This window comes from Barbus barbus, assembly GCF_936440315.1.
Source record: "Barbus barbus genome assembly, chromosome: 5".
Taxonomy (NCBI): Eukaryota; Metazoa; Chordata; class Actinopteri; order Cypriniformes; family Cyprinidae; genus Barbus; species Barbus barbus.
The window spans coordinates 5,735,773-6,024,130 of NC_136733.1; the positions used below are offsets into that span (position 1 = coordinate 5,735,773).

At 38.3% G+C, this 288,358-nt stretch overlaps 14 protein-coding genes across 17 annotated transcripts in view; 7 read left to right on the forward strand and 7 right to left on the reverse strand.

Moving 5' to 3' along the window:
• Positions 1-18,213: 18,213 nt before the first annotated feature.
• Positions 18,214-21,337, reverse strand: sdf2l1 (stromal cell-derived factor 2-like 1). Its single transcript, XM_079416807.1, has 3 exons — positions 21,042-21,337; positions 19,568-19,764; positions 18,214-19,461 (listed from the first exon to the last, which is right to left on the reverse strand). Exons 1-3 carry the CDS (start codon positions 21,217-21,219, stop codon positions 19,183-19,185), a joined length of 654 nt encoding a protein of 217 aa, XP_079272933.1. The 5' UTR covers positions 21,220-21,337; the 3' UTR covers positions 18,214-19,182.
• A 2,573-nt stretch (positions 21,338-23,910) lies between these two features.
• On the forward strand, positions 23,911-26,709 carry LOC306870371 (carbohydrate deacetylase-like; the record flags this gene model as incomplete). Its single annotated transcript, XM_079417603.1, has 5 exons — positions 23,911-24,074; positions 24,580-24,736; positions 25,349-25,448; positions 25,935-26,112; positions 26,361-26,709. 5 exons carry the CDS (start codon positions 23,911-23,913, stop codon positions 26,707-26,709), a joined length of 948 nt encoding a protein of 315 aa, XP_079273729.1.
• A 793-nt stretch (positions 26,710-27,502) lies between these two features.
• Positions 27,503-33,351, reverse strand: LOC306870295 (ubiquitin-conjugating enzyme E2 L3). Its single transcript, XM_079417483.1, has 4 exons — positions 33,292-33,351; positions 31,696-31,791; positions 30,905-31,091; positions 27,503-29,240 (listed from the first exon to the last, which is right to left on the reverse strand). The coding sequence occupies exons 1-4, from the start codon at positions 33,316-33,318 to the stop codon at positions 29,086-29,088; spliced, it is 465 nt and encodes a 154-aa protein (XP_079273609.1). The 5' UTR covers positions 33,319-33,351; the 3' UTR covers positions 27,503-29,085.
• Positions 33,352-38,802: 5,451 nt separating this feature from the next.
• ccl19a.2 (chemokine (C-C motif) ligand 19a, tandem duplicate 2) lies at positions 38,803-40,758 on the forward strand. Its single transcript, XM_079416832.1, has 4 exons — positions 38,803-38,963; positions 39,273-39,393; positions 39,659-39,772; positions 39,956-40,758. The coding sequence occupies exons 1-3, from the start codon at positions 38,870-38,872 to the stop codon at positions 39,762-39,764; spliced, it is 321 nt and encodes a 106-aa protein (XP_079272958.1). The 5' UTR covers positions 38,803-38,869; the 3' UTR covers positions 39,765-39,772; positions 39,956-40,758.
• Positions 40,759-41,694: 936 nt separating this feature from the next.
• Positions 41,695-44,086, forward strand: LOC306869290 (C-C motif chemokine 19-like). The gene is made up of 4 exons (XM_079415982.1): positions 41,695-41,887; positions 42,688-42,811; positions 43,015-43,135; positions 43,597-44,086. The coding sequence occupies exons 1-4, from the start codon at positions 41,812-41,814 to the stop codon at positions 43,633-43,635; spliced, it is 360 nt and encodes a 119-aa protein (XP_079272108.1). The 5' UTR covers positions 41,695-41,811; the 3' UTR covers positions 43,636-44,086.
• Positions 44,087-44,391: 305 nt separating this feature from the next.
• On the forward strand, positions 44,392-57,068 carry LOC306869836 (tectonic-2-like). The gene is made up of 18 exons (XM_079416762.1): positions 44,392-44,527; positions 44,800-44,913; positions 45,250-45,323; positions 47,498-47,699; positions 48,083-48,183; positions 49,043-49,242; positions 49,408-49,528; positions 49,629-49,767; positions 50,162-50,242; positions 50,799-50,909; positions 51,003-51,077; positions 51,188-51,277; positions 51,354-51,471; positions 51,567-51,670; positions 55,612-55,759; positions 55,924-56,067; positions 56,243-56,331; positions 56,713-57,068. The coding sequence occupies exons 1-18, from the start codon at positions 44,440-44,442 to the stop codon at positions 56,826-56,828; spliced, it is 2,115 nt and encodes a 704-aa protein (XP_079272888.1). The 5' UTR covers positions 44,392-44,439; the 3' UTR covers positions 56,829-57,068.
• Positions 57,069-58,594: 1,526 nt separating this feature from the next.
• LOC306869658 (SEC14-like protein 2) lies at positions 58,595-80,757 on the forward strand. The gene is made up of 12 exons (XM_079416508.1): positions 58,595-58,764; positions 59,029-59,104; positions 64,890-64,933; positions 68,684-68,746; positions 70,372-70,560; positions 71,116-71,211; positions 71,311-71,371; positions 71,509-71,592; positions 72,112-72,218; positions 77,113-77,252; positions 79,481-79,650; positions 79,742-80,757. The coding sequence occupies exons 1-12, from the start codon at positions 58,711-58,713 to the stop codon at positions 79,843-79,845; spliced, it is 1,188 nt and encodes a 395-aa protein (XP_079272634.1). The 5' UTR covers positions 58,595-58,710; the 3' UTR covers positions 79,846-80,757.
• Positions 80,758-84,353: 3,596 nt separating this feature from the next.
• On the forward strand, positions 84,354-121,575 carry LOC306870028 (protein PRRC2B-like). Its single transcript, XM_079417058.1, has 30 exons — positions 84,354-84,532; positions 86,719-86,897; positions 87,753-87,930; positions 91,788-91,890; positions 91,990-92,053; positions 92,130-92,273; positions 94,389-94,684; positions 94,763-94,890; positions 102,067-102,230; positions 102,322-102,409; positions 102,500-102,653; positions 103,349-103,682; positions 103,848-104,014; positions 104,207-104,408; positions 105,549-107,748; positions 107,847-108,025; positions 108,555-108,670; positions 109,563-109,704; positions 109,784-109,860; positions 109,952-110,233; positions 110,324-110,425; positions 111,930-112,122; positions 112,211-112,305; positions 114,915-115,039; positions 116,019-116,259; positions 116,453-116,620; positions 116,713-116,792; positions 118,061-118,148; positions 118,234-118,443; positions 119,227-121,575. Exons 2-30 carry the CDS (start codon positions 86,783-86,785, stop codon positions 119,386-119,388), a joined length of 6,597 nt encoding a protein of 2,198 aa, XP_079273184.1. The 5' UTR covers positions 84,354-84,532; positions 86,719-86,782; the 3' UTR covers positions 119,389-121,575.
• Positions 121,576-125,668: 4,093 nt separating this feature from the next.
• LOC306870063 (inactive phospholipid phosphatase 7-like) lies at positions 125,669-130,874 on the reverse strand. Its single transcript, XM_079417105.1, has 3 exons — positions 130,668-130,874; positions 129,109-129,643; positions 125,669-128,013 (listed from the first exon to the last, which is right to left on the reverse strand). Exons 2-3 carry the CDS (start codon positions 129,575-129,577, stop codon positions 127,625-127,627), a joined length of 858 nt encoding a protein of 285 aa, XP_079273231.1. The 5' UTR covers positions 129,578-129,643; positions 130,668-130,874; the 3' UTR covers positions 125,669-127,624.
• Positions 130,875-132,212: 1,338 nt separating this feature from the next.
• On the forward strand, positions 132,213-143,251 carry LOC306870528 (protein FAM78A-like). Of its 3 annotated transcripts, XM_079417835.1 has the most exons (5): positions 132,216-132,970; positions 133,275-133,368; positions 133,430-133,781; positions 135,994-136,149; positions 140,238-143,251. In XM_079417835.1, the coding sequence occupies exon 5, from the start codon at positions 140,386-140,388 to the stop codon at positions 140,761-140,763; it is 378 nt and encodes a 125-aa protein (XP_079273961.1). In that variant the 5' UTR covers positions 132,216-132,970; positions 133,275-133,368; positions 133,430-133,781; positions 135,994-136,149; positions 140,238-140,385; the 3' UTR covers positions 140,764-143,251. The 3 variants fall into 3 exon arrangements, with proteins under 3 accessions (XP_079273960.1, XP_079273961.1, XP_079273959.1); XM_079417834.1 differs by lacking the exon at positions 135,994-136,149 and having other exon boundaries at positions 132,213-132,970; XM_079417833.1 differs by lacking the exons at positions 132,216-132,970; positions 135,994-136,149 and having other exon boundaries at positions 133,367-133,781.
• Positions 143,252-145,340: 2,089 nt separating this feature from the next.
• On the reverse strand, positions 145,341-184,994 carry LOC306870527 (nuclear pore complex protein Nup214-like). Of its 2 annotated transcripts, none has more exons than XM_079417831.1 (36): positions 184,794-184,994; positions 183,308-183,503; positions 183,075-183,226; positions 181,364-181,562; positions 181,170-181,240; positions 180,865-180,928; positions 180,132-180,235; positions 179,939-180,045; positions 179,772-179,838; positions 178,820-178,946; positions 178,069-178,227; positions 177,015-177,456; positions 176,802-176,935; positions 174,647-174,738; positions 174,468-174,548; positions 174,233-174,382; positions 173,421-173,579; positions 173,242-173,345; positions 172,980-173,162; positions 168,847-168,932; positions 168,592-168,675; positions 167,273-167,545; positions 167,036-167,197; positions 165,719-165,821; positions 160,122-160,188; positions 159,855-159,933; positions 159,613-159,691; positions 159,312-159,364; positions 156,882-158,441; positions 150,756-150,826; positions 150,130-150,280; positions 149,624-149,776; positions 148,794-148,965; positions 146,744-146,895; positions 145,609-145,642; positions 145,341-145,536 (listed from the first exon to the last, which is right to left on the reverse strand). In XM_079417831.1, the coding sequence occupies exons 1-36, from the start codon at positions 184,833-184,835 to the stop codon at positions 145,500-145,502; spliced, it is 5,949 nt and encodes a 1,982-aa protein (XP_079273957.1). In that variant the 5' UTR covers positions 184,836-184,994; the 3' UTR covers positions 145,341-145,499. The 2 variants fall into 2 exon arrangements, with proteins under 2 accessions (XP_079273957.1, XP_079273958.1); XM_079417832.1 differs by having other exon boundaries at positions 159,870-159,933; positions 184,794-184,982.
• Positions 184,995-194,260: 9,266 nt separating this feature from the next.
• Positions 194,261-227,300, reverse strand: LOC306870296 (nucleus accumbens-associated protein 2-like). Its single transcript, XM_079417484.1, has 6 exons — positions 227,132-227,300; positions 203,494-204,295; positions 199,862-200,038; positions 198,444-198,549; positions 197,180-197,277; positions 194,261-195,655 (listed from the first exon to the last, which is right to left on the reverse strand). The coding sequence occupies exons 2-6, from the start codon at positions 204,248-204,250 to the stop codon at positions 195,141-195,143; spliced, it is 1,653 nt and encodes a 550-aa protein (XP_079273610.1). The 5' UTR covers positions 204,251-204,295; positions 227,132-227,300; the 3' UTR covers positions 194,261-195,140.
• Positions 227,301-233,611: 6,311 nt separating this feature from the next.
• Positions 233,612-234,235, reverse strand: LOC306870588 (transmembrane protein 250-like). Its single transcript, XM_079417958.1, has one exon. The coding sequence runs from the start codon at positions 234,135-234,137 to the stop codon at positions 233,718-233,720; it is 420 nt and encodes a 139-aa protein (XP_079274084.1). The 5' UTR covers positions 234,138-234,235; the 3' UTR covers positions 233,612-233,717.
• A 53,113-nt stretch (positions 234,236-287,348) lies between these two features.
• Positions 287,349-288,358, reverse strand: part of LOC306869431 (LIM/homeobox protein Lhx3) — a 10,065-nt gene continuing 9,055 nt past the window's right edge. The window contains exon 6 of the mRNA XM_079416207.1: positions 287,349-288,358. This exon is cut by the window's right edge and continues 198 nt beyond it. Coding sequence (XP_079272333.1) covers positions 288,129-288,358 — 230 coding nt within the window. The 3' untranslated portion in view covers positions 287,349-288,128.

Sequence of the window (288,358 nt, forward strand, 5' to 3'; positions counted from 1 at the left end):
GTGAGGAGTGTGCAAGGTGTGGTGGAGAAAGCATTTCCTCAGAGAAAGAGGTTGAAGAGGAAAGCTGGATTTTTAATACATCTGGAACTTGAGGAAATGTTGAATGTAAATATAGGTTTATACGTTATAATAATAACCTTCAGTAAAACATTAAATTGATCAAAAGTGACAGTATAAATACATTTATAATGTTACAAAATATTTCAAATTTGTAACTTTCTGTTCATCAAAATCTGTGGTTTCCACAAAAATAATAGTAAGCAGCACAACTGTTTTAAATACTGATAATGGTAAAACCTATTTCTTGAGCAGCAAATCAGCATATTGGAATGATTTCTGAAGGATCATGTGACACTGAAGACTGATGCTGAAATACAGCTTTGCTTTATTAAAATAGAAACTGCTATTTTAAATGTGAATAATATTTCACAATGTTGCTTTTTTTAAATTAATTGTAATATTCTTTTAAAATGAATGTTGCCAGATCACTAAATGATATCATCATGCGGTAGCTTTCAAAATAAGTTATTAGAATTAAAAAAAATGTATATTGGGAAAAGTGATGTTTCTGGACACTGCTTAGCTGTGTGCATATGACAATATCTTTCTGATTCTTCTGATTGTATGTATCAAAACCACCACGTATTTTGAAGAGGAAACAGAGCTTTAGATGGAGCTTTACACTCTTAAGAATAAAGGTTCTTTATTGGCATCTATGAAGGACCTTTGATCTTTCCATTCCACAAAAAAAAAAAAATAATTTTAGATTATTTAAATGTGTTTCACACAAAGAAAAAATGGTTCTTTAAGAAACTGATCGCTGAAAGTTTCTTTGAGGAACCCAAAATGGTTCTTCAATGACATCCCTGCGAAAACCCACATTTGGAACCTTTATTTCTAAGAGCGTAGATTAAGAAAATTAAGACACAATTTACTTACTTTCAACATTTTTAAGTGTTGCATAGATGTAAGAATTTAAAGTAATCTATATTTCCAAGATTTTAAACAACTATATTCAAATTTAATGTTCAGATGCCACCTTCTCCTCTTCCCGCGCTCACTGTCTGCTGCTGCCCTCCTCCATCCCTCACTCAGTCTTAGTTGGGAACCTAGGATTCCTTTATTGTTTGAACAGGGTCCTCACATCAAGGCCATGCCTTTAGCTAGGGGCTGTTGCCCTCTGACCTTTCCTGCTTTAGGTATGTGCTCAAAGAGCTGGAATTCGTCTGAAGTCAAACCTGTGCGCTAACACACAAGTGAAGTACACACACACACACACCATGGAGGACCACCAAGGGGCCGGGAAAATGTTGAAAACAACATGTTCAGGAACTCTCTTCATCACACGTATGCAGAAAAACAAGAGACCTCCTCAATGTGCTGAACTCACCACCTCATACAAAAACACTGTGATGGACGCAGGTTTTTGTTACATTTTATGAAAATGTAATTCTTGTTGACTTATTTCACCCTACCACATGCATGATCGGATTAAAAAAACTATTTGGAACAGGAGACCACAGTGGGACAGGCTCTGACCGGCATCCATCCATCATGGGACACTTTAATAAAAGCAATGATTAATTACTCACAGGTCATTGGTTTCTCTCTGATATCACTGTGGTTTTATCATCATCAGGGGTTTTTGGTATTTAGAAAATGAAAAATCATCTGTCATCTACTGTCATTTAGATCCTAAATGATCTTAATAATAATGTGTGATATCACAAAATTGAGTAATATATTTCTAAGGAAGAATCAGGTATGCTTTATTCACTTCAGAAATCAAGATTGGTTTTTCATTTCCATGGAAAGCATCACAATTTTTTCCCCCCATATATATATTTCAGTTGTTTCTGTATTAAAATTCTCTTTCTCAGGAAGTTTTTGCATTTTGAAAAAAATTGGTTTTTCAATGCATCTTTATTTTCACCTGAAGTTTAGCAAAGGTCACTGTTCTTATCAAGTTTTTGAGAAGGTTATATGGTTCTTTGTGCTTTAAAACATATTGATGTCACATTATACGTTGTTCAAATGGTTTTTAGGTTCTTTAAACCACCAGTAGATAGTTTTCTAATGAACTAGAGAATTAAAATATTATTTGTGGAACTATAAAGGTTTCCTCCTATGCATTTTGTTTCTTATTGATTGTAACTTTTATTTTTTAATTGTCATTTAACCTAAACAAGAAAAATCACTACAAAGAACCTAGTTTTAGAAGGTGAGACTTTTGATTTTTGAAAATCTTCAAAGCTACTGTAATCTTGCAACAAAAAAAGCAAAGAAAAAAAGCAAGATAAATATCAATCAATACAAATTATGAAAGGAATGGCATTTCTTGTAATTACTGAGCTCTTAATCATTACAGAAATGGCTAAATTGTAACAAATTTTAAATTTCTTGGTAACACATTTGGTGTCCTAACAATTAGTTGTTCTTTTTAAAAGTATTATTTCAACAATTATCCAAGTCCATAAGATGTGAAATACTTGAACATAAAAACAATGTTATATGAAAACAAATGAATGTGAAATAACACATTAACATTGAACAAACTAAATGTTTTTCTTCAACAAATAAACCAGAAAGGCCATTGTTTTAGCTGTTTTCTGTTTTATTCGTTTAAACATCGTTTTCAAAACACTTAAATTTAGTAATTCGATGAAATAAAACTGTTGTTGTTTGCACAAACATTATTTTTCGTTTTTACAATGCAAGCAAATTAAAATGGTTTTAACAACGCCGCTGTTAAAACAGACGGACAGACTCACGCGTAAACAACAGCCTTAAGATATTTGTCTAATTAAGAACTTAAACGTCTTAATGATGTTGCTATTATTTGCACGATTTAAAGCGATTTCAGCCCAGTTAGGCTATTTTTTTAAACACGCTTCAAGAACATAACATTCTGCTAAACAGCGTGGAATATCTAATAAACAGTCATAAATCAACGAAAAAATCGATTGGCTTTCAATAATGTCGAAAAACTAAAGCACGTCTGAGTTTTCATAGATGAGCATTTTACATAGACCCGCCTCTTCCCAACACACACACACACACACGCGCGCGCGTGCACACACACACACACACTGAGGAACGCCAGACATCTCTGTGACCTTTAATCGCTTTTAAAGATGATCTCCAATAGTTTTAGATGAATGAACCGTCAGTTTTATGTCTCAATAGGGGTCATTCATAAATTTAGTTGTTAAAAGTGAAAGAATAGAAATAACTTCATAACGTGGATGTTCGTAAAATCCATAATGGAAGTTAACAAATGCAGCAAATTTAAGGATCGTCATAAAATTCATAAAAAAATTTATGAACTTTAACTTTAAAGTAACAAAAAAATAGCTGTAAATAAAAATATTTTGATTTTCAACTTAACAAAATTACAAAAACAAGCAAATGTTTTCTTTTCAAGGTTGTATGTTTTCTGTATAATGTCATCTGAAATTTGATTACATTTATTTCACTTTATAGATAGTTTTAATGACTTACAAGGCAAAAAGGTGACATGACTTGAATGACTGAGGTTTGTTGTAAAAGAGTGTATAAAATTATATTTGACAGGAAATAACAAAACTATCCTGTCAAATTAATTATAGAAACATTTTTACACATGGTGATTGAGTTTGAATATATTAAGATGCAGTGATTTTAATAGGTGAATAAAATAAAACGTGAGATTTGTTCTCAATGTGAGAATTTGGAATTTATAGTGAGTTAAAATATAAGAAAATGTAATGCTTTAATTCAAGTTAAACTGCCTTTGGCTTTAGATGGTTTTTTTTTTCATCTTAGAAATTAAATCAGCTTTGAATGATTCAAGGTTTTAAAATGGCATCCTCTGAATACAATGAAAAATGAATCTAAAAATTAAACAAACCAAACACAAGCAAACACCAAAAATCCATTGCATTTATTGATCCAACAATGATCAATCAGTTCTTCTGTAACGTCACCAAACAGCCATCTTTTGTTCGTTCTGCAGATTCTCGCTCTGCTGGGCAGCAACACTGATACCGAGCCTGTAGGCTGAATAGCAGGTATGTATAGTGGGATCTGGGTGGTATGTATGGAGTGGAGCAGTGGCCTGGCGCCACATGGATATGCATGAAACCTGAGACCCTGTGCAGTGGCTCTGAACTCTGATATCTGGGAATTCGGTGGATGCTGACCTCTGAGGGTCAGAGGTCACCCGGGGGTCCACCAGTTTCTTTTTTGAGAAGGAGAAAGAGAGCAAGAGGAGAACGAGGGTGGGGTGGGGGTAGCGAGGAAACCATAAGAGGGGTTATTGACTAGTCAGAAGAGAGGAAACAGGAAGGCTGATGATGCCTGAGCTCACATCTGGCAATAATGGTGGATTTCTTATTATTTACATTTCCATTCAAGAAAGCATTTCCAGCACCTTGGTGAAAAGAGAGATTGAGTGTCCTGTGAGACACACATCTGTGTGTACTGGGAGGGAACGTTGGTTGAGGTGATTGAACAGTCATGAAGTTTTGATTCACAGTGTGTTTGTTCATTTTTGACAGCAACAAACATAAGGCAGATGGGAAAGATTGTAAACATTTTTTTTTTTAATATATATTTTTAATGTAAACATCTTAAAACTATGACGTTCTGACAGAAATATAAAAATATTTAAATGACAAAATTAAAATGGTAACAGCTTGCAATAGGTTCAACTAGTTAACATTAAAGTTAACCGCATTATAATTAACGAACTAATCATTAAAAAGAATTGTATTCATTTTATTAAATGCATTTCTTAATTATGTAGGTTAATTTCAATATTTTGTGAGCTAACAACTAACAATTGTATATATATATAATACATACAGTATATAGTGACAAATGTAATGCACAATTTAATGTTAGTTAATTTATTAACTATAATGTAAAAGTGTTAAGTGTAAAGTCTAAAGTGTTAATGGATGAAAATAATATGTAAAATGCTGGTCTTTGATTATATACTGATCAGCCAGTATCTTTAAAATATACTGAAAATGTAATGTAATGATGCATGAGAGTTCACAGTGATATAGTGAAAGTGCATGATATGCTCCTGCATTAATGTGTCTGTGTTTGCACGTCACTCAACTCTAAAAAGCTCTCCAGTTCCTGCTATAACACTTTACAGTGTACAGAAGGCTCTATGCCACCCACCCAGCTGGAATGTCATGCATGCAATTAGGAGCTGGGGGGCTGGGACGGGACGGTACGGAGGCTGGGGCAGGGGGTGGGGGTACGGCAAGGAGCTGGAGACTGCCTGAAGAGTCAGAGAGAGGGGGTGGAAAGAAAGGAAGAGGTGGAAGGGGCCTTCAGAAAAATAAGCGAGGTGAAGAGAGGAACACACTGGCTTCTCACAACCTCACAGTTCCTTCCCCTCACAGTCATCAATACACATCAATAGGAATTGGCCTCCAGTCAATAGCCCCCTTGCAGGAGGGATACCAGGGGGGAGAGAGACACACAGAGAGAGAGAGAGAGAGAGAGAGAGAGAGACAGAGAGAGACTAAATAGAAGAGAGAGACAAACAGAAGGAAATGTATGAATCAAAGAAGAAACTGGAAAAAAAAAAAAACTCAAATGAAGTGAATGGTGTTTGAGTAATAGATAGATAGATAGATAGATAGATAGATAGATAGATAGATAGATAGATAGATAGATAGATAGATAGATAGATAGATAGATAGATACTAATTCAAATAAATACTAGCTTTAAATACTTCAATTAAAATTAAATATTCAATTAAATAGAAGCATGTATTTCAATTAAATACTTGCTTTCAATAAAAATAGTTTTTCAGTGAGCTAGATACATTCCTTTTAATATATATATATATATATATTACTACAAACATGTTTTAAATATTAAGAACTAGAATGGAGTCAGATGTTTTGCACATAAAAGATGAAATTCAGTATCAACTGAAAGCTAATTATTTTTTCATTATTATAATTATTTAATCATTACATAAAACAGAATGATATATATGAGTTGGTTGATCCATTGAGCTGTTTGTTTGGAACTGTTATTTACCTCTTAATGTACTGATTCTAATTGTGAGATTTATTCTGATCACACTTATTTATATTTCATGTAATAACTATACTAAATTACACACACTACCCCTCTAAAGCACAACTTAAGAGTTTGATTTATTTCTGTGATGATTTACAAGATTTGTTCATCTGTGTGGTTCATTTTGTTTTCTGTTTCATTAACAGCTAAACTGTTGTTCACATGAAACACAAACAGACATGTATCCAGAAAGATGCATCAAAATGTTGCAAACATTTTATTTGATGTCAAATATTTAGTTCGAGCAAAATCCTACAGTTTAAATATGTTTGTTTGGACATGTAGAAAAACATACACTGCTGCAATTAAACCTAAAAAGACAAACGTACCATGAGATTTTCTAAGATACTTTCATGGTGAAATTACACATAAATGTGTGTGTGAAAACAACAGTAAATGTAATTAGTTTCGAGCTTATATGAGAGAAGTGCAGTCATTTATAGGCTATTTAAAATAATTTGCCAAAATCTGTATGTACAAAAATGTCTTGGAACGCCAATGTAATAAAACATTAATAAATCCGTGTGAATAAACAAAAAATAAGCGCAAACTACCTTTTATCAAACACACAGGAGAGTTTACTTCTTTGCTGGGACGTGGGCGTGACCACACATACGTGGGCGTTTGGTCACATGGTCACTAAAGAGGCGGAGAATTATATTTTCCTCTCTTCCTCGAACCGATGTAGCATGGGTTGGATGAATAATAACGTGTTATTTTTCTTGTAGGAATATACACAGAACGAACTTAAATTTAAATAAAGTAAAAAAAAAAAACCGAAATATTTACAGCATATAAAAGGCTATAGCTAGTACAAATCACTGGAGCATATGATCTAATGAATTTCTAAAAAAAAAAATGTTTCTTTACATATTTAATTATTTTAATTTAACCGTGTACAATTATGTATACATTCAAATGCGTAAAATAGTCGGGTTACTCGTCTAAACTCTTGCTTGTGGGCATGTGTGTTTTGAATTCGCCTCGAGATCACACAAAGGGCAGCACGTGCATCACGAACAAAACAAGAACACAGGCTATATATTAACCGCTGCATGCGAGCACGTAGAAGAGGGTTAATGGTTCGTTAACTATTGTGAAGTGCATGCAAATTTGTGCATGCTATTTTGCTAATGGGTTTACAGCCAAAGGGTTTCGGTTGATTTTCGATGACATGCCATGATTTATGTAGCAAACACACAGCTTTCCTTTAACGTTAGTATGGGGTTATTTTCAGGACCAGTTCCTCTCAAAACATTCTTTTTAGATTTTATTTTGAAACCTTCCCAGAACAGTTATCTCAAGGCCTGATTCTGATTTGCTCTCTATATTCCAAACAAACACACAGTGCACTAAGAAGATATAGCTAGGATATAGGCCCTTTAGTGTGTGTGTGTGTGTGTGTGTGTGTGTGTGTTTTATAGAAAGGGAGAGGGAGAGGAGGGTGTCCCTCTTGATACGTCCGCTGCATACTGAATTCAGCTCTGCTTTGGATCAAATGCTCTCTGCCGATTAGCTACACAATCAGGCCCCCGCAGTAAACGGGGGAGAGTAAGACAGAGAGAGGCGGTTCTTTTCCGCAGGACAATGCCATTATTTAAGCTCCATTGGTCAGGAATGCCGGATTTTACAGGCCGCTGCCCTCCTCTAGGCGTCAACCAAAGGGCCTCCACTGAGGGCCCCCCTTCCTCCCTCTCCTTGGGTCACCATATCTATCCTATAGCTTTCTCAGTGCATTCCACAGTTGCTTCTCTAAGATGTCGTCTCTGAGAGGCTACAAAAATCAGCAAAGTCTTAGCATTAGGCCACCAAAGAAAACTAGAATTTGATTTTCTTTTCAAACTGTCTGTATTAGACTAACAGAAATGAGATTAAATAGCCTATAATAAATGTTTAATTTGACTGGGAAAACAAATGAAACGTACAACTATAAAAATTAACTGTTGAATGTGCTTAACTTATGTAACTTAATATTTAACATCACTGATCTGTATACATCAATTCATATCCACAAAACTCATTTTTATCAGTTAAATCAGGCAGAAATAACTCTTTTGTTAACAACTGCAGGTTATTTGTAAAGTGTATAAAATATTTAAGTATTAATATATTGGTCTTTATGGTTTTCTGCCATGCAGGTGCAAATAAATGTGTCTATTTCCTGCATTCAAGTGGAAAAGTCAAAGAATCCTCAATGCTAATGGAACTTCTATTTGTAGAAATGTGAAATTTCTATTTGTAGATCAATAAGAATCCTATAATATTCTCCACGAGTCAAATAAGGTCCTTCTGGATAAATGGATCTATTTTTCTGTTTTACTATAAATTCAATTTATGCAGTAGGATCCTTATTTGTTTATTTTTGAAAGCTCTATTCTGATAGTTCTAGAGATAGAATTGGTTCTAAATGATGATCAAATTCCATTAGAATTATTTCAGGGGTTTGACTAGTTAAGTATTTTTTAACTGTATACAATCACAGTAAACGTTTCTAAAATGTACCTTATTGTTTTTGTTCCTGTGGGTGCAATTTAATAACCGTTTTCATGCACTCTGCTACTTTAAAACTACAATTCATGTAGTCTTTCAAACTAGCATAAGAAGAAATTTGTGAATGGAGAGCAGAATTTGAGTGTTCATTGTTAAACTAAAACTATACGGTGACGTTTCACCCCAAGTAGCCTATCGCAGGATTCACAAGACAGTTAAATGCCTCCGACTTCAACCAATGGTCCTTCAAGCGGCAAAGACTAGCGCAGAAACGGGCCAATCACGAAGACGCATGCAAATGAGGAATTTGCTTCAGCAAGAGCTGAATGTCAACTAGTCAAAGATGGAGTCTTGAGCAAAGAGGGCCATTGGCTTGCTATGGATAAATTACGCTTTTGATTGTTTGGAGCATGAGGGGAAGAATGCGCGAGCGTGACGGGATGGCACTATGTTACGCGGCATGAATGAGAAGATATTTGAAGAAAATCGCGCTTCTTGCCTTGCAACCCTTCGGTCCAACTTTTTCTCTTTTTGTCGGTGTCTTCTGCTTTCAAGGATTGTCCCTCCCTTGGCCAGGTACCATTCATGAAATTTAGGGGGTCCTCTTTCTGTCTGTGAGTAGCATCCGGGTGATTTGGTGGAAATGGCGGGAGCTCAGGGGCAAAAACGACAACGTTGAGTCGGTATGGGTGGGGAGAAGACGAATGGGGTGCCAAAGAAGCCCCTTAACATGGCTGTAGTTAGAAACGTGAAGAGCGCGCTGGTGAGGAAGTCAAGAGCGCATCGCGTTTGAGAAGTCTCGCCTGTCATTCAGTCAAAGGGAACAATCTCCTTTCCTTATCTTCTATTGTCATCATCAGTGTTGATCTGTTGCATCCACCTGGTTTGGTATTTAATCCATATAAAGCATCTGACTTCACCATATTCTCAATAAGCCAATGATTAACTTGCACAAGGGTCTGGGAAGCCTTGTCCGTATTTTCCACGTGTTTGGTTTTTCTACACTAAATCAGTAACTGTAAAATAAGCGAGCAGAAGTAGAAACACGATGTGCCACTTTTCTTTTTCTTTAAATATAGCAGATCCAGGTTCATATAAACCGACACAAAATGTGTAGTTTTTAATTGCAATACTCTGTTATTTTGTTGCAAGTGCTGTGTTTGTGATAAATTCCTGAATGCATTGAAATGGAGGCTTTTTGTGTGCGTTAACGGTGCCATTGTAATTGCAAAAAAAAAATCAGTCTATCAATTTCTATAAATCATTTAATGCCTGTAATTAATGTGTAAAATTGTACTGGAGGTTTGCACGAGGCTGTGCATAAATGTGTGTGTTTTAGCAACACTCTTAAAAAAAGTATGATTTGGATTACAGTTCGGTTGAATAATTACATCCCAGCCAAATATAATGGTTTATTTTAGGAAAAATTGTAATCTTCCTTGTTTCATCCCCCAAAGTGTCCAAATGCACTGTTAATGTATGCATTGAAAATAACAACCTTAAGGAGCCTCCGCCCCCTCACCTAAACGGGGGGGGGGGCACTTTGGCAAAGGGGACAAGAATAATACGTATTAAACGAAGGTTTCTCATACTGTATCGGGGAATGTGCCCTTCGTTCTCACTCACTCAAAGCAGTGTGTTGCTCGCTATTGCTGCTGAAATTGCATGAAAAACACGTGAACCCATTGCTACTAAATGTAAATGTTAATTTGGAGATATTGCCACGTCCTGCTTGGTTTTGTTTAATTACATGTGTGTTGTTTCCCTCATTTTAAGCTTTAATAACAGCATACCTCAACTGGAAGGTTTGGAGATTTTTAATTTGTTATAATCATTTTTGCCTTCCAGCTACTGCTTATTTTTTCTTAGACTTATACGCGTATAGGAAACATAAATTGCTTTAATTGTTAAAATAACTGATTATGACCATAATTACTGTAGTTACATGGTCTAAGACTTGCATTCAAATTCCCAGTCATTTTTGTGGATTCACTCAATCAGTTTAAAATATAATCCATTAAAACACCCCGTGTTCAGTTTCTTTACTGTTGTTGACCAGGGCCCTTTTTCTGTTGTACTACTGTGCAGTCAGATGAGCAGTGCAATATTAAAAGGGCATTGGCTGACAAAATAAATAAATAAAATAAAATAAAAAAAAGAGGAAAGAAAAAGTATAGCCTAACCTTCACCCCTCCCCTATAAAGCTTTCAAGTTCTCCCACCCTCAGTGTATGCATTCATCTACATTTGATTTGATATAACAACAGGTGTAATGAATTGATTCCATAAAGACATATTATGACAAAATGGGTTGCTGCTGAAATACTGAATTATAAAATAGAACGAAGCATAATTCGTTAAGTTGCCAATTAAACAAATATTTTTTAGCCTACTAGCCTTAACCATATCTATCTATTTTAATATATATAGCCTACCTCGTGACTTAGTCACTTGACTGAGTGCAACTATGAAGGGTGATTTCGCCCCGTTGTGTTGAAGGCTCGTTCAAAGGGGGCCCATGCATTTCGGCTGTGCTAAGGTCTGTTGCTTTGACGATGTTGCACTACTGAACCATCTACTCAAGCAGTGCAATAGTATTGTCATTGCATTCGGCTTTCGCCTACTCACCCTTAAACAGAGCTGGGACGAGCGGTATATGGTTAAGGGCGTTTAAATAAGCTACTATTTCAAATGGCGAATATAGGGGGTTTCGCACGAGTCTAGACCACCTAGATGTATGGGCCCAGATGTGTGCACGATGTTGGATTCATTCCATGCACAACAGCATTGTTGCAGAGCATGCACCAGGCGTGTGAACTGCAGTATTTGACCTATGGTATATCTGTGACACCAGGTTTTTCCACTTATTTGAAAATGCCTACAGACCACGCCTCCCTCGAAAGAACATTTTGTACGACTGAGGTCGTCTTCGTTTGCATTGAAAACCACGTGTTCGATTAAGTAACACTCCAACAATGCTTTGAAGTGAGTTTCTCAACCTTTTGCATATTTCGGGAACTTCTGTATGAGGCCTGCTGGCAGAGAGGTGCAGAAAAGCAGTGGATAATAAGGAGCGGACGTAAATGATCATCTACGTTTTTGTCGATTCGTTAATGTCACTAGCGCACGAAATGTTCACAAAGCATATTGTAAATGATACGATCCTCATATAAAGTCTTATGAACGTCCTTTTTTCAGTTTTTAATATATGCATTTTGTAGACAACAGCAACGTGTTGAATCACTACTTATTTTCTTTAAAGAGCAATTCGATTTATTTTTTTAGCCTACTTATTTTTGGCTGATGTGTATTTAAATTACTAATGTAAATAATTGTATTCTGCGTTTTTATTCTTTATGATTTAATTATATACTTTTAGTTTTCGTGCAATTAAACTTTGTTATTATTTGATGTTTTTTTCCCTATATCTTTCTCAAATTAGAGATTTAAGCTATTTATTGTAAATTCAGTGCCAAAGCAATTATTGGGTTCTTTTACGCTTACACTTAAATATAGGCCTATATATAAATCACTGCTATGAGAATTAAACTGTTTGGTGCAACCAGCAATGCTTCCATCTCCCTGTAACTCCCTACTAAACAGAGCTGGTAGGTGTGTAACCATATATTTAGATTTTTATTTATAATGAAGGAGCTCTTCCAGAAGAAGGCAGAAGGAAGGGATGATTCTCTTGTTTGAGCCAGATCGGTGGGGGATGGGACTATTTGTAAGGAATGTAGGGGGCAGGTCCCTTTCCAAGAAGGGAGGAATGGGAGGAGGGGAGGGGAGGTCGCCCATAGTGACATTTTACTCTTGGTCAGTATCTGCAAGGTTATGCAAGTTGAACTTTTTGGTAGTCTCATCAAAAGAATGGACATCTGGCCAAACGAAGTGTAATCTATTGGTTGCTTGTAATGATACGTAGGCAGGTCGGTGTGTGTGAGTGCACTGGAGCAACACACACAGACTTTGTATGTATTAGTGATATGCGAGTCAATCGCGTGACGCATATTTTTAAGTCAAATATATTGCATGCAATTCGTACAAAAATAAATTAAGGTTCTTCTATGATGAGCACGGAATTATTCTTATGATGATTGTTTTTTCGGTGTTTGGGACTTAAAATGTCTAGGTGGTGTAACTGCTGAGATTGTAAAAACATTTTAATTTAAAGGATAAAAATCTTGATTAAAAAAGCAATATTGGCGTAAAAAATATTTCTTTAATATTTACAATTGCATGTCCTAATAAACAATCAGCAACCATTTTGTTGTCTCATGATATGACAAGAAAAAAAACAGGAACCATTTAAAGTGGACCCTCGTGTCTAGGTTATTTTAAAATCTTCCTTTGCATTTGTTCAAACGAAGTATAGGGCCTAACCCTATGTCATAAGACAACTTAGTGATATCCATGACATTCAAAAAAAAAAATCGTATTATAATAATAATTTTAATAATAGTTGTGTAAATTCACGTGAAGTAGGCTATTTTAAAACTTTAAAATTTACGGTTTCCACTAGTCTTCATGGAAAACAATGCATGATAATTTGGTACACATGTTTTAAACTAGACCATTAGAAGACTTCTCCTTTTTATCATCTGGAGCATTTGTCATTGATTCGTATATATAGAGGCTCCACAGCAGAAGGTAAGCTTGAGACTCACCGGTCTGAACTGGGTGTATGAGGAATGTTGCGCTAAATACCGCAACGCGCATGCGCAGCGCATTCATAGGCCACTATATAGCATACTGAGGCCTACAGCTCCTCTGCTCTCATGATCCTGGTTCAGCTCTCAGCTAGTGGGCTTTGAAGCGTCAAATGAGGAGTGGTAAGTTTGCATTCACCTGCAGATTTGGTAGCGCATTGTTTATTCTTATGTAGAACCCATATAGATTATAAAATCGCCAGACGCATTTGTATTATCGAAATAGCGCGTATTTGCATAGCCTACTATATTACTAAACAGCGCGTGACGTTCTTCTACAAGACCACTCCTGGTCAGTGTGGTCAGCTGATACGCTATACCAGTCGTTTGTACCTTTTAGAGCGTCGTATTCTAGCCCTGTTGTCGTGATTCAACATTTTGACTTTAACTTCACTGCATGAAACCTGATTGGTAAATTGTTTAACGTGTTTTATTACCGAGGGGGACAAGTAAGATCATGCATGTGAGTTCAATGTGAAATTCCCAAAGGAGAAAAAAAACCCATCCTGTTGGAGCATGTCGTTAACTCCAAGGCAGAAGCTGGTATGCTTGGAATTGCAGAGCACCAAGACTGCTTTTGGACGCAGATAACCAAAGGGCCTACAATATGCTTTCCACTCAGTGTTTCTCAGATTTGAATGCCGGAGTCAGTCCACCAGCGTGGCTTTGAAAGAATGCATGTCTTTATTGATAGCATGCATGTATTGGTATTAGAAGATGCTTGTTTTTAAGTAGCCCATTTTAAATGCCAGATGTGCTAAAAATGATGTTTTTGAAAAAAATGTCACATGGTATATTTATGATTCTAAATATCCATGGTAATTTCTGTACATATGTGGATTAAATTGTATAAGGATGAAAGCATTTAAACTCAACCATGTAAAACCCTAAATTTTTGCTCTATTAAAACCAGCATTTTATATGAAGTTTGTTGTTTAGCAGCAAATCAACTAAACTGAATTCTGCTTAAAATTAATTTTGAAATGAGCAGCATTTTGCCATTCACTTTGGTTTGTTTATAGGCTGTGAAGGGTCAGATGTCACAAAGAGGTTTGCGTATCGTGTAGTAGAGCAGGAACCATTTTCAGTCTCACCATTTAGGGATTTAAATCCCTAGATTGTGTTTTTCACAGCCGTGTTATCTTTTCGCTAAAGTGCTGTGTGATTTTATGATAAATGCATCTTGCAGGCTAGACCCTATCAATATTGCCTCTGCTTTTTTCACTGTTTATGGAGTAGTGCAATATTGCTTATAGGGTCTCGACTTTAAGAGTAATCTGCAATTTCAGGAACATTCATGGATTTGATTGTCCCTTGTCATTTTGATTAAAATGTGCAATGATATCGTGCTAAGGCTTGACAAGATCTCAATCCGTGAATCCTTTTGTGGCGAAAGAATGAGGTTGCTGCTCTAAACCATTTCATTTGAAATACTATAAATAACACCCGTTTAATATTAAAACAAAATGGCCCACAAACATTTTGATGTGGTTGTATAGCTTGCTTTTAACAGTGCAAACACTTATAGATTTAAACCTTTCCTTATATGAATTATATCATTATGTCAGAGAACACGCAATAGTAATTTCAGACTAATTCAGTTTATTCAGACTATTCTTTAGTTGTCCACTGTAAAGCAGCTTTTCTGAAAGGTCAGTGTATTTTGAAGGAAATCTTTTTGTTTTTGATAATGCACATTTTCCCTCAACATGCTGCTACAGTCTCCGTGTTACAGGTCAAATCAAGAAATGAATTACTACAGCACTCTCATATTCCAATAGACTTAAAATTTGAGTTCTGAAACAACAATTTTAACTTCCTTGGTTTCTATGTTGGCCATTACTGTTTTTACCGCATTTTGCAAATTGTGATTTTTGCACATGTAAGTGAGAAATACTATTGACAGCTGAACATTTTAACCGAATACCCTTTTTTATATGATTGCTGAATTTGAGGTCATGTAGTTCAACATTAAATCAAGTTAAATTCAACATTTCATTATGCAGTGTCTGAAAATCTAGCTCTCTAAATGTTGATTCAAAAGGTTATAATTTAGTTCATGTCATGATCTCCTAATCAATAGGTTAAGCTTGTGTGAGTCTGTGTATGCAGTAATATAGAAGCTGTGTAGAGGTCTGAGATATGAATCGTGAAAGGCATGGGAAAGCAATACTTGTGATGGTCAGAGATTGACAGGTGTATTTCCAAAGGCTGTTGAATGAGTGTTTTATATTTTAGACTACCTGAAATAGCTGGAACGCATTTGGCTATTTAGAAATTATAACAGTTTAGTGGAATATGATGATTTCTGAACACTTTCTGTTTGTGCGAGCATGTTCCTGGTCCCATTGTTTGTCTGTTGCCTGACACTCTTTCCCTGTTGCACTACTGTGGGAGCTGCAGCTAGCAGTGCAATAATGAAAGGGCATCAGTCCACTGGACCAGACCACCAAACACACACCTAGCCCTTATTTACCACAAATGACATGCTTCTCCTGCATGCTTCTACACAAATGAGCCAAAAAGCACTAATCTGCCCATATACCTTCTGTAAGTGGTGGCTGTTATTTGCATTTATTCATTCAACAGATGCTTTTATCCAAAGCGACTTTGAAATGAGGAATACAAGTGATTTTTGCTTTAGCAAATCTTTAATTTGCTCTGTACACAATCAGTTTTCAATAAAAGCAAAATGCATTAAGTAAATGGTATATGTTTTCTTACTTAAATGCTGTTACCTGAAAAAATGTGTATCGCTTGCTTGTGAAGTTAAATGTCTTTTTTTTATTCTTTATTTAAGGTGTATGGCAGCAATTTATGCAACATTTTATTGTATTTATGGAATGTCCATAACAATGTTTGCTTGCTTTATAGTGGATTGTAAGATTTATGAGATTTATAGTGTCTTGCAATTGTTTTGGTTGCTTGAGCATATTTAAGATTACATTTTATTCTGATTTTGCACCTCGAAATGCTTGTTGAAAATCCACATCTTTTTTTTTTTTTTTTTTTTTATACACTAAATGAATGGAAAGGTCTTTTCACGCCGATAACGATAACCAAATTAGAGTTCACACCTAAGCACAGTAACATTCTGTTTACTGTAATCATGGCCACTCTTTTGTCTTCTATCTCTTTAAAAGCACGCACTCTTCTGATTCTGATTGGCTGTCAGTGTTTTATGGTTTATCACCTGGAAAGAAAAATGTTCTGAAAAGGATTCCAATCTGTGCCATTATGGTAGTTGTGGTATGGACTTTGCTATTTTAAAACGAAATATCATTATCGTTATCGTCCTTGGTGTGAATGGACCTTAAACACTTAATTTCTAAAATGAGTTTGCATTAATGTGATGCTAATATTTTGTGCTTTTCGTGTTTCTTAAATTGCCATGGGGCTAATTTTTCATTCAAGGTGACTTTCTGAAGGCATATTTCAGACACTTCAGTTTCCTGATCACTCTCACGCTCAGCGTTCAGTTGTAACCTAAATGCTTGTCTTCTCTTGAGTTCTATGGGTTTTTTTTCATAGCTCTTCACTTGACCCTCAGCGGACATGTTTTCATTGCTACCCCATCCATGTGGATACTCAGTCCAGCTATTAATTTGATTATGAATAGTGCAATGGAGAGCTTTTAGATCTTGTGGCTCTGGGCTCCCTTGGTGCAGTATCTATGCGTCAAGATTGTCTCAGATATGGTGACAGCACTGATGGGTGATACTGACAACCAGTGAACAGGTTTTCTGTTAATATGTGGCCTTCTAAGAATATATGCCAACAAACAGCTGCAATAAATGTGTAGAATCGACAACGAAGGTACATTTGGTTCAATAGAAGGCCATGCCAAGCGTAACAAGTATTTTTAATACAGAAGCAGCTCGTTTTAGATGATAAGCCCCTTCTTTGTACCATATTAAATGAATCTTTCTAGATTCTAGAGTTCATAATGGGTGACTGAACTACGCAAACCCTGTTATATTATGTCGCCATCTTCTGGGAAGACAAAAAAACCAAAGTAGAGTTACCTTCACATCCGCTTCCTCTTACTACGTCTTTTTAAAAACTTACATGAAATTAAAAAATGTTTAGGCAACAATTTAGTCAAATGAACCTTAAATAAGTACACGTTTAATATAATAATAATAATAATAATAATAATAATAATGTTATATTGTGCTTTTTCCCTCATGTCTCCTAAAATATTTAGCCTATAACCGGTTTCTGCTGAAATTGGTAAAGTGGGACATTGTTATTAATCTAATCGGTTTAATTCTCATTATGTGCATTCTTCCATTACTCAAATCAGCATAATCCTAAAATAGTGAGGGAAGATAGGCCTACAAAAGGGATTTTTTTTTTTTTTGGTTTTGACTTCACTCGGGACGAGTCATCAGAGGTCATACAGTATCACATTTGGACAGCAGTGGTGGGAAACACTATGGTAAGTCAAATTACAAATCCTACTGAGGCAAAACATAATTTAAATATCGATGCAGTCAAATGTGATGAAGGATAGAATAAGCCACGGTATCAGTCAAGGAAGTTCAACAAGTTAAATAGTTATTTAGTAAAAACAGTAATTTACCTGTTTGAGAAAGCATTTTAAGTTAGTTTTAATATTTCCTTAAGTCTTTGCGTGCTACCGTTGCTGTTACATTGCGTTATATCTACAAGGATAAACCATTTGAACAACTAATTAGAAAGTAGCTATCCCACTTCAACTGTATTCACTCAGTGAATACTACAGTAAAACCATACATTAATAATGTCAGTTTTACTGTAATAACCACATTTCGACGGAATCTCTGCTTACCATGGCGAATTTTTTTGTAAAAATGTGATTAAAATCAACCTGGTCAAAATATATAAATAATAGAGCATTAATAATAGAGTACGTTTTTTTTTTTTGTTTGTTTGTTTTATTAATAAAATGTAAGAATGAACTGTCCGTTTAACAAAATATAGTCTTTTAAAACGGCAGTTTTTATTTGGTAATCCAGATGTTCAGTGTTTCATTATTTCAATATATAACGGCTAGTAATTTGTCCTCACTTTCCGTCCATCACTGTGTATTATTACACTTAACGTATACTGTCCTAGACGCACGTTTCACGGTCATATTTCCTTTTCAATGTCCATGCAGTATGTGCCAAACAGTAGCTAAATGCTGCCCCCATTTGGATGCTCTGTGTCATCTTTCATTTTCCAGAAAAGCTAGATGAGCAGAAATAATCACCTTGACAGGTGGTTGTAATTGTAATCTTTAATAAAGTCTAGATGGTGTGCAGTATTTATTGCCAGGATTCAGAAACTGGTCACCACAACAATGCATCAGCTTGTTTACAATATTTTAATAATATGGTTCTTTAAAACGCATGTTTTAACTGAAATAAAAAATACCTACAGTATGTTTTCAAAAATTAAGCTTTCACCAAATTATGTACATATCGGGTCATATACAGTATGAGGGGGGGAAACGACTATTGGGAATTACAGTAACAAACTTAAACTAAAACAGAAATGACCATTTGATATTTTCCCACACTGATGTCAGAAAGATCACATGATTTGATGTGTGCAAAAACACTATTTCATAGTACAATGCCATTTGTTCCAGTAGTAATCCAACCTAATATAAATAATACAAAATACTCACTTCTGAAGCCCAAAATCCTGGTATATAATGTAATTGTATTCCCTTATGTACAAAAACACATTCCAATCATTAGCAGTCTAGTAAAACAAACCTTTTTGTCTGTGAAGTTAATTTTTCATTTCAAATTGCATCACCAATAAAAGTAAAACTTTAAAGAAACTAAAGGTTTAAACATAGAGAGGGTTTCATGTGTGAGTGGAGTTCTCTGGTGCTCGCTACGATAATGTAGCGGCATCATCAGAGCTCGTCGTGGCGCGCTGGATCACTGCTGGGCTGAATAAAAACCCCCTCCATCACCTTCCAGTAGTTATGCTGATTGGGTGAAGGCATTCCATGGACCTCACGCTGGCCTCTGATTGGCTGACCGTACTGCTCTCCGGTTATACTGAGGAAAACCTCAGTGGCGACGTGTTTAAATCGCACAGCGTCGTCACGTTCCCAGTATGTTTCGCCGCACTGCACGGCCCATACGTCTAAATCATCTCCTTCTCCATTTTCGCCAAACGCACTCACTTCCTGCAAACATGAAACAACAAATCAACGTGATAATGTAATTCAAATCCAGCCAGTTACAGTCACCTGAACATGTAGGTTAAGAGAGGAGTGTGTTGTGTGGATCTACCTGGTGGTTAGACAGTGGGGAGCTAAAGTGATGTGAGTGCAGGTTGCGTCCGGTCTTCATGTGCGTAATTCGGATGGCCTCTCCGCATCGAATGGGCTCCCCACGCTGACAAACTTTGTCTGGTTTTCCACGGATACGCCAGTAGCTGTTGGCATCATCGGCAGAATCCACACCGGTTACTGATTGCTGGCCACTTCCTGCAGGACATCATGTAATCAATCTTTAATTTGAGAATAATTGTATACCATCTTGAATATCATAATACTTTAGCATCCCATATTACATTTTGTACAAGAAAAAAATAAATCATGCATTATACATTGTTTAAATATATTGTAACACTTAATGCATTTATGTATAATGCATTACAAAGGGTTATAATTATTCATAATGTGCATTGTAATACATCTTGTCGTAAATAATAACCAAGTTTAAAATGCATAGTGTAACAATGAATTGATAAGTGTTATAATGCATTAACTCTGGTTACAATTATTAATGATATTGTACAATGCATTATAAGGTGCATTACTAATGCATTAAAACTACTTATATAATGCATTATACATAAAAGCTTTAAGTGAAGTCTTACCGAATATACATTAAAAAATATTTAGAAATGTTTATGAACTAATATTGTAGTAATTTCTAATGTTGTTTATTATTCATGGTATTCAGGGGATCATTATGTTTAAGTTATTTTTGGTCAATTTATGTATACACATACAGATAATTGTGTGTATACATAATTTTACTTAAACAACTGCTAAGACATCTGCATCATCTGAGTGAAATATCAATTTATTAATATTATCGTTGTTGTTAATGTCCATTTTTTGTTTATTATTCAGGCTGGAGTTATTTTGGTCAACTTATGTTATGTATAAACACGTATAGCTAATTATACTAATATTTAATCTAAGCAACACCTAAAGAAATCTGGATTGACCAAGTTAAAGTTCACTTTATGATAATTTATTATCATTATTATGGTCCGTTTCTGTATAGATACATACTTTTAAGTAAAAACAAAATCAGTTTCCAATGTTAGGTACAGTTACAGTTCATTTAAAAGATATTACAGAGCAAGTTTCGTTAAAAGAACAATTCGAAAATATGGAAAAAATTAAAAGCAAACACTTTTAATTACATATATGGTATTATCACGGTACCTTTCAGTATTTTGTAGTGCACCTGTCTTCATGATTACATGGATCTTTCAGGTAAACATAACAAAACTAAACCACTGGGGGAATGAATGAGAGTCTATAACTGGCTAACAGAAAGACAAATACAGTACTGTTTACAAATTAGAAATATTAGCACTAGCTTCCTGGCTAATGCATACATGCACCAGCTGCTATTACACTAAGCGATATCATCAATATAAGAGCATCAAACAAGTCTAAAAGCGAAGATTAGAACATAAGCGTTCTCTGAGAACTAAATGGCTAAGGTTTATGATTATATTGACCTGATCCGTATTTGACATCATGCGAGTGAAGTCTGACGCTGTGCCGGGTGTTCAGCAGTTTGACCAGAGAGCCACACGTCACGTAGCTGGAGTCCAGATCACGAGCGCCGCACTGGACAAACACCAAACACACTAAAATCACATCCAGAAAGACAGATATAACTCTTAATGGTCCCATTGTTACAGCTCGTGTCTATGTACAGTACATCACAGAAAGATGGATACGGAGAGCCCCATTCAAACGCTGACACGCTTTCTAACCAATCGCATCATGACAAGTCCGACAACAAGGAAGTGATCCACGCGCACACACGGAAGCCTGTGATTGGGCGAGGGTGTTGTGACGTCACGACATACGTTACATTACAACATATCATTAGTTCATGCAGTACATCCAAATAGTTAGAAATATTACCAAATTATTCATTCATTTAAACATGTATTAATAGTTATTTACAAATTCTTGTAATTAATTATTTTTGAAAATTATCTTAACGGCGTCATGTTAAGGATCAATTATACAAACTTTTTTTTTTTCGTAAAGAACTGTCTGGATTCAAATGAATATTATTATTTCACACAATAAGTTAATAACAAAATAGTTCTAAAACATGCAAAAAAATTAAAAAGAAAAGCAAACAAAAATTTTTTTTTGTGTGTGTAATGAATTAATTGTATAACATTTCGACATTTACACACGACAACCTGCACAGTTTAATCTTTGTTTTAAAACTACCTCATAGTTACTTTACTTATTTACCTTATTTATTATATTTATATTATTTATGTAATTTTTATTATTTAACATTTTATTTTATTATTTCCTTTTGATTTTGCCAAGAATATAAAGCATAGTCCTAATTTAACATAATAGGTGTTTGAAAATAACATAGATAAGCACTACTAGTGGCAAATTGGACTTTAGCCTCAAAACACCATAGATACTGAGAAAAAGCAGTTGTGTCAACATTACATGGGACAACTTGCCCCGGTTTCCAGCATAATAAAGAATCAATTTCCAGCTGTTGTCCCATTTGTGCCATTCTTTCATTAGGAGCTATTTAAACAGGATGCATTCTTGTTTAACAAAAGCTGGACATATTAATAAATATTAATGTATAAAATGAGAAACAAGACAGAGTTTCATTGTTTTTAAGTCAAATGTATCAAAAATGTAACTTAACTCCCACTGTTTCCAGTAAACTATTGTGCTACAGTGTTATTCTAACACATAATGTAAGTGATGCCACGCATGTTATTGCTTTATGTCAGGTGGCTGGAGCTGAAAACACTTCATGAACGTGCGCAAACAAAGATCACAAATCTGATACCCTCCCTCTCTTTATGATGTTTTCCATATTTCTAAACGAGGTTACGTGTCTTGGGAAAACATTCAAAAGCCTCCACAGACCTAAGGCAGCAGGTGTGACTTTTGTGTGTCTGTGTACAAGAATAACACTCAGCTTACATTCATAACATTGAGAACAGCACAATCCTGACTATGGTAAGAATGCTTATATAGTTTATTAATTCATATCTGATTAAAAACCTCTATAAATGTTTATAACTTTTTCGATTTGATCTATAAAATATCTATTTTCTAAAACACCACATTGTCGTCTTTTGATTCAGTCTCTATTATTCCTGAAGTGGCATATCACTTGTTTGCCAACATCTTGGCAAAATCAAATGAATAATTTAAGAACAAATGGTGAGCATTGATGATATGGTATAAATATCTCTATTTTTAAATAATATATATCAAATATCCATTTAAAACATCATTTTAATTTAAAAATAGACTTCAGGAAGAGAAATCTTGACACTTATAGACTTATTTGCACATGTGGCGTTGTTTCATTCACATCCTGTGGAGGGCACTGCAACTCCTGAAAAGGAAATGAGAGTTTTATGTCTTCAGATGGTCATTCTCTCCGCAGTGATGGATACAATGTAAAAAGGACTAATGGCTGTCAGTATCGTTGGATCTCGTTTCATCGGTTATTATTATATATATTGGATATAGCCAGATGGCTCCGTTTGTTGAAAATAAGGCAAAACAACAGGTAAAGTAACTTTTTAATACATTCGTTGTATAATTACTCAGCGTTTTAATAATATAAAAATTACAGCAGTTTATTTTCAAGTGAGAAATGCATAGCTTAGGCTAATAATTAGCCTGAAAATAAAAAATAAAATGACCTTTTAGATCTGGCGAACCGGGTTTAATAAATATCAACAATTTTTAACTTAAAATATTATGTTAGTAAAATAATATTTGTATTAAGTCATAAATACCAGCGTTATTACATTAATGAAATCTAATAATAATAATGATAAAATTCAGTCTAATGATCTAACGATTAATAAAACAGCTGTTCATTTTCAGGTAGGAGATGAATAGCTTTACGATTAAACATAGCCTAAAATAACGGTCTTTTAGATCAAGCAAATCTACATATAATGACATAATTACACTCTCAGAAATAAAGGTACAAAAGTTGTCACTGGGGCGGTACCTTTTCAAAAGGAACACTTTTGTACCTATTAGGTTCAAATATGTACGCTTTAAGTACTAATATATACCTTTAACGTACCAAAATGGACCCTTTATGTACCTTTTGAAAAGATACCTCCCCAGTGACAGTTTTTTGTACCTTTATTTCTGAGAGTGTAGCAAAAAGTATTATCAATACTTATTATTTATAAAATATTTTGATTCATATTCTGTAGTGCAGTCTAACAATCCTTTAGTTATTATTATTGTCAAAAAACTGAAATTCTGCTTAATGTAAAAACAATCAGTATTAGTAACAAAGAAGCTATATTGGTCAATGTTTTTGTCTTTCATCAGCAAGCCAAGGAGAAGATGCCTCAACCCAAGGTGAAGCTGGTGGTGACAGGAGATGATTTTGGGTACTGCGAGAGAAGAAATCAAGGGATAGTGGATTGCTTCAAAGCTGGTGGGATCTCCAGTGTCTCTCTTCTGGTCAATGCAGTCTCAGCGGAGCACGCAGCAGAGCTGGCTAACAGGTACTGGGGCTGATTTCGAACTACTTTTCATTTCAAGCAGATAAATATGAAAATATGATATCAGTGTTTGAGTATCTTACATTTAAACAAAATGTTACAACACTCTCCCTTACGACATGCAAGCCTTTTAAACCTATTGCCAAATGTAAGACTAGACCTACTGATAGGGTGTATATAGGTTAGATGTGTATTATTATAGTTAATTAAAACTGAATGTAAAAAATATTTTTTGTTACTTTAATAAATAAGATTAAATAAAATATATTAACTTTTATTGTAGCTTATTGCTAAGAAAAATATAATTACAAACACAAATAAAAATTAATAAAAACTATATAGACTTACTTAAAAAAAAAAAAAAACTAATTAAAATGAAAACACACAACAAAATGACTAAGTAAAATTAAAATAGAACGGAAAATCGATAAAGCCGATTCAAAATAGTAATAAAATCTATAATAGCATCTCAGTGATACTAAAATAACACTGCCGTTCTCACACACAGGAATCACATCCCCATTGGACTCCATGCGAATCTCTCAGAAGGTCTTCCAGTGTCTCAGGATCTAAAGGGCTCAACGCTCCTCAACAAGGATGGATTCTTCCAGGGAAAGATGGGCTTCCGGGAGGTTTTGCAGAGCGGTCAGCTCAAGATGTCAGAGGTACACAGAAACACACACTCATAAAGACCAACCGAAAGTCACATGGGAGTGTGTTTACATCACAGTGTAGGACTGTACTCATGTTATACAGCAGTCTCAAAGGTCACTCAAAGAACATGATCAGACTTTATTATCTTATTCATAAGAGGAGTTATGGCATTATGCACTCTTTAAACTAAAGTTTAAAGCAGCAGTTAAAATATCTACCACTATGTAAATCCTAAATGGTGGTAAAATCACTTTTACAATTTTTCATAATTTGTATGATTTGTTTTTTTGAAGTTCACTAATGTTAGTCAAGAGTGTTTGCACCAAAAACAAATGTAATATACTTTTACATAAACATTTTCCACCTTCTCTCTAACCTTTTTTGTTTAACAGGTTGTTTAATAAAACTTAGTTTCAGTAGATGGTGTTTTTGGACTGTGGCGGAAGCTTTTTGTTGTATTTGTTAAATATTAACCTCTTTTATTTCCAAAGATTAAGGATAGTACTTTTCATGAAGTAACCTCTTTAAGCATTCAGTATTAAACCATTTTAAAGTTTCAGACTTCAGAACCATTCTTTGATTCTGCTATGTTGTCTGCTTAAGTTGTGTTTTCTGTTTTAAAGGTGGAGGCGGAGCTCAGAGCCCAGGTAAATCGATTTTGTGAACTGGTTGGCCACATGCCCTACCATATGGACGGCCACCAGCATGTGCACATTCTTCCAGGTAACAATCCTTTTCACAGAGTATCAAACCATTCACGTACACTACTGTTGAAATGTTGTGGGTCGATAAGAATAAAAATTTAGAATAAAAACTAAAATACTGTAAATATTATTACAATATAAAAACTGTTTTCTATTTAAATATATTTTCAATTGTAATTGATTCCTGTGATCAAAGCTGAATTTTCAGCATCATTACTCCAGTCTTCTGTGCCACATGATTCTTTAGAATTCATTCCGATATGCTGATTTGATGCTGAAGAAATATTTCTTCTTATTATAAATGTTGAAAGCTCTTATGCTGCTAAATATTTTTGTGGAAACTGATGCATTTTTGTCAGTGTTTAAGTATTAATGGAAAGCTCAGAAGAACAGCATTTATTTGAAACAAAAAATATTTTGTAACATTATAAAATGTCTTCACTCTCTCTTTTGATCAATAAAGGTAATTATTAAAAAGCTTTTTATATTTCACCATGTTTTTCAGAGGTGCGAGAGGTGTTTGCACAAGTTCTCTCTGATTTTGGAGTCACCTACACACGGGTCCCCATAGAACCCGGACTGAAATTTTGCACCTTCCTCCCGCCGCATCTGCGAGACTTCAACACACAGGTTGAAAAAGATGCCCTTGAATCTATCGAGGTCTTTCATCGCCATGGAATTAGGTTTGCGAGGCAACATTTTATATGATCCGCACATGTTTTCCGTTTACAAATGTTTACCTCATTTACAGTATCTTTAGTGTAGTTATTAGGGCAGGTTTGGTTATATTTTAATGGTCTATTTTGTCCTTCAAATACGATTAGGCACAGTATATACACAATATGCATTAAATGTATTTTTCCACTTTGTACTCAAATGTTTGTCTGATGAACTGGAATCAACTACATACTGGTTTTGTATGTCCTCTCAGATGGCCTGACGTATACCTGGGCCTGAGTACCATGGGTAAGAACATGTCTGTGTCCAACCTGAAACGCGCTTTGGGCTTCACGCTGGAAGATTCACTAGATGACCATGTGTCCTCCGCGTTGATACAGTCCAATGATGGCGTGACCGACTCCTATCGTCCAGTTACAGCAGAGCTCATGGTGCATCCAGGATATCCAAGTCAGCCTCACCAGGGTGGATGTGGTGAAGGACTGGATGACTTCTCACAGTCCGCAGACCGACTACATGAGCTGAATACTTTGAGGGACCCTTTGGTGCTAAACTACTACAGGCAACACGGGATCCACCTCTGTGCCTTTAAAGACTTTTAAACACTTAGAGCAGAGGATTTGGGGTATTGCTAACTGAATGTCTTCTGCTTTAAGATCTTGACCCATACCTCAATTAGTCATTAGGGTACGAGTTTAGGAAAGACAGAAAAATCGGCATTCAGTTTTATTGTGCTGCTTCCAAAGCCCATACACAACAAGCTGCTACTTGAAGTAGAGCCAAAACTGTATCATACTAATTATCCAACAGAAACACAAGATACTATTAGATTGAAATGTTTTTAAATTGTTCAATAAGACATTTAGTTGAAGTATAGTTCACTTTTTTTAAGCAGCCAGCCATTTCAATATAGAGCTGCGTCCTTATAATAGGTGCAATTTTATCTGGATTTGTTTTTGAAAATGTTGCCTCATTTGAGCAAGTTTCTCTCAAATCCAGATATTAATACTGAAGAGAACTGTAAAATGATGCAATGCCATATTTATGACTGTAACATGATTTTAAATCAACTTGAACATGTAGCAATTACTTAATTTTAAAAATCAAAGGTATTTTGGGGTACAATGTTTTTAACCAATGTATTTATGATATTTTTATGAACCTGAAATAAAAAGTTCATTTTACTTTGGATTTCATTCTGAAATTTAAAAATCGCTTTGAAACAAGTATTATGATGGTGAACGTGATTTAGGATTGAAAAATCTATATTATATGAGCACAGCAATGTTTCTGCACTATATATTGTATGTACTAGTAAAAACATGCTTAAACCAACCAGTTGCACCATAGGAATACATTTGCATGCCAAGCATCCATTCTATTGAAACATTCATTCAGAACTAGGTCAAAATAGCCTTTATTTGGTGAGTTCAACGTTTTGTCACATATTAGGGTTATTAACATGTTTATAACCTGTACGTTTCAGAATAAGCTGTAATTGAAGCAACAGTTTGGGATTTAAGTAGTAGTCCTCATAAATATATAGTTTACTAATGCTAATATATTCAGGTTAAACAATCACTAAATGCTCAAGTTTAGATTTGATCTATCTCACAAATCCGTAATGCTGTTTTTAACGGAGGAATCCCAGAAAACCTATTGGATTGGTTGATTTCGATTTGAAAACCCTAACCAGATCAGAAGTGAATTTAGGCAATGTTTCAGTGTAACATTGCTTGGCCTTCCTTTGTTATACAAATGTGGAGTGCTTTTAAAGTCTGATACTGCATGAAAATAAATGTTCAACAAGGCATTCTGCGAGAGACTTCACCCAAATGCATAAGCAAATATTACTGAAACATCTTGAACTAGAGAAAGCCCGAAGAACCTCTTTTGCATTATAAAGAGTGGCGTAAAAATGGAATATGACAGATTAAATGATATCCTTTAAAGAAACTGTAGAGAATGTTCTAGAAAACTCACGGTCAACTACTGCGTTTATTCTGTGTTGGGAGAAAATGGGAATAATAATAATTCTCAGTAGCGTACATCTCTGTAAATCTAAGGGGCGTTTCCATGATTAAATCCAAATGATCAACAATATACAAGAATTTCCTATGAAACGTTAAAAGAGATGTTTAAAATTAGTGATCATCATGGAAAATTACGTTCATTCACACAAAGAGCATTGTTTTCATCCATCCTTTTTTCATTTGTGAAACAAAAAATGTATTTCATAGCAATATCGGCTCCTTTTGTTACTGACTTTACAGTGGTTTTGCCGATTCGAGGCTTGGTAAAGGGCTGAAAGTAGCCTGTTCCTTAGACATACCGTGCAACCCAACAAGTGCAGTGAAAGTAAAAAGATTATATGAAATAATCGGTCGCCGTCGCTGCGTAACCTCCATTCCTCCTTTACGTCTCCCTTTTTGTTTTGCAGAAATCAAAGAGCACAAATGTAAGAAGAGGGAACAACATAATAATAATAATAATAATAATGTACATGATAAATTACAATCCATCTTTGAATGAAATGAAGTGTCACTTCCAAAAGTAATTTTTGTGTAATAATGCAATGATTCATTTTCTCATTACAAAAGGACAAACAGAATTAGTTACTGAAACGCCCTGTACAATTTCCAACTTCTTTGTCTCAAGTTATCCTCTAAACAAATTTTGACGCTTTCAAAGTTGAGAAAGGAAAAATAAACAACATAGTAGAAAGTTAGTAAGGGCCTCAAGCTAACACCAGAAACTCAGATCGGATGTCCTCGCAGCGTCCTGCTTCAAGACGGAAGCTGCAGCTGCGCTGTACTTCTCCAGCTCGACTAGAGTGATGTGGAAAGGAGAGGAGAAGGGGGGGAAAGCGGGCAGGAGGGAGGGAGGGAGGGATAGAGGATATCGTTTGGGTAGTAGAGCGAGGGGAAGAGGATCAGAGGAGTAGGAGGGGTCTGGGGCTACACACTTGTCTGGTATTGTTAGTCCACTGGCCGCTTTTCGCCGTGTTTCTTTGTAAACTCTTCTGCATTCTTAAAGAATTTTTTACGGTCTTTTGAGTATTCTTCTGCTAGGTCGGCCCTCAGAGGGTGTTCTGGCTGTGGGTCGTTCACCAGGGCAATGAGCGACTGAATTACTGTAGGAAGAAAGAGAAAAGAATATACGTTATCATTGGTTACAACAACAAAAAATTTATTAATAAACTCTTAATGTATGTATTCTTATTTCTTACAGTTCTAATAAATTCAGCTTCAAGTAAACCTTCTAGTTTAGTTAGAGAGAATTATATACTCTTCATCAGTGTTATTTTCATTGAGATACTGTTATAGATTAATAATATTTGAGTTTTTATTTTTTCCTATTTTAATTTTTTTGTAGTCTTGTGGTTTATTTTTTATCCAGTTTTTGTGTTTTAATTAATGTTTATTTAATATTTTTTTTCCACATCAAGAGAACTGTCGCATTGGCAACTAGCTGAAATAAGTTTTTTAGATTTTATTTGACTTCAAAGAATTCATTTATGGTTTAAGTTTCAGTTTTAGCAAACTATAATAAGCCTGGCCCTAATCTTTTATAAATATTTATCTTTATTCCATCCAGCGTTATTTTAGTATCAATTAGATACCATTATATTTTTTTATTAACAGTTTAAATTAGTTTTCATTTTTATACTTGGTTTTTATTTTTAACTTATTAAAAAATAAGTAATTTTGTGTTTGTTATCAAGTTAAACCAAATGAAAATGAGAAAAGTTTAATTGGGAACTAGCTAAAATGTCTTTTTTATTATTATTCCAAGTAAAAAAAGAATTCTTAAGAGTTTTAGTAAATTATCCATGTAATGACTGGGTAGTTTATATTCCTCTTAAAGGCTGCTGCAGGTGATAGTAAGTAAAAAAAAAAATATTGTTACCAACAGATATCTAACCAAAAGGTAAAAACAAAAGCTTAAAACAGAGATGCTAGTTATTCAAGAAATAAGAACCTCGACATTCCATAAGATAAAGCAAAACTTTCATCTACACAGCTTTATAAACTAGGAATTTAGTACTGCATGATCTAAACTTGTTCAGAGCAAGCTTTCTGAAGAAATGTGACATCAAAAGAATGCTGTAGAACAAACTGCATACATGTTGAAAGTTTGAACGCATCTATTCCTGGAGAAATGCATGATCTGCTTCATGTATAAAGCTGCAGTAACTAACAGCTGCAAGACTAGCAAATACAGTAATATTGTCCAATATTATTACAATTTTAAATATTTTACATTTTAATTTATTGTTGTGATCTAAAATCTGAATTTTCAGCAGCCATTACTCCAGTCTTCAGTGTCACATGATCCAAAGATTCATTTCTAATTTTCAATGTTGAATACAGTTGTGCTGCTTAATATTTTTGTAACAAATGTCTTTTCTGTCACTTTTGATCAATTTAATGGGTCCTTGCTGAATAAAAGACTGATATATAGTTTTATTAAATTCAGCATAAAATCATTCCTGTAATTTAGTCAGAGAGAGCTAAATGGCCTTTATTTTTACAAAAACCAGAATAAAATATAAGATTAATCAAAGTCTCCTTTGGGTCAATATGAGCTGATTAAAGAAATTATTAAAGGGTGTTGCCCACTATATAAACAGATGGACAGTGAACACAAACATCATCACAAAGCCTTCTATTTGTTCATGATTTCTATATAATGAAGTGACAACAGGACCGAGTGCGCGCCAGGACACACCGAGCTTTAGCAGTCTGACTCATGTGGCGCTTTCAGGAATACTGCGACAACTGCAGCGCATCTCACCTTGGTCAGTTTTGGTGGCTGGTTTCCAGTTCTCTGCACTAATGACAGGCAGGCAGACCTGTCCCTTCTCGTCAATGTTGGGGTGGTAGATCTTCGTTTTAAACGTGATCTTGGGTGGTTTGAAAGGGTATTCTGCAGGGAAGATGATCTCGATCCTGAACGCACCTTTGTCGTATGGAGGGTTGTCCTGTGGGAGAATAAGGTAAATGAGGTGAGCGCAGCTCAGTCTATAATGTATACAATTACAAACAAATCGAGGACAGAAGCGTGAATGCATGAAGTATGAGATCAGATACTGAATGCATGGATATTATCTAGGTCTAAATGCAGTCAGTCTATCTCTAAAATCCCCAAGAAAATTGTTAGAGCTTAATCAATGTTTTGTACAGAGGTGCCCAAAATTTTACTACGAAACTCCAAAAATGAAACATGAATAAAACCTATCAACTTAAAGTAAATGTTGCTTTACATTCAACAATGGTATATTAAAACAAATCCAATTCACCTATATTCTCTGTATTTGCAAAAATGCTAATTACAATTACAATGCAAAAAAAAAAATGTAAAAAAAAAAAGAAAAAAAAAAAGAAGATATAATGCTTCAGTGGCGTGTTTCCTCCCCGCAAAAATAAAATGGGTCAACCACAGACCAACTTTGGCCTGCAGGTTCGGGCATCTCCATCAAATCCTAAAGCTGTTGCAACATACCATTTCTTGTCTGTATACTTCACACATGCAAATAACATGTAAACAATTCATTAAAGACGTATGAGCATTTACTAAACACTTACTGGAACAATGAGGCCTTGCCATGTCAATATGTTTGATTCATCGACTTGAATGTTACGGAAATTTTTCATTCCAGATTTGCGGATTTCTTCAAGCTCCTGATAAAAAGGGTTGGAAAGAAGGATGCGTTAGACACTATTTTTGTGGGTTCGCAACTTCTACTTGTCTAACTTTGAGATTTATCTTAGGCTAAAAGTCTCTCTTAATAGCACAATCCCCATTAAATAGGCAATTACAAAGCGCAAACAAATGAATTAGGAATAACAGTTTACAACATAAGCCATAAGGGAAAGTCTATGTATCTTTATCATGGTCATCATTCCCAAATGTAACGTGAGCCAGGTCTTGACCTATTGAGTAAGAGAAATGACCCCTTCCTCAGCAGCTTACTGTAAATAACTGACCTGAAGTACAAGTGCGTGTGCATTAAAACGACAACAAACCACACCTTAAATGTTTGAAGTGCATGCAGTTTCATATCCAATAACCACTGCTCTAACATGGGCTGCTTATGATCACTATTTAGTCTCACATAGGACTGCAACTAATGATACATTGATTAATCTGTCAGTTATTCCCTTGATTAATCAAGTAAAAATACCATTTTAGTTTGAATTTATAATCAAAATGATAAAATAATGTATTACAGTCGTTACTGTATTAAATCAACCATCAACTACATATTCAATAGGTACTAGGCTATAGTAAAATGGTATGTTTTAGCCATTTCCTTTCTTGCCACTGGGAGTTGATTGACATTTACAGCCATTCTCATCTAACAAGGAAGTAAACTCGGTCACTGTAACATACAATGAGTCCACTAACTGTACATAAGCACCACAAAACATCAAATACACGTCAATTCAGAGACTTTAACCTCCAAAAAATGGTGGCTAAATACTAGTGATATCGTCAAGACGGAAGTTTATAAAGCGAAAGCTTGATGTGAACACAGTTTCGTTTTTTTATATTAAGGGCGTTACTACAACTAACCCCCTGGAACTCACTAAACCGACTTATTTAAGCAGTATTTTACTTATTTGTTGCTTAAAGCGTATAAAGGACGGCGATTTAAGCTTAAATGTGACAGATGTGGCCGGTTCGGAGACTTTGAGTCATGGCTAACACCACTGCAGCGGGGTTAAGACAGCATTATTCGGTTAAAAAACATATATTAGTTCTTATAACATATATAATATTGTATTCAGATCTGTTTGGATCAAGCGACTCCGCTGTGACGGACTCCTGTGCGTTACATTCCTATCATTTACTCGCTGTCAATGAATGAAAGGACTTGATGAAACACCGAAGCCTACTCAAACGTGACTTTTGACCCTCTGCCTCCCCAAACTCGACTCTAAAACCCTGTTCTAGAGTCCCGCGGCCTCCACCGGCGCTTTTCCTCCTTCATGTTTGGAAACGCGAAGCGAGCCGAGTCATCGAGTGAGAGAACCGCTCGAACTAACGCCGATCAAGCACCAACGAACCATCAAATCGCCTTTTCTGCTAGCTAAACTTTATGTTTAACCCCCCATCGCGTCGTCGCGTGTGGTTTTTCTTTATTTGCGATATAAAAAGTATGAGGTTTAGACGTCTACCTTGTGTAGTCTCCTGCTCGCCGCCATCTTGAATCTTTCAACTACTACCAGAATGCACCGCGCGGCGCAGCTTTGGAATCATGAGCTCGTCTGCGTTTTTAAAACTTCGGATGATCTGGGATCAGATTTAGTTTTCGAGCACAACCCACACACCAGACCAGACGAGAGCGCGTGCAATGATCTCAGGTCAGCACCCGTGGGTACTTTCCATTACAAAACGAAACAAAAATGCCTTTTATTACACTGTGAATGGAATTGATTTTCCCATAATGTAGTCAGCCTTTATTATTTACATATCTCGAAAATGTATTAAACTAAGTTAACGAACAAATATAATAGTTTGAGTAAACTTCGGAATATAGGTGTGCCGGGAGAGACACACAACATGAAATGTCCTTGAAATCAAGTGCGTTTTCCGGATTTCAGTTGCGCACTGCTTTAATGGCCACGCGATGTCACTCCAGCTCCAAGTGTTTATTTGATGCAGAGGGTTTATTTAATTTAAGTGACATTTGAATTATTTGGCATCTTTTACATTGGCTTACCAAACCGTCATAAAACACCAGAAGAAGAAGAAAAATAGCTTGGGACATAAATGATGGCCCTGGTCTTATCTGGTTTAAACTGTACTAAAATCATTCAGGAGACCAGCCAAGACCAGAAAACCACTAAAGGCCGGTTTAGCTAGTGGGGCTTTAGTGCATCAATGACAAAGAGAGCTCAAAAACATCACATCACTTTAGCACATCATTTAACCTCTTATGCGTGTCCATCATTTTAGTTGTTTTAACTTCAATGTAGAAGGAAACAGGAGGAACTGTTATTATGGATTATGTAGGCTACTTGTATTTTTTGTCAGAAGTGCTGATTTGAAGGTAAAACTCCTGAATGATGGATTGTTCCTTAAAAACACACATTTTAACTTCACAAGATGTTAACTGATGGAGTGGTGTGGGTTGCTTGTGGATTATTGTGATGTTTTATCAGCTTTTTTGGACTGACGGCACCCATTCACTGCAGAGATGAAGAAACAAACTCATCTTAGATGGCCTGAGTGAAAGTAAATTTAGTTCATTTTTGTGCAAACTATTCCTTTAATATATGATGTATAACTTTAAATATAAATAGCTTCAAGCGATATTTCAGTTTAACTTTAATGCTTGTCAGTACATATGACACTTTAACCATATTTCAAATGCGTATTTATGAAATTACATATAAAACGTACTTAAGTCTTACTTAAATATGTAAAAACGTTTTATGTTAGTTGTCAGTGATATATCCTATTTGACATTTCAATCAGATGCATCTTAAAACATCTAAAGCTGGACAAAAATCCAAATACGGATCGAGCAGAAATGATCTACAGAAGGAAGTTTGCATGGGGCCTGTACATCAAGAGTTATTTGTGTGGGATGTTTGTGTGCATGTGTGTGCATTTGTGATCACAGGAGCCCGTACTTTACTGACAACATGCTTCCCAGACCAAGAACAGATACAAAGTGGGCTTGCATGCTCCCATGGTTTCCTGTAAACCACATGACTGAAACAACTTGATCAGACTTGCTTCCCCTCCAGCAATTTCAGGTGAAGATGGGCTGTTACAGATGGGAAACACTAACTGTCTTGTGAAAATATTTAACTAATTTTGCTTAATATTTTAATCCATGATTATTAGGTAAAATTAATGCTTTACATTTCAAGATGAGTCACTTTAATGAGAGTCTTTAACTTGAATGAGTTATTCAACAGGGCATGGCCATGTAAACACAGGTATACAATTGCAAAGGAAACACCCGTCAAAATATATGTTTGAAACATGATCTAACTTAAATTTCAATAACAAAAGCTGTATTTTTACCTCCATGCAGTAATGAGCTGCTTCATGCAGTTTTGGACCTTTTAGCTCCAAATTCAAAGAAAGCCAGTAAATTGTTTTACTGTTCACTGACATCTTAATCTAATTTAATAACTGATATTATTTCCAAGAGAAGTCTCTTATTATGGATTGAGCTTAAATGTAATGGTTTATAATCACACTGAAAAGATTTGGTGTAGAAACAGTTTTCAGTCAGAAATTGGTAGAAAAATCCACAAACAATTAAAAAAAAAAACCAATAGAACCGCAGTGTTTAAAAAAAGTAGTTGTGTTTTAAGCATTAAACTCTGCATTTTTATATCGTGCCCACTAAATTTGTTTCACTCAAACCATCTTTGTTTCCACGTTATAAAATCATTTTAAATCAATATTTCATGCCTGAAGTTCAAGGCTTTCTCAGCAAAATAAATATAGGGGTTTTCTGTCAGCCTTTGTGGTTTGTGTGTGGTCATTGTTCGCTTTATTGCTCTAGATTACTGGAAAGTATATGCCACTTCCTCCAACATTGTAAAACTGAGAAACCACTGAGGGTCTTTTCCTCCAAGTGAAAGTATTTTTTGTTAATCAGTGCACTGTGGATAAAACTACACACATTTGTCAATTTTTGGGTTAATGCCTTAAAGGGATAGTTCACCCCAAAATGAAAATTCTGTCATCATTTACTCACCGTCAAGTAGTTCCAAACCTGTATGAATGTCTTTGTTCTGCCGAACACAAAGGAAGATATTTTGAAGAAAGTTTGTAACCAGGCTGTTTTGGGGCACCATTGACTTCCATAGTAGGAAAAAAAATACTATGGAAGTCAATGGTGCCCCAGAACTGCTCTGTTTCCCACATTCTTCAGAATATCTTCCTTTGTTTTCAGCAGAACAAAGACATTCATACAGGTTTGGAACTACTTGACGGTGAGTAAATGATGACAGAATTTTCATTTTGGAGCGAACTATCCCTTTGAGTATGTTTTGCAGTGCTTTTGGAAAGATCACACAGCTTTTAGCTGCAATGAGATGGGTCTCGGATTGCGTTGGATTTGTTTGCTTGGTATATGATTGCTGATAAGCAATCAAAACATCTTATATTTGGAAAGAATTCATAACCGAACTTTAGATGCTTGCCATAACATCTGTGGATCTCTTTTCTGAAACATGAGTGGAATGGATTTCTGTGTAAACAGTTTGTACGTAAAACCTTTTGGATTCATGAACCATGCACCAAAATTTCTTCTACTTGTGTTTCATCAATTCTCACACACACATGCTTTACAGTATTGGGGGGGAAAATGTGACCTGTCAGTGCAAAGGTCACAATCTAGCTATATCAGAACCATACTTTTGCAATAGCAGTTGCTTAAGTGAAGTGAAGTGACATACAGCCAAGTATGGTGACCCATACTCGGAATTCGTGCTCTGCATTTAACCCATCCAACGTGCACACACACAGCAGTGAACACACACCCGGAGCAGTGGGCAGCCATTTATGCTGCGGCGCCCGGGGAGCAGTTGGGGGTTCGGTGCCTTGCTCAAGGACACCTCAGTCGTTGTACTAAGGGTGGAGAGAGCGCTGGACATTCACTCCTCCCACCTACAATCCCTGCCAGCCCGAGACTCAAACCCGCAACCTTTGGATTACGAGTCCGACTCTCTAACCATTAGGCCACGACTTTAAAAGAGTAAAGAAAAACTGTATGGAAAAAGTGATTGTATAACATAGAGGTACACTCCTGGGCAAAAAATGGGTCAAAGTCAAAAATTCATAAATATAAAATTTTTATTGGTGCACATTTGAACATTTTAACCACAAACCACTGGTCAGGAAATTATCAAGAATTGCACAAATACTGTAGATGATGTAATTTAGAACAGGATATAATTTCCTTTTATTTTTAAAGGTTTTAAGCCATGTGGGTAAACTTGCAGACTATTTTTTAAGGAAGAAGAGTCAATGTTGTCTCACTCAATGTTGATAGCTTCAAACAGTTAGTAGCTGAAAAATGTCTTCCAGTTAGTTGGAGTTTAATGTGAGACCAAATAGGGTTCAAATCTGGACTCTGACCAGGCCAAAACACGAGCCTGATGGACTTGTTTTCAAACTGCTTCTTGGTTATCTCTGTAGTGTGGGCAGGAGCATTTTTCTTAAAAAAAAATAACATCTGATTGTTCCTCTTTAGATAACAACTTTTCAGTTGTGGGAAGCAAGCCATTCTGCAATATTCTCTTATTCTCAATTGACTTTTCACAGTGAATCAGCTCATCAGTACCAGCATCACTGTGGTAGGTGCATTCAGATCTTCAAAAACAGCGCTCTGGTGCATCACCATACAGCAAGTGATTTATCTTGATTAATCACTCCACATAATTCTGCCGAAAACTTCTTTCTGTTTTTGATGTTTTTCTTAAACAGCTATGTTGCCAGTAACTGTAAATAAGATCATAAAAAGATTCCAAAGAGAAATTTTAAATATTATGGTGCAGCCACATCACTGTTCCGTGGTTTTAACACTATTTTACTTGGACTTTTTTTGGGGGATGTGAAGAATAAAAATAACATTTTAAACTTCATAGCAATTTTTTGTTCGTTCTGACATGAATATGATAGGTTACTGGCATGAATAGACCATGTTGTTTTTGGAAAGCTACAGTAAATCAGAGCGGTAAAAGTCAACGTTGCGCCAAGTTGTGCTTTTTTAAAAACGAAACTGAGTAGTGCATATATGGGTGGAAGGCAGTTCTTTTGAAAATTAAGCAAATAAAAAAACCTTTTCATTTAGCAGTTGAGCCCAGGTCAGTGTTGAATTGTACTTGCACATTTCCCCTTAGTCTATTCACAATAGTGATGCTCTTGGCGATGTTGCTTCACGGAATAGCACACACCCTTGGACCTGTTCCAAGCTCTCTGAAATCAAAAGACATTCAAACTATTCAATATTAAGTTAATGACATGTTTGGATCACTTTAAACACGCTTTTGTTGAACATGGAAGTTTGGAAAGGTCTAGATTATGCTGTCTCCGCTAAAATAAATTTTACACAAATTTGGGAAAATTGATTTTGTCCATCAGTTCAAATGTTAAGAGTATGCTAAATTGAAATACAGTGGGGCCATTGAAAATCTGGGATTCAAATTTTTTAAAATAAGCAGAATGTTTTGGCATGTGCGCATATGAATTATTATAAATCAGATTATGAAAAAAATATATGCAGATAATTCAGTCTATAATATTAATTCATATGCACATACTAAGAAATTGCGCATTATTTCAATTCACTCAAATTGCTAAGAGCATGAATATAACATTTTATTGTAAAAAAAAAAAAAACTGTAGTAATCTAGCAGCAGAAATCTGATTTTGATCATTTCTTTAGTGAAAACAAAAGTTGTGAGCATCAAACCGTTATGCAACTTTGTTAAGAAAAACTCTTAACATTTCTCTGAGAATTCAGCTGGATTTGTGTGTGTCTGGTTGTTTATGAGCTGCCAAATCAATTATCAGGTCATGCACCCCTGCGGACAATTCTACGGGAATGGAGGGGAGAAAAAAACGGTAAAGAATGTGGGAATGATAAGTGAAACTGATGCATTTACAAGATAGGGGTGGAGCAAGTACGGTAAGTCTTGGCTTAAAAGTGAAAGTTTGCTCATTTTTTGGTGTATAAATACCTGCACCTGATACCTGCTTATCACACCTGTGCACAATTGTCTGATGATCTTGTGGCGACCAAACACAAAGACAAGAATGCAGACCGCTACAGTAACTCTCCTGGTCATTGCTGCAGTCCTCTGGGGCAACACTGAAGGTAAGAAACATTAAAACACCTTGTTTAATGGAACACATCTTGCAGCTTCTCAGAAGCATCCTGCAGCATTTCAAACTGAAACTTAACTGCAGCTCATGATTAATAAATAAGGAAAGTACCATTCTTGGCTTTTTCTATGCTGGCTTCTTTCTTAGGGATGTAGTTATAGTAACTGTGGGAGCAAGTTCCCGTATGTCCAGAAATGTGCAGAAATGGGCCAAGTTTTGTTCTTGCACACAAGGTCAAATGCATATAGAGTGGAGGGCTTTTCGGTGAAAAGCATAACTAATGCCATCCTTTCATTCTCAGCTTTTTCAGACACAGCTGTGGACTGCTGTCTGACCACCAAGGACACTCGCATTCCAATACAGCTTGTTGCATCCTACTTTCACCAAACCACAGAGAGTGGTTGTGCCATTCCAGCTACTGTGTAAGTTCCAGTTCAGGTGCATTACTGGCATTTATGGTTCCATGAAGAAACTTTAACATCCATGGTTCTTTATACTGAAAAAAGTTTATTAAAAATATTCTTCACACAATGAAAAAGAGTTCTTTTAAGAACCGTTCACTAAAAGGTTCTACAAAAATGGTTCTCTATGAAAACCCCCTTTTGGATTTATTTTTAAGAGTTTTGACTTCATTGATTCTAAACTAGGTTTATATTAATGCATGTTTCCTTCTTTCTGTTCCCATAGATTCATCACAAAAAAGAACAAGAAACTGTGCGCTCCACCAGAGAAGAACTCCTGGATTACCAAGATCATCACACACTTAGAGAAGAAGAAGAAACCTTCTCAGTAGGAACACAGGTACGAAAAAACTTCCCCTCTTCAAGCTCATAGTTCTGCTCTTGTTAGTTCTGTGACACCTCACAGACATATTCAAAGCTAAATCAGACATTTAGCAGAAGTTGTGCACTTCTTCTTCCTTGAAACCTTTTTCTGGCTCCTGATAACAAAAATGTAATCTGGTTTCGTTTTCCTGCTTCACAGATGGGGTCCGAGCACGATGACCTTGTAACTGCACTGAGTAACACTGACACTGACCGGCAGGAAGTGACTACTCTAAATAATTAACTGCCACAGTGGTTTTTAAAAGTTATTTACAAAGCGTTTTGGAAACCATGCAGATTTGGGGAATTCATGATGGTCAGACTTTGTAAATGATTAAAAGCAGATATGCTATTTTGTTTCTATTTGACTGTATTGTTTTACTGTAGCAATTGCGTCTCATACATTTGCATGAATTATCCTGCAAGCTGTGTCTGTATTTTTTAGAACTTCTGTTAATGTATGTACTTTGTATGGCTGGAATTTTTCTAAGAATGATTTTGAAATAAATTCATTTTATTAAATCTCCTGTGCACTACAGTTATTTCATTTAAAACGCCTCACAATTATGGATGTTTATAGTAATATGCCTTGTTCAAATATTTGGGCTCAGTAAGATTTTTTTTGATTCTTTACAAAAGCCTCTCATGCTCACCAAGGCTTCATTTATTTGATTAAAATACAGTAAAAGCTGTAATATTGTGAAATATTTTTAGTGTTTAAACACGAACACAATTTTTTGTTGGTGAATGTATTTTAAAATATAATTTATTCATATGATGTAAAGCTGAATTTTCAGTAGCATTACTCCAGTATTCAGTGTCACATGACCCTTCAGAAATCATGACTTTTTTTTTTTTTTAGCAATGTTGAAATGAGCTTTGCTGCTTAATATTTCCTAGAAACCGTCAAATGTTTTTGTGAGGGTTCTTTTTTTTTTAAATAAAAAATATCTTTGTAACATCAGTTTTGATCAATTTAATCCATGATTGTCAAAAACAAAAATTTTTTTTCATCTTACTGACTCCAAGCTTTTGTATGATAGTGTATGAAATGGCAGAACATTTTTTTCATTTTAAATTTAGTAGATGCCCGTAAATTTTCACATGGCAAGTAATAACGATATCGAATGTTTATGCACAAGAATGCTGTCACAATCAGATGTTTGTGGTGTCAAACGCTTGAGTGATGATGATCCTTGATAAGCGGCACATAAAAAGAGTGTGTGCCACCTGAAATCGCTGGGACTTTCCTGTCTTATTCAAATGCACAATGGCAGTGCTGCATAAAAAGGCATGTTTACACCCACAATACATGTAGATTTGCTCTAGATTTCAAAGTGCTACACATTTTAGCATTTAATCAAATAACTCTCAGTTTACAACCTTAATATTCAGCCATTAAGCCAATCCATTCAAACCTGCAATAAACCCAACAGAATTCACTGTGTGCTTTCCAGTCACACACATGCCCCAATAATAAACTTTGTGACACTGAGTAAACATTAACAGTATGCAACATTTTTTTAACCTAGTGGAATCCCCAGTTCTGTATTGACAAGGATCAGTATCTAGAAGCCGACCAAACGGTTTGCCAGGTTTATCTGAACTGCTTCTTCAGTCATATCGAAACATTTGCCAGTCTGGTGTCCTTTGAGCGAGAAAGTATGTGAGAGTCTGTGAGAGTTTCTATGTGGGTTCAAGCGGAGAAGAGGAAAAGAGAGCGTGGAACAGATACACAGAATGTGATGCTTTGTGCCGTAAATTCGGCCCTCCTTCAAAAAAAAAAAAAAATCTTTTGTCCAGGTCACAACCTCTGCTGTTTTGACATTTGCTTTTTACAGGACAGGGGAGGGACTATGATTGACATCTGTGTAATAATGAAACTTAAGATTATCCTATAAAGCAGGGGAGATGGAGCAGTGAGAGGAGAGTGTCAGAGAAGAGACAAAGATCCTCCAGCTGCTTCAGCAGGACAGACAAGACACTTGTTCCACCATCTCATCTCCTGTGGTTACCATGGCTTCAACCCTCGTATCTGCGCTGAGCATGATTCTCTGTGCATTGGCGCTCATTCTCTACAGCAGTCCGGCAGGTAAGTCATGTTTTCTTCCTTCATCTGTTTTATGTGCTTCACGAGTGAATGTGATCTATTTGTTCATTTTTTCTCATTTATATCTTCTGATCCTTTATATATGATAGCAGAAGTGTCACACAACTCAACAATTCTAATTAGTAATCTTTTAATATTAATTTTTCAGATTAATTAAAATCTACTCATCTAAAAAGATTCAAACTGTGAGTCATCCCAACAGTGATCAGTCATTTTATTTATAATTATAATTATATATACATATCATACTATTATGAATTATTTTATTATTATTATGACATATACACAGTTTTATTTATAAATTAAAAATGTGTATAAAACATGTCCTATTAATCTTTTAACCAAATTAATATAATTAAATATTATAATCTATAATATAACACTTTTTTTTTAAATAATCAATTTGAAAAAGTCTTGAGAAATCCTATATATAGTATATATATGAAATAATAAAATTTCGTTCAAATGCCTTTAAAAAAAAAAAAGCAAAAAACAAATATATAAATAAAAATTAATTAGCATGTTTTAATTCACTGCTATGACAATGAGCTTTTTATTTGTAGTTAGTTATTACTCCCACTAAATTCCAGCTGTGCATTGCACATATGTTTCGGTTTATTGCAAACTATATAAGTACAGCATTATTCACACTAAAAGTTTTGATCCAAGACACTTCCTTTTTTTTCTTACATACAGACTTCTCTAGAGGCAGACACCCATTTTCCTATATTTCCATCTCTTGGCCCTTATTGTTTTTCTTTTTTTGTCTCAATCTCTCTCAGAGGCTCAGGCAGACTTAGCATTGGACTGCTGCCTGATGGTTAGCAACAAAGCCATCCCTAAACATGTCCTCCTCACTTATCGGAGGCAGTTCAGAGTTGGCGGCTGCCCCCGAGATGCTGTTGTGTAAGTATATTCTTCAAAGGAAACTATTGGACTGGCTCATGTGTGGGAGCCTGGGAGTGAACTCAACTATTCACGATCACATTGTCAAACAAAGCAGATGTGAAAGAGCCTGTTTAATGGGGAATTCCATTGCGCTTAACATACAATGCTCAAATTGTTTACTATTCTAGTCAAATAATATGCAAAAATCAACTCTCTTTCAGATTCATAACCAGGAAAGGTTTGAATCTTTGTGCCCCACCTGCAGAGGATGCGCAGTGGGTTAAAGAGACGATCAAGTTTCTGGACACCAGGCTCAAGAAGTGCAAAGAAATCAAATTTCATGTATGTAATTCACCGCATATTCATCACAACTTCACAGTTTTGTTTCCTCAGTCATCTTCTGTAGTATCTGATGACATAAAGCTGGTTGCACAACAGCTCGTCATTGTTATTGCATGAGCCCTGCAGCAGGTCACTTTCTCCTTTCTGGTTTTCATCTGACTCATGACATTGTTTATATGTAGTAGATCACGATTTGGATGTTATAGTCTTACTCATGAAAACCACAAACTATTCAGCTGTGAAACCACAAGCCAAAACATCCTCCTACGGCAAAGCTTTAAGCCGACCACCAACATTGAGGACTCAGACTGTGGTGCATGTTGCATTATTCATGTGCAGCAAATCTATATTAAAAATAATTCAAATAAGAACTATTAGAACAATTAAATTCAAGTAAAAGTGTAACATCTCTTTATAAGCAGGCTTTAACTAATGGTTTTCTCTGTGTTCTTTCATTTCAGGAGAAACGCTGTCACGCCCTGAAGAATTTGCCTTTTTGAGTGAACAAATACAGATTCATATATACTTTTAATGGCAGCTGATGTAGTCATTGTGACAAGCTCACTTCAGTTTCTAACACATTTAGGTTCAGCATTTTCAACCTAAACTCTCCAAGTCCTCCGATCTTCTCTGTAGTTGATTTTGTGTGAACATATTACTCTATTTTTTTATTTTGATGCAATCATCTTGTTGTATTTTTGAAATGAATAAATTGGTTGACAAAAATATTGTATTCTTCATATTAATTCCTGACTTTATAGACATGATAAATGCATAAACACATGGTAAAGTGCATATTTAAAAACCTCTCGCACACATAAACACACATTCATCGATCTAAATAGGGAATTGCACTGTAACTGTACTGTAAAACTAAATAGAATTACCATAATCTCTCCTAAACCCCAACTTTGACTATTTAAAACTGAATAAAAGTTTATTTACATAGTCTCTTTATTAATCATTTTCCATTTTTGTACACAATGTTGTACCCAAATGAACATCTAGGTCAGAAACACACAAAAATGAACTTTTTAGTGGGTCCTTAAAGTGAATTCCAGACAAATCCTAACCCTAAAATACAACTTTTGGCTTTTGGAAGTCCATAAAGACATTATTTAGAGTCTGCGTTAAGATTTAGCGTCTGCTGTCTGATTTTATTACCTCAAATCCACAGCTGCTGGGTCATTGAAGCACACGCACTAGCGCTAAACGCCACTGAGCGGCGCTAATGAGGCGATCTGTTCTGTGTGGCGCCGTCGCGCCAACACGAAGAAGAGGATTCACTATACCAACGCCACATTATGGCACGATTATCATCCTCTCACGTCGTATTTCAGTTTATATGTATAATTATTATGCTCTTAAATGACGGAACTATCTGTAATGTTGGTAAGTGAGCTTTGAGCGCATGAAATAGCAGTAAGACAGTCCTTGTTCATCACAAAACAAAATCAGCTAGCTGGACAACTGCTAGCAAACATCTTGTTGCCATGGAGAAACACAGCTTGAATGTACACTTAAGACATATATTAGTGGCCTTAATTAATTATATATTGATTAATAACTTAATGAGTATTTAAAAACCCTTATATTCCAAATACACATACACAAATGCAAATATGTAGTCAATAGCCTATGGAATGAATGTATGATTATTTCAGTGTTTCAGCCTGCGTTTATTCTGGCATCTGGTCCGAGAATATCATCCTTTCTGGTTGGAAATGTCTCTGGCGTTTCCTTCAGCCTCAGTGCGGTTTCATCCTCAAATGCAACAGGTAGATTATTTTTCAAAGCATGTCGATGCTATAATAGCTGCTATAAACAAATATATGTTTTTCAGAATCTAGTTTTTGGGCAAAGTTGTGTTTAAATATCCAGAAATGCCGTTATGATGTTCTGTTCATAAATAATAAATTGTGCATAATTAACTTTTTTTTTCATTAATCACAAGTGGTCCAGATTCAGAACATTTGGTCTTGCTTTACTTTAGGTTTCATGTAATATGTACATTTATTCATTAGCAGACACTTTTAGTAACTGTATAAAAATATTAAATCTGTAAGCTGTAATGCTTGGATTTTAATGAATGTTTTCATTGTGAACTTCTTCAGGTAGCATCCCGTCATCATCCTGTAGGCCGGTTACTCAAACACAGTGGAATCTTTCAAATGAATTAATTGGGAAGGTGAGTTGAACCTGCCGCATTAATAGTAGGTTTATGTATGAAGTATGATAGAGGGGCACAAATTAAATCTTCATTTCGATTAGGAGTTAGTTAGAGTCAGCAACATGGAGAATATGGGCAACATGGAAAGAATTTACCGCAGTAAACATGCATCAACACAACAAGCAATTAACTTGTAAAGGCCCTTTTGAAATATGAGGAAAATGAAATCTGTGTTATTAACCTTTATTCCAGTCAACCTGTCATTAAGCAGGGTGTGATCACCTACGCATCACGTTTTTGTGCATGACTGAAATTCCCCCAATGTTTTCCTGTTTAACCTTATCAGGTAAATAGATTGTACAGAGATTTATATGAGCTGCAGAACTTGCCCAGGGCAAGTTTAGTGGTCTTTTAGGGGATAACGTAGTAAAATGAGAAATTAGTTTCCTTTTTATTTCACCTCAGCACAGCTGTTTGCGATATTTCTACTACAGACAGTAATCAGTACCTTAGGACCTTTTTCTGGTGATTTCCACTGACGTGATATGTCACTTTCTTGTAAATTGCTGCAGTAAGAAAGCATCTTCCAAGAATAAATGTGACCGTTCCGACATTTGAAGTCAGTAAGATCAAAGATGCATTAAGTTGATCAAAAGGGATAATAAAGAGATTTATCAGAATCAGAATGAGCTTTATTGCCAGGTATGTTTGCACATACGAGGAATTTGTTTTAGTGACAGTAGCTCCACAGTGAGACAGAATGACAGCGACAGGACACAGATAATAAAAAATAAAAATAAAATAAATAATGTGCAAATATACAAAAATGGACAACGTGCCAAATAACACAAACACAATATACAAAACAGACAATTCGGTATGTTCCAGGTATGTTAGGTGCAAATTTGAAATTTAATAAGTATGTGTATTAAATAAAAAATAAAAAGTATGATTGTGTTGTGTGTTTCGTGTTTATTGTTAAGAGTTCAAATGTTCATGAGATGGATTGCATGAGGGAAGATTTATAATGTTGTAAACAGTTTCTATTTCAAATAAATGCTGTTCTTTTGAATTTTCAAATAATCAAAGAATCCTGAAAAAAATGTTGCACGTTTTCTACAAAAATATTAAGCAGTACAACAACTTTTTAACATTGATAATAATAAGAAATGTTTCTTGAGCAGCAAATCGGCAGATTAGAATGATTTCTGAAGCATCAAATTCGGCTTTGCATCACAGAAATAAATTACATTTCAATAAAAGATTATTATTTTAAATTGTACAATTATTTTAAATTAATAATATTTCACAGTATTGCTGCTTTTACTGTATTGTTGATCAAATAAATGCTGTTTTGGTGAGCAGAAGGGACTTCTTTTAATAAAAATTTAAAAAATCGTACCAACTCAAAACTATTGAACGGTGTAAATATAAATTTTCCACAGTTCTTAGACGATACACTTAAACAGACCAGTAGTATGAATTCAATAAATATCTTGTCGTGCAAGATATTTAATGAGATGGCTTTATTATAACATCCACAAGACAGGGTAATAATGTTATTCGTAATACTTTTCCTTTTAAATATCCCTTTAAATGATAATATTGTAATATTTGCTTCAGCTCATAGCATGGAATGGATCTGATTTTTTTTTTTTTTTAAGTGTATCTATTGTTGATATGAAATCTAGATGTCATCATATCGTCATCATCTGGAAGACTTCTTCAGTAAACATGATGGGAATATCCCTGACATTCAAGTTTGACAAACTGCAATCACATACCACTTTTGAATCATGATTATTTAGGGAATCACCTCAAGCAGAATCCTGACCAGAAGGAGCGGCTTACTGTACATTTTTAACGCTTGGTTTCCTTAATGTATAAATCAATGCTTTCCTCATCACACTAAATGATATACATTATTGTTTTGTTGAAATATCCTAAACCAGAAGTCTTCAGTGTCTTGCGTTTCTTCAGAAATCATAATATGCTGATTTGCTGTTCCAAGAACCATTTCTTATTATTATCAATGTTGAAAACAGTTGTGTTGCTTAATATTTCTGCTATAATATTTTTACAATTATTCTTCATTTTCTTATTTTTTAAAAATGAGACAATATGCCTGCATTACTGGAGTGTTGCACTACTGAATACCATTATATTCTCTCTTTTGATTATCATTATATCAGAATGCCATTCTTGTGCGACTGAATCTCAACCGCAGTCTACAGCTGTGTGGGAATGAAACATCTGTCCCGGACTGCTGCCTGGAGCCGCTGTGTCTCCAGGAGACTCTCCTCGTGTCTGCATGTGTGGATGAAACTCCCAAAGCCTCACTCCTTATACAGACCCAGATTTATGCCCAGATCGTCCCCAACAAACCCCCGTCTGGTTAGTGTCTGTTTTCATGTAACTGAATATGAGGTGCTGCAGTACATCCTAGTGGATTTTACTACTGTGGTAATCTTGGAGTACCATGATATTACCCTGGATAATGAGTATTCCTGTCGCTCAAACATTTGCATTAATATAGCAGAAGTAAACTTACAAATGGGGAACATTACGAGCAGTAGAGCATTGCTTAAGTAACAGCAAGGTCATGGGTTCAGTTTCCAGGGAATGCATGAATTGGTCATGTATTTTCCTTGAATGCAATGTAATACCATCATTTATACCATGGTACCACAATACTATTTCATAGAGTAATCATTGTACTTTAATGCTCATATACGATATATAATAATGTCTTTTGTGTGTGTTTTATTTATTTGCAGAAAATAAAACCGTCTTTACCAACCAAGTGTTTGAGCCTCTCGGCCGCTGCCCATGTGATGTTTCCCCAGGCGAGTGTGACATACGCTGCTGTTGTGACCAGGTAATAATTAAAGCATAGACAGCTGAATAACTGTTTCTAATATATCAATACTTTTCATCAAAACCGATTAAACCGAGGTCCTGACTCTCTGTGGTCATTAAAAATCCCATGGTACTTCTCGTAAAGAGTCCTGGCCAAATTACCTCTACTGGCCCTTGTCAATCATGGCCTCCTAATAATCCCCATCCACTTGATTGGCTCTATGACTCTCTCTCCTCTCCACCTGTAGCTGGTGTGGTGAGCGTACTGGCGCCATTGTACTGTGGCTGCCGTCGCATCATCCAGGTGGATACTGCACACTGGTGGTGGAGAGACCCCCCCACATGATTGTAAAGCGCTTTGGGTGTACAGCAATACACAATAAGGCGCTATATAAATGCATCATTCATTCATTCATTTTCATTGGCATTCTGCAGTTAATGATGGGGGGGAGATGCACGTAAGCACCCCTGGCTTAGATTTATAGAACTTTGCGCAGGTTCTGGCGTACGCACGCTTTTATAAATCTGAAAACCTTTGTGCGTACACAAAATCTAGCTTTTGTGCATATGTACACTTTTAGGATGAAACCTACAGAGAGTTTTATAAATGAGGCCCCTGGTTTAGCAACATTTAATAATATTATTAAAGAAAAATTACTTGCAGTGTCACAATTCATTCCAGCTCTCATTAGAATAATATCCCACACTCTTTTTTTATCCATTTTATGTGCACATTTTTACTAAAAAATCATGTTGTTTATGGAAATCTATGATTCATTTCTATGGAATGCTTCATAAAGCTGATCTGAGCTAAATATTAACAGAGGGGAATTAGGAAGTCTAAGGTTATATATGGGTGTTTTTTTGTTTTTTTTCAGGACTGTTCTCAAGAAGTTCTGGGGTTGTTTGCGACTCAGTGTCTTCCTGGACCTTTCGGGGGAAGTTTCAGTCCTGTTCCAGATTATCAGTGCTCAGCTCAGTCCTCTGAAAATGACCCTGATTGGTTCCCCTTCCTCTGTGTCACCCCCCCCTCAGACAACAACCCCTTTCTGGGACTTTTCTACAATGGTGGGACAGTGTAAGGAGAGGAAGTTTTTTTTGGTGCCTTTTGTTTTGTTCATATATTATTACACTTATACACTTGTAATTCGTGCATTATTATTACACTTAAGTAAAATGGACAAAAGTTGTGGGTTTTTTTAGAATTTGTTTATCAAAATACATTGATACATCGATTTTACAGCTCTCCAAATCCTCGCCCATCATTTCAAGACCTGCAGATGACAGCTCCTGTACCTCTCATTAACTACCGCCAGGGGGATCCAATATTCACTAAGGATGACCAGTACTTCACCATCCCACAGGTTAGATGCAGCAACATTGCTAGTGCATGTATCAGTTTATATGAGTGTGGTGCTTTCGTGCATGTGATATAAATATTAATCCCAGTTGTGTCGTGAGCAGAACTCTGGACTGGGCCAGTGTGGGGAAAATGCTCCAGTGGCATTTTTGGAAAACCTTGAGTCTCAGTGTGTTAGGAGGCTGCAGTCCTGTCCACCACCTTCTGATGACCTGAGAGTGGATATTAAAGATGGATGGGGAGGTAGAGAAACAGTATAACATTTTTCTTTCCAATCCTCCTTTTATTATCACAACCAAACACGAGAACATCAAGCACAGATTACAACAACTTTTCAACTTTTCTTATCGGCCCTGTAACAACTCAAGGTTGAAATGTATTTACAAAGGCTTTGCAAAAAGATGCATGCAATTCCTGAACCTGCATAATCAAAAAACAAAAAAAATCTAATATCACTTTATGCAATTTATCAGTGTTTTAAAATGCAACATTACACTTTTAAGGAATAGTGTGTTTATAGTAACTATAGACTCTAGTGGTTATAGTCTACCCTCAATGCTATATGTAAATATGTCTTTCTGTGCATGCATGCAAATACGCATATGTGTGATTGTTTAAATGTTTGCATATGTTCCAGGTATCGTCACAGTCAGTGTTGTGGATGAAATAGCCGATGACCTCAGATTATTTCTGTCAAATTCTCGTGAGCCCATATTTGGTCAGTTGCATGAACATTTCCAGCAGTTTTTAATACTAAGTATATTAAATATTACATCTAAATATTTTGATTATATTACATTTAAAGAGATTTTGATTATTAATGTAGTATACAGTATCAATGATTTACACTATTGTTCAAAGGTTTGAGGACTGTAACAATTTTTTTGAAAGCAATTAATGCTTTTATTGAAGTAAAAAAAAATGTGTGGAATGCGTTTTATATAAAACAAAATATACAGCACAGCTGTTTCCAACATTTTCAACAATGCTTTTTGAGCAGCAAATCAGCATATTTAGAATGAATTCTGAAGGATCATGTGACACTGAAGACTGGAGTAATGATGCTGAAAATTCAGCCTTGCATCACATGGATAAATGCAGTCGCATGCAGTATAAAAGATCCCAAACCTTTGAATGGTAGTGTACATAGCAAATAATAATACAGAAAATATTACTATCATATCTCTTTTAGTGACATTTCTTGACAAGATTGACATGAAATGTAAACTTGGAAACATTTTCATTGTGTAATTATTATATATATTTTTTTAAAGTGCCACAACAGTGTGATGTTGTTGTGGCCTTGCGTTACACTCTTTACTGGAGTGAGAACGGCCTTACTGCCATAACCGTGACACGGACCACTGCGAACATCACCGTACCTGGTGAGTCTCACAATATGACACACCTCTTCACTTCACTGTTTTCTTATGCTCTCCCTATCATTTTTCTCTCTTTCTCTTTTGGCTCCTGTCTAGTATCTTTGACCAGAAGATACTCTGCAGTGTTTGTGAATGGAAATGAAACATCTCAGTCGAATTCTGGCAATCCAGGTTTAAGGAACTCCCATGATTCATCAGTTTGAGATGCTCAGGAACATTATATTAGGTCAGAAAATTATTTATCATGCATTACACTTTTTTTCCCCCTAATGTTTGTACAGGTTACCAGGTGAAGAGGCCAGTGATTGGTGGTATTTTGGTCTCTGATGCAGACGTTATACAGAGGGCCCATATCAATCTCTGGCGACCAGGTAGTGCAGCATATGCATATTCATCAAACTATAAACAAAAAAGCATTATTTTGATTCTGTGCTGTGTCCTCTGCAGGTGGAGATAGTCTGTGCTCCTCTGCTGAACTGAGACCAGCTCTGTTTGGGATCAACTCCACGTCAGGCTGTATGATTCCTGTGAGTCTGCTGAATATGACGCAGTGCAGTCAGTTGAGGTGAGTAACACCACTGAAGGGTTTTGAGCACAATGCAATAGATTCCTGTAGAACAGTTTCATCTGAAAGGGCTTCTTTTGCATGTGGTTTCACAGAGAAACAGTGCGTGACATCCTTGTTGGATTAGTGCCTGCTACACACGTCTCCACAACAGGAAAACCAAACTTTTCCAACCTATCTGACTGGGTCAACATTACTAGTAAGCACTACGTTGTACAATTATCTGTAATATGTACAGTATAATATATCAAACTGTTTTAGAGTCTAGTTATACTTTGTCTTATAAAATGCGTAGTTGCAGGTTTAAATTTCGATCAGACTGTCTACACTACCGGTCAAATGTTTGGAATCATTTTTTAATAAGCATTTTCATTTACATGCACACAAAATCTGCATTCATATGATCAAAATTACAGTAGTATTGTAAAGTATTATTGCAATTTAAAATAACCTTTTTATTTTCATATAATTTGAAGCATAATTTATTAATGTGATTCAAAGCTGATTTTTTTTTTAATCATTACTCCAGTCTTCAGTGTCACAATATCCTGCAGAAATCATTCTAATATGCTGATTTTGTGTTCATTTGTTACAAATTATTGTTGGTGTTCACTGTTCAGTTATTAGAAGGATTATGATTACACTGAAGACTGGAGTAATGATGCTGAAAATTCAGCTTTGTCATCTTACGAATATATTACATTTCAATACGATATGCATCAATAGAAAACATTTTAAATCACAATAATATTTCACAGACAGTATTACTGTATTTTTGATCAAAATGAATGCAGCCTTGATGAGCAGAAGAGACTTCTTTCAAAAACATAAAAAATCCACCTGAAAAAGCTGCTTTAAGTGATTGAATGAAAACGTCTTAGGTTACTTGTGTAACCCTAGTTCCTCGAGGGAACGAGACGCTGCGTCGACGACGCTTTGGGGAACGCCAACAGCGTAACCGGCTCTGAATACCAATCAAATCTGTCCAGAAATGGGAAGGGACGTCACGGGCGAGGTGACGTAATGACCAGCTGGTATAAAAGCACGTGCGGGGAAACCGGCATCAGCTTCTAGAATGAAGCAAGCGCTGGCAGGGATGCCGGAAGTGTGGCTCCGTGACGCAGCGTCTCGTTCCCTCGAGGAACTAGGGTTACACAAGTAACCTAAGACGTTCCTCTTCAGGAACTCGAGCTGCGTCGACGACGCTTTGGGGAACGAGATACCAACGGCTCCAGACTTCCGCACCCCTGCCCTGTGTGTCCAAAAAAAAAGGTGCAAGCTAGGGCAAGAGAACGGAAGAACCTGGAGTGGCTCGCATGTCCAGGCCATAGAAGCTGACGAAGGTCAGAGGCGTGGACCAACCCGCAGCGTTGCAGATGTCCTGGAAGGGACACCTGCGAGAAAGGCCTTGGAGGCCACCACACTCCTAGTGGAACGAGCCCTGACTCCCTCATAAGCCATGTGAATGGCATCCACAATCCACCGTTTGAGGGTCTGCTTGGAAGCAGGCAGACCCCTCTTAGGAGGACCGTAGCACACTAGCAACTGGTCCGTCCTTCTCCACATGGCAGCTCTGTGGACGTACGCGTTCAGTGCTCGCACTGGACACATACGGTTTAGCTTCAGCTGGTCAGGCTCCCGAAAAGGAGGAGGACTTAAGGGCCTGCAGTACGACAGGCTGTGGTGTGACAGCCAAGTCCAAAGGTGGGACCCGGGACCGTACCGGAGGCCTTAGCCTCAGTGCACCACGGAGGAAACGTGTAACTAGGGGTTGTGCGCCTACTGTCGATCCACCCAGAGGGGTGTGGTAAGCAGAAATTGCCGCCACATAGACCTTCAAGGTGGAGTGGGCTAACCCTGCGGAGAGTCGAGCCTGCAGGAACTCCAGCACTGTACCTACTGGGCAGTTAACTGGGTCGAGCTGGCGATCTTCGCACTATGAAGTGAAGAGTCTCCACTTCAGGGCGTACAGTTTCCTCGTAGAGGGAGCTCTGGACTGGAGAATGGTCTCCACAACCTCGGTTGAGAGACCGGAAGCTATCAGCTGTGCCCCCTCAGGGGCCACACTGACAGCTTCCACAACTCCGGGCAGGGCTGCACAAGGGTGCCTCCTGCCTGTGAGAGGAGATCCCTCCTGACTGAAATCTCCCAAGGGGAGCCGTCGAGGAGGAAAATCAGGTCCGAGAACCATACTCGGCCCGGCCAGAACGGGGCTACCAATAGCAGCCGGTGTCCGTCCCGGTGCACTCTCTCCAGAACTCCAGGGAGCAGAGCGATCGGGGGAAAGGCGTACAGACGCAGCCTCGGCCACGTCTGTACCATGGCATCCAGCCCCCTGGGGAGCTGGACGACGTAGAGAGTACCAGAGGGGACATTGCGCTGTCAGTAGCGAAGAGGTCCACCTGAGCCTGGCCAAATACTCTCCAGATCTGCTCCACCACCTCGGTGTGAAGCATCCATTCCCCGGATAACAGCCCCTGCCTCAACAGGGTGTCTGCTCCGACATTGAGATGCCCAGGGATGTAAACAGCTCTCAATGAGAGGAGTTTGCCCTGGGCCCACACAAGGATCTGGTGTGCCAACTTGTACAGGGGGCGCGACCGCAGACCTCCTTGGTGGTTGATGTAGGAGACCACTGATGTGTTGTCGGTGCGAACTAACACATGGTGACCTCTCAGGTCTAGGAGAAAGTGTTTCAAAGCCTGAAACACGGCAAACATCTCGAGCCTGTTGATGTGCCAGGCGAGATGACGACCTCTCCACCGACCTTGGGCAGGGTGGCCACTCATGACCGCTCCCCAACCGGTGAGGGATGCGTCCGTCGCTAGCGTTACGCGGCGACAAGGAGCTCCCAACACCAGGCCCTGGGACAAGAACCAAGGTTGTCTCCACATGTCCAAGGCACGTAGGCACCGCCGCGTGACCTTGATCATGCGAAGCAGGTTTCCCCTCGGGGAGAACCCCTTGGCCTTGAGCCACCACTGTAGGGGTCTCATGTACAGCAGGCCAATAGGTAAAACGTTGGACGCAGCCGCCATCAGACCCAGCAGTCTCTGAAACTGCTTTACAGTGAGTGACTGGCCTTCTCTCACTCTCTCGACTTCTGTGAGGATCGACTCGATCCGAGCAGGGGACATACGTGCCTGCATCGTGGTCGAATCCCACACCACCCTCAGATAAGTGGTTCTCTGTACTGGAGAAAGAACACTTTTCTTGGCGTTTAGTCTTAACCCCAACACTTTCATGTGGGCGAGAACAGCACCTCGATGCTGAACCGCCCTCCGCTCTGACCGAGCGAGAATCAACCAATCGTCGATGTAATTGAGTATGCAGACGCCCCGAAGTCTCAACGGAGCTAACGCGGCGTCCACACACTTCGTGAAAGTGCGGGGTGAGAGTGCTAGGCCGAAAGGAAGTACCCGATACTGGTAAGCTTCGCCCCCGAAAGCAAACCTCAGGAACCTCCTGTGAGAGGGAAGAATGCGTCCTTCAGATCGATCGCGACAAACCAGTCCTCGGACTTGATTTGAGACGCGACCTGCCTGAGCGTGAGCGAAGGGGTGGCGAGCACCTCAGCTCCGCTACGGTCCCGGGCTGAAGAAACTGAGACACGCGCTCGCTGGAGACCGCTGCGCCCTGAAGCACCGTAAGTGGCTGGGTTGGCAGAACGATCTCCTGAGGGCGCTGGAGGGCGGCGATCGCTGTGTATTGCAGCGACCGTTGCTCTACCCCAGCGGGGGCTACCCTCATAGGCCCTGGCACACCACCATCAGGGCCTCTTGGCCGAAGACTGCCGCCGCGTGCCTCGCTCCCAAGCAAAGCACAAATAGCGTTTGCACGGAGGAACACACAGCCTGTATTGCGCCTCACTCTCTCTCCCATACTTGGTTTTGCAACCACGTTTGGACATCATTCACAGACAGACAACGGTAAATATGACTCACAAGACACAGAGCGCTTAGCTGAATGACAGAAAGCTGATGCCGGTTTCCCCGCACGTGCTTTTATACCAGCTGGTCATTACGTCACCTCACCCGTGACGTCCCTTCCCATTTCTGGACAGATTGATCGCTTTCCCCAAAGCGTCGTCGACGCAGCTCGAGTTCCTGAGGAGGAACTATTCTTGCTCTTTTATTTCAGCTTCAGTGCAGAACACCAGTCAGCCAGCAGAGAGCAGCAATGGAGAGTGCTCTGCTGTTCCCACCCACCTCCACATCCACGTGTGGAACGGCATCATGGGAAGTGTGCAGGGTGTGCCTCAGACATTCATCCAGGCAGTGGAGATTAGGTGCAGGACTGCTTCATTCAGCCTTGTATTGTTCTTATCATCTCACTTTCCTGATAGCAAACATGATTGCTTTTCAATAATGTTTGTGATGTCTGGATGCATATACAGACTTTTGATACTTTGAGAACGGTCTGTTTTGCATTCACTCTTTTTCCAATTTTCAGTTTCATAGAAACAGCATGGAGGATAGAGTGTGGTACGGGCATGGTGAACCCATGTTTAAACATAGAGCTAATGCAAAATTTCCCTGTGACCTCGTCTGTGACCTTTACTGACAATCCTCTTATTACTCAACCCCCTAGATCCAGGTGGGTCACATAATTGAGATTAGTGTATAGATACAGTTGCATTTTAATTTCTAAATGTATTTATATTTACAGTTTCAATTTCAAGCTTGCATATACAGCATTATTTCACAAGTCCATATAAGTCATGCAGTCTCATGAACTCTGAAAGTTTATTCTGGAATCTTCTCTGCTGCAGGTTCAGTATTAACTTCACAGAGTTCGACTGTGACAGGAACGATGTGTGCTGGCCCGAGCTGGCCTTCCCTCTCACAAGATACTATACTGGTGAGGGCTTGGATTTTTTATGGTTACTAATAGAATGAGACAGAAAACATTTGACACTATATCATTTGTGTTGGATTCTTTGCTGAAGTTGTAGCACATTCTTAAAATAAGTTATCTCTCATGTTTTGGTATATTTGAATGGTTGATGTGAAATTTTAAAACATTTTTTGTAATTCTTGTGTAGACATTTTTGGGGACAACAAAATATTTATGCTTTAAAAATGTAATTATTCACACTGCAGAACTGTTTAGGTGAGCTGCTCAGTGCCTAAACATACATTTTCTCTTTTACAAAAATGTATAAATTTTAACCTAAAACATTAAATCAGTCTTAAAGTATGAAATAGGCTTTTTTATTTCTTTATTTGTATTTTTTTGCAGGTGAGCCGTATTCCCAGGCTCTGGCTAAAGGTCTCATTCTAGTGTTCTTCTTCATCGCTGCGTCTGTTTTAGGAACACCATGGAAACAAATCAGACAGGCATGGAATACTGCTTAATTATGAAAGAAAGCAAGAGATAGAAAAAGAAAATGATCTATCAAAAATAATTTTATAATCAATTGTAAATAGCTGTAAAGATATTATTTATTTCCCTTTTCTGGTTTGTAAAAAATGTCTTTTATGAATTATGATGTTTTGAAAACTTTTGTAGGTCACATTTATTATGTGCAAAGAACTTTTGTACTTTTTTTTTATTAAATATTGAATACAAAATAAAAAATGCACATGTCTCATATGAAAAAACAATGTTTTGTTTCTTGCACTTCTATATATGTAACAAACTATCACATATTAATAATAGTAACTGATGATGATAATAATAATAATAGCAACAACATTAATATAAATTATTTATAATATCATTATTTTTGTAAGTAAAAACATTATTTAGTTTCATGCATTATGTAACAAACTATCACATAAAATAATAATGATAATTTAGTTTTTACACTAACATATTTAACATATAATGTAACATAATATATTATATATTACATATATATATATATATATATATATATATATATATATATATGTATATATGTATGTATGTACGTGTGTGTGTGTATATATATATATATATATATATATATATATATACATATATACATATACAGTCATGGCCAAAAATATCAGCACCCTTGGTAAATTTTGAAATAAATTATGAAATAAATGTTTTTCTCAAATACACGTTGGACACAATTATTGGCACCCCTAGAAATTCATATGAGTAAAATATCTCTGAAGTATATTCCCATACATATTCACAATTTTGAGCACTCCATGGTGATTATGAACATGAAATTATCCAGCCATGGTTTTCTGTTTTACAGAAATATAAATAGGAGGGAAAACAAAGCCCAAATTCCCTTAATCATCCATTACAATGAGAAACACCAAAGAATATATTTCTGATGTGCAGCGAAAGATAATTGAGCTTCACAAATTAGTGAAGTGGCTTTAAGAAAACAGCTAGAGCAGTGAAAATTCCCATTTCCACCATCAGGGCAATAATTAAGAATTTCCAATCAACAGAAAATGTTACGAAACTGCCCGGAAGAGGACGTGTGTCTATATCGTCCTAATGCACGGTGAGGAGGAGAGTCTGAGTGGCTAAAGACTCTCCAAGGACCACAGCTGGAGAATTGCAGAAAATAGTTGAGTCTCGGGGTCAGAAAACCTAAAACAAATGGTCAAACAGCCCCTACATCACCACATGTTGTTTGGGAGGGTTTCAAGAACAATTCTCCTCGCTCATCCAAAAACAAACTCCAGCATATTCAGTTATCAGACACGACTGGAACTTCAAATGGGACTGGCTTCTATGGTCAGATGAAACAAAAAAATGAGCTTTTTAGCAGCAAACACTCAAGATGTTCCCCATGTGTACAATGAAATATACTGCTGTATTTTTGATGTTGTGGGCCTATATTTCTGCTGGAGGTCCTGGACATTTTGTTTAGATACAGAGCATCAAAAATTATATCGAATACCAACAGATAAAAAAATCAATAAGTGCCTGACTCTGTAAGAAATCTTATAATGGGCCATGTTTGGATCTTTCAACCGTACAATAATCCAAACACAAACCTAAAAAAACAACACAAAAATGGGTAGTAGCAGCTAATGATAATAATCCACTAAAATAATTCCACTAAAGTATATGTAACAAACTATCCAATATAATAATAATAATAGTAATAATTACTAATAAATAAAGATTATGTATTGATTTCCTAAGCCCCCAGCGGTAGAGACGCAGCACAGCTGGTGGGAGGGGCATGAAACATCACTGAGCGCTCGCGGTCTCTCTGTCTCAGTCTATGACTTTGACTCTGGCTGATTGTTACACAGTTATTCCTGGTGGACTCGTGGCGACATGAGCGGAAGAGTTGGAGATCTGAGCGTGAAACAAGCCAACGCTTTGGCTCAGGTGAATTATTATTCTTTTATTCCTGTCAAGAATATGTCGCGGATTTATTTCTCCGGATCAGGCCACACTCACCGCAGATGGAAATCACACTCGTTCTGAAAGCAGAAGAGTACAAAAGTGTTAGTTAATCGCTCTTTTGCTGAGTTGTGTAAATTACGAAACTGCTGAAGTTTGCAGTGTTGCCAGCACGTGAATAGATGTTGCGGATGTGCATGAGCAAATTCTTACTGTGACATTGCATAATTATTCATCTGTTTTCTTAAGTTTCGAGAGAATGTTAAGGATATTCTACCCCAGTGTCCATCCCAGAGTGACCACTTTCTGCTCCGATGGCTGAGAGGTGAGCTACTTCACTCATATTCATGATGCACAGTTAACAATTAGTTGGTTAAATATACATTTTCTGCTTAAGTTGAATGAAAGAGAGAGAGAAAAATGCCCTCTGTTCTATACTAATATACAGTCAGGTCCATAAATATTGGGACATCGACACAATTCTAACGTTTGGCTCTATACACCACCACAATGGATTTCAAATGAAACGAACAAGATGTGCTTTAATTGCAGACTGTCAGCTTTAATTTGAGGGTATTTACATCCAAATCAGGTGAACGGTGTAGGAATTACAACAGTTTGCATATGTGCCTCCCACTTGTTAAGGGACCAAAAGTAATGGGACAATTGGCTTCTCAGCTGTTCCATGGCCAGGTGTGATTTATTCCCTCATTATCCCAATTACAATGAGCAGATAAAAGGTCCAGAGTTCATTTCAAGTGTGCTATTTGCATTTGGAATCTGTTGCTGTCAACTGTCAAGATGAGATCCAAAGAGCTGTCACTATCAGTGAAGTAAGCCATCATTAGGCTGAAAAAACAAAACAAACCCATCAGAGAGATAGCAAAAACATTAGGCGTGGCCAAAACAACTGTTTGGAACATTCTTAAAAAGAAGGAATGCACCGGTGAGCTCAGCAACACCAAAAGACCCGGAAGACCACGGAAAACAACTGTGGTGGATGACCGAAGAATTCTTTCCCTGGTGAAGAAAACACCCTTCACAACAGTTGGCCAGATCAAGAACACTCTCCAGGAGGTAGGTGTATGTGTGTCAAAGTCAACAATCAAGAGAAGACTTCACCAGAGTGAATACAGAGGGTTCACCACAAGATGTAAACCATTGGTGAGCCTCAAAAACAGGAAGGCCAGATTAGAGTTTGCCAAACGACATCTAAAAAAGCCTTCACAGTTCTGGAACAACATCCTATGGACAGATGAGACCAAGATCAACTTGTACCAGAGTGATGGGAAGAGAAGAGTATGGAGAAGGAAAGGAACTGCTCATGATCCTAAGCATACCACCTCATCAGTGAAGCATGGTGGTGGTAGTGTCATGGCGTGGGCATGTATGGCCGCCAGTGGAACTGGTTCTCTTGTATTTATTGATGATGTGACTGCTGACAAAAGCAGCAGGATGAATTCTGAAGTGTTTCGGGCAATATTATCTGCTCATATTCAGCCAAATGCTTCAGAACTCACTGGACGGCGCTTCACAGTGCAGATGGACAATGACCCAAAGCATACTGCAAAAGCAACCAAAGAGTTTTTGAAGGGAAAGAAGTGGACTGTTATGCAATGGCCAAGTCAATCACCTGACCTGAATCCGATTGAGCATGCATTTCACTTGCTGAAGACAAAACTGAAGGGAAAATGCCCCAAGAACAAGCAGGAACTGAAGACGGTTGCAGTAGAGGCCTGGCAGAGCATCACCAGGGATGAAACCCAGCGTCTGGTGATGTCTATGCATTCCAGACTTCAGGCTGTAATTGACTGCAAAGGATTTGCAACGAAGTATTAAAAAGTGAAAGTTTGATTTATGATTATTATTCTGTCCCATTACTTTTGGTCCCTTAACAAGTGGGAGGCACATATGCAAACTGTTGTAATTCCTACACCGTTCGCCTGATTTGGATGTAAATACCCTCAAATTAAAGCTGACAGTCTGCAGTTAAAGCAAATCTTCTTCGTTTCATTTGATATCCATTGTGGTGGTGTACAGAGCCAAAAATGTTAGAATTGTGTCGATGTCCCAATATTTATGGACCTGACTGTATACACATAAATCTATGTTATGTAAAATAATACATAAAAAATTATTATTTTTAGTCTCTGTTTCATAGATATCAATATAATGACAGGCATTGATAAGCTTAATTAATGTAAAAGAATGTGCATGACCTATAGATTGTGGAATGTCTCTAGTAATCATAATATAATGGCAACTATTAAATCAAATCTGATACTGCCTAAAGAATAGAGTTGTATAGAATGATACATTTTTTAAATAAAATGATCATGTCTGTAGAATAGAAGCGCAAAATACAATTTGTTGAATATAATGACCATATGTATAAAGTGTAATCTATAAAACATAACCATATAGAATGATACTATATATAGAGTCGAATCTTACAGAACGATTTGGTATATATAATATAGAATAGAATCTGATGGAATGATCCAGTCTGTAGAATAGAATCAGGTTTCACACGAGATTATAGAAAGAGACATGTCCTGTACTGACTCGTGTTCAGACAGTATGAATCAGTGTAATCGGATCAATGCTGCGTGTGTCTCTGCAGTGAGGAGAGGCAAAGACGAGTTCAGAAACTCCTGGAACTCACAATACATGATAGATTAGGCCTTCGGTTAGAAATGTTCTAAATTGTAAGTTATTTGAATCTTTATGGCTATTTTATTTAGAAATAGAAAGCGCACACTGAAAAAGAAAAGTGGTTCAGATTTAACTGGAGTGCTAGTTAAGTTTAATATTGAAGTTAGTTATGAAAGTTCCTCTAAGTTTATCTTTTGTTCCTCAGTTGAAAGTTGTTTCAGTCGTCTGCTAAATGTATATGGTCTCTAAACTTTTAGCTGACCTTCTAGAGTGGCGTTTGGACTCCTCGCTGGTGGCCTTACAGAGGCTGTTCTTGGGTTTTGACAAAGGCTGTTTTGTGTTTCTGAATGCAGCCAGTCTTCTGCAGGGATTTCTAGGCACCAGACAGAGACTAGATTTTATGCAGGACTACAGATGGAATTGTTTAATTAATTACTACATTCATATAAACAGTGACGCCATCTAGCATGCATTATGGAAGCTCGAAAATGTCATTAATCATGACTGTGACCTGGGTTATTCATATATGCGACCCTGGACCACAAAACCAGTCTTAAGGGTCAATTTCAAAAATGTTCAAAAAGCTGAATAAATAAGCTTTCCATTGATGTATGGTTTGTTATGATAGGACAATATTTGGCCGAGATACAACTATTTGGAAATCGGGAATCTGAGGGTGCAAAAAAATCTTATATATTGAGAAAATCGCCTTTAATATTGTCCAAATGAAGTTCTTAGCAATGCATATTACTAGTCAGAAATTAAGTTTTGATATATTTACGGTAGGAAATTTACAAAATAGCTTCATGGAACATGATATTTACTTAATATCCTAATGATCTTTGGCATAAAAGAAAAATAGATAATTTTGACCCATACTATGTATTTTTGGCTATTTCTACAAATGTACCCCAGCGACTTAAGACTGCTTTTGTGGTCCAGGGTCACATGTACTTCTGCATACCAGTATTACAATTTTTTGTGCTGGGTTAGAGACAGTTGACACATGCACATTTCGTTAATAAAGGCGGAAGTGCCTCGCGAGTGTTGATAAGATAAACACCAGATTGTGAAACGCGTCATTTGAGTTCTGCAGTGATGTGATATGAGTTCACTGCTGTGTAAGATTGAGTGCACAGGTACTATAGTTCATGCGTTTACATGCATACATACTGTTCAAAGGTTTAGGAGCAGTATTTTTTTATTTTCTTTTGTAGGAAATTAACACTTTTTGTTAAGCAAGTATGCTTAAGTTGATCAAAAGTGACAATACATTTATAGTTACAAAAAAATTCTATTTTATGAAAGAATGCTGAAAAAAAGCATTGACAATAATTAGAAATGTTTCTTGAGCTGCATATTAGAATGATTTCTGAAGGATCATGTGACACTGAAGACTGGAGTAATGATGCTGGAAATTCAGATTTGCATCACAGGAATAAAATACGTTTTAAAATCTATTGTAATAGAAGACCGTTATTTTAAATTGTAATTGACAGAATTTTTGATCAAACAGCCTGTGTGAACATAAGAGACTTCTTTTAAAAACATCACCATTTGAAACGTTGACTACTTTAAATGAATGAATGAACTTGCTTTTGAATGGCAGTGTATGTAACTTGCTAAATAAGTCTTATATCACTATAATTTGTGACCCTGGTCTTAAGTGTCAATTTGTCAAATTGATATTTATACACCATCTGAAAGCTGAATAAATAAGCTTTCCATTGATGCATGGTTTATGATATTTGGCCGAGATACAACTATTTGAAAATCTGGAATCTGAGGGTGCAAAAAAATCTAAATATAGAGAAAATCACCTTTAAAGTTGTCCAAATTAAGTTCTTAGCAATGCATATTACTAATCAGAAATTAAGTTTTAATATATTTACAGTAGGAAATTTACAGAATATCCTCATGGAACATGATCTTTACTTAATATCCTAATGATTTTTGGCATAAAAGAAAAATTGATAATTTTGACCCATACAATGTATTTTTGGCTATTGCTACAAATATACCCCAGCGACTTAAGACTGGTTTTGTGCTCCAGGGTCACATTTTTGCTTATACTAAAAGGAATTTATACAAAGCCTTAGCCTCAATATGTGTAACTCATCCTGCACTATTTGTGCAACAAACACGAGCATTGTCTGATACTTTTTCCTAGCGATTAGACACATTTGCTTAATTGTGGACAATAACATGGATGAAAAAAATCCCACAGACTCATTGAAGCCCTATCTAGTGACCAGAATGTCATAAAGATGTCAAGAAACTTGGGGATGAGCCAGTAAGCAAACACCTAGCAACCACCCAGAACACCCTGGCAACTGCATTAGCAACATTCTAAAAAAAACACACCAACATGCTCTGGCAACCACCCAAATTATTGTGACATAATAGCGGTGATTTCTGCACAGGCAAATAATATCAACATACTATGAATAAAAAAAGAAGAATCATTTGTTTGAATGATTTTTGTTAAATTGTGTGTGTGTGTGTTGTGTATTATTGATACATATATAAATTTTTTGTTATATTTATAATAACTAATAATACTAAAAATACAAATATAATCTATTATATATTAATTAATTGTAATATAATTTTTTAAACTTTTTTTATTATGATATTATAAGTTCTACCACTGAGTTTGTCTTTGCTGCTACTGATAGCTAAATTACTTTAATTAATGGTGTATTTTAGAAGAGAAGGCACTGTATCACCGTTAAAAGTATTCATAAGAGTTTGACATAACCATTCCACAAAACACTGAGTGCTTTTGTCAGCTGTGTCACATAATCTTCTTTGAGTATTAAATACTTATGTCTGACTCCATGTCTGACTAATTCTGGGTCAGTTGTGTCTCTAGGCCGGTCAGGTACAGACAAGTGTGATTAGATGACAATAAAACTAATCCACTGACTTTACAGGATTGTGGAAATGAAATTGCGTTGGGTTCAGTTTGTAATGAATGTATTTTGTGTTAATACTTGTTTGAGGATAGGCTTTTCCCTCCAAAGTAAGCCTATCTACATGGGAATATGTTGAAGGTCAGCACACTGCAACCTAACTAGTCTGCTCATGGGTCTGCAGGTCTACAAACTTTCCCTCTTTTCAACTGAACAGTTAATCTGTCACCAAGTAGTAACCTTCAGTGGCACAAGGCTTCCAGTTATATGCAGGTTATCTTGACTGAGTTAAGACACATGAACAGCATGTTTGCTCTTTTTACTGTGATTGTGCCAGTTTATTTATGGATTTTGTCTGTGTACAAGTCTTGTGGTTAAAGATTAGGGTTGGAAACGAATAGTTTGTGGGTTCAAACCCTGCAAGACACTTAAGCTTCCTGTAATAAATTAGTTATAATGGATGAAAAACAGTTACTTTTAGTTTTTCCCTCCACATTTTTAAACAAATCTTTTTTGCAACTTGTCTTTCTTGTTTTACAGCCAGAAATTTCCATCTTCAGAAAGCTGAGGCCATGCTGCGCAAGGTATCACACAAACGTATTTCATTGAGTTTTGCAGTATTTACACTACTGTTCAAAGTTTGGGATCGGTAAGATTCTGTTTTGAAAGAAGGTTATGTTCACCAAGGTGGAAAAATAATATATATATATATTTATACATACAGTATATATACTAATTAAAATACTATAAGAGTATAGTATATAATAGTAGTAGAAATAATAAAAATTTAATTTCTGTGATTGCAAAGCTGAATTTTCAGCAGATATTTTTTTCTTATTATTAGTTAAAAATAATTGTGCTGCTAAATGAAGTGTGAAAGTATTTATTTCAGGATTTTTTTTGATGAATCAAAAGTTAAAGAATAGCATTTCTTTGAAATAGAATTTTTTTGTGATGTTATAAATGTCTTTACTTCTGATCAATTTAATGCATCCTTGCTGAATAAATATATTAAAAATATATATTTATTTAAAAACAATCTTACTGACCCTAAAGTTTATGAACAGTAATGTATATCGTCATATTTAACGTTGCTATTAATTGAGTGTATAAACAAACTCTTGGTATCACTAGTTTAAGTTCACAATACTGAATAATATGGAAGCACGTGTGTAGCAAAATTCAATTTCAAATGTAATATGCAAAATGGCAATGCATTTCTGTATTTAAATTTACATTTTCCTAAACATATGTGCAACATTTAGTCCAAAATTAAAATGAAAATTTACACTTGCCATTTTCTACACTAGTTTTAATATGCAAATTAAAAACATATTTTAAAGCTTTATAAGTTGCAAAATTAAAATGAAAATATATTACCCAAATTGATTAGATATGTTTAACATGTCCAAGCAAAAACTGTAGCAAAATTGTCATTTAAATGCTGTTTTTCCTAAATGCATTCAGACATTTTCATCGTGATACCGCGTGATAATTGTAGCAAAATGCAGTGAGAATTTCAAAATGCATTAAGAGCCAAAGGTGCAGAAAAATGGTGATTTAAATGTCTTTTATTTTTCTTAAATGCATTGACACTTACATATATGACGTTTCAATTGCATTTTTATTAAATACCCCGCGATGAGTATAGTTTCAGTCATTGTGGATTTGAAAATGCATTCCGAGCCGTGCACGCCCCCTACCTGTCAATCATTATATCACGGCGGGGCTCGGCAACAGGACGCACGATAGGTCAATATTCACCATTAACCAAACGCTTTTCACCTGCCTCAACATCTCTCACTGTTTATATTCGGATTGATGTGCATAAGCAAACAGACAGTGCTACTCTACACTTATTTACTACCTTACCTTATATTTTATTACTCTTTTATTTTTATTACGTAAAATAGCATGTGTTCCATGGCACCTGAACTTCACGCGCCTGCCACAACATCTCTTACTGTCCATCGGACACCTTGGCTGTGGCAGCTGCACCTCGATCTGACTGGTGAACTGTCGTCTGGGGCAGGCACAGTGAAAGTGGCAGCGTTTTCTGTATGGTAACGGGCATCGATCGGGGTGTAAACACTGAGAACTCTTGAGGCAGGCACGACGCTTATAGGTGCCACGGGACGTGCGAGAAAAAATAAGGAAACATGTCTACACCTGACGCAAGCAGCATGGCAAAAGACAGCATTGAACCCATTATAATCAGTGATGCTGTCTACAATGGACGCGGCCCGATGCGACATGACAACTGTCGCGTCCGATGTAGACACAGTTTAAGGTGGCAAATAGGTAAATAAGTGTAGAGTAGCACTGTCTGCTTGCTTATGCGCATCAATCCGAGTGTAAACGGTGAGAGATGTTCAGGCAGGTGAAAAGTGTTTTGTTAATGGTGAATATTGAGCTATCGTGCGTCCTGTTGCCGAGCCCCGCCTTGATGTAATGCTTGACAGGTAGGGGGCGTTCTCGGCTTGGAATGCATTTTCAAATCCACAATGACTTAAACTATATTCATCGCGGGGTATTTAATGAAAATGCAATTGAAACATCATATATGTAAGTGTCAATGCATTTAACCCTTGTATGGTGTTTGGGTCTGTGGGACCCCTTTTCACTTTTTGTCAAAAGAAAAATGATACGATTAATTATTTTTTCAAACTCATTGGCCTTGGCTCGTTTTCTGTGAAGTACATATATCAGAACAAATTTTCAATGACCACACACACTGTACACCCCTCCTACACAGTTATATTACATACAGGATGTTCGGGTCCACTGGACATTTTTATCGGGTCATTTTTAATTTCGCAATTTATACAGCTTTAAAATATGTTTTAATTTGCATATTAAAACTATGTAGAAAATGGCAAGTGTAAATTATATAATTTTCATTTTCATTTTGCACTAAATGTTGCACATATGTATGGGAAAATGTAAATTTAAATACATAAATACATAAATACATTTCCATTTTACATATTGCATTGCCATTTTGCATATTACATTTAAAATTGAATTTAGCTACACATATACTTCCATAGAATAATGTGTCATTCTTTAACCTTTGGGCACAGACTGTGCCAAACTGTACTGAAAGAAGAACATTTCTATGAATCTCTGGATGCATTGTGATGAATTTGGGCGTGACTGACCTTCACAATGCCCATTGTACATTACCCAAAGGCTTTAAATGACATGTTGAATAACTGTAATGCAATATGATCACACTAATATTAGGCCCGTTTACACCTGGTGAAACTCTTGTGAATTTCAAAGAGAGGATTGCTGATTTTGTCACTCATAGCATCAGTTTATTGCTGTGTGTTGATAATACTCTCAAAAACAACAACAAAAAATGTCAGTGTTTTTCATAGAAGTCTCTTATGTTCACCAAGGCTGCGTTTATTTGATCAAAAATACAGTAAAAAGAGCAATATTGTGAAATAGTATTAAAAATTCAAGTAATTGTTTTAAATTGTAATTTAATACTGTGATGCAAAGCTGACGTTTCAGAATTTTACAGTCTTCAGTGTCCCATGATCCTTCAGAAATCATTCTAATATGCTGATTTGCTATTCAGGAAACATTTCTTATTATTATTATCAGTGTTGAAAACAGTTTAATATTTTGTGGAAACTGTGATACTCTAACATTCAAAAGTTTGGTATCATGTGACACTGAAGACTAGCGTAATGATGCTGAAAATAAAATAGAAAAAACAGTTTTTACTGTATTTTAAGTCGAATAAATGCAGCCTTGGTGTGCAGAGATGACTTCTTTTTCAAAAACATAAAACGTAATTATTTTAATGTATTTTTTTCTGGGCTGGCAGTTATATTATTAATCTGTAATAATAATAGAAGTATTCATGCAGCACCTTTGACTAGAATGTGTTGCAGATAGCAGTTCTGCAGTCAAGTGTGCTTTTCAGGTTTTAATTAATGAGTCACGTCACTCCCTAATCACAGCTTATGGGCGATTACAGCGTGATCGTTCTATGCTATTGGGTGTTCAAAGTGCTGTTTGTTTTCCAATTGTGTGAGTGATGCTTCTGTAGTCCATGGGTCTTTTATTACAGACTTTTTGCTCACCATCTTGTTGTATCTCTGAACTCTGTTACCAGTATCCATTGAACCTCAGGTCAAAGCACAGCGGTATCTAACTAACACACAGAGACTCATGGCGGCAAATTATGTTATTCAGACAGAACTGATAACGCTGGCAAAGCTTGCTGTGATGATGATTCTCAATCCTGATCATGTAAATACAGTTTTAGGGCAAAAACACAGGCTTGTTTTTAATCATGTGTTGTTTTTCATGTGCAGCACATGGAATTTCGAAAACACATGAAAGTTGACACCATCCTTACGGAGTGGCAGGTGCCAGAGGTATGACGCATTTGTTTTAGGATTAAAGATTACATGTATTTTATATATAACATATCTTTTTTAATATATATATATATATATATTTCTCTGTTGTTCAACGTTTGGGATCAGTAGCATTGTATTATTTTTGAAAGAAGATTATTCTGTTCACCAAGGCTGCATTTATTTGATCAGAAATATTGTGAATATTATTTTTTAAAGTTATTTATTATTATATTAATTAATAACAATAATAAACATTATTATATATTTTCTGTTTTAATATAGTTAACTTTTTCTCTAATGGCACAGCTGAATTTTCAGCATCATTACCCTAGTTTTCAGTGTCATATGATCCTTCTGAAATCAAAAACATTTGGTATTATTATAATTTTTATTCTTATCAATTTAAAAGTTTGCCATTGATTAAAAGGTGCCATTTAGAATTGACGTTTTAGTATATTAATCCATAAAACAGGCATGTTTTTTGACCTCAAGAATAGAACAGGTGGTTTTTGCTACTGTTCCTTTAAAAGGATAGTTCACTCAAAAAATAAACCTTCTCCTCATCATTTACTCACCCTCATGTTGTTCCAAACCTGTATGAGTTTCTTTCTTCTGTTGAACACAAAAGAAGATATTTTAAAGAATGTTGGGAAACAAAGAATTGCTGGTAGAAATTGACTTCCATAGTATAAAAAAAAAAACACTGGAAGTCAACGGTTAGGTTTGGTTACAAATGTTGAAACTCATAGCGGTTTGGAACAACTTGAGGGTGAGTAAGTGATGAAAATTTTCCTTTTTGGTGAATTATCCCTTTTAAGACTTTGGTGCATATGACCTCTATTACGATGTAATGGCTAACCTGCCCACTCGTTATAAACATGCCCTGCGTCTCAATGTCAGAATCAGAATGAGCTTTATTGGCCAGGTATGTTTGCACATACGAGGAATATACAAATATCCAAATAGGCAATGTACAAAACAGCAAAAACGCAATATATAATATAGACAATTATGTGTGTACAGGTCTGATATGTGCAAATTTGAAATGAAAAAATAAGTATGTGTGGTGAATAAATAATGTATAATAGAGTTGTGTGTTCCGCGTTTATTGTCAAGTGTTCATGAGATGGATTGCCTGAGGGAAGAAACTGTTCCTGTGTCTGGTCGTTCTGGTGCTCAGAGCTCTGTAGCGTCGACCAGACGGTAACAGTTCAAAGAGGAAGTGTGATGGATGTGAGGAGTCCAGAGTGATTTTACCAGCACTTTTGCTCACTCTGGATAAGTACAGCTCTTGGAGACTGGGGAGGGTTGTACCAATGATTCGCTCAGCAGTCCGGACTACTCTCCGTAGTCTTCTGAGGTCAGAATGTGCATACTATCCACCCCGTCTGCCCTAAATAGTATTGAAAATGACTAATATCACATAGAATTTAGGATGGATATTGTGCACATTGGGAAGCATGCATGGTCATTTCTAAATTAACCTTATTTGTGGGTTAGTAGGTTTCAGTAAATATTGTACATAGAGTGGGAAAGGATTTTTGCAATGTTGATGTTGAGTGTATATGCATAATACATCAAACTCTCCATTTAAGAGATTAATTCTGTGATTTACTCTTGATGTTTATGTTTGTGCTCAGGTAATAGACAAGTATCTGTCTGGTGGCATGTGTGGCCATGACCGTGAAGGGAGCCCGATCTGGTATGATGTCATCGGACCTTTGGACCCTAAGGGTCTGATGCATTCGGTGTCCAAGCAGGACTTAATTAAGTCTAAAGTCAGAGACTGTGAGGTTCTGCAGAAAGAGTGTGACCTACAGAGTGAACGGGTAGGTGTACAGCTGTGAGGAATAGTTTAGGGGAAAAACTTTGCAAGTGAGTGTAAAAGCATTAAAAGCATTTTTTTCCTATTTAAAATTGTATATATATTTATTCTATCACCATGTCCCTTTAGGGGCTCTCTCCAATTGCAAAATATGACAAAATAACTGCAGTGTAATTTGTTATGCAGCCCTATACTGTATATAATGAATCAAAATAAAACACAAACTGTGAAATATTTAGTTTACATGCATGCCATGTGACCATTAGCTAACATCAGAGAACTGTAAATATGCAAATATGTAGTTCAATTATTGAAACTTTATCCTAAATTCTCAGGGTGTACTTCAAATAAATATTTGGCATCCAGTAGGTTCAGATGTTTAGAATCCCTTGCACTGTAATAGTAAGTCATTTTGAACAAAACAAATTGAGGCAAAATCATGTAGTTTATTCCAGATGATCACTTTCACCAAAGAATAGAGGTTATAATGAATCATATCATGGTTTTTATATGTATTTAATAGTTTATGTATGTCTGTTTTCTCTATCTTCCCTCCCAGTTGGGTAGGAACGTTGAGTCCATTATTATGGTCTATGACTGTGAAGGTCTGGGAATGAAGCACTTATATAAGCCTGCTATAGAGACTTATGGAGAAGTGTGTATTTTTTTAAATATGTATCTCAATTATTAATATATTGTTTGGTTCTTTCAGTTGCATTAGACTCATATTTATGTCTTTAATGTTCTTTCATAGCTTCTCACTATGTTTGAAGATAACTATCCAGAGGGACTCAAGAGGTTACTTGTCATTAAAGGTCAGTAGTATTTTCCAAACTTTGTCAGTTATTAATTTGGAATATTTCTACAGTTATTTAATAAGCAATACATATTTTGCTTGTCACTGTGATATACTGCTTTTGAAATCTGAATCTCAAGACTGTTTCTGTTGCAGCACCCAAACTGTTTCCTGTGGCTTACAATCTGGTGAAACATTTATTAAGTGAGGACACTCGCCGGAAGGTCGTCGTACTGGGATGTAAGCGAACACATATCTTACCGCACTAATGTTTTTTCAGGGATCCTACGCAGTATGGAAATGTATCAAATTTGACTTTAGTAGTTTCTAGATCTGGATAAGTATGTAAAAAATGAAAACAGAATAACGAAAAATATTTGTGTTTCTAGACCATTGCCACCATTCTGTGTTCTAAAATATAAAATTGGGAATTTTTTCATGTTGCTTTAGTTTCCCAAAGGAATATTCTGGGTATTCATCTTGATTGTGTTCGTACTGTTGGTTTGACATTCTGTCCGTTACCACAGACTTTCAGTGTTTTTACACACTATTTGCTCAGAATTCTTAAAAACAAAGGAAACAGAAAGGCTGTGGTTAGTTTTTAAAATTGATGCTAGGAGGAATTGATCAAACCAGCAAGATTATTGTACAATGCAAACTTTCATTTGAATTATTTGCTGTGAGTTTCCCATTTCCCGTTTTTTGTTTGTAAACGCTGAGCCTCAAAATTCTCAACCAATTCTGTTTCTGTCTTCTTAGCAAACTGGCAGGAGGTTTTACAGAAACACATCGACCCCGAGGAGCTCCCAGCGTACTATGGAGGCAAACTGACCGACCCTGATGGTGACCCCAGATGTAGAACCAGGGTGAGTAAAAAACAAAAGGCACACATCATTCTGAGTGACGTTGACTTGCTAACGAGCTAATGTTTTGGTGTAACTACACAGTTTTTTTTTCTTTCAGTTGAAATTTAATGGCACTTATGATATCAAGGAAGTTGCGAAACCACATGAGAATTAGTCAGCAGTTTCCGTTTTATGAACCTTGAGGTCTAACCCATGTGCAAAACCGATTTCCTCGATTGTTAGAGCGTCCTCTATCTGAGACTTTATTCTGAAATTAGCATTGAAGCACTGTAGGATTCTTTATTTTAGAAATTTAAAGAATTTCTGAGTTTGGTTGTTTATGAAAATGTTTATATCTGTGCTGAACTGCACTCAGACCACCTGTGTAAGTTATTAAGAGGTTTCAGAGAATGTGTTTGGAATTAAATGGGTCATGAACTGAGAAACCAATGTTCCCTTGATCTTTTGACATATATGAGGTCATTGTACTATAAATACATCCTGTAAGTTTCAGAACTTTCTCTTTAGTCTAAAAACAGCTTATATTGAAGGCAGTCTGCCAAACCGACAGCTTGTGAAATGTACCACTCTATGATGTAATAGTGTGGATAAGCACCGCCTCCGCAGAAGAAGATCAACGCCTGCTTCAACATCACTGCCTGTTTAGCCCCGCCCACCAATTCGCGCATGTAGTGTGAATAACAAGAAAGGTCTGCACAGAAACCAAACGATAAAAATGCTCTGAAGACAACAAGACGCTTTGCAGTGCCAAGTTCTGAAAAAACTGTCTTTGCGTTGCCTTCCTTCTGATCCCAAAGAAAGAATGAATGAACTTTATTTTTAATGAAGTTCTGGACCATGTCAGTAAGAACTTGGTCCTTGGTTCACTTCATTTTACCGCAGATTCGTTCACAAACAAGGCACAATTCGACGTGGGATTTTCAGAAAGATTAAAACTGAAAGACAGTGCTGTCGACTATATTGGATCCGTGATAACATTATAAGTGGACCTCAGAGAACAGTACAAAAATAAAAAACAAAGGCAGTTCATGATCCCTTTAAGCAGTAGGCCTACTTCTATATTTTAGCCGTTAGAGTACCTGCACTGTTTTGTGCGTACCGGCACTTCTGACATGTTGCCGGTACTCAGAGTAAAATAGTCAGGGTCTGGGTGATTAGGCTATGATCCCATATATGATTAGAAATGATATAGAAACTATGTAAATCACACTACCCAGGCGGGATCACCTCTCATCTCGACCAATCACGTGAATGAACTCAAGCAGAGTCGGTCTTCATTGAGTGGTGCGCGAGAGGGGAGGCGCGAGGAGTAGTAGAATAATAATTAATTATTGATTACTAATTTGAATCAGTACTTTGTAAGGAAAATCATATCTTAAAATGAAAAGAAGCAGGCTTTTGCAATCACATCATTTTAAACCGCAAACTCCTGGAAAGTCCAAGGATCCAGTGAACGAATTCAAACAGTAAGCTCAAAACAGCGCTAATGCCGATTTTATCAGCGATTACGGAGAGAATAGTGACTTACGACCAGATGTCAGTAAAATTATTCTTTTCAGCGTGTATTTGGCTTAAAAGCAAGAGTGTTTTATAATGAAAGCTGATGCGGTGGTCGATTTAGCGATTCTGAATGGATCCGTATATTAAATCAGGCGATTTAGTGGTCTTTGGCGTCTCCCTGTGGTCCTGTTTGGTATTGCAGCTTGACCTGTGCTAATTTGTATTGACAACTTTTATTTAATTATTGATTGATTGATTGTGGCACTATACATACATTGTGAATTATTAAAAAGTACTTATTTATAAACGGGGGGGGGGGGGTTGGTGAGTTTTCTTTTTTTCCACTTCAAGCACTGGCTTTAAGATAATTTTTCAGTTATGTTTATATTTGGGACTTTTTATCTCTCAGTTCTTTTTCCATTTTTCTCAGTATTCTAAGTCTGCATCTTGCATCTTTTTTTTGTTTCTGCCATGAAGAAAATAAAACTGGTAGTTGCATCTTTTTATCTCATGATGTTTTTTCTTGCAAATGTGAATTAACATGCTATTATGACCCCCCCCCCCCCCCCCCAGTTTATATCTCGCAATTCAGCATTTTTTCTCAGAAGTTCAATAAAAAAGTCTGATTGTGAGATTAAATAGTCACAGTTACCTTTTTTGTCCCTTGGCTGTAATAATCTTCCATAGTTTTTAGTATGTTTAGATATTTGACTAAATATTTAATTATTTATATAAAACAAACAAACAAAAAGGTTAATTGTACAGTGTATATACAGGGTCCAAAATTAACCACCAGCCATCAAAATGTGACAAAAAATTTGCTGGACAGTTTTTTTTTGTTTTATTTTAAATTACAAATACTGTAAATCATGGTCTAATTCACAGTGTAGTAAAAAAAAAAAAAGATTAGTCAGAGATATTAGCAAATCAAATCAGGAAGATACAGTTGGAGTAGTAACACAACCTAATTTACCATCAGCAGTTTAGCAGTTGTTTCTTGTAATCGCAAATCTGGATCTTCATTTGGGGATACAGTCTTGCTGTTAAACCACCGAAATCTAAATACGAGGAACAAGATGACAGTTTCATGAGAATTGGCATCGCAAAGTTTCACTGGCTTGTATATGATGCTATAAGAGACATCATGATCTACTACAAATGTATTAGGGAAATAGCTTAATAATTCCAATTAAAAACATAACAATAATCCACAAATAATCCATATGAATCCACTGCAGTCCATCGATTAAGCTGCATGTTTGTAAATAAAATTCATTTATGAAGATGTTATTAACTTCAAACCATTGCTAGGTAATATTGTATATTATATTATTATACCTCTATCTGTTGCTTGAGGTTGAGTAAATGTTCAGTAAATTTTATTTTTAAAACTTTTCCTTTAAAACCGTGATATTTTTGTGTTCATATGACAAGTGCCACAAAAATCACCAAATTCTTTGCCATTCTAATAAATTACAATTTAAAAAAAAAAAAGTATAACATTGAAATTCTTCGATCTGAAATGACCAAAGACCACCAGAGGGTTAAATTTCTATTTCTAAAATGAATTCTGTGCTAGTGCACGTGTAGGATTTAAAACATGAATCACATTCAGCGTTCTGAACTGAGGCGTTTTATGTCTGTATGTAGATACACAGGTAAAGCCGGTGTCCCCTTCTGGACTGGAAGTGCTAAAAAGGCCTCGGAAGACTCAAAGTGGACGGATATTTAGTTATTTAGTTACAAATATTTGTAAAACTGAAAGACTTATGGAAATCACAGAACAACAGGCTTCTATTGGAATGTCTTTACTCAAGGATGTTTTATGGAGTGAGTAATAAGATTGTGGCTAAATCCCAATTCACATGCTTCTACTATACAGTACAAAAATATGTACTTTTGAGTGTTTAATGAGAAATTATGCGAGTGTTAGCATCTAAATATTTCCCTGTACTCACTAAATTCAATGACCTAACATCAACTTTATAAATGATGTTCAGTACTCTTTATTTTCATTTTTTGACACATTTCTGAATGAAATGGAATATTCAACAACAAAACTTAATATAAGACTAGATTTTATCCACCTTTAATTATATTACACTGCTGTTCAATAGTTTGTGGTTGGTGAGATTTTTTTTTTAAAATGTTTTTGAAAGTCTCTTATAGGCTCACTAAGACTGTATTATCAAAAATACAGAAAAACTGTAATATTATGTAATAGAACCCCCCCCCCCCCACACACACACATGATTGTAAAGCGCTTTGGGTGTATGGCACTACACAATAAAGCGCTATATAAATGCATCATTTATTCATTCATTCATTCAAATATTATAATTTTAAATAATATTTTTTATTTAAATGTTTTAAAATAGAAGTTATTCCTATGATGTCAAAGATGAATTTTTGCAGCCATTCCTCCAATCTTCAGTACCCTTCAGAAATTTGATGTTCAAGAAACATTTCTTATTATTATAATAGTTCAAATCAGTTGTGCTGCTTAATATTTTTGTGGAAATTGTGATATATTTTTAGCCGCCTTTGATGAATAGAAAGATTTTTTTAGCTTTTAATTAAAATAGAAACTATTTTACTGTTTTGGAAATCATAACATTATACTTTTTTACTGTCGATTTTGATCAATTGAATGCGTCATTGTTAAATAAAATATATATATTTTTTTAAACAACATTATTTGGGATGCATTTACCATAGAATGTATAGTATGTGAATTGGGATGTTGAGTCATTTAATATGCACCATTATCTGTGATTTTGAGTGTCTACATTTGTTTCTGTGTATGAAAATAATAATGTGCATGAAAGTGCATCATTTTGAGTGACGGTGCATTTGTCAAACATCATCTTTATATTTGAGTCTGTGACTCCAGACAACGTGACCTTAACTCTTTATAAAGTGTCTGATGTTAATGTTGTCTAGTTTGTTTTCTTATTGTTTTTAGTGACAATTTAAACTCTTATTTCTGTATTTTACTGGATTTTGAGCTTTTGAAAAGAATAAACATGAACACATCTGCAGGCTGTAATTGTCCAACGTTTTTCTCTTCAAACTCTTCAAGTAGAATTCTCGGCCTATATGTAGGATAATCAATCTTCAACGGTACTTGTAAAGGCAGTTTGTGTTCCTTATTAAAAGCCATTTTAATTTGGGCTCCTTTCCTGTCTGTTTTTTTCCTTCTGTTTTCTTATTTTCCATAAAATGCTTTACTAATGTTAAAATGTCAGGTTTTTTTTCTTTTGCACTCATGATGCTTCTGTAAGTTTCATCCTCCTTTGTTTTTTTTCTTTTCATTTTCAGTTCTGATTATTACCAATTATTCTCAGCTAAGCACGTTAAAAGAAGGTTTCTGTTCTGTTTTGTTTTTTTTCAGATTACATTCGGATCAGAGATTCCCAAGACCTACTATGTTCGAGACTCCATTAAAGTGGACTATGATCAGTCTGTGACTATTGGCCGTGGCTCATCTCATCAGGTGGAATATGAGCTACTTGCACCAAACTGTGCGCTAAGGTGAGCAATCTGAGGAAACACAAAAACGTGTTTTTTTTTCTAAAACTAATACAACACAAAAACACTTTCTGAAACTGGTAATAGACTTGGAGTTTTCCATGAACCAGTCACTGATCCATGACATCAAATGTGCTGTAAAAAAGGTTATTTTTGGAAAACGATGCATAAAACTACCAAAACCTTAAATGCAAAACTAGCTAACCAGCAACGCTCTCTCTGCATGGGACATGCATTTGGCTTTACAAACTTTGGGTTGGAAAGGCCTGGGTTTGGATATAATTTTGTGGTAATTACATTGACAAAACATTAAAAACATTTTCAGCAACTTTCATGATTGATCATGAGCATTAAAGGGGACATAACCTGAGAAAGCAAAATTCCCTTGAGATTTTGACAAATAAGAGATCATTGTACTATAAAAGCATCTTGTAAGTTTCAGAACTCAAAACTTTTTAATTAGTCTAAAAACAGCTTATATTGAAGGCAGTCTGCCAAAACAACAGCTTTTGAAACATTCTACTCTATGATGTAATAGTGTGGATAAGCACCGCCTCCGCAGAAGATCATCAACACCTGCTTCTGCATCACTGCCTGTTTAGCCCTGCCCACCGATTCACATATTTGGTGTTTATGAGAGAATTGTTTATTTGTTTTTGACCTAAATCACAGCTACAGTACGTCCATCTATGAGGAATGTACACTGTTAAACATACACAACTATTAGCCAGTCATAGCAGTGGGCGTTTACTTGCGAGTCTACAATCCGCCACACCTACTCAAACAGAGCGTTCTGATGAGGGGGGTTACAGGACAGGACAGAAAATAGCCTATTCTAAATTGTTTTTTTTTTTATTTCATTATAATGTTATCAAGATTATTTAAATCTTGATAACATTATAAGTGGATCTAAGTGTTCCAAAGATGAACAAAGCTTTTACGGGTTTGGAACGACATTTTCATTTTGGGGTGGAGTAACCCTTTAAATATTAAAGGAGTAGTTCACTTCCAGAACAAAAATTTACAGATAATGTACTCACCCCCTTGTCATCTAAGATGTTCATGCCTTTCTTCAGTCGTAAAGAAATTATGTTTTTTTAATTTTAGGATTTCTCTCCTTATAATGGACTTCTATGGTTCCCCCGAATTTGAACTTCCAAAATACAGTTTAAATGCAGCATCAAAGGGCTCTAAACGATCCCAGCCAAGGACGAAGGGTGTTATTTAAAAAAATGTACAATTTATATACTTTTTACCCTCAAACGCTCATCTTGTCTAGCTCTGCGTGAATTTTTGAATGCAGCTTCAAAGAGCTCTGATGGGTATGTCGAAAAACTCCCATCTCATTTACTCCTCCAACTTCAAAATTGTCCTAAATCGCTGTTTTACGTTTTTTTTAAAGGCCGATTGACCTTCTTTGCATGTTCATTTTGTAAGCACTTCTGAAGCGATGTAGGACGATTTTGAAGTCGGAGGAGAAAATGAGATGGGAGTTTTTCGACATACCCGTCAGAGCTCTTTGAAGCTGCATTCAAGAGCTCTGATTAGGCCACGACTAGGCCTAATGGTTAGAGAGTCGGACTTGTAATCCAAAGGTTGGGGGTTCGAGTCTCGGGCCGGCAGGGATTGTAGGTGGGGGGAGTGAATGTCCAGCGCTCTCTCCACCCTTAATACCACGACTGAGGTGCCCTTGAGCAAGGCACCGAACCCCCAACTGCTCCCCGGGCGCCGCAGCATAAATGGCTGCCCACTGCTCCGGGTGTGTGTTCATGGTGTGTGTGTGTGTTCCCTGCTGTGTGTGTGCATGTTGGATGGGTTAAATGCAGAGCACGAATTCTGAGTATGGGTCACCATACTTGGCCGTATGTCACTTCACTATTTAAACTGCATTTTGGAAGTTCACACTCAGGGGCACCATATAAGTCCATTATATGGAGAGAAATCCTGAACTTTTTTCCTCAAAAAACAAAATTTCTTTACATCTGAAGAAAGACATGAACATCTTGGATGACAAAGGGGTGAGTACATTATCTGTACATTTTTGTTCTGGAAGTTAACTACTCCTTTAACCTTTTGACCTATTAAATAATAAAATGTTATAAATTATTAATTATTTTGGTTTATTCATCCTATCAGTATATGAGTATAGACATATGGTACCGCTGCATCAGCTGGAGAGCTTCACGTTACAGGAACTCAGTCTATGTGTGATGCTCTACTCTCTTCTTCAGATGGCAGTTCACCTGTGATGGTGCTGACATAGGTTTCGGTGTCTATAAAAAGAAGAAGATGAGAGAGTGGATGAAGGCCAGTGAAATGAAGGAAATTGTGCCAAATCAGCGTTACAACGCACACCTGGTACCTGAGGACGGATCCCTCACCTGCCCAGAACCAGGAGTGTGTAAGTACAGACTTACAGGCTTTATTTTATATCACCAATTGAGATGAACATTAAACATGCATGTGGATTTACTGAATTTGGTTTTATTCAGATGTACTGCGATTTGACAACACATACAGCATCTTCCAGTCCAAAACGGTCAGCTTCACAGTGGAGGTCCTCCTACCTAGTCAAGTCAACCAATCAGAGCGTTAGATATTATGGCAACTAGCAAGCAGACAATATATATGACATTTTATACAGTATATCTGCTGTACTATAAAAGGAAAATATTATAATAATCCTGCTTTTGAAAATGAGCATATGTACATTAATTGAACTGACTAATCACTTCATTAAAATGGTGGGATGAAATGGACTCTTCAGTGATCGATGTGCAATGACAGACTGTTTCATCCACCAATATATCTGGATCCTGACTTCAATGTCAGTGTTATTCTTTACATTACATTTGTCTAAGATGTTATCAAGTTGATTTATCATATATTAATGAAGTGTTGAGTTTATCAGTGAGCTGTGGTTCATCAAGTGTAACAACTGTTGCAAATTACTAGACTGAAACTGTCTTGGTATGTATTATTTGAGCTTACCCTTGTGTGCCCTCTTTATGATTGCCTTAACTAATGTTCTTGAACTTTCTTTATCTGTTTAGTTCCTTTTGATCATGAATTCATTTAGATAATGAACTCAGACGAGTCTGCACAGTTTTCCCTCAGAATGTGGTAAGAGGTTAAATTATTACCTCATTTTATGTTGTTGATGCACACAAATCTGTGAACCTTTTGAAATATTTTGTTTACAAAGAGCATTTGACTTGATACAGAGTATGATGTCGACATGTCATGGGTGGTTTGCGTTCTTTTTAATCCTTTTTTTTATTTAACTAATTGATGTAAACTTTTCATTGTAAGATTTTATACCTCAGGTCTTTGTGTTTACAGTAACAGTGCTTGTATTTGATTCCAGCAACATGCATCTGTTCTGAAAGTGGCCACATTGTATTTTGTCTGATTTGTCTCTTTTGGTTTTGAAATATTAATTTAATTTATAAGTGATATTGTTTTGATTTTGATTAATTAACTAATTAAACATATACATTACAATAGCAAAAACAATCCCAGTTTTCATGTCTTTCTGACCTATATTTATGCATACTTTTAAACAATCAGTTACCATGCACAGACTAAATCTATTGGGGGGGGGGGGGGGGGGGGTCTATTTTTAAAGCATGGTTATGTTAAGCATTTTATCAATGTGTGATGTAGTTGTATCTGATGGCTCCATCTGTTGGTGAAACATGTAAATTCTTTATAATGAGGTCAGTAGTTACATCTTTGCCCATTAGAAGGTGCCATTAAAATGGAAATCTGTCTTATAATAAACTAACACATACAAGCACATTCACATACATAGACACTCAATTTAAATTCTAATAATATTTCACAATATTAGTGTGAATAGTTAGTTTGCACTTAAAATAAAAATACAGCCTTGGTGAGCATTCGAGACTTATTCTTCTTCTAAGTTTGGAAATCTTTGTGGTGCTTAAACAGTAATCTATTATATTAATTTAAAGGCTCTTAAGACCACCAAGACTGTTTTTCAAAAATACAATAAAAACATTACTATTGTGAACTTCACAAGTTACATAAAAAGTCACATACACCTTACATAAAAAGGTAGATTGGTCTAATCTGAGTATGAAAAGTAAGATTGATTACCATTTTTACTGCTAAAAGTGCTAATAGTTGGTCAGATTATGGTTCTTGGTCTCAACATGTCATTGTATATGTAACAGGCACCTGTGCTGAATTTGAAGTGAAGTGAAGTGACATACAGCCAAGTATGGTGACCCACTCGTGCTCTGCATTTAACCCATACAACGTGCACACACACAGCAGTGAACACACACACACCGTAAACACACACACCCGGAGCAGTGGGCAGCCATTTATGCTGCGGCGCCCGGGGAGCAGTTGGGGGTTCGGTGCCTTGCTCAAGGGCACCTCAGTCGTGGTATTGAGGGTGGAGAGAGCGCTGGACATTCACTCCCCCCACCTACAATCCCTGCCGGCCGGAGACTCGAACGTTGTACTGCTTAATATTTTGTGGAAACCGAGATACATTTTTTTTTAATTCTCTGATCAATTGACGTCACTACATCGTCTCAATAAAAAAATACATTTTATATGTCAATTTAGATTTGTTTGTATAGTAATATAACATAATATAATATTAAAATATACAGTAACTGTATTTTTAAATACAACATTGGATTATTGAATTTTTTTATTAGCTAGTAAACTAGTAAAAACTACACATTTTGAACAATTATAGTTTTAAGCGTTGTATTAGCAGTTAGTTAGTATTCTACACTCTAAGAAAATTCTGTAAAAATAGGGCACAATCTACTGTTAATGTGAAGGAATTTTAAGTATTGATTTTTCACAGGTTTTTTTTTTTTTACCTGAATTTTAAATTACGCATTGTATTTTGTGTTTTTGGGGTTGAATGAATGAATGAATGATGCATTTATATAGCGCTTTTATTGTGTATTGCTGTACACCCAAAGTGCTTTACAATCATGTGTGTATGTGTGTGTGTATGTGTGTGTGTGTGTGTGTGTGTGGGGGGGGGGGGGGGGGGGGGGGGGGTCTCTCCTCAACCACCACCAGTGTGCAGCATCCACAGTACATCAGCACCAGTGCGCTCACCACACACCAGCTACAGGTGGAGAGCAGAGCGTGATAGAGCCAATCAAGTGGATGGGAATTACTAGGAGGCCATGATTGATAAGGGCCAGTGGAGGGAATTTGACCAGGACACCGGGTTACACCCCTACTCTTTACGAGAAGTGCCATGGGATTTTTAGTGACCACAGAGAGTCAGGACCTCGGATGAAAGACAGTGCTTTTTACAGTATAGTGTCCCCGTCACTACACTGGGGCGTTAGGACCCACACAGACCACAGGGTGAGCAATTATCTCACTAACACCTCTTCCAACAGCAACCTAGTTTTCCCAGGAGGTCTCCCATCCAGGTACTGACCAGTACTCAACCCTGCTTAGCTTCAGTGGGCAACCAGTTGGGCTGCAGGGTGATATGTCTGCGGCTGTGGGGTTACAGAGCTACAATGGATAATGAATAATGTCCTGGAAAATTACTAGCACCTTCATTTTTCTAGATATTTTTCTTACAGTGTACTAACTGATCAACAATCACAGGTACAAGGTGTATCATAAATGAACAATTATTCAATATTATTGTTAAATTGAACAATTGCAAATAGCAGCTAACTTAATGAATCTGCTAGGCAATTTTTTATTTCCTCTTGTGTAGTTTAGATGGAAAATGTGTGCCTCGAGTCACCTATCAAAAGTTTCTAAAAATTGCCAAATAAATTTTAAAAATGGCTAAATTTGTTGCTAGGTGCTTTTGGAATAAAAAGTTGCTAGGGTGGTGTGAAAAGTTGCTAAATTTAGCAACAAAATTGCTAACTTTTTCAAACAGGCGTCGCGACGGCCTCCCTCTTAGGGGTCCTCTAGGTGGAGACTGGATTTTTCAAGCCTTTATTCTTACCTTCTGTGCCCCGTGGTGACACGTGTACACGTTGATTGAGTATTTTATCAACTGAACGTGTTTATTGTACAAAATATGGACAAATGATTAAATACGAAAATACCTAAAATAGTATCATAATAGTTATAAGGGAGCATGGGTGACACCTAGCTGATCTTTTTGGTATTACACGTGTCCTCGGCAGGTGGAGGCCTTATTCTTTTCTCTTTTTTCTCTTTTATTTAATGTAATCAACACAATAGATTGCGTGAATAGTAAATCAAGGCACAATACATTGAGACAAAAGTATAAAGAAGAATCCAAGCAGCTTTGCATGCTTGTTTATTCATTTATTTCAAATGTGGAATTTTTTTATTTTTTTATTTAAATATTTTACTGGTGCATTACTTATGACATGTTGCTAGTTTTATAAAGTTTAAGTTAAAGTTTTGAAAGTTTTATAGCATTTAAATACGTTAAAAAGGTATGTACAGGTTACTGTAAATTGTAAACACGGTTTCTTGTATATTGTCATTATCCATGTGCATATGTTTAAATAACTGTTGATTACATTCTGTTGCTTTTACAAAAATAAAACATTAAACACACTATGTGGTCTTTGTCTGCAGCATAATGCTATTAAATGCTGCTTTTTGTTAAGCTTTTATTTTGATTTTTTATTATATATATTTTTTAAAAACAAAGTACTAATATTGAATTGCAACTCAAAGAAAATGATGCTTTATTTTTTATGAGTATACTGTTGATTTCAAAATATGGTATATTGGGAATTTACTCATCATATATGGAAAATTCTTTATTCACAAATGTAAATGGGCAGTGAATAAAAATAAGTCACTTCCTGTATACGTTAAAAGAAATAAGAAAAAACTACTTTGAAGCCTTTAATCTTTTTTTTTTTTTGTTATATATAATTTGAAATTATTTGTGCTTGTTTACTGACATGTCATTTTCTTCTTGCTTTTCCTATTTAATTTTCTTTATAGATTTAATTTAAATGTTATTGCCCTTGTATGTTCTTTTGTAAAAAAAAAAAAAAGAAAAAACCCAGTCGCTATAACAAGTTTTGATCAGGCATTTAAAACAGCTACCGCCTGGGTCCTGAAGGAGACCCGATCGCGGGTGGAGACCGGAGACTCGATTTCTCGCGACTGCAGCAACAGCTTCATTCTCAGGTCGGGAAACTGACAACAAGCGAACAGAGAAAAACAGAGAGAAATCTGCATCCATCCTGCCGAGTTTCTCTATCCGGTGGAAATATATCGATATATGTGATCTGAAGCGACAGTCATACGTTCAATCGGTGAGTTATTAGCGCGCTCTGTGCGGTTATTCGCGGGTTTGGGGCCGGTTTGTCGCAGGATGTCTCAGTGTTTGTGTCGCTTTGTTCTGAGCAGCAGCCATTTTTAATCGGCTCACACATCAACAAGTCCCCAGAAACCCCTCATTAACGCAATGATTACTCATTATACCAGGCGATGTTAATTAAACACCCGCGCTGCTGCGTTTTCTGTCCCGGTTTGAGGGTCGTTTTGTCGGATCTGGTGGAGTTTATACAACAGAAGCGGCTCGAGGCTAATGTCAATAGCATTGCTAAAGCCCTTAGAGAAGTCTGTGAAAATCGCTCTCGTTATAGTAAATATCGTTATTTATCAGCTCTCACGCTCGTGTTTACAGCCTCTAGTGTGTGATCGTGTTGACTTGGTGTGTGTGAAATGAGCAGTTTGTTTAATAATCAGGCGGAAGAGCCTCTGTTTACATCTCATGCTAGCTATACATTCACAGTTATCGTTGACAGATGTGTTAGCTTCGGAGTGTTTCATATTACATTAATACATCGCGTTGATTTTATAATAATCGCTTGTAAGAGCTCAGTTAACGTGTCAGTATTTCTCGGGGTTTTTTCGTAAAGATGTGCATTTCTCATGAGAGCAGATTTTATATCTCTGTCATGATTAATCTGAGTTTGGCACTGATGGTGATGATGATGGTCTCTTATAAGTGTGAGCTGTGCATCAGCCATTTTTGCAATTAGATAAGCAAGTACTGAGTAATATTAATAACATACACTTAGGGTTAGGATTTGGTTCAGGGTTAGTTGCTTGTAATTATGCATATCTTTCTGTTATTATTATATTAAAGGTGTGTAAGCTGAAACAGACATTGTAAAATATAGTGTTACCTTTTTATTGAAGGAGTAGTTAGCCCAAAAATGAAAATCTGCAGAAAATGTCCTCACCCTCAGGCCATCCAAGATGTAGATGAGTTTGTTTCTTAATAGGAACAGATTTGGAGACATTTAGCACTTGCCCATCAATGGATCCTCTGCAGTGAATGGGTGCCGTCAGAATGAAAAACATTTTACGCAAGTAATCCACACCACTCCAGTCCATCAGTTAACATCTCGTGAAGCCAAAAGTTGTGTGTTCGTAAGAAACAAATCCATCATGAAGGTGTTTTAACTTTAAACCGTTGCTTCTGGCTAAATATGATCAATAATCCATAATAATGCTTCTCCAGTCAAAAAGTTGTCTGGTCTGAATCAGGAGTAAAATCTGCATAGATCAAACACCGTATACAGTCCAAAACAGCTCTAAACAAATATGTGGGTGGATTTTGATGTGAGTGACAACTGGGGATGGCCTTTTTCATTGGAGGTAGCTTTTGGGTTCACAAGATGTTAGTTGATGGACTGGAGTGATGTGGATTATTCATGTTGTGATGAACCGGTATTGCTTTCCTCTGAAGAACACAAATCAAGATATTTTCAATGAAACCTGAAAAATATCTATCCCTCCATTGAAAGTCCATGTAACCCAAACTTTGATGTTTATAAAGACATTGTAAACTTAATATAAGAATGAAGTGGTTTCATCTTCTGAAGAGACACAATAGCTTTAATGCGAACAATTCAATTTAGGCTTTTATTCACATATGAACATTGTTCTCTACACATACAGTGAGATCTTCAGATATGAGAAATAGAAACTCTGTGTGCTTTCTTGATCCATGAAAACAACCCCAATTGGTTCTTGAGCTTCTGTTAACTATACATGATGTGCATACTTTAAGATGTCTTGAACATGTATGTTTCCCTTCTGCAGAGCTCATGCATGTCATTTTAGGTCACTGTCGCTGGTGTGCATCCAGCAGAGCATGTCTCAAAGAGAACATGCTTCCTCACTGAGACAGCAGGACACTGTTCATGTGAATGTTGATTTCACCTTCATCACCAGTCCAAGACTGTCTGAATGATCCCTGTGTGGTTTTTTTGCTAATTGAGGTTGATCGGAGTCATTATTCTGTCCAAGATTGTGTTTTGTTGTTGACTAGCTTTGAAATGTGTCTGAGCCGCATCCCCTTGTGCCTGGATGGAAAGATGACGTTTCTGTGGCTTAGAAACGATTATTCATCACAGTTCAGAGGATGTTTTGGAGAGACGTTGGTTTTTCTGCTAACAGTCGTGTCATTGTGTGTGCTTCTCCACAGAAACAGACGGTACTGAGGAAGAGGTGCAAAGAAAAATTTCCATACTCGATGACATTACATCGCAATGTCCGATCGTTTGGGGCAAATAACCAAGTCCAAGGATGGGAAAAGCAAGTATTCATCACTCAGCCTATTTGACAAGTACAAAGGGAAGTCAATAGAAACTCAAAAAACCACAGGTGAGACTCAAGCACTCCATATTCACATCCATATTCAAGTGCTTGTGGAATTGATGCAGACAGACTGCCATGTAAATCTGAAGTTCATTTGTTGTGTGTGTCGCAATGTTTGCTCTGCTTCACACACTGAAGCATGCGTGATGCTCATCTGTGTTTCACTATATGAACTTGTGAAATTCATCTGAGAATCATTTCACCGGTTCATTTAAGAAAACTGTCAGCAGATACACAAACTCAGAGATCTTACAACCCACTGTAATAAAAGTTCAGAAATATACTTCTATTGCACAGTAGAATGAACTTCTCAAAATATTAATACAGGTCATTTAAAAATGATTTATATTTAGGAATATCACAATTTTGTATCCATGATCAATTTAAACGGTAAACATTTTGTGCTGCACTGTTTGCTAAAAATTGAAGGAATTGTATATTTAATTTGATTTAAAATATAAAAAAAAACATAAAAAAAGTTGTATGCATTCATTTGATTACCCCTGTTTTTGATGCTGTATTAAATCATAAAACCAAAAATGTTCTGTGACAACACACAATTTCTGAAAATGTAAAACATTTCTTAGGGCACGGTTTTTGTTTAAATTAATACATAATCAAATTGTTAAAGTTTTTAGTTTGTTTGATTTAGTTATTTTGTTTTTTAAAATTTAAGTAAACCATTGAAATGAAATCCATGAAAATTAAAACTAAAATCATGTAATCTGATTTCATACAGCCATGCTTTAAATCTCAGATTGCTGAAGCAGATCTCGTGTGTTAACCATAATGTGCCAGTATTTGTGATGTATGTACACATGTCACTGATTTCACACCTCTCTCTCTCTCTGTCACCTGCAGTTGTTGCACGACATGGTTTACAGAGTCTTGGCAAAGTGGCCGCTGCCCGGCGCATGCCCCCTCCCGCTCACCTGCCGAGTCTGAAGTCTGAGAGTAAAGGAAACGATCCCAACGTGTTTATCGTGCCCAAAGACGGTACAGGATGGGCAAACAAACAGGATCAACACGATCCAAAGAGGTCAGAGCCAACGCCGCTGCAGCATCAGCAGTGCTGTCCATCACGCTCACTAAAACATCACTGTGTGTGAAGTGAATTGAAGGACAGATTGTGAGCCGTAGAGTGCTTTTCCTGTCTGTGTGTGTCAGTTTGTACAGCAGATGCGTCTGCAAGTCACACTGATTGTTGTGCAGAGCAGCTTATATTAAGAGAGGCTTGTGTGCAGAGAGAAAGAGAGATGCTCATCAAAGTGTTGGTTGCGTGTGAGTGTTTGGAGTTAATGAGGACATTACAGTCACTCTGTGTTGCTGTGAGTTTGTCTCATCCAGGCTAAAGCAACTGAATTAAAATGTTGTAAACGCTGTAGTCCAGCTAAAAATGGTACCAGCTGCAATTTTTATGTGTTCAATTACGCATCATGCTGCATACATGCAAAAACCCGATGCAGGGCTCAATAGTCTGACCCCCGGTTTTACAGACAAGGCTTAAACCTTGTCCTAGACTAAAATGTAAATCTGAGCTGTTTCAACTGAAAGAAACTTGCAATGACTGGTCTTAAAATATATCATTGCCTTTGTTTTGTCTCAAGATGCACACCAGTAATGTTTTTTCCTAAGGCACGTTTATAAAAATTACTTAAATGTCCTAATTGAACTATGGCATAATCCTGGTTTAGTCTAATCCCTGTCTGTGAAACCGGGCCTGAGTTTCACTCGTATTTGTGGCAAAAAAGGTTTGTGAAGAAATGGGTCAAAATTCAGTTTTTAATGTAAGTTGTGGTCATAAAGTCTTAAGTGGTATAACAAATGTTTAATTTAAAGAGGTTTTCAATTTGTGGATGGAAAAAATAGTTGTGTGATATAGTCTGTGATTATATTTCATAGAGCTGATTAGTTTAAATGTGAAAATTGCTTTATCAGGCATTATATGCAAGATGAAATGAAAATGACATCCAAAATTTTCTGAAAACAGTTGGTTTCCATCAGAAATACAGTGATATAAAAACACCCGCACTGGGTTTAGATTTTGAAACGTGCAGGGCTCAAAGCGTTCTCCCCACCCCCCAACCATTAGAAATTCCAACAAAAGTTGTACTCTTTCTTTTAACTTACCTTCGAATGTTTAGTCATGTTTATTTTGTGCTGAAACTTAAAGTGGAGGAGATGATCAGTTCATGTGCTGCCTCTTTTATTGAGGTGCTACAGCGATCTGTCACTCCACATTAAACGGCGCCAAAACGGCATTTATTGTTTGGATACCGCAATGCAATGGACTGAATTTGGAATCTGAGACTTTGTTTCATATTAAAAGTAACAAAGCACATTGCTTATTGCAATATATTGGATGGGAGGTGCCATTCAACGTTCTGTCTATTAACTGAAAACAGGCTCGACTAATTGATTCTTGGGATTTAAGAATCGATATTGTTACGTAAAAATGAGAGCCGATTAATATCGAGAGATCGATATTTTTAAATAATTTTTTTACCCAGCTCTGCTAAAATACATGTAAAATCACCAACAACCTTAAGAAAGCTGAGGTGATGGTTTTACCATCTAATGTCCGCAGGAGACAGACACAGAATTACAGAGGCTACACAGCAAGATGCAAACCTCTGATCAGCACCAAAAATAGAAAGGCAAGATTAGAGTTGGCAAAAAAGCACAAAAGGTGAGCCAGAAGAGTTTTGGAACAGTGGAGTTTTTTTGGGCAGAGGAGACAAAGATTAACCTTCATGTGTGTGATGGGAAAGCAAAAGTGTGGAGAGAAAAAATGCAAATGATCCTAAGCATACAACCTCACCTGTAAAGCGTGGTGTTGGTGGTGTCATGGCATGGGCATGCATGTCTGCCTGTCTAGAACAGGCTCGCTCAACTTTATTGAAGACTTCATGAATGATGGTGATAGCAGAATGAATGCAGAAGTGTACAAAAACATCTTGGCCATCAGTGTTCAAGAAAATGTCACTTGGCTCATCAGAAAGCGCTTCATGTTTCCACCGGACAATGACCCAAAACACCCTGCCAGTTCAGTCTAGAGTTTATCAGGGCAAAGAAATCGAAGGTCTTAGCCCAAGTCAATCTCCAGATTGAAATCTTATTGAACATCCAGCTGAAGAGGAGACTAATAGCAGAAACTCCCCAAAACGACACATTTGGCTTGGCTGTATTAAAGGCTGGGAAAAGCTTTTCAAAGGATGAGACCAGGAGTCTGGTGATTATCTCTGGGTTGCAGACTCGCTGCTGTGATTGTAATCAAGGGCTTTGCAAATAAATATTAGCTTTTAAACTTTTACATTTGCTTTGTTCCATTGTCCCAATACTTATGCTCACATCAGATAGAAGTGGTGTCAAAATTAATCGTAGCATCGATGCATCGCGATGCAGAAGTGGACCATAATCGATTATAGTCTACTGACATCATTCACATACGCGCTTGTAATGCGAGTATTAATAATGCACTCTCTATTTTTAAATCTGAGATCTGGGCACATTGTGGAAAAACCAAGCTTGATGCGGGAAAAAAAATACTCAGAATAATGGATTCTGAGCTTGGCTATAGATCTGTGCATTAGTGTGAATGCAGCCTGTTAAAACTGCCACTGTCTATGATCTCATCAGTAATAGGAAAAAAAAAAAACCCATAACTATGATTGTCTGTAAACTTTTGAATACTTAAAAGCACTCTCAGATATGGAAAGTACTTTGTTTATCACTTGTATCACTTGCTTGTATGTTTTATAATAAAAATGCACAAAATAAATTTGATATAATCGTGATGCATCGTGATATCAAATTGAATTGAATTGTAGACAAGATAATCGTAATCCAATTGAATCGTTAAACCAGTGCCGATTCACACCCCTATCAGATAGGGGGATGAAACACTTAAAGTGCTGTCCTAGGGGGCAGTCGTGGCCTAATGGATAGAGAGTCGGACTTGTAACCCGAAGGTCGTGGGTTCGAGTCTCAGGTCCAGCAGGGATTGTAGGTGAATAACCAACACTCTCTCCACCCTCAATACCACGACTGAGGTGAGACCCTTGAGCAAGGCACCGAAGCCCCAACTGCTCCCCGGGCACCACAGCATTGGCCGCCCACTGCTCCGGGTGTGTGTTCACTACTGTGTGTACACTTGGATGGGTTAAATGCAGAGCACAAATTCTGAGTATGGGTCACCATACTTGGCCACACACCATTTCCCTTTCCATTTTTATTTGGTGAAACATGTATGTTGAAACGGCTAATAATGAAATGTGACGTTCTGTAGTTTTGGTGTTATACTGTGTGTGTGTGTGTATATATATATCTCACACAGAGTTCAAAATAAAAGTAATTGCACAATTATTTGATACAGATTAAAGCAGAAGTATTTAAAAACCTAGTTTAAGAATTTTGCTTAAATGTGTGCTTGTATTCTTCCACATTATTTGATCAATTTTAACCACGTCCCTAAAATCTTATTTTTGATGTGTCCATGAATTGTTTAACTTGGGAGCACACAGGCCCATTTTTTGAGGAAAAAAGTGGAAAGTTCTAATGCATCTCTATTAGAACTGCGCAAGACAAGTAAACAAACTGAGTCATGGATCTTCAGTGTGTTTTATCAGTGCTACATGTTGAAGGTCACTTCAAACGGCTGAAATGACTATGGTCTTCATGCTCAAAAGCTTAGATTTGCAGTGAGGTGAATGCTTTCTTTAAGAGTTATTTTTATTTTTTTTTTATCCACGGGCTGTAACTGAGTGATTTATGTAGTCATGTGAAATCTTTTGCTGGTTATTTAAATACATACTTTGTTCTCAAAATACCCAGGTCTATTTCTGGATGCAAATGGCCATCACACAATGTCTGAATAGTGTCTGTTTCCTCCTGTAGTTCCGTTGCATCATCAGCACAGCTGCCGGAGTCGCAGCCACCGCTGGCTTTACAGAAATCGGTCTCCAATCTTCAGAAGCCCATGCCAATAACCAGCCAGGAGGTACAGACGGCACGGCACGTTCATCATCTCTTCATAGTGTTTACCTGATGGTAATGTCATGGTGTCTGATGTCTGCTGAATGTGTTTCTGTCCCTCTAGAGCACAAGTACAGGTGGACCAAAGCAATGGGCACAGCTCAATGGAAAGGCAGTAGATCAAGATGGTAATCATCCATTTATTCTGATCAGACGTGTTTATTGTGATGTCTTGCTTTATACTTGTTTGGATCTGTTGTCCAGGTTTAAAGGTCTCAAACCGACTGCAGCCCTTCTCTCACGAGGAATTTCCGACGCTGAAAGCAGCAGGCGAACAGGACAAGGGTGGCAAGGAAAGAAGCGTCTTCGATCCGTCGTATGGGCCCGGACCAAGCCTCCGCCCACAGAGTGAGTCCTGCTCTGCACGATAAAACATTTAGATTATTTAATTTCCGATATTTAATTGTAACAGTAGAAAAGAACATGTACATAATCATCTTCTAAACTGCATTCCTGCCTTTACCCGACTCACTATGCACAAGCCAGCCATAATGATTTCTATTCAGAGCTATCAGGTTTGACGCTGGGAAATGTCAGACTTCTGTTATTTTGTCATTGCATGTTTGCATCATGTAGTGCAGGGCAATATACTGGTTCAAATGGTAAGCCGGTTTGAATTAAGGACATGGAATGAATAAAAAAAACATGATATGGAATAACGGAACAAGTGCCTAAGCAACATAGCGTTGTGAATTGAGAGGAGTTCAATGTTAACTGCATACACTTCTGACTAATGTTTAGAGAACGATTTAGAACATGCAACTAGTTATTTAACTGGGCAAATAAACAAACTGTAAACCGGTTGTCAACAGAACCCAGAGACTGAAGATAAAATGCAAAGAGGACAATATCCTGCAGCAGGCAGAGCAAACTCGCTTCATGCGTGAAATATCAGAAGAAAATCATAAATACTGAATTGGTGGTGAGGGTTTATATGAATGTATCTCGGGGACCTTTCCCGATCCTGCCCGCCCTCTTACTCCCACTTCGCTTCCTGTCAATTCTGATCTGTCCTGTCACAATAAAGACAAAAATGCCCCCCCCCCCATTAAAAAAAAAAATATATATATATATATATAACTCCGGTTGGAATAGTCTGAAAGAAGAAAGTAATACACACCTAGGATAGCTTGAGGGGGAGTAAATCATGGGGTAATTTAAATTTTTGGGTGGACTATCCCTTTTAAAAACTGTGATACAGATTTCTGGTCAGACCGCCCAGCACAATACCATGTATGTGCTCAGATTGCAGTTTTTAATTTTGGTGTAGCTGCTCAGATTTGCTCGGATATGGTGATCAATAAACAACCTTCAGTAGTGTCCTTTTATTACTCAATATATACTGTCATGATGTATAAAAACACAAGATTGACGAATGAGATTTTATTGCGTTATGTATTGACCCCTAAATGCCCAGATCTTTTTTCATTCGTGAACCAAAACATTTTTCATAAAGCTAAACACAAAGGCAGAAACACTATATTTGAAGACGCAGTGCAGTATTATTTCTGTTGTATTACAGATGTGTTGAAATATCTGGTTACACTTTATTTTAAGGTGTCCTTGTTACAGTGTAATTATGTTTAAGTACAGAGTAATAATAATTGACTACAAGTACTTACTATATGGTTTGGATTAAGATTAGGGTTTGGCTTCTGCATGTAGTTAAGTATAATTTATTGTTACACACGTTACATGTACTTACCATTATAACAAGGACTCCTTAAAAAAAAAATTGTTACCAAATATCTATAAAACTATCCCTAAACTTTGGCGCAGTTTCGTAACCAGGCATGAAAACAGGGTCACAAAACACTGTCAGTGTCTGTATAGATTTCTTTGTCTGCTGTAGGAATGCACTTAAAATGACACAAAATGAAAGGGAAAATAAACCAAAAGGTCCAGAAATGCAACTCTGGCAGATCAGGAAAACCTTGCCATGTAGAATTGAAACAATAGCTGATTGGGATATTTGGCAGAAAGAACATTTTCAGTTGATTTGTTTGAAGAAATCCAGTGCTTGATTCAGTGTTTGTGTACACATACAACATATGTTGTTCAACTTGTATTTAAATGTTACTATGAGTTTGATCAATATCTTTCAGTGTTTTGTCTATTTACACAGCGTATTCATGTGTAAATAAGTGTTTTTTTTTAGCAATATTACCATTGAGAATATTTTGAATTAGTTTTATTAATATTTTCTGTCATTTTAATGGTTTTATAATTTTGCGTGTTTGTCTTTTTTTTTTTTTTTTGTACATTTAAAGTAAATGAAAATTAAATGTTGCCTTGGCATATAGCTGATATAAGTGTAATTTTTATTTAAGTTAATTTAAAATAAATTTAAGTTTATTTCAAGTAACAAATGCCCATGGTTTTATTTGGCTTGAAAAACCACTGGCGTGAATGAGCTGTTTGTTGATGTCTCAATGTGATGTGCTGATGTTGTGTCATTGTCAGATGTGTCGAGCTGGAGGGAGGGCGGTGGGAGGAACCTGCAGCCCCCGGTGCTGTCTGCCGCCCCGTCCTGCACAGACACGGACACCAAGAGCAGCGGCTCAGCTGAGACCACCACTCCTCTTCCTCCCCCCTCCTCATCCTCATCCTCCTCCACTTCCACTGTCTCTGCCCAGTCCTCTGATGTGAAGGAGCCATCACTGCGGCCCGCTCAGCCCGTGCAGCGCAGAGCCGCCCCATCAGCACTCCAGTACCAGCACCACACCACCACCACATACCACGACATGCTGCCTGCCTTCGTGAGTCTCTGCCCATCATATGAATCCAGTGTGCTGTGCTTTCTCTAATAAAATGCTTACTGGCTCTTTGTTTGTCAGATGTGCCCTAAAGAGACTCGTGACGCTCCGGGCTCCTCAGATCACGGGCCGACCACTGTGGTTGCCCCTGTGCGCTTTGAATCCAGGTTGATCTTCAGACCAGCGTTCTCTGCACCGGAGCCCGTCAAGTGAGTATTGTGCTAATTACCGCGGTCAGGAACGCTTGCTGTGCAGTAAGGAAGGCTCACTCTTAGGGATGTAATGATTAACCACAAGCCGGTTGTGTATATATATATATATATATATATATATATATATATATATATATATACACTTCTTGAAAGCTTACACTTTTCTCTGTGTGTAAACCAACACATTTAACTGCTTATCAATTTTATATATATATATATAAAATTGATAAGCAGTTAAATGTGTTGGTTTACACACAGAGAAAAGTGTAAGCTTTCAAGAAGTTTGGACTTGAATAAAGAGAACTTTCATTTAACCTTTTCACAGGCATTCTGTTTTCATAGTTAGACAGATATCGTGATGTATCATTATATGATTGTCTAGTGTTACGTACCCCGTTTTAAAGTGCTCATAGGGAAGGGGTTAAGCAACATAACAAGGACACGTGAGACCACAGATATTGATCAAACTTTTTATTAACAGATCTAGACGGCTCACGTGCCACTTTCGGCAACAATTAACGTGCATTAAATCATTAATTCAAATAAACACAACACGAAACAACCATAGCAAAAACAAACCAATTAACAGCTCAACCAGAAAACACAAACAACAAACACACCGCTCATCCGAGGCTGACTTGCATTAAGACGGGCACGAAACTCGCTGAAGACAGCGCTTCGTAAAAGGTGGCTGATCCGCGGGAACAAAGAGCTTCCAAACGAGTGCGAGTCTTGCTCTCAACCAAGCCAGGAAATCACTGTCCTGGCCATGCGCTGGAAACAGGGAGACGCCAACACAATCTCGATTCCCCCTCATATCCAATTCAGCGCTCACTAAACAGGCCACAGGTGTAACAGGGCGGAGCTCAACCTCGAGATGACAGAAAATAACCAGATTTATACAAAGAAAAACACAAAAATAAGGACAAAGTAACTTTGACCGTAACACCTCCCCCCTAAAGACAGAAGCAGTTTTTGTTATTTTCCCCTTCAACCTTTTAAAAAGTTTGAGAAACTGGTTCTGAGAAAAACAAAATTAACACCGTGATAAAGCATCCGCCACCACATTTTCAGATCCCTTTTTGTGCCGAACGGGTTATGGTCAGTATAGACCGTAACAGGAAACATACTGCCCCCTACATACACATCAAAGTGCCTTAATGCCAATAAAAGTGATAAAGTTTCTTTCTCAATGGTCGAATAGTTTAACTGAGAACGGTTAAACTTAGCAGAGAAATAGGAAACTGGATGGAGTAACCCGTCAGCACCCTCCTGTAGAAGGACAGCTCCCCCTCCAACGGCACTAGCGTCAACCTCCAAGTAAAACGCACGGGACACCTCTGGAGCAGAGAGAACAGGAGCACTACAGAGAAGAGATTTGGCAGACAAAAATGCCTGGTGGCAGTCATTAGTCCAATTAAAATCAACTTTCGGACTACACAGTCTTGTCAATGGTGCAACGACACTGGAGAAATTTTTGCAAAAACAACGGTAGTATCCCACCATACCAAGGAACCTACATAGCTCTCGCCTCGTTGTAGGGATTGGATATTCGAGTACAGCGGCGATCTTTCCGTCCAACAGTCTTACTTGGCCGTTCCCCACCTGTTTCCCCAGGTAAGTAACCGAAGCTTTAGCAAATTCGCACTTTTTAAGATTTAATGTAAGGGACGCAGCGGATAAACGACGGAACACTTCATATAAAGACAGCAAATGCTCATCCCAAGTAGACGAAAAGATGACTACATCATCTAAATAAATGTTACAATTCGGAACATCACCTAGAACTAAAGACATCAAGCGCTGAAATGTAGCGGGTGCGTTCCGTAAACCGAATGCCATACACGTATATTGAAGAAATGAATCTGGTGTAACAAACGCGGATATCTCCGACGCACGCTCGGTTAACGGCACTTGCCAATAGCCTTTTAAAAGGTCCAATTTCGTAATATACTTTGCGGTACCAAGACTATCAATACAATCGTCGATACGCGGCAGAGGGAAAGCATCTGGTACGGTGACGGAATTAACCTTTCTGAAATCAGTGCAGAAACGAAAAGACCCATCGGCCTTTGGCACTAAAACGCAGGGGGAACTCCAAGCACTACTGCTGGGAACCGCAAAACCATTTTCCAGAAGATACGTCACTTCATGCTTCATTGCTTCCCTTTTATTTACTGGACAACGGTAGGCATGTTGTTTAATAGGCAATGTGCTACCGACATTAATATCATGCGTGATAACAGAAGTACCGGAAGGAACGTCGTTGAACAGGTTAGGAAAACTCTTCAACAATTTCTGTATGTCCTGCTGCTGTTCAGTGGACAAATAAGAAAGTTGTGAGGAGAGTGTTAATAAAGCCTCAGAGTTTTTCAAACAACCGCCTCTTAAGATTTCCATCGACACATTTAATCCATCATCGATGTCCTGCATAGGCAAAAGATGAGTAAGCAATGAAACGTGCTCTCTTGCTTCAATTGCTGAGTCACATACAGAAACATTAGTAGTCTCCCCCTCATCCATAACATCACGAGATGCATACCGTTTTAGCATGTTTATGTGACATAAGCGAGTTTTTCTTCGCCGTTCTGGAGTATGGATTATATAACCAGTCTCACCTACTTTACTTTGAATCACGTAGGGACCGGAAAATCGCGCAGTGAATGCAGACCCAGGAGCAGGAATTAATACCAGAACTTTCTCTCCTGGCAGAAAGTTACGCCCAACTGCTTTCTGATCATAACAACGTTTCATTTTCGTTTGAGAAAGAGAAAGAGCTTCTTTAGCAAAAGTGCAAGCTTTACGCAACCGTTCGCGAATACGAGAGACTAGATCAATTACATTAGTCTTCTTGGAAAGGCTTGTACAAAGAAGTTCTTCTTTTAACATTTTCAAAGGACCCCGAACATTATGGCCAAAGACCAATTCTGAAGGGCTAAACCCCAGCGAGTCCTGTCGTGCTTCACGCACAGCAAATAACACAAAAGGAACCCCATCGTCCCATTCGTTCTCGATGCAGTATTTACGGAGTACAGATTTCAAAGTTTGATGCCAGCGTTCCAGTGCCCCTTGGGATTCTGGATGATGTGCACTGGACACAACGTGAGAAACTCCTAGCGCTTTTAAAGAACTGCGAAATACTCGAGACATAAAATTTGAACCCCGATCTGTTTGAACAGTTCTTGGTAATCCAAAGGTTGTGAAGAATTTCGTGAGAGCTTTCGTGACAGACTTAGCAGTTATATTCCTTAAAGGAATCGCTTCTGGAAAACGAGTGGACACACACATAATCGTCAACAAATATTGACACCCAGACTTAGCACGAGGGAGTGGTCCTACGCAATCCACCAAAACGCGTTCAAAGGGTTCTCCCACAGCAGGTATCGGACAGAGAGGGGCAGGTGGCACCACCTGATTTGGCTTTCCTCCCATCTGACAGACGTGACAGGTCTTACAATACTTGGCAACATCGGTTCTTAACCCTGGCCAAAAGAAGTGCTGGAGCACCCGATTATAGGTTTTATTAATCCCCAGGTGTCCAGACCAAGGATGATCATGAGCCAAGTTTAATACAGACTGTCGGAATTTTGAAGGAACCACAATTTGATGTACCACATCCCACTCATCTGCCTGCTCGGGGCTCAAGGTTCTACCCCATTTGCGCATTAACATGGAGTCTTTCCAATAAAAATTGTAATTACGCGGCGTCAGTGAACTTTTTTCAGCACTCACACGATATTTCTCCAAAGTTGGGTCACTTTTCTGCGCATCAATCAAGGCTTTGCGTGAGATTGACATGTTAGTGACAAGATTAAAATTAACAGAAGGATGAGGATTCGATGTAGCCGCATCCACAGATTCTGGAAAAGATTCATTTTCTAAAATATCTGAAAAAATGGAATCGTTAAGACAATGTTCTTGGGAATCACGTTTTGCTCGAACTCGGGTTGTAACGGCACTACTTGAAAACACATCTGGCAAAGTTTCAACAAGTGCATCAGGCTGCATTTCAGCAACAGGAAGGTTCGTCACTTGTACAGCAGGCAAGACTTTACCGCCGGCAATATCATTCCCCATGATGAAATCTACTCCCTTCACAGGTAAAGATGGACGAACTGCAACCTCAAAACATCCAGATACCAATTCGGAAGTTACCCATACCCGATGAAGAGGAACGGTTATGTACCCCATTTCAATACCCTGCACAATAGTGCTGGTTTCGCACGCAGAGTCCCCACAAAAATCCAAAGTGCTCGCTAAAATAAAAGACTGCGAGCCTCCAGTGTCACGTAAAATTCGAACAGGTTTTCTACCATTATTTCCATTAGTCAATGAAACGCATCCATTGAACACAAAAGGCTGAAAACACGAATCAGGTGCAGAGAGAGTAAAAGGCGAAGGTAATGTTTGTACTAAAACGGAACCTCGAGCCTGAACAGACAATGATTCTTGTCGCTCTTGTTTTCGTTTCAGACAACGACATTCTGCCACCACATGCCCAATTTTATGACAATAGGAACACTCCTTACGCGATTTTAGAGTGGAAGGAACCCATTTGGTTTTACAATCGGAGAAACTCTCATTGTCTAACGGTACATTGTCACTCGCATGCTTAAACACAGTCTTGTGCAACAACATATACTCATCTGCTAACACAGCAGCTTGTTGCACCATATTGACTTTTTGTTCGTTTAGGTACAACGCAGTACGTTCAGTGACACAGTTTTTAAATTCTTCAATCAACATAAGCTCTCTCAATGAATTAAAGTCCGTAACCTTACACGCTTTTATCCAGCGATCAAACAATATGCCCTTCTCACGAGCAAACTCGACGTAGGTTTGAGATACTAACTTCTTTGTGTTACGAAAACGTTGCCGGTAATGCTCAGGAACTAATTCATACGCCCGTAAAATGGCAATTTTCACTGCCTCATATTGAACGCTCTCTTCCAGCGAAAGAGACGCACATACTTCTTGTGCCTTACCTGTCAGTTTACATTGTAACATTAAAGCCCAAACCTCATTTGGCCACTTCAAAGCGCTCGCAATACGTTCAAAAGCTTGAAAATACGCTTCAATTTCTTTTTCACGGAAAACTGGAACAAGAGCGATATTTTTGGCCACATCAAAATGAGTTAACGGCACCACTACAGACTCTGTCTCATTACCAGCCGACACAGAATTACTAGAAACAATAGTCGAATTTGACGGTGCAGCAGCGGTCTCGGAGCCACCATTCAAATTAACAGAGGTTTTAGAAATCAATTGTTCAGGTGGATCACGAGCAGTTTGTAACTCCAACTGCCTCAATCGCACTTTTGTTTCAGCATCAATTCGGTATTTTTCGATCTGGTGTTTCAACTCGTCTTGTCTTGCTTGAGCACGGTCTTGAGTCTCTAATTGTAACCGAGCTAACCGGAGCTTTAAACGCCAATCGGTACGGAGCTCAGGCGATGCCTCCGAAGAAAGTGAAACAGGCTCAAACTTAGGCATAGAAAAAGGTGGACCTACCTCCCCACCAGGGACAGTAACTGGAGTAACTTGATCACCGACAGATCCTCGTGAAGGTGAACTTCCCGCAAAGTCAACAGCTAGTTCAGCTGCCGGCGTAGAAACAGCATCCATAGCAGAAAATACTCCTTTGTCAATCAAAGCAGACATTAAACAAACCTTTATCTCGGCTTTACGTTGTGTTTTAGAAATCGAAATTTCATAGTGTGAGCAATCAGAACTAAATCATTTTTCCGACATACCTCTAACCCCTCAACACTAGGTTGATCTATAAACTGATTTAAATCAAATGTTGCCATAATAAAACAAAACAAGGAGTAAATAAAAAACGAAAGAGATCCACACACACTCCGGTCCTACCTACCTACCCAGAAAACTAACTACATCTAGCTAGTCTTCAGAGGGTACCGATTGAGAGATTACTCTCTCCCCCGGAATACCTCCAAACACAACAAACTAAAATAATAAACGAAAACAATAAACAGCAAACCGTAGTCAGAGCTGGCGCGAAGCACAGCCCTGCCGGCTTACTCTAACTAACCGGAGAATGCGTTGGCCATCCCAAATTTGCTTACAACGTAACAAATAAATTACAACGAATTCTCGGGAAACAACAATAACTAAACATTACAATAAAGTTATTGTAATCCCGGACGAGCCCCCATTTATGTTACGTACCCCGTTTTAAAGTGCTCATAGGGAAGGGGTTAAGCAACATAACAAGGACACGTGAGACCACAGATATCGATCAAACTTTTTATTAACAGATCTAGACGGCTCACGTGCCACTTTCGGCAACAATTAACGTGCATTAAATCATTAATTCAAATAAACACAACACGAAACAACCATAGCAAAAACAAACCAATTAACAGCTCAACCAGAAAACACAAACAACAAACACACCGCTCATCCGAGGCTGACTTGCATTAAGACGGGCACGAAGCTCGCTGGAGACAGCGCTTCGTAAAAGGTGGCTGATCCGCGGGAACAAAGAGCTTCCAAACGAGTGCGAGTCTTGCTCTCAACCAAGCCAGGAAATCACTGTCCTGGCCATGCGCTGGAAACAGGGAGACGCCAACACAATCTCGATTCCCCCTCATATCCAATTCAGCGCTCACTAAACAGGCCACAGGTGTAACAGGGCGGAGCTCAACCTCGAGATGACAGAAAATAACCAGATTTATACAAAGAAAAACACAAAAATAAGGACAAAGTAACTTTGACCGTAACACTAGCAATATATTGATTATCGCAGAATCACTGTATCGTGATATTATCGTTAACGTGAGCCATGTATCGTGATTATATCGTATCGTGAGGTACCCTGCAATTCCCACCCCTATTAGCAGATGCTTTTATCCAAAGCGACTTACAAATGAGACCCAATAGAAGCAATCAAAACCAACAAAAGAGCAATAATATGCAAGTGCTATATTAGTATATTATTATTATAGTGTTTTATTTCAATTTCACAAAGAAACATGCAGCATTTTGTCCAAGCCAAGTAAAAGGACACATTTAATTTATAATTTGTCTTAAATCTCATTTTCTAAAAAAACACAATTTTGAATCGAATCGTGAATTGAATCGTGAGTTGAGTGAATCGTTACATCCTTACTCACTGTCATCTTATGTAAATGGCTGTTTTTCATTTCACAGTGGTGATTTAAGAAGAGAGGCCCGTTTCCCCCGTGTCCCTCCACGCCCCTCCACTCGCCCGATCCGCCGCCCAGGAGATCGATCTACCCGTCCTGCCATAATCAACCCTGAGGACCTGAAGGACCTTGATGAACTGGACAACGACTGTGAAGATGGCTGGGCAGGTGAGCGCTCGCTTTCTTTATTAACAACAGATGAGTTTTTTTTTTTTTTTTCACCAATTGTCATAGTGACCGACCGGTGTCTGTTCTTCAGGTCTTCATGAGGAAGTGGATTATAGCGAGAAGCTTAAATTCAGTGACGATGAGGAAGATCATTCCCCTTGTGAGAAGAATAAGATCTGGTGAGCTTTTCTTTGTTTTAAAGCTGTGCGTGTGGTGTGAAAGCCACTTGAGTTGGAATTGAAGCTCATTCTGGTGCTTGTTTCTTGCAGGGATGACTGGGACAACCATCAGGACCAGCATTTATCTCAGAGCTCTGGTGACGGTGCGTTTCCACAGGACGCTGAGGAGTCATCATACTCACGCCAGCCAGAGCCCGTCCCCTCCAGGAAGACCAATGGACGGTTTTCCTCCACTGAATCTCAGGTAACAATCTACGGCCTGTTGCATATGTTTTTCCCACTGAAATCTGTACTGAATGCATTTGGCAAGGAGAAATGCATTCAGTACAGATAAATGTCTAAAATACATATAAATAAGTGGGGGGTGTAAATTTATTCTGTGGTTGTCAGTCATGCTGGGAGCACATGAGTAGTGTTATTTTGGTATCTTTGAGTTTTTATTAATATTTTCTATCAGTTTTTTATTTTGTTTTTATTTTAAAGGTTTAGTAATTTGATAATTTTTAGTATTTCATTTGTCTAAATAGTTTTTATACGTTTTTATTTCAGCGTTATTTCCTTTTGTACATCAGGTTAAACTAAATAAAATGAAAACAAGCTGAAAAACTTTTGATATTTAATTTCCATAATTTTTTTTAGTTTTTAACTCTAATTGTCGTTTGTGATAAACTAAACTGTGTTATGTCTGTCCTTCAGAGTGGAACCAATTGTGTTGTAATTCCATTTTAATATTTGACTTTTCTTTCGATTGGATAACCACATGCCAAATTGATGATTGTAATGCAAAATTGAGCATGTTCGATTTTTTTTTTTTTTTTTCTTTACTAAATTTTCAAATGACATCTTTTAATTGATCATTTTTGATATCACCTTTAAGGTGGTCCCATCAGTCCAGGCTCATCTAAGAGATCTCCTCTCTCTTTTGTTTGTGATTTGCAGCACCAACTGAAGAACAGTGGCAACAGTGAGTCTGCAGAGGAGCAGGAGGAGCCGCAGCGGCAGGCGCCTCCTCGTGGGAAGTTTGTCTCAGCCGACCTCTCTGCCGTGGAGAGAGCACGCAGACGGCGTGAAGAGGAGGAGAGGAGAGCACGGGAGGAGAGACTGGCTGCCTGTGCAGAGAAACTCAAAAAACTGGATGAAAAATTTGGTAAAACTGAGAAACCTGCACGCTCTGGAGAAACGCTGAGAGAAGCAGACAGCAAGGAGCTGATGCAGTCTCCAGGCCGAAGGTCATCCAAACACCAACAGGAGGGCTGGCAGTATGGCACTAAAGGTATAAGAGTTCACATAGTTCACTAGTTGGTTTATAAATGTAAGTTTTAGCTACCCTTGTAATAATGGCAGTGATTTAAAGGGAATAATTTAGAGAAATCTCAAAAGCGTTTTGCCTCTGCTCTTTTCCGCTACTTTTCTTAACACCTCTTTTCATTGTATATAGAAGTGTCTGATACACCAACTGAGTCATCCAGTCAGGATTACAAAGATGAAGGGTGTAACTACCACAATGATGAAGATGGTCCTGAGTCCACCTCTCCCCTCCCAGACTACGGCCGACACCAGAAGCCTGTGCCGCCCCGCTTCCAGAAGCAGCACCAGCAGCAGCAGGTGAGCTTTTACACCTAATATTTTAAGTAAGAGGAAATAATTCATTCAGCCACCCTGAAAATCTTGAGGTGCATATGTCAATGCAGAAGTTATAATACTGAGTAATTATGGTTTTCATGCCAACTATATGCTGTTATAAATACGGTATGCTTTCATTTATAGAGGAGTTTTTGTTTTTTCTGTGGTTTCTAGGAGCAGGTGTATAAGATGACGCCGTGGCAGCAATCGGGTCACCCCACCCAGTCCAGCTCTGCTCACCCACAGAGAGGATTTTACCCTCCTCATGTCCTGGGCTTTGACCCGCGCTGGATGATGATGCCTCCCTACATGGATCCCCGCATGGCACAGGGATGTTCTCCAGTGGATTTCTACCCTCCTGGCGTTCACTCATCTGGTAAATTACAACATCCTCCCTATTTAGTGGTGTTTTCCAAGTCAAGCATCACTATTTATAGTGATGCGACCAAACCTTTAATAATAAATATTAAACTTATAAATATGATGAGTGAACTCTCTTAACTTGATCCAGTAAGCCAGACATTCCCAAACTCTTATGTCAATTTAACCCCTTTGACAGAAATGATTCATCTGAAGCTCCCAAATTTTCAGTTGAAGTGTTAATATCTTAACACCACATCTGCATGTTCATGGCTCTTTGATGCTGGTTAATGATCACACTTGATTTTTTACTTTCATATCATTAGATGTGTTTTTTTTTTTCATTGATTTTATTTTAAAATGAATTTATTTATACTGTAGTATATGGTTGCACAATTTGGTCCAGAAAACCTCAATACTGGGATTTTTGTTGTATTTTATGTCTCCATTATCATGATTTGAGCTGCGATAAAAGTATTTAATCTCATAAAACTGTCTTATATTGCTGTTGCTGAAACATCCAGGCAATTATTTTAATATTCTTTTAGTTTTTTTTTATTTTAAACTCTAATTATTAAAAAATTAAGACTGATACATTACTACTTTAAAAGGTTTATAAATGTTTCTTATTCTATATTATAAAATTCTGAAAACTTGTCTACAGAAATGTTGTGAATTATGTGCAAAATGCCTTTCCCAAATGCACAAGTAGATTTTGTGTGGTACAGCTTTTACTGCAAACTGATCGAGCTGTTCCATGACTGAAAAAACCATGAACTGCTTGTGTAAATAAACACATTGCTGTGCTTCACTCTGAAACATGCAGAGATTCAGACTTGATATTGATTGAAATTTATTTGTTTTAGTTTTGCTTTGATGTAGTTATTGGCTTTTCATAAACTCATGAAACCCTAAGGCTTCACAAGCCCCCATTTGAGAAACCCTGCTCCTAGCAACTACCTAGAGTACTTTTAGTGACCACAACAATGTTCCTTAGAAACACGTTAGCAAACATGTAGTAATACCCAAGTTATAAAACCAGCTACTGTAACTTGGTATCATGAGTTCCGCATGGTGATATATGGCTTATTCTTTCACAACATGTACAGTTATGTTTATATTGTGATAATTAAATTTAACTTTTTTTATTTTCAAGGTTTGGTGAAACCTGTCATTCAACAGGATCACTTGAATAGCCCCGGTTCCACCTCTGATGAAGGCTGCCATCCCAGCATGCATCAGGAGAGGAGGACGCCTTCCACTGAGCCTTACCAAGTGTGGAACCAAGACAGCTACTCATCTGCACGCAGTTTCACCCCACCCTACCAGAGACAGCACGAGAATTGCGACAGGGCTCAGGTGGATGATAGGAGTGACCAGTCATGCTCCAGACACGACTCGTATGAAGACCGAGGTCATGACCGCACAGACAGTCCAGCAGAGGATCTGCTCCATCAAGGCTTCCGCCAAGGCAGAGGCTCAGACGTGTCACTCGGTTCGCAGCGAGATGTTTCCCATGAAGTAGCCCATCAACCATTAATACTCAGCAGAACCCATCCTGGAGATAGCGAGCACAGGGACATCTCCTCTGGTAGACATCAGAAAGAAGACCTTGATACCCGTGACGAGGCCTTCAACAGCAAGGAGAAGAGCTATGAATGTGATTTTTGGAGGAAAGATATGGGTAGTCTGAGGAAAGACGGCAGCAGTCAGGCCCAGTGGTCCGATCACGGTTCGAGCAGCAGCAGTAGTGTTAGCCAGCCATCTGAGTCCAGTGGTAGAACCTTTAGAAGGACGGGACCCATCAAGAAACCTGTGCTGAAGCCCTTGAAGGTTGAAGACAAAGAGAATGAGAAACCCAAAACTGACCCGGAGGAGAAGACCGTCCCGTACAGGCTGGAAAAGGAAGTGGTTACCAATGTCTATGACCTGAAGAAAGATGCTCCACTTCTGTCTAACAGGCACTCCGCCCCACCACCCGCTCCCTCTCCTGAAGAGAAACAAGTGGAAGCTCTGAAGGTGGAGAAAATTAGTAACTTGCCTGAAGGGTCGTACAAAGAGAACTGCTGGGATAGTATCAAGAGTCAGTCTGTGGACTGCTCTGACAGCAGGGATCCACCAGCACCTCGCCGCAACAACTGGATATTCATCGATGAGGAGCAGGCGTTCGCCGGGGCCAGGGGAGCGGGTCGTGGACGTGGCCGGGGCTTCAGAGAGTTCAACTCTCGTGGTGGTGCTCGTGGAGGACGGAGCGACGGCAACAGAGGAGCCTACAGTAGCGCAAGCACACAGAGATCTATGCGAGGACGTGGTGCTCGAGAGTTCAGGAGTGAAGATCTGCAGCGAGGCAAACCCCGTAGACGCAACATGAGCGAGACACACAGCGAGGCCTCAGAATACGAGGAGCAGCCCAAGCGCCCACGCCAGAAGGCCACTGAGAACGGAGAGGCTTCATATCCTGTGTCTGGAGAGGTTAAGAGGGTTGACAAGGAGTCGTGGAGATCAAACAAGGTCTACACTGATGATCAGAGCGGCAACAGCGATTCCAGGGACAAGACTAAATCAGCTCGAGTGTTTGGAAGGTCATTGCCCCCTCGCCTTAATGCTGGATACAACCGTGGATTTGGCTCTAGGGACATTTCGACATGGAGAGGGAGAGGAACCCAGTTCGGAAGCACCTCCACACAGGAGAACGGCTACAACTTCGGTGCAGACTCCTATTCCAAACGCTCGTCGGAACGGGAGCCCCTGAAGTACCCCCCTAAATTTACGGGCTCCTTTGTAGAGAATGGCGTCGAGGACAGAGATGGAGGTTACTACCTTGATAATGATAATCCCGACAACCGGCCCCTTAGAAGGCGGCGTCCCCCACGCCAGGATAAGCCGCCACGCTTCAGGCGTCTGCGGCAAGAGCGCGAAGGAGGAGGTCAGTGGAATAATGAGGACTACGTTAATGGAGATGTTGCCAATCAGTGGCCGGGTCGTTCTAAGGGTGCAGAGGAGCACTGGCCCAACCACTACTCTGGGGGAAGGGCACAGGAGATCACGGCTCAGAGTCAGGGCGAGGACTGGGAAACCGGCTCTGAAAACAGCGATTTCAGCGACTGGAGGGAGAAACGGGGGCAGCACTGTGACACGCTCACGGATGCAGGTCACGGAGAACCTGGCTCTGAGAAGAGAGAGCTCTCCAAGCGGAGCTTTTCTAGCCAGCGGCCAGTAGTCGACAGACAGAACCGGAAGAGTGACACATCTGTAATGGAAAACAAGATGAGCCGCTCAACAGACACTCAGTCTAGTGCAGGTTCCTCTGGTAGAAACGAGAGTTGGCAGAACGGCGTTGCTTCCGGCAGCAAACGGTATGTTTCTTCAGAACATAAGTTAAGTATATTGATATGAAAAACAATAACATTTGTGAAATTTGCACTATGAATGTGGCTTAATTCGCTCTGTGCAGAGTTCCAGAAGATTCAGTCGTCGGCCTGAGCTCGGCATCTGTGTACAACTTGGAGCAAAATGACGACACAGGTGTGGTGGAAGCAACTGGAAAGATCCTAGAGAAAGACTTGAAGCCCAGAAACATGAAGGGGGACATGACAGAACCACTGTCCCAATATGACCTGAACACTTACCCAAGTAAGTCAAAAGTGGTTGTTTATGATAGAAGTGCCTCTCCAATGCAGAATAAAGGATGATAAACTGAGTCGTGTTTAAACTAATGCACTCCTATGGTGGTGATGTCGCCACAGTGCAAATGAGGAATAATTCAGCATCCCTGATTAAATACATCTGAACTAGTTGATCAAGGTCCTCAGGATTACTAGAAACATCCGGGCAAATGTGTCGGAGAAGGTTGAAGCTGAGCTTTCCAGGACATTGGCCTTCCAGGAGCACGTTTAGAAGCAGTTCAAGTCTCTGTTACTAGTTTGAAAGTTAATTTTTTTTAAGATCGTGACAAAGGGATATCGTAATGTGGTGAATGGACTTGCGCTACTTCATAGCCATATGGTAAATTAAGAGTCTGAACTGTAAAGAGTTACTAAATTTTAACAGCTCTATGCTAAAAATTAGAAAAAATGGGAGACATCATTTGTTTTCAAGTGTGACTTGTGGGATGTTCTTCAGTACTGGATCTGAAGGAGCTGTCGCTTGTGTTTCCTCGCAGTTGAGAGTGACTCAGGAGCTTCTGTACCCAGTCCAGAGGTTTTCCAGGACGCTCTGTCCAAAAAACAACGCCGCCCACAGGATGATGATCGCAGGAGGAAGGATCAGGGTCCTCCAGTAAGTAATCATGGCCTCTATTCCCTGATGTTTAGACGCACATCTGATAACCAGAAAGATGATAACTTCAGTTGTTTAAAGTCCATGTAAAGTCAATAGTAAATGTGTGTTCTGAGTTTCACACCACAGAAAAATGTTAACCACCCAACCAAATTTGAATGCTAAAAACCTCCACCACGTAAATAAAATAAGGTATCAAAATCTTGAAAAAACAAGCAGTATTCTCTGCTCTCAAAAGCTGGGGGCGTGTCTGCTGGTTGCGCTGAAACCACTCCCAAAAGCTGCCATCTCTCTCAACTGTCTTTATAACTGTCAAGCTTATTTAATAAGGAGACTGAGATGTTTTGTAAATGATCGCAACCAGGATGTGCATTTACATGATGAAGGCATAGCTAGTTAGCAAAATATAAGCTGTAGTAACTAACGGTAATGACAGTAACTTGCGATTGAGCCGTGAACCACTGATGCTTACGCGCTCTATTTAATAGGTGTGTTCGACTTGAAGCAGCGATCAGTGTATGACATCAAAGTACCGCGAGAGAGATTCGAAAGCATCAGGAGTGTCTGCTCTAGCTCTCACTGTACTTTGTCACACACTGATCGCTCTGCAGTGCTGCTTCAAGTCGAACACACCTAATAACTAGAGCATGGTGGCTCGATTGCGTCATGAAGTCATGATTTAGCCCCGCCCAAAAAAAATCCTGATCACAAAAATGGTTAATAACTGTTTAACGGTCTAACTCCACAATTGATTACTACATAGTTCACAGTCTTTGTAACATGTTTCAGCAATGCATTTCTAACATTTATAGTGCGTTTACAAACAATTCTCAGAATTGACTTTACACGGACTTGAGTGGATATTGTAGTTATTTGGTTTGTGCACCTGAAGGGTTCGGTAAAGAATAGAACAATTGCATCAAAAATGCCTCCCCGTTTTGCCAAGAAGCAAGGCAGCATGACCATCGAGCAGCCAGAGGAGACTCTCTCCTCCAACAACTTGGGAACAGAGATCTGGGAGACGAACAGCACAGGTAATGCTGATAACAACTGATATCAAGTATATTATTATTTAAAAGACTGATTCTAAATGACTTTGTTTTCCTCCTGAAGCTCTGACTGTCCAGTCATCAGGTGGCGATTCATGGACAAAGCAGGTTTCCTATACGGGAAGCGAACCCAATTCAGAGGTACAGGCCGTTCTTTTCCAAGCAAGTATTTTTGCCTGCCTCAGTCAGTGAGCTGAGCCTGAGACTAACGTCCCACTGTCCTGTCCTCCAGGATTCAGATGCAGGGCCCGAGCAGAGTAAAGAACACAAACCGGGCCCCATTGGCAATGAGCGTTCGCTGAAGAACCGCAAGGGCTCGGAGGGCATGGATCGTCTGGAAGGACCCATCACTCCCGTCAACGGAGTGGATATTCACGTGGACCACGTCATTCCTGTGCCGCCCATCGAGTTTGGTGTCAGCGCAAAGGATTCTGACTTTAGCCTTCCTCCGGGGTCCACACCAGTGCCTGTGTCCAACCCAGTCACCAAGCTGCAGGACGCGCTTGCTGGGAATGTGCGTACTATAGCTCTGCACGCAGCATTTACATTGTCAGTTTTGTGTAAAGCATTGAGCATTTATACTGTTATTAATGTGTGAGCACAGGCTGGCCTGACTCAAGCCATCCCGTTGCTCCGCAGAGATCACCTGCAGCCCGGAATAAACCTCAACCCTATCAGCTTCCCTTCTGCGGACCTCACACTCAAGGTAATGCTTACTGCCACATCATTGCTTGGGGTGATGGCTCTCCATCACTGACCTTAAGGGTTCCTCCAGATACTTCACCTTGTGTCTTAAGATTTGCAAGGCAGCACACATTCTGTCTGCCCGTCGCATGCCTAGTCTAGCACAGGACATGCTACCAGCATATTAAAACATTCTAATGACACCTCATAACATTTGTAAGGTCCACCCATCCGGCCCAAAGAAGGTTTCCGATGGTGGATGAAGGTTTCCTGCGTGTTCGGTCTTTCCAGTGTGCAAAGTTCTTCAATTTAAATTAAACTCTAATCTGACTCCATTTTATAATTTAATCTGACTCCATGTTATTATGACCTCGTATTTAACTTGAAATACAAATTGATTGCTTGTCCATTTCTAATTTATTATTCTGATATTTGGTTATTCTAGTTAACTCTTGACTTTATATTTACTCGTTCATTCGGTTGCTCATGTCTTTAACAAGGATGCAACGTAATCTACTAGAGTCAATAATTACAGAGTAAAACAGAATAAGGTCAAATGTAACAATTTATTCTTAGTCATTCATATGAGGAGGACAAGAAATTGCATCATATGACCCCTTTAACATTTTGTTAGACATGTTAGCAATATGGTAAAACATGGCCAGTTTGTTAAAACTGTTTTTTTTTTCTTTCAAATTGCTAGAATGTTTTGCCATATTACCAACATTTTAACATGAAGTAAACATGTTAGCAGCATCGTAAAACATGCTAGCTTCATGTTTAAATGTTTGCAAGCTAAATATTTACATGCTACATTGTAAAAGGTTTTAGCAGTGTTTTGCAGTATTGGTAGTGTGTTTTAGCATGTTTCTACAATGTTTCATGTTAGCTTAATTGTTAGCATGTGGTAAAACAATGTTCGCAACTTCTGGAAGCATGTATGGACATACTAGCAACAAGCTAAAACATGTAAACAACCCTCAACTGCATGGTAGGACATGTTGAAAGCATACTGCAGTTATCTACATTCTAGAACATGCAGATTTCTTTTATAAGCATGTCTAATTTTGTTTTAAAGGAATAGTTCTCCTAGAAATGAAAATTGTAATTTTACTTACCCTCAAGTTGTTCCAAATGTATATAGTTTTCTTTATTCTGTTGAACATAAAAGAAGATATTTTGAAGAATGTCTGCAAGCAAGGAGTTTCTGGTTTCCATTAATTTTCATGGTATTTTTTCCGTACTGCAGAAGTAAATCAACTGTTTGGTTACCAACGTTCTTCAAAATATCTTCTGTTGTGTGTACTTTTAAAATGACTGAAATCTTTCTGGACCGGCTTTCTCACGCCAACATTTTTCTTTTTCTTGATGAACTTGATCTGCACTAAAAGAAACAAATGATCGAGTGAACTAACAATGTGCTAAAGCCTGAGCAGCTGAAGCACAGGTCACTTCATCTTTGCTGTCATTTCTGAACACACGTGTCCATCAGTGTCCCTCACCAGCGTGTTTCTCTGTGGTCTCAGATGGAGTCGGCTCGTAAGGCGTGGGAGAACTCTCAGGCTCTCCCGGAGCAGGGCTCCCCGGGTGGTGCGGGCTCCGGCGCTCAGCCCGCCTGCAGCGTGGGCTCCTCCAGCGGTGTCAGCTACAGCTCCTTCGGCGGAGTGTCCATGCCGCCCATGCCTGTTGCGTCTGTTGCTCCTTCTGTCTCCATGCAAGGTCAGCCATCTAATCATTCTCTCAGACTGTGCATTGCATGCGGTGGCTATGCATGGCTCTAAAAAATGTTGTGATCTGTGTACCACAGGCAGTCACATCCCTCCTCTGTATCTGGATGGCCATGTGTTCCAGAGTCAGCCGCGGCTCGTGCCACCCTTGACTCAGCAGCCCAATTACCAGCAGGTACACATCATCTTCACTCTCCACAGCTTTTATAATGACTGTCTCAAATGTGGGTTATTCTGCCGTTTTGAAAGATCTTGCGGGCAGGAGCTCCACATGCTGGAAATATCATTTGTGACTGCAGGCCTCTAAACGTGTTGCTATTTTTACCACAACACAACTCGGAAAATAAAATGCTGATATGATGACCACAGCTATTGAAAGAGCTTACAGGTGGAGGAGGAGATAATCATAGGCTTAAACCAAATGCTGTACCTTCGATTATTCCCAGCAAGGGGTCAAAACGCCTCTGGATCTCAAGTGAAATCCGCACTGAGAAACTCCTCCAGTGGCCGTGGCATGTTTACATGCTAACAGGATGGCATCTAGCATTTCTCGTCTCAGCCGTTTGTAAGCTCTTTCAGTAGCTGTGGTCTACTAAAAGCCTTAAAAGCATCAGGGCTAAGTGAAGCGGGTCTTTAGGAAGTTTTATTCGTCCACAGGCATCTTCCCATTCTGTTCTCCTCCTCTTATCGCTAGGAAAGCAGTGAAGTCTTAATTGCTTCTCTTGTTGCCCTTCGAATGAAAATTACAGCCAAGAACCACACAATGTGGTATCGTATCAGTATTTTATTTTCTCAGTTGTGTATTCTGAGTTGTTGCGGTAAAAAGGCCAGTAGCTCACTGAGTGCAACCATTTGACGTCATCGACGCAGAATGTACTGTAAACCTACCCCCCCCCCCCCACCCCCAAGTCCAAAAAAAATTACATTAATCTTTCATGGGTTTTCGACTACATATTTCAGTAAGAGACATCATTTACCATTTAGTCATGGCCTAATGGTTAGAGAGTTGGATTTGTAACCCAAAGGTTGCGGGTTCGAGTCCCAGGTCTGGTAGGAATTGTCGGTGGGTAACCAGCGCTCTCTCCACTCTCAATACCACGACTGAGGTGAGACCCTTGAGCAAGGCACCGAACCCCCAACTGGCTCCCCAGGTGCCTTGGCATTGGATGCCCCACTGCGTATGTTCTCTGTGTGTGTGTGTTTGTTCACTTCTCACTGCTGTGTGTCTGCACTTGGATGGGTTTTACATTACTGAATGCAGAACACAAATTCCAAATATGGGACATAGAGCTGTGTATCACCAGCAAAGATACGATACGTATCACGATACGGAGGCCACGATACAGGACTGCACTGAATTTTTAAGTGATCAAAACAAATGGAATGCAATACAATTATGATTGAGAGATTAACAAATAAACGTTCCTCAAAAGATCCGAGATGTTTTCGAGGCTTGGGAAGATCATTCCTCCACTGAGGAACAGTGAAACTTCTGGAAACAAATGTTCCTCAAAAGCAATCATATTTGAGATTTAAAACAAATTTAAAAATCTCTGGATAATCAAGTAAATCCAAGCTGCTTCTGTGCAGTGCGTGTTCATCTGGAAGTATTAATATCAAAATAAAAGTTTTTCTTTGGTTTTCTTTGAAGTAGTAAGATTTGAAGGCAAAAAGACGTGAAGGTGGACATTTGTACAATAATATTAAAATAGTCTAAACTATCAGTTAAACGACAGAAGGCATGGAGTAGTAATTGTGTGCAACAGATTTAACAGCAATGGTTTGGTCTAGTTGATCATTTAGTCTTGTGTATAAAACTAATACAGTTGGCTTTATAGTAGGGCTGGGTTTTGATACAAATTTTGTGATTCGATTCTCATTAACAAGCTTTCGATTCAATATTGATTTATTTTGGATATATATCAGGTACACATGAGAAATTTTCTCAAGGAAAGAAAATTCTCTTAACTAATGCTGTAAAATATACACGAGGGTCAGATGGTACTACATTACTATAATATTGAAGGTTAAAACTGACAGATTTTTTTTAGGCTATACAACTGCTTAAATTACACTTAATGTAGTTTTTATAATAAGATTTCCACTTCAGTTCGTAAAAAAAAAAAACATTTAAATGGTGGCTGTCATTAAAAAGATATAAAATAAACATTGAAGAACATTTAAAAAATTATAATATTTTTAAAATGGATATTTTATATGGTGCACATATTTAGCAAAATGCCTCTCTCTACAGTTTATTTTTCTAGCTGACTGAGTTTATGATTTCTGAGGTAAATGTGACATTATGTGACGTTGTTTACAAACAGTTATATTGACGTCTTTGCATGGCTGAAACACTGAGCGATTACACGAGACAGGATACCGATTTTAAAGTTGTTCTCTCTTTCTCATTGTTTTAGTCATGTTTATTTTGTGCTGAAACTTATTAATGTGGAAGAGTTTATCAATTTACTTGTGCCTCGTGCTGCTGCTTTTATTGAACTGAGGTGCTACAGCGATTAAAAGTACCAAAGCACACTGCTTATAGTTATTGCAATTTACTGGGATAGGAGGTGCCCTTCAATGTTGCATCCATTAACTGAAAACAGGCTAGACTAATTGATTCTTGGCATATAAGAATCGATATAGTTTCGTAAAAATGAGAATTTATTAAAATCGAGATCTATTATTATTTTTTTTTTACCCAGCTCTACTTCATAGGGTACTTCATTCACTGGATCTGTGTGCATGTGAATAACCCGTGTTTGTGTGTTGTGTGTTCAGGCCACCCCTCAACAGATCCCTATCTCCCTGCACACGTCTCTACAGGCTCAGGCTCAGCTGGGTCTGCGAGGAGCTCTGCCTGTCTCTCAGTCTCAAGAGATGTTCAACTCTATCCCTCCCTTCAGGTAATTCACATGCCTCAGTCACGGTCACTATCGTTCAGTTTTATTCAGTATTCGTCTACTGCTGGAAAAACACTGTTGGAATCAATAACTGCTGTATACAACTTCTATGCTGACATACAATCTAGAGAATATGGACAAAGACAAAAAAAGATTCCTATTCTACTGTATCGTACACTAGTGTTGTCTCAATTCAAATAAAATTTCACTCTTATCAGTACCATAGTGTGCAAACTGTTGGAACACGCTCCTTTTTAATTATTCAAATTTTTTATGATTTTGATTTTAAACTGTTTATTAGCATTAATACTTTAACTAAGTAAATTGCATTAAAAATTAGCATGTAGCTTTCAAATATTTTTAATTCAAGTGAACATTGTTTTACATGACTGATATTTAATTTTTTTTAAGCAAAGCTACAAAAAATATAGAACAAAGAGTGCTAATAGTAACTTACTGTAGAGGCTTATTAAAGCTACTAAACAAATTTAGCCACGACTGATTTAATGCATAGTTTTAGGAGTGAATTATGGAATGACTATTTAGTGGATTTACTGGAATAAATCCAGAGATCGACCGATAACCGGTATAAATCTAAAGACTCATGATAATCGGTTTAAATGTAGATGTCAATAATAATCTGTTTAAGTGTAAAGAGACAGATTATCTGTCTCTCTCTACACAAACCGATTATCAGTTTAAATGTAGAGATTGACAGTAATTGGTTTAAGTGTAGAGAAACCAGTTATAGGTCTATCTCTTCATTTAAACCGAATATCGGTCTAAGTGTAGAGATTGACAGTAATTGTTTTAAGTGTAGAGAGAGGCAGATAATCAGTTTTACTGACATTTTCCAGTATTTCAACTTTTTTTTCTTTGATGGGATATTGGTTATGTAATATACCAATATCCCATCTAATAATGCTGGGCTTCCTCTACTTTTGTGATCATCTGAGCGCTCTCACGTTCTCCTCTGTTACAGGTCTCAGGTGTACATGCACCCAAACCTGTCTCAGCCCAGTCCCATGGTGCTCTCTGGTGGAGGTCCTCTCAAAGGGCCATACTCTGCATTTCCTGGCATGCAGCCGTCAGACATGGTCAAACCGCAGTCCGGGTCTCACTACCAGCCCATGAATGGCAGCCAGCAGCTGGTGTACGATGGGCCCATGAATCAGGCGGCTGGGATGAGCACGTCACAGCTCATGGACTCACAGCTCATTCAGGCAAGTTCTGTGAAAGCCACAAGCCACAAGACAGCAGTGTTCAACTACATAAACACACATGCAGTTATAGAGGTAAAATGATTTGGGTCGGCATTAGTATTCAGTCAACAGCTTCAAAAGCAGTTTGAATTTGCTAATTTCTAAATTTGTAGTTCAAGGCCGTGTATATTGACTGATTGCTGTGTGTTTTCAGGTGACGATGCCCATGCCTGGATCTCAGCTGCGCTACGGCTCGGCCCAGCAGCACCTCATCCTGCCCCAGTCCATCCAGCTCCAGCAGAACCAGAACCTGTCTGTGGGAGCTCCACGCCGCATGATGCCTCCCGGATCCCAGCAGGCCGTCATGAGTGGCAGCAGGGAGGTGAGAGCCTGTGCTTCAGGAAATAACTGCCATCAAATCTCTTCCTGCGTGTTATTGACACACCTCTCTGATAAATCATGTTATTTCTGCAGCCGTCCCAGATGGACATGAAGGGATTTCAGTTCTCTGATAAGCCCAACCATTCACCTGGAATACCCAGTGGCTCCTACAGGTGAGCGGACGGTTCACAAATCTCCCAATTTCGTTGTTTTTTATGTTTTGTTTTGCCCCAGCATTAGTTTTAATTTTTATTTTTAAATAGACTTAAATTCAAAAAGTTTACCTTAAATTTAAATTCTAATAAATTCATAATTTTTTTTGATTTAACAGTAAGTGTGCCCTATGCAATTCTTTTTTCAGTAATTATGTTGAAACAATTTAATATTTAAAAATATAATCAAATTAAATTAAACAGTTCCTTTCCTTTTTTTTGATAGTGTTGCGCATCAAAGGTTTACTGTTAAAATTAAAACAGATGGAAAAATTCTTGTATTGCTTTTGATAAGTATATTTTATTGTACAGAAATATGTTTATTTCTTCAATTCAAAGGGTTAGTTCACCCAAAAATGAAAATTCTGTCATTAATTACTCACCCTCATGTCGTTCCAAACCCATAAGACCTTCATTCATCTTCAGAACACAAATTAAGATATTTTTGATGGAATCTGAGAGCTCTCTGAACCTCCAAAGACAGCAAGGATATTACCACGATCAATGCACAGAAACGTAGCAAGGACATCGGTAAAATAGTCCATGAGACATCAGGGGTTCAACCGTAATTTTACGAAGCTACAAGAATACTTTTTGTTTGTAAAGAAAACAATAATATAATTTATTCACCAATTCTTCTCCTCGAGTTACCGTTTTCCGCCTTTTTGGAGAGTATCCCAGAACATAATGGAATCAGCGCTGTTTACATTCAGTCGACAGCGTGTGCATGCTGAACGTAAACAACGCTCATTTCAACGTTTCTGTGCATTGATCGTGGTAATATCCTTGCTGTCTATGGGAGGGTCAGAGAGCTCTCAGATTCCATAAAAAATATCTTCATTTATGTTCTGCAGATGAACAAAGGTCTTACGGCATGAGGGTGAGTAATTAATGACAGAAGTTTCATTTTTGGGTGAACTATCCCTTTTGGTGATTTTGGTGGGTTGAGCAATGGTCATTTGTGAACCCAATCTGCTGTGAAAAGTTATGTCATAAATAATTTTCTCACACACATAATTAAGTACCGTGGTTAACACTATATACTGCATTGCTAATAGAAATGCACCTTTAGAACTCAATTTTATTTTGATTTACTTTTAATAACGGAGACCATTTGTAAATGTTTTAGAATGTAGTCTTTTGAGTTTGTTAGTCACGGGAATGCGTTCATGTGTGTAAGCGTCTCTGTTCACTCATGAGGTCTTGTGTTGGACTGTCTTTCTCCTCAGACCCGGTTCAGCCAGTCCTAGTGGGAAACCCTCTGGCCCAGGAGCCCCTGCAGTGGTCGTCTCTCTCCCAGGACATTACACGCAGCAGGTAAGGCTCATTTCTGTCCTTAACGCAGACCTGAGAGGACACGTTACACATGGCTAACGCACTCATCTACTGTCTGATACTGCAGATGTCCACTCCTCAGGGCAGTATGGTCATGCATATGAGGCCACCCACCAGTGGTCCCTTCCCCAACCCCATCCAACGGCCCGTCATGCAGGTCAACAAGACCGTCATCATCCGTTCGCCACCTTACCACAGCCCTGGGCGCGATCTGCCCCACAACACACCCCCCTCCAACCCCGAGCCAACCGCGAAGGGTCCTGAGGATGGTGTGAAGGTGAGCCACCCACTGTGAGCATAGGTAATGGCATCTCATGCACTTCCTTCTTATTGTCATGCTTTGATGTTTGTTTTTAAGATCATGTTTATATCAAAACAAAAATGCTAATCTGTAAAGATGAAGCTTTGTCTAATGATGGAGGTTTGTTGTGTCTCGCAAGTGAAGCTGGGTAATATAGCAGCTTGATAAGGGCTGGGCAGTAAATCAGTGTTAGCATTAAAAATTGATGAATTTATATTGTTTTTCTGTGTTTACTGTATATCTTGATAATCTGATGCGTGTTGCTAATAAGTCTGCATGTTCTTCATACTTAAGAACGAGAGTTTCATCTTCACTACAACCTGCCAAAATAAAAGTTTGGTTTAATTTGAAGAAACCAATAAATAATTACTTTGGAGTAGTATTATTTCTACAACAGTAGTAGTGTTCGTTCAATGTAGTATAATTTTTTTCATCTTTAAGGAATATTATACAACCAAGATATGATATTCTATTTTATTGGACCGAAGTAAAAATTCATAGCGTAAATGTGATCATCTGCTTCATCCTGAGGAAGAACCATAGAAATCAGTCTAATGGTACAATGCACAGGAAAATTAAAAGCTATAAAAACGGCACATATGATTCTAAAATGACCATGTGGCTTAATCATATATTGCCTTCTCATGCGTTGACTGTTCAACGTATTATCCAGTGGAATCGTTTGAAGCAGTTCTTCTGACTGCCTGTGTTGGTGATGTTCTGCTCCTGTATTGAGCCGTCTCTTGTTTTTCGGTACAGGTGAAGGCTCTGCGTGACGCGCGTCAGGCCGTCAGCGATGCCAAGAGCTCATCAGTGATTCCCGGCAAGATCCAGGAGCAGCTGCCTTCAGTACAGGTCAAAGCTGCTCGAACCGGAGCCATCAAACCACAGTCAGTCAAAGTGGAGGAAGGCAAAGCCTAATAAATGGACCTCATGATCACATGACACAGCTGTCTGTAGGACCTCCTCTCTCTTCCTCCTTTCTCTTCCTCTCTCTCTCGCTCTCTCTCTCTCTCTCTGTCACTGTACTCCGGAACTGACGCACAGGATCACCAACTCCACAAATCAATCGGAACACATTAATAATAGACGTCACATAGAGAGATATGAATATATATATATAAATGTAAACTATATATATACATATATAAATAGACACGATAGTTTTGGACTCTTCTGCGCAGACTTTCCGAGATCAGCTTTATTTATTTTCATTTTATTTGACATTTTCAAGGGAAGAATTACGGTTCACAAAAGTGGCAAATGAATCCTGGTGTATCTCGCTCTCTCCATCAAAGTCTGCAAACAGAAAACAGGAAGCGTATCTCCTCTTCCAGCTCTCGCGTCTCCACGCCCACATTGCCAAACTGAGCCAGCTGATTGGACTCGAGGTTTTGATTGACATGCAGATCAACAGAAGCTCCAGAGCTGCGGTGTGTGGCATTAGTCATTTCTACTGGGTACCATGGAGTTTTAACTTTTTTTTTTTTTCTTTTTTTTTTTTTATATATATAAATATAGTAATCATGCCTATTTGCGCTATTATAAAAAAAAAAACAGCTTTTATTCAATAAAAAAAAACTTCAAACCCAATTTTGAGGACATTGTTCAATCCAAACATGGAGGACATGCACCTTTCTCTTATTTTACAGCTGCTTTTCATGTGTTGTGTAAATGCAAATCAACATTTGATCCTTAAAAGTGTTGATGGTGCTTGAGTGGCGGCGGTGTGGCGTGTGTGGAATAAACATGTTAAAGTCAGCAGCATTGAGAAGCGCTTGCTCCGTTTTTGGTGTGATAAGGGCGGGTGGGAAATATGGGCACTTGTGTAATGTGAGGATGTTTGTGATGATGTCAGTGGGATTGTTGAACGCTGATGGGAAATGTTACAGTACGTTGTTTGATCTTTATTTGATTTGGTCAAGAAAGCCTTTACCTTCAGCTTTGAGCTTCTGTTTTGTCGGTCGGTTGGTCACATCAGTGAGAGGGTTGCACAAGCAATAAACAGCCTATCTGTAACCATCGGGGTCCAAACATGCATCTGCGTCGTTTCTGCAAATGAGTGCTTGTGTTGTAAATGTTGCCGTCTCTGTGGGCTCATGGGGATCATGGCTGAAAATATGAAGTGCACAGGAAATGTTGGTTTTGAAGGTGCTTCGTTACACTACAGCTGTACAGAACTATAACCATCAGCACATGTTCGTTCATATTTGATATTGAAGCATTAATGCAAATGCAACCTCTTCTTTTCCTTTTGGGTGAACTGTTGGACATGTGAAATGCCTTTTTAAATGATTTCTGCAGTGCTCATGGTTATTTCAGAGGTTTATTTGTTTGGGTGTTCATTGGCGCTGTTGGAGCACTTCACCTTCAACGGTAACATTGCTTCTTGATGATTGCTGCATATCTGTACAGACTCATTATTGCCCTTTTGCTTTTGCTGTATTTAAAGGGCCAGCAATGGATTTACTCACTTTTCTTTTGCTTTTATTTTTAAGGGTCTGTTTTCACTGCAGATATTTATCACTCAGTGTTGTTTATCCTATTAAATGTGTGATATTTGCCCTTTTAATGGAAATGATCTCAAGAGAGAAATGAAGCAGATTGTGCTTTTTTTTCCGAAAATAAATCATTGCTTGTATTCCCATTACCCATGTACAGTTTTTGATGAGGCCATTGCAGTGATTTAAGCATTTCAAATGAAAATCAATGATACTGCATTTTGATGTTTTCCTGTCTTTTAAATGCACATTGAGAAATCTGAAATGGCTAAAAAGTTAAATACAGTAAAAATCAAGGAAATATTAAGACTTTTCACTAAATGACTTTATGGACCAATTTAACAAGACTAAAAAGATACATAGCTAAACTGCTGTTTTTCTTTCAACATTTTTAGTGGTCACGTAAACACATTTTTGAATCAATTCCCAACTCTAGTCTAACTTTGTTTTTGCTATGTGAGTTTAATTGCAGTAAGGTGTAAGAGGCTGTGTTGTACTGTCAATATAGTAGCAACTGAAGGGTTGTCATTAAAGTCCCTTTCACTGAAAGTCAGTTCACTTTCTTTCATGCATTGAATATTTCAAATCACAAATAAAATCGGATATAAATTGCATATAAAGTTCAATTTTGTTCTTAAAATGGCATAAAAATCATTGGTCTATGCTGCAAAACCTTGAATTATACAAAGGCTAGCGAGTAAAGGTTAGTGAGTGCAAGTACACCAATAGTACCCATTTCAGAACTCTTCTTGATCAAACACCTGATTCACCTCCTTAGTAGAAACTCCAAGACTTGAAATTGGTGGGCCAAATAAGAGAGATTCCCGCGAACACAGCTGTGAAACACTGCCTTGTCCTGCCTTCACGTGCTATCGGAATCTTCCTACTTCCCACTTCTGAAGTTGTAATTATGAGTTTGTCGTGTTTAAGTGTTTTGTTCTTGGAAAGAACAGGAATTAGGAAAGATAACCTTTTCATGAGTTATTCTTGCCCATTTATTGGGGAAATCTTATTAAAGCCAAAAGGTATTGAAGATATTTAGATAAGATCCAAGGCTTTTTAAGGTAAGGTTTTGAGTAAGCGTCCCATTCATTGGTAACCATGTAAACATTCACAGCACTATCTAGATATTCAGCTTGCTGACGATTCCTAAATTTTGGTCAAATAAATTTTTTTGCTATGTTCAATACAAACAATATGCATTAAATGGTGATTTATGAATGTATATGAATGTAAAGACAAGCAAAAGCAATGTAGATGTTGTAAGAAAAGCTAAAAACTGTTCCTCTCTGCCATTTTTTAAATGTATGGGCTGCCAATTTAGGAGCTCAAGTATCACAAGATATCAGTTTCCCTGTTGTAAATAAGACCAATAAAGTTGTATTGCACATTGGCACATTGAAGGCAGCATTAGAAGCCCTATTACAGGGATTGGCAACTCCCCTCCTGGAGGGCCTCTGCTGGAGTTAAGCTCCATCCCTAATCAAATCCCTGCCTGTGGTTTTCTAGTGCTTTTGAAGGCATAGGTTCAAATTTCAGGTGTGATTGATTAGGTGTAGAGCTAAACCCTGCAGGACAGTGGTGCTCCAAGACCAGAGTTGCCCAACCCTGCTCTATTACACTGTGACTCCTGCCCTTTGGCTGTTACAGGATTGGGAACCACTGATATGCACTGATAGTTTGATATCTTAACTCAGCCTGTTTTGAATACCTCTACCAAGTGTAAGGATTATTCATGCTCTGTGAGTCCTAGTGGACTCAGTGGGTCGCCAGGACTGGAGGGCCACCGTCCTGCAGATTTAGCTCCATCCCTAATCGTACAAGACTGAAAAATGTAAGTCTTCACAATTACTTGAAAGTTATCCAGAAGTTAGTCATTTGCATTTAAATAGGCCAGGCTCTCAGGGCCAAGTGCACTGAATGAGATCGAAAATCTCCCTCGTGCCTGGGACAGCAGATCTCTTTGCAGTGGTGGTGGCCATGGCTGTTTGTATAGCATGCATATGTAATTCCAACAATTTTTATTTGTTATGTTTTAAGGGCTTTATGCCTTTAATGAGACAGGATAGTGGAGAGCTGACAGGAAAGCATTGAGAGCAGGATCGGCAAAGGACCTCGAGACGGGAATCGAACTTGGGTCACCATGAGCACAGTTGTGCTGTATGTCAGTGCACTAACCATGGGACAATTCCAGCTACTTTAAGAAGGAACTCTCTGATTAAATTCTGGGGCTGTGTTCTTCACTTTGAGAGACAATTCCCTAAGCTCAAAATCCCCACTGCCATTTTGAAGTGTGTTCCAATTTGTGAAGTGGGCAAGGGAAGTATATATGGACAGACCTTTGACCTATCAATTTTGACAAAGGGAGTGAGTCTACTTCATATGTACGCTTTAGGCCACTCCATAACAACTCCAATTTCTAAAATTAAATTATAAGAATATTTACATATAGCATGATGCATCAAACTAGTTATTATAATAGATCAACTCCATAGCGGATTCCAAGGCTGTGCTCCACTTCACTTGTAGACCTAAGCACTTCCCATTGGGGCAATCCCTGCTGCCATTTTAAAGTGCGTTCCACTTGGTGAAGAGGACGAGGGAGCGGTCTGCTTCATATGCACACTTCAGGCCACTTCACAGACCACAATGCAACACAATTATGACACAATCGCAGATCGTGTTTAATTTATCCCCACCCAAACAACTCTATAATATATAAATGTCTTTTTTAACATTTATAATAGCCCAATCATACCTATATACATATAGAATGCTGCACCAAAATAGATTGCACCAAAAAAAAAGGGGAAAAATGTAAACAAAACAAACCAACTGTATAGCTGATTCTAAGTGATCAAGGGCCTATGTTCCAGTTCAGCTCATTGCAATGGTTTCACCAGTAGTTGGTGTTTTTATTCAACGTAATCTGAACCTACCTCCTGCCTCCTACCTTGAGGGAAGTTGTGGCCTAATGGTTAGAGAGTTGGACTTGTGATCCAAAGGTTGCGGGTTCGAGTCTCCGGCCGGCAGGGATTGTAGGTGGGGGGAGTGAATGTCCAGCGCTCTCTCCACCCTCAATACCACGACAGGTGCCCTTGAGCAAGGCACCGAACCCCCAACTGCTCCCCGGGCGCTGCAGCATAAAATGGCTGCCCACTGCTCCGGGTGTGTGTTCACGGTGTGTGTGTGTTCACTGCTGTGTGTGTGCACGTTGGATGGGTTAAATGCAGAGCACGAATTCCGAGTATGGGTCACCATACTTGGCTGAATGTCACTTCACTCACTCACTCACTCACTCACTTAAGCTTTCTTGCAATCTTGAAGACATTGATTAGCTGGTTCAGGTGTGTTTGATTAGGATTGGGGCGAAATAAATGTGTAAATGTGAGCCTGTCCGCTCTCGACCTCTTTCAGAGGTGGTACATTTTTTTTTTTTTTTTTTGACTGGATTGCTTTCATAGTCTGAATGTTCATGTGGTCGAATGCATTTTGCTCACATATATACATTCTGAATGGAAGCAGGGGTGGAGGTATGAGGTTTTGCTGACAGTTTGAGGATCCATGGTGTTACAAGTTTTAATCACAAGCTTTTTGAATGCTTGTCATTCGTTTAATATTTGTAAAACCCATAAATAGACAAAGATGATCATTAGCATTGATTTTAAAATAATAATAACAACGAAATATGATAGAAATCTTTGATAATTTTCCACAGCACACCTAACAATCTGTTGTAGCATACTGTCGCGCGACACAGTGGTTGGGAAACACTTGAGTAGACCCTACTTTGAAGTAGGAGTTAGTTTAGTCCCCCCAAAAGGCATTCCTATAACTAAAGGTTGTTGCAAAAGTCTGCAAACAGAAGAACAGGAAGCCTGTCTCCTCTTCCCCTCTCTGGTATCTCCACATCCACATTACCAAACTGAGCCAGCTGATTGGACTTGAGGTTAACAGAAGCTGTCAAATGATTGGATGTTGTTTTTGGTGCATTTTCACTGTAAACATTAAAATTAAACCTTTAAATTTTTGTTTAATTATGGCACATACTTTGTAGGCACTTTTCAATAATAAAATGGTTATTCTAGATATTTTATTTAATTCCATAATGAAGATTCCATAATGTCTGTTATGACTAAGATGTGAATTAATATAATCTTTTATGGGAGAGAAATTAATTCAAAACTTAAAAATTCGCACTGGGAATGAGATATTTTAAGACCTTCTAGACTTTGGGAAAAATATAAATTTTTATCATCAAATTATATGAAATTTTACATGTTTTAATTTGGAAGATGTTTTTATCCAACGCAACGTGCACAGCGTGTGTGAATCTGTGGATCATATAAATCTGTGCTGCAGTTTTAATATTACTCCTCCACATCCACGGCCTTTGACCCTGTGTGTATGTCTGCATGAGGAATGTCTGGCAGAGACGCACTGAAGACAGACGAAGGCCTGATGATGATGCAGGAGCTGGAGGACCGACTCAAGGAACATACTGATAAACTGGAGCATGTGCATCTGTCTGCCGTGGACCTGAGAGATGCTCTATCAGGGGTTTGTTTCTCTGTTCTCATCATTGTGTCTCAGTAGTGTTGTGTGTTTGTGGATGAGCAGCATCTGATGTGCTTGTTTCTGATCCTCAGAATAATGACGATATGCACTTATTTAAAAAAAAGCAAGCCCAACCCAGTTGAAAAAAAATAATGCAAAAGTAATGTAATGAATTACTTTCCATAAAAAGTCACTAGGTAATGCAATTAATTAATTCTTTTTTTTGACATTACTACAAAGTGTGCATTTTAAAAGTGTACTTAAGTGTGTCAAGGAACAGTCATGAAAGTGTCTCTCTTTTAGTACACTACAAATGCACATTCAATTTACAGTTAAGTGCACTTCAGAAGGGTTCATTTTAAAAACCTCTTTCTTGTGTGCTGAAGTTATTACAGTTAGACTGATGGTTCAGTGGCCTTTCTCTCCAGAAACCAACTCACTTCCTCAATGATTCAGTCGCTTGACACCACGTTTCTTACAATCTCATGGCACAGTTAGTTCTATTCTATTCTACACACAGCAGCTTTACCAATGTTAAAACCTATAAGAGTAAGGATTTGTGTGAAAATGATAACGACACAATGAGTGACGCCACAGTGTTGTAGACGTACTTTCCCGCACACGTCTCCACCCGTAACACAGACGGCAAGAGAGATTAAAGCTCACGTGCTGCAGAATCATCTGTCCTTCACTGATACTCTAATCTAACAGAGACCAGCAGAGACTTCATCTGTTTTCACCAAACATCATCTCTGTCGTGACTGGTCTACACAAACCACAGCCGAACATCAGTATTCACAAAAACACAAATAAATGATATTATGCTGATTAGTGGTGAAACAGTGACTGCATGGGTGCCGTCAGAATGAGAGTCCAAACAGCTGATAAAAACATCACAATGTAATCCACACCACTTCAGTCCATCAATTAACATCTTGTGAAGCCGAAATCTGTGTTTGTAAAAAAAAAAACAAATCCATCAAGATGTTTTTTTACTTCTTAAATGCACAATCCATAATAATGCTTCCCCCAGTGAAAATGTCCATCTCCTATTGTCCCTCACATCAAAATCCACCCACATATTTGTTTAGAACTTTCAGCTGGCATGTAAACATTGCTTGATCTGTGCAGATTTCTCTCCTGATTCAGACCAGACCACAAGCGTTATTATGGATTATTACACACACAGAAACACACAAACACACACTATATTTGTCAGCAAAGAGTGTCACAGGTCTCATGTAAGTCAGTTATTTAATTTTATAGTACCAATATGTGCAGCACAGAATCATTTCACTAGTTTGTTTTTATGTCAAATACAAAGGCAACAGATCATTTGAATATTGCAGGAGACATTACAGTACTGACTGATATTACAAAAAATACTGATTCAAAACATGTCAAACTTAATTCATGCACACAACGAATACCAGACAGGCAACATCCTGAAATAAATACACCTTGATGGAAAACTGATTGTTTGTAAGTCCTGATCAAATTTGACATGGCATCACACAACTGTGCTTTACACACAAATTTACCATTAAATGCATGAACTATTAAATCACAAAACAAAAAAGAAATGGGTCTTTTCACTTCAGATGTTCTTATAATTAATTCCAAACTTTTTTTATCAAAATCCCACTGGTGCTGCAATTAACTAATATTCAAATGTTGATGACATTCTAAAAATGTCAGTTGTTTATCAGGACAAAAACACTTTTAACAAGGACTTCCTTTCCAAGCAACTTCCCCTATAAGACCTCAGTTCTGCAGAATTAAGAAGTGAAAATGAGACAGAAAAAGAGTCCAAACTCAACTTTACAGTCAAATTCAGTGCTATTGCATGCAATATAAAAATACCCAAGAACGAATGTATCTTTTCAGCATCATGTAAACACTAGAGAGTGACTGAAATCATAACTAACAGACCTGATAATGCGACTGGAGGTCGTTTTGTCCAGCCTGTAACATCCGGACTGCATTTGTCCTTTACATTGTGCATCTCATCTGAAAGACGCAATATGTGTTTAATCCTACAAATACTGGATTATGCATTCGGACTCAGCATGTAAACATAAGTCTTCTGTGTTTGCAGTCTAATGGACGGAGCCCCAGCTGAAGGTCCCGATGGAGATGAGTGTCTGACAGGCTCCAGAAGACAGCCACACCGTCTCCATCAGACTGAAGTGAAGGAAGCCCAGAGCGAAGCCGCACACCATGTCCGTCAGGTGGTGTTGGCCCAGCAGAACACGGGACAGGCCCACCAGGACAGCCCACAGCACCAGCAGGACCCGCAACGGGACGGCCAGCACCAGATGGGACAAGAGGAACTTGGACACCATGGCCGCTCTGCTGGCGTGTGCAGCCGGGAATGAGTATGTGTCCAGAGCCACACAATCCAGAAAACCGGGACTTATGTCCCATGGTCCTTTGCGCCGGACCAGTTTTTGAACCCCGGCCACAGTCAGGACATCAAGAATCAGCGCTGAAAGAGAGGTAAAAGATATGAAAGAGAGAAGCGGAGTGTGTCTCCATCAGGACATTTACACCAACAGAACATCTATAAAAAGCATGAAGCACATGAAATCCACACAGCAGCACATATGTGATGTTCTTCATGAGTAACAACATGAAATCATCTGAGACTTTCATTGTCACATGTACACCATGCGCATCTTATTTTGTTTTCAAAAACAGCTATTTTTTTCAAAGCAATTATAAGTTGATTTTTCCATTTCCAGGATGGGAAATTTCAATTTTATGTTTCATAAGACTGTAGTAGACCCTTGTGAAAAAGAGTACTTATTAAAAGAATATACTTAGTATGAACTAAATGTGAACTTAAGTATGACTAAAGCTACAACCTTTAAAAACATATTTGTTACTTGAAATAAAATAAACATTAACTGAAATTAAATATTAAAAACTTGATGTACTGAAATAAACTAATACTGAAATGATTAAAACCTATATAGATATATTTTAAAAGAAAAAGAAAAACTACTAAAAACGTCTAAACACAGCAAAATTGACAAACTTTAACTAAGACTGAAATAAATTAGAAAAAATAAAATAATCAAAATATATATAATTAAAAATTGTAACACTGCCCTGCATATTTGCTGAAATCCAATAATATTTTCTAACTAATTTTGGCTGCTGATTCAAAAAATTGTGTCTGTTTTGCTTGAGAACATCACACTTTCTCACTAAATATTTGGCATTTTGTAGAGTTTTTGCATTCGATATCCATCAGGGTGAAGAAGCTTTGTATTCTCCATTAATCAGCAGAAAAACTTCACAAACACATGATTCCTCTGAGCCAGATTACTGTTTGGTCAATTCTCAGCCCATTTTCACATATAATTACATATACATTTTTATATATACAAATAATTATACAGACATATAATTTGAAAAATCTTCATTCTTATTTTGTGAAAAAACTATGTGATGGAAGTTTTTATTGATATTTTTGAACTCAGCATCATCAAATCAGGTAATATTAGGCCTTTTTTTTGAGATGCAGTGCTGTGTAATAGTACCTAAGTTCTAAAATAAGACTGGCAGAGCATCTCACCTATTAGCAGGTTGATCAGGACCTCTTGTCCAGCCAGCGTGTTACTCTGAATGAGACACACCAGAGTCCCACAGATCCACGTGATGCCGTGACCCGTCAGAGCCAGCAGAGTGACCGCCGAGCGCATGCTGCCCCATGAGGATGTGGTGTGGACGCACACACCCAGACGCTTGGACAGACAGATGTCGATGGCCAGCAGTGAGTTGATGGCGATGCCTCTGAAGGACGGGTTGAGCAGCATGCAGTCTTCATCCGGCAGCCTGGTCGCCTCTCTGCGCTCCTTCACGCTCTCTCCCGGCTCTGGCGGGTTCTCGCTCTGCTGGTTCTGCTGGGACCTGGACTGTCCGGATCTTCTCCACGCTCTGTTGTTTCGCGGCGGGACATTCAGGGACAGAAACTCGGGCCAGCCCAGAACGCTGCTGGTGCCACTGCGATCCTTCGCTCTGGAGCGACTCGGGTTCAAAGGCATTGTGTGGTTTAATCGTACAGCAGGATGAGAAACTAATGAGAGCTTCAGATGTAGGTTCAAAGTAGGCTGTGAAAACAGTGTCAGATATATTTAGACATGCTCAAGTGTGTGTGTGGATATCTAACGCCATAATGATTTATCATTTAGGTTTATAAATGGGTAGTTGTTCACAAATAGGCTTGATTTATTATTATTATTTTTTTGCAACAAAGATTTTAGGTGACAGTTTATTTTGGTGACCATTTAAAGCACTGCGTTATTTTTTTTACACCATTTTTCACATTTTAGATAAATTTTGGTCTTCACTGATTTAATTAACTGGCCATGCACTGCGAATCCCCCCCCCCTCTCTGGTGTAGCCTCTCAATTAATATGAGCTCATGAAAATTGCATGCATAACAATAATGTAGAAATTAAATATTTGCTTGATTATCAGTCATTGCCTCATAGGCAAGCGACGCAACAAAGCAGCTGATTAAGCTTTTGGAGGCATCCACTCACTTGTTTGATTCCTGAATGAATCAGTGTTTTTGAATGAAATGGCTAAGTGAATAATTCAATAATTCATAAAGACAATCACCTGTTGCCACCTACTGGTGTAACAATGTAACCTGCAGAAAAAGTCACTTTTTTGATTCACCCTTTCCAGCAGCTATAATTACGTCTGTCCTGGTATTGATTAGCAAAATTAGAAATATTCTCCAGTCACCATGAAAATCTGAATCACCCCAGAACTCAATAACTGGAGACACAATGGTATAGATTCATTTGCATAAATTCATGTCAGTTTTCACATTTTACTGAAAACGTGAAATACGTTTATTTAACTATCTTAGTTATCATTCCACAGACTTCTATTGTTTTATAAACAGCTAGGCTAGCTATAAATAGTACAACCTTACCCACACCTTAGCCCTAAAAGAAAACTGCATTTTTACTATTTTAAAAATATTTTATTTACCCAATTTTTAAATAGTTTTTTTATTATTATTTTTTTTTGTTTGTTTAACAAATGAGAACATCCCAGAAAGGAGGTTTTGACAGATTTATCTTTAATCCTAAACCACATGTGAAGCATCATCTGGCCTACCTCTCAGAATCACCAGCTCTGTTATGGTCCTGCTCACAGTCGCTGAGTTCAGATCAAATCACAAGCATAGATATCCTGTAAGACACCTTGGTTTTGGAAAACGTTCACTGTATTAACAAGCACGGCTTTAGCATCCATCACGGTCCGCAACAAAACAAAATTACGAATACTACTATGATAAAGGTGTACGCCCTACTGATTGGCTGCAAAGCAGAGCGCTGACGAATGACGAGTGGTTTGGCTCATGAATATTAATTTAATCACGTGTGACGACATGCGTAACTCTAAATATTAATGAGCTCTGTCAGCCGTGGCGTTCTCCAAGGTGCTTAAACAGAGCGCACTTTTATCGTCTTTCTGCCGCAAATGTTTAATCTGAAGCATTTTATAATTTTGATGCTGCCTGAAATCCCTTCAAAATATATGGATTTATCCAGAGTTGAGGAGTAACTAGTTACATGCAACGTGATTTAATTACAAAATAAATGTAATTGGAATAATTAAAGTTACTGAGAAAAATGTGTTATTAAATTAGAGTTGCTTATGAAAATGCGATTACATCTGAATAGTTTTCACACAAACACCCAAATACAGATTTAATCGATTTCTTTCATAAATTTCACTGACTGCTGTAAATTATGAGACTTTTGAGGAGTTTAGGAAACATGTTTATTCAGTAACTGTTTTATTTACTGTTTGGGTTATGTATATTTTATTTTAAGATGAACAGTTTTTTAATAGGCATAAATGTATTTGTGACCCTCTCTGTGAAATCCAGGCTAAAGTCTAAATTATGAGATAACAAGCATCAAAGCTGGATTTCAACCATTAATTTCACTATAATTTCAATCTTTGACATGGCCTTACTCAGTCAATATTAAAGATACGAAGGTTAAATGTTCACAGATTGTCCTTTATGAACAATGATTTTATGTAGAAAACAGTAAATCACAAAAAATGACTTTAGCTGGGTTTTCACAGGGTCACATTTAGTTACCACTTGTTGTACACTTAAACCATCTTTCATACACTACAACACTCAAGTGTACTACAAGTGGTGACTAAATACATTTTTATTTTTAATACAGAGATTGTATTAATAAAGTGCATTTTAGTTCATACTCATGGCCTTCCAAAATAGCACAGTTGAGATGGTCTTAAGAAGTACTAAATAATCATTTTTAGTATATTAAGTACAAAATTAGTGCGTGAAAATAGAGCACATTATGGAAGTGCACTTGTTTTTCATCTGGATATGCAAATATTTGATTTCATAGCTATTAAATTGTATCGTGTTACGATTTTAAATCTGTATTTAACCTCAAAACGATCTCAAAGTAAAAAGAGGTGCTAAAGTCTGATATTGTGGTGGCTTTAAAATAAATTATTATAATCTTTATTCAACCTATTACATTTCCAAAGTAACCTTCCCAACACTGGATATATATCACATCGTTTCAGAACTACACGCCCCATAATGCGCGCGCTGGGGAGCGGAAGTGACGCCACGAGCGCTCGCAGTAGAGCAGCTGCAGCTGATGCGGTGACGCGCACAGCGCTGCGGGACGGAGGCTGAGCGCAGCAGCGGCGCGAGGATGAGGATGGATTATAACTGATGAAGAGAGACGCGCAATGATGGGCTGTTCATCACAACATGTGTGTTCGTGACAGCCGGACTGATTTATTCACCTCTCATGTTTATTCGTGCGGGCTGATGAAGTTCACCTGATGCTGAGACGGAAAGAAAGTGAGCTTCCTCCAAACTGAACCTCAAGGACAAACTCACGGAATGTAATTATTCACTGCAAAAACAAAAACACTTTTCCAGCGTTACTTTTGATACCCAAACCGTCTATAGCTATTTTGCGCGCTTGTAGTTGAAGATAATTAGTCTTTTTTTTTTTTTTTTTTTTTTGCGTACAAAATGCCAGCAGTATTCTGAGCGGATGGATTTAACCTATTTATTTTAATCTAAAAGCAATTTTGTGAGAGTTATGACGCGGAAATGCCCGTTTGACGATGACTGGAGAACGTTATGTGTGCGCGTTATAACGGTCCGTCAATGAGGGAAAGTTGACGAACGTTGTTTTTATTTTTTTATTTTATTGTTCAACAAAATAAAGTGATGCTTTTGTCAATAAAAAACGCTTTTCTAGTCCTAACGCCACACCTCGACGCGTCGTTTAGTGTTTTCTGAGGGACAGCGTCTGGTGCGCGTTCTTCTGAGGGACACAGTGTGTAGTGTGCGTTCTTCTGAGGGACACAGTGTGTAGTGTGCGTTCTTCTGAGGGACACAGTGTGTAGTGTGCGTTCTTCTGAGGGACACAGTGTGTAGTGTGCGTTCTTCTGAGGGACACAGCGTCTGGTGTGCATTCTTCTGAGGGACACAGTGTGTAGTGTGCGTTCTTCTGAGGGACACAGTGTGTAGTGTGCGTTCTTCTGAGGGACACAGTGTGTAGTGTGCGTTCTTCTGAGGGACACAGTGTGTAGTGTGCGTTCTTCTGAGGGACACAGTGTGTAGTGTGCGTTCTTCTGAGGGACACAGTGTGTAGTGCGCGTTCTTCTGAGGGACACAGTGTGTAGTGTGCGTTCTTCTGAGGGACACAGCGTCTGGTGTGCATTCTTCTGAGGGACACAGTGTGTAGTGCGCGTTCTTCTGAGGGACACAGTGTGTAGTGTGCGTTCTTCTGAGGGACACAGTGTGTAGTGTGCGTTCTTCTGAGGGACACAGTGTGTAGTGCGCGTTCTTCTGAGGGACACAGTGTGTAGTGTGCGTTCTTCTGAGGGACACAGTGTGTAGTGCGCGTTCTTCTGAGGGTTGATGTTCTGCTGGCCGCTCGTGCTGCTTGTGATGGGCTGTATTCAGAGCATCAGATGCAAACCCAAGAGTTTCCGGGACAGCATCGTGGTTCTGGAGGTGAACTCCTCCATCGACTCGAACCCCACCAGCATCGACGAGTCCTCCGGCGTGGTACTGCGCTACCGCACGCCGCATTTCCGCGCGTCCGCCAGGGTCCTGGTGCCGCCGGTGGCCGGTAAAGAGAGCTGGACGGTCGGCTGGATCCAGGCGTGCAACCACATGGAGTTTTACAACAAATACGGATCCAAAGGGATGTAAGTATATCTGACACACAACACAAAGCCATCACATCACACCTTCTGCCTTTTACAGCTCAACGTGACATGAATTTATGTGATGCCTATTGTACTGCATTTGTTGCATTTCTGTTTTTAATGACAGAAATAGGGATAATAACAGTTTACTACAAGTGTACTGTAGAAACAACAGCTGTAGCAACTTTTAGCTGAAGCTTTGTTTGACATGGTAAATGTTTTATTAAGAGAAATTACAGAAAATATTGTTAATGTTACACATGTTACATGCACATACTATAGTAACAACAGTGAATAATGCATAATGACATGCAACTAACCCTAAACCAAACCCTAAGTGTATCGTGCATAAAGTGTACTTCAGTTTTTAATTATATAATTTCACTGTAACAAGGACAGTGTAACCAGAAACGATAATAACGATGATTATACAGTCAGATAGCGTCCTGTCTTCAGATATTCAGCATTATTTGTGTATTGCACATGCTCTTGTGCAAATTGCTCCTGTTTAGATGAACATCATTTGAGAAGCTCAAATATGTAGAACACAATCAAAAGTCTCAATATTTAAATGTTAGAGTCAAACCAATGTGACAATCAGACACATGTGCATGTAGGATCATCTTAAACTCGTGGCTTTGACCGTGTGCAGTGTAAAGCGTGATCATTTGATCATGTATGTGCGTGAGGTGACATTGCATAGCCTGCATACCGTTTGAGGTTTCACTTGTCCTACTTCCTGTTCAAGAGACTACACTTTGCCCTATTTCCTGTATGAAACAAAAAATAAACCCTTCGGTGTCTTGAGATATCTGGAGACTGCACATGCTCAGCCTCCGCATATTCCTGGAAACAAGAGCACAGAAATGATCATGCATTTAAAATAAATGACGGAATGATTAAACTTGTGAAAGCAGCCTTTCAACATTAATACTTAATTTTTTAATCACTAGTTCCACTTCCTTTGAAGTCGATGACATCATATCCTTTATAACAGGTCTTTGCATTTTACTTACAACTGCAAGAAAGTATTTGAAAGTAGCGTTTACTGCAGACAGTAAAGTGACATGCACACATTTATTGCAGATATCACAGCATTGGGACAGTTTGCTCTGCAGTTTTCCAGCTGTTGCAATGTAAAAAATGCTCTTGTACAGCTCTTTTTTTGCTCTTGTACAAAAAACAAAGGGTAGCGGAGTAGCTAAATGTACAGGAAAATACCATTCCAGTCTTTATACTTCAAAATTTTGGTAATTATTTGTGAAATTTACTAGCAATTTCTGAGCACAAATTGTTTCTACACCAGTTTAGGACATTTCGGTGAACCCGAGTCCATCAGAAGGATCTTTAGATTCAAGCACGCTCACAGAATTGTGTGGTAATGCTCTCGACTGATATTTCAGCTGCTGTTCTTGTCTGATAACGCCGGTCCTGTCGAACACTCAGGAAACAAGAAAACACTTTTATATATAGTATTTTTTTAATCAAATTATCTCTTCACCGTCTGAAGTGTGTCTGTTCTGCTCATATCGCATGATTATATGAATGCCGGCAACATTAAAGGGGTCATCGGATGCCCATTCTATACAAGTTGATATGATTCTTTATGGTCTTAATGAAAAGTCTATAACATACTTTGGTTAAAATTTCTCAATGGTAGAGTAAAGAACACCCTTTTAAACCTGTCAAAATCAGCTCTGTTTTCAGCACGCTGGTGTAGTCCATGTTGCTTTAAATCCTAGTGAGCTCTGCTGACTCCGCCCCTCTCTTCCGTGGAATGACGAGCAGACCATAGATATGTGTAGATTCCCTATTCGACCGCTCCAGATACGTTGACGCTGTTGCTGTTGCTGTTGCAGACACAGACACACACAGTCAATGTGCTCAAAGATTCGGAGACCGTTCCAAAAATGGGGGATGGCTTACGTATCGCGGCCCATAGAAACAGTCGATAATGAGGCATCTAGGTATATATGTCTATATAGCATACTAAATTGCACTGATGTACTGATCACTGATCTGATGTACTGTACTGATTAGCACATTATTAGGAAAGGCAGTTTGCAAAGATTCATAAAAACCATTATACTCACATCTTCTGTAAATAAAGCTGGATCACGATTGTTTTGCGCGAACATAGACACTTTTAGGCAGATCAGGATCGGCTCATTCACTTCAAAATGAAAGTAACGTTAATCTTCTGCGTCTTCAGCGGCTCAGATGTCGGGAGTAAATGATGACTGCTATATTCATTACTACATTCAACAACTAAACACTTCAATCGCTTAATCGGAGACATCTTGTCTTCTCCTGCACCGGAGTCGACACAATGGCGGACAGCTCTCAGCTCACTCAGAGCGCGTCTAAGGTAAGGCGGCCTTGTCAATCAACTATCGTGGGAGCGGTCTGTTCAGAACTACGTCATTCTGACAGGAACCTCAGAACAGCCTGATTTGAGAGAGGGCATTTTAAAATAGGGATTTTAAATAAACCACTGTGTGGATTTTTATCATTATAGGATGGATGTGTACACACACGTCCAACACACATTTATGTTCAAATAACTTGAAAAGTGAATTTTGCATCCCATGACCACTTTAAGCTTTCATTCCAGATTATTGTTTTACATTAAGGCCTGAGTAAAGTGTACATTTAAGGCAAGACAGACCAGGTAAATAGTGTAAAATGTTAATTAATAGATCTCACTATATTTTCCCTAGTTGATTAATCACAGTGCATTAAGACAATTGTTTTGTAATATAGGTATTCTGAAATGTTATGCTTACATATGTAAATGAGGCGTTATCTAATGAAATATGCACAAATTTGCATAATTTCCAAAACATAAATCTTCATAATTGATCTTTTTATCACTCAATAAATCAGAAAATACTATCAACAGACAGAAAACACAGAAATTTTCACCATGTGTTTAGGAGTAAAATCTTGTATAAATCAGCGTGAATGATATAGTATGAACAAACCCCTCAATAAAGTTATAAAGTGGTGTATGTTAGTGAAAAAACTCCTTAAAGATATGGATTGATGCTGAATTATGTAAAGAGATAAAGTGAAATAAAATAAAGACTTCTGTATTTTGGATGTTTTTTTTCCGACTAGCCTGAAAGAAGACATGATATGGACGGAAAATAGCCTTAAAATCGACCAGTGAAAAAGAGTGTTTTTGCCTGTATCAAATGGTTGATTTTCAGTGGTGAACTGACAAGTTTGTATCGTTTGAGATGTTTCCTGTCATGCGTTGAGCTGAACTGATGGTGGTTTGAGATGGAAACCGTGTGTTACTCAACGGTGGTTCTTTCCATTGGCATTGAAGTGCGTTGTTTCGTTCCAGAGAACATCAGTTGACATGTCAGAGATCAATTTGCCTACATCTAACGTACTTATACGGCCGTGCAAAATACCAACAGTTATGTATGATTATTAAATACATCATTTTAACCCATCATAGTAAGTTTGAGTTTCATATACTGAGAAAAACGGTTTATTGATACGTTTTGATCTATACAAGCCATTAAATGAAATGCTGATGCTTGAAAACATGCAAATTGACTGATATTCCAATGAAACATAAAAGCTTTACACGCCAAATAAATGTATCAATCAGTGTAAGCTGAGTATGCTGGTTATTATATTCATTATATTAAAGTTTTTGCGGACATGTAAACACAATAAACCTTCCCAAAAACCCAACCATCACATTAAACATTATTTAATAAGAATATTGAGCAGTTTTTCATGAGGGCATTTGGGTGAATACAGCATAAACACACTCACTCACTCACTCACACTCGAAGGGTTTCTATTCTTATTCCCCTGATGATAATCAAAGCCCCTCGTGTGTTCATGTCATGTGGCTCTTTCCCATGATGCTCTGCTGCTGATGCGTGAGTTCTGGGAGAAAGGTCACGGTTTTCCTGCATCAGGGAATCGATAGGCCGGTAACTCTGCAGTTTGTCCCGCCATCACCCGTGTCTGTGCTGATTCTGCTGTACGGTGAAGGTCATTGAGAGCGGCCTTCACTGCTTAAAGCCACAGATCACACCAATCAGACATCTGTGATCATCAGTTCACCTCCATGAAACTTTAGATACGTGTGACTGTCACTCGTTTGTAAAATACGAAAGAAGATGTTTAGCGGAATGTTCACGCTGCTCATTTACACAAAGCATGAATTCTGCTGAGTTCAAAAACTGCCCAATAAACACTGAAGATCATAAATGTAGTTCACATGACACATCATATCATGCTTTGTGTGTGGAACACATGCACATTAATATTATTACTGAAGTCAAATCTCATCCAAACAGCCACATTACAGCCTTGGAACAAATGATGACAGAACTTTCTTTTTTAGGTGAACTAATTATATACTAACTATACCCTTGTGAAAAAAGCACACTTTTAAAAAGAGTACTTACAAAATAATACACTTAAGTGCTAATTGAATGTATTGTATTCAGGCACTTAACTGCCTGTTAACTGCAATTAATTGAAAATGTGTTATAGTTTAAAATAAAATGAAATTAGCTGAACTTTAGAGTGCTTTTTGACCCACTGAAGTAGGACTTAAGTATAGCTTTATATGTAATTTCATAATTACTTCTGTAGATCTTATGCAACAAGCGTGCAGCCATCTTTAGAATTGTCTTTGAACTTCAGTCATTTTTGCGCTAGCTCAATAACATCGCTGTTGAAGAGTAGGCTAATTAGCGCAGCGCTGAAAACATATGGTCTTTGAAATATGGTAAAACTACTGCGGATGTACTAACAAACATTTATGATAACCTAAAACATACTTTAATGCCATTTTATTGAAACAAGTATGTCATGTATGTAAATATATTTTGTAATTACACATTTGTAATGATATTGTAATGTCTATATTATATATTGTGTTTTTGCTGCTTTGCCTATTTGGTTATTTGTATATTATTCCTTTATTATCTGTGTCCTGTCCTGTTGCTGTCTTTCTGTTGCTCTGTGGAGCTTCTGTCACTACAACAAATTCCTTGTATGTGTAAACATACTTGGCCAATAAAGCTCATTCTGATTCTGATTCTGATTCTGATGAAGCTGCAATTTAGTGCATTTAAAGGTTACCTTTATTTTAAGGTCTCATTGTTACAGTGTGATTATCTACCTTTTTCCTAGTGAGTTTACCGCATTTTGGATTACGAGAAGCACTTGGTTGTTTGGGGACATTCCACTCAAAATGACTGAAACAAATAATTTCAAATCAGATACATATTATTAAAATGATATTTAACATGTCCGTATTCTGTAATAAGGCTGCGGAAATAATCAAGCTTTAGGGGTTATTCATGGTATTTTTAATTAATTTGTAATTTGTTAATGCTTTTAGACTTTTAAATTTCCATTTAATGATCGATAGTTGAAGGGTGAGTATAATAATGTCACCTCACGGTTTACAGTTTTTGAAAATGCTTATTATATTGTGTTATAAATTGAACCTTTTACTGATTGTTTACAGTTTAATGGAAGTTACTCCCATAATTCGCGCAAAGCGTCATGTGGCATAGGAAAAAAGTTGGATACAATTAAGCATCGAGTAATATTAATTAACAACATATATTTACTATATAATTAAGATTAGGGTTATGGATTACTATTATCACTATCGTAAGTACAATAAGGTGTATAACAAGGACACAAAAATAAAGTGTTACCTGTTTACATTATATTAAATTTAATATTAACTAACAAACTATAGTTAAAACACTAGTTGAATTACATAGTTAATTACAACTAAACCCATAAAAAAATTGCTAACTGAAATAAATTATAAAAAATGTTTCATTTAGTTTAAATTGATGTGATAAAATAACTGAAATATAAATGAAAAACTACTGTATATAGACATTTAAAAACATCAAAATTACTAAAACTATCTAATTTGATCTCGACACTAAAACAACTATGTTTAAAATATACTTTAAAACTTTTAATTTGCCATTATTATAATGTATATTTTTTAAAAGTGTGCTTAAGTGTGTTAAGAAACAGTCATGAAAGTGCCTTTCTTTAAGTGGTCTTTTATTTCATTATTATATACTAAATGCAAATACAGATTTGTACAAATATAGCTTTACGATTTGAAGTACACTACAAGTGCACATTCAATACAGTGAAGTGCACTTCATTTTCACGAGGGCAGAGATGTGCTGTGTGAGTCAGATGATGATGCTGGTGGTCGCTGGAGCAGAGAGAGATGCGTGTGTTTGTTCTTTATCAAAGGTCTCTTTTGTTGGACGCTCAGAATCACATTCCCGTTCTATGTTTAACTTCCTCTAAGTGCTGGAAAAAAAAGCATCTCGTCTTTGGCAGCCAGTGTTCTGGTTTCTCTAGAGTCAGCACGCTTCATTCGACTCGAGTCCCTCGCGTTTTCACGCTCTCATCCTCCGGTGTCTCCCACAGGTCCAGCTGGGAGCTGCCGGATCTCCGAGATGGAAAAATCCAAGCCATCAGCGACTCGGACGGCGTCAACTACCCCTGGTACGGCAACACCACCGAGACCTGCACCATCGTGGGTCCCACCAAGAAGGACACCAAGTTCACCGTCAGCATGAATGACAACTTCTACCCCAGTGTGACGTGGGGCGTCCCGGTGAGCGACAGCAATGTACCCATGCTCAGCAGCATCTGGAGGGACCAGAGCTTCACCACCTGGCTGGTGGCCATCAACCAGGTGTCGGGCGAGATCCTGGTGCTGCAGACGGTTCGCTGGCGCATGCATCTGCACATTGAGGTGGATCCCGACAAGCCGCTGGGACAGAGAGCCAGGCTGTGTGAGCCCATCGCGCAGGAGCAGCCGCAGGTGCACGGAAAGAATGAAGCCATCCCGCCCAACGCCATGGTCAAACCCAACGCCAACGATGCTCAGGTGCTGATGTGGCGGCCGCGGACGGGCGAGCCGGTGGTGGTCATCCCTCCCAAACACTGAGACCAAAACTGGTTGGGAATCACTGTGCTAACTGCGGCTGCAAAAAGACAAAATGGGAATATTGCGTCTCAGACAGACGGAAAGAGCGTCGATTCACGCTGCCTTAAGTTTACATTGCTTTCACTGCAAACGTTTCGCCTTAAACCGAGTGCAATGCAGTAAACCTCGTGCGTCCTACCTGTCCGTAGATTTGCGCTGGATGTGTCCCAGTTAGTCGTGGTCTAATGGGACTGCGATGACCGCCGCGCGCCCAACCAAACGAGGACACAGTCATTATGCATTCAGTGTTTTCAGCAGGAGCTTCAGTGTTTTAGTTTTCTGTCGACCAGCCGCTTCCAGTGTGTTTTACAAGAGCCGAGAGTCCAAAAATATATCTTTTCTACTACATGTGAGTTTGCTGTGTCAGTCAGTGTCAAGACGTCGTGGCCAATCGATAGAGCGAATACACAAACGATCCGTTCTCCTGGTGTTTGAATGAGATGCGTGTGCTGCGACAGGAGCACTGAAAGCTGCATCTGCTCTCAAATCGATCTGCTCCTCAAATCAAACACCATCAGCAGAAGCTGAAGGGAGAAATGTGCCGTTCCCGAATTAATGTGCTGAGAAACTCGTGTCCAGGCCACAATTCTGCACAAGAACTAGACATTAATTTCATGGCAGTACTACAGACATGACCATAATGTACCTCAAAAGTTGGAAATAATTCCGATTTTTAAATGTTTCTGAAAGAAAACTCTTCTGTTCACCAAGGCTGCATTTATTTGATCACAAATACAGTAAAAAATTCAAATGAGTTTTCTGTGTGAAAATAGAGTAAAATACTTTTTAAATTGAAATAGGTGATACACTACCATCAAAAAGAAAGAAATGAATACTTTTATTCAGTAAAAATGATTAAACTGTTCACAAATGACAATGTTATAAAAGATTTCTATTTCAAATAAATGCTGTTCTTCTGAACTTTCCTGAAAAATAAAATGTATCACAGTTTCCACACAAATATTTGGCAGCACAGCAATGTAATAAATTACATTTTAAGTTAACACATATTCCCATAGAAAACAGCTGTTCTAAATTGTAATAATATTTCACTGTTTTTACTGTATTTTTCAAATAAATGCAGCCTTGTTGAGCAGAAGAGACTTCTTTCAAAACCGCTGAAAATCGTAGTATATTCCAAACTTTTGACCAGTAGTGTGTAAATACTTAAGCGTTTTTATAATATATTTTTTGCATTGCTGTGTTGAAAATTTGAGGGCGAATTTGCTTGATATTCATGAAAATGACAATTAAGCACAATTTTGATCCATTCTGCAATTCAAGAGAAAACACACTTCAGCGCTTCCTGATGCCACGTGTTATTGACCCATTGAAGGCCTTATTACACTGAGATGTGATTGTGTTGATGGACAGATGAGCGTTGGTGGTGTGATTCAGTCCAGCTGTAGTCAAACGCTGACCAGTATTTATATGCACACATGGATCCAATGCCACGACAGACATTGAGCTTTACGTCCATCTTCTTCAGCGCCGGACGGATCCTCGTACAATCAGTCCAGAGACTTGTCATGAGTGTTTCATTTCATCAGTCGCTTTTGGATGCTCGAGTTACTCGTGTGGTTGATCCGTTCACATGACGTGAGTCTGCAGGTGTGTGTGTGTGTGTGTGTGTTTGGACACTTATACAAAACATGACTAAATAATTTTAGTTCAGATTTCTGATGTTTGTACTTCCAGCAGTTTTATTCGTCATCAGATCAAATACATTCACTATTAAATGTTCATGTTTATGTCAAGACTCCTCATTCTCACATGAGTCCTGCTGTTTGGCTTGGAACACTGTATGTGACACGGTATGACATCTGACAGACAATAAATCCACCAATCATTTAGTTTTGGATATGAAATAGTAACACAGAATCCCTTCAGCTCCATTAGCAGCACATGTTTATACTTAAAAGTGTGAGTGTGTGTGTGTGAGTGAGTGAGAGTATGTGTGTGTGTGTGTGTGTGCGCGCACGTTTTTGTGACAAATGACGACATCAATTTTTATAATGACACAATGACATAGGTATTACAAGGTGAATGTGACTTATGAGGATATTGCCCCATGTCCCCACTTTTCAAAACGCTTAAAAACATTCAAAGTGAGTTTTTTGGAGGGAAAGTAGAAATGCACAGTCTCCTGTGAGGGCTAAGTTTAGGTGTAGGGCAATAGCACATACAGTCTGTACAGTATAAAAACCATTACACCTATGGGATGTCCCCACTTTTCACAAAAACAAATGTGTGTGTGTGTGTGTGGCGTCAGACTCGCTTTTGTTTTCTCTTTTCAGAAGGAACGATGGCATTTTGGGCCGTTTTATAGCTTGACAATAATACTTGAAAAACAGAAGTGGGAAACATTTCAAACTGTGAAGATGCACATTGTGAGAACAAAACGTTCAAAGAATTTTTCATGAAGAATATAATAAAACTGTGAGACTCAGCACAGTGTCTTGTCTTTGATTCAGTGTGAATGTGGCATCGCTGCATTTGGTTTGTTTTGCATCTTTTATGTGCTTATAGATCAAATATTAATACTCTGATGAAACTAGTGAGAGACACAAGAGCTGCAGGATTAATAAGGACGTGGACAACCAAACGCAAAAAACACAGACGAATGAGAGAAAATTATTACAGATTTAGTACGGTATTTTATTATTAGTTCCATCAAGCTCAGTTCAACCCTGTTATCAGGTTTTATTTGTATTGAAAAACCCACATTGTTCTTGTTATACAAATCCAGAGATTAATGATGGTAAATAATCCTGTTGTGCAATAGTATTTATTTTTGGAGTTTGTTCAATTTTGAAAAAAATAAATCATTCATCAAGGAAGCAATAAATTGACTAAAAGTGTCAGTTAAGACATTTATAATGTTATAAAATATTTCTATTTCAAATAAATGCTGTTCTATTGAACTCTCTATTAATCTGTGAATCCTGAAAAATAAAATGTATCACGGTTACCTCCAAAATAATCAGCAGCACAGCTGTTTTCAACATTGATAATGACTCAATCCCAGACGCAGACACTCCAGTGGCACGATAGGATTGATCTCTAGACACCAAACTCTGATCATCTGCAAACAAGATGAAAATACAAACTAGACAGTGAATGAAGAAGCAGACGCTCAAAGAGCTGCAGGCGCATTTGTCTGCATTCACTGCTATATTTACACGTGTCTCTCCTGCACCTGTCCCATTCCATAAACACATAATCTATACGATAATAATACATACAGACGCCAGACGCTCATGTGGGAAAACAAAGCCTCCTCTAATAGCTGAGGAACTAGAAGACTATGCTGGTCAACGCATATTGATGTAGTGCAGGGTCAAAGGTCAACGAGATCAACCTCAGCAACAAAACAAAGAAAGAATGGGATCAGTGGAAGCCGGTTTTAAAGGCTACTTAAAGGGTTAGTTCACCCAAAAATGAAAATTAGTCACCTTCTTATGCTTATGACAATTAGATGAAGTGAGAGAGATGTATTTATTACGTTTGAAATATGGATATTTTTCTGACAAAACGCATTGATTTGCAACAGGAGGCCTGTGGCCTGTGGCAGGAGGCACGTTTTTTGTTTTTTTTATGGATTTGTGCGCTTTATTTTACGTGTTTTGGACTGTGTAACAGAAACACCCCCTGACTGCAATGATAGAGCTTAGAAGAGCCAGGACAATTTTTAATATAACTCCCATTCGTCTGAAAGGAGAAAGTCATATACACCTAGGATGGCTTGAGGGTGAGAAAATAACAGGATCATTTTCATTTTTGGGTGAACTAACCCTTTAAGTAAACTTGAGTGTAGTTTCAGCAAACTCTGGTTTTTCAGGTTCAAAAAGATAGCTGTGTTTTCTGACCTTACACCGCTAACCAACACTGGACCAATCAGCTGTGAGCAAACGGACATATTTAAGCTCACTGTGAAAGCATTTTTGAGACCAAATCACAAGGCTTCTGCTGCTAATTATTGATTATATTTATTTGATAAATTATATATTAAAGTATATAATGCTTTACACATAAGCAATTATATTTGGACAAATAATATTATATTTTTAAATGATATTAATTCAAATGCAAGCTTTAGTATATATATATATGATCAATTATGAATTCAATTCAGGTGACTTTATTGTGAGTCTTGCGAACCTGCTGAAACTCGAATTCAAAGAAGTTAAACATGGTTTAGATTGAATTCGGACATACGTACTATTAAAACAAAACAGTATCGATACTCATAAAAGAGTAGGTAAAAATCCCCGGATGATCTAGTGAGATTCTGAAGTGTGTATTTGATGGAGGGAGAGGATTTATGAACGGCAGTGAAACAACGCAGCTGACGCTGGCATGTCACGTGACAATGACAAAACGAATGCGTCCAATTTGTATTCATTACAACAAACACAATTACTAGGTTTATATTTTTATCAATCAATAAATCCATTCTGTTTCAATCTCACATTGCTTGTTAAATTTATGCTTAAATATATTTTAGAGTGTGACATTAAAGAACAGAAATGAGACGTATGGTCGACAGCACGTGTTTATTTCTCATTGTGCAGTTAAAACAGAAGAAACTGAATTGAACGTAAACAGGAGGACATCAGCACACGTTAAGAATTCATTCAATCTTGCGCGCACACTATAAAACAGCAGATCACATCAGATCAGCTGACATCCACCGATCAACTCCTCCAACTGCTGAACGTCTGAGGCGACGGCCTGGAACACATCATCAGATGTGAATGTGTGAGCAGAACACTGACGGATGTGTGTGAATGACACAACACTTACTGGTTGGTGCTGGTGTTTCCAAAACCTCCAAAACCTACAGACAAACAAGACACAATGAGAGAGTCAGACTTCATCAGTAATGACGGGTGAAGCAGTAAAGAGGTCTGGAGTGGGTTTATCACTGTAACTAGGTAACGTGTGACAGTCGGTGAGCAGCACTGGAGTCTGTCTGCAGCGGATATATCACAGGAGATGCAGAGAATGAGAGCGCAGCAGAGATAAGAGCTTGTGAGAAACAGAGCCACGACTGAACTTGCTGTGCTGTTACTGGGAACTCAAACTAAAATAAGAATTATATCTCTTAAAAATGCTTTTCGTTATTTGAAATAAAGCTGATTATAATATGAATTACATTAACAACTAAATAATAATAATAAAAAAATATTAATAAGTTTGTTAAAGTACTAAAATAAACAAAAAAAGCACAAAATTAGAATTACAGAAGTATTACAATTACTAAACAAAAATTAAAAAGTTCTAATTAGAACTATAAAAAGAATCCAAAAGCACAAAATTTACAAAAAGCACAAACATTAGAAACATTGTCTTGGCAACTAACTGAAATAAAACATTGAAAAAAATAAAATGATAAAAGCACAAAAATCAATAAAACTAAAATTAGAAATGTTGCCTTCAAAAATAATCTGAAAAAATGATAAAAGAAAAAAAGTTTGACAAAACTTAAGCTTAAAGTGCCAAACAAAATAATTAAAACTAAAATTAAAAGGAAAACTGAATATAAGAACATAATTCAAAATAATAAATAAAATAACAAAAAGGTTGCTTGGTGTGTTTAGGTAACGAGTTTATTGGTTCATTATGAGTATTATGAGTATTATTTGACAATGAAGTGAGATTTTGGTTTGGTTAAAATCAGTCTGAATTAATTTTTAAATTAATGAGGGTGTAAAAATTTTGGCCAAACTTGTGTGTGTAAAATGCTAAATCATGTTGTGATGTCTAGTTTTGTAGATGACTGAGACTCATGCCCTACATGAAAAGAAACAATTGGCTACAAAATCTGGTGTCGTTTGAATGAATGCAGAATCTGAAATCAGGTGTGATTACACTGAACCAGCTGAACGCAGCACGTTATCGGCTCTATATCAGCAGCGGTTGGAGCCTGTGAACTTACCTCCAGACGAGCCGAAGCCGGAGAAAGCGCCGCTCTGAGCACCGAAGCCCGGCGGCTGCTGCTGCTGCTGCTGTGCCAGACCGCCGAATGACGGCGCTGTGTTTGAACCTGCTAGAGAGCCAAAGGACGGCGCACTCTGAGGAGACGCAAACCTGAAACACACAATCACAAGCACGTGTCGCGTCAGAGCATGAACATGTGACAGATGGCAGTGGGTTTATTTGGGGGAGTTATGTGGCACGGCACAGGATTAGATCACAGCACATATCACTAAAATTACCCACACCTCTGACCTCATCAGTCATAACACCAATCAGATTTACTCATTTACTAGATGCTTTTATTAGCACAAAACCCTGTGTGTGTAAATATAGCTGTAGTTGTGTCAGAATCAAAGGATTAGTTCACACAAAAATTTAAATTCTCTTATTAATTACAGACACGGAAAGACTGACACAGTTTTTTTTTTCTTCTTTGCGCAAAAAAATTATTCTTGTGGCTTCATAAAATTAAGGTTATGGACTATTTTAATGATGTCCTTACTAGCTTTCTGGGCTTTGATCGTATCAGTTGCATTGATGTATACGCAGTCAGAGAGCTCTCGGATTTCATCAAAACATCTAAATTTGTGGTCTGAAGATGAACGATGGTCTTATGGGTTTGAAACGATATGAGGGTGAGTAATTATTGACAATTTTCATTTTTGGTGAACTATCCCTTTAAACGGTTATTTCCTCTTTAGTTTAGTAAGAAACTCAGTGCATCTGTTGCTCATGATCAGTTTTTTTGTTCTTGGTTTTATTTCTGTTCATTTGCTGCATTATTTCAGTCACTGACCAGCTGTTTCAGAGCGCTGTGTTGTGTGTGCGGTGTTGTGTTTCAAATTACTTTAGAAGTTTTTTAATGAAGAAATATGAATTGCACCTCACCTTCAGCATTATAATTATTTAATCCGCGCTGGACAGAGACTGAGACGGTGCCGCTGCATGTCATGCCAAACCACTCAAAAGCGCATCATCAGCTTTAGATGGGTTTATGAGATCGGCCTTTTTAGAGACAGCCGATCAAACATCCCAACGCGATTATTGGCCAATACTGATCGGTAGCCGATCAATTGGAGCACCCCTACGTTTGTTCACAAAATCTAAATATGCTATTGTCAAGAGATTAGAAACATTTCCAGTTTTCATTGTCTTTAGTGAATTGAGAGTCAGTCAATATTGTGAAAATGGTCATTTTGTGTGTGTGTGTTTTATACAAGGTGCCAAAACCACATATATCCACTTTAGTCTAGCAGAAATATAATCATGTATAAGATTCACTTTATCTCCATGCAATAACACATTCATAATGGTGTTTAGAAGCTGAACATACAGCAGCCTGTGCTGATCTGTGACGGGAGACTCCTGATCTCTCTCACAGCCTGTAATCTCCAACACACACACAATCTCTGCATAACCTACATCCTGCATCATTTCAGACAAACACGCTCATGTGAGCCGCTGCTGGAGATCAAAATGACAATAATCCAGCATTTAATTTCCTTCATTCTGAGCGTCTGCACACAGATGTCACGACAAACCGTTCGACAACTTCATCTGATTTCAACTTCAACTCGAGAAACAAAATACATTCATCTATTCTACTGTCTAACATGAACAAAACGCGTCTCTGATCCCATTCATCAGAGTAAAGCACGCTCCAGCTTCACTGCACTGTCACGCTTTCATCCAGTGTGTTTACGTGCACTGGGCGAAGCTAGTCTATTTTGTATTCCTAACATGTCTTCTTTCAGACTAGTGGAAAGAAAACACCCAAAATACACATAAAATATTGAAATCTGTAGATTATATCTTTAAAAGGTGGTGAGTTTGTTTCTCCACGTCAGCAGAACTGACATACTCTCTATATTCTGAAGGCTTGTTCATATATAATTGACACTGATTTATACAACATTTTACTCCTGAAAACATGGTGAAAAATGTGTTGATTTGACACAAATTCACATTAAAATCACTGTATTGCGCCGGACGAGGAAGCAGAGACTCACCCGAATCCTCCGACATTGGCGGCTGTGGTTCCCTCACCAAACACCTTCCCCGAGGAGGAGCCCAGCGGACTGTTGAAGGAAGGGGCGGAGCCAAAGCCTGCTGACCCACCGAACGCTGGAGATCCACCAAAAGATGGAGGACTGCCGAAGACTGGAGCACTTCCGAAACCAGCTGCAGAACATCAGAGCAGAAGCACACACACATCAGCATCAATTCAGATAGGAGAACAGGACACACACCGCCATTGTTCAGGAAAGAGTGGCTCACTGAGTGCTCTGAAATTACAGTCAGCTGAATAATTCAGTGATTGGATCGCTGACATTAAAGTAAATGCTTGTTTGGTTTCAGAAAAGATTCTAGCTGAATGTAAAAGACAATTGTTACTACCCAATCTTTATTATCAAAAAATGTAATAAAAATAAAACAATAAATAATTAAAAACAACAATAAAAAAAGCAGTAAATAAAGAAAATAAAAAAAAACTAAAAAAATTATAAAATAAATTAATAATAATAATAGACAACATTAATAAAACTAAATAAATAATTTATTTAACTTTATCAATGCTATTGTGTTAATATAATTACAATAATACAAAAAATATATATAAAAATTAAATTCTAAATAATTAAAATAAAAGAACAACAACAAAATGACAAAAAATAATAATGAAATTAAATAGAAATCAAATAAAAATAAACAATTTCATAATTATAAAAATGAAATATTCAAAATGATAAAAACAATAATAATAGTTAATTACAATGTCCACTTCCTCGTTTGTGTGTTAGACTGCATCACATTGTGTGGACTGTGGTGTGATATTGACCTGCTTTGGTGGGTGTAGAGAATGATCCGAAGCCCTGTGCGGCTACAGACCCCGTGCCAGAGCTAAATGAGCCGCTGGGTTTCTGTTCACCAAACGAACTGCTGCCAAAACTAAAGCCCTTCGCTCCGCTGTTCCCAAACAGGTTAGATGGACCTGCCAGAAACAAAGCACACAAGAACATCAGCACTAATGCATATGAGACAGATGAGAATCTCTCTGGTGCGCAAAACACAGACCCATCATTTACATACTAGAATTCACATTTAGAATTTTTTTATTACTATATTTTCCTTTAATTTTAGTCTTCATATTTTTTTTTTTTTTTTCAGTTTTAGCTATTTTAGTACATCAAGTTAAACAAAAAAAACTGCCCTGACAATTAGCTGAAACAAATTAACTAGAAGATTTTTTCTTATTTCAGTTTGTTCATTTATTTTATTTGAAATATTTTGTTGGTTTCAGGTTAATACAATAGCCCTGGTAAGAGTAAATATCCGTATGCGCACCTGTATTAATGGGTTGGCCGAATCCACCTGTTCCAAATGGGTTTTTGTTGGCAGCGTCTTCACTGGGTTTTCCTCCAAGACCACTGAAAAACCCTGATCCTGATGAAGTGTTTCCAGTACTCGACCCGAACAGACTTCCGCCGGACTGAGCCTGATCACAAAATCACATCACATTCGTTCTTGAGATTCACATTTTCAACCACAAAAACCTGCAATTAGTATAATCAGCTACATTTATATATTTAGCATAATCAACTATATTATATTTTAATCTGATTCACAAATGTTAATAAACCATTAAATACAATATTGTTTCAGTTAAGGGATTTTTAGACCATAGCAAAACCAGTCTGCGGTATTTGAACCTGAAATTTGACTAAAATGGAAATATAGAAGCAATGTGTAATTCTGGTGACTCAAAGCAGTCCTTCAGCAGACTGACAGCTCGTCTTGTTTCAGAAGCCTGCGGCAGAGAGAAACTCTGAAACTTTTATCTGGTACGTCGCAGCTTCATCCTCCACCGCATGCTGATGAAACGCCATCACTGCACCTGAGACTCAAACACACGCGTCCAGCTGAACAACCCGCCTGCTTTAGCAGATGAAGATGTTTTATAAGGACTGTACCTGTCCAAACACACCGGCTCCACTGGCCTGCTGTCCAAACACTGATGAGGTGGAGGGGTTGCTGCCAAACACTGAGCAAAAAACACACAGTTATTAAGAGATCAAACATGAAGCTGTGTGCTTATTCTTTGGCACTGGATGAAATCAGGCTCAAAAGTAATAAATGCATGCACAATTATCTAAGAACTTGATAAACGTAGCAAATGCATCTTACTAGCCACAGCCACATACCTTTTAACGAAATGCAGAATTAAATAAATGTACAGTAAATTGCACTAATAGAGATTTTTTTTGGTAATAGTGCATGCATGCAATAAGGACGATGAGTGTTTGCGGATCAAGTGGCATACATGCATTGACAATCCTATTTGATTTACTTTGATTTTGAGACTTGGACTGAAGCATTGGCTTTCAACATGCTCCTCTATCTGACTGACTGATTCAATAATGCACAAATGAATAAATAAACAGCAGCTGATCTCAAATGTCACTGATTATGCAAAACATCACAACAATGTGCGTTTACACTGCAGGATCACTCTCAAATATTAATAAATTAATGTACAATCATATATGAAATGATAAACACTGCATATGTATCTTACTATCCCCAAACAAATGCAGAATTAAACAAATGTACAGCGATTTGTTCATAGACCATTGTGAATAATTTTTATTTTTTTTGTATTCGTGTATCAAATTTTGTGCAAGCAACAAGGAAGATGTGCATTTGATTAATTTGCATTCTTTAGTTTAGCGTGACTAAATAAGCAGAGCATAAACAGGTGTGAACTGGGCATCCTACAGCGTCTCTGAAGCTAAGGGAGAGACTCAGCTGCTTATGATGTGGAATTCACAGGAATGGGAGAAATCCTGGCCTAAGGACACGCCTGAGACTGTTGCACATTCTCCAGTGCTGGACAATCACATCCCCAGCCCTGACACCCTCATGAACACCCAACTACTCATGTAAACACGCACACTAGATGTCAACACGTTTAATGCGTCTAGAGTCTGTCTTCTACAATTACTATTTAGCTGCTTTTCCACCATCATAACCAAACCGCTCTGAGCATGGAAAGTTCAGTGATGCAAACTCAGCAACCTCCCAAATGTTTTTACTTATCAGGTTTAAAATGCGGATTTATTGAGGATTTTTAACATGATTTTAGGAAAAAATTCTCACCCTATATACCAGTGCTTCTCAAAGTCCGGACTCCGGTCCGGATCCGGACCCGGAGGGAATTGAATCCGGACCCGCTTCTATTTCATATTTCAAGAACACTAATCATATTTCCTACTTTGATAAACGCACGTTAAACTTGTAAATCATTTGTTTATTTATTCTTATTTTTTTTATGTCTTTTGGAAAAGGTCCGAAATTGCAGGCGAGATATTGAAACTTTTCTTTCATGACATTTGTTGTCATCATGACATCCAGTGAGCGTATGACGTTTGACATAATCGGGCGACATTTCACCGCTAATATTTTTATTTTTTTGTTTTGTTTTGCTATCACTTATATTATGGCAATTTGTCTTATAGCAGTGCCCAGTGTATACATTTATTTGTGGCGGCTTGTCACAATATCAAAACTGACCGCTACAAATAGATTTTCCAAAAGGCTTATACTTCGTTGAATAAACTGAGCACTGCGCGTTTCAAAAATAAAATGCTGCGCGGGTATTTTTATATGAATGTATCTTTTAAAAGAACCGTCCGTTTTCTTCAGAAAAGCTTTGATGTCAATTTTCATTTGGTCTTTCCTGTAATGGCTGATAAAGTAGCGCTTATTTGATTACAGTCGTTACCGGGGAAACAGCTTTGTATCACGCTCCAACAGCGCCGCCTGCTGGCAGAGAATCAACTTGCATTTGCTAGTCTGCGGGAAACACTGGTGTCTGTCAGCAAACATAAACAAAAAAGCATGCTTCAGAACTGTTTTGAGAATGTGCTTAAGTTTTGAGCCATGTATTATTACTATGAATTAGGCTACTACTACTACTATTACTATCTTGTGCCCTGCAATAACCATTTACGCAAACTCTCTTTTGATATAAAGGGGAAAAAAAAAGAGAAAATCGGCCCAAAAAATCAGCATCATATATCGGCCATAGGCTGCCCTGATTTCTAAATATCGGCATTGGCCAGAGAAAAAACATTATAGGTCGACTTCTACTGCTGATACTTAAATTAATTGTTTTGCCACTTTTGCACTTGTTATTAAAGTATTTTGAATGCAAAGGGAACCTTTTTTTTTTTTAAATGAGTGTTTATTTGTTATATGTTATGTATGTTTATTAAAAACACGTTTTGTAATAACCAATTGATCCGGACCTTTGACACTGATGAAAATTCAGATTTGGACCTTTGAATGTAGACTTTGAGAACCCCTGCTATATACAGTGGTGTCCAAAATTATTAGAATACCTGACAGATCTGAAAATATTGACATTTGTTTGCTTCCAAAACATTTCATAATATTCATGAAATATGCAGATGGTTGCTCTGAGCACAACAAATATCAGACGAAGTGAGTCGTACTGTTTTTATCCATTTTTTTGGCACATCTCTCTAGCATAGTGTCGATATATTTCCTGAGAACGTCAACACTAATGTTGTCCCATGCCTTCTGCAACTCAATCCAAAGGCTTTCCTTTGAATGTAAAACAGATCGGTCCAGTTTATTTTCCAACTCGCCCCAATTTTGCTCGATGGGGTTGACGTCCGGACTTTAAGGGGGCCAGTCCATCAATGTTTCAATGTTCCAGCAGATTCCTTCCATCGCAGGTATCCGGCAATAGTTTGTTTTATGGGTATTGTAATGGCCAATCCAACAAAAACAACTGAAACCTCTTAAACATGCCAAGTGTTCTAATAATTTTGACCACTACTGTAGTTTGCATTCATTTTTTTCAATTCAGTTGTCTCATGTCATTCACATGGGGTGGGGATTTATAGAAACCATTTAATATGATTACATAATAGTAATAATAACAATAAAAAAATATCTATTAATATAAATAAATAAACATGGATACATTTTAATATAATTATTTAAAATATACAAATAAATGAAACAAACAATAAGGAAACGGATTACTTTGAATAATACTACTATTGTATTTTAACAAATTATTATTATTATTATTACTAATTTATAAATCAACTATAAAATTACAACACTAATATTTATGGATGACTATTCACTTTCAAACAGTAAAACATTGGGCTTTCATTTTCGTGAAAAACTGAAGAGAGATCTTAAAGCTTTTCTTTTGCTGACCATATAATTGATTTTCATTACAAATTAGGGAAGATGTTGGCACGTTGCGTCTTCAAATGCACATTATAATGGTGCTTTTCCACTGCGTGGTACGACTCAGCTCAGCACGGCTCAGTTCGGTTTGCGTTTCCACTGCAGTTTAGTACCGCTTTAGAGTGGGTCGGATTATTCACGTGTCATTATAGTTGTGCCGCCTCTACTGCCGTGACTCCTGAAAAACGTTTTCATTCCTCATCGCTCTTTCACGCTCTCGCTGGATCCGCTCCTCGGCTTTCAACGAGAGGACAGTCTGTACTTCCTCAACTGACAATGAAACAGACAATTTTTGGTTGTTAAAAGAAAGGTGCGCTCATTCAAATCAGTTGTGTTCTATCCTTCAGCTAACTGTGCTGATTTAAATCTAGCGGGTCTGTTGTGTCTCGTGCCGCAAGTTCACTGAAGCAGGCAGTTCAATTTTCTCCGGCCTATCAGTGATCTACAGAGTTTACACGTCACGTTTTGGTAACGGTATGGCTCGCTTTGAACCTCAGCCGAGGTGGTACAAAAAAAAAAAAGTACCAGGTATTGTACCCAGTGGAAAACCCCCCAAAAGTGAGCCGTACTGAACAGTACCATGCAGTGGAAAAGCGCCATAAGTGACCCAGATAGGAGTTCATATGGAGCAGAATTTACTGTGAACTGTTCAAACGCTTAATGAGCTCTTTTGTTTTGCTTTTTTTTTTTTTTTTAGCAATTCACAAGCTGTGGTTCTTATTTCATTGCCTGTGATTCCTTGCATAGCTTACATACAGTATCAAGGCATTATCAGGTTAACAACTGATGCATCCCCTCTGGGGATAAGATTACTGATCTGCTGAAGGCTCATGTCTCGCTCCTAAAGCGCTTCTAGCCTTTCATTAGTACTCTTATGGATATAAATTGTCTTGACCTTTAGTAAAGAATGTTGCTTGTACACAACCTGCACATGCAATAAAGAGCTGCTTCATCGCTGACACATGATAAAAGACATTTGCGAGTTCTATTTCATACAGTGGACTGTAAATATAACCTTATCTAGCACTTATTATATTACCTTATAAAGCATCCAGTTACAATAAGAGCTACTGCTTCAGTACATCAATGAACTGTTTGACTGAATCAAACTAAATTTGACACTTTTTTTGCAAACCACTTTGACCAATAGCCATTAATTTGAATAAATAGTTCTGCTTCTAAACAACTGTCAGAAAACACACAACATTATTTCTAAAATATTAAAGGGGTCATCGGATTCAAAATTCACTTTACATGTTGTTTGAACATAAATGTGTGTTGGAAGTGTGTGTGCACATCCATCCTATAATGATAAAAATCCACCCAGTGTTTTTTTTTTTTTTTTGGAATTCCTATTTTAAAATACCCCCTCTCAAATCAGGCTGTTTTGAGATTCCTGTCAGAATGACGTAGTTCTGCGCAGTTGATTGACAAGGCCGTCTTACCTTAGACCTGCCCTGAGTGAGCTGAGAGCTGTCCGCCATTGTGTCGACTCCGGTGCAGAAGACAAGATGTCTCCGATTAATCAATTGAGGTGCTTTGTTGATGGATGTAATAATGAATATAGCAGTCATCATTTACTCCGGAGTCTGAGCCGTTGAAAACGCAGAAGATTAACGTTACTTTCGTTTTTGAAGGGAATGCGCCGATCCCCAATCTGGCTAAATTCGTCTATGTTCACACGAATCATTCGTGATCCAGCTTCATCTACAGAAGTGGGTCTAAGGGTTTTTTATGAATCTTTGCAAATCGCCTTTCCTAATAATGTGCTTGTTAGCCAGTTTCGCAGCTGAAGTATTAGCATTTAAAGCGACATGGACTAAAAAAACAGCTTGCTGAAAACAGAGCTGATTTTGACAGGGGAAAGAGGGTGTTTTTACACTACGATTGAGAAATTTTTAACCAAAGTATGTTATAGACTTTTCATTAAGACCTTAAAGAATCATGTCAACTTGTGGAAAATGGGCATCCGATGACTCCTTTAACAGGGAAAACAACTCAAATTGGTAAATGGTAATCTCCACCATTACAAAGTGTCCCGACTACACACGTTGCGACAAGACTCCAGCAACAAACATTCTGGCTGTCCACACCAGAGGAGACACGACACGACAACGCAACATGACAGAATCAATCAATCAAATATCACAGCCAATCAAAAGCCTGGGTGGGTAGGCTCTCTCTGGAAGCGCACTGCACTCGCACCGAAATGGATAAGTTTATAATCCAATTTATAAATATTAAACCTTTTTAACATTATTAAATGTACATACTGAGTGACTGATACTATTTTTGTCATGGAATATGCTTGTTGTTTCGTATTGAGTTCACAGTTTTAACGTACATCTTTAATTTATTTTCAAGATCTGGGGTAAGCTATCTGTTATTGCTTTCAGTTTGGCTATAAAAGGTCACGCAAAATGATATTCAAACTCACTTTAGACACTTTTACCATTGAATAAAGCGCATAATCAGTACCTGAGATTATCATAGTTTGTTTGTTGTTGCTCCAGCCGCAATGTCGCAGAAATGGAAACCATTTCTAAAATAGAAATTTTGCGTTGTGTCATGTGTAGTTAGGACACGGTGCAAGACGAGGATTTAGCAGTAGTATTTCGTTGGGGTTCATACCACAGTAAAAAAGGGTCTAGCAACACCCCTGGCTGGGATCAATCCAGCAACTTCTCAATTAGCAACAAGCCCTGGGCCTTATCCAATAAACAATGTATAATTTCAACATCCTACTCTTCCCTGTCGGAATTTGTGGAAACAGGCCATAATGAGTGTTGTGCTTCCTAAAAACCCACCTGTTTGTTGTCCAAAGCCGAATCCAGAGGACGATGCTGTGGTGGTGTTGCTGCCAAACATGGATCCCTGGCCAAAGCCTGAACTGGACTGTCCAAAAACAGGTGCGCTGCTCTGGCCAAAGAGCCCAGTGCCAGTACTTGCTGTAGAGCTGGTGGCGCTGGCTCCGAAAGAGAAGGAACTGGCACTGTTTGTGCCAGAGGATCCAAACAGTCCTTCTCCGCTGTTTGTAACTGACGTGGTGGTGGCTGCCACCGGCTGGCCAAACCCAGAATTTGTGCTAAATGCCGGCTGACAAAATGTGAAGCCACTAGCAGAACCAGAGGCCGCAGGCTGGCCGAAACCTGCACCGGCACTCTGTCCGAAGGCAGGCTTTCCAAAGCCAGAGGTGGTAGAATTGGCACCAAAGACGGTAGACCCAAACGCGGTGGTCGGAGCGGCGGAAGTGGGTTGTTCGAAGACTGGGGTTGGAGCTGCACTGGTGGTGATAGCTGCAGATTGGGCAGAGGAGGCCGCTGTAGTGACGACACTGGTGAGATTCATGGCTCCTACAGTCAGACTGTCTGTGCCACCCGAAGGTGGGGCGAAGATTGAGCCTGGTTTCTCGGACGCTGGAGCTGAGGATGGGGTGGTTGCTGGTGTCTCTTGTGATACAGGAGTGGTTGTGGAAGTGCTGGTGGTCTCAGGGGCAGGATCAGAGACTGGCTCTGCTGCAGGAGGCTCGGAGACAGGCGCCAGTGTCTCGGATGGTGAGGTAATTGATGGAGGTGGTGTGGAAGAGACCTCAAGAGTTGTAGGAGTTAGGGGCTTGTTGGAAGGTGTTGTAATGGGCTCAGTTTTGGTGGGAGCAGCGGCTTCAGTGACTGGTACGGCTGATGGAGCACTTAAGGTTGGTGGTTTAGTACTGGGTTCTGCTGGAGGTTCTTTAGATTCAGTATCAGTAGAGGGAGCCGGCTCAGTTGAAGTCATCGTTTCTGGCTGGAGAGACTTTGTTGGAAGAGTTTGCGTCTCTGATAGAGGTGCTCGCAATAGACTGTCGAAAGAAGTGGCAGCTGGTGGAAAGGAAGATGTTGAGGGAAAGGTGAAACTTGACTTTGAGGGAACAGTTCCCTCCTGTGGTTTAAAGGTGAACGTAGATGAGGCAAATCCTTGTGCCGTAGTCGTCTTTGGAGCCTCTGCTGCAGTGCCTGTTGATTCTGATGAACTTCCAGTTTCTGTAGGCTTGATTTGTGCAGAACTGAAAGCAAATCCTGTAGATCCATTTCCAGGTTGTCCAAAAGTGAAACTCAAGCTGGTCTTGGGGGCTTCCTTTCCTTCCTCACTTTGGCCCACTCTTAAGCCAGAAAAGGAACCAAGAGTTTCTCCAGCATTGCCCTGGGCTTTGGGAGCTTGAGGGAGTGTAGATGGCTCAGGAGGTGGTGTAGAGGAGCTCACGCTCTGTGCGGGAGATAACAGTTTTGTAGTGAAGGAAAACGGCTCTTCAGACACCACAGGACCAAATGTCATCTTTGCTCCCGTGCCGCTTGCAAGAGAGAACTTGCCTGGTAGGCTAGAACTCTTTGCTATTTGCAAAGGTATGAAAAAAAGAAAGAAAAGTAATTTACTAAGAGAGCCCAATACCAATGAGCCAATGTGACCAATAAGCCATTGGAAGGTCCAGAACCTGCAGAATCTCTCACATATTCTGCACTGAATTTGAGGGATATTTGGGGGAATTGTGCTAAATGGATTTTATAACTTTTTCAATAATTTAATATTCAATTTCAAATTATTCGGAGGATTCAAAGATTAACATAAGCAATTAAAGCTGCAGTCCGTAACTTTTGACGCTCTAGCAGTTAATAAACAGAACTGCGTGCGTCTTGCGGAAGAACATTGTGGCCGGAGCTACTTCTCTCGGTTTATGTCTATGACGAATCACGCAGGTACTGGGCTACTCCGCAGTCTAAATAGTCAGAATATAAACACTTATTATAGATGTACCGTAGTGATTCAGGACAAGCCAAAAACACTGTTTGGAAAATGGATTCATGGTGTACTTGCTTATTATATAAATTTTGAACAAAAAAAAGTAACGGACTGCAGCTTTAAAGTAATAATAATTAAAATAAAAAATTACATTTTAGAATTCCATAAGTTATCTTGATTTTTAGTTTTATGTTATTCAAAAGATTGTTTTGTCTTCATTTAAAAAAAATGTCAGGTTATTTTGAGGCCCATTTGGAAGCTTGCTAAAGTCACTCGGTTGAGAACCACTGCTCAAAATTATGTGGACATTTCTGCAGATTCTTTCAAGCCCCCCTGGCCACTGGAATGGCACTGAAAACCTTGATATTTTCTTACCAAAAGCGGTGTAAAAAAAACTAAAATATAGTAAGTAACATTAAATATTTGCCTTTCTAAATGACATGAGACACACATGGAGATGATACCTTGAGTGTTGTTGGTGTCCTGTGATGGAGGGGCGAAACTGAACCCTGATGACCTGTGAAACAGCAGACACTGCATCTAAACTACATACTGGTGTTCATATTCATATGTAAACAATATAAAATACATGCTTAATATTCCAGAACATCAAAAGAGCCACTAACATATGGAGTAGCATCAGTGAGTGCACAAACCTGTCTGAATAATACAGACTAGATCAAGATAACCACTCATAATAGTCAATAACCATGAAGACCTGTATTGAGATGAAGGTGGTCATTGTAATAATATTTAGTAACTCACGGAGCAGTAAAAGAAAAGCCCTTTGAGTTCTTCTCACTGATGGATGAAGATGCTCCTGCCTCAGTTTTAGCAGCTCCACCTGTAGCAGCCCACACAGAAACAAGCTCATTACGACACTCAAACCAGCATTACTCCACAGGTACTAGAGTATAAACAAAGTAGTGCAGCCTTCATCTACCGGTGTTTAGCAATTATTTTACTGAACTATTTGTACTACTGTGTGAACTCAGAGTCACACTCACCAAACACAAAACTACCTGATGGGGTCTGCGCCGGACCTGCCAGCAGCGCCGAGACCTTTAACGCACCTTGAAAGGAATTCTGCAAGTAAAAACAATAGTTACACCAAATGACAGACGTTTACTCACTGGAGATGTTCTGTGTGTGATTTATAAGAGAAAATCATTGTTAAAAACAGTGAATTCTGTTAAAAAAACAATCTGGTGTTTCAATCAGCAGTAACTGTAGTGTTGTGATTGGTGTTTTGGAGCAGCTCATGTGCGACTCACTTTATTGGCCTCCACCGTCGCCAGAACCTGCTGAACCACCTGAGCCGCCGGTGCTGGAACAGACGGGCTACAGACACACATAAAACGGGAGTCATTCAGACAACTCAGGGGAAAAATTCTAGCAATCAAACAGCACAGGGACTTAAGAACGTGAGTGTTTTTAAGAAAACATTTTCCAGGCAATTTTGTAAAAAGAGGAAACGATTATTTGTGTCTGCTTCACTTATTTGTGATCAAAACAACTTCATAAGGCCCATCAAAAAAAAAAAAAGTGTACATTTAGAAAAATACCTAAAAATCTTTTCACCTCGACATCATATCGCTTTTCAATTTCCACTAAATTATACAATGTGATGAGGGCAGAATGATCTCTCCCATCTCACTATACTGTTATCCTTTCAGCTATAGCAATAGAGGTTTAATGTTGCAGATTTTTATCATAACAGTATAACATTTTATAATAAAACCTTAGACCTTTCTAATGATTTATAGTTATAGGCTGCCTGCATGTTACCAGGTAAACTTGCAGTTTTTAAAAAAATAAGTTAAAATAAATTTTCAAATTATTTTCTATTCTTAAACTTGAAAGTATAATTAAAATAGTAATATTTCTTATTTTTATTTTGCAATAATCATAATTATTATTTGCCATATTAATATAAGCACAATTTTGGACCTAAATGTGGCCAAATTTTTTACCCAAATTGCACATCTCTACTTGCTGGTGTCCTGTGTTTTGCAGGCACTAGCATACTTGCTTGCTTTTGGCTGGATGGAAACAGGCTAATGTGTGTGAAAAGCTCATATTTACAGATGAATGCCTTTGTGTTCGGGGATGCTGGCATGCATCTGAGAAACATCCTGAGTATTTGAACAAAAGGGGTCTGATGCTCTGTGTTCATGTTTGTTTTTCCTTTCCGTCTGAGTCTGTGAGCGTGATGCTCATACAGCACAGGAAGTGTCCTGCGGGCTGTTCAGAACAAATATCAGCCACAGCAGCATTGGTCAGACAGACAGAGTGAGCAGGCAGAACTGCCGACGCTCATGATGATGAAGAGCAGAAACTTGAGCAGAGGAAAAGGAGAGATGGGCTCTGATAAACAGCCCAAGCACTTGAATCATGATGACCTCATTACAATGGTCACCTCACCTCTGCACGGTGAACAAACCTAATGAACACAAGTGTGTGTGTGAGGATGTTTCCCATCTGTCTGCATCACTATGAGAGATCAATACAGACAGGAAGAGAGACACACACACAGGCTGAGACAGCAGTTTAGTGCATACTGCGCAGTACACACTGGGGAGGACAGTATCAATCTATGCAGGGCTCTAGACTGAAACTAAGTCTAGACTGTCACATTTACGACCAAAAATATTAATTTGCAAGAGACGTTTTTGCTGAGGTTGCCATTGGTGACTTATATAAATGTACATGCAACGACTTTTGCATGCAATGCCTTTTTTCTGATTGTTTTGTGATCACATCTTTTGTTATGTTGATGTAATAACCTGAGACGATGTGCAAAGTTTTAATAGAGCCTATTGAAATGTCTCACGTAATCACTAATTTAGTGTTTCAAACTGCAGAAAAGACGAGACAAACACATGACGGCATGACTGAAATGGTAAAGTGTTGAATTAAAAAAAAAAAAAAAAAAAAAAAAAAAAAGTTTATTCTGTGGCACCCAAAAATTATTTGGCACCTAATTTTGTTTCTTATAGAAGCCAATGTCTCCTTAATGGATTTGTTTTGTCTGAAGCCCTGCAATGAGTATTTATTAGTAAAGGCATAAAAGCCCATTCACTTCAAGGACAATAACTATAATGATTAATTATAAAGTTTTAATAATCGTTCTAATTATATGATAATATTTACCAACATTAAAGCACCACATGACAAAACTGCAGAGCAGGGTTATAATAAACAGAAACTTATTGTCTGCTGGTGTGGATGCTAACATAAGTTTATAAATTAAATAATGTGAGAATGTTCGAATTCAATGCAAACTAATTTTTGCATGCAGTACAAAATAGTTTAAAACGCTTGTACACTACATGCTATGTGTGTCCTCAATACATTTGTCGTAAGACCTCACTATACAGGAAATAGACGTGTTTGAAGTTTGAATTAAACCCGGTGTAAAAATGAGTATCTTCTAGCAGTCTGATCAAATGAGTCAAGAAAGAGATTGCAGTTAATATCACTTCTCAGTTAATATTCACTTCTCAGTTCACACTGGATATGGAAGGTCAGGTTTAGAGTGCGTTTCATCGTGATTCTGTCAGATGTATTTGATCAGTGACATACTGCAAAAACAGTGGGACTACTGTGGTGGTCTGCAGCTCTGAACACAGCCGCATGCGTGTGTGTGTGTGTGTGTGTGTACCTGTGTGCAGCCGCTGCCTCAGGCTGAGCAGCTTGAGCGTTAATAATACATGCGTCTGGGTTAAAGTTGCATGGGACACACAGTCTTGTGCATTCATACACTGATGAGGAGTCTCGCTGCTCGAGTGTAACACAACGCTTAGACATCAGATACACCTCCGCTGAGCTCGGACAGCGCGAGTCAGGCCGTCAGTGCAGGAAATGATGTCAAATCATGTCACTCACAATGCTGACCACAAACACTTACATCCTGCAGTGTGTGTCAGTGCACAACACTGGGCAAAACACACACCTTCACAACAACAACATCAATGTTAATGCTAACTATAATGATGACTGCAACATTAATGATAACGATAACCATAACAGTGATGACAACTATAACATTTACGACACTGACAACAACAACCATAACCTAAATGTTAAAGATTCTGAAAACTATAACAATGACTAAAACATTAACGATAACTCCAATAACAGTTAGTCACAAAACCGTAATGTTAACAACTATAACTATAATATTAATAACTATGATGTTAACTATACATCTACTGATGTACATGTACTATAAGTGTTACAATAAAGTATAACAATAACTGTAATGATAACTAGAACAACTAATGATAACAGTATTGATACTGACATTTAAAGCGATAAGTAAAACATTAATGATGCTTGTGATGATATTATTATAGTGATGTTATTGTTAATGGTAACAACTACAGCTGTAATAACTAAAAATGACAATAAAACTATAATAACTTTGATAACATTAATACTGACAACTATATGCCAACTATGTTTATAACCATAACAACAACTACAATAACATCAACACTGACATTTATTAAAAAGTAAAATGTTAACGATACCTTTGATAACTATTATCATTTACATTAGTTAGTTACAACTATAACTAATGATAACTATATTAACAATTAGTGACAATAACTATAATGTAATTAGTAATGTTAATGACAACTATAACATAACTATAATTATTGTTATTATCAATAATGATAACTATAACACTGACAACAAGTTACACTTCATTTTAAGGTGTTCTTACAGTGTAATAACAATAAGTAATAACAACATATACCTACTACAGGGTTAGGGTTTGGTTAAAGGTTCTTTTCTTGCATTTATGCATAAATAACTTATTTCTAAGTGCATGTATTCTTAAGTTCATGTAAAAATCATCCCATAAAATCCACATAATAAACACTAGCAGCCAGCAAATGATTCATATCGGGTGATGACAGTTTCAAACCTTCAACCTACTGCAAGTCAGTCACCTGAAAGAAAAACCAAACACTAATGTGCTGTGATGGAAAGATGTGTGGTCATGTATCCGTCCAGTCCAGCAAATGTCAAATGCTGTTTTATGAATATTTTAAGCTTTCCAAGCTTTAATCCTTTAACCTGCATTTCTATGTTTAACAGAGAGCTGATGCTGGTCTCATAGATCAGCACACGTGTTACACGTCCAGCAGCTGTTGTTCATCATGCAGCGCTGCAGATAAGAGGGTCTGAGCGCGCTCACAATGTGGTCTAAACGTACCCCTTAGGGCAGATGAGCTCATTTGTAAGGTTAAAACAGGACGCCGTACACACACAGAGCCCATAATAAACACAGACTCAATCTGACCCTGATGGCGACCTCATTTTAGACGCACAGAGAGGATTTCACTCTCACACACACAGCACATGAACATCAGATTTGTTCTGAGCACATGCTTCTGTTGTGCATAACGAGAGTGTGTTATTTGCGCCGTGAGCTCTCTGTCACAGCAAATGAACTGCTGTGGTTAAAAAGGCAAAGCAACCCAGTCTGAAGCATTCTGCATCCATTTTCAATCTGTACTGAAGAAGAGCAACTAGCAGTGCTGTATTCAGTGTAGGGGTGGGCGATATGGGAAAAATATCATATCACGATTTTTTATAGAAATATCACGATTCACGATTTTTATCACGATTCTTTGTTAGTTTTACTATTTTGGTTTTACAAGTTGTCTGAGCATTACAGCCAAACTAGAAAGACAAAGATGCATGGCAGATATTTAGGCCAAAGTGGGCGAAGATAAAAAATCTGTCATTATTTTATTTTTCTTATTAAAAAATAAGAACAAAGATACACATTACAAATACACATAATATACAAATAAAACAAACAGTGCTTTATTTCCAGGTACAATAGGTGTATTTAGCAGAGCATTCAATGAAATTGAATGAACAAATATAAAAGTAAAACACTAGATAGACTGATTCCTAAAGCAACTGTATTAAAGTTTTTCAGTCAAGAATAGTGAGTGATTTTTCTCTTTTGCGTTTTGTTAACGTTAAATGAATAGTTCCCCCACAAATTAATATTCTGTCATCTGTCTGTCAATTCTGTCATAATGTTGTATTTTTATATCATCATTTACTCAAAAGTTGTTTTAAACCGGAATGAGTTTCTTTCTTCTGCTGAACATAAATGCTATTTTGAAGAAGGTGGAAAACCAAACCCTCATTCTTCAAAATATCTTATTTTGGGTTCAGCACAAGAAATTAATAGAGGTTTGGGACAACATGTGAGTGAGTAAATAATGACAAATTAAATTTTAGGGTGAACTATCCCTTTAATGACAGTCGACAGCATGTTTAGTGTCCTGTCCCTTTAAGAGCTGCACGCATCTAATATACAGGCACGCATCCGTTTCTCTCTTAACTATTTACTTTCATTTTAGAGATAACCAACTCAGTCTGTATGTAACCTTGTGTGTTTTGACAGTATTAGCGCAAAATATAACTTAGTTGAGTAATCAGGCGCTGTTAGACAGGCGTTTTAGTGCGCGTGCTTCAGGTGTATGCGCTCAGAACAAGCACACGTCAGACCAGCGCGCGAATTAAACATTTAACCAGCAAGGCTTGTATGCAAATAATGTACTTTTGCGATCGCGAATAAGTGCAGTGTCCTGTCAGAGTAACTCTACTGCTGTATGTCGTGTTGTACAGTACATAGAGACGGCGGCGCCAGAACTGTATTTGACAATGTGCGCGGTAGCGCGATACTACGATATTTCTTCAAAAGCAGATCGTGGAGACATTTTTATCGTCCACGATCAAAAATCGTCATATCGCACACCCCTAATTCAGTGTGAAAAAATACATTTAAAAAAATCATAAAAATGGCCCATAATCCCCACTGCTGTGGTTCTCTTACCTGACAACAGTGGACACAGGTATGGGCGGACCTTTATCCTTCAGTTCCTGTACGTTCACCACCTGAGGGACCGCCTTGAGCGTGGACTCTGTCAGAGATGCTCCTGGAGAAAATGAAAGAGATAAGACTGTGAAAAACACAGAGAAGAGCATGTATAGCCCACAGCAGCAAAAGGGATATTTTGACATTAATTTAGTACAAATGTCAGATGTCACATTTCTGATCACTGTGACGTATGCACATCCACGTGTTTCACAGACTTCAATATGAGCACCGGGAAAAGTAAATAATTACACCATTATATAATGCTTTCGGGTGGTTGACATGTCACACTACAAAGAAGCATTCCCTATTTTCCATTTGAAGTGAACAATGTTTTAAACACACTACAACAATGACACAAAAAAGTGAAAAATAGGACACATTATGTCATTCTTATATAACTATTAAATGTGGCTTTTATGAGCTCATTTTCTTAGAGACGTACATGGAATGCAAAAAACCTAACAGGCGATTAAATTATGAAAAGAAATGGTAAATAGAGACAGAGCCAACAACACACTTTCACTCATTGTAGGCTTGTACATTCATCTATTCAACCCTCAATCATGATCATGATGTGCATGTTTATTTATATAAAACATTTAAGTTCTAGAAAGAAGTCTCTTCTGCTCACCAAGGCTGCATTTATTTGAACAAAAAAATCTGCAAAAATTTAGAAACATTTTTACAGTTTAAAATAACAGTTTTCTAGTGAATATATGTTAAATAGTATTTTATTGCTGTGAACAAAACTGAATTTTCAGCATCATTATTCCAATCTTCAGTGTCACATGATCCTTCAGAAAACATTTCTGATTATCATCAATGTTGAAAACAGTTGTGCTGCCCAATATTTTTGTGGAAACTGTGATGGATTGATGAATATAAAGTTCAAAAGAACAGCATTTATTTGAAATATATATATTTTTTACATTATAAATGTCTTTACTGTGACTTACATTTTTTTGCAAGGCAGTGTACATGCATCTATAACAATAATTAAGTCTGTTTAACAGTCCAAATATGCTGTAGGTCTGACACACAGTGTCGCCCCCTAGTGTACAGAAAAGACTGATGGAGACTTAATGATAATTAATAAGACATCTGATCCAAATGCATAATTATAAAGACTATATTAATATTAAAGATCAGTTCTACAGAGTTTAAAATAACACAAACCAAAACAAAATCACTCACTGGCTGAACTGATGAAAACGTGTGTATGGTGTGTAAATGTGGATTGTAACAGATCTGCGAAGGACCGTATGTTTGTACCTGGTTTCTGGCAGGTCATGTGTCTAGTGAGGGCGGCTCTTCCTGCAGCCTGGGGGGCGGGGATTGTGGTAAGAGTGAAATTTTCTGTGGGCGGAGCTCTATGCTTGACTGTTTTTGTGGCTAATGCTGTGCTATCAGCACTGTCCATGTTTATCTTCGGTGCTGCAACACATGCATGAGATGTTGTAAAGATGTTGACAAGACCAGAATCATGTGTTGGTGTGGTTTGAACCTCACCGGGGCTGATGACAGGTATGGGGACGGTCTGGACTCTGCTGAACGGACTGGACTGCATACCGAAGCCTGGCTGTATGGAGGGTGTACGGACCACCGCAGGGTGTCTCGAGACGGAGGGCGTCAGCAACGGGATGGGCGCTGGCTCGTCCTCTTCCTCTGCCACTGCCAGTGAGTCCTCGGGCTCCAGAGGCTGAGACAGAGAAGAGCTGGAGCTCACCTCGTCCAGATCCTCATAGAACTGAGGAAACAGGAAGGCTGACCGCGACAGGTTGGCTGAGAAACAGAGAGAGACATATGAGACAAACAAACACAGGGGTGTCCGGCATGTATCGTGCTCAATAGAATATCTGACACAGATTGTTTTTGCGGTGGGATACGCCTTTATAGTTCACACTTTCACTGCATGATGCAGACTAGTAGAATGCAGTTAAAATGACCAAGAAATTCAGTATATGGGAGCAAAAATGCCTGTTTAAGTTTTTGTCTTAAGTCATATGAGCAAGCACGAGCGAGTATCAGTACGATTGCAAATGTGATTATATACAACAGTTAATATTGAAGAGTTACATTTTAGACAACAGTACTGTCTGTTTTTACTCTAAGAAAACAGTTTCAAACAAAGCCAAAACTGTCCGAGTAAACATCTCAGAGTAACACAAAGAAGTGTTTCATTCCTGAATTAATCAGTGTTTTTGAATAAATCAATGATTCATTTGCTTTGTTCCTGAATGAATCAGCCTTTTGAACAAAACAGTTGAATGAATGATTCACTGACTCACTCATTAAGACAGAGGCATCGCTTCATTAAAAAAAAAGAAGAAGAAAATTCATATTTCAATATTAAAATATTTTGAAAACATTTATCTCATAGCATTATTTATGTAATTTCAGTGTAAATATATCCAAGTACTGTTATAGATGTCACTTGTGCAGGGCAATTTAATTTGGTAATATCGTGTCGAGTCTTATTTTTCTAATTTAATTTACTGATTTAAAGGCAAGAGTTTGACAAAAGATGATGCATACATCTATTAAGGTTAGAATAAAATGCCTTTTTTAAAGAGGAAAAAAAATTACCTGTAAATTAAAGTTGTCAAATGTCACCCTTTAATGAAAAAGTTCCTTCTTTGTACATGAGCCATGCACAGAATATGAATAATATGAAAAGCTTGTCCATGACATGCCTAAAGCAGACAAGAACCAGCACCAAAACACTGCCTTGCAGCTATCGACAAAATCATGAAAAATATTGATATATTTTTATCAATGCAAAACCCCTAGATGCACAATCACATCACATGCACAAACGTTTGATGTACCTGGAGCTGTGGAGCGAACCGGTGGAGTCTGTCGCTTTGACAGGAAGTTCCTCAGCTGAGTCTGTTTGGCTGGGGTCATTTTAGCTGCATACACACACACACAGTGATATTAGGGAGGTCAAACTAGAACAACAAAATCTTACTGCAGCTCATCTGTGAGCAGAATCATCTTGAGTCTAATGGCATGAACAATTCAGACTGTACTATTGAACATGAGATGATGACTGAAATGTGGTGAACACAAGCAGATCTTACATGGTGATTTGGCAGGAGCTATAGGTGTCGTTTCCAGGCTGGCCTTCAGAAGAGCATCCTTCAAACTCTCCAGCTCACTGTCCAGACTGTAAAACACACAGAAAATATGAATATGGATGCTTCAAGTTTCCTCCCAGGATGATGCTGCAAACACATCTGAAATATAACGAAGCACACAAAGTGAACTTGTGCTGGATATGTACACAATCCAAGTCATTTATGAAATGCTTCAATTTAAATCATAAACCTTTGTGGCTTTTCCTGCTGTCAGATGCGTGTGATATTCAATGCATTTGTTTTCCTCAGTGCACAACTTACAGTGTTATACTCATCTGTAAATATTACAAAAACATATTACCACTGTGAATAAATGAGTATCCTGACAGCAAGAATCATAAATAATTATCCCACAGAGTCTACATCTAACTTCGCAGACATCAATGAATGAGTGCTGGTGCACGTGTCTGATGAAAAGCCATGTCTCGAACAATCACTGTTGATGAGAACACGCATTCAATTTATTCGTTCAATTTCTGGAGCTCTGGTGTGCCAACTTGTTCTTTTTGTGATTGATTTTTGTGATTTGAACAGCACCCTAACTGAGCTTTTTTGCCTGCTGGATGTTTGGGTTATATTGCTTAACTATATCATACAATGTAAACATAATTCTGATTAAGGCTCAACACACAGTGGATATAAAATCATAGCCTATTCTGTGAAAATAAATTAAAATTACGCCTGTCAAGCAATTTATTTTTTAATCTAATTAATTACATGTGCCGATTAATCTAATTCATTGCAAATTAATCGCAATTTAAATGCACCAAATTAATGTATTAACATGATAATATAAATACTGTTAGGGCTGTTGATTTGATGCAAGGCCGTAACCATATCTTGAACACTGAGGAGACCTATTTATTTATAATTTTAATAAAGCATAAAGAAATAGAACAGTAAATTAAAGAAATTTTGGAGAGCCAAAAGGTTGGTATTGTTTGAAAGAAAACTTTACATAAAATTAAAAATAAAATTTGGACATTCTCATGCTGTGAAACTGCTGATAAGAGACAAAAAAAAAAGTTTGCTCAAGGGAAATTTTACATATCTTTCTTTGAAATGCAAAAACTCAGGAAGGAAATAAGGTAGGAGGACAATTCTGATGTTCCTCTATATGTGAGCTGTATCTGGATCAGAATTTTGTGGTGATTGAATAAAGAAATCAATAGTTACAGCATTTGGAACCAATGGAGCCTTTTTTTGTTTAGCCTTTGTCTGTTGTTGATGTTGGACTAATTTAAATCGTGATAATCTGCTGTAAATAATGATGTCCAATTTTCCAATTTTTGGCTACATGCAAGCTTTCAAATGACACCTATATTGCGTTGATCAAGGCTGTAGTTTTGAAAATATGATTATTAATTTTTGCACAGCTAGGGGGCGTCCCGCCGGCGGTAGAGTCAGGTTTAGAGGGACTGCTCAGCACTCGTTAAGAGCGGACCAAAATGATTATGGTCATTAAAAAGCTCTAAGCTTTAAAATGATACCTAATTTATGTTACTCCATTTAGTGGTCGCTGAATAATATGATTATTAATTTAGTTTTTTTGGGGTGCCGTCCTGTCGGCGGGACACTTAGGTTTTAAAGGGTTAAACACTTGCCTCCACTGCCCTCGATCTCCATCTTACGCTCTGCTTCTGTGAACCGTAAACCCCGCCTACTTTAATTTGATTGGCCATGCGCTGTTAGACTGCTGATGCAGCCAGCCTAAAAATTTAACTATTAAACATTTTGTTATCCTGACAATAAACTTAAAGCTGCAGTCCGTAAGTTTCGCCTCTTTGTCGCCATCTCGGTTTGAAAACCTGGAATTGCAGTTACTTGCGGAATTATCTTGCTTGCGTGGGGTTGTATTCTGGCATGGCTCCAGCTCGGATGAATCTAATGTTTTGAGGTGAATGTGTAGCTGTCAGTCACGTACCGGTGTGGATGTTTACAGTACTTAGCAAACACAGATTCCAGCCTACGTCTTGGAATATATGACCCAAATAAGAATTTTCACCTTGTATTGCCATCTGAACAAGTAACAACTGCCACGTTTGTTCTGACCAACTGAGGAAAAAATAATTTAAATAAATCGCGCTACCAACGGTGATTAAATCTAACGATCAGTTAGCTCATATCACATCAAACCATGCTAATTATTATTACAGTTATACTTTATTCTCAAATTATTAATGTTAAAAACATCAACATGACTATGCAGTGTTTCCTCTAGGAGTTTTTCCAGCTGTGGTGGCAAAACTATTTATCATGGACCACGCCCACTTCACACCCAAGAATCAGTGCACTCAGAATTTATTATAACTACAAAAAGACAAGTAAATAGTAAATAATAAATTGTGAACGAATATATTAATGACAATCAATAGCACAAACAAAAACAAGATACAATTTAAATTTGTAATAATCTATTAAATTGTAAAAGAACACTGGATAGTCTTCACTGTATAAACAGACGGTAATGACAGATAGCAGCAGGTTTATTTAGGCCTTAAAACCTTGTTCACGGGTCTAATATACTGTTACACAGGGTTCTATGCTTACTTTTCTTAATTTTTCCAGGCTGGTATTTTGTCACCTTGCCAAATTCAAAAATGTACATTTATAAGCTTTTTAAAATTTCTAATTTAAACAATATAATAAGTAGAATAATGCATAAATTAGCAATCATATGAAATTAGTAATACAAATTAATTTGTACTACAGAGGTGGCACAATTTGCACAAAAGAACAACAAAATTGGCTTGTAGGCACGTTTAATGAGACTCAGAGGTGGCACGAGTGCAATTAAACTCATAAATTCATGTTGAGATTAATGTTTTAAATATAAAATGTTGAATATTTAAATAACTGAAATTATATGTTAAAAATGTAATCAGTTACTACCCAGGATTAGATACGTTTCATGTAATCTGGATTAGACCAGATTCCAAAAATTATGTAATTAGATCAAATTACATTTTAAAATACTCGTAATCAGAATACAGTTACTCTATTATTACATGATTACATATTATTCACACAATAGCAATACATTATTATAATAATTATAATTGATTTCCCCCAATTCCTCTTTTGTTTTTTTAAAGGATCCTTTCTAAAATAGCCTACTGCTTATATACATTCAGAAAGTCTTCCAGTTTTGTCAGCATTCACACAGAGATCAGTCATTATTCAGGTGGCTACACAGCATTTGACCACTACATTTACAAAAAGCATTTCAACATTAAAAAGTGTTTCAACATTGCACCAACAACTAATGAACAATTATTATTTTAATTATCACTCAATAGGTTAACCATGCATTACTACATCTTTGGAAGGATTTTGTCTTTCAAACGGATTAAAATGCACAAATTAGCGTTATTTCTTATTACATATAATGCAAGGATTCGTAAACGTCTTTGTCATTTCAACCTCTTTAATCTCATATATTTACTTTAAGTACCCATGGAGGTTTTAAAATAAATATTTTAATAATTATGTATCATATTTGCATGTTCACGGTTCTCTGACATTGGTTAATGGTCACATGACATGCAGGTAAGCAAATGTAATTTAAGCAAGTTTTTTATTTAGATTTACGTTATTTTCAAATAACTTAATTTTACATTTTTATGATTTAATTTATTCTTAGCTTTTCATTAAACTCACAAACCCCCTGCAGTTCCTTCACGAACCCCAGGTTGGAAAACCTTGACGTTTGCAAGTTAATGTTTAATGCACTTCATGTTGTTAATTACAATGAATGAAATATATTTTCTTATTCTTTATAACAACATGGTACAAAATTACCCTTTTTAAAATCAATGTGATAAATGAGTTAGGCCAAAAGTAATTAAAAAAATGTAGTCCGATTATATTACCTAAAATGTGCAATGTAATTGATTACGTTACGAACTACAATTTTTTTTAATGCAATTCAGAATCAGTAAATAGACTACAATTTGTAAGTAATCTACCCAACTTTGTTAACTGGTTATAGGCCATATTTTCCAATTTTAGACATTATCAGCAAAATCCACTATCGGTCGACCATGATGCCCTGTGCGGCAGATGTGCACTCTCACCTCTGTCCTGTGGGAGTAGAGGGTGTCTGGCTGGTGAAGCTCCACACTGACGTCCCTTTGTAGAGCCTCAGTTTGTGCAGGTCACTCTCCAGCCGGTCAAGACGCTGTTTCTGCTGGTTGATGATGTCCAGGTTATTGGCCAATGCTGCAAACAGAGCCTCTCTCTCTGGGATGATCATGTGCCTGCAGGAGCAAAGGCTGACACTCAGGCGTACGGGCGAACAGACGTGCGGTAATAAAACACAATATCACAGCTGCTCACCTCTGCTTTTTCTTCTTCTCCAAGTGCTTCTCCCACTCCACATCCAAAACTGCATTCACGTCTTCCATGGCAAACTTCACGTACTGGTACAAGCGGCGGATTTCCTGAGGCAAAAACATACTTTCAGCACACGTTATAATTTCAAATAATGAGCTAGTTATCAGAGGTGGTGACGAGACCTTGAGCTGTTCTTCTCGCCGAGGGTCCAGTGGTTTCTTGTAGAGAAGCTGGAGGTAGTCTTTGTCTTGGTTGAGCTCGCTCTGTGCTCGTGCCTCCTCCGCTCCAGCGAAGCCCTCTAGCAGGCTGGTCTTCAGTGCGCTGATGTCCCCGTGAAGAGACTGGGTACAACAATTTGAGTTGGTCAGTCATGCATTCATACAACTCAAAACTACCGTCACATCTATGGTTCATGATCAACCGAAACAGGCTGGTATGAAATTATTCAATGGCTCATTAAAACAGTGACTTACTGTCACCTACTTTTAGTTAGTTAAAAATACACCTGGAAATTGATTTAAGTGGGGAAACAAATGCTTTTTCAAAGCAATGGGGCAAAACACAACACGTATGTATGTAACGTTGTGATAAGTGTAAAAGTATGATAAGTGTTACGATAAGTGTAAAAATATTTCCGACACCTTATGAAACTGTGGCGGGACAGATTAGACTATCGTGGGCCACGATAATCTAGAAAGTGAATTGGAAGAACCGTTTTACCTGCTCTGAATCTGAGCTGTTTGTAACTCAGGTGTTTCATGTTGTGAGGCTGCCTTTGCACAATGTATAATCTCATTGTTTGATTTGTGCTCATCTAATTTTATGTTTTCTTTATGAGGCAACTCACTTTAATTCACTGGATTATCAAAAACAGACATTAAATTAATATCAAAACATTACATTTTCTCTTTTCCTGAAAAAAAGAAAAAAACAAAAACTAGGAAGTACATGGTGATTTCTGCTGTCAGCATGGTTAAATGTGCATGTCACACACCTCTGTGGTGTCTTTGATCTCCAGTGTGAAGGCGTGCAAGTTCTCGGAGTCTTTCCTCAGGTCTCTCATGTCATCTGTGCTGCCCACCCTGAAATCAGCATTTCTGCAGCGAGTCCTCAGATCATACAGCTCCTTCTCAAAGTGTCCAATCTAAGAGAACGCAGCAGCCACTCAATCAGTATCAGTATGACAGGTGCTCAGAAATGACTGTGTGAACGTGATTATCAGACTCTACCTCCTCCAGTATTCCAGTCATAACAGGGTCTGAGTCTTTCTTCTGCTGCAGGTGTTTCTCCAGTGTTTTCACAGACACGGCCTGCCACAAAACAAGCAAACACACTTCAGATCAGTCTGTGCAGGACACATGAGACTGGACTTGTCTGATGCTGGTTCATCAGATCTTCAGTGCTGTACCTGTGCAGATGGAGCGCTGGACACAGGAGGAGCGACGGCAGCTGGTTTTGGCTGAGCTGGAGGAACACTGCTCTGAGCAGGCCGAGACAACACTGCAACACAAGATTTCACACCTTAATAATGCATCTCTGATGACAGTAGGGGCCTAAAGATGTGGATGTAGGCTCTAAATGTCAACATAAAACAATTTCCGAAATGTTCATCTTCAAAACATGAGTAACGTGAACAAGTGCATCACCTACAGAATGTCTGCAAATACCCTTTTACGGTTTAGAAGAAATATCATAATGTGGAGACAATGTTCAAAAGTTTGGAATAATGTATTTTTATTAATTTCTATTAACTGCATATATTGTGTAAAAATCTGTAATATACACTACCAATCGAAAGTTTGGGATAATTAATTTTTTTTAAATGATTTTGAAAGAAGTCTCTTCTGCACACCAATGCTTCATTTATGCAATCAAAAATACAGTTAAACAGTAATATTGTAAAATATTTTAAAAAGCAAGTTTCTTTGTGAATATTGTAAAATGCAACATCGCTATGATCAAAGCTAAAATTTCAGCATCCAGTCTTCAGTGTCACACGATCCTTCAGAATTCATTCTAATATGCTGATTTGCTGCTCAAGAAACATTTTGAGTTATTATCAATGTTGAAAGCAGTTGTGCTGCCAGCCTGCCAAATATTTTTGAGGAAACAGTGATGCATTTTATTTTTCTGGATTCACAGATGAATAGAAAGTTAAAAAGTACAGCATTTATTTTTAAATAGAAATCTTTTGTAGCATTATAAATGTCTGATCAATTAAAAGCATTGAAATAAAAATAAGAAATTAATTCTATAATTATTAGAAAGTAGTTGCTCATTTGTGCATATAACACTGTCAGTTTGACACATTTAAACATCTTTGAGGCCTTTCCACACTGAGTACAATGCGAAAACGCAAGGCGAATCACCGACGAATGGTGCTTTCATACTGAGTGTGAAACGATTGTTCGCCGCCTTCTAATTTACACCTGCACGCTAGGTGGCGCCAACCAACAATGCATTTTTCCTCAGATATGTAGTTAACATCTAAATTAAGATAAACAAAGTTTGGTTCTACACCAGAAACACAAACTATCTGTAATGCTTACAAGAATAGGCTACATCCTAAAATATAATTAGAAGTACAATTAGCATAAAGCTACACTTGAAAATGTATGTAATTATTAATGTGTTTGCTTACTTTAAACCATCATCGAGTGCTTGTAATAACTTCTAATTGTGATCTATAGTTGATTTTGTTTCTATGATAAGCAGACACATGCACTCTGTTTAACGCGACTGCTAATATTTGTCAAACATCCTTTATTGCTATAAAAAAAAAAAAATACCATGAGCTGCATACAAAACATACAGAAAATATATCATAATCATGTCTATTTGCTTTCATATTTCATGTGTAGAAAAATGTTTAACTCAATTTTTTTAATAAGGAAGATCTAGACTAGAGAGTGAATGCGCTCTGACTCATAACACTCGCGCACGTGCTCTACACATCACATGATTCAGTTGAGAATAATTAGAAATGTTATTCTGTATAAAGAACATGTGAGAATAAATCGGTTCTCAAATACCAACGATAACAAGAACTCAGCATCCACTCTCTTCTCTTATACCCGGGTTTCTCTTCTTCGGTGTTTGTTTACACTGGTTTTCGAAACAGCGCCACCATTCACACCCTTTTGTGCAACAGCAGCTGCTCCGGTCACGTGATCTAAGCTCAAATCTGATTGGACGGCCTGAAACTGAAAAGATTCATCGGACCGGTTGAAAAAAAAAAAAAAAAAAAAAAAAAAAAAAAAAAAGTGCATTTTCGTTGTGTGCGAATGTTCGCGGTCTATGTGGAAGCATCCATACAAATCTATTGTTTTATTCCAGCGTGTCATCGCGTCCGGTATTCGTTTCACTTTTTCACACTCAGTGTGAAAAGGCCTTTACATTTTAACAGATGTTTGATGCTTAATTATTGGTATATGAGTGCAAAAAGTTCAAACACATGCTCTTTAGCTGGCATACGCATATGTATTCATGTCAGTTTTTGCCTTTATAAACGGCAATTTGTTCTTTATTTTTGATGTAAGACAAAAGGTGAAGTGAGCTTGTACCTGCAGGGGCAGCTGGTTTGAGTGCCGCTGTTGTCGGACCGCTGACCTCAGCTGCTGCTGGTTTGGGTGTGGAGGTCAAAGAAAATGGCTGGGCAGCAGATGTGACTGACTCCAGAGAGTCCACTCCCAGAAACCTGAAGAAAAACACCGCAAACTCTCAGCTAATCCTTCAAGATTATCCATCTAATGTAACATCACAGATCACGCACTTACCTGTCAGTGAAGTTCATCCTGACGGCAGGCGCTGCAGGCTCCGCTGGCGCTTTGGGGCCGCTGATGATGGGGGACATGGCGGGTGGACGCTGAGGAGGAGTGGTTGCCGGAGCACTGCTGACTTCCTTGGGCACCAAGGCGGAAGCAAAGGAGAAGGCAGGAGCATCAGAGGAGGGTTTGAGAGTGCTGAAGGAGAAACCTCCTGTGGTGGAACCCAGCGAGAAGCCCGAGGAGGTGGTAGAACCCAGAGCAGGAAGAGAGAAGGAGAAACCAGTGGAGGACGCAGAGGTGGGAGGAGCCAAGGAAGCAGCAGCAGTAGCTGCTGGTGGCGGGGCTGTGAAGGATAAGGTAGCTGGAGGCGGGGCCATGACAGAAGATGCTGGGAAAGATGGGAAGATGGAGGACGCTGCAGAGGCGGGAGCAACAGAGGAGGACGCCGACTCTGAAACGAAGTATGTTAGAACACAACAAAGTCACTGGACTGGTGCTGAACAGCAAACGCTGCATCTTAAATCACTTCTAAATCATGATTTGTCTCCATGGAACAATAATAGATTTAAAGTGCTAGTGAATTAAAAATTTATTAAACTGACTTCAAAGCACATGTAGGTTTGCCTGGCACAGTAAAGGCCCGAAACACTTCAAGCAGAATTAAATGAACTGGTGTGACGTTACTTTAAACAAAACCAGGCTAGAATAAAATTGTAATTGAAAGTAATACTGACACTGTTTTTTCATGTTCAATAATATAAAGCAGCTTGCTTTATTAAAGTAGGTCTGGGCAATTTTTCCAATTTTATTCGAATGTAATGTTTTGCCACAATTTTATTTGTATAAATCCAGGAATTGTGATTTAGAACAGAAATATTACCAAACGCTAGAATTAGACATGCCAGTGATTAAGAGAAAAGAATGATCCAATAATTTCATGTGCGAGACGTGAGCGCCATGGTCAAACGTGCTTATTTTGTTGCAAAGGTATGTCCAACTTCTTTGTGAAGAACAAAACATGCCGTGAGTATATTGGGGTCTTAAACAATGCCTGCGGTCTTACTGGCGGCAGGTGCTCTCTCTCCATCCTCAGGCAGAGGGACAGCAGCCACGGTCAGCTGTTTGACCCCTGGGATGAGATTCAGTAGAGAGAAAGGACACAGGACTCCATCTGTAGACAGCAGCATCAGCGTTGGAGCTGGAGGCAACCTCTTCTCATCAGCTGAGGATGCAAGACAAGTTTTTACAACAGTATCCGTGACAACACTGTTTACAAAACAGGGTTCATGAGTGGATGGAAAAACTAATAATTATTTATTAGTGTAACTTTAATAGAAACAAATGAGGATGAACGATTAAACAATAAAACTGAAACAGCGATATTTCAAAGTGGCTTAGTGTAAAATAATGCTTTTCACAATGCTTTCTGCAAGCGTTGTGAGTTTATTGTGCACTTGGGTATACAATTGTTGCTAGGTTCACTTCATTTACATAATTTCCAACAATTTTGTGCAGAGACTTTTCAGCATTTCACCAATATTCAGCCAAATAAAAGCTTGAGAATTTGACACTATAAATGTTTCAGCATTTGAATGTTTGAATGAAAGAATTTAAGACAGATACTTGTACTGTTAGTTGGTTCTTGTAAAGCATGAACAAGTGCAAACGCCCATAAAAGTAACAATTTCCATTAACAGTAGAGTCTTTGTTCTTGGTGTATGGATGTGTCAGCAGCAGCAACAGGAAACATATTCTTAGGAAAATAAATGTCATATCATAGTTTGAACAGACATTAGAAGTTTATTAGCTCTTACACAGGTGTATGTCCTCTTGGCTGGTGTAATCGATGGCCATGCCGACAGGAAGTGTGTCCTCGCTGTTCTCTGTGACAGGAAGCTCTGCTCGACTGGCATCTTCCAGCAGCCAAAGCTCCCAGTTCACCTGCACACAACATCACATCAGACCTCTGTGACACTTGATTTTATTTATCTATTTTTGCCATTTTCGACTTCATTACAATAGGAAAGATCAAGCGAAGTGGGCAGGATCAGGAAAGGTCCTCGAGTTGGGACTCGAACTCGTGACGCCCATAGCGCAGCACTATCAGTGCCGAAACTAACACTTATTTTACCATTACTGAGATACTAGTATAGTTTATCTATAAAAGCTATAAACCTCTTTTTTATACTTCATTTTCATATATTTTTTTAAATGCCTATATACTTATTTTTTTAGTTCTATTATTCTATTACTTTAACTTAAACAAAAAAAAAAAAAGTAAATAGAAAAAGTAAATTGTTGCCTTGATACCTAGCTGAAATAAAATCCATTTAACTTTTTATTTTTATTAATTAGTTTTTTTTTGGTTTCAATGGGTAGTTCATCCAAAAATTAAAATGGTCATAATGTGTTCACCCTCATGTTCCAAACCTGTACAAGTTTATTTCAACTGCTGAACACAGAAGATTATATTTTGAAGAATGCTGGCAACCTAATAGTTTCTGGTCCCTATTAACTTCCATTGTACTTTTTTCCATTCTACAGAAGTCAATGGCTACCGTCAAATGACTGACTCCCAACATTCTTCAAAATATCTTCTTTTGTGTTCAGCAGCTGAAAGAAACTCAAAGGTTTGGAACAACTCGAGGGTTAACAAACAATGACAATTTTCCTTTTTTGATGAACTATCCTTTTATACATCAAGTGTTTTTTAAAATGATTTTAGGTTTAGTTAACAATAATAACCTATGTTTCTGATATGTTTACCTTGTCCTCTTGTTTCGCGATGATGCTGACTTCAATGGCAGCAGCTGATGAAGCCAAAACCAAATCCCTACATAAGAGAAATCAGTTTCATTTGATTTATGACAACCGATGTCCTCACTGGACTAACAAAGCTAATGCAGAGCACAGGACATGCAGACGAGTCTCACCAGTCCTCGATATGGCACAGGTAGTAGTGATGCTGCCTCTCGGTGCAAGTGCCGTACACAAGGTCGTTGAAGTTCAGATAGCGCTCGCCTCTCTTTTCATCTTTTTTCTGACACACACACACACACAGTTGACATATTGTCAGTGGTCATGTCTGAAAGGTTTTACAATGTATCTTTCTTTAGAGTAACTCACAGGCAATGACACGACCACCAGCTCCGGCGGTGTCTCCAGAGAGCCATCAGCTGCAGCATACGCCACCGCAAAGTTAAACGTGCTTAACCACAACACATCCAGCACTGCGGAGAACACACACATTAGCACAGACTCCAGTGCTCACATCCTTACTCATGAGAGTGGAAGGCATGATTAAAGGGATCATGAACTGCAGTTTTTTAATTTTGTACTGTACTCTGAGGTCTACTTATAATGTTATCAAGCGAGCAAATGGTTTGTGTAATGGATGTTTACCTAAGTGTTTTTCAATTCTCACACCATCACAGAGAATGATGGGATAGGGTTGCGCGATTAGTTTAAATAAAACTAAAATCACAATATAGCTCAGTGTGATTATTAAATCAAAAAGATGTGAATTAATAAATATAAATTTTACTGTTGTACTTAATATAATATAGTAGAATATTCAATATATTTTTTATAATAATAACAGCAACAATATTTGCCAAAATGTGCAGTACTACAAACACGAACCTGCAGCAAAAAACATTTTAGATTGCAATTAGATTGCTGATCGGTCATAATGAAAGTACAGTCTCATTATGATCAATACCAAATCAGAAGCCAAAGTCTGTGCTTAAAGTTGTGGTGATGCTCATCTCGTAAATATAAATCATATAGCATAACATGAAAGCACATCTATACAGGAACACGGTCACAGTAAGAACACAGTAAATCTGAGCCGTTGTACCTTTAACGGGGTGATCCTGACTGTAGAAGTTGGGACAGGGGATCCCTTTCTTGGCCTGTAAGTTCTGAGACACAAACACACAGCATTACACACTGGCCTAAACTATAAAGTTTTAATAGTCACTCTAACTCTATGAGAGTAGCAAGTCCACACCACGACTAACAATAACGACACAGAGGAACAATATCAGTGGAACAATATTGAGTGTTAGTATTGAAACAGTTATGGTGTGGAAACAGTTATCATTCTTGGTAAAGTGAAGATCTGAGGATCTGTCCGTCATAAACTATCATTTACAGACGTACAGGAGTGAACTGAACCACTGTAGCGTCCTCTTTCCCAGCAGACACCTGCTTCCCTTTGGGACTCCAGCAAACTACAACGAAAGAGACAGCTATGAATCAACACGCTTTAAAATAAGGTCAAAGACACTGAAAAAACAGTGGTGGAGACATCTGGAAACTGATGAGAATAAAGACAGCACACAGTAAACACTGACCGCAGGTGATTCCCTCAGAGGTAGGAAGCTGAGCGACCACACTGACAGAGTCCTGAACATCCAACACCATCATACTGCCATCAGACAGACACACGGCCAGACGGGATGCATCCACTGGACTCCACTTCAGATCCTGGACCAGCGTGTGTGCAGCGGCCGAGGGTCTGAAAGAGGTGAAGGGACGCTTCTCCTGTCTGTCCTGCTGGAGCAAACACACACACACACACACACACACACACACACACACACACATTAACACTGGTATTCTTCACATTCTTGATCCATGAGCGTACTATTTGTTGTTTCAAAATTATTTATTCTTTACATATTCTGTATTTCAGTGCTAAACAATAATAATCTCTAAATTAAGCATAATTTATTTATATATAAATGAATACAAATATTAGAAGTAAAATGTAATTTCAAATTAATTCTGCTTTTTTATTTACTTAAACACTAAGGTATTTGAAATACAGTGGATGGAAAGCAAACTAATGCCATCTGGTGGGAGAAATAAAGACTAAAGTGGTTTAACTAATAGATGCATGCAAGTTTGAAATTAACGTTGATGAATGCGAGTCTGTAAGGGATAGACTAACATTTTTTACAGTGGCAGCATGTGCTGTATAAAGGGCCAAAATCATGTAGTTTTCACAACTGCTTTGTGGAGTTTTTGTCTACTGAATGTCTTTTCAGGAAGACGTTTCGCCAGCTGAACAATTGTTAAAGTTACATCCACTGAAATATCATTATTGACTGAAACCATTAAAACGTCATTCAGTGTAACGAGAGTTCATATACCAAAAAATCTTGTGAGGCATATTTAGGACAAGAATCTTTAAATGACATTGAAAAACTAATTTATGGATTACAGTGCAGCCTTAAAATACTAATTGTGATTTTAAATATTTACCGATCTTTGCCACTATCCATCAAGTTTTTAATCATTTAAAATATAATCAAAATTTAGTACGATCACCAATTCTTTGATATATTTTAAAAAGTACAAGTCAGAATAAGTGTTTCATTTTTACATAAATATATTTTTTACAAAACTTATTTGAATCATTGAAGTTGACACTTTACTTGCATTTAATATGCTTTCTGTGTGTATAAAATCACTCTTGTAATTTTAATTTGATACTAATAATGGGACATTATCAAAGACTTCATTATAACCGATTTGTAGACTGTATCCAAGAAAATTGCACTGAATTTTCATATTTCCCATTCATTTCCTAAGGCAGTGACTTTTGATTGTGAAGATCACACAACACTTTGTTTTAAAATCATTTAACCTTTTTAAATCATGTCTACAATTATTTTTTTAACCAAAGTCTAACATCCTGGTGGTGGTTGAGGAGAGACCCCCACGTGATTGTAAAGTGCTTTGGGTGTACGGTAATACACAATAAAAGCGCTATGCATCATTCATTCATCAGGTTGAAATAATAATAAAGAACATAAATAGTTTGGTCCAAAATTAAGTATAATAGCTTTAAGTCTGCATCATTGATTCTGTTATTTTTGTGTTTATTTCTGTGAAGCTGCTTTAGAAATAAATGTGACTTGACTTTATTTTGAACTAAAGTAAATGACATCAGATATGCATGTAGACTTCAAGATCTGAAACACAACTAAACATGAGGAGCTGTTTGAAGAGGAAACAAATGAAATCACATATGAAGTAGTTTTAGAAGAGTTGAATGACCTTGTTGAGGAAAGTGCGGACGTCGTAGAAGTCCAGAGTGAGCTCAGAGGCGTCCCCCATCCCGCACACAGACAGCGTGAGCTCATCGCTGCTCAGAGCCATGTGATGCATCACCACATCGACGGTCACCGTGACGGCGCAGGAGCACTCCACTGATGATACACACATGAGACACACGTGAGTCTGAGCTCAGTCACAGTGGAGTGGAGCAGCTTTCACATGAGCGTTCATACCTATGTCATTGGGGTTTCCCTCCAGACGGCCGGCTGCAATCACATCTCTCGTCCAGAACACTTTTAGCGTCTCATCTTTGCCAGTGAAAGTCAGGCCATATTTGTTAGAGATGGCGAGGAGACTGGAGCGCTTCTTAGGAAGATCCGCAGACGACTCGAACACACGGATCTTCTTCATCTGACGGAACTGAAAGTCCTGAAGAGCACAGAAGTGCACATCTATATGTCAGTGCCTATTACTGCTGTGAAATAACTGGCTTTCCGCAGGTTTATGAAGGTAAATTTAAGGCCTTTTTTAAATAAAGCAAATTAAAGGAGCAAATTCAATGGAACACAATATGTAAATATGGTGTAAATGTCTCTAAAAAGAACCGGTTCAAAAGAATGAACTGTTTGTGAACATGACATCACTCCATTTGCCAGAGGCTCTGGATTACAGGTAGAGTTTCTTGCAGACTTGTTGAGTTTCTTGCAGAGACCGATAGTTTCACTTCAAGACCTCAATATATTGTCAGGAGCCTTGGGTATCAATTTTGTGTTGCCTGACATGATGTTTTGACTCTCAAAGTGGCAGTAGCCATTGATTTGCATTATATGAATCACCGATTTCAGCTAAAAATTCTCTTTACTGTTCTACTGAAAAACAACAACAACACTTTCCTACATCTTGGAGTATATTAACATTTAGTAAAATAACAAATGAACAAATTTTCATTTTTGGGTGAACTGTTACTTTAATTCAAAGGGAAAACAGGTTTTTATTCCTCATTGAAAGATATTTGAATTAGAAGACAAGTCAAAAATACTGATTAAGATTTTAATTTTTGCAGTGTACATCACATGTAATGTCTCGACTTCATGAATTTAAGGCTTTCTGCTCTGATTCAAGACCTTTTTAGGGTTTTTGTGGACCTGAATAACTCAAATACAATTGTACGGATGGCAGTGATGTAATAAGCACAACATGTAATACAAATAAAATCTTGTTTTACTGGTACTGAAAACACAAAAAAATGTATTCAGTGTGTCAAACAAACTCACACCTTTCACTTTCATTTCACAACAGGAGTGACATTAAATCTAAACGAAGCCTGTGCTGACCTGACTTGTTTAAAATCCCAAACACCCCAAAACGGAGTCAAATATGAACAAATAATATTTGGCTCCATTATGCGGTCAAGCTAAGACTCGTATGAAGTAATTAACAGACATATATGACACCGGTAATAACCTCAAGCATGTGTTTATGCTATTAGTTTGTGTGTCAAACTCATAAAGTTCATATTTAATCACTTAATGCGGACTAGAACTATTTTACAAAAGTAAAACTACACCAATTCATAAGAATAATAAACTAAACACAGGCACAAGACACATGAACTCATACCTCCATAAACATAGATCACCTTTACCTGCCACAGGACGCATTTACTCTACCACTACTACTAATAATAATAAGAGTCATAGTAGCCGGTAAGTGTCTCACCTTCATGTCTCTCTCTGGAATAGAGTCCGGATCGTCTCCCATCTTTGCAAAGCTTCACTCGAGCGCCGTCAAGTGCTACAACAACAAATGAATGCGTAGCTAATAAAGTTATTATTCTCGAACTAATGAATTTATTCCTGTCATCTCAAACTCTCTGCTTGTTAGCAAGATCCCGCGTTGAACTTTAGCAGGAAATGACGCATGTTTTGACGCGGAAGCGTGTCATCACAATCTTGTCACACAGTAGCGACCTCTAACGGATAGAAATATTTTGACTCATATTAACATTTATATTATTTGATGACAGAAAAACACCCGGAAATCACTTTGGCTATGGTTGTGGCAATGTTCTCTCAAGTTGAACAAACATTCTTCCAGCACTTGCTCACAATGTTTTAGTTGTTAATAACGTTCTCAAAACGTTTGTACAAAAACACTATTTAAACATAATTTCTGAATTTCTGAAACAATATTTCTGAAACATTTAGTTAGAAGTTCATCTAACGTTTTTACTCGCTTCAGATGGTCCAGAAAGCTTTCAAAATTAGCAAAATTATTAAATTCGACATTCCTTTTATGTTTTCTCTAACATTAATATAACAAAGCAAATATATATATATATACAGTGCCCTCCAAAAGTATTGGAACAGTAAGGCCAATTCCTTTATTTTTGCTGTAGACTGAAAACATTTGGGTTTGACATTAAAGGATGAATATGATTCAGATTAACATTTCATCTTTTATTTACAGGTATTTTCATCTGAATCTGATACACAACTTAGAAGATAGCACCTTTTGTTTGAACCCACCCATTTTTCATGTTACCAAAAGTTTTGGAACAGATAGAATTAACATAGATTAAAGTGAAAAAGACTTAATATTTAGTTGCAAAACCTTTGCTTTCAATAACTGCATCAAGCCTGTGACCCACTGACATCACCAAGCTTTTGCATTCTTCTTTAGTGATGCTTTTCCAGGCTTTCACCGCAGCCTCTTTCAGTTTTGGGGGGTTACTCCCTTCAGTCTCTTCTTTAGCAGGTAAAATGCATACTCTACAGGGTTTAAGTGTGGAGATTGACTTGGCCAGTCTAAAACCTTCCACTTCTTGCCCCTGATGAACTCCTTTGTTGTTTTGGCACGATGTTTTGGGTCATTATCTTGCTGCATGATGAAGGATCTCCCAATCAATCAGTTTGGTTGCATCTTTCTGTAAATTGTCAGACAAAATATTTCTGTAGACTTCTGAGTTAATTTTGCTGCTGCCATCATGTGTTACATCATTAATGAAGATTAATGAGCCTGTCCCAGAAGAAGCGATGAAAGCCCAAGCCATTACATTACTTGTGTAATGTGTACTATAATGTACACCTGTGTACTCTGTGTTTCAGATGAGCTTGTATGTTTGGGATCATGAGCAGATCCTTTCTTTCTCCAAACTTTAGCCTTTCCATCACTTTGGTCCATAAAATCAGTCCATAAAACCTTGTCCCAGAATTTTTGAGGCTTGTCTCCTATTCTTTTTGCTAATGAGTGGTTTGCATCTTCTGGTGTAGCCTCTGTACTTTTGTTCATGAAGTCTTCTGCGAACAGTAGATTGTGATACCTTCACTCCTGCCCTCTGGAGGTTGTTGCTGATGTCACTAACAGTTGTTTTAGGGTCTTTCTTTACAGCTGTCACAATGTTTCTGTCATCAACTGCAGATGTTTTCCTTGTTCTACCCGTTTGAGGTGTGTTACTTAGTACACCAGTGGTTTCTTTCTTCCTCGGGAGATTCCTAATGGTTGTACTTGCTATTGCCAGTGTTTGTGCAATGGTTTGATTGTTTTTCATCTTCTCTCAGCTTCAAAATTGCTCGTTTTTATTTATAGTATTTATTGTTTGAATAATCAATTAATAGGACACACCAGGGCAACAAAACACACCTGTCAGTCACATGTTCCAATACTTTTGGTAACATGAAAAATGGGTGGGTTCAAACAAAAGGTGCTATCTTCTAAGCTGTGTATCAGATCCAGATGAAAATAGCTGTAAATAAAAGATGAAATGTTAATCTCTCATCTCATATTCATCTTTTGATGTCAAACCCAAATGTTTACAGTCTACAGCAAAAATAAAGGAATTGGCCTTACTGTTCCAATACTTTTGGAGGGAACTGTATATTTCAAATATTATGGGTTTGACATTTTACTGAAAGAACATCCATTATACATGCTATTACTACTAATAAAGATCAAAGTAACTGAGTAAAATGATTGCTTTGTGAAATACGTATTTTGAAAGCAAGTAGGCTATTCAGAAGGACATTTAACCCTGTGTTTATGTCATTTTGACCCAGAAAGGATATTCTTTCCCCCAGACTTTTAGTTCATCCAATGAATAAAAGGCAGTCAATTGATTTGTAAAAGCTCTCTCATATCAACTAAAAATTATTTAATAATTATCAATGATACAACTTTTGGATCTTCTTTCTTATATGATTGTTTCACTTATAAAACTCACTATAATATGGAAATGATCTGCCTCTTAATACTTAAGGCAAACATGCTGATTGACAAATGGTTTAAATCCACAAGTTGCAATGAGATGCACATATCTCAACACACGATTCTCAAACATAGTGAGGATCAACAAATGTTAATTCAGTAAAAATATAAACTAACTGATCCATATGACAGCTGACTGTGACAACACTAGCAGCAGAATAAATGAAGTAAAATGTAAAACAATGATAAAATTTTATTAATAATTACCACAAAATGTTTTCAAGCCGCAGTGCATGCTGGGAACATGCTCAATATTGTTCAACATAAAAATATTTGTTTAGATAGCTCTTTTGCTAGCATGTTTAGAGTACTCTTGTTCAGTTCACACAAAATAATAAACTGACGCCTCCTGCTATTACATTTGTTAGAAGAACTTAGAAGAACAAGTTGGATTTTTTTTTTTGACAGAGTATAACAACTTAAAAAAACAAAATGCATGTTGCCACGATTATTGGCACCCCTAGAAATTCTTATGAGTAAAATATCTCTGAAGTATATTTCCATTCATATATATATATATACACAGGTGCTGGTCATAAAATTAGAATATCATGAAAAAGTTGATTTATTTCAGTAATACCATTCAAAAAGTGAAACTTTTATATTAGATTCATTCATTACACACAGACTGATATATTTCAAATGTTTATTTCCTTTAATTTTGATGATTATAACTGACAACTAATGAAAATCCCAAATTCAGTCTCTCAGAAAATTTGAATATTGTGAAAATGTTCAATATTGAAGACCCCTGGTGCCACACTCTAATCAGCTAATTAACTCAAAACACCTGCAAAAGCCTCTAAATGGTCTCTCAGTCTAGTTCTGTAGGCTACACAATCATGGAGAAGACTGCTGACTTGACAGTTGTCCAAAAGACGACCATTGACACCTTGCACAAGGAGGGCAAGACACAAAAGGTCATTGCTAAAGAGGCTGGCTGTTCACAGAGCTCTGTGTCCAAGCATATTAATAGAGAGGCGAAGGGAAGGACAAGATGTGGTAGAAAAAAGTGTACAAGCAATAGGGATAACCGCACCCTGGAGAGGATTGTGAAAAAAACCCATTCAAAAATGTGGGGGAGATTCACAAAGAGGGGACTGCAGCTGGAGTCAGTGCTTCAAGAAGCACCACGCACAGACGTATGCAAGACATGGGTTTCAGCTGTCGCATTCATTGTGTCAAGCCACTCTTGAACAAGAGACAGCGTCAGAAGCGTCTTGACTGGACTGCTGCCGAGTGGTCCAAAGTTATGTTCTTTGATGAAAGTAAATTTTGCATTTCCTTTGGAAATCAAGGTCCCAGAGTCTGGAAGAAGAGAGGAGAGGCACATAATCCACGTTGCTTGAGGTCCAGTGTAAAGTTTCCACAGTCATTGATGGTTTGGGGTGCCATGTCATCTGCTGGTGTTGGTCCATTATGTTTTCTGAGGTCCAAGGTCAACGCAGCTGTCTACCAGGACGTTTTAGAGCACTTCATGCTTCCTGCTGCTGACCAACTTTATGGAGATGCAGATTTCATTTTCCAACAGGACTTGGCACCTGCACACACTGCCAAAGCTACCAGTACCTGGTTTAAGGACCATGGTATCCCTGTTCTTGATTGGCCAGCAAACTCGCCTGACCTTAACCCCATAGAAAACCTATGGGGTATTGTGAAGAGGAAGATGCAATACGCCAGACCCAACAATTCAGAAGAGCTGAAGGCCACTATCAGAGCAACATGGGCTCTCATAACACCTGAGCAGTGCCACAGACTGATCGACTCCATGCCACGCCGCATTGCTGCAGTAATCCAGGCCAAAGGAGCCCCAACTAAATATTGAGTGCTGTACATGTTCATACTTTTCAGTTGGCCAACATTTCTAAAGATCATTTTTTTTGCATTGGTCTTAATTGATATTCTAATTTTCTGAGATACTGAATTTGGGACTGGAGAGGATTGTGAAAAAAACCCATTCAAAAATGTGGGGGAGATTCACAAAGAGGGGACTGCAGCTGGAGTCAGTGCTTCAAGAACCACCACGCACAGACGTAAGCAAGACATGGGTTTCAGCTGTCGCATTCATTGTGTCAAGCCACTCTTGAACAAGAGACAGCGTCAGAAGCGTCTTGACTGGACTGCTGCCGAGTGGTCCAAAGTTATGTTCTTTGATGAAAGTAAATTTTGCATTTCCTTTGGAAATCAAGGTCCCAGAGTCTGGAGGAAGAGAGGAGAGGCACATAATCCACGTTGCTTGAGGTCCAGTGTAAAGTTTCCACAGTCATTGCTCATACTTTTCAGTTGGCCAACATTTCTAAAGATCATTTTTTTTGCATTGGTCTTAATTGATATTCTAATTTTCTGAGATACTGAATTTGGGACTTTCATTAGTTGTCAGTTATAATCATCAAAATTAAAGGAAATAAACATTTGAAATATATCAGTCTGTGTGTAATGAATGAATCTAATATACAAGTTTCACTTTTTGAATGGTATTACTGAAATCAACTTTTTCGTGATATTCTAATTTTATGACCATCACCTGTGTGTATATATATATTAGCACCAGGGTGACTAGGACATTGTCCAGTCATGACTTCCTGTTTCACATGATTTTAAATATGAGGAACACAGAGGCCAAACTCTTTTAATCATCCATGAGTAAAACAAAGAATATAGTTCTGATGTGCAGAACAAGATTGTTGAGCTTCACAAAATAAAGTGGCTGTAAGAAAATAGCTAAAGCATTTAAAATCCCCATTTCCACCAACAGGGCAATAATTAAGAAGTTCCAATCAACTAATGATGTTACAAATCTGCCTGGAAGAGGACTTGTCTATATCACCCTAATTCACGGTAATGATGAGAGTTTGAGTGGCCAACGACTCTTGATCACAGCTGGATAATTGCTGAGATTGGGGTCAGAAAGCCTAAAACTTAAACTATATATAACAGCCCATGCATCACAATGTTGTTCAGGAGAGTTTCAAGAAAACTCCTCTTCACTCATCAAACAAACTCCAGCATATTCAGTTGTCAGACATGACTGGATCTTCAAATGGCACAGCTTCTATGGTCAGATGAAACTAAAAAAAAAAAAACAGCTTTTTGGCAGCAAACCCACCAGATGGGGACATCAAAATAAACACAAAAATGTGTCACTAATCACAAAATGAAGCTTTTGCCATGACTGTCCCAGTTCCCTGACCTGAAGAAAATGAGTGGGGTGAACTAAAGAAAAGCACTACCAATATGGATATGGAATCTGAAGGATCTGAATTGATTCTGTATGAGGGAATGATCTCTGATCTCTTGTCAGGTGTTCTCCAAAATCATCAAACATTAAACTCAGAGCTGTTATGCTGGCAAAAGGACGTTGCAATAATTGGGTGCCAATAATTGTGGCCAACGTGAACTACAGAAAAACATGCATTTCCCAATGAGATTTTACCGCATTTTCCATTGTTTTACTTCAATAAAAGGTTAGAATTTTGTGAATGAAAAATCAAAAGGATAAACAAGGCTGATTTATTTTTCATTCACCTTTGCTCATATTATCATTGTGTGTCAATATTAGTGGCACTATAGATAAAATATATAGATGCCATATTATAAACAAATACATGGATTCAATCTTTGTTTCAACTTTGGAGCTGCTTGCATCATAGGCCTCATTGATTTTAGCTTAAACCTCAGCCAAAATTTTCCACAAATAATGCTTTTTTTTCACTCAAGAACTGAGGTGCATAAGCTCAGATCAATGAGACATATGATTAATCAGCTCCAAAAAGAAATACAAAACCTATACTAAATGAACAAAAACAAGCTAACAAAAATAGGACAATGAGAGATTCATAAGCAATTTCTTGAACACCAAATTAGCTGAAGGCTTTTCAGCACAGCACAACAAATGAGCGTCACACTTGAACACCAAAGACACTGGGAATGAAAGAGATTTTATTTGTGACAATGACAGTGACATGTTGCAGTAGACATAATTGTTTCTCATTTGAATAAAAAAGCAGTTTAATGGTTCATTATAAACCTTTGTAAGGAACTTGCATGAAAGCGCATCGTGGCGATGCTACGCTATAGGCAAAGCTCAGCTATCATTAGTACTTCAATGTTTGAGTCAAAGATCCTCAAACACCTTCTCCCTCTGATTGTCGGCGCTCGGAGCTCGAGGTTTACCGGCTCCCAGTGAATTCCACCAACCTTCACACAAACGTTAAAGTGCTGCCGTTATATAGGCTACGACAAGGAGAAACACGCGTGGTGCAGACGGGAAACGAGTCCCACGAGAACTGCTCATCGGATCGATCTGTGGAGAAACAGCATGCAGTTATAGGCAGATCATTAATGCGCATATTAATTTGAATAATTAAAGTCGTTCGGCTGCACAGCATCCCGACAGAGGAATATGCAATTACGCTAAAACACTGTGCTGAATCCTCAGGGTGTTTTCACTCCAAAATCAAAAGAATAAAACAAGAAACAATCATTTGCATAAAGAAGATTAAGGGCCGAGACATTAGCATTGCACTTTCTTTAGCATATGCATTATTCTGATAGGATGAACACCTGGAAGCAGCTGTTTGTTACATTCATTGGCCGTTATTTGTAATGTGGCAAGAGCCATATGATGAAATTCTGGACCAATGCAATCTGTGAATATGTTATTAATATGTTCTGTTTGCATTTCATAATCGGCTTCTCTCAGATTCATCATGCACAACGTTGAACATCACAGATGTTCCTTTACAAACACTCGTCTCATTCTCACACGCACGAGCAAAACCTCAGAGCTGAGCATTAGTGCTGATATTCGGTAAACGCTCAGCCTTACTGAAGGAGCTTCTACTGAACCAACAGAAATCTATAAATTAGCACATTACATACATTTGAACAGCTGCAACAAACATCCTTGCACTCTACAAGTTAGTAAAGGATCCTCGTTATCTAGTGCATGAATTCAGAGCCACTTCGCTTCAAAAATAAAGCTGGCAGATGGAGACAAGATACTTGGAAGGTTGACACAGATACGGGGGCTTCTGGGTAAATAATTAAGTATATAAAAGATGTGCGTAAAAATACTAGTGTAAGACTGGCCTTAGTGATCATATGTTAGTTCCAGCACATTTTAGCGGCAGCCAGCCGACTATTTCTACCTTTAGAAACGTATTGCTATCGCTCTAAATAGTCACAGACTACATAAATATGAAATAGAACAGCATTAATCATACCATAGGAGCCATCTGTCAGTTCTGTTCAGAATCTTCAGGTGTGTTGAGCTGTTTTTAACATGACAAACCAACAGCTGTGATGAACATCCAGCAATTGCATTACATTTTTGCATAATTTCCCACATTGTCTTCAAACATGATCCAAAACAATCATCATTTCGTAAAACATTCTGAATTGAAGAGTTATGATGGTATCAGTAGTCACAATAAGGCACAAGTTCTTCAACCTCAACAAAATCAAGACCATTATTCCTCCTCATTAAGATACGAGACATCTTTCTTACTCACTCAAGCTTGAATAAAATGTTCAGGCTATTAATAATAAAACAGGATGAAGTTTTGAACTCTCCACAAGAAAGAGAAACAAAATCTTCAAGATTCTCACAGAAAAGCACAAATATGTCCTTAGTTTAGTCTTTGTCATCTAGTGTTGATCAGAATCATGACAGCTGTCAATCAATGCCACTGATGAGGCACTTTAACACACAACAACCGACAGTGCAAAATAAACCCTTGTGCATCAAATCAGTAGATCTTAACATCACGACTGAAGATGCATTTTTGAAAAAAAAAAAAAAAAAAAAAAAATCAACATACCTGGAGATTCTGATAACTACAGTATTAAATGCATGACAAATACATTTACACGCTCTTAAAGCTTCAGAGATAATATGACGTTTGTCATTAATCTCAAAAAGAACATTCATATTTCTCCCCAAAATCAGAGAAATTATATTTCTAATGAAGAAAACACAAATATCAAGTGTATTCCAACCCCACTTGAACTTTATATGGCCAGAGATCATTTTGAGATGATTTCGGGGTGTTTGTGGGTGTGTTCATCACCCATAGTGGGAAAGAAATTACTGTACATGTTGGGCAAAACACTTGTTTTTGAGTAAACAAATCCAATTTGTGTCATCTTTAAGATGCTGAAGCATGGGGAGGGGTTGTTTTGTTATTGTCTTCTAGACTAGTGCATGTGTCAGAAACATAAGGAACAGAACACGCGTCGCACAAAGCAAAACCTACATGAGGAGTGAACTGAATAACTCAGAGACACGGACATCGCTCTTAGTGCCGCTCACAAACAGTCTTCAGCAGCTGCAGTCGAACCACGCAGCTGCTCTCCATCACCTCCTTAAACTCGTCAAGTGCAAATGTAATGAAGCCAGCTAGATTCATCAAACAGTTTACAGTACAGAAAAACCCCACCGCTTCAATTCCAGACAGCAACACACCATGAAAACCCAACCTGTTGACTATTTCATTCAGGAAAAATCACCACTTGTTGTCCGACAAACAGTCATTACATAAACAGTAGCAGTTTTGTTTGTTTTTCGGGGATGCAGATTATAATCGAGGCTGTAAATTTGTATCTGATCTGGCATGCAAGCAGTGGAAGGGAGCGCTCATACTAGCAGCGTCAGCGTTTGTTTGCTTCGAAAGATCGGCTAAATGTCTGTCGCCATCCGTATGTCGGCTGGTCATGTGAGCGTGAGGATCTGTCTGTATGTCAGCGTTCAGATCGGGTCAAACACACGCAGGCATCGCTCTTCAGAAGGGATGATCACTCATGTACCGGTCAAACGTGTAAAGATGATGGAACTATTCTAAACACGCCGTCAGATCTACTGCACTAAAAACCGAACATCAAATGAAAATTTCAGCTTCAAAAAAAAAAAAAAATTTTTTTTTAGATTAATATAAATATTATAATGGGGCTTAAGTGTCACACAAATATTAGCACAGCTATGTTTACATGCGCTAATTTTCATCATCCATAACGAATCCAATCTGGTTTCAGATTCTGTTCCGCTTATATGAGCCCTAAACATTGCAAACCAATTCACAGGATGACAAATGTAAAAAGTAATCTGCTATTTGTGTCAGAAGAACTTTATTTTTTACATTTTTAGCAAATATTTAGTAAATATTCAGTCTCATCCACTGACCAGTTCTAAAGATGTAAGTCATATGACGTAAAGCATATGTGAATGTTATGCATGCGATTACTGAATTAAGAAAATAGTCTTTCAAGTATAATTTTATACAAACTTAATTTTATCTTGATTGTATTATTTGAGGTCTACACTACTTTTAGATTGACAGAAATCAATTTGATTTAGCTATCAATCTTATAAACTGATTTTTTGGATGCATGTAAACATACATAGCTACTGATATAAATGTTATAAGTTCTTGTAGAAGCTTCAACCTTATATTTTTCCTCTTGATTTTGGGGTGTAAAGTGACCTGGTAATGTTTTAGTAAAATTCACTGCTGTATTTATGGCAAAGTGATCTCCAAAATAAACGTAATATAATTCTAAACGTAATATAATGTTTCACAATAAAGGTCAGCCGCCGTGCCACTGGCATGATTTCCTCCCACGACCCATGACTTCTGCTCTCTGGAGCACGTGATGAACATCCTGCCAAATCCAGTGTTTGATGAAAGTCAAATGCACATGAAAAAGGTTGTGTGTTCTTCCCGAGTGATGCCTGCGTGTGTTTGATTCCTCCCTTCAGCGTTTATTCACATGGTGAACATGAACTGAAGGCTGTTTTCTCCAGTCTCACTGCCCATTTATTCTCAGGCCGTCCACAAACTCCTCCTCCTGCTGCCTCTCAGGAGGTGTGGCCACAGTGGCCTCGCCCTCAGCTTCGGTTTTGACAGGCCCCGCCCCCAACGTCCCATCTGCGCTGTCAGTCTGGGCCTCTTCCTCCTCGTCCTCCTCAGCCTGCGTCTCCTCCTCGCCTCCGTCCCGTGGGAGATCGGGGCCATCGCCGTCCAGTGGTAAATGAGTTCTCGCGGCTTCCTTGCGCTCAGCGTAGAGGCTCAGGCCCGAGGGAAGCAGATTCTTAAAGTCTGTCTCAAAGGGCAGATGAACGCCCACCGGGAGGCCACCGGTGCCCAGACTGATGCCCGTCGCCACCGACGATCCCTGGTAAACCTCCATCCCGTCCGGAAGCATGGACTGGATCTTGGGAAGCCAGCGCTTTCGCACGCGTCGCGCGTTGGTGCACATGTCAGCGGCAATGACGTTCATCTCGCTTTCCTTAAAGTTGGGCGCGAAGTTCTGACAGTAAACTAGAAAAAAAGAGTGCATTATTAAGAGCTTGAATGAGAAGAAATCTAAAGCTGCATAAATGGTGTGCAATTAACAGTTAATGATGAATTCACACACAGCCCTGCATCCTGGGAAGTTTTTTTGCTGAGTTGCAAACATGGCTTGTATTACCTAATTTGATAATGCCGAGTTAAAAAATATCAATAAAACATTTCCATCATGTACAGCCTTCTCACAAAATAGAGAATTTTTTTCAGATTATATATATACACTTCTAGTCAAAAGTTTTTGAACAGTAAGATTTTTAATGTTTTCTTAAAGAATTCTCTTCTGCTCACCAAGCCTGCATTTATTTGATCCAAAATACAACAAAAGCAGCAATATTGTGAAATGTTTATCCATTTAAAATAACTGCTTTCTATTTGAATATATTTTAAAATGTAAGTGTTAAAATATCATTCCAAAATGCCGATTTGTTGTTCAAGAAACAATTATTATTATTATTATTAATATTTAAAACAGTTGAGTACATTTTTTCAGGACTCTTTGATGAATAGAAAGATCCAACGATCAGCATTTACGTGAAATAAACAGCTGTTGTAACATTATACACTATACCATTCAAAAGCTTGGAGTCAGTATAATTTGTGTTTTTTGGGAACTTTTATTTAGCAAGGATTCTTTAAATTGATCAAAAATGATGATAAAGACAGAAAAAAACCTGAAAAACATTCTACTCAGCTGTTTTCCACAAAATAATAATAATAGTTTTTTGAGCAGCAAATCAGAATATTAAGAATGATTTCTGAAAAATCGTGTGACTGGAGTAATGATGCTAAAAATTCAGCTTTGAAATAGCAGGAATATATTATATTAGAATACAATTTTGAAATATTTTTAAAATAACTGTTCTGTTTTTGCTGTACTTTGGATCAAATAAATGCAGCCTTGGTGAGCAGAAGAGAAGTCAGAAGTTCTGACATGACAAAAAGTACTATTCATTTAACTTAAAAAACTGCAGAGCAGTGGAAAATATGTTAAAATACTCCACTGAATGTCACAGAAACTTACAGATACAAATTTACAAATAAATAAGCTTTTTAACAAAATCTGTGATTGTCTGTGTCTGTTTGGATGCAGTAAAAGCAAAAAACATTTGGCTCATGTTAGCCTTTTCTTCTGTCAGTTTCCATAATTCTGACCTTGAAATCAGGATTAGGCATCATATAATGTCATACATGTGAAACTGGGCTGAGAACTGAACTAATAGTTGTAATCTAGCTCAGAGGAAGACAGGAATCATGTGTTTACGATGTTTTTCGGCTGTTTTCTTATGTTCTTCTTCACCTTACTAATGGCGGTCAAAAGCAAAAATGCTATGAAATGCATTAAATTTAGTAAAGAGTGTGACATGCTTCACCAAAACAGACAGTTTTAGGAATATTACTAAGAAACAAGTATTGGATTTCATTCAGCGGATGTGATGCAGGGTGGAGTAATGAATGTTGGTTTGAACATCACTGATGATATAGAGCGTAACGTACGTTTGACAGCGTTCAGGACTCGACTGTCCAGTGGTTTTCTGCTGGGGTCGCTGGTTGATGACCGGATCCCCGTCCCACAGCTGTTTGCTAATGTGTTCCTGCAGGTTAAACATGCAGCCAGCAGAGGGTGCAGTGGAAATCAAAGCCATGAGACCAAAACACTCAATATCTTAATAACTGCACTGTACGTAACTGGAGGGGTGTAACGCTACACAATATAACGGTTTGGTACATAACTCGTTTTTGAAGTCATGGTTCGGTACGTTTTCGATGCAGCAAGGGGAAAAATACAACATAAATGTGCTTTTTTTATTAAACTGTTTTACTGAACAAACTATGCCTCTGTCTTTGAATAAAAAGTCTGTTGTTACTGCTGCAATCCTGCAACACACTCTTCATACTGCAGTTTAAGGTGCTGCTGCAAATGAGGGAAAAGATTTGAAGTTCCTCCAGTTTTGGATGGAATATATTTGAGCAAAATGCATATTTTAATTAGCTTCCATTCTATTGTGCTCCATCCGTTTGAAGCTCATGCTTGAGAAACTGCTCCTCCATTAAAATCTGTGAAGTTTAACCAGAGACTGTCTTATTATTGGGAGATAATTTCTTTGGAGAAAGTTTAACGGTCAACTTAGATCATGTGTGCCTTGTCACCAATCACATTACAGTTTTAACATTTTCAGAATTTCTGCCAGAGAGCATACAAATGAATGTAACGTGCTGTAAACTGAATCTCACTTGTCACAAAATAGTCTGTGACATCTATTATAAGAGAATTTTTTTCAGCACAAGCTCAAAAAATAGCTTAGTCCAAACATTAGGCTAAATGATAAGCTGTTTTTCCACAAAAGCAGTTTATTGAGCGTAGTGACATCCATTCAAACACCAGCCTCTGGTTTTCTTCCTTTACACTTTTTTGCTAACCTTGGAGGCTTGCTTTAAAGTGGCTTTGGTTTAACAGAGACTCATTTACTGTCAGAGCACATGCATCCGACAGGAGAACAAACCACTTTAAACTGTAAGCTTATGATTACGACTTGGATCCTGTGGTTTCCTAACAGCAGCTGTGAGTCCTTCATTACTTTTCAGATGCGTTCACAACATCAAAGTACAGTGATATAGACTGTATTGTCCCATTCCTTTGTGCAGTGGTTAAAACACTGCATTCGTTCAGTACACATGCATGGCAAAGTGAACGAGACGTATGAATACATGTACCGTTACACCCCTGCGGACAGCAGTGATTTGATGTGACGTCACACACCTGTCAAAGAAGGTGGCGAGGAGCCTGCGCAGAAGCACCTTGTGTTTGACACCAGCACACAGATGACAGTTCATCAGCTGACCTCTGGTCATGAACACACTTGTGCCTGAACAACAAAGAGAAATGTGACAGTAATCAGCTCCAGTGCATGAATAACATCTGTGACACTATCTGCATTAATTTACATTTTACATTTATTCATTTAGCTGACGCTTTTATCCAAAGCGACTTACAATTGCTATATATGTCAGAGGTCGCACGCCTCTGGAGCAACTAGGGGTTAAGTGTCTTGCTCAGGGACACATTGGTGTCTCACAGTGGATTCGAACCCGGGTCTCTCACACCAAAGGCATGTGTCTTATCCACTGCGCCATCACCACCCCCACATAATTAGCACACATTTCCAGCACATAAATCTGAACATTATATAAAGCCATATAAATAGTTCTCGTTTGATTTTGTTGTGATATATTGAGTTAAAAGTGTTTCCATGGGGGATTTTGGATTTTTCTTTTTATCACTCCATAAATCAGAAAATACTGTCAACAGACAGAAAACAAATACATTTTCACCATGTTTTTAGGAGTAAGATGTTGTATAAATCAGTGTGAATGATTTATGAACAAACATCTCAGTAAAAAAAACCTTAAGAGTATAGACAGGAATAAAACTAACATTTGGTGTGTGTAAGAGAAAAAAAAACTCTTTAAAGATATGGATTGAAATAGCAATAAAATAAACACTTAAATGTGTATTTTGGATGTTTTCTGTCCACTAGTGTGACAGTCTGCAAGTCTCTGAAAAATGTGAGGTAATCTGAAATTTGTGTAATGAACCGCAGGGTTGTAAAATGGTATAACCTCATGAAAATGTGACTTTATGTAGTTACATTACATAGATTTCATTCATTCTGCTGGAGCAGTAAATTGTGTCGTACTTTAAGCAGCGAGACACTAGTTTTCACAATCAGAATGAGCTTTATTGCCAGGTATACGAGGAATTTGTTGACATGATCGGCTTAGGGTTGGTAAAAAACTATTTTAAAGTTGTGAATAAAACAAAAATTATTTTTAATTTTAAAAATAGTAAAATTTTTAAAACGTCTTTCTAGTTCAAAATTCACATTTAATTCAATGTGTTACTTGCTGTTTCTTAAGTAAATCCAATAAACCAATTTGTTTTCTATCACACAAGCTAAAAGGTGTAATGATCAGGAGTTATACTTTCAGTGATGAACATTTTTGAACAAACATTTTTAACATTTCTGTCAGTTAGACTTGCATTGCAAGGACTTTACTTGGGGCAAAATCATTCATTATGATCTTCTACATTGGATGTACAATGAACTTCAATGTCTTCATGATGAAGTCTCATTTTTGTTAACTTTCATATAGGGTTGATTGAGTGATTTCACTAACCTGCCACCAGTTCCAGTTTCTCTCCGGGGTCTCCCTCGTTGTACATTTTGGGATGGCATCGGTAGCCGATCTGACTGATGAGACTAGCGGGCAGAGCCACCAGATCTCTGCGGATCAGCACACATGAGCGGTTCTCCAGCGACACCGGCATGACCGCCATCTCCGGCTTCTCTGCCACTGGAAGAGACAGTCACGACAACATTCAGAACCTCTGATACGGCCTAAGATCGTGGCAAATCATGCTGAGGAATCAATACGTTTGAGAACTCAACACTGTTTTAGTCCATCTAAACGGATGCTTATAAGTTCTGCACATAGTAAAAACTTATATATGCATATACTCAATATAATCTAGTTACTTTAACTCATCAAAATCATTTAACCAATTTCAACTTCATTTTTAAGGCGAGACGCTACAGACCAATTTTTTTCATGCATCTGTCAATTTTGAGATTTTGGGCTATTTGACTTTTCATAAAATGTTTTTTTCACACTACTGTAACTTTTAAGAAAACATCCAAAATACACATTTATGTTTGTAGATGCCTGTAGATTTCAATTCCAATATCCATATCAATTCAAAAGTGTGTTTCTCCACTTCAGCAGCACTTACACCAAAACTTAGAGTTTTATTCATATCTATATTCTGAAGGGTTTTACTGAGGGATTTGTTAATATATCATTCACTTGGCTTTATTACTGCACTTCATCTATTTGCATCTGTAGATTTCAAGCTGTTTTTTGTTTTTTTTCCCCTCAAAATGAGTTTGTATCTCCATCTCAGCAGCATTTACATACTCCAAAACTTACAGTTTTATTCATATCTGTATTTTGAAGGCTTTTACTGAAGGATTTGTTCATATATCAGTCACACTTATTTATACAACATTTCGTTCCTAAAAACAATGTGCATATGTTTAAAAAAAAAAAAATTATGATGATGTTTATTGGGTTTTTCAACAATGTGCATATGTATTTGTTTTCTGTCTATAGTTAGTATTTTCTGATTTATACTGTGATTAAAAAAAATCGGAAAAAAATCCCCTCTTTAATATGTCATAAAAATCAAACAATTTTCAACCTGGCTTTATCCAATGTTACCTGTAGTGTCTTAAGTTTTTGGAATTTTAAATTGACAAGATTTAATAAAATGAGTTGAATTACTTGTACAGCCAATGTGCTACTTAAAATGTAAGTTAAGTAGAATTAGGTGTAGATTTTTACAGTGACTCTATTCAGGGGAAGTGCCTGCTCTTCACTTATTTAAACTAAATAAAGCTCTGCACTGGCACAACTAATAGAAAAGTTCTGCTTCCCATTTGTCCTTCAGTCACACACACACAAAAGATGCGTGAGCTCTCAAATAACCCACAATGTGAGCCTCTAGAGCGGTGACTGATTACAGACTGAATGCATTTCACGATCTGTGACACCCGAGCGCCGGACGAGAGCTACAGTGAGTGTCACTGCAGAGAGACAGTCAGGATAGATCTGTATAGTTACCAAACTAATCAAGACAGGAACTCGTATAACACACAGCAGACAAAAGATCAGCATGTTACTCAACATGGAGGAATGCTCATATCCAACAGCATTTCAGTCTGAATTTGACCTTTCAGCCCTTTCAGCTGCCCTTTCTTCAAACTATGACTCATTAACCTCAGGCACTTTCTCAAGTGTGTCTTCATGACTTACTACTGAGAAAATAAACAGCAAACTCAACTTACATTTGCATAACAACAGAAAGTTGGTGTTTTTCCATTGGAATTTCATTAGACCGATGCAGCTAATTTGCATGTGTTACTCAAAGAATTATACCTAAATTAAGCTTTTACTGATACTAAAATGTTCTTTTTCCTCAAAAATGCCCTGCACTTGCTAGAAACATTTCCTGAATTAATGCTGTGGTATTTCATAATTTCACATCTGAGTGAGTGCCATCTAAACATTTTTCCTGACTTTTATTTTTATTTTTTTTAAAAATATTGGCCTCAGAGCTTAATATTTCAACATGGCTATGGAAAAACATTTTTACAGAAAATGACAGATCTTGGCAGAATTGTGAGACGTCAGAATTCAGAGAAAAAAGTAAGAATTGGGAAATTTAAATGGGTCATTTTGGGAAAATCCTCACAATTCTGAGTTTATATCTCACAAATCTGTTTTTAATTGGGACTTTATATCTCACAACTTTGACTTTTTTCAGAATTGTGAGTTTATATAATGCAATTCTGATAAAAAAAAGAATTGTGAGACACAAAAAAAGTCAAAAAAATTGTGAGATAAAAATGTTGGTGAAAACTGTTTTTGGAGTAACATTTGCTAATTAGGGCCATTATTATTCATTTTTGTCCTGATCTTTAATCCTGTAACATTTTAAATCTAACAGTGTTGGTAAATTGTTTTTTTTTTTTACATAAAATGGGTTATTAATACATTTTAAATTATGATATGTGATTTACTAGCACTATGTCCTGAAAATTACCATCCAACTATAGAAATATTACATTTCACTTCATGTGTGTTCTGGAGAAAGCCACACTGTAATAATACATCAGGTTATCTTTAGCACATGTCTCTGATATCACACTTAAACAGACATTATGAACCGCCCAATGTTCACACTTCTGCTCATATGTGTTTCTTGCTGCTTATTTTATGTCTCAACAGCTCACTAGTAATTCTGACAGTAATGAAATGCGACTAAAAACCAGTCCTGGACCTGAACCTGCACCTACAACCCACTGCAAAAGAGATCCTGAAATATAATTAGGTGTATTAGTTTTACTTTTAGCTCTGGCTCATCTTATTGACTCTCTTATACTTAATATTGTCTAGACAACTTCACATGCTGACCCAAATTAATAAGCCTGTAACCTATTTAACAGCAACAGAAGCAGCCTCTGGTTTACTAGTGAATGATTTGATATGATCCCAGTGTAATATATTCATTATTCCATTACTAAAAGTCCAGCGTTGTGTTGCGTGCACGCGGTTACTCATTACATTTACTACCATTCAAAAGTTTGGGGTTGGTAGGCTCAATGTTTGTGAAAGAAGTTTCTTCTGTTCACCAAGGCAGTATTTAATTGATCAAAAATACAGTAAAAACAATGAAATATTCTAATTTAAATAACTGTTTTCTATGTGAATATAAATGTAACTGATTGCTGTGATCAAAGCTGAATTTTCAGCCTCATTACCCCAGTCTTCGGTGTCACATGTTTCTTCAGAAATCATTCTAATATGGTGATTTGCTGCTCAAGAAAAATCAATTATTCTAAAATAAAATTCTTCTCCAAAGCAGATATCACAAAAAGTATTCCCCCAAAATATTATCAGACTGTAAGCACTGTATCAAGATCGTATACAGTACTGTAATTAAACCTTTTCCACTCTGAATGAGAACGATGCAGGTTAGAAAAAGACAGAATTCATAAAACATTAAAATTCCTCTCCTGTCAGCCAGTTTTTAACTGGCACATTGTCACTTTTCAAACCATCTGCCACATGCTGAGCAATCCATCTCTAAACCAATTAACCTCATATAACATTTGCCTATCATTCAAATCATCAGTTTTGACACACAATCAACAGCAGATGAGAGTCAGACAGAAGAAGCAGCTGCCTACTTCCGTAAGGGTTGGCTGAGCGGCCACACAGGTGGCTGTAAGTCTCCTCTGCATCGAACGGCTCTTCCTCAAACTCCTCGTCTTCGTTCTGGTAAGATGTGGGGCTGTCAGTTGTCGGGAGGCTGGACGCTCCCGGACTGGAACGCTCTCCCAGATACGCAGGAGCCCCAGGCGGAAATGCCCCGGCCGAGAACAGGGGTGCGCCCCGTGCAGAACGTGTCCCTTCGCTAACTCGTTTGGCCAGCGGCTCCTCCAGCTTGATCCTGCGGGCCTGCGATGGTAGCGAGGGTGACCAGCCGGCTGGCACCAGCGGGTGGGTGCTGGGACTCTGCGGGCCAGAGTTGGGCTCATCCAGGGCGGCCGTGGCCGAGTCACAGTGCGGCGAGTTGGCTTTGAACATCAGGTCCATGCCACGCTCCACAATGTGCTGGATCTGCAGGTATCCGGCCGTGTACATCACGACCAGCTGCTCACTGGCGGCCATAGTCAGCTTCCCCGTGTAGCAGAAGCTGAGGATCTGCTGGAAACAGGCCGGCGTGACGGAGGACGGAAGCTCGAATTGCGCTTTGCTGCTGCCGCTGAACAGGTCGCGGAAGTACAGGCTGCTGGCGGCCAGCACGGCGCGGTGGGCCTTGAACGCCTGGCCCTTCACCAGGATGGAGACGTCGCAGTACTGGCCCTGCAGTCGCTGTTCGTTCAGGGAGCCCAGCACCATGCTGCCAAAGTTAGGGATCTCCATGTGGAGCATCTGGGACATGGCGGCCCACGTTCACACCGTCGACAGAGCCAGTGAGAGGGTCATCTGGACAGAGATGAGACACAACAAGAGTGAGAAACAGCCACATTCAGAGAAAATGGCACATGCAGACAGAAGATGACATGCACACATGAACGCATCTGACACGTCCATTATGACCAGGGTTAACTAAATCACCAAAAAAAAAAAAAAAAAAAAAAAAAAAAAAAAAAAAAAAAACCCATAGGGCCCACTTATTCATGACTTCAAATAAAATAAACGTTAGCTGAAATAAAATAAATAAAAAAGGCAAAAAACCTGATTCTCATTTACATTTAATTTAACATCATTTAATTTAATCAGCTGATGAAAACCCTAATCAATGAGCACATTTACATGCACACCAGTAAGCTGAACTCACAAATATCAGCTTATTAAAATAATCAGGTTTGCCCGCTCACATGCACATCAGTAACCTGACAACACAAGTAAGCTAAATCAGGTTATTTCCCTTTAGTGACATCAAAATATAATCATTTGCGCATCCGACTGAGTATTCCATATGATTTTCAGTTGTGATGTTAAATAAAGCTTACAACATGTCAGCGCAAAACATACAGCTCATATTATCCTCTCATGCAGTTATAAATGCAGTGTTTTGACTGAACCACGTCCACTGCTGCACGAGATTCATGAAAGTCATTAAAGAAAGATAGAAATATATCACAAAAGCAGATTCTTTCATGTAAAACGTTTGCTCTGTCTAGATGCATGGATATCAGCACAAATGCGCACTTCAATAAGCCAACAGAAAGCGGGTTATTGTGTTTACATGCCGTGCGAAATCGGGGTAAGAGGCAAAAAACTACCCGTGCCGATCGGTTTATGCTTACACCGTTTATGACCTTACTCTGATTAAAGAAAACGGGTTACCGCATGACCACGTGTGATTTCGGTTTATTAAACATAATCGGCTTAAGAATGTGCATGTAAACGTGCTCACTGAAACAGCAGTAAAGAAGCTCTGAATCACACTCAACAGCTCATAAACATATTTGAGCTCAGACCGTTGATCAGACACAGACACATAAACACACTCATTAATCATCGACATCACACACACTTATGTATGTGGTTTACAGGGGTTTTCTACTGTTCAAACTATATTTTCTATCCCCTTTCCCCTTCTATTCCCTATTTTCTATTCTCTAACCTTACACCTAAACCTACCTCTCACACAGAACTACTAGCGTATTTAAAAAAAAACCCCAAAAAAAAACAGCCACTTGTTTTATAGGACACAGGAAGTGTAAACCTCATAAACCATGTTTACAAGGCAGTACCCATGTCATTATACACATTTGTGTCCTCACAAACCATATAAACCTGTACACACACACACTAACTCAAAGTCCCAATGATGAGCCGGTGTGACACACACACAGAACTTCCACTCTTGGGAAACACCACAGCTCATTTCCAGGAACAACAAGTGAAACGCAGCATCTGTCTGTCTGTCCGTCTATCCCTCAGTTGCTCACTGAGTTTCAGGAGACAAGCTTTCATGAGTGTCCGTCTCTCATTGGGACTCAACAAGTGCAGCTGCATCAGTGTATGTGTGCTAAAAGCAATCAATGCTGTGTCTATAAATGTCATACACAGAGACCAGCTACAGTTACACACATAGAGAGAGAGATGTGTGAGGGAGGGGTGAGAGACACAGCAAAGTCATTTGAGGACAGAAGCAGCAAAGAAAATCAACTGCAGCACGACACCATTACACTAACACACACAGAACTGATTTCACTGTAGGCAAATCAGTGTCCTGGAAAGTCCAAGGATGATTTTCATGCTGTTTGTTGGGTGATTTATGAGCTTGCGTTGTCACTATAAGAGCATCACAATATGAATCAGCTAATTGATGCTATAACTAGCATCTGCATCCTACTGATAGAACGGTGTTCCATCAACGTTAAATAACTAAACCCATAAAAAACTTACTTCAAATGAAAAAATGTTAACTGAAATAAAATAAAACATAAAAAAGCTTGTTTCTGAAGCAACAATTCTCACTATTAACTTGTTGCTTATTAGCATGCATATTACTAGCATTTTAGCTGATTATTAGTACTTATAAAGCACATATCAATGCCTTATTCTGCATGACCATATTCTAGATCCTTACCCATTACCTAAACTTAACTACCTTACAAATTATTAATAAGCAGCAAATTAGGAGCTTATTAAGGCAGAAGTCATAGTAAATAGTTACAAGTGAGAATTGGTCCTGCAGTTTTGTGTCTTACGTCCATTTATCGGAAGATATTTTCACAGTTAAAGCCGGTGGTGGTTTTGTTCTGTAGGTATTTGTCTTTGGCACAGACTGCTGTCTGCTTTAGAGAAAGGAGAAAAATCTCTCGGTCTGAGCCGCAGATGAAGTTATCAATCCAGTCTGACAGACACAGAACTCAAGACAAACATAAAAACGCAAAGACATCCAACACTGACAAGCTGTGTCTGCAGTCGTGTTTAATATTTATGCTCCGAGTTTAAGGAGATATCAACTTTTTTTTTTTACCCAGTTAGTTTTTTAAAAAAGTATCAGAAGGTTTTTTTGCATTTCAACACTGTTTTCATGGCAACTGCTTTACAATATATAAAAAGCTATTATTATAATTTATGAAAAATGTCATGAAAAAATGCTTTTCTTATTTTCATCCTTTCGATTTTGCAGTGAAATATGAGCTGCACATGCTTTCGTGAGATCGCTCACTAAACATCCATCCAGTGTTGGATTGATACTACGTGACCAGATGCAGTCAAAGACGGCATTTCATGCCAGAGAATGCAAATCGAAACAGAAAAAATGCAGGCGCTTCTCGCCAGAGGAAGACATAGAAAACACAAGTCAGTCTTGCTTAAACATTTGCATTGGTTTCCACAGATGCGAGCTACATTACAAAAGCAAACGGAAAAATCCTGAAACACCATTTAGCAGATGCTGTTTATCCAAAGTGACCTAAAGAACACGGACTGCTGGGATTTTCTATTAGTCCTTGATGGGTCACTATCACTATTGGGCGTTTCAAACATCTTTCAAATGCTTTTATTAACGTTATTAATCTGCATTACAAAAAAAAAAAAGTTGAGAGAGTAAAAAGAGTAAGAAATTGAACTGAGGTCACAAATTTGGAATTAAGTATATTATTTGGACTATTTTTTATATAATAATTGTTTTATATAATAATTAAGTCTCTTCTGCTCACTAAGACTGCATTTTTTTAAATCCAAAATACATTAAAAACTGTAAAATTATTACAATTTAAAATAGCTTTTTTTCCTATATGAATATAGTGTAAAATGTAATTTATTCATGTGATGCAACGCTAAATTTTCAGCATCATTCATTACTCCAATCTTCAGTGTCACATGATCCTTCAGAAATCATTTATTAGAAATCAATCTAATATGCCGATTTTCTGCTCAGTTATTATAAATGATTAATTCTCAATTATTAATAATGGTTCTTATTAAAATCAGTGTTGAAAACAGTTTTTGCTGCCGAATAATTTTGTGAAAACCGTGCTACATTTTATTTTTCAGGATTCTTTGATGATTAGAAAAAGAACAGCATTTATTTGAAATAGAAAACTTTTGTAACATTACAAATGCCTTTACTAAAACTATATAAAAAGTATTCATTTCTAAAGTCTGAGTGGTAGTGTATTGCAGTTTTCACAAAAATATTCAGCAGCACAACTGTTTTCAACATTGAAAATAATCAGAAATTTGTTGAGCAGCAAATCAGCATATTACAATGATTTATGACGGATCACGTGACACTGAAGACTGGACTTATGACGCTAAAAATTCAGCTTTGAACACAGCAATGAATTACATTTTACAAGATATTTACATAGAAAATAGCTTCTTTCAGTTGTAATAATATTTTACAATATTACTGTTATTAATGTACTTATAAATCAAATAAAGGCAGCAACGGTGACCACAAAATTTGAACAGGGATAAAACATTAATGTTAATTATTCCAAACTTTGACCGGTAATGCACATTACACTGTTTTGAATTTAAATGAACACTTATTTTACACAATATATGCATTAAAAATACAGAAATTAATTCTACATTGCCAAATATCGTCCTACCACTAATTTCCAAGTAGCTTGTCTCTAGGTGTGGAACTGAGCTACACTAAAAATGTAGCTCTAAAGCCTGTATGTAGCTCTAAAAATGTAGCTCTAATTCCCTTTATCCTTTGATTGTGATGAAGCTCTACATCAGACGTTATGTGATATCACAGCTGTGATCTGATAGACAGTCGTCAGATGCCCACGTGAGCTATGAAGCACTGCTGTCACACTGCAGCATGTGAGGATGGGCGTTCACATCACGCTGCCAGCTAATGCACAGCGCTGCAATGCAGTGCCACACATGCATGTACGTGCAGGAATAGTGTCGAGTCAGGCCCGCACGCGTACACACGCACACACACACTAAATATAGACTTTGCACATCTATGATAAGGAACATACAGACGTGAACTCCATAAACCTGCGGCGATCCTCAGCTGAACCATTGATTTATCAGCACGCATCCGTCTGCGTGTCAGAACTGGGCCACGATGCACTGCTGCAGACATAAAACTCCTCAGACTCAGAGGAAAAGGAGTTCTGTCAGAATGAAAGAGCAGTCTGGGACATTCTGTCCTTGGTAAAGCGTTAAAGACCTGCAGAGCATGAGTCAATCCAGCAGAAACACACGTATATATGTATATCTGCTTGCACTCGTTGACCCTCTTCATATGAACGATCTGCTTTATAAATATTCAAGCACTGCAGTCGTTCTAAAGTCGAGCATGTCTAAATGCACAGACACAACACATTCAGTCCACGTCGAGATGCAGCGCTCCCTGGCAACAGGCCTGCCAATCGGAGCCGCACGTCTGAGGAACATACAGAACCCAAAACTAGAATAAAAACAATCTCAGCAGTCCTTCAAACTCCAGCAGACGGCGTTCACTGCGACCAATACATAATGCACACTTTTTCTCAGTTCATGCATCACCTGGGAATCGAACCCATGACCTTGGTGATGCTAGGAACATAATCTTACAGCGATTGGAGATCTGCGGTCATGTTCAGTGTCCAGCGTTTCTTAATATAGAGAGACCGGCACTGGGGTGAGATAGGGTGATGGACACAGAAATATCATGATGGCATGTCCTCTAAAGCCACCGACGTATGTCATATGATCCTTTACGTGTCACCCTGTTAAATTTCATGGATGGAGGTAACTGTATCAAAAGGCCCTTATTTTGAGCCAAGATACCGTTTCCTAATAAAATATTACGAGATGCTATTGCTCAGAGTTTTAGTTCTCAGTTATGTTTCATTGAATGGTCAACAAGCAGTTTAAGCTCAGAGGAGACACAAATGTGAACCTAGGGCACGATTCTTCAAAATAAACTGAAATCACGAAATGGCTTAGTGTGATTATCAAATCGTAAAGGCTGTGATTTAATTAATTAAATAGACTGAAGAGAGTGAACATTCACACATGAGCGGCTCATGATCCAGTTGATTTCAGTGTCTTGATTCACAGTAATGGATCCACATGAACTCTTTGCATCTGCTCAGCGTCTGAGTCGCTTTAACGTAAATTTGGAAACCCAACATGCACCAACCATCTTTACAAATTTGTAATGAAAATGGCTTGCCAACAAAAGAGAAGCTTTAGAAACTCCCAGTGGACTTCTGCCAGAAGAAAAGCATGATGGATTAACATTAGAAAATTAAGACATTAAGACATAAATATTAATACTGCAATTTTACAGATATAAAATATGATTCTGAATTCTCAACTAAAATTCTTTAATATTTCACTGTTAAAAAAAAATTTCAGTATTGCAGTTTTGCATAAAATGATATTAAATATTTTTAATCTTGATAATCTATATATGTTTTTTTATTTGCAGTGAAATATTACAACATCTTTTTAATTAAAAATATTACTATAAATTATATATTTTTTTAGATTCTCTCTTTCTTACAGTAAAATATTTCCTTATTTTATTTACTTTTATATTTATTTAAAAAGTTTGGCCAGAACGTGCAGCCCCACAAACAAACAAACCTGGAATAATTTTTAAATCACATTTTAAATAGCAATTTTTGTCTAAAAAACATTTTTTTTCTAACAGAAACGTGAGAATCAGGAATCTCCACCGAATCTCAGTGCTGTTTGAGAAACAGCATTGGTGGTTTGTGTGAAGGTAAAGGCTCGTTCAGCCACAGCAATCTCAGCGAAGCCTGCGGGTGAGTCAGTCATCACACTAATGGACTCAAGCTGGCAGAGATGATCAGCAAACAAACAGTGACTCCAGCAGCCGTCGCCAGACCTACACACACGACTACAGCACCAACAATGAAAAAACAGCACAAAAAAGTATACTATAGTCTATATCTCTGAGTAGTGCGTCGATACGAGGCTCTGGTCACAACATAGATGCTCTTAAAGATATTCAAGATGCATTCGATTCACTGGCTGTCAAAATAACTGTGACCGAGTTATCTAAATGGACAGTTCATGGCCAGATTAACCTATAATTTGCTGCAGATTTAATGGCCATATTTCACAACTTTGACTAGTGAGCATGGCCGGTACGTTGAGGTCCAGACCTCTTTATGTTTACAAGGGGTAGCTATAATAAAAGTCGTGAAATAGTTGCCTAATAATAACTTTACTTTGGTATTGTACAACGCCAAGATAACAGACCCTCTGATCTCAGCTAATCATTGGTCTAACAGCACTCATCAATGTCAAAAAGACTGAGATAGCCAATCAAATCAAAGAAGGCAGGAACTACCGCTACAGAAGCAGAGCGTGAATTTCACCGCTTTAACAGACAAAAAGTGAGATGTAAAATGCAAGTAGCTAAATATTTAATATTTGACAAGTGTGTTATAGAAATGACCCACAGTAATAACGACCTACAGTAATATTCACGAATGCAAACAAAACGGCATATTAGGAAAGATTAAGAATGAATATGTGCATATTGTGAATTCACTCTTTTCCGATAGCTTTTCAGTAAATTCACTTATCATCCTCAGACCTATACTAGAACATGTGTTTATAGGTTATGGTTAGGATAGTCAGTTAACCTATTAAAATAATATATGCAAATCTAGTTCTTAAACTGTTAACTTCTATTTTTTAACCATTTACTAATTTCTTCTCCTTTATATAAGTTTCTATTTTTTAAGAAACCCCCAAGTGTCTACCACCTTTGTATACATGTCCATGGCTACTCTGTATTCAATTTTAAAAGATAGTTCACCTAAAATTAAAAATTCTATTATCTAATTTACCATACGCCCCAGCAAGCTCAGTTTTTGGACCTCAGAATTTCTAAAACCCTGTGTTCGGCCATGCTTGTGAGACTAATCTCATTTATGCAATATTAACAGGATCATGAAGACCAAATACTCTGTTCAATTTCAATTTCTTTTTTAGAAAAAAAAGTTAGATTATTCTAAGTGCAAGGTTTTTGGAATACTACAATATGGTCCACTATGAACACTATTTTTTACTCTAAGTACACCAGAAAATCACTTTGTGTTTTGTATTTGGGAGATAATCCAGAAAAGTTATAACAGATATTTGTTATATTACTGGCAAGTAAAACCACTATATCTCAGAAATAGTAGGCCTGCAGAAGAGCCACCTACTAATGAACAATGCAACAGTAGCAGAGGTCAAAGAAATGGAAAGACTCTTTTTTTAGCAGATAGAGGAAATGTATTACATGTATTGTCAAAATGATTTAAAGAATATATGTAAAGTTTGGCGACTAGCTCCTCACAGACTCTTTTTGAGAAAGTTTTCAGAAGTCCTTGAAATGTGGGATGAAATGACACACTACAATGTGTGCGTGTTAAGGGTGTGTGTGTCTGTGGGGGACGATTTCCGGCTCGGTTTCAAGATACCAAATAAATCCACAAGACAAAGAGCCGCTGCTCTACAACTCTTTGCCCTGAACATGCCTCAGCACACAAAACACACACATTTCCTCCAAATAATCTTCACCTGCTCCACCAGCAGTCTGTCTTTCCAGCTGGTTGGAGTTAGTCTTTTTAACCACGCAAGCAGCCCTATTGCTATTGCTCACACGTGGAACAAACCTTTAACTTCATACGAGTGATTCCTCAAATCAATGCTGCCAGTTTGGTCAAAATATCAGTCCACCACTAGTTAAGACTTTCCAAACACACAGTAGATGTCGAAATCTGCAGTCATTTTATTATTTTACTTTGTGTAAAGACACCTTTAGTCTACAGTAGTCAGTTCTGTGCCTTCTCAAAATTCTGTGTTAAAATACAATGCCGCATAAAAGCGTGGCTAAATGTATAAATGTGCAACTGTAAATACATTTATGCCACCTCTGAGGAGCACTAAACAATCTGTGTCAAGACACCTAAATGTCACTTCAGAAGTGCTTCTGTGCCACATTTGCAGTGTAAATTTAGTGCAATACAGGCATGTATCAATTTTAGCGTTTGATTTCTAATTGTGAGCACTTCATGGTTAAATTTAGGACGATTGTAGCAGACATGTTTAATGCTAGTTAGATATTCTGTAATTAAACTGCTAGCTGTTATATCTTGAATGACACTTATAGTGTAGATTAGTTGATGTAGGCTCTTAATTTCTCGCGTTAACAGCTGTTTGACTATAGCCGTGAAATCTGGTCCACTTTGCAGCTTATTCTCAATATCTTATTCTCACCCATATATAAACGTGGAGACTAACATGACAACATATGAAAAGAAAAAAAATAACCCTGCTGGATTATTAACAATGTATCAATGTTTTTTAAAATTAAGCATCTTACAGGAATGTGATTGTTTCAAATAATGCAATTATAGTCAATAATGTTGTGCACTGAATAGGGATGTAACGATATTATCATCGTGGTCACATGATGGTATGAAACAATAAGTCTAAATAGGAATAATACTATATGTTACTATATAACATTATATTCTAATTTGTTTGGCTTCCTAAAACACCAGTGTGAATGTAATTTAGATTGAGACAGTTTACCACAACTGATATTGTTAAATCCCTAGCACTGAAGTCTAAACTGTGGCTGTGCAATCTGAAGTTGAAGAGTGAATGAACACCAGTATAAAAACAAACGCATCCTATAAGACAACAATCAGATTGATACATACTTGTATATTTACACAAAATGATGCAAATGCAACTTGAGTGAACTTAAAGGGGACCTATTATGCAAAAATCACTTTTATAAGGTGTTTGAACACAGTTGTGTGGCCGCAGTGTGTGAAAACCAGCCTATAAATGTAAAAAATCCACCAACTCATTTATTTATAAAACCAATAAATCATAAACAGCCTCTCCAAACGAGCCGTTTGCACGTCCCTGAGGGGAAAAATCCCGCCTATTTGTGACGCTCCCTGCCCTATTAGCATAAACACAGCCCTGAGTGAGAAGATGCGTTCCGCCATTACTGGAGAGATTTACAATGTCAGCACCAAAGAGGCTTTACAAGTGTTGTGTTTTGGGATGCACTAATGAACATAGAAGTCGTCATAATCTCCTCCCATCTGAGCAGAGGACACTGTGGTTGAATTTCATTTTCGAAGGAAATATCCAGGAAAAAAAATTATCGGTAACTTCCCCTATATGTTTAGGAATTAATACCAACGCTTCGTGCACGAACGTCAGCTCCAGACAAAGTTGTTACAACATTGTAATTGCAGAAGTGAATGCACTTTTCCTGTAACAACGTGCTGGAAAAATGCCACTAAACACAAAATCACAACATGCTATCATAATAGTATCTCATTTTAAATGTCATGTACCGTATGGCATTTTGCCATCGCACATCTTGTACTTTCATTTCATTATCAAATGCACTTTGCATTATCAAAGTGAGTCTAGGCATGACTGTGTGCTTTCAAAGCTATAGATTCACTTTAGTTCTTCAGTCTGGATGGCGTGCTGTTCTAACACTAACCCATCAGACCCCAATCTATTGGCTATATAGAGAGTTAAAACCAAGACCTATAAAGATAACTAAACTAGCGTCCACACCAGCAGACCAGACATTATTTTATTATATTATCCCTCATCTCCTCTCCCTACAGTCATATTTTGAGTGCGAGTCATTAGCCAAAAAAAGAGAAAACACAAAATAAACCAAGTTAAAGATTAATTTTACTGATTGTATTATTAATTAATTAATTTTTACTTTTGTTTTTTCTAGATAATATTGTTACCATTAATTCTTTTGAGCATGATAATCTGAAATAATCCATGATAATCTGATATGAAAATATGATATTGTGGCAGCTTTATTTAGCAATTTAGTAAACGCACTATTTTTTTGATACATCCCTCAGCAGTTTTTGGTTTCTAGTATTTTTTTGTGTTTAATCTACTATTGTCCACACAGACAGCAGAACCAGCAGTGATAAAGTTCAGCCCAGGGAGCCATTCACAACAAAGACTGAAAAATAAATGAGAAGTAGGCAAAATACCATAAAACTGTGGTGGATGAGTCTGCGTGTCGTTCAGGGTAAATCTGAAATAAACAGCGATTTCATAAAAAAATAGAGCTGTACAGAAAATACCAAAGAAATCAAAATGTCTGTCCATGTAAAAGTAAGAAGCACTGACTACTTCAGAAAAAAAGCAGTTCTGCTCATTGAATTTAAATGTCTAAAAAAACAAAGCTAACTCTCAAAGATTTGTCAAAGCCAGTGCCTAGCTCTTCCTCAAACTCAACTGTGTAAATACTAGGTTATTTCCAAGATGACTGTTTGCTTAAAGCCAGCCAACAAGTGATATCAAGCAGCAACTAGCAACTGTTCAGTGCAGTATGAATTATTCACAATGCCTTCATTTCTGCTGTTGTCATTCGAGGTAAAGACCCATCAATACTGTGTATGCATGTGCTGGAACTGTACGGTTTTAGATTTCAGTACAGAAACTGTCATGTTCATTACAGCAAATGTTTCCATTAACTCCATCTGCTCATGGCACTTTCAAATACATACAGTATAAGTCAAAGGTCAATCCTGAGAAATTTTGGGGCAGCAATTCAAATCACATGACAGGATTAATTGTCAACAATACACATATTTCCTTAGTGAAACTGCATGATAAAACTGTTAATACCACAGAAATAAGGCAGGCTATTTCATGTATGACTGTAAAACAATAAACAGCAGAATTGAGACGAGTCTGGACTGAAGCATTCCAGTAATAAATGTTAGTCAGTGATGATCCTGCTGCAGTGAATACAGACACACATCTGACCAGTAAGCATCAGTGCAGTCAGTGATGACATGATCTCATCATTATCCTGAACACTCTGCTTCACTGTGTCTGCGTGCCACAGCACGCAAAACAGAAGACAATCGTGATTCAGGATGACCCACCAACACTGTATTCAACACACACTGATCATATGCACTGCAGCGATGCATACACAAATGAGAGCAGACGCCAGTGTGTTTAGTGAAAGCGTGATGTGAATACTGGAGTAAAATTCTCTATATGAGTCAGTGAGCAACAGCCGCTGTAAGTGAGTCTCTCCAGTGTCTGCTGTGATGCATGAAGCATCGCGCAAAGAGCGTTAATACAGTCTGAGCTGTACTGTAGAACATAATTATAAATTAACAGGAGCTTGGTGCAAAGAAATGCCACAAAAATGAGCAAAATGCCCCTAAATTCAAGATAATGGGGGCAAAAAAATGCCCCTGCATAATTACACTAAGTCTATTACTGTGAGTAGTGATGACTGCTGCATTACATTTAGATCTGCACGTGCCATCATCTACGGTGTTGTTTTTGCAGAACTGAACATTATATTGTTGAACTTATAAATGCAATGGGCATTTAAATCAGTCACCGGTGAAAACACGAGTTTTGTTCTGCAGTCCTTAAAATTCTCTCATCTTAAAAAAACAAACTAATGACTTAAAAGATTTTTAGCTGAAACCGTTGTGCTTGGTGTTTTGTAAAATAATCAAAAAAAGCATATACAGGTAAGACAATATTAACACCCATGGTGATATATTGAACTCTTATGAAGTGAAATGATCGGTCTGTGCAAGAAACCTAACATTATTTACAACAGTATTACCTGTAATCTAGAGCTTCAAACAAATGGTGCGGAGTGATGACTAGTTCACAAACAAATCATTCTTTTGAACTAGTTCCTCATATTGGACTGAACCATCTGAATTGGTTCGTGGCTCAAGTATTACATATCTGCAAGTTACTCAATCAAAAGCCACATTCAGATGCCTGACAGTCCGACTTGAAATTAGCCAAAATAGCGGTGTATCTGATCATCTTATGATTGAACTCATTCAGTGCTCCAGTACCTCCAACATTCACTGAACTGAGGAAACCGTTCAACTCGGACTGAAGACCAATGAGCCACTGATATGCGCATATGACCAACAAACTAGTGAACTAAACCACCGCATTGAAACAAACTGTCCAAAAGAACCATTTCTTTTCAGAAAAGAATTGTAGGCCTATTTCTCCATTTACCTGAGACTAAGGATTACAGTTAATCATGTTGTAAATAATGTTCAGTTTCTTGCACAGACCAATCGTTTCCCTTCATAAGACCTCAATATATCGTCATATATTGCATCTTGCATGATATGCTTTTATTGACTCTCAAAGTGATGGTAGCTGTTGAAGCTTTTTATTTAGTATTTTAATTAGTGATGCACCAATCATGATTTTTCATGGCCGATTCAGATTCTGGTTCCATTTTTTTTTCCGATTCCAATACTGGTTGCAATTTTTTAAAGCTAATTTATTTAGGCTTTTGTTTATTTGCTCTATAACAAGCAAACTGGCCTTAAACAAAAATATCTGTAACCATTTGAAATTAGAGGCATATAAGTATATGTTGCATGAGCGGTTGTTTTTAATTTGAATCAGATTTCATGATTCAAAACAAAAACAGAATGGTCTGACAATATCTTTGTAAAATGAGGCTATATAACATGCATAAAACGGAGCAGACCGGCTGAATGAAAACGCAAATTCACTCTCTGACAGCAGGTGGCGCTTATGGAACAGCAGAGAAATAGCGTTTCCTTGGTTACCGCTGTAAACAATGCAGCACTGCTGCTTACTGCTTTATACGGAGGTAAGAGGAAAAGAAAATGCCGTTGCTATTAAAATTTTTCTGAAGACTTTCAGTTTCCCTCAGAAATACATTCATATAATCCCTCACCCCCAATTCAATATTTATATTTTCTTCCGATATTTTGCGCACAGTGAACAGTGAGCTTGCTCCATCTGCCTGCTACTGTATTCTCTTTGTGCCCCTCTTCAGCATCTCTGGCCTCTGTTAAAATCCTGTTTACAGACTCAAGCATGATGGATTTTTCTTTATCACTGTCCCAGCAGCACCCGAAAATAACAGAAAAATAAGTACTAAAAATACAGTAGAGTAAACGTACCTATTAAGCTCACCAAAATCTACACTGAGGCATTTTTAGTGCACAAGATATTGGTTTCAGTACAAAAAGTTGTTAAAATAAAATATTAATCTCTTAAACAAAAATGTTTTATTTCATTTTAAATGACAAAAGCATTTCAGTTAATATATACATTATTAAATTCAAAAAGTCATTTTTTAAAGTTACATTTTTGTACCCTTTAAGCAAACCCCAGTTCCCATTAAGCTCACATCATGTTTTATTAAAAATTCTTGTTTATTTTAAGGAAAACTTTTAAAGAATAATTATAAATATATAGATTTTTTGAAGGTAAAAATCAATGACACAAAACCAGAACACTAAAATCAAGCAACAAGGCATTCAAGTCGATCAGTTATATATTCATAATGAAGTGTCTAAGCACATATCAACATCTATACTAGTCCACGTTCAGCTAAGTAACACATTCAAAAATCAAATAAAACATTTAATTAATGGGGATGAACACAGAAACTAGCCTCATTATGAAACCTCTTTTTAAATGGTTGTTAATTTATCTAAAGTCTCTTAAGACTGGAATACACTACACTATTTTTGCCTTAATTTTCCACAGATTTACAGTCTGGAGAAGTTGATGCTAGTTGGCAAAGATCAGAGCCAGTCTGTAGATTTGGGTTTACAGAATCCATAGAAAATCGATTAACTTACCTTAAAGTGAAAACCATCAGTTAATATTTAAAGTCTGTTTCTGAAGTATTTACATAGACGTTTAATGTGGAAGAGCTTAAAAAAAATATGAAATCTATTTAAAAAAAAACACAGCACTGTAAAACGACAGACCAGCAATAAACTGTCAATTTATAATATTATGGATGTAAAAGTACAAGCCAGTAATGCCTGTGAAGTAATATGTTAGCGTAGCACACAATCTTATACAGCTAGTCGGCTAACTGTGTTCTGTAGCATCTGTTGCTAAAACTATGTTTTGGATCTAATGTAATTATTTCCCACATCCAAGTTCCAGGTTATGATATGCAAAAGTCTGAACATTAATCTCTACATTTAAGGGGCTCCTCTTTTGGTGAAAGTTTTTAGACAGCTTTCAAAATGGCCGCCAGACAGAATGAACACATGGAGACCCATATCTCAGCGTGCAATGATCTGATTGACTTCAAATTACAGGAGGTATATTGTAACAAACATATCAATTGGTTAAGACATCAAGTAGTCTAATAAATTGTTTTTTATTTTTATAATCTGATCTCAAAAATGGAAGTGTGCTTAATAGGTACGTTTACCCTACAAAGACTGGAGAAATGTAATGTATTTTTGTGCTTATTTTACTGTTATTTTCGCGATCGACAGGTTAGCGACCACCATGTTAAATGGTTTAAATTGAGTCTTCTTCAGTACGGTCTTCTCACACAGTTAATAATTTGCATCTGGAGCAGCCTTCAATTTCTCATCAATTGCACTGTACTGAATATTAAATCATAAAGCAACGTGCCTTCAAGGCAAGAGAATATGACTGCTTTGATTAGAAACAAGCAAACAGACAGCACTGCAGCTAAACCTCACACAGAAACACTAAAGATGCTTAAAACTGCAAGCTGAGCAAGTGAAATATGGGTTAACTATCTACAAAATCAGCCGAGCACAATCCTCAGCGTTTCATTTGGACTGAGGAGTGAGTTTGAAGCTGCACATCCACACTGCAGTCGACCAGATGTAATAATTAAGCAAATCCAGCTCTCACAGATTGTGACAGTGAACTGAGATATGTGTGCAAGTTCTTAGAAATTCCCATCATGTAACCCTTGTTATTGATCATTATCAGTTCACAGAAAATATTAACAAGCGCTGAGTTAAGGAACGATACAGTGGGTTTGCGTTGGATCATGGGAGCAGTGTGGATGAAGATAAAACAGCCTCTTCCCTGAGATTTTTCCAGACATTCTGCTGGAGCTCAACCAAAGATCTGGTTCACAGCACATGAGAGCTCATATGCCACAGGTGTGCACAAGAGAACAGGAATGTGGCGTCAAAGACCGAGAACACGTGATAATACAGAAAATGTAAAAACTACATTACACTTTTGATTCTTGTGAAGAGATTTAGGACTATTGATTGTAAGAAATTATCCATGGCATTTGCCTGTGCAAAACTGTTTTCCTGCTTCCTGGCATAAATAGAGAGATATGGCTCGAGTTTGTCCTTCTGAGTGCATCTGTGGGATTTTTTCCACCTGTTTGATGGTGCAAATGGTGCGCCTTATCACAAAAGTAGCAGCAGACTCTCCTTAAAAACACACAATATCTGAGGAATCATTCAAAGTGTTAAAACTTAATATTAGTGATTGATCACATCACTTCGAGCACAAATACTGTATGTTAATTTCAGGGCTGTCAAGTGATTAGAATTATTAAATCTAATGAATTACATGATGGGAAGATTAATTAATCAAATTAATTGCACATCAATTTGGGAAATTAGCCCTAAAATATTTTAAAAAGACGTTATTGTGTTAAATGAGAAAAGCATTTAATAGATAACAAAAAATGCATCTTCAGAAAGAAATATTTTGATTCAACATAAAATGTATTTCACATAAACTTTTAAGGCTACAACGTGGCCATAACATTGTTTTCAGAAGCTGCATTAAAATGTATTTACTCAGACTGTTGACAGAGGTGGCATGAATGCATTCACACTGCAATCAGAACTGCGTAAATAATACTATAAGATGAATGGTTTTAAAAGGGCATTAAGGGATTTTGAAAAAAAAAGGGAATATTGAAATATGTCCTTTTTAAATGAAATGATACAATAAATATGAAACTAAAGGTACCAGTATGTGGCGGCTAGTTTTAGTGAGCGAGTCATTGAATCATTCACGTAACCAATTCATTCACAAATGAAGCAAGTATTGACTGCTTGTGTCTTATTTCGGAGGCTGCGTCCTCTGTAGGCTGCATACATCATCAAGGATGTCTTATTTAAGACAATGTAATTTCTGTAATTTAATGGTTACTTTTCTTAAATGAGACTGCACCGATGATGTATTCAGCCTTCAAATGTGACCCCCGGAGGACGCAGCCTCTGAAATGAGACACAGCTACTGTCTTTATGAATGAGTCATTGACACATTGACTCAATTGATTCGTTCAAAACCGTAGATTCACTCAGTAACGAATCACTGCTGTGTGCGCTGTTGCTTTGATTGGAACTTTTTTCATTTGCGAAACACAATATAAACTTGTTGTTTACTGAACTGTTGTATAAAATCAATATCACATTTGCAGTCATACAGATATTTGGGGAAAACAGCACTCATGCTGGTGTGATATTGCTAAACTATATCATATGATATAAAAAAAAAAAAAAAAAAAAAAAAAAAAAAATCACACTCTTGTATCTTGAATTTTAGGTGCATATGTGCATTCTAAAAGGCTTCATCATGCATCAGTCATCATCCTGTATCATGTTCATCAATGTATGATGACGTACAGGTCTGGGCAAGTTATGTGTTAAATGCCTTGATTTTTTACGCTATTTTTCCCGTAATTACTTGTACCAAATTAACTTTGACAGCTCCAGTTAATTTGCTTAGCAAAGACTTATAAAAAGGTCACTTTTTTATTACATTGTGAGACTCATTCACATCAATTATGATGAAAGAAATCATATGTAAACAAATTAACGAGAACAATAATTTGCATGCTTGAGGCAACTGGCGGTTCTACCTGCATAACGTGTGCATGTTTTTACATGTGTATCAAATACAGGAATACATACTTGGCAAGATAGCTTCGAGCAAGACCCAGGCAGCTATTAGAACTGATAAAAGCAGCTTAAACAGTCCTGAAGATCCCGACACAGGACGGCTAAAGTGGAAAATCATCTGAGCTTTGAAGTGTTTACAGTTCCAGTGAGCTCTGCCCTGCTGGAATTTTACAATATACACACAGTCATTCATGTGGAATTATTCACAGACTCTCTCTCTCTCTCTCTCTCTCTCACACACACACACACATATACTGGCGTGACATCCATACCATGTGATCATGCCAGGCGTCATGCCAAAGGCCAACCATGTCACTTACCAGAAATCACAAAGACACAGAGGGGGAGGGAGAGACAGAAAAAGCTGTTTAATTTAACAAACTATCAAACCTCCAGCCCAAGTTTGACAGTAAATCATTCAGTCTGTGTGCAACGTTCATTGCATGTTGTTGGTTTAATACTTCCACAAAAGCGCACTTATTGTTCTCATCACTGCAGCGTCACTGTATCCCTTTCATCCCATATTTTCCCTCTTATGAAAGTACACACAAATACAATTAAAGCATGAACAGTTTTCCATGAAGACACTGATATGACACTGTTTACACAACACAATGACAAAAAAGGTCATTCCACCCACATTTCATTCCAATATATGACTGAACAGGTTCACACATAGACTATATGTAGCAACTGCATTCGATTTGATTTGATAGGACACCTGAATGCAGACGGGATCTGAAGTCTGAAGTATGGGGTGGTGATGGCGCAGTGGATAAGACACATGCCTTTGGTGTGAGAGACCCGGGTTCGAATCCACTGTGAGACACCAATGTGTCCCTGAGCAAGACACTTAAACCCTAGTTGCTCCAGAGGCGTGCGACCTCTGACATATATAGCAATTGTAAGTCGCTTTGGATAAAAGCGTCAGCTAAATGAATAAATGTAAATGTAAGTCCAGCATATTCACCAGCATCTCACTGGCATCACAGAAACAGCGACAGGTGCATAGTTACTATTAATACATGCCAAGTGGGAGTTTAGTCACTGTAAACACTGCATGAGAAATGAACCCTAACCCTGGATTCAAAAGAACTCGCTGTGAAACATCCTATATAAACTGTTCTTGCACCGATCTTCAACCCTGTAACATTCAACCCCGAAACACTGTAATAGGGCTGGAACAAAACATGTTTTTATAGAGAATTGGCTTTTTGGGGTTTTTAATCAGGAGTTCAACTGAGAATCTATAGGGTATTGTCAAGAAGAAGACAAGTAACATCCGACAAAACAATACAGACAAGCTGAAGGCCGCTATCAAAGCAACCTGGGCTTCAATAACACCTCAGCAGTGCCACAGGCTGATCGTCTCCATGCCACGCTGCACTGAAGCAGTCATTTGTGCAAAAGGAGCCCCAACCAAGTATTGAGTGCATAATTAAACCCACTTTGGACATCTTGAACATTTCTGTTTTGTAAATCTTTTTTTGATTGATCTTTGAGGAAATATTCTAATTTTTTGAGATACTGAATTTAAGTCGTAACCATCAGAATTAAAACAAAAACTTCTTGAAATATTTCAGTTTGTGTGCAATGAATCTACAATACAAGAAAGTTAGCTTTTTTGAATTAAACTACAAAAAATGAAGAACTTTTCCATGATTTTCTAATTTTTTGGGATGCACCTGTATGTAGTTTTTCCCTCCTGCTGTACCGAAACCATAGTGAACCATGACATCAAAACCGAGGTACATAACGAACCATCATGTTTGTATAGTTACACCCCTTTTTATTTATTTATTTATATATATATATATATATATATATATATATATATATTTTTTTTTTTTTTTTTTTTTTTTTAAGTTTAGTTATCTAAAATAACCCTGATTTAAATAAAAAGTATATAAATTCCAATCATACTTTGACAGGGTTGAAACAAGTTTTCTTTAGGGAGAAATAGCTTAACAATAAAGTGAAAAGCAATAATTAAGAATAAAATAATAATTTAAAGGGATAGTTCACCAAAAAATGAAAACTGACCCTCAAGCCATTCTGGGTGTATATGACTTTCTTCTTTCAAATGAATGCAATCGGAGCTATATTTAAAAAATGTCCTGGCTCTTCCAAGCTTTATAACAGCAGAGAATGGTGGTCGAGATTTTGGAGAATCCATTTATTTTCTATCAATTTATAAAAAGTACTCCACAAGATGGGGTGGCTTCTGCCGCTTCTGTGAGAAATCACTCTCGAAGTCTTGAGGTTTTGATGCCAGAAAATAGATTTTATCGTCAGAGACAATGCCGCCGAGAAACTCTGCAGAGGATCTGTTGTGTCTGTGTCTACATACTCTTTATATAGTTTTTTCTCAAGGCATATTCAGTATATTTCATACACATTCCTTCTACCCCCATACCATGTACACATTTTACTCTCCTCCAATCCTCCATACACACAGGAAACATATGATCATAATTGTAGAATAACTTGATTACTCTTCTGCAGGCCTCCTCATACAAGTTCATAGCCTTGATTGGGCACAATACACTCTCCTGCAGGCCTCCTCACATACAGGGGACATAGGATCATAATAGTAGATTACAAACATGGCTATATTCACATTGATTATACATTTGATTAAAAAAATCATCTACTAAGGCTCTGGGAAACCAGTCCCAGTCTCCCCTTGGCTTATAACAAAATCCTCCAACATTTTGCTTCCGCGTTCATAACTTTTCACCGGAGCTTACGCTACACCTACGTCATCCGCTGGACGCCACTCTCTCGTGAACGTGCGTCCCACAGTTAGCGGAAGCTAGAGATTACGGTTTATAAAGCTTTAAATATGGACAAATGCATCGCTTCACTTCAGAAGGGATTTATTAACCCACTGGGGCCGTGTGGAGTACTTTTTATGATGGATGGATGCACTTTATTTTGCTTCAAATTATTTTATTAATTTAGTCATTCATTTTTGGGTGAACTATCCCTTAAAGAATTGGCCACTGAAAAGCACCTGTTGTGGAGCATTGCTCTCTCGTTAAGCGGTAAGCTAACGATAAATGAATACAAAAAGTCTAGATATTTTCTAGCACAAATGGCACACGGTATTACCAGAATGCCTTTATCAGTCTGCAGTGCATCAGTGCAAAATACTCTTAAGATTTTAACCCTGTTGTCAACAAACAAAAGGTCTGGGAAGAGCATGCGACCGATGGTGTAGCGAACGCATAATACAGAATGACAGATTCGTCACAGCACGTCTCAAGAGTCTCCAGGCCCGAGATCTAATTACTGATGAAGAGAGCAAGCTTATTGTATTCAGATAACGCTCTCAGTAAAGGGGCCCATCAGGGTTCAGCCCAGAGAGCGCGTCAGACAAACCCAACAAACCCCGGCTGGCCCTTCAACCCCATGTGGAATGTTTGGTAGAGCGAGGCCTCGGGAAGGCAACTCAGGACACAGTGCAAAAATACAGCTGCTGCGCGTCATCAGGGACGTGGCAGCTGGCCAAACCAAAGACAGCGTGCCTACAGGCATGCATTGAGCACAAGAAACACGGCCTTGTATATTGTGTGAGAACACACAATGCACGGATAACGAGAGAGTTTCAGAACACAGTCAAACTTGCTGATGAGTTGGTTTACTGGCAGCAACTTTTATACCCACAAAACGGTTTATTACATTCATAATCATATAACAGCATTTAGAAAATTCATCACCACAGTGCCTGGTGGGTCGTGACCCAACAACCAGGGTTATTATAGTTAAACTAAAACCATAAAAATAAATGATTCAGCTAGTTGCCAAAGCATCATTTCTAACACACATTCTAAATATTAAACAAAACTATAACAATGTCAATTCTACTAAAATAACACTTCTTTCAATATGGGCAGGTTGTGTGATATGCCCTCACCCTCAAAAACCATCAACAAAACTACAGAAGGTCAAAGACAACACAATTTTAAATACATTCAAGGATGTGTGACCAGTTTGTTTTGTGAGTAGAAAAAAAACCACTGATATTCAAGAAACATTTACAAACCAAAACTGTCGATGTTATGTACTGTAGGCCTGCAACTAATAAACATTTCGATATTTTGAGTTGGTAACGATAAATTACTGTTTGCAAGGCTGTGCGCACATATTTAAGATTCAGCCACCGAAAAACCCATATGTGCATTGAAACGGTGATGTATTCATATTCAGCACATTTGCAGTAACAGCTGGTGTGGATTTTACAGCAGTGTGTGGCTGTGAAAAAAAGCCCTGTGGCTCTACGGGCCTGGAAATATGCCACCATGGTCCAAAAACTACCTCAAAATCTCTTCACATGCTCGTCCCGAGGAGGAACCCAGAAAAGCAGACATTTGGTAAGGCAGCATGGCTTTATTTCAGTAAGGCATATGACACTAAATGCACACTGTTCTGTTAAAATGACTTACTGTGCACACATAAAATATTTGTTAGATATCATCTAGATGGAGACAGTGAGATCTTATGCAGGAAATGCCATGGAGCACATGTTAGTTGCATAGGAAAGGAGGCATTGTGCACAGTCACATGTCTTGGAAACCAGACAGCAGCACGCAACAGTCACACACACTCTATGTGGCTATACACTCTCTCCTCTGACCAAACTTCCTTTCTCCAATTTAGTCATCGTCTGAATAATCTTAAAGCAACAAACACTCACTCAACCGAAACTACAGATCAACCCCAGACCCGTCTGAACACACTGTGAACTGGAGATCAAACTCGCCATATCAATCCATCTCAAACCGTTAGTTTATATCATTGAGAGTGCGGCCGTGTCTCTGTTCATGTGGTTTCAGAGTTAAAAATGACATCCGGTAACAATGAACAAATCAACTGCTGAGGAATCATGCAACAATCAACTTCTTTTACAAATAAAAAGTTGCAACTGGAGATCATCAGCATATGCGGTCACAGAATGAAGCAGATACAATCAAATGTAATTTACCTCTGTGTGACTTCAATCTGTAGGAGTAAAAAAACAAAAACAAACTTTGATCTGTTTGCTTTCTGTATTCAAGTACTCCAAGGTTCTTCAAAGTATATCACAGCCCAAAAACGTGCTACCATTTTCAGATAAACAATGTTATACCATGGAGGCATGTCCAAAAACAGTACTTGACAGGCCTTAGGCAGTTTTGCAAAAGTAAAGTGAGTTGTAACAGTGTTTGTGATGATCTGCAGTAACCACCATCATCATCATCATCATCCTCAAACTAGATTAAATCACTAATAAACTCAAACACGCGCGCGCGCACGTTCTGCTCGCAAAATCACATTCCACCGAATCCACCTGCATTCCTTCACTGCCACACTTTTATTTTTCAACTTTCATGAGCTAAAAACAAATTACTTGAATTTGAGGCTTATGTTCACGAGGTCAGAGCAAACCCTAAGTTTCAGTAGGCTATATGACATTACCCGCCGCACTGAAATCTGATCTCCATCAGTGACTCTGAATCATACAAATATATTATGTAGGAAATAAAATATGGCCCCATATGCGTCATGCAGTCCTGCCATCAAGACCCAAACATGATGCGTGTCATATATTTACCCGGCGAGTCTCTCCTCCATATAAGAGCGCGACGCTCTGTAGCGGCTTATCTCTGTGGATGTGAAGTTTACAGCGGGGTCCGTGTTCAGCCAGACCCTCCTCACCTCCACTGCTCTCTCCCCATTTGCCTCTGTCTGAGTCTCTCTCTCTCTCTCTCTCTCTCTCTCTCAGTTCAGGAAGTGATTTCGCGTTCAGTCTGACATCATTCTCGAACGCTTTCAGGAGTTTTTAAAGACACAGTCGGACCGTCCCGTGCAGTTCATATCTAATGAACAATTATGACAAGCCGTTTTAACATTTGTTCGTCAAACGTAACCAGGGACGTGCACAGACATTTTGAGGGGCAGGGGCTCAAGTGGAAAAAAGGGCACTTCTCATATTTATTAAAAAACAAATCTATCAAAACGTTTAATAGCTATATTAGCAGTGCCCCGTTAAGCCTTTGCGTGGCCCTGGGCTAACACAGCTGCGGGGCCCCCATACCCCCCCGCCGGTTATATTCAATGAGCAAACAGCACAAAAAGATGCGCACTTTCTGAAATAAACTCGCACTTGTGAAATAAAATAAACAAACACTAGGCCCACGTCATGATCCCATAGTAGGCTACAAATAATTGACATAAACAATATTATCCAGTAATAATCTTACAAATCAGAAACGGCCCAGCAAATAAAAATAATTAAATATCACTCACCACTAAAAGGGCTTCTTCCTGCTCTCCTTCAAAGAGAATTCCTCAATTAAATCCTCATCCGTCATACAAAACATATCATGAACATTACACAAACCGCTGGCCTGAGTAAATTTGACCACTATGGAATTGTGACTGTACATAGTAATAATTTAGGAGGTGGATATACTGTGAAATTACATACATACAATATGGCATAACATTTGAAAGCACAACTGAACGTCTATGAAAAGTCAGTCAATAAAGCACATTTTAAACAATGGCACTTAAAAATGTGAACTAAATTTTTATTGCAACCATGTAGCCTATGAACGCATGAAAGATGAAAGATAACATATAGAGTGTGGGCTGCTTTTGGTGTTTGAATTTGTTTTTCAATTATGAGGCCCAAGTTTAATAGCTATAATTCACTAGAAGTTACATTTTTTAAAATGTGTAATTTTGTTTCTCAATTAAACAACATTCACTTACAATAGTGAAAGACGTCTTCCCTCAGCTAGATTGTATGTTTTGCAGCTGGATGTTGTGCTCACGATCAATAATCACACACATCTCTGCATTCGCCCAAACTGATTTGCAGAAATCCCACTCGCTGTGAAGCAGGAGCGACTTTATGAGGAATCCACGTGGTTTGGTTGGTTTTAATAAACGCTCAAAATCCATTATTTGGGTAACACTTTACAATAATTCACTAACACTTTAATACACTTTAATACATTAACTAACATTAACTAATGGAACCTTATTGTAAAATGTTACAATTATTGTTTTTAAAGCATATACGTTCACAAAAACTTAAATTAAACAAAAAAGCAAGCAGGTGCATGATCACATCACTGTGTGCTTCTGAAATTATTATCTTTATCTATATAGTGTAGTAGTTAGCTATCTCTGTGTCATAGGCTACATCGCCTATGACATCGCTACATAACATTTTTTGTTATTCTAGTCTCTTCACATCATGATAGCAGTCATTAAGTTAAGTGGTCTAAATGTATTTATCTGTATTTATATATTCTGTGGAAGGTGTAGGACCAAGAAATATTCGTCCAATCAAAATGCTCGGTCCAAGCGTTTTAATTGGCTTTCTTACCTGCCTGTCAAAGTATGTATTTGCATACCTCTGAGCACCCTGTTCTGAGGTATGCAAATACATACGTCATCTGCACGTTCATGCAGGCTGTGCAGATACAGCAAGAATGGCAGGCAAACATCAACAACCCAATCTTCCTTCCTGGTATTGTAGTACTTTTACTAACTGTGCTATAAAGTTTTCTCACCGGTGAATGACACATGATGTAGCCCAGCGGTTCCCAATTAACGGTTTAATGTTGTCTGGTTTTCTGCTCTTTGAGCATATGTGCGTTTCGGGGGCGTGGCTTTGGACGGCGATTGCAGGGAGAGTGGGACATTCACTTTCAGTACTATCAGGCTAAAGTTAGCATTTTCCGAGATCTCCTTTTGCACCTTTAAATAAGGGATGGTTGGAAACCCTATTTAACATCATGTCTCGGGGGCCCCCTAGTGTTCAGGGCCCTGGGCTGCAGCCCATGTTGCCTATCGGGATAACGCAGCCCTGTATATTAGGGGTGTGCGATATTGACAAAAATATAGGCCTTTATCTCAATATTTTCTAAGATTTTATTGATAACAATAATTAGACGATTGTCATGAATCTGGTCTATGAACTTCCGTTAACTCGCCACCAGAGGTCACTCGCTCACCACATGGACTCTTGCACCACACTAACTGTTGCACGCCACCTCAGACTACAATTCCCATCATCCATTGCACTGACAACACACACAGCTGATTGCACTGATCACACACCCTACATAAACCATGGACTTATTCCTTTTCCTCTCGGCTGAGTATTGTATGCACTTATCGCTACTGTAACAGACGTAGGCAAGTAAGTGCTGGTGCGTGTAAACCTCACTCCCTTGATCTCAGTTTCGGCGAAGTAGAACCGGTTACACTACCCTAGCTGATAGCTACCTTACGGAGCCTTTCATAGTTTTCTTAGTCTTGCCTGGCCTGTTTTGATTCTAGCCTGTGTATCTTGGTTTAAACCTTTGCTCTGCTGTTTGGGATTGTGTTTGCCCCTGCCTGGATTATTGCTTGTGTACCTGATTCATCTCTCTTTGCCTTGCCCTGTTGGATACTGTTCGCTGATCGAAGACCCACGCTTGTCTAAGGAATACTCTTTGTCTTGCCTCGTCTGTTTGCTGTGTATCAAGCAATGCTTGTTTATGACCACGCCTTTTAATAAAGCTTTGCAGATGGATCCGCACGCCTCACGCTTCTGTCACTCCGTTACAACGATATTTTGCTGAGTGTGTTATTGTGCTGATATCTTAAAGGTGGGGTATGTAATTTTTAAAAAAATGCTTTAGAAAACTGAGTCGGGGGCCGAGTACCAAAACAAACTTGTAGCCAATCAGCAGTAAGGGGCGTGTCTACTCGTGATGTGGAGGAGAGAGCATTCAGTGAACAGCTGAGCCGAGCGACAGAAAGATAGAGATGGCGGATAAAAAACGAAAGAGGGAAACGTCTGCGGAATGATAAGGCAAGAAGTTGGTCCCGTGTAAATATCGGATCAGCTTTCCAGCGCTGGAGAGAACTCAAGGAGCGGAAGGCCTGCGATTGGACGCCAAGGTTGCTTTGGTTCTTCTTAATAGATGCACAGACAGTTCAATATTAGACTCATGGACTGGAACAGGACATACAGATAATTCAGAATTAAACACACTGGTCTGGCAGACAGGTCAAAACCGGGTGCATGGACTGAAACTGGACTGGTAGACATTTCAGTAAGTGACATTAAACAGGTAGACAATTTACACTCAGACTCATAAATTGAAATTGGACAGACAGAGATCTCACGATCAAACTCATTGACGGAAACTGCATAGACAGACTGTTCACTTGGGGTATCTTTGGCAATGACAGAGTTAACGGGGCATACAGAAAGTTCATTTAAGGTTTCCATGGACGTGACAAGCAAGACAGACAGCTCGAACTCAGACACATTAGATGAGACTAAATGGATGGACAGTTCAAAATCAGCCACCATAGCTGATTCATCACCGGTAGAGAGTTCAGAGATGGCCTCCTCGGCCGGTTCAGAACAGGGCAAAAGTTCATATGTGGCCTCTGTAGTCACGACAGGATGAGGATTCACAGACGGCCTCCTTAGCCGTCTGTGAATCCTCATCCTGTCGTGACTATTTGTAATAAAGATTTATTCACCTGACTCCGCTTTCTGGTACATGAGAATCAGTTCTCACTTGCTCTGGCAATAAATTTATAATGATTTTCAAAGGTATTGTGGTTCTTTCCTTACCTTACTACAAGAGTGTACAATACTGATCCTAGAGGGCCACTGTCCTTTAGAGTTTAGCTCTAACCTTAACCAAACACACCTGAACCAGCTTAACAAGGTCTTCAGGATCACTAGAAACTTACAGCGTGGTGTATTGGAGCAGGTTGGAGCTGAAATTTACAGGATGCTGGTCCTCCAGGAGAAGAATTGGATACCCCTGTCTATGTGTTTACTCTTCTTATGCACCTTCTGCCAACCCCTTTCAATGCATGGCCATGGATATAGCGGAGCCTCCTCGAAAAAAGTTTAATTGGGACCAGTATATATTAACCTGAACACTTTGGTTCAACACTGAAAATCATCAGTGCAGTTGTTCTCAAGAGTTGGCAAACTGAGGAGATACTTACCAACCAAGGGACCAACTGATCAGATAGTTACACCTGTGTCAATCCCACTCTAAATACATGCTACTGAAGGTTTGTAAAGAATATAGAAAAGAACTGAGAAAAGTGGTTACTTTCCCTGCTCTTTGCATCTCAGTCTTTATTCTCATTTGTGCTGATCTATGTTCAGATTTTTGAGGGGCCACTGGATCTGTTGGAAGTTACCAAACTCATCCTCATCAACCAGTAAAGGGGCACTACATGCACTATGAACTTAAGATCATAGATTGACTGGAGAAGTGGGTGTTATTATTACTGCTACCTTCCTTCACCATCAAACCTGGTTGCTAAATGTTAAGGATTCTATGAGGTGTTCACTCAGATTAAAAGGTAAAAAACAACAAAAAACAGGCTTGTCTACCATGTAAACTTAATGAAGAGGAAAGCACAACAGTTGGCACTGGGGAGACCTTGTTGATGAAATGTTGTTCAAGCCAAAGACACCATTGGTGCACACTGACATAATGGCCAGATAGATTAATTATTTAATATATTTATGTTTAATTAATTTAATATATAGGACATCAACAGCACAAGGACTTTTCACTCTTTGTATCATTCTGCTTGTCTTGTTTTCCAGTTCCAGACAGACTGTCAGAGTGTGCATTAGTAAGATGTTTCAGTTTTTGTTTCAAAGGGTTTTGTTACACGAGTAGGAGACAGCAATTCAACGCTACTGAGCCATTAAATCATTTGATAAACCAATTTGTTAAAAAATACTGATTTAGAAAAAAACCCCACCACTAATTTGGGTTGCTTGGTTCAACTGTGGCTTTTTAAAAACTATTTGGCAAAGCAAAAATAGACAAAGTAACTAGCAATATTGTGTGTTTTCAGTTGTGCTGGCTCCTTGTTACTCTAGTAACTTCTCAGAAACAGCCTAATCCATTGCTAATTCTAAAGTGATGATTTTTAACTAGTAATGAATAATCCTGAATCTTTAGCATAAGAAAGTAGCTCCACAAATAAGAGGGTCTTTGGGACACACCGTGCAAATACAATTCATAGAGTGTGTTGTGGTCATATAAGCACAGCTTTTATGTGGATTTCAAGCCGGTATTATGTAAAATAAGTGTTTATTTGGATTGTGTTCATTGCTTTTGCTATTTTTATATATAAATCTATCAGTTTTATTGTTCTCTGGATATCAGTATTGGCCAGTAAACACCCATATTGGTCAAAGACAAAAACACAGAATATCCCAATGCATCTCTTTGAATCAAAATTAGAACACAATTGTCTAGAACACATTTATTACACACAGAAATCATAATTGCACACACCGGTAAGATTTACACAATTTTTGTTCATAGTGTTTTGATGCTGTTCCTGAGATGTTACTGAACTGTGCTACAACACAACAACTATTTGAGCAGGTCTGCAGTAGTAGATATGTGTCCCTCCGAGAGAGTTCGTCATTTGACACAGGTGATCCTCCACTCATTCGGCAGCTGTACATGTGTCGGTTCATCAGGGCATTGACCCTTCTGGGTTGAGCTGTACAATGGCTTGTCTGAAATGTCACTGGTGTCCGTTCAGTTTCAGAACAAAAGAGCATGCTTGGCCAAGTATGAGGCATATGATGTTTGATCCTCAAACAATAGGAGATTGTACTCACTCACTTTAGTTTCATGCCAGGCTGGCACCAATAACACCACTCTAATGCAACATGGGGCATCAGACTCAAGCTCTGATTGGCACCATACAAATAATATGGTCTGAACGCCGCAAGTAAGCTGAAAGAAGGATATTTCTGCATGAGAATGGAAAGAAGGAAAACCGAGATAAAATAGCACCTTCTCAAAAGCAAACATAAGAGGCACATGCAGATCTAAAAATATATGAAACATCGGTTAACTGACATTAAAAACAATAAGTATATCATATTTCCCAATGCACAGTGTTAGAATACAACACCTTTAATTAATATAAAATCTAAACAAAGAAAAAACATGCACACTCATAACACTGGAATGAGAAGCAAGTTGTGGAAAAGTATTTCAGCTTTTTTTAAGAGTGTCGCACATATGCTCTCAGTTCTGTCAAGATGTGTAAAAGTTGCATGCTCAAAAAGCAAATCAAATGGAGTGTCTTTCAACACAGTGATCATTCAACCAGTCCGAACTTCACATATCTACAAAGACCATGAAACACCATCCCAGGCCTCCGATCAGAAACATGGTAACATGCATGCTGTATATAAACAGATCATTGAGGATGCCAAAGTCCAGCCGATGGTGACCCAGCAGCAATAGAATGACAGACAGCTTGTATTGAAGACGAAGGAAAATTCGCACGCTGACGTACTGCAGGCAGAAGAGTGCAGACAGTGCCACCCAGAGGAGGGAGGTAAAAAGGCTGCAGCCAAAATAGAGAAGGAACCGGATGAAACTGTACATCCATCGAGACTTCAGGTACAGGTCAAAGTTGTTGTATTTGGTGCGTACGAGCGGGGCGGTGCGTGCCGGGCCACAGGCGGAGTGCATGCAGGTAGTGTGAGGGCCATGGAAGGAGCGAACCCTCCGTGGGATGGGAATGACAGGCATGGGTGGGCTTGGAAACCCCCTGGATTCAGGAAGGCCCTCTCACAGGACACTTCCAATAACTCCAGGGCTGCATGTTGCATAACAGGACCATCGGCAGCTAACTAAAACGCAGATGGATGTAAATGCAATGTTCCCATAACTAAGTGCACTGGCGCTCATCCAGTGGGCATCTCCTTAGCACTGAAACTCTGGAGAAAAGAAGATAATAACAAAAATAATTAGTGATATGCCAACATATCATCCTGGCAGATCGATCGGCTAATATAATACTTTTTGGCTAATATGAGTAATTATGATTGTATATAAGTATAAAAAACATAATGCACAAGATACGCTTTGCTAGAAGATTTGCTAACAGCTTCAGAGACACTACATACCTTATTAAATCTATTTACCTCCACTGGAAACACTGATGTTCTCTGATTATATAATTTTCAGTCAGTTTTTCTACCACGTGGTGTGAAAATACAAACATACTTACTTTTATCAACAAGGTAAGCTTGTAAGAGTACTGTTTCCCATGTTTCTTTTTGGTTAATTGGTCAAGTTGAGAACATATTCTAATTGAATCTGAACTTATTGGGCAGTAAATTATTCTATTTAAAGCATGCAGACAGATGACAAAGTGTAAATAATTTTAATTTAGAATTAATAGATGCATTAGCTCTACGAATGCTATTGATAGTTACGTTAATGCATTTGGCAGATGCTTTTATTCAAAGCGACTTTGCATTCAGGTTGTGCATTTGATCAGTGTTCATGTATTCCCTGGGAATCAAAGGCAGTTTCTCTTCATCAGATCCTACTGCTTTGAAACAGCCTTTGTTTCATATCAATTCCACAACCTGACTGCACACATCTCACTTTCTGCCATTAAACTGTACTACCATACAGGCCATCAGACTACAGACTACAGCCATCAGACTACCCTACTCTCCAGATACTTGTACCTGTATTTAAAAAAATACAAATAAATAATTGGTCAACCACAAAAATAACAATAAAAGTACTGTAAATGTGCAATGTTTAATTTAGATTACATTCATAGCACTCTCACAGAATGCATTCCCTTGAAAAAGGGGAGTACCATGGTACAATGATGGTATCACATATTAATAACATGATACAGGACGAATACCATAATCATAAACCATGATATTTCTATAGTATTCCAAGAATACCATTGTATTACATGAAAAACGTATAAGGTTATCCTGTATTTATAACAATGTATTTGCACAGTACTTAATTTAGTGGTACTGTGCCCAAAATTCATATTAGTGGGTTTTGTAAAGGTTTAAGTGTTAAAAGAACATACGGAGAATTTTCGTTTTTATGTAACTTAAACATGCCGAAATTTGCCTATATTTCATGTAATGGTTATTTTATAAATGCAAGGCCCCATATAAAGCTGGCAGATCACATTATCACTCACCTCTCGTCATACGCTTCGCATATTACATATTATATATACATCAAATGTGATTATATATAGAATAAGTGAACGAAACTCACATGCGTTTATGCTACATTCATCTGCTGGTGATTTGCTACTACAGCGCGGAACACGGTCTGTCGCAAAACACACTGGCCCGCTGGTTACTATGACAACAGCCGGACAATTTAAAGGTGCAGGTTCATCCTTTTTTTTTTTTGACAGTGAGCATTTCTATTTTCTTTTTCTTCTCAAAGATTTAGGATATTATTATCAGAATAGTTCATGCTGGTTAAATTAGCAGTGGTCTCTTGTTTTGAGTCACAAGTTCCTTATGTGAATTTTATTTTCATATTCGGTTTAATTTGGTGACTTTTTTCATAAATATAAGTATAATGTAATATAAATATAAGTAGCCTAAAGAATATTAATAGATTCATCCACAAGTCTGGAGTGAACTGGCACACTTAAGTCTTGTATATAAATAATTAAATCAAACTTAATCCTCACAATGCCATCTGTAACTATTTCTCCCAACAGTAGCTTTAAAATAGTCTCCATGCACTTTGATCTGAATCGAGATGAATGCTCTCGCAACAGTTTTCATCTCACAGATAGTAACAGAAATGCCATAATGTTGCATATCTGCATGAATCATTCTGTAATGCCTCTGTTTAACTGTATGTGAGTATGTGTGTGCTTGTTTTGACCATAGGCCTACTTGTGAGGACCGAATGTACTCCTCACTTATATTGTGAAATACCTGTGGCGACTCCAGGATTTTTTTGTTGGGGGTGCTAAGGGGGGCTTAACAGTTCAGAGGGGGTGCTAAAATAAACTAATTAAATTGAGAGAAAGTAATGAATGCCTAAACTTTAGCTATCAGTTTTTTTAAATACAGCAGCTTCTAAAAAGGCATATTTTACTTTTTTTCCTGTGGCATTAAATTAATAATTTGCCACTGTTATTAGTAATATACTAATGCCAATGGCCAAATATGACACTTACAAAGTAATATAATTTATGAACGAATATAGAAAAGAGAGAAAGTTGATATATATATATATATATATTTTTTTTTTTCAATTCAATAAAAACAACTTTTTTTCCTTTTTTACAATTCATAAAACTATTTCCACACGGACACACATTGCGGGTGATAACCTCCCTGTGCTGATTTGCATGATATCATGTGTCGATGATAGAGATGATATGTGTCGAATGCAAGATTCAGAATACAGAAGTAATGGATATAACTGATACGACACATTCCCTGCTTTTAATATCTGAAGAATGAATGCAACAGGACACAGCTGATCACTTAGAAAGGCCTGTGAGGCAACTGCTCCAATACTTATGCTCACATCAGATAGAGGGATGAAACTCTAAAAGTGCTGAACTTCTGAGCTGGTAAAACATCTGTGTGTTGAATCACCCAATAATGAAATGTTACATTCTGTAGTTTTGTGTCATATTCAGCTTTTAATCATATTTGTAAATGTCTTGACTCCACAGCCAACAGACCAATTTTGTCTTTACTGTTCCAATACTTTTGGAGGGCACTGTATATTAGAGTAAATTCGTCTCTCGTTGTCTCAGAGAGAATATGCGCCGTTAATGCAGCGTTAGCCATCAGTTTTTTTTTTCTCAATAGTGAATTGACTGACGTTCACCTGTATATAACTCTTGCGCACAGTTTGCAAGTTGCTTGCTTGAGTTGCATGACCCCTCCCCCATAATATTATTTTTTTAGGTTTTTAATGTTTATTTTTCAATCTAAATGAGAGTGACACCGAGAGTTAAAAAACAGGAAAATAATTTGGAAATCCTTGGGGGGGCTGTGCCGGGGCTAAGCAAGTTTCTGATGTACTTAGACAACAAATTTCTGATGTACTTAGACAACAATTTACTGGTCCTCATCAGTTAAAAAGGCTTATAAATCAGCCAAAAGATGTTTTGATGTAAATCTAGTGTTCTGCACATGATTCTGTGATGGTTAAGTTTAGGGGTGGTTGGGTTAGCTGAAAACATCATTAACCTGATAGAAAATCAATGGAAGTCTATGCAATGTCCTCACTAAGATAGAGAAATAAACCTCTCTCTCTCTGTGTGTGTGTGTGAGAGAGAGATCCCTCATAAAGTTGATTTGACCTCTGCCTAACTTTTCCAGTGCACTGCACAGCTCGGCACGTCTGCAGATTTATGGCATGACTGTAGGATTGCATCCTGCCTATTTGTCAGATGGCCAGATCTCACCGCAGATAAATCATAACGGGAGGAGCTTTTAAAAAGAGTTTATTATGATCGTTAATGGGGCGCCCGATCATTTTGTGCAAGATTTAAAGACATATTATGCAAAATCTGAAAAACAAACCTTATAATACTTAATCAAACATGCATAAAGCCATCAGTAGGGCTAAATAAATTCTCCCAATTAACTTGCTTTAAGAGATTGTGATTGCGTTTACTAATTTAATCAACAGTGTAATAATTTTAGCAGCAGTCAGGGTTGATGATGAGCTTTCTGTGGATATGGAGGGAATTTGGGATGAGATGCTATCTTTAACAACATAATTGACAATTTTGAGAGTCAGTTGAAGTTTTCATGTTTTGCTTTTGCTTCTGATTGCACAATATTATAAATATCAAGTCAACGACTGCATTTAGACCCATGCCAAAGTGTTGCCAACAGCATGCTGCAGGGAAGGCCAAAATGAATTCACATTTTAGCACTTCTGGTTCCATCATCCTTAAGTCAATGGGTATTTTGATTATTATTATTGTTATTAATATTTTGATTAAAGAAATGGTGTTGTAAGTAGTTTTGTGTATTTGATTGATCAATAAAAAAAAAAATGACCGACTGGTTTTGTGGTCCTGGGTCACATATAGGTTTAGTTTTAGATAAATTTGTTTTAAATTAAGATATAAGGGTTGGACAACATAATGTGATCACATGGATGAATATCCAATAAATGCATGCACCTTTTGAATAGACTCCAGTTCGATGTTGTCTATTAGAACATTTGACAGTTTTTCTAGAGATGTTGGAGGAGGAAAATGTCAAAATTTTAGTATTTCACAATTTCACATTTAACACTGATGTCTATGATTAAAGGTTTAGCAGCCGTCAATTTGCTACAGTAGTTGTGTTTTTTGGATACAATCCTTCTTAGTCTTTGATGACCCCTATTGCTTACTTCCAGATTTAATCCACTATTCTTCTTCAATGATGAAGTTTAACACACTTTGTTTCTGCATAATCACAAAGACTGTTGTTCTTAAAATACCAAAGGTTACAGATGCTCATGGTAAACAGGGTCCATGATTTGTCACCCATTTGCCCCATGGCTGGTAATAAAAACTGCTGAATGCATCTTGTACTACACTAAAACTAGAGAATATAGAGAACTAAAAGATAATTGCATCATTTGTTTTTTCACCAACACAAATATGATATTAACAGCTATAATAATGGGTGTTCACATTATTTTGTCCAACCACAGTATATAGGCCATATATAAGAGTAGTACTTAACAGTGGTACTTTCTTCTTGTGTTGAGTATAGCTGATGTCCACTAGAGGGAGCTCTATTCCCACCACAGTGTGGCTTCACATGTGTTCATCTAATGGTGCTTACAGAAACGTCATCCGCCTGCAGTTGGGCGTCTGGTCAGATCATCAAACATCTCAAATCAGCTCATCTGTTTAGTTCTGACTCACATACACACTATTGCATTTTATGAGCGGAGGTGTTTCAAACTCTTCCATTCAAAGCACTTTTGTTTTCTTCATGGAACAGTCCTGCTGAAATTGCACAGCATTACATGTATAATCTTTACTATAAGATATATATTTTTTAACAAGCATTTTTAGTTACAAAAATAATGAATTCTCGAAGTTTGTGGTGAATTATGTGCATGAATTTAGGATATTCGGATAGTATGTTAATGAGGACACATACAGAGCTGTAAAATCCTTCAGTTTCCAGCCAGTACAAGATTAAAGCGGTTAGATGTCAAAATCCTCTTACCAACCCAAAATACGCTGAAGGTTGATCAATTAATTCATTAACTAAGTAAAGGTCCAATACACGACAAGAGACAAATTGAATCAATTAGCAGAGGCTAATCGGAACAAAGGGAACTTTAATTACAAGAAGTTTAATTAAAACGCTTACCAGTGTAATATGAAGTGCTTAATATATTATAGAGGAAAAGCCACACATCCACAGGAAATGAAAAACAGGAGCACTTTGCTTCACTGTTACCTCAAACAAACACACACACACACACACACACACACACACACACACACATGTTGGTTTTTGTGGTTTATGGGGACTCTCCATAGGCGTAATGGTTTTTATACTGAACAAACTGTGTGTGCTATTGCCCTACACCAACCCTACACCTGAACGTAGGCCTCACAGGAGAATTTGTGCATTTTTAGATTTTCAAAAAAACACCTTTTGAATTACGGGGACATAGGCAGTGTCCTCATAAACCACCTTCATATTGTAATACCTCTGTCATACCCATGTCATTATACAAATTTGTGTCCTCATAAACCGTTTCACTTTGAGAACCAAAAGTTATGAAAACTAACTGAAATGAGAAAAGTTGGTGTGAGATTCATCTTGTGTTTTCTTCTAAATCATCTGCTGAGTTCTAATGGGATTTCTTGATCTTTTAACACAGTAAAGCCTGACATTAACCATTTTTAAATGGCACAGTTTATTGAACCTATATTGATAATTTTGCATATGTGTTTTTGTTGAGTATCATATTGGATACATCAGGCTTTTATTGCTCATATAGTCTGATATAGTCTCAAATGTATACAGAGGAAAAACACCTCAGTGCCTGAGGAAGACTCAAACTGAGAATTTATTTTGCTTGCAATTTTCTGCAGATGCTGATATTTATATGATGAAGTTCTGATGCTTGAAATATAAATTAGTGAGATCTTCATAACAGTATACAACCCGAATTCCAGAAATATTGGGACGTTTTTTAAAATTTGAATAAAATGAAAAATAAAAGAATTTCAAATCACATGAGCCAATATTTTATTCACAATAGAACATAGATAACATAACAAATGTTTAAATGGATAAATTTTACAATTTTATACACAAAATGAGCTCATTTCAAATTTGATGCTTGCTACAGGTCTCAAAATAGTTATGAGGGTTTACCATGGTCTACTTTTCAAAACAGTTTGAAGATGTCTGGGCATCGAGGTTATGAGTTTCTGGAGTTTTGGTGTTGGAATTTGGTCCCATTCTTCCCTGATATAGGTTTCCAGCTGCTGAAGAGTTTGTGGTCGTCTTTGACGTATTTTTCATTTAATGATGCACCAAATGTTTTCTGTAGGTGAAAGATCTGGACTGCAGGCAGGTCTATTCAGCTCCCGGACTCTTCTACTGCGAAGCCATGCTGTTGTAATAGCTGCAGTATGTGGTTTTGCTTTGTCCTGCTGAAATACACAAGGCCTTCCCTGAAATAGACGTCGTCTGGAGGGGAGTATATGTTGCTCTAAAACCTTTATATACCTTTCAGCATTAATAGTGCCATCCAAAACATGCAAGCTGCCCATACACTGCCCATGCACTTATGAATGAATGATGCATTTATATAGCGCATTTATTGTGTATTGCCGTACACCCAAAGCGCTTTACAATCGTGTGGGGGTCTCTCCTCAACCACCACCAGTGTGCAGCATCCACTTGGATGATGCGACAGCAGCTACAGTACAACGGCTCCAGTGCGCTCACCACACACCAGCTACAGGTGGAGAGGAGAGAGTGATAGAGCCAATCAAGTGTATGGGGATTACTAGGAGGCCATGATTGATAAGGGCCAGTGGAGGGAATTTGGCCAGGACACCGGGGTTATGTTGCGAGGGACCAGACGGAGTTAGATCCATTTGCAGCTCTTTATTTGGGAAAGTCAAACAAGCAGGGTCAATCAACAGCAAACTGGGCAATGTAGGCGAGGCAGAGACAGAGTTGTGAATACAGGCAGAAGATCGGGGCAGGCAGCAAGAATCAGAATCCAAATTACAATCCAGGTCAGGGCAGGCAGCAAACAATCAATAACGGTAAACAGTCCAAGGTCAAAACTCACAGAAAACAAACACGGGAAATAACGCTCGGAAATGACAGCCGGGGCAAATCAAGACTTCGCAAAGAGTCTGTGTGTGTGAGCAGCTTATAAGCGTGTGTGTAAATGAGGTGCAGGTGTAAGTGCAATCAGTCCCAGGTATGAGGCCTTATGGGAAATGGAGTTCATGGAAAAACTAATACTCAGGCGATTGCTCCCTCTGGTGGTGCGAGGGAGGCGGTACAGGAACCTCCTCTGTAACAGAGCCCTCCCCCTGCGAGCGGCTCCTGAAGCGAGGAGGCAGCCGACGCCGGGGTCTTCCTCGAGGTCGGGGGGCCGGTTTCTCCGGGTGTGTGCGGTGAAACTCCTCAGTGAGAGTGGGGTCGAGAATGTCATCAGCATTGACCCATGAACGCTCCTCCGGGCCGAATCCCTCCCAGTCGACCAAGTACTGTAGTGTACCCCCCCGGCGTCTGGAATTGAGCAACTCGTGCACACGGTACGCCTCCTCGCCGTCAATCAGGATAGGCGGGGGGGTCTGGGATACGGTTCCTTCCTCCGTCGCTCCGCTCGGACCACCAGCGGGTTTAAGCAGGGAAACATGGAAAGTAGGAGAAACACGATAATTAGCAGGCAGATCCAAACGGAATGATACTGGGGTAATTTGTCTAATAATTTTGAATGGGCCGACATACCTGGGACTGAGTTTCCTGCAGGGTAATCTGAGGCGGAGGTCTCTGGTGGATAGCCAGACCCACTGACCAGGGGTGTATGCCGGAGCAGGGCGTCGATGACGGTTGGCTTGCTGTTCTTGTCGTCTGACTGCATGGAGCAGATGGGTGTGAGCCCGATCCCAGACGGCCTCGCTATTCTGTAGCCACTCCGTTACTGAAGGCAGGTCGGTGGGTTCCCCTGACCAGGGGAATAGCGGTGGTTGGTAACCCAGGATGCATTTAAATGGAGTCATCCCTGTGGCAGGTTTGGTGAGGGAGTTCTGGGCATACTCCGCCCAGAACAAATATCTGCTCCAATCAGTTTGGTTCCGTTGACAGTATGATCTCAGAAATCGGATAACTTCTTGATTAAGTCGTTCAGTTTGTCCGTTGGATTCTGGATGATATCCGGATGTGAGGCTGACATTGACGTTGAGATGCTTGAAGAAGGCTGTCCAGACTCGGGAGGTAAATTGTGGTCCTCGATCAGACACAATATCTTCAGGGAGGCCGTAGAATCTGAATACTTGATTGCAAAGAAGTTCGGCGGTCTCTAAGGATGTGGGCAGTTTGGGCAGGGCAATAAGGCGGCAGGCTTTGGAGAAACGGTCTATGATGGTGAGTATGGTTGTGTTACCTTGTGAGTTGGGCAGGTCAGTGATGAAGTCGATAGCAATGTGTGACCAAGGTCGTTGTGGTGTGGGTAATGGAGTCAGAAGGCCGGCTGGTACTTGTCTGGGAGTTTTGGATGTGTTGCAGCTGGTGCAGTTGCGAACGAATGTGACAGTGTCCTTTAACTGGGTGGGCCACCAGAAGCGGTTTCGTAGGAGTTGTGTTGTGGCCGTGATTCCGGGGTGACCTGAGCTGGGGGTTGTGTGTACCTGGGTGAGGAGTTGTTTGCGGAGGGTCTCGGGAACATAGGTGAGGTTGGCTGGACATTCGGTTGGAGGAGTCTCTTGACTGTTCAGCTGGTTGATTTCAGTCATGATGTCCCATTGAACGGGGGCTATGAGCAGGCTCTCGGGGATGATGTTCTCAGTAAGGGTGGTAGGAATCGATTCTTCCGTTTGGCGGGATAGTGCGTCGGCTTTCGTGTTCTTAGATCCTGGACGGTAGGTTACAGAGAAGTTAAATCGAGTGAAGAACAGCGCCCATCTGGCCTGACGTGGGTTCAAACGTTTGGCTGAACGGAGGTATTCTAGGTTTTTGTGGTCGGTGAGTACAATGAAGGGATGTGTGGATCCCTCTAACCAATGTCGCCACTCTTCAAGAGCCAATTTCATTGCCAGGAGCTCACGATTGCCCACATCATAATTGCGTTCGGCCTCAGACAATTTTCGAGAGAAGAAGGCACACGGATACATCTTGGCCGGTTCTCCATGACGTTGCGACAAGACTGCCCCCACCCCTGTGCTAGAAGCGTCGACCTCGACGATAAACTGCCGTTCAGGATCTGGGTGTCGCAAGATGGGAGCTGAAGTAAATCTGGCTTTAAGTTCGTCGAAGGCCTGACGTGATTCTGTGGTCCAACTCAGACGGGTTGTGTGGCGTTTTGTCATGGTGGTTAAAGGTGAGGCGATGGTACTGAAGTTCCTGATGAATCGGCGGTAGAAATTGGCGAATCCTAAGAAGCGTTGGAGCTCTTTCACAGTTTGAGGTAGAGGCCAATCCAGAACAGCACTAACCTTTTTTTCTTCCATGGCTACTCCCTGCTGACTGATCACGTAGCCCAGGAATGATGTACTGGTCTGGTGAAATTCACATTTCTCAGCCTTGGCATATAGTTGATACTGGATCAGACGACTTAGCACTGACCGGACATGACGAACATGTTCTTCCAGGGTGTTTGAGTAGATTAGAATATCATCGATGTATACTATCACCCACTTGTTAAGCATGTCCCGGAAAACATCATTTACAAAGGACTGGAAGACAGATGGACTGTTGGCTAGGCCGAAGGGCATAACGAGGTATTCATAGTGCCCACTAGTGGTCGAGAAGGCAGTTTTCCATTCATCCCCCTCACGAATGCGGATGAGATTATAGGCATTGCGGAGATCTAGCTTTGTATAAAATTTGGCTCGGTTGAGCTGTTCTAATGCAGCTGGTACCAGTGGTAGCGGGTAACGGAATTTCACAGTGATCTCATTCAGGCCACGATAGTCAATACAGGGTCGCAATCCCCCATCCTTCTTTTTCACGAAGAAGAATCCCGCTGAAGCTGGTGAAGATGAAGGCCTGATGAAGCCCTTGGCTAATTCTTCCTCAATGTAGCATTTCATTGCTTCAGACTCGGGTTGTGACAGGGGAAAAATTCTTCCCTTTGGGGGTGTGGTACCAGGCATAAGGTCAATCGCACAGTCTACAGAGCGGTGTTCGGGCAATTGAGAGGCTTTTCTTTTGCTAAAGGCCTCGGTTAGATCAGAGTACTCGGTTGGCAAGTTTAGTTTATCAGTATCTGGAGAAGATGAGTCAGAAATCTTACTTTGGATTCTTGAGACTTTGGACAAGCAGCGATCTTGACAAGAGGGGTCCCACTGAATGATCTGATTCTCTCTCCAGGAGATGTGAGGGTTATGGGTGCGCAGCCAGGGTAATCCTAGGATGATGGAGTGTGTGGATGAATTGATGACATAGAAGCGGATGGTTTCTGTATGCAAAGTTCCAACGAGAAGTGTGGCCTCCTCAGTGATCTGAAGGATCCTCCCCTCACCGATTGGTCGTCCGTCTAACGCCTCCACTGCCAAGGGGGAGTTACAGGGGGTTAGTTTCAGTTGGCACTGAGTAGCAAACTCACTCGAAATAAAATTTCCTGCTGCCCCAGAATCTACGAGTGCAGATGTCTTAAATACTTTGTTCAGAGTGATTAACTGAGCTGGTAAATAAAAGCAAGATGAGGAGTGGGTGTTTTTGGATGGTTGACTCACCGGCTGAGATCTTGATGAGGGGCGCACGGGGCAAGAGTTCCTCATATGTCCCGGTTGACCACAGTAAAGACAGAGGTGATTCTGCATTCGGCGTTCACGTTCCTCAGGCGTGATGTGGGTAGTTCCGAGCTGCATTGGTTCCTGATCCATGACGGTCTCGTGAGAGACACGGACTGGGGCTCGTGTAGAGCGTCGTGAGCGGAGCAAATTATCTATTCGTATGGTGAGATCAATGAATTCGTTCAAGTTCTTACCCACGTCACGACAGGCCAGTTCAGATTGTAATTCGGTCCTTAATCCTCTTCTGAATAGCAGTTTCAGTGTGTCTTCGACCCAGGTGGTTTGAGCTGCGAGTGTGCGGAATGAGAGGGCGTATTCAGCCGCCGAGTTCCTTCCTTGAGTTAAGGTTAATAATTGCTCACCAGCATCTCCTCTCTCCGTGAAATGTTCGAAGACCTCCCGAAACTGTTGAAGGAAAGCCTCGAACGTGGGAAATGTGGAACCATCCGTTCGCCAAACTGCTGTTGCCCACTCTAACGCTCTCCCGGTTAATAGCGAACAAACAAAAGCTATGCGGCTAGATTCAGTGGGATATAATAGCGGTTGTTGATTGACAAACAGAGAGCACTGTAACAGGAAGCCCTTACACTTAGTTGGTGTACCGTCAAACCGCTCCGGGAAGGCGAGGCGCGGGCTGACCGGAGAAGGCAGTGACGGTGTGGGGTTGCTGTGTGCTGATGGCTGGGCTGCCATGGTGCTGGTTGTCGACGGACGGATGCTTTGCAATGCTTGAACTAGCTCTTCTGTCAGGGTCGTCAATCGATTCAGCTGGTATTGTTGTGATGCCAGCTGAGATGCTTGAGCAGATAATTCGTTGGAGAGTTGCGTGAGGGCCGCTGGATCACTGTCAGGCGAAGTCTTCTGTTGCGAGGGACCAGACGGAGTTAGATCCATTTGCAGCTCTTTATTTGGGAAAGTCAAACAAGCAGGGTCAATCAACAGCAAACTGGGCAATGTAGGCGAGGCAGAGACAGAGTTGTGAATACAGGCAGAAGATCGGGGCAGGCAGCAAGAATCAGAATCCAAATTACAATCCAGGTCAGGGCAGGCAGCAAACAATCAATAACGGTAAACAGTCCAAGGTCAAAACTCACAGAAAACAAACACGGGAAATAACGCTCGGAAATGACAGCCGGGGCAAATCAAGACTTCGCAAAGAGTCTGTGTGTGTGAGCAGCTTATAAGCGTGTGTGTAAATGAGGTGCAGGTGTAAGTGCAATCAGTCCCAGGTATGAGGCCTTATGGGAAATGGAGTTCATGGAAAAACTAATACTCAGGCGATTGCTCCCTCTGGTGGTGCGAGGGAGGCGGTACAGGAACCTCCTCTGTAACAGGTTACACCCCTACTCTTTACGAGAAGTGCCATGGGATTTTTAGTGACCACAGAGAGTCAGGACCTCGGTTTAACGTCTCATCTGAAAGGTGGTGCTTTTTGCAGTATAGCGTCCCCGTCACTATACTGGGGTGTTAGGACCCACACAGACCACAGGGTGAGCACCCCCTGCTGGCCTCACTAACACCTCTTCCAACAGCAACCTAGTTTTCCCAGGAGGTCTCCCATCCAGGTACTGACCAGGCTCAACCCTGCTTAGCTTCAGTGGGCAACCTGTCTTGGGCTGCAGGGTGATATGGCTGTGGTATGATATGGCTTATGCATCCCCATACCATCAGAGATGCTGGCTTTTGAACTGAACGCTGATGACATGCTGGAAGGTCTCCTTCCTCTTTAGCCCGGAGGACATCCGTCCGTGATTTCCAACAAGAATGTAAAATTTGGACTAGTCTGACCATAGAACACTTTTCCACTTTGAAACAGTCCATTTTAAATGAGCCTTGGCCCACAGGACACGACCACACTTCTGGACCATGTTCACATATGGCTCTATCATTTCTTTTTGCATGATAGAGCTTTAGTTGGCATCTGCAGATGGCACGGCGGATTGTGTTTACCGACAGTGGTTTCTGTAAGTATTCCTAGGCCCATTTAGTAATGTCAATGACAGAATCATGCCAATGAGTCATGCAGTGTCGTCTGAGGGCCCGAAGACCACGGGCATCCAACAAAGGTCTTCGGCCTTGTCCCTTACGCACAGAGATTTCTCCAGTTTCTCTGAATCTTTTGATGATGTTATGCACTGTAGATAATGAGATTTGCAAAGTCTTTGCAATTTGATGTTGAGGAACATTGTTTTAAAGTATTCCACAATCTTTTCATGCACTATTTCACAGATTGGAGAGCCTCTGCCCATCTTTACTTCAGAGAGACTCTGCCTCTTTAAGACATTCCTTTTATAGCTAATCATGTTACAGACCTAGTAAATAGTGTTTTTGCAATCAGGTCGACAATATCGCTGGAAATTAAGTGTTCCCAGCTAAGCAAGCCAGAGGCGACAGTGGCAAGGCATTTATGAGTTGTATTTCCTCTGTGGAGAACAGAGTAACAGTAAAGTAAAATTACACTATATAAATGTAAATAAAACAGTTAACACAATATGGACATACAGTATGAAGGTGTTGCGAAATATCATATACATATCAATACATGCACAATTATTAAAAGCATCACTATCATAAATGCAAATGAAATCATCATATAATCCTGTTTTCATATTCCAGTTCAGGAAGTCAAAGGAAACCGTCTGTTTGTGGTGCAGTGAGATTGTGGAGAGTGTTAATCTGTAAGGCTTTGAAGGGTTTGGATCAGATTAAACATCTGCAGCAGCAGGATCAGCAGATCAACTCATTCTTTCAGTCTGAGCTGTATGTTCCCAAAATCTCACAAGAAATCACTGAGAGTCACTGGAGCGCCAGTGGAGCCACAACATGACACGAAGACACACAACATTCACACACACACACACACACACACACACACACACACACACACACACACACAATACAAAACATGACAAATATCACAGGGAAATGTTTGAAATACAGCAATTTTCACTCACCATGTGTGTTAGAGCGTGATATTTTTGAAAGCTGCTTGAACATATACACTATCATTCAAAAGTTTGGGTCTGGTAAGATTTTGTTAATCTTTTTGAAAGTAGTCTCTTCTGCTCACCAGTGCTGTAAAAACATTGAAACATTATTACAATTTAAAATAACTTTTCTATGTGAATATTTAAAAAAAAAAGAAATGTATTCCTGTGATCAAAGCTAGCATCATCACCCCAGTCTTCAGTGTCGCATGATCACTCAGAAATCATTCTAATATGCTGATTTGCTGCTCAAAAAACATTTCTGATTATTATCAGTGTTGAAAACAGTTGTGCTGCCCAATATTTTTGTGGAAACTGGGATTCTTGTTTATTTTTTTAAAACTTTAGTCTATGAATTAACTCATTGTGAGTCAGTGGCCGTAGGTTCACTGGATTCTGCATATAAGCATATTTCTGCATTAATATACATAAAGCCATGAATTTCCCCATGTGATTTAGTGGTGGAGGACACACATTTGGCACCAGCATGGAAGAGGCTCACATCAACACAACGTGATTTACATTGGTGAACAGATGGCACTGAACACAGTGTTTGGAGAAGATGTGCAGTTTATTCACACTGACACTGTGTGTGACGGGTGTGAGTGTTTGTCTAGAGCTGCATGAAAATGAGACGGAGAATGTCATAGCATAGGTGTGTGCATGTGCACGGTCCAAACATATGCATAATTACGAATAATGTCAAGAGGGAGAGAGCTGAGTCTGAGAATCCAGTGTGAACACAGAAGAAGAAATTAGGAGAAACTGAAGAGCTCAAATTATTAATCCATACATGAGGCATAAACACTGCAGGACGACAGACACACTCTACTTTAACACTTTAGGGTTACACTTTATTTTAAGGTGTCCTTGTTACAGTGTAATTATACATTTAAGTACTGAGTAATTAACTACATGTACTTACTGTATAGTTAGGGTTGGGATTAGGGTTTGGTTTAATGTTACTTGCATATAATAATGCATAATTAATTGTTATTAAAATAGTAAATACATGCAATATGTGTAACAAGGACACCTTAAAATAAAGTGATTGACTTAACTGACAGCACTAATAAATAAATAACCCTGGAAAATTGTGTGTAAAGCCAGTTTGAACCTCAAACCCTAAATGAGAGACAGATCAAACTATTTTTCAGTCTGTGCATATGTAAGTCACATACATATGTTATTAATATGTATATGAGAAATTTCTATTTGGCATTATACTTACATATGTAGCCATGCATTTTAACAATACACACACACACACACACACACATATACATATATACGTAATTCATCACTTTGTCTTATATTTACATATAGCAACAAATTGATGGCCTTTATGATCATTTGCAAAAACAGATAACTCAGTTTTTAACAATTCTCAGAAATCATGTTTTTTCCTTGTGCATTCCAATTAATCTCAATCAAACTGCAGTTGGGTTATTTTGACTGGGTTAAAAAATAACAAAAAAAAAACTCAGCTAACTAACACAATAAAACACAATAAAAACATGATAACTGTAACGAGGAGGCAGTGTCTTTAAGATCCATGTGCAGCTTTATTATCACACAAGAATGGTCATACAAGCATAAGTCAGTCACAGGCGTCAGGTACCACGTAGGCAGAGCAGAATCATAAACAGAGTTCGGGCGAGAGGTCTGGGCAGACAGATAACAAAACGAGAGTTACGAATGTAACTGCGGTTCTATGAGTTCTGGATGACCGCCAGAGGCAGTGCTTCACACTGGATGACTTATAACCACAAGGTCACGAGGAGGTCCTGTTTACCTCTAAAAAGTTGAGGGTCCCAACAGGACAGCTGTTTCAAAAGTATCCGATACAGCCACATTAATCCTGTAGTATTGGGAAAATGTGTTTGTAGATGACCATGTAGCTGCCACACAGATGTCGCTTAAAGGGACACCTTTTAATGCCGCCCAAGACATTGAGATGCTTCTTGTTGAATGACATCTCACTCCCGATGGCAATGGACATCCACTAGACTTGTAAGCATGGGTGATAACCTCATCTACCCAATGCGACAATCTTTGCTTTGAGAAGGGCTGACCTCTTTTCGGCCCCCCAAAACAGAAAAAGTTGGTCTGATTGCCGAAAATCTTTTGTGGCCCTGATGTAGCCACGGCGAGCCCTTACTGGGCACAAAAGTCTGCATTCACTTCCTCCTTGTGTATCCAATCGTGGAGGATTAAATACTGCCAGCTCAATAGCCTGATTTCTAAACAGGGTAGAGAGCCTCTTGGGAAGAAATGCCGGGTTTGGCCACAACGTCACTACTGAATCATCAGCATTCCAGCGCATGCAAGTTGTGTTAACTGATAACGCGTGTAACTCACTCACTCGTTTAGCCGAAGTAATGGCCAAGAGAAAAGCTGTCTTCAATGAGAGCCACTTCAAGTCACTGTGCTCCAGAGGTTCGAACGGAGGTAATGTAAGAGAATTCAAAACAAGGCTCAGGTCCAATGAGGGTACCCGAATGGACTGAGTGGGGCGCAGTCGATGCGCACCTCTAAGGAATTGAGTAACCAAGGCATGAGATCCCAATGGCTGACCATCTCTTCGTACATGATGTGCTGAAATTGCTGCCACATAGACCCTTAAGGTAGAAGCTGCCCAATTCTTTTCCAGCAAAGATTGCAAAAAACGTAACACCAAGGGGACAGGACATACCTCTGGGGACACTCTTTGCTCCCTACACCAATTAGAGAAGAACTTCCACCTATATGCATAAGCACTCCTGGTGGAAGGCGCTCTAGAGTTCATTATGGTATTCTTTACATCTTGATCACAGATTCTCAAAAGTGGCTCTGGCCCTTCAGAGGCCAAACACAGAGCTGTAGGCGATCTGGATTTGGGTGCTAAATCTGACCTCCCAACTGGTGGAGGAGATCCCTCCTCCTGGGAAGGCTCCAGGGCTCCTCTTCTAAGAGCCTGTACATCACTGGAAACCAGGGTCTCCCTGGCCAGTTTGGTGCTACTAGCAGTAGCCTGTGGTGTCCCTGAAGGACTCTGTGAACAGTTGCCAAGATCAATGGTATAGGGGAAAAGGCATACAGTAACTGACCTGGCCAGTTGTGGGCTAGAGCATCCTGCCCCAGAGGACTGGATTCCTCTCCTAGTGAAAACCAGAGGGGGCACTGAGTTGATGCTGCTGAGGCAAAGAGGTCCACCTTTGCTCTGCCAAAGCGCTGCCATATCATTTCCACCACCTCTGGGTTGAGTCTCCACTCCCCCAACGGAGGTCTGTGGCGTGACAAGAAGTCCGCCACCACATCTGGGATGTGCATTGCTCTGATACTCGCCAACCGAGGGAAGGCCCAGGTCAACAGCTCCTGTGATACTCGAAGAGACTGGCCGGATCTTGTGCCCCCTTGATGGTTGATGTGATAAATCACTGATGTATTGTCTGACCTGACAAAAACATGCCTGCCTTCCAAATTCAGTGCAAAGTGCTTCAGTGCCAGTAGCACTGCTCGTAGTTCCAGCGTATTTATATTCTCCCCTTTTTGCCGGGAATCCCATTGCCCTCTGACCGCTCTGTGTTGCCAGACTGCTCCCCAGCCGGTAAAAGAAGCATCGGTTTGGACTACCTCCCACCGAGAGGGAATCCTGCCCAGAGCAACCCCTTCGGTCAGATATGACCTCCTCCTCCATGGTTTCAGTGTGAGAAGGCCTTGCTGTGTAATTCTGATAAACTTGTTCCTGTGCCCACTGGGATTCAGATGAAAACTGTTCACCCATCTCTGGAAGGGACGAAGCGAAAGGAGGCCCAACGGTATGACCGCAGCTGCTGCTGCCAGCATACCCATGAGTCTGAGGAAATACCTGAATGGTAGGCTGGCCTGCGTTTGAAACCGCTGGAGGAGCAGCAGAATACTGTCCACCCTCTGTTCTGATGGCGAAGCTATCATCAATTGTGAGTCCAGGATAACACCTATGAAGTTCACAGACTGAGTTGGGGTTAAATGGCTCTTGCTGAAATTCACAGCCAGGCCCAGCCGGGCAATATGGGTGAGCAGCTGTGGGATTTCCACCACTGCTTGCTACTGAGAGTGAGAGCAAAGAAGCCAGTCGTCCAGGTATGAAAGTACCCGACACCCCTTGGCCTGTATTGGAGCCAACGCCGCTGCCATACACCTGGTGAAGACTCGTGGGGATAGAGAAAGACCGAACGGAAGCACTCGGAACTGATAGACTTGATCCTGAAACGCGAAGCGGAGGAATTTCCTGTGCTGTGGAGTAATTGGAACATGGAAGTAAGCATCCTTTAAGTCTATTGTGGTAAACCAGTGCTGTTGCCTGACCATCTGGAGAACATCGGTCAAGCGCAACATGCAAAATGGTAATCTCTTCAGAAACTTGTTGAGGGAGCGAAGGTCCAGTATAGGCCTTACCCCTCCGTCTTTTTTTGGAATTATGAAGTATATTGAGTAGAACCCACAGAGCCGTTCTGACCTCTTTACTGGTTCGATAGCCCCCTTCTCTAGGAGAACTGTTATTTGTTGCCTTAAGGAATTTGCGTTGTTGGAATCTGAAACTGTGGTCATCTTGACCCCATTGAAAGTGGGAGGCCGCCGTCGGAACTGCAGCTTGTACCCTTGAGTTAAGGTTGCTATAACCCATGGGTCTGAGGTTGTTTTTTCCCAGTAACTTAGCTGCTGATGAGAAAAATGTCAGACGGCCGGCCGCAGACCTTCAGGACCTACGTCCCTGGCCTCTTGCATTCCTGGGGGGCTGCTGGCCAGGTGCTCTACCCCTTGAGGCCTGAAATGATTGCTGTCCCGGTCCTCGTGGCCACTGAACAGATCGTTCTACTCTATGAGACTGCTCCATATGCTGAGGCTGGCTCCTACGAATATCAGCTGGGCCTGTTGAAAACTGAGAGCGCGGAATTTCACGGCCCATAGGGGGCTGTCTACACTGCAAGAGAGATGGTGGAACTCTCCTCAGGTCCGCAAACTGCTGTCTGGTCTGATTTGCCTGGACACTACGTTCTAGTGTCTGTTGTGCAGCTGGGCCAAAGAGCTGTCCGGGGACTACCGGAAGGTCCCTCAGTGTTTTCCTACAGGCCTCAGACAGGGGTGACTGTGCGAGCCAGACTTGTCGGGGTGCCTGTGTAAGCGTTGACATAAGCCTGCCCAATTCTCTTGTCATGAATGCTATTGACTTTAATGTAGCATCACTTAAGTCCTGGGTTGGTGTATCGCTCCCTGAAGACTGAAGAGACTGGGACAATGCCAACATAAGATGAGAGAGAGAATTGCCAATGCGACCCATAGGCGCCGCCGTGTTATATGCCTGTATGAGAAGATCATCTGTAATCCGACATTGAGGCTGAGGGCAACGGACATTAAGCCTCAAGACCTCTTCTGGAGAGAGAAAAAAAGAGGCGATAATTGGACAATTGGTCAATAGTGTCTGCATCTTGCATCGCAGCCAAAGCTCTGCCTGCACTAGTGTGGTGTGTAAGTGATTTTGGGTTAGCCCAACACTTCTGCAATTCATCAATATAATCTCTTGATGGTGGAATGGTAAGAAGAGTTGGTTGAGTCGAACCTCTAAAAAAAGCACTAGTAGAGGTTGCTACTGCCGGGGCTGTATCAAGACCTAGATGAGCCAATGCAGCCCGAAGAGCTCGCTTCACCACTTCCTGCTCTGACTGTGGACCCTCTGTAGATCCCCAACCAGTATCCTGGGATTCATCATAAGAGACCTGGGACTGAATCTCCGATATAACCTCCCTTTCTTCCTCGTCATAGAACTGAGTGTGAGAAGCAGTCATCGACATGACATCCTCCTCAGAAATGGGTGACTCCAAAGTGGGGGCTTCAACTGAAGAAAAATTCATGCCCGTTCGCAAATTCATAAGCAAGACCTTAATCTGAGAAAACTCAGCTGTTAACACATCCACTTTCTTAGCTAAGGGGTCTTCCTTAGATTGTTTACCAGCCGAAGCACCCGTTGCTTCAGTATGTTTACGTTTAATTGCCGATTTACGTGGTGGTGGTGTTGCTAGCGACTCACCCAAGAGTCCCTCCACCATAGCTATCCTTGAAGTCTTCCTCTCCCAAGACATGACTCCGCAGTTCATACAGGCATTCTCTGTGAGACCTTGTTTCAGGTGTTCCAAGCCTAAACAGGAAGGGCAACAGTCGTGTCCATCATCCTTTTGCAGAGTGGCCATGCACAACGTGCAGCCATTTTAGCCCAGATGAAATTTCTGTAAGCCGAGCGAAAACACTCTGACCGTCTCCAGATATATATATATATATATATATATATACATATTAGTATGCAATAACAAAGTCTACATGCCCCCAGCAGTATCAACTACTATTAGCTGCTAGATACACATGGATACCGCACGTAACAGAGCGCACCCACTCTTAATGTGGTCTTGTACAGCTGTGAGATACTACAATACCCTCCAGCAGCACCACAGAGCGAAAAACACTCTATCTAGCTACCAAACAAATGCTGGGAAAAACGAAAACGAACCCCGAGCATAAATGTAACAACTCACCACACTGTATCCTCAATGAAATCGACTGAATCTGATGCAGCCTCTGGAGGACGCGCAGTCGCGAAACACCAACAGCTGATCTGTTTAGCGAAGCTGAAAAACGGATTCCAAGTGTTTTCCTTTAATATTCTCCGACCTGTAATACATGCACGCAAGAAGATATAGGGACAGTCTGCAGGAAGTCACGGGGTTAAATAGGGGAGGACTCCGAGTCATCCTGGTCACGAGGGACTTTGTTTGTATTAGACTCGACCTGTGCATCTGCGATGAGATAACATTCAGTGTGAAGCACTGCCTCTGGCGGTCAGTAAGAACGAAATAGAACAGATCAGCAAGGCAGGCAGAGTCAGATTAGGCAGGCAGAGTCAGATTAGGCAGGCAGAGTTCTTTCATAAACTGGTAAACAATCCAGCTTGGCAACAGGAAATCAAACACGGGATAAACGCTCAGTAATGTCTGCATGGCAAGAACAAGACTTCGCAATGAGAGCAAGGGTGGAGCAGATTAAATAGACCAGTCAATGGGGAACACCTGTGCAGGTAATCAGTATCAGGTACGAGGTGTGATGGGAAATGAAGTCCGAATGACAGAGTTAACACTCAGGTGATGGTTCCCTCTGGTGGTGATCGGAGGGAGCCACAGAGGCTGAGTTCGTGACAATAACATAATAAAAACATGATTTTCAAAAATGGAGTTATCTGTTTTGCAAATAAACTCTTCATATGTAGATAACATATGATTAAAGTATAAAGTACATAAGCATAAAAGGTTACACTTTATTTCGATAGTCCACTTTAGACATTCTACTAACTATAAGTAACTTTGTAACTATGTGTCAACTACATGTCAACTAATTGTCATTAATTTGCAACTACATGTCTACTAACTCTCAGTAGGGAAGGTTTAGGGTTAGTAGAATAAGTTCACATATACTTACAAAGTTTCTAATACTCAGTATGTTGTATGTTGTGGACCCATCAAAATAAAGTGCTAGAAGTTATTAAGCAGACAGTCTACTAATACTCTAATGACTGCTAGTTGACATGTAGTTGCAAAGTTACTTACTGTTAGTCGAATGTCTAAAGTGGACTATCAAAATAAAGTGTTACCGCATAAAATATTAATAAAATAATATATAATAATATCATTTTTTTAAATGAAATACAACGGGATTAAAAAAAGTGATTTAATTTGTGGTTAAATAGGTGTGTGCTACATATGATTATCATGTGTTTCTTTAAACACACATACACACACAAATATACAGAAATGGAATATATTGGCTATTTCAATTGTTGCCCCATATGTGTTTCCCACAAACTTTTAACACGTGAAAATGTATAAGATTAATTTACACAGTAACTTCTATATAGAGTTATCTATATGTAAACTATATAGGCCAATAAACTATATACTGTATGGACCTGTTGCTCTGACCTCTGTGTGTCATGTAGTTTAAAAAAACTCCTGTATATGTGATCATGTACAATCAAAACAATATTTATATATAAATATATAAGCAATTACATAGTAATGAATATATAAATATATAAAATCAATGTTATATTAGTGGCATTTCACATTTCTATTAGTATGTATTTGTAATTTGTATTTTACATATGTTTTACATATGGGTTAGTATATGTCAATATATCAAATTGTTCAAATTTTTAATAGGTTTCATGTTTACACTTGGAAAATACATATATAACATGTTTGTGTCCACTCATTAAGACACGTCCTGATTAATGCACCAATTAGCCTGGTGCTATTGCATTTTGCAGTAATAGTTCAGCACAGAGAGAGAGAGCGAGTGAATGAGGGGACAGTGCTAAGAAGCCCCACATGAGGAGCGTCAGCAGGTGCATGTTACAGTCCGGCCGCGTTAGACCCCCACGTCATGGCTACGGCTCTAGCCTTACGCCACCATTAGCCTTATTGGCCGCAGAGGTCAACAGGGGTCAAGTGGCATGTCGATTGGTTGGCCCAACCTATCGGCTGCTCCTGTGACTCCTTCAGCTGAGTTATGTGCATGCCGGCGCGGCCGCGTTACTGCCAGAAAATCATTCGCTTTACTTGTGCTGATTTACAGGCATCGAGCCCCACAGCTTCTGAGTGAACACTGGAAACATCTGAAATGCATGCAGATTTATGTGGGTATTAATTCACAGTATTTGGATATAGCGAATATCAATACCTTTATCGGAACAATGAATATATTCATCACCTATTTACTGTCTTTCTGAAAACTGGAGCCATTATTCACATGACGGCTGTAAAACACTTCATGATCTTTCAGCTCAGTTGCATTCAGAATAAAACATGCAAAATGCATCGAATAAACATGGAAAAATAATTGCACTCAGTGCTAAACGAAACCATCGTCAGCGTATCGTATGCACAGCAACATCGTGCTCATAGAAAGTGCTCTGGTCATTCATTAATGTTAATGTCCAGAACCTAAATGTGTGGTGAACCACAACTTGGCCTAAATAAAGTAAGATAAAGTAAGCATCAGTTTCCACGTTGGTGCTCAGTGACTTAATCCATCACGGAGGCATGGGATCCATCTTTATCAGAGCCCATTAAAGTTACAGTGGGTACAAACGGATCCCAGCTTGCTTACCACTCTTCCTTTAACCTGTCCAAAACACATCTCCGGTGTCCCCGTGAAAGAAATACCCACGCGGCTCATGAGCTCGGAGGTCAGGGGTTAAGGAGTGCGAGCTGGTGACCTCCCCCATTACATCAAGCGCTCTGGCCAGCCATTGGTTAAGACACAGCGGAGCTTTGGTTACCCGACGCCAGAGGTTTAGCGTGAGCTCCTATGATCCTACAACAGCAAAATCTCCAAACACAGCTTGGCCAACAACCACAAGACAGATTTACATGAGTGAGGTTTCACACAAATACATAAGGTGCAAATGTTCCCCTTTATTATTATTATTTTATGCATTCAGCAGTCACTTTTATCCAATATAACTCGCAGTGCATTTTTTTTTCAGTGCTCCCTGCAAAAAAAACAAAAACAAAAACAAAAGAAACAACCTTGGCATTGCTGTGAACAAGCAATAATGGTATCTAATATCTTATAGCTGATCTAGGATATAAAATAATATTGGATACTGTTCATAAACTTTTGAATAAAACTGACAGCATGAATAATAGCTGGTTTTAAATGCGTCTGATGACTGCATTCTTCAAGCTCAAAAAAAAAAAAAATACTCTTACAGTTCTTAAAAGAACCATTTTACACTCTAAACAAGAATGGTGCTAAATAGCGCTAAACGTTGTTCAATGGCTTGTAATCATAGGGGAACCACTTACATACAGTGCCTGTCAAATGGTGCTATGTAAAACTATAAGAGGAATCCCATTCTACTCCTTAGATGTTACATATGTTACTCCACTCTCATATGTTTACTATGAATGGGAATGTACTACCATGGCAAGAGCTCACTTTTTAATCAATTTTATGCTTTTCTGAGGTTAAAACGTCTTGTGTGGGGGCTTCAGAATATTTCCTTAGGGAGGCCTTTGGCGGCAAAAAGGTTGGGAACCATATTATCTTCAGGAAATACTTAATTTAATTTTTAAACCTTTCCCGAACTAAACTAAGAGAGTTAGAGAATCTTTAAAGAACTATACAGGGGCTTAATGGGTTCTTTGGCAGTGGTGCTATATAGCACCATGACCACTCCAAAGAACTGCTGAAGAACCCATACTTGGCCACACACATCCCTTTACATTCAGACAGTTATTACAGTATGTGCTTTTCACAAGTCAGATAGTGTCAGATGCAGCATCTGTACTGACAATTAATTTTAAAGCTAAGTTGCAAATAACATACAGAAAATAACATTCAGTAAGAACTTTAGTTTTAGACATATTCCAAATTCTGGTATGCAAAAACTTTAAAAACATAACAGCTCGTATTATATTAAGATTGAACTTCTGAGCATGTCCTTTCACATATCATTTTTTGAAAATGACTTTCATTGTTTCTATTTTTCTATTTTCTGCCACATTACAAATAGGTGGTGTAATGCTGTGTTAGGATGGCTGCAGTGCATTACAGCAGATTCTCTTTCTCCTGAACTGTGGCTGTGAGGGGCTCTAAGCATCTGATTGATTATCCTCTGCTGAAATATTTCTCCCTTCCCTGGCAGGAGATTACGGACGGCAATTTGTGTTTATGGGATTCCCGAAATTCACTTAACAACTGCCCTCCTATTAAAAGGTCAAGCAGGGAGGAGGTAGAGGCATCCCAACGTCATCCCTCATTTCTGTTCCTGATAAAAAAATAACAAACGAATGAAATCCAGCCTTTACACAGAACCACCTGATCTTCTAAGAGTATTTGGCTTTGAAGAAATCTTTTTAGTGTTGTTTGTTAAGTGATCGGACCTCTGAGTATTAAAGTCACCCTGCTTTGTCCAGACATGTATGATTGCTCAAATCATGTGTTGTTACTTTACTAAGGGATCAGATGCAACATTTTTACCAGCTGGATTATAAAACACGTAAAAAAAAATCCCAAAGATCATTGAAGTTTTTTAAGAAAATCATATTTTGTTTTTTCTACTTCATAATTTCACATTGAATTCAATGTGTTACTTGTTCGTTTATGCAATTACTAGCTATTTCTGAGTGAAAATTCCTAGCTTTTTTCAGCTGATATTAATAAACTTAAACATATTATTAATCTATTTTTACTACATTTTTTTTCTTCTTCATCAAACAGAAATAAATCTAGTCTGCTGTCTGTAATTCTGTAATTAATCAGGCATTTGACAGTAAATTTTCAAATATTGTGAAGAGGGTGTACACTGCAAAAACCACCAAAAAAACAAACAAACAAACAAACAAAAAAAAAAAAAATCCAAGTTGCTAATAAAACAAAGATGGAGTATGTTTACCAGAATCCACTGTGCCAGTCTTGCCACTTTCTCTTATTTATAAAATTTACCAGCAATTAGCAAGTGAAGCATGCTTTAAATCATAATCTAAATCATACTTCTCTGATAAAACATATGGATATCTGTCCGTCGGCTGTAAGGACTACTTGATATTTGTACTACATCTCTTTTTAGCAGTTTCCTCTCAGGTTTCATCCTGAGTGTCTCTGGGTTTTGCTGGTTTGAGATTACATTCATTCGTACATTATTAATAGCGTCGCACCATTATCTCCCTGGGAGCTCCTCTTACATCGTGCCCAAACTACCTTAGTGAACACATTGTGTGGAAAGGCCCAAGTGTTTGTGTGAGAGCCCAGGAAGATGGACAGGTGTGGGATCAAATATTTATCGCTGTATAGCAGTAGACTGTAAGGTGTAAAAGGTCAAAGAGCAAAACACACTCGCACACACACACACACACACACACACACACACATACAAAAATGAGAAATTGTCCCATCACTCATCGGTTTGCTGTAAGCATGGCTGTTGTCTTATTGTGAAATGGTAGCTGGTATTAAGAGGTGTAACATCAACAAAAATGCAATTAAATACTGATTTATATAAAATATTTCATCATATTCTTGTGCACAAAAAATTTCTAATTTGTTTAATTTAAAAATATATAATATACATTTATACATGCATTCATTTTAATAATTTTTTTTGTTTAATTCATTATTATTATTTTTTCATTTGCAGTTTTGCGTAAAAATGTGAGGGTTATTCGCCAAGTGTTGCCTGCTGTTATCTTAGTGGTAGTTTAACTAGCAGGGTAGTTTTGTCCTAGTCAGGTAGTGACAAAGCGTGTTTTGCTGCTCTTGAATTATCCAGGCCATGGGCAGCTGGAACTCTGCTGAAACGGGAGAGTGACACCTGACCCGACAGCGACCTGCAGATCAGCTGCCCAGGTGTGGCCGTGGAGATTCTCACCTGACCTTTACCCCGAGCGTCTCCACCCTGCAAGCAGGGCCGAGGTTAAATGAGCGCCGGAGAGCAGTGTACCGTTACTGCTTGTACAGATGCTGGTGAACCCGTGCTGCTTCACTCCTCATGACAAATGCAACCCAGAGCTTTACAGACGATTACAAGTGCGATATCGCCGAGACTCAGCTAGAAAAATTAGTAATAGTGTAATAGAAACCAAATCGTTTCAGGGATGCAGTAACACACTCTAGTCCAATAGCGTGTAACATTACAAGTATGCTGTGTGCATCATTTTTTTTAACACTTTTATCATAGTGCATGATGTGTAAACAAATACATTTCGACATTTGCATCACATAACCAGCTCTATATGAATGTATTTTCTGAGAAAGTAAACTTGCTCATTAGCGCACCCGGTACAGCATTGAACTTGGGGGCAGTCGTGGCCTAGTGAATAGAGAGTTGGACTTGTAACCCGAAGGTTGTGGGTTTGAGTCTCAGGTCCGGCAGGGATTGTAGATGGGGGAGTGAATAACCAAAACTCTCTCCACCCTCAATACCACGACTGAGGTGGACCCTTGAGCAAGGCTCTGAACCCCCAACTGCTCCCCGGGCGCTGCAGCAATGGCTGCCCACTGCTCCAGGTGTTGTTGTTCACTACTGTGTGTACATTTGGATGGGTTAAATGCAGAGCACGAATTCCGAGTATGGGTCACCATACTTGGCCACACACCACTTCCATTTCCCTTTCCTTATGAAAGTAAGTGGTATGAGTCCTGTGAACCACGAGTCACGATAACAGTTCAAATACTTGTAGAAGCAAGCTGAAATGGCATAATATGGTATGTATAAATAGCTTTATAACGTATAATATGTTCAGGTAAAACTGGGTATTTAACTTCAAAAGTGTTGCAAAACGTGCAGGAAGCAATTATTAAATCATTGTGCTAAAACGCTGCCACTGGCATGCTTTCCAAATGAGCCTGTTTGGAAAAGACAGGATTGACTGATTATCAAGTAGTTGTTTTTATACAAAATTACCACAATCCATTGACATACTTGTCAACAGACTTTTTTTGTTTTGTGGAAACTCTGAAAACACACTTTTCACTCTCCCACTAATATGTCTGTTAATAATGTCCAAATTGTAAACTGTCATGATCAAATGTAATTTCCATCACATCTTAAAGCATTATTTGACACATTCTGTGGTGTAACCCTTCATTTTATGCATCCTAAATACAGTTCAATAATATTTTCACACTTTTTTGCATACTTTGACAAAATTAGAGCTAGATTGTATGGTTAATTTAAAACATGCCCTTCACTGATGCCGTCCTTTGAAAGTGTAGGCTATTAATTTATGAAAAATGTACATTTGTCATAAAATCGTTATTTGTGGTTGTGGTGGAAATTCTATTTGGTATTTGGGTAGTTTGTTAAAAAAATTATATATGATATGAATAATTTTGATGTATTTCAGACATCTTAAAGTATTAAATATTGTTATGATACATTTTCAAAAACGCTAATTCATATTTTGAAAGTCTGGGAAAAGAGTAAACCAATAAAATACACAAAAAAGCATTTTAAAAGTAGGAAAAACTAAATGTTCCGAGTTAGTTTTAATGCCTCTTTCATATATCAAGAAATGTCTGAAATCTGTTAGTCTGAATAAAGATCAACCCCTGAATGTAGAAACACCCAATTATGATAATTACAATGTGACATAAATGCAGAATTAGCAAATGTGTCCAACTCAAACTGAAAAGAAAACATTTTTTATGAGGTAGTGATTTCATGATTTGTAAGGAAATGTACAATCACATTTACTTAAAGTATGTCTCCCACTGTGGGCCTATAAATGACTATTGCATTTTTGGTTTCTCAACAAAATCTTAATTAAGCATTCGGTTGCTGTTGAAACCATAGGCAAGGCAAGGCAAGTTTACTTATATAGCACATTTCATACACAGTGGTAATTCAAAGTGCTTTACATTAAAGGAAGTGAAATAGTCATTAAAAAAATCACAACAATAAAAACAAGGAATAAAAAAAATAATGGTAATAATCACAACAAGAAAAACAAGGAAATTATATAAAAGTTGATTTAAAATGAATTTAAAAGAGTTAAGAGTAGATAATGATTATACATAAAATACAGTGCAATTAGTTCGGACATAGCACAGTGCTCAGTCAACAAATGCACAGCTAAACAGATGAGTTTTGAGTCTGGATTTAAATGTAGCTAATGTTTTAGCACATCTGATCTCTTCTGGAAGCTGGTTCCAACTCTGGGCAGCATAATAGCTAAAAGCGGACTCCCCTTGTTCTGTGTGAACCCTTGGTATTTCTAACTGACTCGATCCTAATGATTTGAGTGGTCTGTTAGGTTTATATTCAGTGAGCACATCTGCAATGTATTTAGGTCCTAGGCCATTGAGTGATTTATAAATGAGTAAAAGTACTTTAAAATCAATCCTAAATGTAATTGGAAGCCAGTGTAAGGACCTGAGGACTGGTGTGATATGCTCAGATTTTCTGGTTCTAGTCAGAATCCTGACAGCAGCATTCTGGATGAGCTGCAGCTGTCTAATGGTCTTCTTGGGAAGGCCGGTGAGGAGACCATTACAATAATCCACCCTACTGGTGATAAAGGCATGAACAAGTTTCTCCAAGTCTTGATTGGAAACAAAACATCTAATTCTTGCAATATTTTTGAGATGATATTATGCTGATTTAGTTACTGCTTTGACATGAGTACTAAAACTAAGGTCTGTCTCCAGAATCACCCCAAGATTTTTGACTTGATTTTTAGTTGTTTGACCCCTAGAGTCAAGGTATGCATTCATCTTGAGAACTTCATCTTTGTTTCCAAATGCAATGAGGAAAGCAGCAACTATGCTACCTCAGTGGACCTTTGGCTAAAATGAGCATATTAGCAACTTCTCTGATCAGAGAGAACTTGGGACAGTGAATAGCAGACACAAGAGCCCGCTGTTAACCCTGAGCATTAGCATCACCTTAAAGTTTGATCCATTACGGGCTGAAGAAGGGAAACTCTGAGCCAGCTGCTTGTGAAAAATTATGAGCTGTCAAGAAAAAGTGCGCGACTCTGCCAGTAACTGACGCGAGCGCGTGCGCGAGTGAGTGACTTTGACACAGGAAATCAGCGCAGCGTCGCTCTGCCGTCACTTGCTAATCTGATCGCAGGTCGTATGTTACCTACTGTATAAGTTTCTGTCTCTCCTATTGTTCTGACGTGTGACGCTTTACAGGGTGCTTTTACAAAGGTTAAAAAAATACAGTCTACAATTACCAGCGTTCTGTGAGCAGATCTTAAATGAACTGCTAAATACTGACATATGACTGATAGGCCTAGATGAAGTTGACTAGCGCACACTGAATGTAAAGCTTTCAGATGCTCAAATGCATGATAATTGCAATAAAATGAAAATGCAGGTTATAATAGTTTACATTTATATTAAATGCAGTTAGCTGATGTCAGTCCTGTCTTCCTGTGTCTTGTGTTTCCCCTCCTCTCATGCCCATATTTGGTTAGTTCCTGTTCCTGTCCTCGTTTTGCTTATTAATTTATTAGTCCCCAGCCGTGTGTTATTGATTATCTAGTTTACTCTTCTGTTTATAAGCCCTGCGTTCCCTGAATCTGGTGTCAGCTGTAATACCTCATTCCTTTTGTTCTGTGTCTCCTGCGACTCCTATGTTGTAGCGATTGGATTAATAAAAACTGTTTGATAAACAATATCCTTGTCTCCTCTTTCCGGTCTCCAGCGAACGTGACAGAACAGCTGACCAGTGACCGCTACCTCTGCGCTGTTTTCCCCCGTTTATTTTTTCCCTGTTTTTTGAAAAGTTTTTTGTTGTTCCTGTTTTTTTTCACGTCGCTCGCTTCATCGCCCTTGCCCGCCTAGATCTCCCATTTGACAAATATTCCTGGAAATTCTGCAGGCTCGCCATGGTGACGGCACTTGACGACGCCACCATTCTCTCGCTGTTCTGGCACGGGGCCAATTCCCATCATCCCGTGGACCTACTAGACACCACAGGACTAAGATGGAGGGAAGGGATCCTCCGGTGTCTGGAGAGTGTCCTGCCCCGAGCCAGAACCAGCCCGCCGTCGTGCGCAGCTCTCCCAAGCCCGCCAACGTCCGTGGCCAATGCAAGTCAGCCGCCTGTGGCCACCGCAAGCCCGCCGCCGTCCTCAGCCAATGCAAGTCAGCTGCCCGTGGCCACCGCAAGCCCGCCGCTGTCCTCAGCCAATGCAAAGCGGTTCGTATGGCAAGCCTGCCAGTCTCTGCTCACCCAAGCCCAGTGACAGTCCCTTGAAAGCGCTATACTGTGCCTGCGCCTCCAGAGCGCCCTCCAGTGCCAGCCCCTCGAAAGCGCTATACCGTACCTGCGCCCCCAGAGTGCCCTCCTGTGCTGGCCCCTCGAATGCACTATGCTATGCCTGCGCCTCCTGAGCACCCTCCAGTGCCAGCTCCTCGACAGCGCCCTCCAGTGCCCGCCTCTCCAGGGCCAGTTCCTCCAGTGCCCGCCCGTCCAGGGCCCGTTCCTCAAGAGTCCGCAGTTCCAGAGCACCCCCAAGACTCCACTCCTCTGAGCGCCCCCAAGTGCACGCTCCTCCAGAACGCCAGTCAGATCAAACCCCTACTTCCCCCAAGTAATTTATTTTGGGGGGGTAATAGGGCTCCTGCCATAGAGGCCGGGGCGGGGGCTGGGGCTTCAACTAATTTTTGAGTTTTCTCAACTTATTTTTTAGGAAATTTCTCAACTTTTTGTTGTATAAACTTAAAAATCTGCTGAAGCTGGTTGCCTTAAACTTTTAAGTTTGCCCAACTTTTGTTTTTTTACAGTGTATGTACGCCAACAAATTTCGTATCATATGCATGCGAAAATTGCGTATTATATGCACGCCAAAGTCAATTTCTGCGTATCAATACCACAAGTTTTTGTTTTTATTTGGCACACTATTTATACGCACTTTCATGAGATCAGGTTGTATCACTACTTGTATTTTATTAATTGCTTCTTGACCGGGCTCTGTCCAACATCATATTACAACATAGTATACAGTTTAGTATGTGTAAAAGGTGCCTGGATAGTAGCGCCTTATTTCCAGTGGATATTTAAAGTGAGCATGATGCATGCTTTTTTGATTCATCCCTTTTTAACAGCCAATAGCCAATACACTTTAGTTTATGTAAACGTGATTTGCTAATTGCAACTGCTAGTCAGTTGTAGGTGGATTAAGACCAAATTTGGGTTCTGTTGCTCTGAAAACAAAACAGCGTAAATAAATGTGCACTTCTGCTTATTTTAAGACGTACACTAGCGTATGGATGACCTTGAAGTGACACACTTGAGCTCCAATTTCATTTTCATAACGTGTTTATGCAGATGCTAACCCTCACATGCAAATACACACCTGTAAATACACTTACAAATTCAGACGTCAAAAGTCTGTTCTGGACTCTGACCCTGAGCTCCAGCCCCCCCACGTGGCCTGACCACCAGCACCTCCGCCTGATGAATGCACAGCCCGCTATTGATCGCCACGTGTGATGGATGACGGTCCTGCGATGACTGATGGGGTGCTGGCCGAGGTGCCAATAAGGGCTCGGAGTAGGGCGGAGTCTCGGACGGCAGCATAATGCGAGCAGACCGTCCCTCAGAAGTGCTTGCCCCGCCTCGAGCTCCAGCACCGCCCGGCCCGGAGGTGAGGACGTGTAGGAGGTGGTGTGGAGGGGGAGGAAAAGATGATGGATGATGGGGCAGGAGGGGAAGACTGCTTCACGGCTCCAAATTGATATCCAGGCAAATGTTTTTGTCTGCTGTGAAAAATGGTGCGGCAGAGACTCTGATCAGCGCACCACCCTCCCTCCTCCCTCCTCCCTCCTCCCTCCTCCGGCCCGTCCGCTTTTTCCTCTCATCTTCTTTCTTCCACCACCTTTGGCTGCTGAATGCGCTGAATCAACCAAAAGCAATTCACACATCCAGCGTCTAATGGTGGAGCTCTGCGGTGGTGCGCTGACTTCCCCAAAGCCATTCCTCACCTCTTTATTTCCCGTATCCATGGCTACGGCTTACTCCATCACATGTTGGATGCGTTCGGAGGGGTGTGCCATCAATCATAGGCAGAATGGAGGGCAGAGGCCCTCTGTCGGCTCTCAAACACGAAGTGTGATTTGTGGCATCTAAACAATCTCTCTGCTAGGGGCGAGGCAAACTGAGCAAAGAGCATGAAACTTGTGGAATATGGTTAGAACAACAAATTTTTTGCCGCGCTGATCTCATGCACAGGACATCTAGAGCAGGGCTGGGTAAATTTGAGGGCCACTGTCCTGCAGAGTTAAGCTTCAACCCCAATCAAACACACTTGAACAAGCTAATAAATGCTAACAAGCTAATTTATTTAGGGTTGGAGCTAAACTCTGCAGGACACATATGTAACAGACCGAGTCTGTTACACAGCTACTTATGTAACCAAAAGATTGTTACATATGTGTTGCAGACTTTATACAACGTAATTATAAATGTAAGTACACAGACATAAGCTACTTAAAATAAAATGTATCAAGATGGTACTTAAGTGTACTTCATGTATATCTATACTGTTCACCTTATCCAGCTGCACCTTAGTTTGATTTAACCCACCTGTACACCGCTAAAATAAATGTAAAACATTTCTAATTACATTGCAATTACATAATATTACACAAACATAAGCTACTTAAAATAAAGTGTATCAAGATTGCACTTAAGTGTACTTCATGTGTATCTATACTGTACCTTATCCAGCTGCACCTGTTTGATTTAACCCACCAGTACACAGTTTAAATACATGTATTACCTGTCTAATTACATTAAAATTACAGAATATTACACAGGCATAAGCTACTTAAAATAAAGTGTATCAAAATTGTACTTAAGTGTACAAGTAGCTGTGTAACAGACTCGGTCTGTTACATATGTGTAACAGTAGCTGCCTATTACATCTATATAATTACAAACTGTAATTACAGGCTGTTCCATAACTTAGTTACATGGTAAGTACATTTTGTTTCATGTAAGTACAATGGCGACTACTAAGTACTTAATTAGGTAATTACTCTGTATTGTGACACCTTAAAATAAAGTGTTACCGCAAAATGTTCTTAGTACACATTTTTGTTAACTGGAATGCAACATTTTTTTTTAGACCTCTTTGTACAACAAAACGTTTTTCTTGTTTCCAGTTTAGACTGGATGTAAATGTATTATTGCTGGTGAAAAAGATCCCAAATTAACACTCATCAAGCGCCAAATGTAAGTATGTGGCCTTGATAAATATAATGTAAGCTATTCCAGTCTATGCCTATGCAAGTACCTTTATAGTAGAACATTACAACACAGATTACCAGTGCATAACGCCATAAAGCCACAGCCAACAAATCCCATCTCTTCTATGCAGTCTTGCGGTCTAATTTACATTTTATCCATTTGAAATCAAAACTTTTAAATCAATAGTTGTATTGTTTTTAATAAAGTTGTAGTGTTTTAAAAATAGTATGACAAAGGTGCCCAGATAGTCTGATTCCAGTGTGGTACAGCTCATATTGTTCACATCTCCCTGTGCTACAGTACAGTACAGGACGTGCTTGTGACTGATTCTTCGTCTTCTTAGTTGTAGACAAGTTGTATATGGATCAATATCACTGTAGGGAGCCTTTTTGTGTCCTGTACATAAATAACTCATTTGCCGTGATAACTTAACATAAAAATGAATATGAAAGGGTGTGTTATATTATGCTAACTTTTTATATTCATAACAAAAGCATTACTTGGCTCTTTAGATACATTTTCTAGATTTTTTTTAGTTTTGTGTGAGGATGCGTGTTATTTATGTCCCATGCGCTGCTCATTAAATTTGAATGATAGTAGAATACTGACAAATCATAAAATTTAAAAATTATTCTCTCCTATTAATATTTTGTTAAATAGGAGATTATTCAACTTGAGTGTATTGATCATTTGGTAATAAAAACAATATATTTATTTAATTAAAAAAAGAAGAGTTTGTCCATGTCCTATGAATGGTTGTCCACCCTGTTGTATTGGGGAATCCACCCCTTTAAGAGAAGGCCATCCTGTTATAACCCTGTTTAGGAAAGGGACATCATACCTTTCAGAAAATATAATTTGCCTCTTAATTTTGCAATGAAAACGTATTTAACAGTAATATATATATGAATTGGGATGCAGCATGTTTCTGCCATGCCCAAGGTAAAATCTCATTGGACCAATCTAGTACAAAAATAAAATAATGCCACTATTACAAAATATAACATTAAAAAATTTATAAATCCCTTGTTTTTCTAAAGAAACATTGTCCAACAGCGACACCAGCAGGTAAAGTTACAGCGGGAGTCCGCATCTCTCTTGCCTCCCCTGAACCCACTGAGTTTTAACAGACCCCTTAAAGCATGCGGTGAGTTTGCTGGCAGGTAATTGAGAATGAATGGTGGAAAGTCACGTGAGAGGAGGCAATACCTCCATCACCATATGATTGGATATGACTGGTTATGTTCGGCTGTGATTGGTTCATGTGATAAATCCCGCTTCTTGTGTTCGTGTGCGTTCCTTGTTCAGTCTGAATGAACAAAAATATGGCATTAATGGGAAGACTAAGTAAACAACTCACACACTTAGATATATCCTCTTTGTTACATCATAATAAGACATAAAATGTCATGAAAACATGATCTGTTGGAGTTTTTAGCTTTTCATCAGCTTGGTGAAGTTTAAAGTAAATCTCCGCATCTGTGACCAATATCTACCAAGCTTTGTTAACTGATGGTCCAAAAAATTCAAAAATTGTTAAAAGTTGACTATTAAAAAGAATAATTGAACATAAGTTCATGAATAAAATATATTGTTAAAATTGTTACTGCCTTGAGTTATTATTTTGGAATAAATGTAAAAGGACTATAACTTGCTGAGATTCATACTTGGCTTTAATAAATAGAATATTGATTACATTATTAATGTAAAAAAACATTTTTTTTCTTATAGGGTAAGCAATTTTTATTTAGCCAAGAAAATGTGTCTGGGACATGAATTTACATTTGATTTAACAAAGACATAACTTTAGAACAAATATCAGAACAGCACCACACACCACTGGTGTGTGGGTACATACTTTACCATATTTTAGGGATAAATGTGTAAACCAAAGTGAGATCATTTTGACAAAACCTCCTTTTGGGGATGTCCTCATTTGTAAAAATAGTATAAAATAAAGTAAATAAAAAATAACAATTAAATGACAAAATAGTAAAAATAATAATAAAACATTATTTAAGGCAGGATGTTTTAATTATAAAGAGGTCTATGAAATGTAGGATGGACTATAGTGTCTAAATCTGGTTATTAATGTACTCCCCATTGCATGTAGCAGTTTTGTTTAGCAGGTTGTCAGTGCATGTGTGTCCTTCTGACCTGCTGAAAGGGTTAATATTCTGTGTTTCTGAGTATTTCTGTGTCCTAAATTTCAACTGAAGAAGAAACTGAATCTAACGGTTCTGAATCATGTATCTGCCACAGTGTCAGTTATCATAGATTCTGACACATTGTCAGATTGATGACTGCAATTCAGAAATGAATGCTGTGGAAATATGAGGCTAACGTGTGTTTCAGTAATGCTGAAGCATGCAGTAATGAACTAAATGACGCGATCAAGGACTTTCCTGCTCTTCTTCTAATTTACCGTTCAAGTGCAGATTCGGTGTGGATTTATGGAGTTTGCGCAGTCTGTTTGGAAGGCCATGACTGCTATAATTACTCTGATGATTTGCTACAGCGACTCACATGGCGATTAGATTAATAAATCTCCCTGATATGATTAATAAAGACTTTCAGAGAGGGAAACACATTTTTGCAGGTTTCTGCAAAAGTAACAGTGTAGAGTTTTCATACATATTTTACAGATCAAATTTCTACATGAACTCAAACTATACTAAAATAAATGGTAATAATGGATTTAAAGTAAAAATAAAAAATAAACAAAGCAGAAATAGCTTAACAATTGCAGGTTACCACTTTTAGAGTGTATACAGCAGATTTGCATGTGCAATAAAAAAAAACTATTATTTTGTTTTATAATATAATATGAATATAATAATTCAATGTAATAATAATCATAATTTTAATACACTTTACTAACGTGGCTTCTTTCCAAAACAAAATGCATTGTGAACATATACAAGAGTGTGAACATATACACATGCTCAAACATACATTAAACTCATAGCTGCAGGAAAACTCAAGTACATATACAAAGTAACTTACACGCAGTGACTAATGAATGATTGATATTATAGTGTTGTGCTGTTCGGTTGCATGTATGAAACTCCTGGCGGTCTCGGCCTCATTGATTCGGTCGGCGGCTGATAGATGCTGGGCAATTGATTTGAATTTAATTAACAATTTGAAGGAGCCTTAAAGAAAGTCTCTTATTTTCCTGCCTTTCCAGCCTCTTGCATGAGGCAAAGCGGAGCAGTGACTCATGGGCAATTTATGATGTGATCAATAAGTCCTGGCCTAACATCCATAGTGTGAAATAAGGAGGCCGGAGAGCTGTCAGAGCCCAACACGAGACGATGGGAGAAGATAGAGGAGAGAAGAAGATGAATGAAAGATTATGAGCAGTGCACTCAAAAACCTCCAGAGTTTTGCACAAGAAAACATCGTTCACTTTTCCTTCAGAAAGTTCTAGTGGCTGCAATGCATTTATTGGTGTCTCCATTAGAGGGCAACAGTCGGTCTATCTGTCAGGTTCATCATAGATTCGTATGAGAACACAAGGGAAACTGCAGACAGCATATTGTGAATATTCCAGATTTATAAGCTGAAGCTCTTTGAGAGCCAAGGTGAACCCAGAACACGAGTCAGACGCAGTGACCTCTCTATCAGCGGTTACTGACCTGTTTACACATACGGCCTTCAGATGGAGTCATGCTGGTCTCTCTCTCTGTGTGTGTGTGTGTGTGTGTGTGTGGCCGCTACCACTACTTTTACTGCCGCCTCATAAAAATGCTTTATAACATATCTTGTAATGCGGCACATTAAGGCCGACTGTTGTTGTTTCATGCAAGGTCATTTTAACCCTGTCTCTGAGTCCCTCCACACACTAGCTTTGGTTTAAACCACTCTGTCTGAGATCATATAATCACTTTAATTTGAATAAATATAGAGGAAATTGTACCTGCATGCAGCAATGACATGAAAACCCTGAGATTTTGTTATTAATGCTATAGTGTTATTTTGTATTAATTGTATTAATTTATTATTATAGTTTATATTAATATTTTGAATTAGTTTTTATTGTTAGATTTTTTACTTTACATTTTAATTTGAGTTTTTTTTAGTAATTGTGTGCTTTTGTCATTTTTATATTTTAGTATTATTTTTACACTACTTTACTGTATTTTGAATGAGCTTTTATTTTGTATTTTTACCTTACATCTTAATTGCAGCCTATTTCTTTATCAACTTTATGTGCTTTTGTCAGTTTTATATTTTAGTTTTAGTTTATTTAGTATTTTCTTTAATCTCAGTCAGTTTGGTGAATAACCTTGTGCATTCACTTTTAACTTTTAGATGGGCAGCTGATGTATTTTAGGTATTTAGGCATTTTTGTGTGATTAAATCTTTAAATGGAATGTATGCTTCTAATTTTGCCCTTTTACTTAGAAATTGTGAACTATTTCCCTGGCTGGACATATAAGCCTAATAAAGATGATTGTTCTACCCATTTTTTGTACTTATTTCAACATATTCCAATTTACCTCAAGAAAAAGGTTTTTATTTTGATTATTGTTATTTTTTTAATGATTTGGTCAAACGTATCATTTCTTTTTTTTAGGGAAATAAGCCAGCTCCTAATTCTCATTTATTTAGCTTCTATCAAAGTCAGGCACTTTGTTCAAAAACTATTCCTTGATTTCCTGAATCGCCCCCTGAATCCCCATTGGATGACTTCTTAAAGCTTGAACCACATTCAAAACATTGTACTTCTGTCAATTTATATCCTGATTCATAATGTCCAGGCCCTCCAAGTCAGATTAGGTTAGTAGAGGGATTTGAGTTGTCTGATGAACTCTTGGGAATGCAAACTGATTTTGTTTAAGAATATTTAATATCACTGAATTTGCAGAGGTTACTACTTTTTATAGGCTACTGCAGATTTACAGAAACAATATTATTTTACCAAACTGATTTAATAATATAAAATAATTAATATCTTAATTGCTGATATAAATTGTTAATATAATTAAGCAGTAATATAATATAAAATAAAATAAAATTAAAATAATTTAAGTAGTATTTTCTTGTAAAACGTGCTCCAGTAATTTTTGTTTTATTTGTAACTTTGAAAACTAATTTTTACAGTACTTCAGATAATGTCACATTTTTATCAGTGATGTTTATTGGACTGAAGCGTGTGAGTTCAGATGGATTACTTCTTCCCAAAAAGCTTTTTTTAACCTTTTTTTATGTTTTAGCGTTATAATTCTAGCCCGTCATCTTGATATTTTATTATGACTCGCGGTGACATTTAAATCCTTGAGCTTCCTCATAATCTGGTCAGCTCACCTCTTAACCCGCAGCTCCACATTAATAAAAGAAATGCATAATCCAGTGTTTTGAAATAGCAGATTTGCCTGTTGAAATCCAAGCGGTGCATGTTGGATTAAGTGTGTCCGTAAAACGAGGCCAAAGAGCAGCAGCCCAACACTGACCTCTGACCCCTGAGATCTTCTGCAGAACAACCTTTAGCCTCAACAAGTTTGCAGAGATCAAAAATACCATGTCTCTAGAAATGCAACTGATTTTGATTTTGATTAAATAAGTGACAGTCATTACTCATGAAGCTATGCTTTAACACTGAACATACACTCACATTTTTGAAAGAAACTAAAACAAAATCCGTTCAAATTTTTAATTGTTTTTGTTTTCCATGCAGTGTCAACCTCCGATGTATAAATTGCGTGTAAAATTTTACAAATTCATTTACTTTATGTACTTTATGAATTGTCATGAGATCTGCTGCCTGATCAGTTTTTGTAGGCAGTATTCATGAAATCAATGTCAATGTCAATGCCATTTTTTTCAACATATGGATGCATTTCCAGTGAGAAATAAGCATTGTAAAAACGAAATATTAGATGCGAATGACAAAAGCCCACTTTAATTTCATACAAAACCGCTTTATGTGAAATCACACACTGACAGGACAGCTAATATAACAACTGCATGAATATAATTTGTACAATAGTTCAAGTAAATGTCATCACAGTAAGTGTGCATTTAGATTTTAATGATGCACATCTGTTTTGTCAATTATTTATTCTTTTGTTCACAGTTATTCTGCATGTGTTTAATGTGAGAGCATCTGCCCAGCAAATCAGCTCTTAGCTCTTATTTTAATATTCATGTATTTATTGTACTCATTCCTCTAATGTGGCTGGACATGCATATGCACACATGCATCCTGCACAATATGAATTTTATGTAAAACCTCCCCATAACTCTATAGGACATGATGGGACACACGAGTCCTTGTAATTTCATTACATAAAAAGCTTGTGTATATGTTATGGAACAAAAGAGGGAAGGTCTTATTTGACCTGTCTTTGTGTGTGTGTGAAGGGGACGTCTAGATCAACAGAGTGAATCAGCACATGGCACATTAAATAAACCGAGTGGCTTTCCCAAACATTACGATAATCCATGCGCTCAGATTGAACATGCATTACTGCTGCAGGTAGAACAATCTCAGGAATTATAATATCCTAAGAAAAAGCAGCTGATGTTTGCTTGTGGTCTGATCTCCAATCATCTCTAATATAAAAACACCCAGCGTCTCTCTCGTGTGATCTCTAGATCTATTAGGAGATGAGCTGAAGGTTTTGCTGCTGTTTGATGCGAGCCAGTGAACATGCAGCGTGCCGTTCTGAGTCTCTGGAGACGAGTGCCTTTGAAGCACACATCAAAAAACATGAGCCGTCTCAGCCGATTCCTCAGAAACACACTGCCCTTCATTTAGAAAATGTTTTTATGAAACAGTTTGAAGAGTAAAACTGCATTAGCTGAAGACCAGCAACTCAGTCACCACAGATCATGAACCTCAAACTCATGATGAGGTACCTGGTGTGTGATTATAGTCATGAGAAAAGGAAAAATTCAATTTCTGACAGGAAAACAAACATTTAGAAAGACTGAACTAATGTAGATCAGTATATGGCATGTTACAACTTAATAAATTTTTTTTATGTGAGATTAATTCTCACTGTTCTACACTGTAAATATTAAGGAGCTGTTATTAGTTTATTTCACCTTTAAAATGATTGGTGCAACCTAATACAAACAAGGGATGGTAATGGTAAAAAATATAAAAAATAAATAAATAAATAAAATAAAAAACATTTTTTGCTTTGTGAAATAAAATAAAAATGAACTGAAATAAAACATAAGATTATATATAAAAACGTATTACTAGTCTTTCAGCAACATTTCTCATTTAGTATAGATAAAGTAAAGTAAGTAAAACTATTAAATAAAAATGAATAAAGTGTCATTTTAGACATGTTTTAAAAAGTAATATAAATGACAAAAACTTTAATGTTAAAGTGAAGATAATATGTATAAAACTGACAAATATTACAATTCTAAATGTTGACAAAAACTATAATAGCATATAATAATGCTTAAATAGCACTGTATTTTAGACTTGAATTAAACCATTTTATGTAGACATGACTACATAAAACACAATTTCCATTTCGTTTCCATTTTACATCATACATTAGTATGTGAGAAAGGAAAAGGCTTAATGTTTTATATGAAAACATAGTAATGACTATGTAATGACTAATGTAATTAACATCATTGCTTATTTACAAGCATAAATAAGTCCTAATGTGACGAAGGAAATAGTTGTGCACCAGCACTACAGACAGGTCTCTCGACACACACACACACACACACACACACGCAATTCTATTAATAAGGGGACTGCCAATCCATAATGTGGAAATCATGTTGCCCGGTATCGATCGGTCAGGCACGTGGAGGGTGTGTGTGTGTGAGTGTGTGTGTGTGTGTGTGTGGGTGGCTCAGACACTTCAGTCTATTGGATTGAGATTCTCTCGCCATCTAAGGGTCAGAGATCGGCGCGTGTCTGTTTGATCAATATCCTGGCCAACCTGTGTGATCATTCACCATAAACACACACACACACACACACACACACACACACACACACACACACACACACACAACACACACACACACACGAGCACAGCATGAAGAGAGTCACCAGAAAGCTCTTGAGAACACAGATTCAGATTCAGATAAACACTACACCAGACATTCGCTAATTTCCCTGTGAATTCCAGTGATTCACATGTAAGATGTCACTACATACAGAACTAAAAGAAGAGAAGCACAGACCATATCAAAGATCTACAACGTGAGAAATCATTAATTATGAGACTAAAACACACTTTGCTTCCATCTTTTAACAGACAAGCCTGTTTCATCACAGAAAATTAAAAAGGAAATAAAGATTTTTTTTCTTATAATTCATACTTTTTATTGCAATTTTGGCTTTATCTCAGAATTGAGAGATTGTATCTTGTAATTAATATGAACTATAAAATAGAAAAAATTGAAAATATAAAAAAATTAAATGATCATGAGATAAAGAGTTGTGATTGGCATATATTCAGAATTGTGAGATAAAATGCAATAAAAAAAAGTCAGAATTGTGAGATAAAAAAGTTAGGTCAAATGCAAGAAGGCAGGCAGATTTTTTAAATAAAAATTCTAATGTTTTTGAACCAACAACAAAAAATAATACAAAAAATCATTGTGAGATATAAACTCGCAAATGTAATAAAGAAAGTCAAAATTGTGAGATAAATAGTCGCAATTACCTTTTTTTTTCTTTATTCAGAAACGAACAGAAACCCAAAATTCTGTGAAAAAGTCAAAATTGTGAACAAAAGATAATTCTGCTATTCTGTGTTTGAAACATCCAGGATTCCATTAATTAGCGATCTAATCTGACCTTCAGTGATATATAAATAATAATCAGATCTGCTAATGGCCATTACTGCATAAAGCACATGCTTTAGTTTTTCTGAGGAAACATTTCTACTGTGTGTTTGTGTCGTCCTTCTCTGCGTCCTTCACACACCCTTGAGCTCCAGCTCATTACCATATGCAATGCAAACAAGTTACTGTCTGTAGCTCCGCCCCTTCCCTTCACCATCGCCCCCACCCACACACACAGACTAGCACATTTCCTCCAGGCATCATCCAGCACCTTCTCTCCTGTATCCTGGTGAGGATTTTCGCGCCTGCCGATGAGGTTTCAATGAACAGCAAGGTCAGAGACGAGCAATCTATTCAATGCACTCTCTTATTAGGGATATAAATAATTTGGATCAGGACTGAACCTTGAACCTTGAACTGTGAGCCCTGGAGAAATTTATCTCTATCTGTCAGTGCCTGCGTCTTCTGTCCGTGTGCTTGATAGTTCCATTAGGACAATGAGATGAATCCAGCCGTTCTGCATATGCAATATTCCCACCGTCCATTCTGTGAGAACAAGGGACATCTCTCTCATCTCTTTCTCTCACCTGGGCTGTGAAAGGCTCAGAATATGAGACAGAATCATGACTGATCTACTCTGCATCTACAGAGCTTTTTGTTCTTAGAAATGAACATTCTTATTAGAAAGGTGTACATTTGAACCTTATTGTTACCATTACGTAAATACTAGCTAATTCTTACAATGCATGAAATAATACTCATCTAATGAATTGAATAAAACCTTTTTAAAAAATTTATCGAGAGTATGTCTTTGCATTATATAAACCCACTCAGAAATTCTTTTGCTGAACTTAATTCAGTTATTTTCTTAACAAAGGATTCATCTGTAAACTTAAACAGGGGTATAAAGAAAGAGTAATTAGTCAAATGTGCTACAAATTAAATGTGTTTAATGGCCAAAGTAAGAAAACCCCCAGAAAAATTCAAATGTACTGGTAATTTTCTAAAAATATATTTCAAAATACAGGCTGGAACAGTACATTGGGTCATATTTTTACAGACTTTTCTCAGAGTGTACTGTAATAATATGTCTTGCTGTAGAAATATAAGCAATTTCTTCTTTTTGAGTTAAACAACATATAACACTTTATTCAAATAAACACAAGCAGAAACACTTTCAAACCACGTCATACAGAACATGAAACAAAAGTCTCCCTGTTTTCGATCTGAGCTCATAAAACAGCACCTCATTTCAACATACGCTCTCCATCCAGTTCCATGCAAAGCACGACCAGTTTCATTTAATGCCAATGCAAATGATTTATGTACTGCCAACAAAAACAGATTCAATCAGCTATTTTATGCAATTGAGTGATTGCACACTATGAAATTACATTTCGAAAATGCATTGACTTATTTGCTTTAAGTAAATTGGCAGTAGCAAAAATCGGTACAATTTCTTTTCAGAAGTCGTACATTTAAAAGTCTTTTCTCGCATCCCGGTGAGCTTCAAATGAACATCCTCTCATCCTCAGAGCTTCGTAAGCATTTTTGATTTTCTTTGTGCGTTTATTTGTGCATCTCTCATTCAAGATGGCGTCGTCTGTGTCTGTGGCCCTGATCCACTTTGGACAAAACGGCAAAATCATAGACAGCATGATGAGATTGCTGCTCTATTATTAATCTTCAATAAATACATCTTGACCTGAGGATTACGGCCCCCACCCTTCCTACATAAGACCATCTTACTGACATGAATTATGAAAAAACAATGAAATAACAAACAAATGTTCCGACCTAGATTGTTCCAAAATCTGCGTCCTTCAGCCCAAGGGATTTAGGAGAGTTCAGTGCTTCACTACAGGACAGAGTTTGTGACAATTATGGAATTAAAAACATACGAAAATAATACGTTGTTCAGTGTAGCACAGCAATCCTAAAAAAAAAAGATCCAGCATGATCACACTTGTTGTGTTGCGTAAATTTATTCATTTATTTATTTTATTGAAAACCATGATACACTACCATTGAAAAGTTTGGAGTAAGTAAAAGTTTCCAAAAATATATATATAAAAAAGTATGCTCTCGTTCATCAAGGAAGCATTAAATTGATCAAAAGTGACAGTAAGATATTTCTAATATTACAAAAGATTTCTATTTCAAAAACATGCTGTTCTTTTGAACTTTCAATTCATCAACGAATTATTCACAGGAATAAATAATTACGTTCACATAGAAAACAGCTATTTTAAATTGCAATAATATTTCAAAATAGTGTTGTTTTTACTGTATTTTTGATCAAATTGCAACCTTATTGAGCATAAGAGAATTCTTTAAAACCTTTAAAAATCTAACCGACCCTTAGTGCAAAACCTTTTCAACTTTAGAGACAAACAAATCCTTTGGGGTTCACAAAATAATTAATTCATAATTTTTATTGTCTTTTGTATGAGGGTGGTCCTCTTTATATCAAAGAGGGCAGTCACATGTTATTATATACCGCTGAGGCATTGCTGGGCAAATTGCTTCCAAATTACAATACTAGTCTTTTATCCTTATATAGAAAAAAATAAAACCACCAGATCTTCAAATGGGCCTCAATTAAAAGTTCCTGCATGGGGTGTATTCAGAGCATGGAAAATTAGCTCCTTATTTTACATTATTACAGGTTTTGTTTTCTCTCATTCTAAAGAGCATCTGATTGGACAAAAATCTGCAAGATGATGTCATCAGGAAGAGAAAGACTGTGCATCACTGAAGTATTTTCAGATATATTGAGGTGTTAACAGCTCAACATAACAGCTATCAGTTGATATTTCATGTTTCAGCGTTTATCCAAATGTTCCTGCATTCCGAGACTCTGCTCCAGATCACCCTGAAGAGCAGTTATCATGAAACAATAACATCTGAATGACAGAAGTAAATGCAGGTGGGCTGGTTTTTCCACGCTGCTTTCATCTAGCATGATAATGATGTGCTGCAGACTCATGCAATGAGAGCGGTTCTGATCTGAGAAAAGGACCCACCACCTGATTGATTTGTTGTCAACCAAAAAACAACACAAGCAGGGATTAATGTGCCACGTGTGCAGCATATTAAGACAATGTGTAACAGCGAATAAGCCTTGTGCTCTACACAGCATGTCTGACCATTCTAATGAAAGCTAAACGAATGCATTAGCTCTGTTCCAAAACCTAATAAGCTGCCTAACTAGACAAAATTTCTAGGGCAGCATACAGTACATTTGGTGCAGTTCAACATGAAGGCTGAGAACATAGTTAAAGTAAAACTGTGATGTCTTTAAAAATTGATATGATGGTCAAATTCTAAGGCCTCACTGCATGTACAGTGAGATCCAAGAGTCCAGAATCTGAACATTTAATTCAAACCTGGAATCAGTTTTAGGATTTTGACAAATAAAAAAAAAAACAATAAAAAAGTGAAAGTGACGTGACATGTGGCCAAGTATGGTTACCCATACTCAGAATTTGTGCTCTGCAATTAACCCATCCAAAGTGCACACACACAGCAGTGAACACACACACACACACTGTGAACACACACCTGAAGCAGTGTGCAGCCATTTATGCTGCAGCGTCCAGGGAGCAGTTGGGGGTTAGTGCCTTGCTCAAGGGCACCTCAGTCTTGGTATTGAGGGTGGAGAGAGCGCTGTACACTCCCCCCACCTACATTTCTTGCCTGACCTGAGACTCGAACTCGCAACCTTTAGGTTACGAGTCCAACTCTCTAACCATTAGGCCACGACTTCCATATAAAATAAAATACATATAAAGTAAAATACATATAAAATGCAGAAATATTTGATATTGTGCGCTATTTCAGTGACTAATCAAATGTAAGTAAAAGAGGGTCTCTAATCATGTGACTCTTTGTACAGGTGGTCTGATGTTCTTCTTCCACTGATGCTCGAGGTGCTTTTGAACATAATCATCAGGTTTAGGTCACGTTCCCCCAGTGCTGTTCTTTGTTCTGAATAGTTTTAGTGTGTTAACTGGATGGTTACTTGGTGAATTCTATGGTTATTTTATGGTTATTGGAATTCTGTGGTTATTATGCTGCTCTGGCTGGTTGCTAGGGTGTAGCTAAAGTGTGGTTTCTTGTGGTTCTATGACTTTTCCAGGATGTTCTGTGTGATTGATGATTGCTTGGCTGTTGTGGGTTGCTGCCATCTTATTTTTTTTTGGGTGGGGGGTCTGGTTACTAGGAGGTTGCTATGTTTGTCTGGCTGGTTGATATGGCGGTGCTAGGGTGTTCTAAGTGGTTGTTAGGTAAGTGCTGGGATGTTCTGGATGATGCTGAAAATATCAAGTCTGAGCATGTAAAAAAATCTGCTCCTCAACAGGCAACATGATTTGGAATTTAATACTTAATTGGACTTTATTACTTCAAGTCATTATTTCAATGACTTTGAGCAACAGTCATCCTGATGACTGACGCCACTAATGCACATCCTCCTTTTTGTAAAACACAAAACATTCATTATTGCTTTTGAGCATTTCAAGTAAATAAGTCATCGGTTCAATCACAGAGGGAATAAAAATGAAACTCGTTTTATTAATCGTCATCCTCACGCCCAGCTGTGAGAATAACACTGTATTCAAATAAAGCACTAACAAGTGTGTCAGCGTGGCACATGCCCTCAGACCCCTGATCCAGCTCACGAGACGCACACGTGGGCGGCACAGACCGGACCGATGCCTCGTAACGCATGCCGTGATTTATCATCACATCAAAACGGCAGAATCAATCAGCACCAAACGCACAAACCTACAGCTGTGCTGTGCTAAAAAATGACCTCCACGTACAGATGCACAGCTCAAGATTGATATTCTAATGGCATGTGTGTGGGCCGCTGCAATGTGGATATTTCACACATACACACACACACACACGCTCGTGCAGTGATTTGGCAGTGGTGAGGAATGGGCTCTTCACAGCACGCCGTAATTGAAAAGTGTGGCGTCTGCGGGGACCATCTGTGTCTGTGTGCGGTGTGGGTCTGAGCGGGGCAGACGGCGGCCCTCGGGGAGCTGTTAACACCTCATAGACATAAAGGGCCCCTGGGGGACCGCCGAGCACTCAGAGGGGCCTAATGAGATAGCTGGTGATTACTAAGGTTCTGGGAAATAAATGAGCACGATTATCAGTCTTTCTGAATCTGCTTTTGGAGATGCTTCAGATGTTTGAGCAGAGATGCTTCGTTTCATGAACGTCTTATATTTTGTCTCTGAAAATAACACACAGGACAAACTATGCGAGAAACTCAAGAATCATTAGTGAAATTAGAGAAACGTCACAAATCCATCTTAGTAAAGAGTTTGAGCGCTGAGCTTGATCAGCTGACTTCGTAGTGTTTGTGAAGTCAAGTATTGCTATCACTACTACAGACTAGTACAAGTAGTACTATCACTAGTACTTGTGCAATGAATGACTTAAGTCACGTGTCTTGTTGATGAGAGTTTTGTTTATACTTTATACAATGTTCACCTGCTAGGCCATAGAACAGGTGGAAAAATCCTGAAGGACGAACCCAAACAATATTTTTGTATTTTGTATTTAATACAACAATGCAAAAATATTGTGGTGAGGTTTTTTTTTTTTTTTTTTTTTTTTTTTTACATGATTGCACAAGTCACATTTAAAATATTAAATATCAGTATTTAACCCTTGTTCTGAACATCCTTTGCTTAATTTGGTGTTCCTGGTAAAAAATGACTGGCCTTTTAAAAATTGCTTAGAAATCCCTCATTATGCTATATTATCACCAAATCTTGGATTCAGTCTTTTTGTTTCATTCAGCTGGCACATGTTTTGTGTTTCTTTTTGGAACTGATTGATCATGGCCTCACTGATCTGAGCTTATGCTTCTTGGGTTTTGAGTGAACATTGCCAAAATTATCCACAAATAATGCTTTTGAGCATAAGCTTAAATCAATGAGACAGATGACCAACCAGTTCAAAAAGAAATTCAAAACCTGATGTGCTAATCGTAAAAATTTAAGTAAGAAGAAGTTGATAGAAAGATTGAGTTTCTTTTATACATTATTATTTTTTTCCAGACATATAATATCTTTTTGTGTTGATTTTTTGAGACATACATTATTTATTTGATTAAATGAAATATATTTTGTCAGATACCGCTACAAGAACATCTGCTCAAATCCTTTAAACCTCACTAAAGCATACATTTTAAAAAAAGTTGTGAATTGTTGGGAAAACATAAAAAATGGAAATTTATGCATACAAAGGTTTATGTTCTCTTACCTTTTGTACTATGTAACACTACTTCATCGAGGGAACTATACTGATGTCTACAAATTACTAATACATAAATTGATCTATAATTTTGGTAGCCGTTGAAGTACTCTTAATATGTGAAGTGCACTATGCTATCTTATCAAATCTCAGGAACGGTGACAACAAAAAAAGATGAGCTCTTCACATCAAAACACAATAATTAACTAACAATAATGACAAAACAACATGATCTTAAACAAAAGTCAGTAAACAGCAAACAACAGTAATGCTATAACAGTAACTGTATCATTTATTCATGCTGCAGTGCATGCTGTATTATTGTTCAGTTTAAAAACCTTTCTTTAGATAACTGTGTTTGACTAGTTTGAAGAACATTTGGGTGAATTCTGTTGATCATGTGTTTTCTGTAGTTTCAGATATTCATTGTTGCTTTTTTCACAGTGTCGAGTCTCCTCCTCCAGCATGACTCTCTCATGCAGCAGAGGATATTACTCATTAGCAGAGTTAATTGATTGTTTACTCATGAAAGTCGTTGAGTGCTGTAGTGTATCCCAGAGGCCCAGAAGACACGGGCCCCTCTGCGCCGGCTCTGACTGTGTCTTTAGGACTGCTCCATTAGGCCTGAATGCTGCGGGTGACGTGTGGGACCCTGGGGAAGTGTTACTGCCAGCACTGATTTACTCTGGCCATCTGATGCCAAACAAGCTGTGAGATCCACGCATGTACAGTAGCTTTCCCTTCAGCTGACCGGAACACTGTGACTAATACTGTCATATTTGGACACACAGTACCATTAGACTTGATTTAGCAGTAATTCAACATGCTTATGAACAAAAGGAGAATATGCATAAATTGCTTTAATAATATCACAAACTAGCAGATGATGCAGTATGTTTATTGCATGGCATGTTTTGAGTTGAAATAAATGGGAATCAAATTTCATCAAAATGTTTAGTATTGTGCCCAAATAAAATCTTATTGAAAGATTTCTATATTTCTATATTAATTTAGATATTTACCATTTATAGGTTACTTTCTTCTTCAGTGTGTGACACACCAAACAACATTTATTCTGCAAGAATGTCACCAGCTAAAACCTATCAAATTTGGCTACACTGCATAAAAGTGTAATCAGTGAAATAGACTGTGTATTTCTGTCGGTACACGTTTGGTTTATTCTTCTTGTATATGATTCGGTTTAACTGGAAATATCTTTTTACGCATTAGATATCACTTGGTAAATATCTATGTAACTGTTCAAGCTATAAGCTAAATTGTGAGCTGTATGTTCCATATTTCACAGAAAATATCAGCTCACATGAGCAGATTATATTTAGCTATGCAGAAATAAACATTTTCAGACTTCCTGCAATGTTTTTATGTCACAAACCTGAAATACATTTCTAAATATCTATTTTAAATGCTAACGTTCTTATAAAACTGAAGCAAAAACACAAAGCGTGCAATGGTTAATGGGTGAATGATGCAACAGGCCACACACACAAACACCTAGAGGAAATTCACTTTACACATTATATGCTGGGAAAATAATCCCTCTTTACATAAAAGCACCTGTGTGAAGCGCTGGAGTTAATGTGAGTATGGGAAGGTAATCTCTCAGTGCGGTTCACACAGCGAACATCTGCATGTGTAATCTGTGCTTTGTTATGTCTCGCTTGCACACCTGTCACTGCAGCATCTGAGGTGAGAGGAAAAGAGAAAATCTTCACTCCTGTCTGTCTGCTTAATCAGTGTGAACAACCGTTTTACTGACAAATACTTGTTGGTAGAAAGTGCTCTGTAAACTTACCAGAGCTCAGATCTTCTCAGATTAGCTTTGCTTTTACATTTCATTGTCTCGTTGGGCTGAGTCCCACATGCCTCAAGTTACATGGATCACAATTAAACCAAATGACAGAAGCCCATGTCAATCTTAATTTAGAAGTATGAGAGTTTCCAGAATGGTCAAAAGAAAAACTTAGGACAGAGTTGATTCAGGTGGTTGTAACCTTGACCAGACTGGAGGAGAAATTCAGTTTAAATACTTGAAAACTAAACAAAATTTTTAGAGTAGATAAATTAGAAAATAATACTACTAATAATAATAAATTCTGGCAAAAAAGGTTTGCAAAACAATCAACAACGACAACAAGTTCCTTCTTACAAGTTTGGAAATCGTAGTATAAAATGGATTAGGCCTACTTATTTTTCTTTTTTTCCACTTCTAAATATAGGAAGCATGCTTTTTAGTAGGAACAATGAAGAACAAAATATGCTCTAACATATGTGTAACTGATGCTTTACCTACATTTACATTTTTCATTGGCTGCCACAGAAAATGAAGCAGAAGGTGCCCAGAGCCGGCGCAGACGAACAGATTATTTTGCTAAGGGTCCCTGCACTCTTGCATCTGTATTCTTGTATTTTGCATTTTTTGATAATACTACAGGAAATACAAAAAACATTTTTGAAAATTGTGTGAAATACCGTATAACTTACTATAGTTGGGGGGGTTGTCGGTTAAATCATAAATATGATTTAAAAAAACACGCTGTGTATTGTAAATAATGTTTTATACTATACTTATAATAATTGTGTAAGTGTAAAACAACACAAACGGAACAAAAATGCGTTTTAAGTTGGGTCCAAATGCGGTGAGCGAGAATAAATCTCAATAGTTGTGGAACTCCAGTAAGTAAGGCTGTCAATTGGATATTTTATTCACTTAAACATCGGATGAAGTGATTATTTTATTTGTACGAGATCAGCGTGTTTCTGAGAGCGCGCATCTCGTTTTGTGTGAGAGCAAAGAAAATCCGCGTGCGAGGGAAGAGATTCGCGCTGGCGCACTATATTAATTTCCTTTCGCGCAACAATAATGCGTTTGAATGACATCTGTCATTAAAATAAGGCCTGGGTCTCCCTGCTACACTAATAGTAGTAGCTTTCCTCTATGTATCCTTACAAGTACAGTTTTAGCTGAATTATTTGTGTCCCCTTCAAAAACTGCTCTTGAGAAATTTTATGTATATTGCCCCCCCCTACTGTTAGACGAAATTTAAGCCCCTGGGCCCACTACCGTATTTCATTTCTTTTAGCGCAACCTACTGTCACAGAGTGCACTATCATTTTTATTCAACCCGTCTGCCGTTTTTATGGACTGCTCTAAAGAGACAAAAATCGCATGCAAAAATCGGACCGAATTCTGCTGAACATTCAGGTTAGTGTTAACAGGCCTATAAAAGCATATTTTTTCCAACAACGACGGTGTAAAATATAAAATTATTTTAACATTTTGTTTAATCATTAGCCTATTTTATATTAATAGTTGAACCAGTTCTTTCACTCCATACTTTTGGAGGGCTCTTAACAGCTGCAAAGATCACTGAGTCAAATGGAATTCACGATTCAGGTAAAAACTGAAAAGAAAATCACAAGTAGCATCAAGGAGGTACTGCGCCAGCCGAGTAACCGCCATTGAGATGAAAAGCTCCCATCAGGTAAATTAAAACTGATTCCGATATGAAAGCATATCTGAATTGGACTTTCTAATTACTTACCCTTAAAGTATGCATGCATAGCCTACATACATTCATGAACAAACAAGCAAACAACCTGTTACTTGGGGGTGCGCCATTTCCATTATGTCGAATAAAATACAAACAGCAGCTTACAGCATTTCATCTGTGTAATTGAATTAAATTGTGAAATAGTAAACAAACCAAACCCTAACATGCTAGATTGAATATTTCTGTCCCGTCGGGGCAACCGGGTAAACATGGCACACTTATCTCCAAATCGACATGTTGCAGTAGCGTCCGCCTCGAATTTCTCTGCTAAAGAGGCGTTGAACTCTTGATACGCCTCTGGTCACAAGCCAGACCGGCGATTCGCCGACTCAGCCAGATCTGGGTCCATTATCTGTGCCCTGATATAAGATCGATGTGATTAATCTCGGAAAAAAAAGAAATAAATATCCAAGCTCGTTCTAACGCTCTCGCTGCCAACGAGCCACTGGAGAAACCTTCCCGGATCAGATGGCCGCTCCTCCGCTTTAGAGAGCGCAGAACAATGGGGAGGCTGTAAACGGCACAGAAATTTGCATCCTTTTAGTAAATGAAGAAATAAAAAACACAAGCCCACAGCGTTAAAGAGCTCTGCCAGGAAGCGATGGCTACTTGAGGATTTCACTGACAAATTTATTAAAGACCTTTATGACTTAACCATCATCAGAGAGAATAAATAAGACATAAAACATTTTTTTTCACATAACACATACAGGAGCCACAGAGTCTCGGCCAAACGTTTCCAACACAGTGAAATGAACAAGACACGTCTGAAAACACACAAATGCATAGAGGAACTCCTACTGAATAGAAAGAGACAACAACTACAACTTGTCTATCCCTGTTGTGAAACATACAAAGTCTCTGTGATCATATAGTCCAAGGAGGTTGTATAAAAATAAAGACTCCACATTGATAAAATGTTATACAATGTATATAGACATTTGGCAATGACCAGACACTTGGACCAAACTGGTGATATCATATTTATACACATCAGTAACAGCAATGATGGATGATTTAATTTTTCTTGGTGCACCATACTTCTGCCTTACTGTAACTGACTTAAATTCTCATCTTGAAGAAGAAAATAAAATCTTTGCATTGTCGTATAATTAAAAGTCATGGTCTAGGTAAAAGTTGGTGAAGAGCTCCAATAGTTGCTGAAAGCTCCCCACTCAATGTCGTGTCCAAGTAGAACCAACCAGAAGTTGAAAGCCTTGGCGAGACTTTTCAGCTCAAAGTCTTGGGTCCATCGCTAACCAATTTTATAGAAGATACAAACTTCATCCGCTTTGTAATCCCTGTCCACTGGTGGAGATCTGCTCTACGTCTCTTTCCAAATGTGCATCTTCATAATTATCAGAATTGGGCATGATCCACTTCATCCAACCAGGACGCTGGGCTCGCAGGGAAGTCCGGGTATCCACCGCTGCTTCCCGTAGACAAATCAGAGCTTGGCCCATTTCCCCCAGCCATCATGCGAACCCCCGGAGTCATGTTCTGGCCTCCGCTCTGACCCACCATGGGCAGGCCAGACTCTGGGTAGACCAGGCTGGAGATGAGGGGCTGGTGTCTGGGAAGGGCCTGTA

Bases quoted from the DNA above. Each gene is read 5' to 3' on its own strand.
- LOC306870296 (XM_079417484.1), bottom strand. From the start codon at position 204,250: ATGTCCCAGATGCTCCACATGGAGATCCCTAACTTTGGCAGCATGGTG. The intron at 200,039-203,493 runs GTAGGCAGCTGC...TGTCTCTTCCAG, and splicing joins CTCAGCCAACCCTTACGGAA to TGGCAGAGAAGCCGGAGATG. The intron at 197,278-198,443 runs GTGTGTGACGTC...TTTAACCTGCAG, and splicing joins CTCGCCACCTTCTTTGACAG to GAACACATTAGCAAACAGCT.
- LOC306870028 (XM_079417058.1), top strand. From the start codon at position 86,783: ATGTCCGATCGTTTGGGGCAAATAACCAAGTCCAAGGATGGGAAAAGC. The intron at 94,891-102,066 runs GTGAGTATTGTG...TTCATTTCACAG, and splicing joins TCTGCACCGGAGCCCGTCAA to TGGTGATTTAAGAAGAGAGG. The intron at 112,123-112,210 runs GTCAGCCATCTA...TGTGTACCACAG, and splicing joins TCCTTCTGTCTCCATGCAAG to GCAGTCACATCCCTCCTCTG.
- LOC306870527 (XM_079417831.1), bottom strand. From the start codon at position 184,835: ATGGGAGACGATCCGGACTCTATTCCAGAGAGAGACATGAAG. The intron at 168,933-172,979 runs GTGAGAGTGCAC...TGTGTTTTACAG, and splicing joins TCTACTCCCACAGGACAGAG to TCTGGACAGTGAGCTGGAGA. The intron at 168,676-168,846 runs GTAAGATCTGCT...GTGTGTATGCAG, and splicing joins AGCTCCTGCCAAATCACCAT to CTAAAATGACCCCAGCCAAA.
- LOC306869658 (XM_079416508.1), top strand. From the start codon at position 58,711: ATGAGCGGAAGAGTTGGAGATCTGAGCGTGAAACAAGCCAACGCTTTG. The intron at 68,747-70,371 runs GTATGACGCATT...GTTTGTGCTCAG, and splicing joins CGGAGTGGCAGGTGCCAGAG to GTAATAGACAAGTATCTGTC. The intron at 79,651-79,741 runs GTAAGTACAGAC...GGTTTTATTCAG, and splicing joins CTGCCCAGAACCAGGAGTGT to ATGTACTGCGATTTGACAAC.
- ccl19a.2 (XM_079416832.1), top strand. From the start codon at position 38,870: ATGATCTTGTGGCGACCAAACACAAAGACAAGAATGCAGACCGCTACA. The intron at 38,964-39,272 runs GTAAGAAACATT...TTTCATTCTCAG, and splicing joins CCTCTGGGGCAACACTGAAG to CTTTTTCAGACACAGCTGTG. The intron at 39,394-39,658 runs GTAAGTTCCAGT...CTGTTCCCATAG, and splicing joins TGTGCCATTCCAGCTACTGT to ATTCATCACAAAAAAGAACA.
- LOC306870063 (XM_079417105.1), bottom strand. From the start codon at position 129,577: ATGCCTTTGAACCCGAGTCGCTCCAGAGCGAAGGATCGCAGTGGCACC. The intron at 128,014-129,108 runs GTGAGATGCTCT...CCTCTCTTTCAG, and splicing joins CCTGATCAACCTGCTAATAG to CGCTGATTCTTGATGTCCTG.
- LOC306869290 (XM_079415982.1), top strand. From the start codon at position 41,812: ATGGCTTCAACCCTCGTATCTGCGCTGAGCATGATTCTCTGTGCATTG. The intron at 42,812-43,014 runs GTAAGTATATTC...ACTCTCTTTCAG, and splicing joins TGCCCCCGAGATGCTGTTGT to ATTCATAACCAGGAAAGGTT. The intron at 43,136-43,596 runs GTATGTAATTCA...CTTTCATTTCAG, and splicing joins GCAAAGAAATCAAATTTCAT to GAGAAACGCTGTCACGCCCT.
- sdf2l1 (XM_079416807.1), bottom strand. From the start codon at position 21,219: ATGGGACCATTAAGAGTTATATCTGTCTTTCTGGATGTGATTTTAGTG. The intron at 19,765-21,041 runs GTCAATATAATC...GATGTCCTGCAG, and splicing joins TGATGTCAAATACGGATCAG to GAAGTGGCCAGCAATCAGTA. The intron at 19,462-19,567 runs GTAGATCCACAC...TCATGTTTGCAG, and splicing joins CCCCACTGTCTAACCACCAG to GAAGTGAGTGCGTTTGGCGA.
- LOC306870588 (XM_079417958.1), bottom strand. From the start codon at position 234,137: ATGCCTGTCATTCCCATCCCACGGAGGGTTCGCTCCTTCCATGGCCCT.
- LOC306869836 (XM_079416762.1), top strand. From the start codon at position 44,440: ATGGCACGATTATCATCCTCTCACGTCGTATTTCAGTTTATATGTATA. The intron at 49,768-50,161 runs GTAGAGAAACAG...CATATGTTCCAG, and splicing joins TATTAAAGATGGATGGGGAG to GTATCGTCACAGTCAGTGTT. The intron at 56,332-56,712 runs GTGAGGGCTTGG...ATTTTTTTGCAG, and splicing joins TCTCACAAGATACTATACTG to GTGAGCCGTATTCCCAGGCT.
- LOC306870528 (XM_079417834.1), top strand. From the start codon at position 133,489: ATGTTCTGCTGGCCGCTCGTGCTGCTTGTGATGGGCTGTATTCAGAGC. The intron at 133,782-140,237 runs GTAAGTATATCT...TGTCTCCCACAG, and splicing joins AAATACGGATCCAAAGGGAT to GTCCAGCTGGGAGCTGCCGG.
- LOC306870295 (XM_079417483.1), bottom strand. From the start codon at position 33,318: ATGGCGGCGAGCAGGAGACTACACAAG. The intron at 31,792-33,291 runs GTAGACGTCTAA...CCTTTTTATCAG, and splicing joins CGAGCAGGAGACTACACAAG to GAGCTTGAAGAAATCCGCAA. The intron at 31,092-31,695 runs GTAAGTGTTTAG...ATTCTCCCACAG, and splicing joins GGCAAGGCCTCATTGTTCCA to GACAACCCTCCATACGACAA.